Consider the following 220,594-nt stretch of genomic DNA (forward strand, 5'->3'; position numbering starts at 1 on the left):
CGACAACGAGGGTATCTCGACAACGAGGGTATATCGACAACGAGGGTATCTCGACAACGAAGGTATCTCGACAACGAGGGTATATCGACAACGAGGGTATCTCGACAACGAGGGTCTCTACAACGACTGTATCTCGACAACGAGGGTCTCTACAACGACGGTATCTCGACAACGAGGGTATCTCGACAACGAGGGTCTCTACAACGACGGTATCTCGACAACGAGGGTATCTCGACAACGAGGGTTTCTACAACGAGGGTATCTCGACAACGAGGGTATCTCGACAACGAGGGTATATCGACAACGAGGGTCTCTACAACGAAGGTATCTCGACAACGAGGGTATATCGTCAACGAGGGTATATCGACAACGAGAGTATCTCGACAACGAAGGTATCTCGACAACGATGGTATCTCGAAAACGAGGGTATCTCGACAACGACGGTATCTCGACAACGAGGGTATCTCGACAACGACGGTATCTCGACAACGAGGGTATCTCGACAACGAGGGTATATCGACAACGAAGGTATCTCGACAACGAGGGTATCTCGACAACGAAGGTATCTCGACAACGAAGGTATCTCGACAACGAGGGTATTTCGACAACGAGGGTATCTCGACAACGAGGGTATCTCGACAACGAGGGTATATCGACAACGAAGGTATCTCGACAACGAGGGTATATCGACAACGACGGTATCTCGACAACGAGGGTATCTCGACAACGAGGGTCTCTACAACGACGGTATCTCGACAACGACGGTATCTCGACAACGAGGGTATATCGACAACGAGGGTCTCTACAACGACGGTATCTCGACAACGAGGGTATCTCGACAACGAGGGTATCTCGACAACGAGGGTATATCGACAACGAGGGTCTCTTCAACGAGGGTATCTCGACAACGACGGTATCTCGACAACGAGGGTATCTCGACAACGAGGGTCTCTACAACGACGGTATCTCGCGGTAAGATATGGAGCAAGCTGGGTTGTTGTTTTTTTGACACGACAGGCGGTGTTTGCTGCATAATGGTGAACAGGAACGGGTCCGTCGGGACAGGCATCGGGATCATCAGGAAAGGCAAGGAGTTCTTATTTTCGTGCATTTCACATAAGAAACGTCTTTGTGTACACTGAAGGACATTGACAAAGACTTCATTTGGCCATTTGTATTTCTCTGTGTTTACGGGCTAACATAACATATAAATTGTTCAGCCGCCCACCTCCCCTGACACACACAAGCACATTTTCACGCACACGCACATGTACGCGCAGACGCACGCACACGCACGAACCTACGCCGCATTATTTTTGTTTATCAAAATGTTTTTAATTAAGGACCAATTTTTCACAACAGAAGTCCGCGCAAAATAGGCACAAGCTTTAGACGCGCTTTTCTGTATATAAAACATGGTTCCTATATTTATTTAGTTTGGTTTCTAGTTTACTTTTTACACGTCCATTAGTTCACAATGACTCGTTATTAGGTCACACGCCAACTTTGTCACTGTTCAACCCCTGGAAGTTGAATCAATATTGTTTTTAAAACCATGGCTTCACTGTACATCGATTAAACAGATCCATTCTCAGAAGTAAATGGCTTTATGATTTATCCGTCATTTTTCAGGGAATCTTATACATGTTATACGCTGTAACCAATACACATGAATAATTCAGTGTTCGCGATATGTTCAAAGGAATACATCATTCCAATAAACTCTCAGGTAAGTAGGGATTTCCAATGCTTATTAAATAAAATATCATAGCATTGTACGTTTGATAGTGTTTGCATAACACAAATGAAAACTACATAAGAGATCTATCGATACGTTTAAATCTTGCTAATGTCATCGGTTACGTCTGCCTACAATCTAGTCTTCTCTGACTTGTAAAATATTGCATGTTGCAGACACAATGACGCTCACTGCTTTGTGGCTCCATGGAGACACACCCGTGTAATCGGAGAAACTTCCTACGTGTGCTATGCTCATCGACGACCGGAAGTGACGTTATACAAGGAGTCGGGTCCGTCATGGTGCTGGGCGGGACCACTCTGTTGGTGACGGGAGCCATCTTTTCAGGGGTCGCCTACAGCGGGACGGACGCGACGTCATCGCCCTCCTTTCGGTTGATGGGGCCACTTCTGATTGGGCTATCAGCCGTCATCGTTGGGGTGGGTTACTCAATGTGCCATTTTAGCGACTTGAAGCAAATGTGGTTATTTTACAAGCGCAGGAAACAGATGGCGTACATACGGAGACGTGATATTACTGATGACATCGCAGAAGACTTCAGGGTAATGCCGTTTAAAGGGGCGCTTTGTGCAATATGTTTCCAATGCCTGATATGTGTTATTATTCGTAGATACAGGAATTGTGGTCTAAACGTCTTGGCGGAAAATCAGGACGTTGAGCTCGGCCCGAAGACTACACCAGCGGCAATTCAAGGTCGAAACGAGAAATTTTCATCCCTGGGCTCACTAAGACAGTGCAAAGTTTCCCCAGAACCAGTCTCTACAGAAAGTAACGGGAATTCGCTCGCAGAGTAACCTTACATTTGATATATCTAGTGTATTATTATTTAATTATCTGTCATGTGCTTTCAAAACTGAGCTGCATTGTGATAGGACAACTAGACCAAAACTATTCATATTCAATTCTGTATGTACAATTAATGTATATATGTAATATATTTGTAAATATGTTGGATCTTTTGTTAATGCATAATAATGCATAATAAATATCGAAAATTTCTTTACAATGCTTCAAGAATGGCGAGCATACATACATGAAAACATGCAAAGACGGGCTCGTCCGTCCGTCCGCCCGTCCGTCTGGGTTTATGTTGTCTCCGACACACTCTTTGTATTTGCTTGCTTGGCCATTTGACGAAGATGTTGTACCACGGAAGACGACGTGCAGAGCCGCGGTTTCTTCCAGCTTGAACGTTCAAGGTCAAGGTCAAGGTCACGTTTAAATGTTTAAGTTTAGACACACAAAACCGCATAGTCATTCCCATTATAGTTTTTTTCCAATATAATGGCTATAATTTTCACATTTCTAAGACAACCGCGGCGTAAAGTGATCCCACTCATCCTCTTCTCCTTGACCGAACATTGTACCATTTAATAATTATTTAAATGCACACGGTTAAGGGGTTCCGAATCGAGGGGAACTTCTCGCCAATACGTTTTGAATATAACAAGTACCAGGCGACTCCAGGATTTGCCGTAACTTATGGGTGCTACATTTTGACTTGCTCCCCTTCCCCAATACCTAAATATTCTTGGTTTTAAGAGTTGGGAAGGGGGGCTTGCTCCCTCAAGAAAATTTTAACAATTTCTAGTCCGAAATGCTGCTTTTCCGTCGTAGTTTTTAACTTTGACTCTCCTATATGGAACTAAAAAGTAAACTTGGACGATCTTAGTGGGAGGGCGATGCACTGGATGCGCCCCACCCTGGATACGCTAGTGCACTGAATTTAAATATATTACTAGTTGTCTAAAATTCCACTCTGTGAGCTGTATTCTTTGCGTATAAAAATTGGAACAATATTCGCTCATGGGCTTTGGTTCGTCTAGAAATATGACCAAGAGTTGTCAATTTCTAAACCGTATCATTTAACAATTAAATCTGAAACATAAGCGAAGAATGAAAACTCAAGTGAGCTAAAATAAGACAAAAACAGTTGTCTCCCTTATACATAAGAATTTGATGGATTTCGCAATGGGACAATAATTGTCCCCCTTCCCCCTACCGCAGTTTGTTTACCCGTTGCTAGGAACAACGAAAGTTTGTTCTTAAAGTAAACCCAATAACCCTATAGATACAACTTGAGTAAATATCGGATATCCCATGTATGGCACGCCAAGATTAACGTTATTTCCTTTTAGTTCCTGTCGGAGCCTTGGGGTATAGCCTTTGGATTTTCAGGTAAGTGTTTATGCTCTGATCGGTTTAAGTTTGCTTATAATTATGTTTTGATATAATTATGAAATATCAAAGTGTGACAGTTTATGTCTTAACCTGAACGACAAAGAGTTGTATGGAGCGTATGTAAGTAAACACATGTAAACAATGCAACATTGACGTATCAAAATGTGCATCAATGATGGATACTTGGAACTGACCGGCCCATACACAAATGTATGTACGTGTGCCTCCAAAGCTCATGTCTAAGTTTGTTTTTTTGAAAATGACAGTTTTTGTGAAAGGCTCTTTATATTTCATAAAATTTCGAATAAGCAACCGTGTTTGAGTGTTTTTTCTGTCTTGTTTTCTTTAAGATTGGATTGATTACTTAAGTATCCGACACTAATATGTTAATTCTGGATGCCGTGGGATAGAAAGCTTTTATGTGTAGAAAATGACTATATATAATTTGTACCTAAAATAGCCGTACCTAACACATCAGCTTTTTGGCCATAAAGATTACAAAATAGATAATTTCACGTCTGATTTCGATTGAAAAAAAGAGCAAACATTCAAACAGCAAATCAGCAATCAGTGTCATATAACATAATCCTCATCCTACATAGGATCACTAGGCATCATAATTAATGGGGCTTTCAGAAAAAAGCTTCTGTGTGGGTCGGGTAACTTTGATAAGAGATACGCCTGAGTATACGTTAGTGAGGCTCTTCCTTTGTTTGTAGAAGGGTCTTATGAACGTAAATGTACAATATGTTACCACTTTTGTTGAATAACACTGCGCGGTAGTTCAATAAAAGCTATATAGGCACGATATGGAGTCGTTGTGAATCATACTATATCAATACAAGAATCAATAGCAATTATTATTTGAAAAGGAACTTATAACGCATCTCTGTTTGAAACCCGGTCAGTTCCGGGAGCGGTTGTATCCGGGTGCCATTGTGTGCAATGAATGGCCGCCGCCTTGCGTCCCCGGGGGTAGCCCACATACGCGGTACTGTTTACATAGAACAAACGTGAACATTTATATAGATACAAGCGTATACAGCTACTGGTCGTTAAAACCATGGCAAGCACAAAAATAAATGAATAAACAAACAAATATATACATAAATAAATACATAAATAGATAAAAAGATGAATATAAAATAAATAAACAAACGAACGAACAAACAAACTCACGAACAAACAAACAACAACTATTCTCTTAAAGAAGTTCATGCAATGCCCAGTGCGTCAAGAATGAAGATTTTCAGCTAATATTTCACGAAATTCTGTTCGAATACAACGCGTTTGAAGTGTCGCAATGATAACTGGAAACGGGCAAATTGTTGACCCAGGGCTACCTGCTCGTTATTGTTTCATTATTTTTTATTGGTGACTAAAAGAATTCGTTCAGACATTTTCTGGCCATATGAATACATAGCAAGCAAATGCGTTGAAATAAGTGGTAATATTTTAAATACATTGCAGTTATCATGTTCATCGAAGATTTGCAATGTAAATTACTTTATAACTTGTAATAACTCTTGTACTTTTAACATGAGCCCACACAGGGGGTCCAACGTAAATTATTTTTTGCGGAAATTTAAATGAGGACATGTTCGGATTTTAAGGATATTTTGATCTGGTAAGTAGGTTTATACCACTGTTCTTGTAATATTATTACGCTTACACGGAGGCCACACGTGTAAGCCACTCTCGGTTGTATAACCTATGTTTCTAGAGGCCTTAACAAAAAAAATGAATGTATAAGCTGAAAGATTGTTTGTTTACAATGTGAAAATAACTGTTTTTGTTAAGGCCCCTAGAAGCATAGGTTAAAAAACCGAGTTGCCTCCGAGAGGCGTACTGATTTTACTGTAACAGTGATATAAACCTACTAAACAAAAAATCGCCATTTTGTTTCGCATTGAAAAAGTCCCTCACTTAAATTTCCGCCAAAAATAGATTGCCACAGACATCGTAATTCTATGAACAACTTTGCGAACTTGACGCAAGTGTCTTGGCTACAATGGTCCTGATAAATTATTCAGTTCACGCTGAGATTTTATTGTTGATTGTTCACTAGCACAAATAGCCATTAAGTCAGTGGATGAATTTTACATGAGAGAACAATTAAACATTGGAGTATTCCTACCCGAGCATGCATTTTCAGCATCTCTCAAAACAATGACAAATATGGATTGTTGTTCGTAATTGTCACACTATTATCACCTCACATATTCAGGTGGCATTTACTGTTAGCTTCTAAGTCTTTGAGTTTGACCAATGTGTTCAGGATTAAACTATATTCAACATATTTTATTGTGGGCGTAAAAACACTGCTTTACAGAAATTAAAAAAAAAAATCACTAACTTCATATTTAATTCTCCATATGTGTAAAATTCGCTTTCAAGGTGATGACGCCGCAATATTCTTTCGCAAGTGCTAGCGCCGCATCCAATGAGTGACGCTGATGAGGGCGAGAAGGCAGGGTGTATGAAGATGCGGATCGTGGAGTACCATAACCACAAGACCCTCCTGGGCCCCTGCCTCATAAGCTTCAGTCTTCCCTTGCTGATTCCTGGTGTCACGCTTACTGTCGTCGGCTCAGTGGACAATGACGTCACGTTCCAAGCGTTCGGAGGATGGCACATTGCCGGCATTGTGATATTGACTATAGCTCTACTTCTCTTGCTTTGTGGCATCTTGCTAAAATGCTGCTTTAGACCAATTATTAGTGCAGACATCGAAAAACATTTGACTCCTATGCATTCTCGTGTCACTGGGAGTAAGAATCTTGGTTATGAAGGCGAGTCTGTGGAACATTTAGGTGCAGTGCTCAATAATAAAGTAGGCCATCACGATCCGGCCGGCTCACATCGAGTTGTTTCTACTCACGACAAGAAAGAAGTGCCAAACAAAAGTAAAAACAATTCCAACATAGGTAATACTGACAATAAGACTTCAAAACCCCAGGTACCAGTTTCTAGTGACAACCAGCGTTCTAGAAAGGATGACGTTGGAACAAAACCATACAACGAACGTGCAGTTGATGTTGGCGACGAGCTGGACGAAAATAAACGTAATCGCCATACCAAGAAACATCGAAATGACCATCCTTCTACGCCGATTGGACATGATGGCGAAGTGACGTCACACCCCTCTGGTATCATTACAAAAGTGACGGCGTCGATTACTGCTGAAGCCGAGGCGTCGGCTCATTCCAGCGACCCGGCTGAAAACTCGTCGTATGTATAACTTTTATGATCGTTAACTATGTGATTATTGTAAGATACAACACATATCTGATTTAATTAACACTAACCACGACGCTTTTACATGTGAACGGTGGTTGCGTTTGGAATGGGCTTATGTTTTTTTTAAACTTTTAAAACATAAGTATTTTTTGTCAGGGTTTTACTTTTAAATTGATTTTTTTTAATTTGTCCAAAAACACATCTTACACGTCCGTTCCACAGTTTATGATGCCGTTAATAAAGTAAATTTGTTTTTTGTTCAGACTTTCGAGCAGCGATTTAAGGATACGTTTATAGAAAATTATGGTACAAAGAAGTATATATATATATACATATATGGCGTATTTTGATCACATCAGCAGGTTACATCACGGTAGGCGCATGTACATGTTTAACATGATAACACAGCACCTTCCATTTAATGTAATATATTGTTTCCTTATTCAAGCACACAAACATGGAATGCTAAATAATATATTTTTATTCCCCATTGTTACTGGACTTCAGAAAAAAATGGAGAAAAACAAATTGTGTAGGTACAAACGCTTGTGGGTTCGTTTTCAGACATTACTAGGTCTAGTTCCATGTTAACGATGGCACTCTGAGTGACCGCTGGTGCAGACAAGAGTACCGCGAGCGGCTACAAACGCTCGTCTGTTATCATAGTTTTCAGTCAAAAAGGAGTATAGATCAACAAGTAAAATTCAGAATTCCGTGCCTTGCTACACATAGGTGCAATGTCCCTGGCATCTTGTGTACTGATTTGGATATCTTGTATATGTTTTGAGTAATGACCATTGAAGTGAATGTTTTGAAAGCCTCCGACGCTGACCAAGGTTATCACATTACCACGATAGTTTTCTTGAAAAAAACCCACCCCAGACGAGTTGGAAAAAAATCACCACCAGCAATACTACAATAGCAACATAATAACGCAGTAGCATTTAAGCTTTTAAACAAGTGGTCACCAGAGTACCGTATTAATATAGTAGACATTCATTAGCTTTTGTCTCTGTAATGCTTTCATTTGAAAGGGATTATTGATTTTATTTTTTCTACAAGTACAGCAACGTTTAAATTGATGTTGCCACACTATTCCATTACGTTTATACCTTTTAAATGTATGCACGCACCTTTTACGTTGATAATGTTTCAGAAAATAGGAAAACAACCGCACTGAAAAGGTTTGCATATTATTCAAAGTGTATCAATTGGCAATCGACATTATTTGCCTTTGACCAGCTTCAAAATATATATTGTGCGCCCACAGAAACTGTTCAAGCTAATAAGCCCTCCAGCTTCCATAAACGTGCCAGTTCTTAAACAGTCCTGAAATGTTTTGACAGTTTTAATCTTCTTTATATTTTATATATCTTTAATATTTTGCCGCATGTGTGTTGTTTTCATTTTGTTTTTCTTTTTTCACGTTTAATTAAAAAACTTCCATTCTTCCGTTTATAGCAGTTTCTAGATTCACTTGCATGTTGCATGTATGAAGTTCTACAACAAATCCACACATGTGCACCCTTCTCCTTTTTTATTTTCGTATTCTAGTATAAACGGAATAATGAAATAACATATGACTTATATGGCTGAATTCATAATTTAATGCGTTTCAAGTAAGAACTCAGCTAAGATGCGACCCATAAAATAGTTCGTATATATAGTGTTATGTCGAATCGTGTTATAGTTACATACTCGTTCATGCCTAGGTTTTATTGAATATCAATACTTATTATTGATCCACAACCATTTTCAGTTTTATCCCGGAGGTAAAGAAAAAGAAAAAGAAAAAAAGAAAGAAACGCAATAGCAATCTTTCTAGCGCCTCCGTGGCCCAGAGTTTGGCGGAGGAAACTGAAGGGAAACAGACGACAGGGTCACGTAATGAACTTCCGGTGTTGCGCTCCCCTCCAAATGTCCAAAAGCAGACAGACAGCACTATAGAGGAGAAATCAGAGGATGCAGTGTTGACAGAGACAAGATTGAAGGACGAAATACGTCATAGGCCCGCGCTGGTTAACGAGGGGGAATCACATCACCACTCGTCACATCTCCATGTTCACTTCCCGAATACACCGGAAGTTACGTCACGTTCACCAGAACGCGACGAAATCGATGTGTGATTTAAATAATGGGATAAAATCATTATTTGATATTAATATTATCTTAAGCTCACATATCATTTTTTAAATGCTTTGTTATTATTATTTGTATATACAAATGTACTGTTTCACCGTTTGTTCAGACCAAGTTGTTCATCAGGGTTCAATTGGTCGGTTATTGGTTATTCATGGGCATTTTCATCACTTTTGTATTTTTTAATTATCTAATTTGTTTTTTATATCTTAAAGATAAAAAAAGTTTTTTTTATATATGAAACCTTCACTGTATCGAAAAAATGCTTGCATGTTCATCTTGAATTTTTCATTCTGTTACTTATGTTCAACTGTGATATATAATGTTCACTTATATATGTACATAGTATTATAGAAATGCATTCCTGCTGGACAGACTTACATGTGCTACTTTTATGTTTACGTTTCTAGCGATATTTATTTTTAATAAACATGACTAAAATTGAAACACATACATTTTGTATTTGAATACCATATTGAAGAATTATGCGGTGATGTCGTGCTGATAAACACTACGTTGACCTTCGTTACCATTATGGTCATACCGTTAATGTTGATGACAGGGCCATCCAGTTCATCTGTCCACACTTTGGTATCCGCTTTCTCATAGGTTTGAACCAAGAAAAATAACTTGGCATAAATGGTCCATCACAGGAAAACGAGGTTTTTTTTGCATTAAACACCAGTATGGCCAGGATTATTGGCCAATATAGTGGTGTTATGTTACAAAGTTCGTATCCACTATGTACCTTTGATACGCCGCATTTTTGGTAGCGATGACTACGATTCCAAACTCGTTATAGGTACGAAATTTGTCGCTACCAAATTACGGTGTAACATGTCTTTTAATAACAGTGGTGAATGTTTAACCACGGAAATAAACGTGGGCCGTATGTAATGCTACGTTTACACTATGTTCCCGGTGGCCACGGCAGCCCCGTTTTAGACAACCGTGGAGAAAACGGGATAAACGTGAGACAGCGCGGGGGAACGGGATATGCAAACGTGACAGACCGTTATTGCCGTGCATGCCGGGCCAGAATTTTAAACTGTCAAAAAATTTGCCACGGCAGCCACGGTGTGGATGAGAAACGTAGTAGGTCGTAGTAAAACGGGGTAAACGCAATGACACGTGACAGTACGTGACAGTACGTAATAGGCCGTTACACAACTTATAAATCGTCCGTAGGGGTGCGGGAATAATATGTAATCCCCGGCATCTGAAGTTCCTTTCTAGTTTTGTCACGTTGTGCTTCGTTTTGTCAAGGTTTTCGCGGCAAGCTAGGGTGGACGATAGCCGTTTCGTTACGTTTCATTTGCGGTGAAAACACAAAATCTTCTTCATCTTGGGAATTCATGTTTACCTTTCGAAGTATTCTGATACAATGATTGCTGTTGCCTGGGGGATTTTCTTTATACCGTGAACACAAACGTAATCCAAAGCTCTGCGGTGTTCGCGTTCGATGCATAAGAGGCCTTGACAAAACGTGGAAAACGCATCAGACCTGGATGAAGACGTGAACAACGTGAGGGATCCTATCAGAACGTATCGGACCGGGACGCAACGTACATGCATCCCTGGTAGACCGCGCCCGGACCTTAGTGCGCCTTGGACGAACCACTTTTTCGCCCCTACGGCTTATCACGGTTACCTTGATAAAACGTGAGGAAACTTAGCACAACCTAACAAAACTTGTTTATGGAGACAAAAATGGCCAAAATCCCACGGCGAAATACGTTTCGGGCAAACGGGGCTGCCGTGGCCACCGGGAACATAGTGTAAACGTAGCATAAGACTCAGACGTGAGGGCACACTACCAATAGACCTTAAGCTGCCAATTGACCCTGCTCTCCCCCAGGGGGAATTTTGAAGGCTATGATTTTCCAAAAGCTTATGCAAAACGCCACAAAATGGGCTATGTTTACGCTCTGAGGGATGGGGAGTTACAGAGTAACGGACATTTAAACTACGTTACCCTTAATATATATTTTGTTAATTTTCGTTACCAATATTCTACTTATTACTCCATTTATGATGAACGTATAAGAGGTATATAGTTGTTAAATCATTGTTGTTAATTTCATTTAAGGTTTTCTAATATTTTAAACAGTAAAAAATGGTGAATATTACGTAACTAATAGAATGTAACATAAAAATAATGATTTGTTTACAAATAATATTTAACACAGAGTACTTAAACAGATAAAATCCCATTAGACAGTGTGTGATAAAAGAGGAATGCCACATTTTTACATTTTAGACATTTTTGTCAACAAGCTCTTAAATCTCATTAAGACTGTGGGGATAACACGTTAGTCATTTACGTTACTTTCAATCACAGGCATCTGAATCATTGTTTGTCACTAAAATATTGTTTAAAACCATTTTGGGTACATACAATGAGATAAACAACACATCTGAAGATATTTAGTGTCTTTGATATACAAAAACACTAAATATCTTCAGATGTGTTGTTTATCTCATTGTATGTACCCAGAATGGTTTTAAACAATATTTTAGTGACAAACAATGATTCAGATGCCTGTGCTTTCAATTATACTTTTAATAGAAATTCATAATTGTAAATACTCAATACAAATGAAACAGTAAAGTTATATACGCTATATATTTTGGTTTTATTTATCATTTCAAACCAGAAATATAACATACGTTATCATATATACGTTTGTTACTTAAACAGAAGTAAAATTATCTAAAATATACGGGATATATCTTATAGAATTACTAACAATTAAATGTTGTTGTCGTCCTTCGATCTAAAATGTGACCGAAATTTGAGCGAAATTGATTTATCGTTTTTGATCCCATACGCTTAAAAAGTAAGAGCAATTGTAAATAAACTTTCGTTTATAAAATATATTTTATGAACAATATATAAAGAATGGAAGAATAATTACATTTGTTTATGTTTATGACGTAGAATGCTTTCTAGATTATTGAAACAGCAAAGTTACTGCCCCTTGATATGAATATGCCATGTCAACACAGAAATTTTACAGAAGACTTTTCCATGTCAACTGGATAAACAAGTGAGGTTTGTGCTTATGAACAGCTTTACATATGTTTATTATCTAACGTAACGGTAAAGAAAATGGTTTAATTCTGTATGCTAACACCATTTTAGTTCAAACATTATTTTAAATCGCATTATTTCATAAAAAAGTAAACAAATAGACATACACACATATTGTGACTGACTGAAAGTGCAAAATCGCACCAAAAGTATTACTTGTTATTGCCAAAATGAAAACATAAAGGGATTTGATGGAAAAGCCATGCCTGTAAATTACAATTCAAGTGGATAATTTCTTAGACTTGCATTTGTACTTGAAATGAATGGCAATTACAATCAACAGTTACGGTTTTATTTACAATTTGCACAAGCAGGTAAGATTGTTTGTGTTTGAGTTTATGAATTTATAGAAGTTTTTCTTTCAGTTCACGATAATCAAAGATGGAACAACCAGTGCAATTGAAAAGTCAGCATAAATTGAAAAGGAGCTCCCCCACAGATAAAAATGGTAAACTATGTATCGCACATTTCGAAAGCACTGTAGATGAACAGATTGGTGGTTTGACAGAAAGTGGATTTGACAAACTGCACGAAATTGCTAAAAAAGACTAAGCTATGTTTGTCCTAAAACTAGACTTGAAACTATATCTAAAAGTTTACCAGAAACATTTGATCAAAAACGACGTGGAACACATAGACGATGTTATCAGCTGTTCACAAACATTAGTAGAATTTCAAAAAGGGAGTCAACAAAATCTACATGTACCACAGACGAAAGTCCTCCAAGTACGTCGAAGCGAAGACGATCTTATGCTGATGCTTCATGTAGTTTAGTTTTGTTTCCGGCAGACCAATGCTTGTTTTTTGATAATTAAGGTGAAGGGCGAAAAGCAATTTTTAACAATATGTGTGACAAAGAGCGCCGAAAATTCCATTAAAAATGCTGCTACGGACAAATGTGATAATGTGTGATTTGTAAAATTCAAGATCAGAATTTAGTGGCACGGGAGGTGCACTATCACAATGCCTGCCGTAGACAGTACATAAGAAAAAACACTAGACATAAATCCCATAAAAATTCAGATTCGAAGAAATCACAAGAGGCTCATAATAAAGCTTTCGAACACATGTGTGGATACATAGAAACACATATTCTCGAAGGTCAGAACGTCGAAAGACTAACGATGCTCAGGGAGCGGTATCTGACTTATCTGTTAAAAAATCATCCGACGGTGTATAATGAGAATTACAAAACTTACAAACTGAAAGATAAGTTGGTGAAGCATTTTGGAGTTGAATAATCTTCTGGCAGCCTGCCTCATCTAACACAACATCTGAATTGGTATATGGTTCAAATGTGGAGGGCCGAGCTGTTGAACGGGCATTTGAACTTGCTTCGTCAGATGAAAGACGCCTTATTGAGTCTGCAATGATATTGAGGAGGTATATTGTTGACAGCAGAAGACATTCCAGTCAAATGCTATGGCCGCCGTCTTCAGAGTGGTTACTTTCAGGTGCACGCAAACCGCCGGATATACTCATTACCTTAATGGTTAACTTGATTTCTGGAAAATCCGAGAAGTATATGACAACGAAAACAGAGCGTTTTGCCACATCTTTCTCGGAAGATGTGTGCTATGCAGTCACACAAGGGGAGTGGGTCATGCCAAATCACGTACTTCTACCTATGACCGTAAGGCACTTGACTGGTAATGCTGAACTTATCACCATGCTAAACCGCTACGGTCACGCGCAATCATACACCAGAACTATGGAACTTGAAACTGCCATGTGTAATGCAGTGACATCGTCAGAGTCGGTATTGCCACCAAACATATCAACTGATAACAACTCTGTATTACATTTGTGCTGGGACAACTTCGATATGAATGAGGAGACGCCATAAGGATCAGGCACAACAAACTCCACTCATGAGATAGTTATTCAAGAAGTTCTAGATCAGACTGATGCTGTGGTTATCGAGAGCCAAATGCCAAAAACAGGTGAAAGGACTGTTAAACCAAAACCAGTTAACATAAAACCGTGTTATGCTAAAGCTAAAGTTGAATAAAAATTGGAGATAACAAGACGTGATCCCGATTACAATTTTACAGTCAGTGAAGTAAATAATCAATCCATTGTGGAGTACATGGCACCAATAAATGTTTCCATAAATGAAAGTTCAACAGTCCAGCACATACTAGAAACCTCACTTGCGGCCAGTCAAGAAGTAGGACAAGATTACGCCATTGTAACCTTTCACCTCGCTTTTGCCAAGAAGGCATATTCTCTGGTGTGGCAATACGAAGAACGTTTCAGTTAAGTGATTGTTCGGATGGGATCATTCCACGCCATTTGCTCCATCTTTAGTACAATTGGAAAGATGATGAAAGGTAGTGGCTTTTCTGAAATTGTAATCGAGGCTGGAATTTGTGCAAGTGGATCGCTTGATAAGCTAATGTCTGGTAAACATTATAACCGTGCTCTAAGAGTTCATAAACTGGTCACTGAGGGTCTTGAGCGCTTGCTTCTGAATGAATTTGAAACCATACATCCACGCACAGAACACATTTCTGATGATTCAGTCAAAATGATACATGAACTTGCTCGGGATCCAACTGAGGAAAAGCTCGCTAAGGTATTGGCATTGCAACAATGTAACGAGTACTTCGAGGGATACCGTGAATTTAAGGAATCAATAAGAAATGGCGAGCGTGGCCAGACAGCCCAGTTTTGGTTACAATACATGGATGTAATCCATATGATACTGGCGCTTATCAAGGCCACTAAAGTAAACAACTTAGAACTACATGCTGCCGCACTCTACAGACTCTGTCCTATGTTCTTTGCCTATGACCATCACAACTACGCAAGGTATGTTCCAATGTATCTGATGACCATACTTAACCTAGAAAGTACACATCCAGGTGCCACAGAACTGCTGAAACACAACGGCTTTAGTGTCTCGAGGTCATCAGTTCCCAAATCCAGAAACCCTGTTGATATAACGATCGAACAAACAATCAACAAACACGCAAAATGTCATGGCGGTATCGTTGGTTTCAGTCGGAACTATTCAGCCCACTATCGTTGGTGCACAACTCGTCATTGCAGAGCAAAATATGTCGATGCACTCTTGCAGCTAACAGACATGAGTTCCGAAGAGGCATCAGTCCATAAAGAACTCCAACCTGCCCATATACGAGACAGCGAGACCGATGTCAACAAAGTTCTTGGAGCAATACGTGGTTTCACCAATCCGTTTGACATCGAACATAATGCGGACCAGCTGTATTGTTTGTCATCAGGTGTACCTGCTAATTCAGAAGTTGCTGCAGACCTCCTGAGTGCACATGGTACGGGCAAAGCAGCAATGGAAGAGTTTATCAACAATCGGATCATAAACAGTCCGATCAAGCGCAACAAACTCAAAACATTCGCTACAACCGAGGTCACCAAAACAGTTCGAAGTTCTCAGAACAAAGTCGCCCAGATCAAAGTAGAACGAAACATCTTCGGGCAACTGGTGCTTCTGTCAGTGCAGCATGACATTGACCTTGAGCTTACATTGTCCTTTCCCCTTGGTCCAGTTCTGTGGTCCTTAGCGACTGCTGACGGAATGCCTGTCAAGACCGACAAGGCAAAACTGATGCATTCACTGGAATCAACCATTGAACTTACAACTACTCACCCACGTGAAAATGTTGCGCACATATTTGACGGCAACGCAACACTTCAAAGTCTTCCATCGGTGTATGAAACATTTGAAGAGCTTGCGGATTCGGTCTTCAATCACCTTCCTAAATATGGTCGTGTTGACTTTGTAATCGATACATATAAACCCGGTTCAATCAAGTCGTTTGAACGCAAAAGAAGGGGATCTACGCCAACGTTCTTGATATCTGGACCGAAAACAAGAACTCCCAAGGACTGGAAGGCCTTTATGGGAAACGATGAAAACAAAACCTAACTACTACGTCCCATTTTCGAACAGTGGAAAACTGATTAATATGCAGAGAAGCTACGTGGCCGCTGTAACTACTATATCCTTGGAGAAATGTGCTACAAACTCACAAGTCTTGACAGTGCCACCGTTGATATATTTCCTGAAGAGGCTTTGTTCTCATCCCAAGAAGAGGCAGACACTCGAATTATATTGCACTGTATACACATCAGAGATAAAGAGCCTGACACAACCAAGGTCATTGTAAGATCTCCTGACACCGATGTGCTTGTGCCTCTAACAAAGTATTCCAGTGAAATTAACAGGACTGTTTTATTTGAGACCGGAGTAGGAAACAAGCGGCGGCTTCTCAATATCAATAGCATTGCTCAAAACAAAGGCGAAGACATTTTCTCAGTATTGCCAGCCTTTCATAGACTCACAGGGTGTGACACAACAAGTGTGTTTGTAAGAAAAGAAAAGGTTACCCCCCTAAAAATCCTTGAACAGAATCAAGATCATATTGCCACACTGTCCGAACTAGGTCACGAACACGATTGCACTGAAGACCTTCTGGAAGGAATCGAACATTTTGTCTGCAGTATGTATGGTAAACCAAATTATATACAAGTAAATAAATTGCGATACGACTCATTCTGCAAGAAAAACACCAAGGTCGAGGTAACATTATAGACTCTTACAACGGTATCGACATGAGTTTACTTCCGCCATGCAGGGCATCGCTCGAAATGCATGTTCGCCGGGTCAATTACCAAGTATACGTCTGGCTTCATGCCCATGAAAAATACCCAACTCTTCCAGATGTAGAATGTAGTGGTTGGACAGTAGTAGACAAGAACGGAATGCCCGCTTTTCAACTTCAGAAGCGTTGTAATATTAATAGTAAGCACAAGACGTTATTATGCCACCTACAACATCCCAGTCTGTAGTTATATTGGCATGGTAAACGTCGTATATATATATATATATATATATATATATATATATATATATATATATATATATATATATATATATATATATATATATATATATATATATATATATATTGGTGGTATATACTAAATATTAATAATGAACAATACCATGCCTGCTTTGTAACTTCAACATTGATGTACTAAACTAACAATATAAACCTGAGCGCAGATGTTCACCACCTGTAGGCCAGTGTTTCGTATACAATACCTTGGTCGTATCCCCCATGTTTAAGCTCAATGTTAGAAAGGTATATTGACCGTTCTAACGTGAAATATTATACTTATCTTTTCTTTACGAAGCTGCTGATAACTGAATGAAACTTGGCACGAATGTTCACCACAAATGCATCACAGATACTACCATGCAGGTGCAAATACAAGGTCACATCATGAAGAAAGTATCAAAGTGACATACAAACCAAATGTAGTATCATTTCTTACGTCAAGTGTTTAACTTTAAACGTCACCGTGTTTGGTGTCCGTTCGTCCTATTTTAATTACGTTATGGAAAGTGTACGTTTCTTTTACGACGAAAACAGACTTAAAAACCATAAGCTGAGTTGTAGTAAGAGTTCAATGACAGGATCTAACACTACAACCACAGGCGCCCGTCCCAGTGTAGTAATAATTCAATGACAGGATATAACACTACAACAACAGGCGCCGGTCCCAGTGTAGTCATAGTTCAATGACAGGATATAACACTACAACCACAGGCGCCCGTCCCAGTGTAGTAATAATTCAAATGACAGGATATAACACTACAACAACAAGCGCCGGTCCCAGTGTAGTAATAGTTCCATGACAGGATCTAACACTACAACCACAGGCGCCCGTCACAGTGTAGTAATAGTTCAATGTCAGGATCTAACACTACAACAACAGGCGTCCGTCCCAGTGTAGTTATAATTCAATGACAGGATATAACACTACAACAACAGGCGCCGGTCCCAGTGTAGTCATAGTTCAATGACAGGATATAACACTACAATCACAGGCGCCCGTCCCAGTGTAGTAATAGTTCAATGTCAGGATCTAACACTACAACCACAGGCGCCCGTCCCAGTGTAGTAATAGTTCAATGACAGGATATAACACTACAACAACAGGCGCCGGTCCCAGTGTAGTCATAGTTCAATGACAGGATATAACACTACAATCACAGGCGCCCGTCCCAGTGTAGTCATAGTTCAATGTCAGGATCTAACACTACAATCACAGGCGCCCGTCCCAGTGTAGTAATAGTTCAATGTCAGGATCTAACACTACAACCACAGGCGCCCGTCCCAGTGTAGTAATAATTCAATGACAGGATATAACACTACAACAACAGGCGCCGGTCCCAGTGTAGTCATAGTTCAATGACAGGATATAACACTACAATCACAGGCGCCCGTCCCAGTGTAGTAATAGTTCAATGACAGGATCTAACACTACAACCACAGGCGCCCGTCACAGTGTAGTAATAGTTCAATGACAGGATATAACACTACAATCACAGGCGCCCGTCCCAGTGTAGTAATAGTTCAATGACAGGATCTAACACTACAACCACAGGCGCCCATCCCAGTGTAGTAATAGTTCAATGTCAGGATCTAACACTACAACAACAAGCACCCGTCCCAGTGTAGTAATAGTTCAATGACAGGATCTAACACTACAACAGCAGGCGCCGGTCATAGTGTAGTAATAGTTCAATGTCAGGATCTAACACTACAACCACAGGCGCCGGTCCCAGTGTAGTAATAGTTCAATGACAGGATCTAACACTACAACAACAGGCGCCCGTACCAGTGTAGTAATAGTTCAATGACAGGATCTAACACTATAACAACAGGCGCCCGTCCCAGTGTAGTAATAATTCAATGACAGAATCTAACACTACAACAACAAGCGCCCGTCCCAGTGTAGTAATAGTTCAATGACATAATCTAACACTACAACCACAGGCGCCCGTCCCAGTGTAGTCATAGTTCGATGACAGGATCTAACACTACAACAACAGGCGCCCGTCATAGTGTAGTAATAGTTCAATGTCAGGATCTAACACTACAACCATAGGCGCCCGTCCCAGTGTAGTAATAGTTCAATGTCAGGATCTAACACTACAACCATAGGCGCCCGTCACAGTGTAGTAATAGTTCAATGACAGGATCTAACACTACAACCATAGGCGGCCGTCACAGTATAGTAATAGTTCAATGACAGGATCTAACACTACAACCACAGGCGCCCGTCCCAGTGTAGTAATAGTTCAATGACAGGATCTAACACTACAACAACAGGCGCCCGTCCCAGTGTAGTAATAGTTCAATGACAGGATCTAACACTACAACAACAGGCGCCCGTCCCAGTGTAGTCATAGTTCAATGACAGAATCTAACACTACAACAACAAGCGCCCGTCCCAGTGTAGTAATAGTTCAATGACATAATCTAACACTACAACCACAGGCGCCCGTCCCAGTGTAGTAATAGTTCGATGACAGGATCTAACATTACAACAACAGGCGCCCGTCATAGTGTAGAAATAATTCAATGTCAGGATCTAACACTACAACCATAGGCGCCCGTCCCAGTGTAGTAATAGTTCAATGACAGGATCTAACACTACAACCACAGGCGCCCGTCACAGTGTAGTAATAGTTCAATGACAGGATCTAACACTACAACAACAGGCGTCCGTCACAGTGTAGTAATAGTTCAATGACAGGATCTAACACTACAACCACAGGCGCCCGTCACAGTGTAGTAATAGTTTAATGACAGGATCTAACACTACAACCACAGGCGCCCATCCCAGTGTAGTAATAGTTCAATGACAGGATCTAACACTACAACCACAGGCGCCCGTCACAGTGTAGTAATAGTTCAATTTCAGGATCTAACACTACAACCACAGGCGCCCGTCACAGTGTAGTAATAGTTCAATGACAGGATCTAACACTACAACCACAGGCGCCCGTCCCAGTGTAGTAATAGTTCAATGACAGGATCTAACACTAAAACCACAGGCGCCCGTCACAGTGTAGTAATAGTTTAATGACAGGATCTAACACTACAACAACAGGCGTCCGTCCCAGTGTAGTAATAGTTCAATGACAGGATCTAACACTACAACAACAGGCGCCCGTCCCAGTGTAGTAATAGTTCAATGACAGGATCTAACACTACAACCACAGGCGCCCGTCACAGTGTAGTAATAGTTCAATGACAGGATCTAACACTACAACAACAGGCGCCCGTCACAGTGTAGTAATAGTTCAATGACAGGATCTAACACTACAACCACAGGCGCCCGTCCCAGTGTAGTAATAGTTCAATGACAGGATCTAACACTACAACCACAGGCGCCCGTCCCAGTGTAGTAATAGTTCAATGACAGGATCTAACACTACAACAACAGGCGCCCGTCCCAGTGTAGTAATAGATCAATGACAGGATCTAACACTACAACCACAGGCGCCCGTCACAGTGTAGTAATAGTTCAATGACAGGATCAAACACTACAACCACAGGCGCCCGTCCCAGTGTAGTAATAGTTCAATGACAGGATCTAACACTACAACAACAGGCGTCCGTCACAGTGTAGTAATAGTTCAATGACAGGATCTAACACTACAACCACAGCCGCCCGTCCCAGTGTAGTAATAGTTTAATGGCAGGATCTAACACTACAACCATAGGCGCCCGTCACAGTGTACTAATAGTTCAATGACAGGATCTAACACTACAACCACAGGCGCCGGTCCCAGTGTAGTAATAGTTCCATGACAGGATCTAACACTACAACAACAAGCGCCCGTCACAGTGTAGTAATAGTTCAATGACAGGAGCTAACACTACAACAACAAGCGCCCGTCCCAGTGTAGTAATAGTTGAATGACAGGATCTAACACTATAACCACAGGCGCCCGTCCCAGTGTAGTAATAGTTGAATGACAGGATATAACACTACAACAACAGGCGTCCGTCACAGTGTAGTAATAGTTCAATGACAGGATCTAACACTACAACCACAGGCGCCCGTCCCAGTGTAGTAATAGTTCAATGACAGGATCAAACACTACAACAACAGGCGCCCGTCCCAGTGTAGTAATAGTTCAATGACAGGATCTAACACTACAACCACAGGCGTCCGTCACAGTGTAGTAATAGTTCAATGACAGGATCTAACACTACAACAACAGGCGTCCGTCCCAGTGTAGTAATAGTTCAATGACAGGATCTAACACTTCAACAACAGGCGCCCGTCACAGTGTAGTAATAGTTCAATGACAAGATCTAACACTACAACCATAGGCGCCCGTCACAGTGTAGTAATAGTTCAATGACAGGATCTAACACTACAACCACAGGCGCCGGTCATAGTGTAGTAATAGTTCAATGACAGGATCTAACACTACAACCACAGGCGCCGGTCATAGTGTAGTAATAGTTCAATGACAGGATCTAACACTACAACAACAGGCGTCCGTCACAGTGTAGTAATAGTTCAATGACAGGATCTAACACTACAACCACAGGCGCCCGTCACAGTGTAGTAATAGTTCAATGACAGGATCTAACACTACAACCACAGGCGCCGGTCATAGTGTAGTAATAGTTCAATGACAGGATCTAACACTACAACCACAGGCGCCGGTCATAGTGTAGTAATAGTTCAATGACAGGATCTAACACTACAACAACAGGCGTCCGTCACAGTGTAGTAATAGTTCAATGACAGGATCTAACACTACAACAACAGGCGTCCGTCCCAGTGTAGTAATAGTTCAATGACAGGATCTAACACTACAACAACAGGCGCCCGTTCCAGTGTAGTAATAGTTCAATGACAGGATCTAACACTACAACCACAGGCGCCCGTCCCAGTGTAGTAATAGTTCAATGACAGGATCTAACACTACAACAACAGGCGCCGGTCATAGTGTAGTAATAGTTCAATGACAGGATCTAACACTACAACCACAGGCGCCGGTCATAGTGTAGTAATAGTTCAATGACAGGATCTAACACTACAACAACAGGCGTCCGTCACAGTGTAGTAATAGTTCAATGACAGGATCTAACACTACAACCACAGGCGCCCGTCCCAGTGTAGTAATAGTTCAATGACAGGATCTAACACTACAACCACAGGCGCCGGTCATAGTGTAGTAATAGTTCAATGACAGGATCTAACACTACAACCACAGGCGCCGGTCATAGTGTAGTAATAGTTCAATGACAGGATCTAACACTACAACAACAGGCGTCCGTCACAGTGTAGTAATAGTTCAATGACAGGATCTAACACTACAACAACAGGCGTCCGTCCCAGTGTAGTAATAGTTCAATGACAGGATATAACACTACAACAACAGGCGCCCGTTCCAGTGTAGTAATAGTTCAATGACAGGATCTAACACTACAACCACAGGCGCCCGTCCCAGTGTAGTAATAGTTCAATGACAGGATCTAACACTACAACAACAGGCGCCCGTCCCAGTGTAGTAATAGTTCAATGACAGGATCTAACACTACAACCACAGGCGCCCGTCCCAGTGTAGTAATAGTTCAATGTCAGGATCTAACACTACAACCACAGGCGCCCGTCCCAGTGTAGTAATAGTTCAATGTCAGGATCTAACACTACAACCACAGGCGTCGGTCATAGTGTAGTAATAGTTCAATGTCAGGATCTAACACTACAACCACAGGCGCCGGTCATAGTGTAGTAATAGTTCAATGTCAGGATCTAACACTACAACCACAGGCGTCGGTCATAGTGTAGTAATAGTTCAATGTCAGGATCTAACACTACAACCACAGGCGTCGGTCATAGTGTAGTAATAGTTCAATGTCAGGATCTAACACTACAACAACAGGCGCCGGTCATAGTGTAGTAATAGTTCAATGTCAGGATCTAACACTACAACCACAGGCGCCCGTCCCAGTGTAGTAATAGTTCAATGATAGGATATAACACTACAACCACAGGCGCCCGTCCCAGTGTAGTAATAGTTCAATGATAGGATATAACACTACAACCACAGGCGCCCGTCCCAGTGTAGTAATAGTTCAATGTCAGGATCTAACACTACAACCACAGGCGCCCGTCCCAGTGTAGTAATAGTTCAATGTCAGGATCTAACACTACAACCACAGGCGCCCGTCCCAGTGTAGTAATAGTTTAATGACAGGATCTAACACTACAACCATAGGCGCCCGTCCCAGTGTAGTAATAGTTCAATGACATGATCTAACACTACAACCACAGGCGCCCGTCACAGTGTAGTAATAGTTCAATGACAGGATCTAACACTACAACCACAGGCGTCCGTCACAGTGTAGTAATAGTTCAATGACAGGAGCTAACACTACAACCACAGCCGCCCGTCCCAGTGTAGTAATAGTTCAATGACAGGATCTAACACTACAACAACAGGCGTCGGTCCCAGTGTAGTCATAGTTCAATGACAGGATCTAACGCTACACCCATAGGCGCCGGTCCCAGTGTAGTAATAGTTTAATGACAGTATCTAACACTACAACAACAGGCGCCCGTCCCAGTGTAGTAATAGTTCAATGACAGGATCAAACACTACAACAACAGGCGCCCGTCCCAGTGTAGTAATAGTTCAATGACAGGATCAAACACTACAACCATAGGCGCCCGTCACAGTGTAGTAATAGTTCAATGACAGGATCTAACACTACAACCATAGGCGCCCGTCACAGTGTAGTCATAGTTGAATGACAGGATCTAACACTACAACCACAGGCGTCGGTCCCAGTGAGTTGAGTTGTAGTCATAGTTCATTGACAGGAGATATCACTTTTTAGTGGTACCCCCGATATATTTTACATGCGGTAGTGCATTAGATACCCACGATTCATTAATTAATTTTCCTCCATGAAGATGGCCTACTGGTAGAGTTTGTAAGTATTAGTATAAGGGTGTGTGTGTGGGGGGGGGGGGGGGTGAGTGGGTAGGGTAGGGGTGCATAATAATAATAAGATTACCACTTTATTCACCAGTCAATTATATCCACGATCCCCCCCCCGCCCCACAGGTCCGGGGAATAGTGGGGACTTTGACTTTTGGTCCAGCCAAGCCCGGGCAAAGTCACCGCCCTGTGGGAACGAACTGCTCGCGAACCCCCCGCCAAATGCCCACGGACCCAAGGGACTCTGTGTAAGGCCACCTCGAAGGTAAAAACACGGCCCATATCCCCGGTATACCCTTGGACATGGGGGGGGGGGGGCGTGGCTACAATTTACTGGTGCATTAAAGCTGTATACTGATATATAGACTCGCCGTTTCTGTTTCAATGCTTAATTTATAAAGGATGGTACAGAATGCGCCATTTTGAAAGTTTATTTAACGCTTGAGTTACGTCAGTGGATGATTTTGACAATAACAAGATAGTTTATGGATTGTTTTGGTTACATTGTGTTCTAATTTTAGAAACGTGCACGAGTTTGAAATTTAAGACCATTACTTTTTTTCTGAATTTTGAATGATCTTTTATATTTTCCTCACGTTTTCGTCATATGATATGCCAGTGAGTTATCACACTGACACGCAGGCTGTTTTATTGCCACACTATGGTTAAAAGTCCAAAAAAAATTATTTAAGGATATTTTACATTTATTACTCAAATAAGGAAAACATAATAATAACAGAACATAATCACTGTAAAATCATGACATGGTCATTTTGCCTCATGGAAATGCGACATATATCACATATAACTTTTTTAAAGTTAAAAACATCTCAGTGTATATATATATATATGCTATAAAAAAGATCATACATCGGGACAGAAGCCATAACCATTACTTAATAAATGTGGGTGTGTGATATAGTTCATGATATAAATGCCTCTACCCATGAAAGGTTAATGGTTTGTTGAGCTGTTTCCATTGAAGAAAAACCTATGGCCTACTTTGATCGCTGAGGACAGGTACTTTCATAATTTATCAAAAGGTCAACATAAACCGCATGTTGAAAGTATAAAGTTTGAAGTATGCAGCCTGTAATTTACCTAACCAGTAGAAAACAAACTTTACAAAATGGTGTATATTGAACACTTAGAAACTCTATTGACCTTTGTAAATAGCAAATATCCCTATTTTGTCATATTTGTGGCTAATCAATTTCCCATGTTAAACTAGAACCAAAATCCTCTAGTTCTTATGGAAATTTCAAACGTGTGGTTTACAACACTGCATATGATATATTTCAGTCAACATTTAGTGTTCTGTTCTAAAATAACATAAATTAAGCTTCTACGTCCTGATTTTTAACTTTTTGCTTAAACAGTATATAGGTATAATTCCGCTTGAAAATCGGATAACATAAAACATAAGGTCGTTAATTAAATGTTTTGTTTTATATTGGTATCTTTGATGAGGGTTCAATAACAATGGTGTAAAACCATTAATTATTAAAAAAAAAAATGTCAGCAGATATTTTTGCATAGATTACCTGTATTAACATTCAATACATGTATCATTTATATATAAAAGAGATTGTCATGTTACAAGTTCATTGTCAGACATTAGAACATATGAATACATGCAATTATTTTAATCTGTTTCAATCTGTTAACTGAAGTGTCAGGTTAGTTTAAACTTTAAATCCCCCACAACGATAGACTTTATCTAATTGGTGGTTGTAAAAGTAGGCTATACTCTTAAAGAAAGTACCACACTCGGCCATTAAGAACAAAACAGATATGACATCATAATTGGGTTCCGCGCTTGGTGAAAATATGTTATTATCTAAGTTAGTTGGAACATTGTGAAATAGTAATTGCAAAAAGTGGTCGCCAGATTCGCTCTCTCCGCGCTTCTTAATAATGAATATTTAACATAATATGTCCTAACTATTACATATTAACTGTGATTTTCACCTTTTGGGAAACAAATTATAAAAAATAATAAATCCATGTACCCAGACTATTGAGAAAACTATAGTAGCATTTGACTCCATAAACAAATAAAATATCATTTTATTACTATGGACGGCGAAGGTACTTCTGTTTTTAATTAAATATAAAAGAAATATTGTCTTCAAAATAGTTATACACATACTATTTTAACTACTGTAACAGGTTTAAACATGACGAAGGAGGAACACAGACCATGATTCGTGTACATACCCTTGGGGATTGTGGAGTTACTATCACATTATAACCATTATATCGCCTAATATACAAACTTAACAACACAAATGCAACAGTTACAGAGTGTGGGGTTTTGTTTAGTTTCATGACTTTCAGCCATTTAATTAGCAAACAAAAACTGAGACATGAAATAAAAACGTGTTCTCTGATGTATAAAAACTGCTAGATTCTTATCATGTGGACAAAACACAAGAGTGTATAATAATAATAATAATAATAACGACCGTATTCTCTAGCATTCCCCCAACTAACTCAACAACTAACTTGGAATATAAAAACTATCATGATATGGGAGAAAGCACACAACGTTCATTCTACAGTGACAATCTAATGGATGAGATAGGCCTCTATTACACAAGGGAGATCGACAGTGCATTGATATGTATACATGTATGTTTATATGTATGTACAATATTAGTAAACAGACAACCAACTAAATATTAAAACTACCTGATTCACAGAAATATAAATAATAAAAGTATCAGATTTGTTAACAAACTAAACAAAGATTCATGTTATAAAAAGATTGAAACGTTACTGGTAGCAGTATGCATATATACACACTGAAGTATACCAGCAATATATATGAATGGTCGCTGATTTTCCTTTAAACGAAGCAAACTAGCATTGTCGTGTATTTTCTTTACGTTTCGCGGACAATTTGTTGGAGTATTATGCCAGACAATACATTGATAATGATGAGCAATGTATATAAACAGTATGCCCTCAAATATTATAAACGATCAAAACATGAAACAATAATGCCGACGTTAAAGGGATGAACATTGTTTGTTTAAAGACCCTGTTGAACAGAGAACATATTGCATTCTGAATCAAGACATCTTAATGCCAACATTCTTACTCTCTTTTATTACATTTTTTTTTCTTTCTTTGAATATCAAATAAACGAACACGGCGCCGTTTGTATTCCTAAGGATGAACATGCATTATCTGAGCAAAATTATGTATACTTGGCAATGATAGTCATACATTTTGGGAAAGTAGTATCAGACAAATTTAATAAAATATTAACTCTTAAGGCTGGTTCCACTGTTGCTCACTGCTTCAACGTTTGTATAATGTTCTGGCTCTCCTATTTGAGGTGATATTCTTCCTGTCGTCTGCTCGCCGTGACGTTCTGTGTGATAAGACGCTTTATAGCTAACGACACTGTCGTCTGCACTGGGCGCTTCCGGTGAATCTAATTCGGCACCACCGTCATATGATGTTATTCCGCCCGCGGAATGATTTGTTTTTGAATGAAAGTCTGGCAAAAGAGGACTATCATTTTGCTGAGATAATTTTCTAAGATTGTCACTTGTTAATGAACACTGGTCGAAATTTCTGCTTTCTGTGAGTGAGGTTTCATCGTACATGTCTGGAGAGGCGCTGTCTTTAGAATTGGTCTCGAGCTGTCTCTGGTAATCTTTATACATCGAGTCTGGAAGAAACTGTAATTCTCGCCGGGATTTATCCGCCTCCCCGGAATATCTGTAACCGCTAATATCGCTCGTCTGTGACGTACTAGCGCTGTCAGCGCTCGGCGGCCGCTCGACCTCCCTGTTGTCGACGTGGTCATGGATAATTCTCGGCAGTCTATGTCTGTCTTCCAAGGTCATTTCACTAGAGAACGAGCCGCTTCTCGTTGTCTCCATGTACTCATTCTCTTCTATAGCGCCATCTACCGTCTTACGGGATATAGCGTCCTCCTTGATCTGATCAAGGCGGTGCTTGTGTCGCGCTTGATGCTTCTTAGCTCGATGAGCACGGGTTCTAGGTGTCCTGTGCTGAACTTCCGCTGAGTAAATTTCCTTGGATGGATTCCTGCTGGTAGCGGCTGAACTATGGCCGTTTCCAACTTTTGCACTTATACTGCTTATTGAGCGTCTATCGAAACGATCGTTGCCTCGGTCATGACGTCTTTGATAATCCGGTCGATCGGGAGTATTGTTCCGAGCAGACGACGGAATCCTCGACATATCGTCCGGATTCACCGAGGGTTTAGTCTTATTACACAAGTACAGGATGCTAACAATCACGCTGACCAGCACGGCCAGGAGGCCGCACGTGGTAAGTATAATGCCCACAGTTCGCTTCCCCTCCTCGTTGTCCAGATCAGGGGGAAGCAGCTCGATGTCGAGGAGGCCGTAGTTAAGGATGAGGGTGATGCCCGTCGCGGTCATGATGATGCCCCCGAGGAACATGAACACGCCCACCACGCACATACAGCACTGTACCGCCGCTCCCTTCATCCTGCACGGCATCTGAAAATACACAACAAGGTCATCTTTGAAACCATGGCAAATGTTTCATTATTCTAGAATATCATGCTTTTGTATTTATAAAGCGTTCGGAAAAAACAAAACAAAATCGGTAACTTTAATGGAATACATTTCGCTTGTGTTAAATAAATGTCGTCTGCTTGCACCGAAGCCTATTTTTCTTAATTTGTCTGAGTAATGAATATTACAAACTTTGGCACCAAAAACGGACAAAAACTCAAGACAGTTTGCTGGATTTTGTTGTCTTTGATTGTAATCCATTATTGTTTAGTAAGTCCTGTGTCATGTTATGAACCTTTTAGTAAGGTTAATCCCTATTGCCTTTTTATACAGTACATTTGTAATTCTAAAGAAATTGCGTAATGTAATATTACTTTGGAAAAAAATATAAGCTGAATGCGTCATTCAGATTTAAACGGACCCCACAGCATTTACTGAAATAATACTGTTGAACTTATGGTCAAAATAATAAAAAAGCTATTAAATAACGTTAGCAACTTATTAATATTAACAAGAATATGTTTGATGTACAAGACCTTTTGTTAACTGAACAAAAAAAAGCCAATCTTGTAAACGGCTGCCTTCAGTGACCTTGAACTGACCGCAGAGAATGCCAAAGCCATACACGAGGTAAATATCACACCATTAAAATGGTCATACTTAAAATGTTTTGAACGTTGATTTATATGAGCAAGAAGTAATCTATGCAAAACATCGTCGTTATAGTAACTTAAAATCATGTTTATATCAGCAACATTTTTTTATGTTATATAAAAATATATTCTATGAAGTAACATGATATTAAGAGTTTAATAGAGACAAACACATTTCAAACGCAAGATAGCGGTCGATATTAAAAAACCAACGTTGTGTTGAATTGGCAACATACTGCATATATCATTGTGAGATTCATCCCTATTGCTTGGTACAATACAACATGATCAACTGTACCTTTTAATGGACTCTCTAGTGCAGGGGCGAAAGGTAGTGAGATTCTGTGAAACAAATGAAGCTCAAATATAGAAGTTCTTAGCAAGATGCTGTGTATACCTTAATATATATGATAGCATATGTGAACTACCAGTTCTAACGCGGCAACCTTAAGTGGAAGCGAAACAGCCACATTATTTAGAATTATAAAATTATGCAAGGAAAGGGAATTCATAATATATTCGAACTGTCCTTCCGTATGTTCGTGCGTCCGTCAGTCCGTTTACTGCTGTGTCTCGGCTGTAACTTACTCAAATTTATTCCATATCAAATCAAACTAATAAAACAAGAACATGAGAAGATGTGTCACGTCTAGCGTCCATGCGCGTCTATACCACAGGCAAATCGATATTGTCACAGTTGAAACTTGCTAAATTTCAATCTGATTTTAATTAAATTTCACCATCATTCTACTGCAACATTGGCTGGTCTGTCACGTATAGCATTCAACTCAAAGGACAAGGTCACACTAAGAGGTCAATTGAGCCGATTAGGGATTTCACGGAGATAAGTTGTGTCTCAACTTTTACTGGGTTACCTTCAAATAGATTTAGATCAAACTTTTCATAATTTTACAGAAGCATGGGAATATGTGGCGTGCAAAGCATTATTAACCTGGCTTCATACGCCAAGGTCATATTTTAGGTCGATTGCGCTCAAGTGGGATTTCGTAGGAATAATTTGTTTCTCAGCTAAAACTTACTCCATTGTAAAGGCATTTATCTAGCGATACTTTGTACCTCAGTTAAACGTTTTATCTATTGGGAAATCAATTTTCACAGATTTGTTGGGTAACATTTGAAGGCGTCGTTTAGGATAAACTGGAGTTTAATCAAACCTTTTCAGTGCTCTCACCAGGATTTGAAAAGGGCCGGATACTTTTGATGCGCATTGAATGGGCCGTAATTGGGCACTTGCAACGTTCAATTCTAATTGTGTATGTGTTGAAACTACTAACAGTTTGCTATAGATACCGTAGCTGTTACTCAAGTATCAAATTTGTGTACATGTTTATTATTTTTATACTTATTTCTGAATTTTTCTCTGTTTAACAAAAGGAAACGGCAGGTGAAGTAAAAAGGCAGCAATGTGCTGGAAAAGGGAAGCATGGTGCCCCGCCTTGCTATTAGGGATAGCTGGAGCACTTCAGTTTAATATGTATTCAACACACAAGCAATATACTAATGGCTGTCCCTACGACAATGTCCTATCGGTGGCATTCGTCAAGTCTCTTTTACCGCTCTTGCTCATTTGATCGACTACATTCATTTAAGGAAGTCCTTAATGTCCGCAGATTACGTTTATCTTGTTCAAACACCGGGTGATCGAGGAGTGTAGAATCATTGCTTGTATCACATACCCAGGACACCAGGAAAAACGCACACTTTCCGAAGACCACAGAATGAGTAATACATATCTGGGCGATACAAGACATGATAAACATACAATGACATGATCTTCTTTTCTATACAAAACTTCTATAAGATATTAGCAGAATCATTCCTCTTTGTGTGAGTGTCATAGTCAGGTATTAACAACCACAGGTGCAAGGTAACATATTATTCACTTAAGGTCTTTCACGGTAATAGAAGATTAACTCAGATTTTCGATTAAAAAGCTTTTGCATTTATTCCGGAAGTGTCTTGATACAATATGAATATGTTTTTTTCTGTCAAAATAGTCAGTACCGTCCAATCAAAAATGTTTTGTGGCTTTGTGGTGATTGAAGATATCTTAGGAAAGATATTTGCATTTTTGTAATGAGGAAATGAAATTAATCCCCTGCGATTTATTATTTCATTGAATATCTTTATTATTGAAAAGATTACCCACAAAACTTTGTTGATTACGCTGTCTGGGACATTTTGACAAAAAAACAACATAGTTCTTTTGTCGACAGACTCTTCCAAAAAAATGCAAATCCTTTTAAACTCAAAATCTGATCAAATCCTATTTCGTAAATTTCGGCCAACTCCTTTTAACCCACAAAGGATATATCTTTTATGTCCGAAATTTTTTTTTCCTCAAACTTAATAAAACATGATTTTTTGAATCCTTTTCATTGTTGGCCTTCCCCGCCCACGTTTGCGATGTAGGTGGTCCTTAATGTTCAAGAGCTTGCTATAATTGCTTCAGGAAACAATCAAGAAAACATTACCATTTAAAATTTAAATTTGTTCCTCATAACTATATTATTTCTTAACATTGTTTTAACGGAATATATCACAATAATCAAATCAGCCCGTAATGGAACTTCGGGAGCTGATTGAAATGGGAGAACCCGCATTTTACATACTGTCTGCATCATACAAAATGTTGGTAAAATAAGAATCGCTAGAGCTTTCTTATGTCGTACAGAGATTACAGATGGCGAACTTGATCAATACGTAAGTGCGCTTGTGTTTGTAAAATAAACAAGTTTATCATATATATCATGTAAATCAATATTGAAAAATTATCCCAAGTAGCAAACATGAAAAGGTTCAGGGAAGCGTAGCAGGGACATGGATGTATCTGCTGCTCCGTCTCTTCGCCTAACATCATTGTCCTATGTATAAAGTAACTAGCTAGTCATGTATATAAATAAATGTTTATCAATTAAGGTTAATTGATAATAAATAATACAAGTCATGGATATTTATTTATATACATGACTTACTAGTTACTTGCCCGCATTGTTTCCCGTTTATGAAGATGGCGATATGAAAAGTTAACGAACAAATACTCCCGCGGAATAAGTTTATAATTTTTAATTAATTAATTTATTAATTAACCTGATCATTGTATGCCTGTGAGGACTCACTGAAAGTGATTCTGACGCAACCTAACAAGACATCAATAATGTAAAGAAATATGTTATACTATCAACTGGAAATTCTGATTTAATAAGCATGAGTTCTATTGAGATGAGCTTATAGAAACGGTGAATCAGCAGTAAATGCTGCCGCTGTCGGGGAACAAACCCGGTTCGATGAATTTCCTGCCCCGCATGCTAACCATTAAACCGATGCGGACGACGCCGACGGTACCTTTTAAAGTGCAAATTTACTTGGCAGATTTCCTATTGCTTCCCTTGAATCTACTAGAATTCAGATCCGACAAAGTATACGAATCACCAAATTCGCCACCAATATATTGTCTACTCACGAATACCATTACATTTCAAAGAAACACTGAACGTCCGAATCACTACCAAACTATTCCGTGCCCCTGCCTACTCGCCCGAATCCCCAAATCATTTGAGTGACTTTACCAAACACGTCGTGTCACAAGCAAAGATTCGTTGTGTCACTACCAAAGTCGTCGTGTCACAAGCAAAGATTCGTTGTGTCACTACCAAAGTCGTCGTGTCCCAAGCAAAGATTCGTTGACTCACTACCAAAGTCGTCGTGTCCCAAGCAAAGATTCGTTGACTCACTACCAAAGTCGTCGTGTCCCAAGCAAAGATTCGTTGACTCATTACCAAAGTCGTGTCCCAATCAAAGATTCGTTGACTCACTACCAAAGTCGTGTCCCAATCAAAGATTCGTTGACTCACTACCGAAGTCGTGTCCCAATCAAAGATTCGTTGACTCACTACCAAAGTCGTCTTGTCCCAAGCAAAGATTCGTTGACTCACTACCAAAGTCGTGTCCCAATCAAAGATTCGTTGACTCACTACCAAAGTCGTGTCCCATGCAAAGATTCGTTGACTCACTACCAAAGTCGTGTCCCATGCAAAGATTCGTTGACTCACTACCAAAGTCGTGTCCCATGCAAAGATTCGTTGACTCACTACCAAAGTCGTGTCCCAATCAAAGATTCGTTGACTCACTACCAAAGTCGTGTCCCATGCAAAGATTCGTTGACTCACTACCAAAGTCGTGTCCCATGCAAAGATTCGTTGACTCACTACCAAAGTCGTGTCCCATGCAAAGATTCGTTGACTCACTACCAAAGTCGTGTCCCAATCAAAGATTCGTTGACTCACTACCAAAGTCGTGTCCCAATCAAAGATTCGTTGACTCACTACCAAAGTCGTGTCCCAATCAAAGATTCGTTGACTCACTACCAAAGTCGTGTCCCAATCAAAGATTCGTTGACTCACTACCAAAGTCGTGTCCCAATCAAAGATTCGTTGACTCACTACCAAAGTCGTCTTGTCCCAAGCAAAGATTCGTTGACTCACTACCAAAGTCGTGTCCCATGCAAAGATTCGTTGACTCACTACCAAAGTCGTGTCCCAAGCAAAGATTCGTTGACTCACTACCAAAGTCGTGTCCCATGCAAAGATTCGTTGACTCACTACCAAAGTCGTGTCCCAATCAAAGATTCGTTGACTCACTACCAAAGTCGTCGTGTCACAAGCAAAGATTCGTTGACTCACTACCAAAGTCGTCGTGTCCCAAGCAAAGATTCGTTGAGTCACTACCAAAGTCGTGTCCCAATCAAAGATTCGTTGAGTCACTACCATAATTCGTTCAAGTTGCTTCTCATCGTGTCCCAATCAAGGTTTCGTTTGGTTCAATAATTACGTTTTGATAGATCTACGTTACTACCAACGTTTCGCCTGAGTCACTACCAGAACTGTTGTTTCCAAAACCGTCAAATGTTTCATCCGTTACATGAAATTTCGTCTGGACCGTATACAATACAAGTACTTACAAGTGAACTTTAATACAACCACGTATTTCCAGTTTTATTACACGACACCCGTTTGAATGGTTTCACTGTCCGCATCCGATCCCTACTTACATGATACAGAAACATAATTATTAAATTTTATCACTAAATATTAATGATAAAGTGATAAATTAGAGAAAATGAATGACCGGTTGCTGGGCGCGCATGGTGTATTGAGCGGGAAGTATTGAACGCCAGTGTACCCGAGTTATGGCTGTATTGATCAGAGTCTTCATGTTCATAATACTACTGTCACCACTGGGAATATTTCTGAAAGATGGGACATGAAACGATCCGCCAATTGTTCTCGAACGGCAAGTCGTGGTATATATTATATTCAGGCTGGGTCTGTATAATCACGCCCGTGAATGGTATACACATGTACCGGTTTTAACTTTATCAAAATCATGCTCATAGATATTTGGGGGTGTCAGCTTAAATTGTCACTATCAGCCATTATCACATTTCATACAAATGAATAACTATCATGAAATGTGTTCAAGATAACAGTAAATTTGCGTTCGGACGTGCGAACGGTATACGTCGTTGGATAAAGGTCGGTCAGCCAAACGTTAACCCGTGTACATTATTATACACCATATATTACTGTAACACTGTTGATGTCACAGAAGACATGCCAAAGGGAATGTGTGCATCCAACAGAGCTAACAGTCAATGTGCCTAATGTAACTTCGTAACTATAAGTGACATTAATTCATATATACAAGTAAAATGTATGCGTCCCCTCCTGTTTATACTCTGTGTTTAGTTTCCGTTGCTCACCAGCGAAAATACAACAATAAAAACATATGAGTCATAACGAACAAGGTGTTATTATCCCCCCCCCCCCCCCCCCCCGTCTCCGCATTTGACAATTCTGGACTAAACAAAATTGCGTTCACATGTGTCGGATATGTGTATACTGAATTAAATCATGGAAATAAACCACGTTTAATTTAGCAAACTGTTTAAAAAATTTACTCGAGCATATCAAATATTCACTACGAAACCGCCGTATGAAACATTCCTTAGCATTTGTTTAAACCTATGACAAAATATATGACTATGAAGAAACTTTAATCTGAAAAAGCAGGAATCAAAGAGCGATTGCCATCCAAACTTATACACGGGTTAGCTTGGATTTTTTTTACGCGGGTCCAAACTGTGCACGACAAACATATGCACCGCAGCACATAGACAGTTAAATGTGAAATAATTAAGGACCTGATTAAAGCTCTTCAAAATGCTGATATCCAAGTTCGTTTGTTTCAAAGCATTGCCTTTCTAAGAGTAATGAGTGTTATTGTCAAACACAGCCTATCACATTGGTTCAGGTTAATCGGTGAAAGAAACGGTCGGTAATAATGTGGGACAGGGTCGGTTTGACACGGTCGGTGATATTGTTTGACACGGTCGTCGATATTGTTGGACATGGTCGGTGATATTGTTGGACGTGGTCGGTGCTGTTGTAAGAAACGAACGGTGCTATTGTAAGACACGGTCGGTGTGTTTTTAAAACGGTCGGTTATATTGTTAGACAAGGTCAGCGATATTGTTAGACAATGTAGGTGCTGTTGTTTGACACGGACCATTTTATTGTTAGACACGGTCGGCAACATTGTTAGGCACGGTCGATGATGATAGTTTGACCATGTCGGTACTGTTGTTTGCACGGACCATTTTATTGTTAGACACGGTCGGCAATATTGCTTGACACGGACTATGATATTGTTTGACACTGTCGGTGATAGTTTTACACGGATCATGATATTGACACCGTGTCGGTGATAGTTTGACACCGTGTCGGTGATAGTTTGACACCGTGTCGGTAATAGTTTGACAGTGTCGGTGATAGTTTGACAGTGTCGGTGATAGTTTGACATTATCGGTGCTGTTGTTTGACACTGACGGTGCTGTTGTTTGACACTGTCGGTGCTGTTGTTTGACACTGTCGGTGCTGTTGTTTGACACGGACCATGATATTGTTAGACACGGTCGGTTATATTGTTAGGCATGAGAAAATTGTCATAACTTTTATAATGATTATATAACGATGGAATGTTGAAATATATGTCCGACTTTACACTGCCTTCAATTGAATATATACAGTTGAGTTTCTATTACGTTTTGGTTTTAACTTTCTAGCAAAACATTCAAAAACATGAGACTACTCCCAGTCACGACATGGGCTATCATACACATAGGCCTGTTTCCAGACTTGAATTTAATATGAAGTAAACATATCTGTTTCAGTTTCATACGCATGCCATTTTATTCTAAAGTCATCCAAACCTCTGTGATATATTACAATGGTAATGTCCAGTTAACATACATGTATATTGAACAGGAGACCGGATAATAATAAACTACCATTACTCACTTGTTTCTTACGCACATGTTTTATCCATTTCATTTCTTCACATAAATTGTTTGAAATACTGCAATTTAAACTAAACTAACTACTGATAACAGCACAAAAAGCCCAGTGCCGAGCTGGTGACAAGTTAAGACATCTGTTCCAAATGATGACCGACATCACAATGTTATCGATAAACTGTGAAAATCCTTTGAAAGAAAGGTTTACAGTGACAAAATACTTGTATAAATACTTACTAGTAGGCCATTGTAACTCGTTCATACTTGTTTAAAAATTAATCCGCAAACATTGTATTACTTTTTTTCAGATTGTTTTTTCAAACTTAATTAATAGCACAGTTAAACAATATAGAGTACCATTAAGGTCGCGAGCAAAAGCCTTAATTTATACTTTATATTAATGATTTTGCCGATAAAATTATGCTTACCAAACATAGAAAACCTTAAGATAGATAATTACAATAATTAAACACGAGCAAATTTATATACATGTACTTGTCTCGGCTTAGTAGGTTACCTTTTATCAGATTATAATATTGTCACAAGTTGCAATAACTTAAATAAACAGTTGTTTTAATTGATACATACCTAAACACATTTATTTACTATGTTTGAGGCAGTCCAAGGACAAGAATATAAGATTTAATCCAGTTTGTATCATCTTTGTTTACATAATCACACCTGAACCAGGTGAAAATACCATTTACACATCCGGAATAACAAATGTGACGGTTCGGCTATTCAGGGGACGTAACTTCCCTGTGTAGCAACATCGTTGCGGGGCAAAACAAATCAATGGCCACAGATCAATGTCTAGCTGTCCCTATACAGCATCATAGAACACGAGTATTTGCCTCGTATCGACTTTTGAATAATTTATACATACTATGTCTGAAAGTGACGTTTATCAAATAATAATTTATGAGCCAAAACAAGTTCGGGTCACTTGAAAAAAATTACAAATACTTATTATATATATTTTATAAAGTATATTTCCCCAAACAAAAGTCTAATCCCAAAAGTTTCTTGTTCGAACTCTAATGGATGGCATTGATGGCTTACACGAAGGATCATGGAGTAAATAGCCCGACACATGTCGTGTCCCCATAGTCATGTCAGAGATGTACCACCTACAAGGCTTGTGACGCAATGCTAAGGCTTCACTGCGATCGTACGCATGTACGCTATTTCAATCCGGGATATCGTGTACATAAACAGCAACGTGTATCCCAACGCAAGGTTCTCATTAGAGTATCCGATGTAAAATTACGCCAGTAAGTTTATCGTCCCATTCACAAGCAGATCGGGGGAGGGGGCAGCTGGAGCGCGCCACCCCCAAAAAATCGTCTCAGTTTACATTTTATTTCAATATAGGAGATAAATTTCGAACTAGAAATTGTTAAAATAAATCGATGAGTACCTATATCGGACGTGAAACCTAAGAATCCTTCAATGCTTACACACTCGTATGTAATATTTTTTTTCGGTTAAAGTTTTAGGTATGATTTTCTTCACAACAAGCTCTTTCAAATGATCCTTAAATAATATGGATTATCAGGCATCTACCTGGCATCAAAATTACACAAAATTGTATCACGGACCATCGGGTAACTTAAATATGAAGTTATTTACTTATTAGTATACGTTATTATACCCTACATCACATGTACATATGTGTTATGTGTACAAATAAACTTGATTCTTGCAAGCATTAAACCGAATTTAGCAATTTTGAACAAAAACAATGAACAAACTTTTCCATATTTTAGAACCAGTACAGATCTGTGCCCTTTTCGATACCGGCTTGATGAACACAGTGGCTTGTACACCTTGCCAAACAGACAAGGCTACGAATAATAACACTTATACAGAAGGTGCCCGCTTCGAACAGGCCAAACACATTATTAGCCTTGTCCCTCAGTACTTATATTTTCCCAAATCCCGTTCTTTCGCGTACCCAAGCCATTCGCGATATCAATATTTTTCCTAGTTCAGGATTTTCGGCATATCTAAATAGTATCAAATTACGCAATTAGATATGCTTCAACGCTATGTCATGGTGCCATTCGAGCGGTGATATGTATTGTTACGTAACATCAGAAAATAGGTCAGTGTTTCAGGACGCGGCGTTGAATTCATGGTTAGCCTAGTATATTTTGCTGTGCATATAAAAAACAATACTTGTCAAAATACAAAAGACATTCATTCAAGCCTGACCCATTTACAAACCGGTATATCACAAGCGGATCCAGGGAGGGGATGCGCACCCAGTGCCCCCACCCCTAACATCGTCCAAGTTTCCTTTTTACTACTATATAGGAGAAAAAGTAATAAAATACACTATAATTATACACAATAACGAAATAGAAATTGCTAAAAAAAATGTGGGGAGTACCCCAATATCCCAATCCAAACACTTTAAATCAAATAAATTTCGTTTCTGAGGGAGTTGCGCAAGTCAAAAGGTTACTCCCTAAGCAACGCCCCTTCTGACGTGGAATCCTTGATCCGCCCCTGCCATATACCTTGCAAGCAAGTACTTATTTCAACGCGTTTTCTTGAGTCTGTCAAATATAGGACGCATGCCGGTAAAAGCACCAATGAAAACGGTGCATGTAGATTGGCTCATACCGATCTGTTCCTACTAGACTGCCGGTTTGCTATGTGCACATTTGTAATGGTATGATACAGATACGTGAACAATTTTTTTGTATACAGCATTAGTTGTGGCAACATCAATACCGTTGTTCTTTGCGCTACAACTCGGTCAGCCAATCCGGGGCGCTAGATTTTAACATGTTTAGTTTCTTATTTGTGAAGAATAGCAACATACTTCTGAAGACAACACCGTTCACGAGTCAGTGCCATAACTTCGCATGCGCATATAGCCACGCCTACTGTTTCAATATACAAGAACGCAATTTCAGTGTCAACGATGATTGACAGGCGCACGGCTTAATTTTAATGCTGGAACAATTTGGTAGGGCCGAACAGTAGGCCGGTTAGACTTTGTTAACTTATTTATTCTTGAATAAGAAACAACGTATGGTGGCTTTGCTGTGCTCGGCTCCTTTAGGTTTAGAATGGGCCTTCGTAATCATTAAGATTTTAATTCAGGTCACCTAATGGACTCTACTAAAACCTCGTTGGCTGACGCATTTTCAACTCAAAATCAGACGCAGGTAGTGTGTATCGGATGAGTGGCAGTAGATGGAACTTAAAATACCCGCGAAAGTTGATTTTTTTAGTGATTAAGTCTAGTAATTAATAATTGCTTATCTGCAATTTCATTGGCTGTAACTTTAGGTAGAATTCTAAATACATACGTTCCATGCCGCAGCTTGGCCTAGGGTACTCGCGAATCTAGTTCGGTATGAAGTAATACTTTAAGGGAACACGAGCGTTCGTGTTATAAAACAGTTTAAAGCCACTATTTTTGATAATATTGTCTGCTGTTAAGACTATAATTGTGGTAATGAGCTTATCGAAGTAAGTGCCACACGTGTTCAATAACAACTGAAATTATTTCGTAACATAATTCCGTCCTAGTACGTCAGAACTCTTTGTTGACTCCTTCATGTCTCTTGTAATAAGAAATTGCGAAACACGGCATGTACGTATAGTTGCAGTAGAGTTAAAAACTCGTTTTCGAAATTTATCTGTAGGCTCGCCAATACTTGCAAAGAGTTCATATTACTCTTGTTATTTATTGTACAAAGTTAACTTGTTCACTTTGAAAAAAAAAACACGAAAGAAAACAAACATGGTAGACAAAAATCCATCACGTGTGTTGAAACACCATTTGGTTTCAAAAGCTAGGCAAACTCCCAGCCACGGTGTTATTGTTTTACTGAAGATATTCAGAAATAATAATGGATACATGCCAGGCCATGCGCTCCAAGCGAAACTTTCGAAACAGGTTTCCAAACCGCTGAAACCCTTGACACCAAAACTAAAACAAGACTGGTATCAACAAAAACGCCCTAAATTTATAAGACGTTCGTGTCTTTATTGGTCGCCAGTCATGCAGTTTCTGTCAAAAATACATCCGTTTCCGTTCTTATTTAACAACTCTGTCAAGTTAAGTCAAAGTTGTATAAGCACATTGCCAATACACAAAAGGACATCAAAGGACAATTGAGATAAACTGAAATATAAATAAAGAAAAGATCATTTTTTATATATATCAAATCATAGTTTATTATGCACCAGTCAATTGTAACCACGGTCCCCAGGTACGGAGGTATACCGGGGATAGTCGGGGAAATGGGCCGTGTTTTTACCTTTCAGGTGGCCCCGCAGTGCCGGGTGAATGCGGTGGTTTTGTTTTCGCGCAAAATATATCGGGGAATGGGCATTAACTAGGCTCCCTGGGGCGCGGGGGCATTTGGCGGGGATTTTACCATCAGTCATTTGACCGCAGGGCGGAGATTTTACCCGGGGTTGGCTGGACCGAAAGTCAAAGTCCCCGCTATTCCTCGGACCTGGGGGGCCGTGATTATAATTGACTAAGAGTTCAAAATTCAAACGTTTACACTTACACAAACCATTTCATAATGAATGCATTTGCCAGTTTGTTCAACGGAAAGGTTACAAGTGATGTGTTAAAATGTGGTCATATAGATTAACATAGCTTTTAATTAACCCAATGAAAATACATGACTTTGTGTATTGAGACGTTAACGTACATAACATTTTAAGTCTTGTTTTTTGCCAATTAATAGTAAATCATTGTGATAAATTGTGACTTCAACGACTTAATCACACAAAAAAAACATAATAAGAAGTGAAAACAAACCTTGATCAATAAAAAAAGATATGTTAACAGTAATAGGTAAAAGTCCCGTAACGTTGGGCGTATGAGAGACCTTGGGACGATTTCATACGTAACGTAGATACGGGGAGGAACTGCCTACTCGTTGTAATTTAACATGCCTTATTTCTTTAAAACGGATTGGCGGTCATAGTATAACGTTTCGTTATAGACGGAAATACGTTCATGTATTTGGTTGGTAATATGCAAACTAGCAAATCCCGGGCTCTCTGTAAATTTAGAATTTACTGTATATAAAGAACAGAGGATCCCTTCAGAGTCGAGCATGCTTTTCTCTGAAGGGATCTGTAGGTGTTTGTTCGGCTCACACGTTACACATGGTTTTACCATCTCAGACCATTGACTACCTTTCATATTTATAGTTTCTGAAGCTGAACGGTGTGCGATTTCAAAAACAGGCTGAACAAGCTGAACGGTGTGCGATTTCAAAAACAGGCTGAACATGCTGGATCTACTTGATCTACTTTTTATTGTTTACATTTTCACCGCAGTATGTCCTCGTACGCCGGATATTGTCATTTTACCGAGTAAACAGTGCATGGTTACGTTTAACCAATTTTATTTTTCTTAGGAGAAACGTAACTTTTTTTCTTACGTTGATTATGTTAGTACAGTTTTCTCCCCACATATGGTGTTGGGGGTTGTGAAGCACTTGAAATCAGTGGTATCGTGCATGCAACTTGGTCAATTGACTATAGGAAATTTATTTAGTGGTCAGTTACCTTAAAATAAGTTGTAAATTGTTTATCTTGCTATCGTTTGTGTCAGAAGGCCACGAAAAACTTGTTGAAATGTGTTAATTTATGATTTGTTGGATAAATTCTTGTCATAAGCGTTTCAATTTAACGTTTAAAGTGTAGTGATTAACTTTTTCCCGCGTTATTTTGACGTCATTTGATAAACTGTTTCCGGTTACGGTCGGGTCTCCCTATTTATAAGATATGCGATAGGTTTTCCTTCAGACACACACACTTTAACCAGCCAAACTGTGTTCATATTCCGATAATCACTAGCGGATCCACGGGGCACACAGCAGCCCCCCCCCATTTATGGTCCAAGTTGAACTTTATTTCCATATAGGAGAAAATAAGTAATAACATACGCCCAAAATGCTATACTTCAGAATAAAATTATTAAAATTTTCAAGGTGGAGAACCCCTAAACCCCCTGCCAATAGTCTATTGTAAAGTTTACTTCACAATATACAGTGAACTTGAACGTATTATAATACCCATCAGCTCACCTTGTCACTTTGCATAAAAGTGACTCGCTTATGTTTTTGGATCAAAAATTAGTTTTCCCTGTAATGCATCTGAAAACACTTCTTCTATCATTATTTTACTCTATGATATCGAAATTGCAGTAAGAAATTTAGTTATAGCATAAAAAGGTATTTTGGTTTTAGTGGAGCTCGAACCCACGCCGGTAAAGTCAAGAAACAAGAAGAAAACAGCCGGCTAGTCCACATGATAAATCACGTAATAATGTCAATCAACCAATCACGCAACACCACAGCCGTTATTAATTTTCAATCGCGTTACTAACGCTAATGAAAATTGCGGTATTGAAAGACGATATTTGAGCAAATATCAACATTTGCTGAAGGGTTCTAGCTTTTGGTATTTTTGTTTTAACACTACATGTATGTATGATTTGCCACACTTTGTTCCGTAATTAAAAACGTGCATTTTACAAACCATGCGCGAGTTACTTTAAGTCAGTCAGAAATGACTGCTGTTGTTTGATTAGAGAACTATGTTATTGCCTGTGATACTAGACAAATATACAGTCAGGATAGTGCTTTGTATTTTGAAGAAATAACACTCCATTGATCGTGTGCATCTGCATTATTAACTTAACCTTACAAGTAGTTGCATACACTTGAGTTTATAGCTTATGCACTGTAATATATAGTGCTTTACTAATGTATATGTGTATACCTTTATTCCTCTCCATTTGTGACGAGTATTTCCAGGCATAATTCAACACCCCTTCCCCCATCAAGCCCACACACAACTTAACACACTGTACCCTACGTGTTAATCCAATGTCTCATATTTTCAGGAGTATCCAAACGAAGTGCCGAAGTGACCAGAAGGCACTGAAGTTTTAATTCTATACTCTGACCTATAACGCCCAATACAATGATCGAATATTCAACGGACTTGCCAAACCAATACCATACATGTATATCAATGTATTATCGGGTAGATCTGTTACGTACTTAAGAACCGGGTAGATATTATAGTCTCTTACTTAATACTGGCAATGTTTGGTTGTTGTTAACAAGGTAATCTCATTTAAATCAGATCCCCCCTATACTTTACACGCTTCACGACGTTACGCTATGTTACGCTATGTACGTAACGTAAGGAAGTGAACGCCACGATATCATTTTAATGAAATTGTTTACAATGCGAGCAAGATTCAGACCGCTTTACTCCATCCCATCGTTGGCAACCATGGTTCTTGATTCCGTTATACTTCATAAGGACAAGCTTGTCGTCTGGTAATGTATCGGGGTATCCGACGATGACTCATTCCAGGATTCTTAGGCAGAACAAAAAATAGCTGAAAATAGAGAGATAGCAGGAATTAAAGCAAACTATACACAGTATTATTATTTTAAGTTAATAGTATTTAAAAAAAATGGGTAATTCGAATTACTGTATCAAAAGGCTGTTTAAGATTATTTTTATGTCAATTTCAAATTATGTTTATCTCTTATTTAATTTCATTACCATACAATTTGATGGTACAAAGAAACTTTGACGCTTAAAGGAATGGTTCTTTACAGTGATTCAACAGGTGTGTTAAGAAGTTATATAAACGAAGCATTTGGAATAATCCAATACTAAATATGCTAAGTTGTAGCGACCGAGCACTCCTTAATAACGAATAAACCTCAGGGACATGCCGTTTTGGAATTTTGAAAGACGAATTAAAGTTCAAGCAGTGTTCATTATACAGACCATCAGTGATCTGGTAGAAGATAGCTTTGCATTGACAGCAGAACTAATAACAGATACGGAACAAATATTTAAACATATCCAGGAACAATCTACACATGGCCGTTTTCTTGTATTTGCATTATACAAATGGTTGGCAAGCAATTAGAATAATCGATCAAGCAAGTCAATCATACATGTTCAAATAACTATCGAATACTATATACTTTTCTCATAGACGTTTAGTTCTCACCACGCAGTGCGATACTAAACATAACATTTTGAAATAAAGGTATACTATTACTTCATAAATCAAATGAAATATTCCGCGATATTGTTCAACACGTAATTGGAAAAGAAACACTATAAACATACAACGTTCGCTACTTCATTTCTTCCTTTATTATTTGGGGGTATTATACATAGATAGATATATACTTTTTATTCCCTCATAAACTTGTGAAGAGGTCGCGCGTTCCAACCATGGTGCTCCCAAACGTTAGTCTGAGAACTTGGACAGTAATCTAGAGCTCGCACGTTCCATCTCTGGTGAGAACAAACGTAAGTCTTAGTACTTAAATTGTAATCTGCAGCTCGCGTGTTCCAACCATGGTGCGTGCAAACGTTAGTCTTAGTACTTGGACACTAATCTAGAGCTCGCGCGTTCCATCTCTGGTGCGAAAAAAACATTAGTCTTAGTACTTGAATTGTAATCTAGACCTCGCGCGTTCCAACCATGGTGCGTGCAAACGTTAGTCTTAGTACTTGAACAGTTATCTAGAGCTCACGTGCTCCAACTCTGGTGTATGCAAACGTCAGTCTTAATACTTGGACAGTAATCTAGAGCCCGCGCGTTCCAACCATGGTGCGTGCAAACGTTAGTATTGGTACTTGGACAGTAATCTATAGCTTGCGCGTTCTAACCACGGTGCGCGCAAACGTTAGTCTTAGTACTTGGACAGTAATCTAGAGCTCTCGCGTTCCAACCATGGTGCGTGCAAACGTAAGTCTAAGTACTTGGAGAGTAATATAGAGCTTTCGCGTTCCAATTATGGTGTGTGCAAACGTTAGCCTTAGTACTTGAACAGTTATCTAGAGCTCACGTGCTCCAACTCTGGTGTGTGCAAACGTCAGTCTTAATACTTGGACAGTAATCTAGAGCCCGCGCGTTCTAACCATGGTGCGTGCAAACGTTAGTATTGGTACTTGGACAGTAATCTATAGCTTGCGCGTTCTAACCACGGTGCGTGCAAACGTTAGTCTTAGTACTTGGACACTAATCTAGAGCACTCGCGTTCCAACCATGGTGCGTGCAAACGTAAGTCTAAGTACTTGGAGAGTAATATAGAGCTTTCGCGTTCCAATTATGGTGTGTGCAAACGTTAGTCTTAGTACTTGGACAGTAATCTAGAGCTTGCGCGTTCCAACCATGGTGCGTGCAAACGTTAGTCTTAGTAATTGGACAGTAATCTAGCTGACGCGCGTTCCATCTCTGGTGCGTGCAAACGTTAGTCTTAGTACTTGGACAGTAATCTAGAGCTAGCGCGTTCAAACTCTGGTGCGTGCACACGTTAGTCTTAGTATTTGAATAGTAATCTAATGCTAGCGCGTTCCAACTCTAGTGCGTGCAAACTTTAGTCTTAGTACTTTGATTGTAATCTAGAGCTAGCGCATTCCAACCATGGTGCGTGCAAACGTTAGTCTTAGTACTTGAACAGTTATCTAGAGCTCACGTGCTCCAACTCTGGTGTGTGCAAACGTCAGTCTTAATATTTGGACAGTAATCTAGAGCCCGCGCGTTCTAACCACGGTGCGTGCAAACGTTAGTCTTAGTACTTGGACACTAATCTAGAGCTCTCGCGTTCCAACCATGGTGCTTGCAAACGTAAGTCTAAGTACTTGGGGAGTAATCTCGAGCTTTCGCGTTCCAACTATGGTGTGTGCAAACGTTAGTGTTAGTACTTGGACAGTAATCTAGAGCTTGCGCGTTCTAACCATGGTGCGTGCAAACGTTTGTCTTAGTAATTGGACAGTAATCTAGCTGACGCGCGTTCCATCTATGGTGCGTGCAAACGTTAGTCTTAGTAATTGGACAGTAATCTAGAGCTCGCGTGTTCAAACTTTGGTGCGTGCAAACGTTAGTCTTAGTACTTGAACAGTAATCTAGAGCTAGCGCGTTCCAACTCTGGTGCGTGCAAACTTTAGTCTAAGTACTTTGATTGTAATCTAGATCTAGCGCGTTCCAACTCTGGTGCGTGCAAACGTTAGTCTTAGTACTTGAACAGTAATCTAGAGCTAGCGCGTTCCAACTCTGGTGCGTGCAAACTTTAGTCTAAGTACTTTGATTGTAATCTAGATCTAGCGCGTTCCAACTCTGGTGCGTGCAAAAGTTAGTCTTAGTACTTGGAGTGTAATCTAGAGCAAGCGCGTTCCGACCATGGTGCGTGCAAACGTTAGTCTTAGTTCTTGGACAGTAATCTAGTGGACGCGCGTTCCAACTCTGATGCATGGAAATCTTAGTACTTGAATTGTAATCTAGAGCGCATGCGTTCCAACCATGGTTCGTGCAAACGTTAGTCTTAGTACTTGGATTGTAATCTAGATCTAGCGTGTTCGAACCATGGTGCGTGCAAACGTTAGTCTTAGTACTTGGATTGTAATCTAGATCTAGCGCGTTCCAACCATGATGCGTGCAAACGTTAGTCTTAGTACTTTGACAATAATCTAGAGCTAGCGCGTTCCAACTCTGGTGCGTGCAAACGTTAGTCTTTGTACTTGGATTGTAATCTAGATCTAGCGTGTTCGAACCATGATGCGTGCAAACGTTAGTCTTAGTACTTGGACAGTAATCTAGAACTAGCGCGTTCCAACTCTGGTGCGTGCAAACGTTAGTCTTGGTACTTGGATTGTAATCTAGATCTAGCGCGTTCCAACTCTGGTGAGTGCAAGAGTTAGTCTTAGTACTTGGATTGTAATATAGAGCTACTGCGTTCCGACCATGGTGCGTGCAAACGTAAGTCTTAGTACTTGGATTGTAATCTAGAGCTCGCGCGTTCCGACCATGGTGCGTGCTAACGTTAGTCTTAGTACTTGGATTGTAATATAGAGCTCGCGCGTTCCGACCATGGTGCGTGCAAACGTCAGTCTAAGTACTTTGACAGTAATCTATAGCTAGCGCGTTCCAACTCTGATGCGTACAAACAACAGTCTAAGTACTTGAACAGTAATCTATAGCTCGCGCGTTCCAAGTCTGGTACCTGGAAACGTTAGTCTAAGTATTTGGACAGTAATCTATAGCTCGCGCATTCCAAGTCTGGTACCTGGAAACGTTAGTCTAAGTATTTGGACAGTAATCTATAGCTCGCGCGTTCCAAGTCTGGTACCTGGAAACGTTAGTCTAAGTATTTGGACAGTAATCTATAGCTCGCGCATTCCAAGTCTGGTACCTGGAAACGTTAGTCTAAGTATTTGGACAGTAATCTATAGCTCGCGCGTTCCAAGTCTGGTACCTGGAAACGTTAGTCTAAGTACTTGCACAGTAATCTATAGCTCGCGCATTCCAAGTCTGGTACCTGGAAACGTTAGTCTAAGTACTTGCACAGTAATCTATAGCTCGCGCGTTCCAAGTCTGGTACCTGGAAACGTTAGTCTAAGTATTTGGACAGTAATCTATAGCTCGCACGTTCCAAGTCTGGTACCTGGAAACGTTAGTCTAAGTATTTGGACAGTAATCTATAGCTCGCGCATTCCAAGTCTGGTACCTGGAAACGTTAGTCTAAGTATTTGGACAGTAATCTATAGCTCGCGCGTTCCAAGTCTGGTACCTGGAAACGTTAGTCTAAGTACTTGCACAGTAATCTATAGCTCGCGCATTCCAAGTCTGGTACCTGGAAACGTTAGTCTAATTATTTGGACAGTAATCTATAGCTCACGTGCTCAAACTCTAATGCGTGCAAACACTAGTCTAAGTACTTGGACAGTAATCTACAGCTCACGTGCTCAAACTCTGATGCGTGCAAACGCTAGTCTAAGTCCTTGGACAGTAATCTATAGCTCACGTGCTCAAACTCTGATGCGTGCAAACGCTGGTCTAAGTACTTAGGCAGTAATCTATAGCTCACGTGCTCAAACTCTAATGCGTGCAAACGCTAGTCTAAGTACTTGGGCAGTAATCTATAGATCACGTGCTCAAACTCTGATGCGTGCAAACGCTGTTCTAAGTACTTGGACAGTAATCTATAGCTCACGTGCTCAAACTCTGATGCGTGCAAACGCTAGTCTTAGTACTTGGGCAGTAATCTATAGCTCACGTGCTCAAACTCTGATGCGTGCAAACTCTGGTCTAAGTACTTGGACAGTAATCTATAGCTCACGTGCTCAAACTCTAATGCGTGCAAACGCTGGTCTAAGTACTTGGACAGTAATCTATAGCTCACGTGCTCAAACTCTGATGCGTGCAAACGCTGGTCTAAGTACTTGGACAGTAATCTATAGCTCACGTGCTCAAACTCTGATGCGTGCAAACGCTGGTCTAAGTACTTGGGCAGTAATCTATAGCTCACGTGCTCAAACTATGATGCGTGCAAACGCTGGTCTAAGTACTTGGACAGTAATCTATAGCTCACGTGCTCAAACTCTGATGCTTGCAAACGCTAGTCTAAGTACTTGGAGAGTAATCTATAGCTCACGTGCTCAAACTCTGATGCGTGCAAACTCTGGTCTAAGTACTTGGACAGTAATCTATAGCTCACGTGCTCAAACTCTGATGCGTGCAAACGCTGGTCTAAGTACTTGGGCAGTAATCTATAGCTCACGTGCTCAAACTCTGATGCGTGCAAACGCTGGTCTATGTACTTGGACAGTAATCTATAGCTCACGTGCTCAAACTCTGGTCCTTGCAAACGCTAGTCTAAGTACTTGGGCAGTAATCTATAGCTCACGTGCTCAAACTCTGATGCGTGCAAACGCTAGTCTAAGTACTTGGACAGTAATCTATAGCTCACGTGCCCAAACTCTGATGCGTGCAAACGCTAGTCTAAGTACTTGGGCAGTAATCTATAGCTCACGTGCTCAAACTCTGATGCTTGCAAACGCTAGTCTAAGTACTTGGACAGTAATCTATAGCTCACGTGCTCAAACTCTGATGCGTGCAAACGCTGGTCTAAGTACTTGGGCAGTAATCTATAGCTCACGTGCTCAAACTCTGATGCGTGCAAACGCTGTTCTAAGTACTTGGACAGTAATCTATAGCTCACGTGCTCAAACTCTGATGCGTGCAAACGCTGGTCTAAGTACTTGGGCAGTAATCTATAGCTCACGTGCTTAAACTCTGATGCGTGCAAACGCTAGTCTAAGTACTTGGGCAGTAATCTATAGCTCACGTGCTCAAACTCTTATGCGTGCAAACGCTGGTCTAAGTTCTTGGACAGTAATCTATAGCTCACGTGCTCAAACTCTGATGCGTGCAAACGCTAGTCTAAGTACTTGGAGAGTAATCTATAGCTCACGTGCTCAAACTCTTATGCGTGCAAACGCTAGTCTAAGTACTTGGACAGTAATCTATAGCTCACGTGCTCAAACTCTGATGCGTGCAAACGCTAGTCTAAGTACTTGGAGAGTAATCTATAGCTCACGTGCTCAAACTCTGATGCTTGCAAACGCTGGTCTAAGTACTTGGACAGTAATCTATAGCTCACGTGCTCAAACTCTTATACGTGCAAACGCTAGTCTAAGTACTTGAACAGTAATCAATAGCTCACGTGCTCAAACTCTAATGCGTGCAAACGCTAGTCTAAGTACTTGGGCAGTAATCTATAGCTCACGTGCTCAAACTCTAATGCGTGCAAACGCTAGTCTAAGTACTTGGACAGTAATATATAGCTCACGTGCTCAAACTCTGATGTGTGCAAACACTGGTCTAAGTACTTGGGCAGTAATCTATAGCTCACGTGCTCAAACTCTTATGCGTGCAAACGCCAGTCTAAGTACTTGGACAGGTATCTATAGCTCGCGCGTTCCAACTCTGGCGCGTGCAGCGTGCAAGCGTTAATGTTAGTACTTGGACAGTTATCTAGTGGTCGCGCGTTCTAACCCTGGTGCGTGCAAACGTTAGTCTAAGTACTTGGATTGTAATCTAGTGGTGGCGCGTTCCAACTCTAATGTTGGCCGCTGATTTCCCCCAAAACTCGACCAAGCTGCCTGAAAAATCCATAATAGCGAATATCAGCATTTTTTTTTTGGTATTTAGCAAAATTGTTAAACCATAGATTTATCAATGTTTTGGAAGAAAACGCATGTTTATACACACACATATATATAAAGAAAACGCGTAAACAATTGCTTTAAAATGGACTTTTTAGGCAGCTTGGTCGAAATTGGGAGGAAATGCAGATACTCGCTAAAGGATGTTGATTTGTGAATAGAAACCATAAATTTATCAATGTTTTAGAAAAAAAAACGCATGTATAAATGCTTTGATATAGAAACCAATTTTATGCCGCTATGCCGTTAGGCCGCCAGGCCGCTAACTTCACGCCGCTAGGCCGCTGAAGTGCTTGATCGACTTTTTTTAACAAAAAGAAGATGATAATCGCTTAAGAGTGATAATTTGTGCATAAAAACAGTTAATATATCATTGTTTAAGAAGAACAGGCATGTATACATACTTTGATATAGGAAACCATTTTAGGCCGCCAGGCCGCTAACTCCACGCCGCATAGCCGCTGATCGAAGTGCTTCGACTTTTTTGAAAAAAAATGTTGATAATCGCTTTAGACTGATAATTTGCGCATAAAACAGTAAATATGTCATTATTTTAGAAGAGCAGGCATGTTAACATGCTTTGAAATTGCTGACGGCTTGATCGACTTTATTGAAAAAAAAGTTGAAAAACGCTTCAGAGTGGTAATTTGTGCATAAATCATTGTTTAAAAAGAACAGGCAGGCCGCTAGGCCGCCGGCAGCTAACTTCACGCCGCTCGGGCGCTGAAGTATGATCGACATTTTGGGAAAAAAAATGTTTATTATCGCTTCACATGGATAATTTGTGCATTAAAACAGTTAATTTATCATTGTTTTAGAAGAAAATGCATATAAAAATGCTCTGAATAGAGAACAATTTAAGCTATGTTAATGTATGAATAAAAATCATTGATTAATCATTGTTTTCCAAAAAACGCATAAACAATTGCTTTAAATAGAGAAAAAATAGGCCGCTAGGCCGCCAACTTCACGCCGCTAGGCCGCTAACTTCACGTACATCGGTATTGACAGTATTTGTTGCATGCCAATTTTAAATTCAATATCACTTTTTGAATAAAAAATAAATACAGTCAGTACACTACACTTAGCTCAGAGACTACCTGAGATGCGTAGCGAATTCTACTCAACCGAATCGTGCTTAAACAAATGTACGTGAAGTTAGCGGCCTAGCGGCCTAGCGGCGTGAAGTTAGACGCCTAGCGGCCTAGCGGCCTAGCGGCCTAGCGGCGTGAAGTTAGCGGCCTGTCGGCCTAGCGGCCTAGCGGCGTGAAGTTAGCGGCCTAGCGGCCTAGCGGCGTGAAGTTAGCGGCCTGGCGGCCTAGCGGTCTAGCGGCGTGAAGTTGGCGGCCTAGCGGCCTAGCGGCCTGGCGGCCTAATTATTTTTTCTATTTCCAAGCAATTGTTAATGCGTTATTTTAAAACAATGATAAATCAAGGTTTTTTATTCATATAGTTACATAGCGGCCTTAAATTGTTATATATTCAGAATATTTTTCTTTACCTTTTATTCTAAAACAATTTTAAACTAACTGTTTTATGCACAAATTATCACTCTGAAGCGTTTTTCAACTTTTTTTCAAAAAAGTCGATCGAGCACTTCAGCGGCCTAGCGGCCTAGCGGCCTAGCGGCCTAGCGGCGTGAAGTTAGCGGCCTGGCGGCCTAGCGGCCTAGCGGCCTAAAATGGTATCCTATTTCAAAGCATGTATACATGCATTTTCTTCTGAAACAATGACATATGAACTGTTTTTATGCACAAATTAACACTTTGAAGCTATTAGCGATTATCAACATTTTTTTTATAAAAGCGTCGATTAAGCAGTCAGCTATTTCAAAGCATTAAACATGCCTGATCTTCTAAAAAAATGATGTATTTACTGTTTTATGCACAAATTATTACTCTAAAGCGTTTGTTTTTTTCAAAAAGTTGATCGAGCACTTCAGCGGCCTAGCGGCCTAGCGGCGTGAAGTTAGCGGCCTGGCGGCCTAGCGGCCTAGCGGCCTAAAATGGTTTCCTATTTCAAAGCATGTATACATGCATTTTCTTCTAAAACAATGACATATTAACTGTTTTATGCACAAATTAACACTTTGAAGCTATGAGCGATAATTAACATATTTTTTTTCAAAAAAGTCGATTGAGCAGTCAGCTATTTCAAAGCATTAAACATGGCTGATCTTCTAAAACAATGATGTATTTACTGTTTTTATGCACAAATTATCACTCTAAAGCGTTTTTTATTTTTTTTCAAAAAAAAGTCGATCGAGCACTTCAGCGGCCTAGCGGCCTAGCGGCGTGAAGTTAGCGGCCTGGCGGCCTAGCGGCCTAAAATGGTTTTCCTTTTTTTGAAAAAAAACTGTTGATAATCGCTTATAGCTTCAAAGTGTTAATTTGTGCATTCAAACAGTTAATATGTCATTGTTTTAGAAGAAAATGCATGTATACATGCTTTGAAATAGGAAACCATTTTAGGCCGCTAGGCCGCTAGGCCGCCAGGCCGCTAACTTCACGCCGCTTGGCCGCTGAAGTGCTCGATCGACTTTTTTGGAAAAAAAATGAAAAACGCTTCAGAGTGATAATTTGTGCATAAAAACAGTAAATACATCATTGTTTTAGATGAACAGTCATGTTTAATGCTTTGAAATAGCTGACTGCTTAATCGAAGCTTTTTAAAAAAAAACTGTTGATAATCGCTAATAGCTTCAAAGTGTTAATTTGTGCATAAAAACGGTTAATATGTTATTGTTTTAGAAGAAAATGCATTTATACATGCTTTAAAATAGGAAAACATTTTAGGCCGCTAGGCCGCTAGGCCGCCAGGCCGCTAACTTCACGCCGCTAGGCCGCTAGGCCGCTAGGCCGCTGAAGTGCTCGATCGACTTTTTTGGAAAACAAATGAAAAACGCTTCAGAGTGATAATTTGTGCATAAAAACAGTAAATACATCATTGTTTTAGAAGAACAGGCATGTTAAATGCTTTGAAATAGCTGACTGCTTTATCGACGTTTTTGGAAAAAAAACTGTTGATAATCGCTTCAATGTATTAATTTGTGCATAAAAACAGTTAAAATGTCATTGTTTTAGAAGAAAATGCATGTATACATGCTTTGAAATAGGATTCAATTTAGGCCGCTAGGCCGCTAGGCCGCTAATTTCACGCCGCTATGCCGCTAGGTCGCTGAAGTGCTTGATCGACTTTTTTGAAAAAAAGTTGAAAAACGCTTCAGAGTGATAATTTGTGCATAAAACAGTTAATTTAAAATTGTTATGGAAAAGGTAAAGAAAAATATTCTGAATAGATAACAATTTAAGGCCGCTATGTAACTATATGAATAAAAAACCTTGATTTATCATTGTTTTAAAAAAAAACGCATTAACAATTGCTTGGAAATAGAAAAAAAATAATTAGGCCGCCAGGCCGCTAGGCCGCTAGGCCGCCAACTTCACGCCGCTAGGCCGCTAGGCCGCCAGGCCGCTAACTTCACGCCGCTAGGCCGCTAGGCCGCTAGGCCGCTAACTTCACGCCGCTAGGCCGCTAGGCCGCTAGGCCGCTAACTTCACGTACATCTTAAACAACACTATTTTAAATTTGCAATAATCCGATGATGTCATCTCTTATGGCGTTGGCACTCACCGAAAGTACATCACAAATTACGGAGATCGACCATGCTGATGAACCAATTTACACGAAATAAAATAGGTAAAATCCATCTAGTTTGAAATACCATGCTTTAATCAGCAGTATTCCTGATGACTGGAAAACATGGTTGAAAAATGAAGGCATATCATATAACACACCAACTTACTTTGTAGATAAAATGGAGGAAAATACAAAAATTAGTAAAATAGTTTACAAGAATCTTATTATACAACTTAAACCTGAAAATAGAACTCGAGAAGAAAACTGGGAATCTCAATTTGATCTTAACTCTCTACAATGGAAAATGTGTACACACAGGCGCTCAACTAACAATAGATACGAAACTTCGGGAATTCCAATATAAATACATAATGAATATCCTTCCAAACAATAATAAGCTTTACACGTACAATATTGTTGCATCAAGGTTATGTGATTTTTGTGTAATGAACATCGACTCAAACATCCATATGTTTTGGGAATGTCATATTTCGCAGACGTTTTGGGGTGAATTTAGAACATTCATAACAAATTCTTTCAATGAAGTGAGCTTTAGAGAACTATCATATAAAACCATTAGCTTTTGTGATTTAATGCCAAACAAAGAAAAATTTGGTTATCAAATAAATTTTATGATACTTCTAGGAAAATATTTCATTTTTAAATCAAAATGTGAAGGAAAAATACCAACATGTGCCATGTTTGTCCAATATCTCAATAAACGACTAAAAATAGAGAAAACAATAGCAACAATGAAGAATAAAATCAACACCTATAATAGACGATGGCAACAATTAGAACACTTATTATCTTAGTAAAACAGCTCCAGTATATAGTAGTATTGTAAAGCGCATTTGAATGAAATATCCACCAAAGAACTGTACTTTATAAGATCCATTTCTTTTAAAGCAAGTAGGTTTTTTAAAGTTAGTAGGTGTTTTTTTCATTTTTAAATTTAACATTTATATTAGGAACACTATTCCGAAACATCAAATACACACCACCTCTCCCATTTTTTTGTCTACCTTTTTATTTGAAAACAAGTCCCAAACGCTAATAGGAGTTTTCAAACAAAGAGTTAGATCAATATTTATTTGTTCACATTGATATTATTTAGTATAACGGTTTGTATTAAATGGTATACATATATAATTATGTCATTTATAAATGTTTGTATGAATGAACATTTGGGCAATAAAAAAAAACAGAAACCAAAAAAAAGAGAAAATGACAAGTAAAATATCCCACAGGAAAAAAAAAAATATGTCTTACTTGTGTCATCTCGAACGATATGTTTAAACTCCGCTCTTCATTATGTGTGTAAATACCGGTACTCATTACCTTCCAGTTATAAACAAACGAAATGCCACAAAAGTAATTACACCTTTTTTTTCCAAAGACTCTTCTTGGACCGCTCGAGAGGACGAATACAGACGAGAACTGCTCACCTGTAAACCAGAACTGCGAGAATGCTTCGAGAAGAAACTGGGCAGGTCCAGCAGAAGACATGCACGTGTTCTCGATGAGAACGATGATTGGAAATGTCTCGACAATCTGGAAACTGTGTTTGATGAACTTGAAGAAAGAATTCAGAAGACAGCAACGGGTATGCGTATATTTTATGAGCTGAATATGTTTCAATGGCTGTTTGTTTTCATGAAAACAATATGATATTTAGGGGCGGGTGAATGATTCGACATAAGAAATGCTACAATTTTGGTGTAATGCATTACCCTCGTCTCCTATACACCAGTAACAAGTCAACTTGGGCGATTTAAATAACTCTTACAATTAGGTATAAACAACCGTCTATAGATGGTCTGTGTGTACATTTGATGACATTGACACATTTTAGCTGAAACAAACTTTCACAGAGAACAAAAGTGGACAGGAAACGTGGCTGTTTGGTCCTGAGTTGACAGCAGCCGATATTACTGTGGTCACCTTATTGATTCACTTAACAACGGTCGGGTTCAGTAAACGATTTTTCTCGTTGAACTCCACACACTTTGACCAACCCAATTGCGTTCATATCCCCGATAATGACATCAACCCCGCAATTCATTCCTTATATTTACACCAATAGTTCATTATTTCATTCAAGTATTGTTAAAAAAATACTTCATTTCATTTAAAAAAACCTTTCAGTAATCCGTTCTTACCCATTCTGTAAATAGAACGACCCGACTATAACCGGAAACATTTTTTCAAATGACGTCACAATAACGCGGGAAAAGATCAACCACTTGAAATCACTTCAAAACGTAAAATTGAAACACTTCTGGTATCAATATATTTAAAATATAATAAACACTTTTAAAAATGTTGATCTATATTTTACGGGACCTGCAGACACAATACAACCAATAACAAGATCAATAGCTTTCATGTATATTGTTATGCAAAGAATTACGATCCGAACATATCCGAAGATGTTGCGTTCATCGATTGATGAACGCAAATGCCGAAAGGCAGTTCATTTAAGGAATGGAAGTTGAGGTGTAAATTTTTATAAATGCAATGACCGAAAGGCAGTTCATTTAAGGAATGGAAAGTAAGGTGTTAATATATACGGATGAACATAAAACCAAGCGTTATAAAGACGAAAGAAACGATGTCAAGAATGAATGGCATTGTTTTTCGACAAAAATCAGGGCTGCAGGGAAAGTGTCCTTGAAGAGTTCATAGCGTTGCTGGGCATTGGTGACCTTGGTTACAAGGAAATAAGCAAAAAACTTTAAAACTATTATACATGTTGTTTCCTGTACCGAAACTTCAATACTTCGTGTAGTTTAACAGATAAACAAGCATAAAAAGGGTAAAATCAAGTATTGTTATTATACTGATTGACGGTGTGTATATTTCATTCAAACTGCAGAACTACTTTACGTATTAAATTCTTTGTGGCTTTAATAACAATGGTAGAATCAGCAGAAATCTGCCGTTCAGAATGCATGGTGTCATTGTACTATATGTATTAAAATCTCAATGAATGAAACTACAATGATACTTGGATTGAAATAAAAAGTTACTGGTTACAAAGGTACATGTATGGTGTGTATTTCGTGGCACTGATGACCAAGTTTAACATGCGCTGAAGGAAATACACACAGTTTCAAAATTAACTAAATGTTGATTCATACATGAAAAAATGGTGATAGTTTGTACCGATGAGAATAATTATTTAACCAATACGTCATTGCCATCAACCACTGTCCAATACAAAAATGACATGCTCTGTTTGCACGGCTATGCTGCAAAAAGCTAAAATCTAGAGACCCCATGCTTCTCGTAGTGTTTTTTTTTTAATATTTAACACAATAGCCAAATTAATACCTGATTGTTAGTTCAAGTATACTAAAAACCAAACTAATTCATTTGAAAAATATGTTCTCTTACAATGAGTTACGCGCTTTAATAAACCCTCCCCGGGCGGACGAGATCATCATTAAAATGTGTAAAACGGGTATATTCCGCTTGAGGGAAGCAGCTCTAGTTTTATTAATATTCTTTATGAAAACAACTCCCGGTTAACAAATAATGTTTAACATGATTCCTTAAAATATTATTGTCGCTAATAAAATATTTGTATGGAATAGATAAGTCTAAAATATAAAACTAACCTTTGAAAAACACCGCCAGACATTTAACTTTGTTAAAGCAAATATCCATTAATAACAAAGGGCGGTAATCGTGCATATATGCGGTAACGCTACATATGCATTGCAATGATGAATAAATAACCTATGCTTTCCTACACAGAAACCTTTGTGGGATCGCATGAATAGACCAAGCTCTTTAATAATATTACTGTATGCCCAAAATATCATCTATGTCTGCAGTTCTACTTATGGTATATAAAAAAATAATTATGTTGAGTATCTACAAAATATATTAGTATTATGGTAGAACATTGTAAATGTATAGCTGACATAAGACAAACAATGTATCATTTTGTTTATTTTGGAACTCGTGAATGCAACAAGAACCATATGGCCTGGCTAAACTATGGAATACAACTGCATGAGATCTTCAACACTAAAATGATGCATTCAGTTAAAATATACGTTAACTATCCATAACAATGGTAAAAATAAACAGCATTAGACGCAAAAAGTTAGCTACATGGATAATATACTTTCACAAACTAAGATAAATATAGCTGTCCTATTAATGTATAAACACGTATATAGTAATACCCATATCTATAAATGTTCCGATCCTTCCTGGCTGACTGTATACAAGTAGTTAAAGTCACAGTAATACCGTGGATGATATGGTCGAATGGATAAGAAATCACGCCCAAAGAGGTAGATTCTACCACACTACATGTGCTTAATGTCGTATTATAATGAAAGTCCTCGCGCCGCACCGGAAGCTTCACAAACATAGAACGTCGGGGTTCCGCTGTACCTTTTCTGAAATCGAGATAGAGGGTGTGCTATTAAAAAGCATTGAAGCAAATGAAAGCATTTTCGATACAGTGAAGAAGTGTGTATATCTTTCAGGTTAAAGAGCGAATGTTGTAGTAGTTTTCATTACACGACGCAGCCGATGAAACACATGCATTGCAAAATAGTAACAATCATGCGACGAAAAAGAGCTATTGCAGAATTGATGAATACCCACAAACGTCGTCTCGACACACGAATGGTATACGTCGTATTTCGGAATTAGCAACATGAACATCTGTTATACTGAGCGCCACTCTCATTCTGTCCTGAAGATCTTTTCAGACCATTGTATACAAGAACAAAGAACAGAAATTGCTTGAAATGCTTACTTTTACTTGCTGACCAACATTCCCATGACATTTCGAAAGCTTTCGTACTTTTGAAGTTACATGCGACACAATTTCTTAGACAATTGCTAACTAAATAACAAAAGCATCCGTGTATGCCAGCACCCGCTGTGCCGTAATAGAAAACCTAACATTCAGAAACCCCTATTTTATCAGCGCCAGTTGCACACCTTTATATGCTGAAGTGTGGCGGGAACGGCTTCTTTCTTTAGAAGTGTAACGGTGCATCCCCCGAAACCACCGCCAGTCATGCGAGAGCCGTACACGCCATCCACTTCCGTCGCCGCCTCCACCAGTTGGTCCAGCTCCTGACACGACACCTCGAAATCATCCCTAAGGAAACAAGGAAATGGTTGAAATATAATGATTGATCAACCACTTCGATTTTTAAATTAATGACAAAAACATTTGGAAATAATTATTTATTTTTGTATTTAAAACAAATATTTACCATATCCCGTCGAAACTGACACCTATAAATTTTGACTGGTCTTAGAAGGAAGTGATGTAAAAAATGATTACATATATTAACTCGGTGTTATACATATTCTCGACTAGAACACACACCGCTCCACCATAAAAACAGAAGCTGCAGTTCATCAAGGGGCGTCACTTGCCTGAGTGCGTTGTGGCTTTGCACCATGAGTTGTCCGAACAGGCTGTAGTTGTTGTTCTCGAGGGCGGAGGCGGCCTCCTCCGTCCGCCGGATTTCTCCCACCACGTGACGGGCCCGACGGTATGTGACGTCATCCATTTGATCCTTGTTGTCTGTAGGTATAGTTGTAGAAGATTAAAATACATGCCGGGTAAGTCGGTTACGATTAACAGTAAACGGGAAGTAATTCAGATTTGATAATTCTCGTTATGTCCGCTTTTGCAAGAATACGACAGGTAATTACATCATGGCAAGCAATGTATCAATTATCATATAAAAAAACACCTATCAGCAGATGCCGAGTTGTGGCTTTGACCCAATTTTATACACCATCGCCGTCGACAAAGACGATGATAGTACCTTGTTTGTTTTTTTAAATAATTTTAAACGAGCTAGAAATGTGTTTTCAAACATTTGATACCTTCCAGAAGTTTGTCATTAGCGTCCCTGAGACTGGACAGGCCGAGTATTTTGGCGGCGTTTTCACACTGGGCGCGCCTGGTGGAGTACTCAGACGACTCGATGTTGTGTTTCACGTTAGAGTTGGTAACAAGGATAACGACATTTGGGTCCACAAGGGGAACCAGCCGGCTCTCAAGGGACCTGCCGATGAAATAGAGCACACTAGTAAACACAAGAAAATGTGAATATTGCAAGAATTTTTTTTTTAAAGCTTAATTGGATATGACCGCAAACGAAATTGTTTAGCCCATTATACTGCTAAGTACCGACTCTCATAAACTATGTATACATGTATGCCGCCTATGATTTAAGTATGAAGTGTTGATGGATACAGAATGACATCCAATGTTGTGATAAGCTCATTTCTCCGTCTACCAGCTGTTCAGACAGAAGATCGTAACAGCACTCCCTCTAAAGTTTCCAAGTGAACATTTCATGTAAATACGGCAGAGAAGTTATGAAATTACACCAAAATGCCCCCATTTTAGACTAAAATTACATAACACAACCATGGGAAGGGCTAACCCCCTGCCTTGTTTAGAGCCTATTTTTGACAAACTTTAATTGAGATTTATAGCTGTGTCTTCGCATTGGTTAAATGATCTTTTCTTGTAACAATCCACTGGCTACACTCAGGCTCCGTGACACGTGTCCTTCCTAATTATAAATACCTGCAGTCGATAAGCAGTGCGTGCTTCTCTTCTCCCATGAAGGAGATAAATTGATCCATGATGCCGCACGGCGCTCCTGCGTAAACGTGCTCGGCCTTCTGACACGCGAGCGCCTTCTGTTTCCGATCGACGCTAGGGTCGCCGCCGCCAGTCAGCTGGTCGAGGAACATGTACGTGCCCACCTCGATGGCTGCCGAGCTGGAGACTCCCCCACCCAGAGGAACGGACGACACGATCACACAGTCAAACCCCGGGACCGACCCTACATGTATATATAGGTAAAAAGGTAATACATATGTACTAAGGTTTGTTCCATTGACGTTTAACAACTATACAAAATGATACGATAACCAATTGCTAAAATCTCTGTCTTTTAAATCCTATATCCATTAACCGTCTGCACTAACGATATGTTAACGTCAGTTGTAACCACGTCCCCAGGTCCGGGGGTATACCGGTGATAGTGGGGAAATGGGCTGTGTTTTAACCTTTCAGGTGGCTCCGCAGTGCCGAGAGAGTGAATGCGGTGGTTTTCTTTTCGCTCCGAAAATAGCGGGGAATGGGCCTTACCTAGGTATCCCGGGGTACGGGGGCATTTGGCAGGGTTTCTACCGGCAGTTTGTCCCCGCAGGTAGGGGATTTTACCCGGGTCGGCTGGACCGCAAGTCAATGTCTCCGCTATTGTCCCGACCTGGGGGCGTGGTTACAATTGACTGGTGCATAAATCAATAATTATAAACTATGTTGTTACACCACGATGCATACCGAATTAGAATAATACAACCTGAAAATGCCTTGCAATAATTATTACCTTTATAGTTGGCAACGACCCCTTTCACGTAGTTAGCCCATTTTGGGACGCCCGGGTTGAGGGGCGTGGCATCCGAGGGAACCGGAAACTCGACATACGTGGGATCGTCTGCTCCCTGGGAGAGCGTCTGCACACGGCACTGTGACGTTCCATTCTTCCGGCCCACAAATACGGACACCAGGGGAAGTGCCTGAAACACAACAATGCATGAACATATCAAATATAGAGCAATACAATGATGCAAACTAACCTACCTCATAATAGTGTTTGTATGTGTTTTGTAAGCATTTCAAACGTTTGTTCATAACTTACTGTAACAGCAAAGAGGTCTGTTATTTAATTTGATTAATATCTGAAATGCTTTTTGTGATATTTGACCATATCAATTAAGAAAAAGCAAATGGTTCAAATACCGGTCAATTGATAGTTTTAATTACTATGTATTGATAAATTATAAGTAAAATGGCATTTATCACTGAGTTTTGTGAAGGGACTTTCAAAGTGTTAAAAGGCATACTAAACAACTAACAAACTACCTTATTCATCATGCATTGCCTTCACTTTATCTTAATAGATTAAAACTTTTTTCATCTTTGTACAATACTGTTCAAGATTTCGAAGCTTGATGCATTTCCTTTTTGCTGCATTTTCTAAACGGTAATAAGACGTATAATCCAGCTGGAAATATCTCTCATCTTTCTTAACCGTTTTCTAAGGGTATGTCATGATTAGTTATAATAAATCATTCTTATGGGACGAATCTCTGGGATCATGATATAGTAAAAGAAGTAGCATATATAAAACCTGGCACGGCGCCGAAATATTTCGTAATAACGACCTTGATGAAGAGTGACGGCGCTGCACCCGGTCCCCTGGCACTTGTGTTTCTCAATTTGCAGTTATTACAGATTCCGTAATTAAATATGCGTTCGACAGAAATAATATGCGTCTGACAGGGTTCATTTAAGAATTTTAGGCTAGCTTTCATGATATACATCATGTGCATCAAGGTCAGGGCCGTCTAGGCAATTCATTCACAGTTCCAATTTGTCAGGCTAAGATCTATCTTTTTCTTTAATTACGTTTTAATAGCGTAGATAATGTTGAAAGAGCATTCATAGATTACAACAAAACAAAATATGTCTCTAGTACTATCACGACATTATCAGTTCACGTCGAAACGCCGTGTACGCAATGTTTAAAGATTTTTGCGGAAATATTTGAAGAAATTGAAACCATCGCACACTGAAATTTATCATGAAAGCTGTTAACATAGCCAAGCTCCTTAAAAAGCTTCCTGTATGTAACGTATCCTGTCATGTATAACACAATTACTCCCATACAACACTGAACACTGTGACAGCGTGATCATTACACTTTTCGACATTGACACTGCAATGATTGCATCATCATGCACTCACCATGGGAAAAACAAATCCATCGTTATAATCTGTGTGCTCTCCGATCAGGTTCACCCTTCCGGGGGCGCAGGCAGCCACTTCGGGGTCCGCATCGAATCGCTTCTTGTACGCGTCCTTAGCCCCCTTAAGCAAGTCCTCCACTGTCGGTATCGGAGCTTGGATGTCAGCCATGTTTACAAGTGCGCCACGTTTATATTGAGCGATACAATGGTATGGGGAATGAATGCTTGTAAAATCTATACTTCTTTCAGCTGATCACGTGTTTGATATGCTTCCCTGGGCACAAGTTAATTTATACGATACTGAAAACCACTGTGGTTCAAGTCATACCGAACTTAAATATGCTTTGCTTTTATATCTTATGATAACCACTAGCGGCTCAGGGGGAGGGGGGGGGGGGCGCACCCGGCGCCCCCTCCCCTAAAACCGTCCAAGTTTTCTTTTTATTTCAATATAGGGGAAAAAGAATGATAAGATACGCGCACAATGCACCATTCGGACTAGAAACGGTCCTAGAGGACGACCTTAAGCCCCAATGAATTCATTAATCATACCATGTAGGGTACGTATTATTGTGGAAGGGTACGTGCTTTCTTCGTTGCACTGCGCCCCCTCTCACATCAACTCCTGAACTCGCCCTATGATAGAACGGTATGCCGGATTCGGATTCCGGCGTAAGAAAACAAACAAACATAGATGACAAGTTTTCTCAGAGGAAGGAAACTAGTTGTATGAACTCAACGCGGCCTATAACTGATATCGATTCAATTTTACCTGAATCCTGCGTGTCAAACCGGTGGACAGGGTTTTAAGCGGCTTTTCGGATTCCAAGGGGACAGGCCCGGGATGGGATATCATACATACTATCCACTGTTCCATGATCGGAGCTGTGGCATACTTCGTGGGGCACAAAATAAAATACTTTTATTACTAAACCTATTTCAAAATCAAATTATTTCAAAATCAAAGTATTTATTAACTTTATCATTGACAAATAAAAATAACGTGAACAAACTATAACCTCATGGCTTCAAATGAATGGAAAGTTGCAGCTCGGTGTCCTTGGGGACGTCCAATTACTGTAACAAGATTGCAAGCAGGTTAAAGAAGGGCAAGTCGGTGACCTAGTTTGACTCGATAAACAAGATGTAAGTCAAACTGAGAGACCCTTCATTATTTTTATTAACACTAATAAATGTTGTTCATGTTTATTTCATGTTTTGAAAGAGTTTACGAATGCAAATCATAGCATAAGGGTTGGAACGAGCGAGGTCTAGATTACAATTCAAGTACTGAGACCACCGTCGGCCAGCCTTTGGATTTGAACGGTTAGCCCTAGATTACAACCACGCACGAGCTCTGTATTACAATCCAATCGCTTGGACCATCGTCCGACGGCAGGGTTCTAAGACTGGCCACACGGTCGGCCAGCATCAGGGTTCTAAGATCACCGTCGGCCAGGATCAGGGTTCTTAGATCAACCGGTCGGCCAGCATCAGGCTTCTAAGACCAACCGGTCGGCCAGCATCAGGCTTTTAAGATCAACCGGTCGGCCAGCATCAGGCTTCTAAAACCAACCGGTCGGCCAGCATCAGGCTTCTAAAACCAACCGGTCGGCCAGCATCAGGCTTCTAAGACCAACCGGTCGGCCAGCTTCAGGCTTCTAAGACCAACCGATCGGCCAGCATCAGGCTTCTAAGATCAACCGGTCGGCCAGCTTCAGGCTTCTAACACCAACCGGTGGCCAGCATCAGGCTTCTAAAACCAACCGGTCGGCCAGCATCAGGCTTCTTAAACCACAGTCGGCCAGTATCAAGTTTCCAATGCGCAAACATACGATTACAAGCACGTGCGAGATCTATTCTACAATCCAAGTATTGAGACTATCGTCGGCCTGCATCAGAGTTCGAACGCGTGAGTTCTGGATTACAAGCACGTGCATGCTCTGTTTTACAATCCAAGTACTGAGACCATCGTCGGCCGGCATCAAAGTTCGAACGCGCGAGTTCTGGATAACAACCACGTGCATGCTCTGTTTTACAATCCAAGTATTGAGACCATCGTCGGCTAGGCATCAGAGTTCAAACGCGCGAGTTCTGGATTACAACCACGTGCATTCTCTGTTTTACAATCCAAGTACAGAGACCATCGTCGGCCGGCATCAGGGTTCGAACGCGTGAGTTCTGGATTACAACCACGTACATGCTCTGGTTTACAATCCAAGTACAGAGACCATCGTCGGCCGGCATCAGAGTTCGAACGCGTGAGTTCTAGATTACAACCACGCGCTAGCTCTATATGACAATCCAAGTACCGGGACTATCGTCGGCCAGCATCAGGGTTAGAACGCGCGAGCTCTAGATTTCAAGCATGTGCGAGTCCTGTATTACAATCCAAGTACTGAGACCATCGTCAGCCAGGATCAGGGTTTGAACGCGCGAGCTCTATATTACAACCACTTGCGAGCTCTATATTACAATCCAAGTACTAAAACCATCGTCGGTTAGAATTAGGGTTTTAAGATCAAAGCATTAAGTATATTATTTTGGAAAAAAAAGAAACTCGGAGGGTACCAGTCTAGCATCAGGGTTAGAACGCGCGAGCTCTAGATTACAACCACGCGCGAGCTCTGAATTACAATCCAAGTTCCAAGAACACCGTCATCCAGGATCAGGGTTTGAACGCGCGAGCTCCAGATAACAACCACTTGCGAGTTCTGCCGCGGTATTACCGTCCAAGTACAGAGACCATCGTCGGCCAGCATCAGGGTTAGAACGCGCGAGCTCAAGATGATGTGCGAGTCCTGTATTACAATCCAACTACTGAAACCATCGTCATCCAGGATCAGGGTTAGAACGCTTGAGCTCTAGATTACAAGCACGTGCGAGTTCTGTTTTACAATCCAAGTACTGAGCCCATCGTCGGCCAGCATCAGAGTTCGAACGCGCGAGTTCAGGATTACTACCACGGGCATTCTCTGTTTAACAATCCAAGTACAGAGACCATCGTCGGTCAGGCATAAGGGTTAGAACGCGCGAGTTCTGGATTACAACCACGTGCATTCTTTGTTTTACAATCCAAGCATTGAGACCATCGTCGGACAGGCATCAGGGTTAGAACGCACGAGTTCTGGATTACAAACACGTGCATTCTCTGTTTTACAATCCAAGTACTGAGCCCATCGTCGGACAGGGTTAGAACGCGCGAGTTCTAGATTACACGCACGTGCGAGTTCTGCCACGGTATTACTGTCCATGTACAGAAACCATAGTCGGACAGGCATCCAGGTTTGAACGCGCGAGTTCTAGATAACACGCACGTGCGAGATCTGTCGCTGTTTTACAGTCCAAGTACAGAGACCATCGTTGACCACCATCAGGGTTAGAACGCTCGAGTTCTAGATTACAACCAGGTGCGAGCTCTATATAACAATCGAAGTCATGACCAAGGCCACCGTCGTCTAGCATCAAGAGTTCGAACGTTGGAGCTCTACTGAGATTACAACCAGTTCTGTTTTCGGCAATCCAAGTATTGAGACCATCGTCGGCCAATATCAGAGTTCGAATGCGCGAGTTCTAGATTGCATTTTCGTGCACTAGATTATAAGCACGTGTGAGTTCTGTATTACAATCCATTTTTAACACCACCGTCGGCCAGCATCAGGGTTATCTAGAACGCACGCCGCCGAGCCTCTAGATTACAAACGCGTGTGAGCTCTATGTGAATAGAATCCAAGTCGACATATTTTTTTTAATTGTGTCACCAAATAACAACACAATTAAGCAACCAGAAATTTGTATCCTAGGGCCTAAAAATATTGTTTGGTTAGGGTTACATCCTTTTCAAAAATAGGTTGGGTAGGTAGGCTTTAAAGTGATCGTCTGTATAAGCATTTAAGGTTTACAACTAAAAAGTGAAAAGCAATTAAAAATTTTTTTTTTAAAAAGATTATAGACAACTTCATAAGACAATACATATTTATAAAAGAGGGGGGGGGGGGGGGGTGCAAAGTCATATTTATAATAAAGTTTACCAAATGTTTTTTCCTACGCCGCGACCGAAAAGAAATGCATTATATGTTTTCCAAACGAAGTGCGCGGACTGGTCTTAGTACAAATCAAGTCAAATTTCGGTTATAGATGCCGTCAAATTGATAGAACCTATCTATTCGGAACTCCTCGGCCATTTTTTTATCGAAATACAACGATAACAATGGCCGAGGAGTCCCGAATGAGAACCTAGCTCATTCGGAGCTCCTCGGCCATTTTTTCAAAAACAACGTTGTTTTTGAAAAAATGGCCGAGGAGTTCCGAATGAACCTAGCTAAGTCTGAAACGGTGCGATGGTATCACATCTCAAAAGTCATTTAGCTGACAACATTAGAATAACTGTTTTCTTTTAAAAAATTGACTGTCATGATAAGTTCTGTACGTAGTAAAGCCATGGAGAAGATTCTAGTCGTAGGAGCGGGGATGACAGGGGCGTCAGTGGTTTCCTTACTGAGACAGGAGCTTCCAAAATCATCATCTCTTACGTTGTGGGATAAAAGCAACGGGATAGGTACTGTATAATACCAAGCACAACGTTAAACACTTTCAAATAGAAGACATTTACTACATGGTATTCATGTTATGAATAGCGGATGATACAGCAAATCGCTTCAACGTTCAAAGTTTGATTAGGCGCCTCCCCACCAACATCCAGCCAGAAAAATCCACTAATTTAATGAGATTGGTCTTGCACAACAGAAGAGACATTTCCAGTGAATTGGGCAAACTGGCTCGCACGTTTAAAACTGATAAGCCAAGCGCATCAACAAGCCACATCTTTTTTCTTGTATGAAATAATTTATGAACATCGAATTATTGAATTTTTAAAGAGCGCGATTAACAATTATAGTTTTAATTACAAAAAAACCCAAACATTATCCTTAAAAACATGTTACCTTTAGAAGAAATTGTTGACATAAACAAAAGTTTCAAGTATTCATGAACAAAGATATATCAAGTTTCTCCAGTACAGATTGAAAAAAACCCACCCACCCTGGTGTTCGGCAAGGCTTGTTACGTGCTTATGGATGTGCTTAGCGTCACATTTTCTGATCTGAACGGGAAACACTTGATAGAGGATATATGTGAACTGATCTGGTCCATTTACTGCAACCAACATTGGCCTAACAGATCTACAGTCTTGGCTGTAACCTTTTTCAATCTAGTTCTTAATTTACCATCTTTCAGTCTTTTCAGTCAGGGCCGTATGATCTTTCAATGATAAATTTCTTAGTCATATTATCTGGGATGTAACAGGGATGGGATTACTCGGTATACCTTTGAAATAATGCATGCAAATAATTATTTCAATGTTATGCAGGTGGACGTATGTCAACAAGCCGTTCTAACAAGTGTAAAGGGAGCACTGTGGATTTGGGGGCACAATACATATCAGCCACTCCGGAATACCAGCAAAAACATGAACAGTAAGAGAAATTATTAACTAAAAAAAATAGTGTTTTGCAAAGGTGTTATTGTAGCGTTGTCCTGCAACAGGCTGCTGATAATGCTGACAATATATTCAGGTATGTTGGTAATGTTTAGCTTTTAATGTTCTGCCTGGCATTAGAATGTGAACCATTTGGTAACATTTAGTGTTAATAATTTAGTATTTCCAATGAATTTTATTGATATTTGTAACAGGGAAGGATGACTTCCAGCTTTAATGCTCACTTGAATTTCAGGATGTACACAGAACTACTAGATGCAGCTATTTTCAAGCAAATAGATGTGAAGTCAATGGAAGGACACCAGGACAAACAACCTGGCTTAAAACATTATGTTGTGCCAAATGGAATAAGCTCCCTTGTGAAATACTTTGTGAACAAATCAGGTAAGGAACAGTTTGCACTAATTGTACGCTCAATATGCAATCCTACATGTATGTAACCTAACATTTGCCCTGAAACTGTTCAAACCTGAACTAAGTGCAGAAACTGAAAATAGGCCACTGAAGTACTTTCGGAAAAATGCCATGTAAAGTGGATATGTTTTTAAACGATCTTTGATCGAACAATATTCTGAGATAAAAAGACCCTGTACCAGAAAGGCCCACTTTGAAATAAAAGAAAACCCCTTTTTGTGTTGGAGTGGGTTTGACCATTAAAGAATTAGCGGTGTGTGTATTGCTTACATTTTACAAGTTAGATGCGTAAGGGAAAATAATAGTGTGATAAAGATATATGTAAATATTCTGTATGTGTTACATCTTTACTGATGTACTCAAAATTGAGTATAGTGTTTAAATGAAAGATTTCTATTGCTAGTGATAAACATCGCTTTTATTTGTTATTGGTTTTTAAAAATCACTTTGATTGCTCAAATGAATCACCCAACTTAATAGTGTTTTTATGAGGCCCATGACAATTGACATGCAAATAACGTGTTCCAATCTGCGTGTAAATGTTATTTCTGTATCCCAAAATGCTTATTTCGGAATTAAATATAACAATTACTAAACACATTAATGTGAAAAATATGACCAATGGCCAGTTTTTATAGGTGTATGAAAACAATGTGTGCCAAAGACAGTTATTAGCATTTGGCCTTTCTTGACTGGGTCTTTTTGGTACTGGGACTTTTTGGAAGTAGACCATTTTGACCTGCATGCCTTGAACTGGACAGAAAAATCAGACAAATGTTGTTGTTTTCTGGTTTCCTGACCTACCTAAATTTCTTTTGCATCAGACTCTAAATTTTTATCGCGCATAGACAGTTTATCTCATCATTATTTTTTTCTTCATCTTTTGGGATACATGTTTGGTTTCGTGCATAGGAAAGATGTGTAAATGGAGTCAGATCAAGTTGCGACGATTTATAGATTGGAAACAATTCCACTCTTGCTTTACTATATTTTTTTTGGTCTTAAAATTGGAAACAAACAAAATATATTTCAAACCTCTTGAAATTCAATTATGAGCAAAAGAAGAAAGGATTATCTCTGGGTCATACTTTCAACAGGATCAACAGTAGAGAGAAGTCATCAAATCACCTCAGTGTCGAAGGATGGAAATGGGGTGAAAGTAACTACTGACCAGGGCTTATCAGACACATTTGATGCTATAGTTCTAACCATGCCAGTTCCCCAGATACTCCAACTGAAGGGTGACATTCCTAGTTTGATAGGTAAAACTCACTTCTATCTACATATATATTAAACTTTATTTCTGGTACTAGTGCGTGGTAATGCAATCTTGTACACAATGTAAAACAAAAGAGATTCTCTCTCATTTAATGTGAGATGTTTTTCAAACATACTGTGTGCTCTTTCTATCATCTTCTATGTATGATTTGAAATTTCAGATGGCAAGGGTATTCGTAGCCAGCTAGAGGAAGTGAGCTACTCTTCTAGGTTTGCTGTTGGTCTCTACTTCACCCCAGACACTGTACTGGATGTCCCCTGGGCAGCAAAGTATATCACTGGCAACCCCTGCGTACGATATGTGGCTATAGACAGCAAAAAGAGAGGGAATGGTAGTTACTTAACTTAAACTGTACATGCATGTCAGCCTTAACATTTCTTTTCTCCATGTTAATACATGTTCAAGTTTATTAAATCATGTCTATTTTCAACATACATGTAGTTTATATTTCTCTAGTTATGCTGTGAAACGGTTGTTTTATGTATAAAGGCAAACCACATGAATCAATGTTCTTTAAATTTAGTTAAAAATATAGATATTTATTGTCAAAACTCATAACTAGGATAAGACATATTTGAGTCTTAAGTGTGTAGTCAGCATAACATTGAGTAAAATCTTTGTATATGATTTTTTTTTATCCAAGTGTCCAGTGATGTAGGTCCGTCTATCTGTGTGCACACGTCAGCTCCCTGGGGCCTGGAACATGTGGAGATGGACAAGGATGAAGCTGCACAGGAAATACTTGCCCACCTCAAACAGGTGTTACCATGGTTACCAGAGCCAGCCGAGGTCAAAGGGCACAAGTGGAGATACTCGCAGGTGCTGTGAATTAGTGTTTGAAAATCAGACTCCATTTGCTATCGATAATCGAATCGAATCAGACCAAGTATTTCGATTTACTATCGGACAATAATCGAAAGTTTATTTTTAATCGAAAGTTCGTAATATCATTTAGGAATACATTCTTTATACATAGTGTAATCATGATATTTTAAATGGTTTAACCTGGAATCAGTATGTGTGATGCTATAGTCATGCATTTTGCAACAGTAAGTAAATATCCATAACATTTTTCTGTCTTTAATAACTTAAAGTAAAAACATAACAACAAAACACATACTTAATAATTGCACATAAATTGCAAAATGATGCACACCGCAACAAGTAAGTTATCTTAGCATTTTATCCATGTAAAAGCATATTAAATATTTGTTAAACAGCTTAACATTCAATGACCTGTAATATTGAAGATTTCATTAAAATATCTTATTTTCATAAAACTCACAAAAAAGTAAATTTGTTAATAACAAACCAAAAAAGGTTTCAAAAACAGAATGCATTGAGCTTGGATCCCCGGTGTTTGCAGGTAAGACCGGATCCACTACACCATAGACACAGGTTATTGAAGAAGGTCTTAAGAAATATAGAAACAATAAAAATCAAATTGTAATTTTGGGAGAGTTTGTAAGTTTTTAAGCAAAAGTGTTTACATTCACCGCATTTGTGTAAGAGAGTGACCTCCCTTGTTAATATGAATTCAATGAGAATTTACCGGAAAGAAAAATTGACATTTACTCCACTTTTACCACAAAACAAAAAATACGTAGTTACCGGAAGTAACATTAGCGACATCGATTTTGGACAACCACTATCGATAGCCGACATAGCATTGTCAGCGACGATTTATCGATTGTACTCGATAATCATTTCATCACTGTGAATACATCCTATCTATTGGTTTGGCATTTAAGTTATTGAATTGAAAACCAAGAAAATACTGATTGTACTTTTATGACTATTTACATGTACTTCACAGAGTAGCAGTCTTGTTGGAAGCATTTTTTCAGAATATTCAACATATTCTTGTCCACACTGCGTTTATTGTTGTTGTTTGTGTTGCCTTATAATGAAGAATAACAGACTCAGGCTGATAACTTTGTCCGCTGTGTTGTAACCGTGTCATTGGCATTCCACATTTGTTTCCGATCAATAACTTTTAAAAACTTGGTGTAGAGTCTTCAAACTTGGTAAGCACATTGGTCATGGTCAGTACATAGACTTTATTGTTGTTGAGGTCAATAGGTCAAAGGTCATGCTGAATTTTACCAGTAAAATAATATGTGCTCTCGATAGGCGTTCCTTGTGATTTGTAGAAATTCTAGCTTTTACATGGCACAAAAGTTACAAAAATGTGGCCACAGATGGCAAAGATTCAGTTCAGGGTCACGCAGTTCTGTATTTCAAAGTTGGTTGTTTGGAGGGATTGGAACAACTTGAAAGAAATTTATTTCGTAATGTTATTTAGATGAACATTATATCATATGCAAGTACAATATGTTTCAGGTGCACAAGGGTTACCATGGGAGCCCAGGTTGTATTGTTCTCAGTGAGAGCCCCGCCATTCTTCTGGCCGGGGACGGGTTTACACACTCAAACTTTGACGGTTGTCTGGAATCCTCCCTAGCTGTACACAAGACATTAACTGGTTCACTACAGTCAAAAGTCTAATCTGTTATATAACATACCTACAGGGATTTAATCTTTATACTGTATTTGATAAAATAAAGTGATAAATGTCTTGATAAAATTTTGATATGCTGGATCATATATTTACTATATAATGAAACATGTTTGGTAATAAAAAAGGCAACACATCTCAGGGAATTTTAGGATTGTAAGTAATTTATTGACGTACATTTTCAGTTTAAATTATAGTTTATTATACCCATTTTCAAATGACTGTGTAAAGCTGTGAATCCCATTGGTATGCATATCATCTGCCATTTGTTATTAAATTGAAATTCCTTTTACAAACATTTTATTTTTCTGTACAATACAGAACCAAACCAAACAATTAACTTGAACATGAACTGAAAATGTACAAACTCAATTACCCAGGATCATGTGTGCTTGTACATGGATATACCTTTCTTAAGGATGCATGTTTTGTCAATTTTATGCATGTAGAAGCAATAAGCATAAAATAGTTGTTTGTTGTAATATTATATAGGCTTTGAATGCTGAATCCATGAAAATGATCTTTAGGTGATTGCTCATCTGTTTTTCAAAGAAAAAAGTCAGGGTGTTGTACCAGCCTTTTTGTGGTTGTGGTTGACAGCATCATTGTCAAACACTTGAACCTTGACTGTTACTCCTAAACAGCTGAATATATTTAAATGAAACTTGGTACACCTGTTGGCAGGTGTATGGCAGAGACAATATGCACATATATTTAGTATGGCCCATAACGCTGGCCGTAATAATGATTTACTTATAGCATTATTACTTTAAAAAGCGTTTGCAAAATACCAAATATATGCTTAATGCAGCCATGCGGAACAAATGTTGGAATTCCTGCATTTTTGTGGAGCCCGCATGCGGTGAATGAGGCATAGCTGTCACAATGGTGGTTCTGTGTATGTGCGTGCGTGTGACCAGACTGAACCTTATTCAGGCTGTATCTTGACCAGAAGCTTGATGCAGTATAGGATTTAAAAAAAAAACTTGCCATGAAGTTTCACCATGATGAGGCAGAGTGCCGCACACAAGACCCAGGGCTGTATCTCACAGGTCATAGTGACACTTGTCCGGGCTGTATCTTTACCATGCATTAAACAATTAAAAAAAAAAACTTGCCATAGAGGTTCATCATGATGAGGCGTAGTCTGTAGAGTCGCAGGTTCTACATATTGTTCTACTCCATTTAATTATGTGTTACAATTGCATGGAAGAGCATTATGTTTGTGCCAAACGCTCTTTGAACGGGCTCGAAATGTCACCATTTGAAGGCTAGTTTACTTGCTGCTTTTATTTGCAATCTTTTTCATAACTTGTTTTTGAAATGTGTTAAGTTTTGTTTTATGTTTCTAACAAACAACAACATTATGTACGGAGTGAAAGTGGTGAAGGAACTTTACTCCAGTAAATTGATGAAACATAAAATTGGGCTAAAATTACATTTCCTGTAGGACTAAATAAACAATAGTCTGCATTTTGAAAGATAATAAATGGAATTTAATAATGGTGTTATTTTTGTGAGCTTGTTACACAAGGTTTCTACATGGCTCAAAGCAAAAGTTTCAAAATATAATATACCGATAGTGGAACCAAAAGTGACCATGACCATCATGATTCCAGTTTAGCTATTGGGTTCTCCGTAATGCTTCAAAAGGACAGGATATTATAATCCATTGCCGACTCTAACACGCTCAGCAGTTTAATTTCAGAGAGCACATATTGTTATTTTTAGTTACCAAAATGATGAAAAATGCACTTTTAAAAAAAAGTATTAGGTTATTTTTTTGTAAAATTTATTTTGTCTTTTAAACAATATGTTATCTTTTCCCTAAAAATTATTATTTTACAATTCATATTTGCATGCGCAAAATTCAGCACAATTTTAGTGAGCTGAAGCACGACGTTCTACAAAGGAATCAGCGATGTTAACTAGCACAATGTGAGCTTTGCAATGACTTTGTGAAGTCCTTCAATGATGTTCAACAAAGATAGAGCGTAGATCACACCAAATACTGACACAACAGTTTATTGTAAAATATGCTTACAAAATGGGGAAGAAAATGTTCCATTATGTTCCGGATTCTACTAAATGTGTTTGTATTGTGTCTTTTTTCTTCTTGATAAGATGGCATTGTTCTTAAGAGAACAATACAATAAATTTGCAATCCTTGTGTGTCTTTCGGAAATTAAACAAATCTTATGTGATGCGTTAGAGCTTTGATTAAGTGTTTACTGTGATCTTGGTAGACTGAGCTCAATGAGACAGATATTCATAAACTGTGACCTTAACCTTTACGGCTACTAAATAATACAGTTCTACATAGCCTGTGACCTTGACTAGAACTCGACGAAATAGCTTTTCATTGACTGCATCATTGAATGTGACTGAATGAAACAACCTTGACTGTAACTGAATGGAACAATGACTTTGACCTTGACTGTAACAAAAGAAAAGGCTCTTCATAGAATGTGACTACGACCTTTTTTTACTGTTAAACAATGAAACAGCTCTTCATTGACTGTGCCCTTTACTCTGACTGTAACTCAATGAAAAATATATAGTGAGACTGACCTTGATCCTAACTGAATAAAACACTTCTTAGAATGTTACCTTACCTGTAGCTAAATGGAACAGCTACAGAATGTGACAAGGACCATTTTGACTCTTTATCAATGAAAAAGCTCTTCATAGACAGTGACTTTGACATTGTCTATTACTAAATGAGACAGCTCTTCGAAGACTGACCATGACCTGGTCTGTAATTCGTTGAAACAGTTCTTCATAGACTGTGACTTTGACCATTACTGTTCTTAATGGACTGTGACCTCGAATTATAATCAATGAAACAGCTCATCTTAGACTGTGGCCATGACCATTATTCAATAAATCCGTTCTTCATAGACTGTGGCCATGACCATTACTCCATAAATCCGTTCTTCATAGACTGTGGCCATGACCATTACTCCATAAATCCGTTCTTCATAGACTGTGGCCATGACCATTACTCCATAAATCAGTTCTTCATAGACTGTGGCCATGACCATTACTCAATAAATCAGTTCTTCACAGACTGTGGCCATGACCATCACTCAATAAATCAGTTCTTCATAGACTGTGGCCATGACCATTACTCAATAAATCCGTTCTTCATAGACTGTGGCCATGACCATTACTCAATAAATCAGTTCTTCATAGACTGTGGCCATGACCATTACTCAATAAATCAGTTCTTCACAGACTGTGGCCATGACCATCACTCAATAAATCAGTTCTTCACAGACTGTGGCCATGACCATTACTCAATAAATCAGTTCTTCACAGACTGTGGCCATGACCATTACTCAATAAATCCGTTCTTCATAGACTGTGGCCATGACCATTACTCAATAAATCAGTTCTTCACAGACTGTGGCCATGACCATTACTCAATAAATCAGTTCTTCACAGACTGTGGCCATGACCATTACTCCATAAATCAGTTCTTCCTAGACTGAGGCCATGACCATTACTCCATAAATCAGTTCTTCACAGACTGTGGCCATGACCATTACTCCATAAATCAGTTCTTCATAGAATGTGGCCATGACCATTACTCAATAAATCAGTTCTTCATAGACTGTGGCCATGACCATTACTCCATAAATCAGTTCTTCATAGACTGTGGCCATGACCATTACTCCATAAATCAGTTCTTCACAGACTGTGGCCATGACCATTACTCAATAAATCAGTTCTTCATAGACTGTGGCCATGACCATTACTCCATAAATCAGTTCTTCATAGACTGTGGCCATGACCATTACTCCATAGATCAGTTCTTCATAGACTGTGGCCATGACCATTACTCCATAGATCAGTTCTTCATAGACTGTGGCCATGACCATTACTCCATAAATCAGTTCTTCATAGACTGTGGCCATGACCATTACTCCATAGATCAGTTCTTCACAGACTGTGGCCATGACCATTACTCAATAAATCAGTTCTTCACAGACTGTGGCCATGACCATTACTCCATAAATCAGTTCTTCATAGACTGTGGCCATGACCATTACTCAATAAATCAGTTCTTCACAGACTGTGGCCATGACCATTACTCAATAAATCAGTTCTTCATAGACTGTGGCCATGACCATTACTCCATAGATCAGTTCTTCATAGACTGAGGCCATGACCATTACTCCATAGATCAGTTCTTCATAGACTGTGGCCATGACCATTACTCCATAGATCAGTTCTTCATAGACTGTGGCCATGACCATTACTCCATAGATCAGTTCTTCATAGACTGTGGCCATGACCATTACTCCATAAATCAGTTCTTCATAGACTGTGGCCATGACCATTACTCCATAAATCAGTTCTTCATAGACTGTGGCCATGACCATTACTCCATAAATCAGTTCTTCATAGACTGTGGCCATGACCATTACTCCATAAATCAGTTCTTCATAGACTGTGGCCATGACCATTACTCCATAAATCAGTTCTTCATAGACTGTGGCCATGACCATTACTCCATAAATCAGTTCTTCATAGACTGTGGCCATGACCATTACTCAATAAATCCGTTCTTCATAGACTGTGGCCATGACCATTACTCAATAAATCAGTTCTTCATAGACTGTGGTCATGACCATTACTCAATAAATCAGTTCCTCATAGACTGTGGCCTGGACCTTGAATGTAACTCAAAGAAATATTTCTTAATAGATGATCACCTTGATCTAACTCTAACTCAATGAAAAAGTTCTCAATAGTTTATGTCAGTGACTTTCATTGTCACTCCATGAAACAGTGGCATTGACTGTAAACTCAGTGAAACAGCTCGTCAAAGACTCACCTTGACCTGAAATCAATGAAACAGCTCGTCATAGAGGTTCACCTTGACCTGAACTGCCACCCAATGAGACAGCTCTATAAGGAATCATATTAGAATGCAACCTTGACCTTGACTGTCACTCAATGAAGCTGCTGACTGAGACAGTTACTCAATGAGGCCTTCAGAACACTTTGGTAAAGGGTCATGTACAAATGTTACAGTCAAAAGAAATAAACTTGAAAAATTGATCATGGATTTCAGATTCAAAACAACCAATAGATTATATATGTTAATATGTATTAAAAGAATAAAAGTAAGTCATAAATTCATTAAAAATGTATAAAAGATACAATAATTGCAAACAAGGCTTCCTTTTCACAGAAATCAAAATAAAACATTGCAGACAAATAGGTGTAAGGCAACCAAACAATTGACTGAAATAGGTTAACATATTGGTACATTACCAAGAGTCTAGTACATTTTTAGGGTTAAAGATACAACAAGCAAAAACTGTAACATTCTTCCAAAAATATAAATTACTACTTTTAAAGCTATAATTGATGAATATTTGAAATAGGTCCAAGTCATAGATCATAGGTTGCCCTTGACTTGTTGATGACCCAAATATTTGAAACCAGTTGAAAGGTTAATGTAATTCAACAATCTTAAAGCCAAAAATGACACGATAGTTTAAAAGCTGTTTTTGACATTGAACCATCAAAATTTACTGATATGTTGACCAGTGGATGACCTCTATAATTTTTGGAGTCAGTAGGTCAAATTTCAAGGTCACGGCCAATATGTTCAGAAAACATTTTCACACCACTCTAGAATCACTTGACCTATGACCTTGAGAAATTTCTGAACCTCCATGTTTTGGGGATAGAGGTCAAGGCATTTGTTCTTAATACACCAAGTCAAACGAAACAAAACTCATGAGGCATAAGGTTCTCAAACTATCATAATTTCAAATGTTAAATGAACAATTATACACTGGGCTGATTGATTAGAAAAATATCCTTATTCTCAATTTCTAATTAATGATTGCACCCCTTCCCTTAGCCATAACGTTTTGCATTAAATGATAGAAAAAACTGTCAAAGCAAAATAATGAAGATAGTAATAATAATAAAATATTCCATCTGTAAACAAGGACTTCAGACCAATACAAAGATATATTGCTCTGCAAGTACAAAATGAATTTCATTTATCACACAACCCTCTAGTTATATAAAAGACAACTATTTACAATATATATAAAGCATAGGTTTTATCAGTGTAAAGTTGAAAGCTTAGACCAATAATATCATACTCCCAGATAAAAACAAGACAGGGAGTATATTGAAAACACTGATTCAGCTAGAGTGCATTCTCGTTCACCAGAGTCATGATGCTATGGGTACCACATAGATTTATCATTATCAAACCTCTGATGAATGAGGATGCTACAGTGGAATGTTCAATAACGGTTGTTGAAGTAGGCTCAGTAAGGCACAATAGAAATCAATAATATGAAACATTGAAACAATGTACAATATTAATACATGCTGAGCTTTATGTATGTACATACATGTATATATAAACTTAAGTCCTATAAATAAATTACATGTTATAATAGTAAAGCACTTTGGGTTTAGTGTAGTGACAAAGCTCTGTAGACAAAATCTCATCAGAATATGAACATGAACATTTTAACAGGCGTTCATGAAATATGTATAACACATCAGCAGAAATATAACCCTACTGCCGATTATAAGCAAAAAAAAAAGAACATTGAAATATTTTTTACACCAAACTCTATGACTCCGATGTTAGTCATCAGTTTGATAAACTGTCAAATGGTTATAAGTGTTCATTTATAAGTTTATAAGATCATGGAGTAATACAGAACAAAAACTGTAAAAAAATAAGAATGGCTTTGAATGTATAGTGTAATTGGATGCTGTTTAATTACTCAACATCTAATCATTTATGGTCTTATTATATTCTCAAGATTAGTTTACAACATAAAGAAAATGTTCTTCACAACTAGGTTAACCGGCTTAATAAATCAAATACAAATTCAACAGTTAAGATAACACATCAAAATTGTAAAAAAACACCAAAGCAACAAGGTAATTCAATCTTTCAAATCCTGTGAAAAAAATCAAAGATTACCTCACTAAACTCCATTAATAACTATGGACATATCATGCCATTATTTTAACATACATGTCAAACCACAATCTGACACAACCACCACATCACAACTCAGTCTTGTTGGACGTAACTTTCTTGCTACTAGAGGGCAGATCTAGGCATACATCGGTGAGTGTGGAATGGATGGTGTTCGCACACAGCAGCTTCTGTAGGCGTCCCTTACCAGCCTTGTACTCAGCGTAGATACGCTCTTCATCAAACTCTTCCACATAAAGGTTGCACATACGCTTCATTCTGAAGGATTAAATAAAGCTGGGGTTATCATGCCATTATGAAATAACCTTTTATATACTCATTAGTAACTGTTAGTAAAACGAGAACGTGGAAAGTCTCTTAAAACATATGTCTTATTTGCACTCTGAAGCTTGCCCACTTTACATATGGGTTTCTAAAAAAGTACTTTTTTATTGAAAAATATGCTGTATACTTAAATTACCAGTGATATAACTAGTGCGTTTCTAAGTCTCAGGCTAAACAGGCAAAAGTGCATCCAAGAAATAATAGTATGCTCATTGAAATTGAATTTTATTAATAAACAAAAACAACAGTTCATCATATAGATTCATGTTCATAATCTCTTTTCAAATAACATCGCAAACTTTTTGTTTTGTTTTAAGAGGTATGTATTCCTACAAACTTTACTGCTGTCTTAAACTGCATGCTTACCCCCTTACACATGAAAGGCAAGTCAATTTCTACCGAGACTGCATTTTTTTTAACTAAGTACCAAACTGAATTTGCAAAGTTTTCCCTGCATAACATTTCTTTATGTTTTAAATTAACAAATAACTTTAATTATAAATTTGCCATTGTCTGTACCTCTCTGGCCACTTGCCTCCTCCTGCCATGATACCTGGACTCTCAGCTGTCTCCAGACCCGGCCCTGACAATCTCTTCACCTTCTTCACTTCCTTCACACCGTAACTGAAAAACACACATATATGGCAGAGTGTAAGCACTTTAATAAATTATAATGATGAACCAGATACCACCCCGATAGCTCAGTGGTTGTGGAAGGACCCAGGTTCAATCCAGGATCGAATCATACTGAATGAGGTTAAAAATTGGTACCAGTAGCTCCCTTGTCATGTTAAAGAACCAAGAGATATCTACGACAAAGAGCTAGGGTGTCCTTCAAGAAGAATACACTTACTTGTCAAGTTTATCCCCTGAGCAGACCTCCTCAACAATGGTATAGATCTCAGATTCAGGAATAACCTTCAAAGACTTTCTCCTGCCATGAAAATCATCAAAACCCTTTGACAGCTGCAAATACAAAAGTAGATCTACATGCAATTATTTGTTTCTATTTTGATTTCTCCTGTTAACAAATACTAAAAGTACATATGAACACACTCATTGATGTTTTATTTCTATTATATCATATGTTGTAGGTTTTAAAAGTACTGTATGGTGAAGTGATTAGTATGGTTTGGTCATTTAACACTGTCTCTCAACAGCATGTATTTCAGTCTAACAAACATTGTGTTTTCAGTGCATGCAGATCAAACAAGATTTTGAAGTTTTCATCATTTTTGCCCTGAACAACATCCTGTAGCAGCAGACTCTACATATTAACACCACAGGAAGAAAACTGGTGAAGGGTGAATGTGGTCCTATATGAATATGTACACCTTGGATTCTCAAGCTTGTAGTTGATGACTTTATTTGGTTTAAAGTGTTAAAAAGGGATTTTGGGGAATCCCCCCAAAAATAAATTTTCTAGTGTGAAATGGTGCATTTAAGTGTGCATATTTTATAACTGATTTTCACCTCTCCGCTAGTACAACCCACAGGGGTCTGAATCTCATTATATGTACCCATTTAAGAGGCAGTCAATTATTCAGATGCCTGTGGTGCAACCCCTTGATGACATTCTTCAACAACAATTAGAAGTGCTATAAAATCAACATACAGTACCTGATAGACAACTGCAGTACACGCGTCGCATTTCAAGTGTGATGGCATGTGTACACTGTGGGCCTCTTCATCATTTAATGTCGGTGTTTGGAAGCTGATGGTACCTTCTGATGCGTCGTCATTTTGTGTGACCACACTCTGCCCAACTACACCCCACCCACCTCCAAATACCAGGACACAGGCTGTAAACAAGCCGAATGTTGGTCCTGTTCTCATTGTTACACTTGCAGATATTCTGAAAAGGAATTCGTTTTAAGTTGTTAGAATTAAACTTACAATAACATTTCAAATGAATTCACAGTTATAAATAAAACCAAAAGTAATCGGTTTGTTTACATGCAAGCAGATGACGGAAATGACAAATCAGCTACCGACACGTTCACTTCCGTAACTACTCGGTCATCTAAACTCGGTCATCTCCGCCGCTGGAAGAGCCAAACTCCGCGCAGTGTTACTTCCCTTGCAGTATTACTGTACTGCAAGGGAAGTAACACTGCGCGGAGTTTGTGGAAGAGCAAGAGAGGATCTCAAATCACAGAGGAAGGGTGCGTTGTTTTGACCTACCCTAAAACCAAGTCCCCCACCCCCGCCTCTCCCATTTTTTTTAAATCCCAGGCTTATAAATAATGGTGGGGGAACTGCTACTAATGATAAATTAAGAAAAAATATTGAATTTTTATTCTATTGTCTTGGTAATAAAATAAAAATTCAAAATAATAAATGAATAAGCTATAATTACCATGATAAATGCATAATAACTGTAAATTCTAATTGTACAAGCGTTGCTTACTTGTGAATGTTTTGTGTATCTTCTTGCTCGATATTGTAATCATCATGTCATTGAATATAGTTCATGGCTTTTGAAATTTCTTTTTTTTGTAATTGTTATTTGACCGTTATTAATTTTGCCACGTGCAGTTTACTCTTTAAATATTATTTAGTGTTGTTAAAAGATAAAAAGTGAGTCGTATGGCAAATCGCTTTCAGGTAACTTTATATTAACGCTTGTCAGTTCAAAAGTTTTGCTTGTTCGTATTCCTTATATAACGCAAATGGCCGAGAATGGACAGAGTGACCAAGGCATAGTGCACGGGCAAACGAGTGTTACGTTATGTTCCGAATTAACGTAAAATGGCAATGTTTTTAAAATGCCAGCGAGGACATTTACGTTGTGCTGTAGACAGAAGTTTGATAGGCAAAGAAAAAAGTTGGACGTCTCTTATTGGAATGTCCTGCTACAGTGCTACAGGCCACTACTGAGAGCTTCTGCGAACTATACGAACTACTAAGATACTTAAAAGCACTATGACATGTAAACTGTAATGCATAAGACAAGTATGAAAATATTCAACATTCAATTAAGTTAATTGATAACAGTTTGTTTTGTGTGATAACAAGTCAATCCTGGTTATGAAAAGACTTTCGAAATACGTCAGATTTGTTGCATAACTGAAAGTTTAAAAAAATCTCCTCCCCAGGAATAGATATTTTATGAAAAAAAAACACACACACTAATTTGTCTATCAAATTTCGCTACACTGGATTTCTCCAAAGTTGGCTATGTGTTTTCCATTTAGATGTGGGATCAATAACAAATCCTACTAATAGTTCATGTTCGACGTTTTTCATGTGTTTCACATAAAACTAAGCTAACTTGTAATTAGACATTGATAAATTTTTACAACAATAACTTTCTTATGATGCAAATTATTGAATTATCATTTTTTTATAAACAAGACCAATTTTAGCTAATTGCTATAACCAAAGAGCAATATCTCCTAAATAAAATGCGCACATTGAAGAATTGTTAAGGTATATACGTCTGGCATTAATAGTTATTGAGTAATTCCCCTTTTTGGAATATAAAAATCCTAACAAGATAAATTCAAACTTTTTTAAATATCGTCACAGACCCAGGACTGAGGGAGTACTTACCATCGTATAGCAAATGATTTATCAATTCTTCAACGTCATAAAATAAGAGAAATGAATAGTAGATGCCTACAGGTTACTTTAAAATGGTAAATTGGTGACATACAATACAAATACGTCGAAGGATGAGTCTGGTATTGAATCAAGGGTGAAAAAGCGCGCCAGTCCGTCCCACACATGATGCCTCTGTCCACATTGATACTAATTTATCTTCAGCTCTATATGCTGCGCTTTCTAAGGATGATGGTCAAAGCCAAACAATTAAATACACTCTGCTGGATTGTTGATGATTTAAATTCTAAGCTTTGTAAGTTTGATATATTAAGTTTTATCTCTGGATATGACGAGGCATGCCTCAAAGAAACTTGGGATACGGACGATTGTCTTGTTTAGCTAAAGAATCTTTTTAAGAGGGCGATGGATAGGCTGTGGTATGAGTTTTGGTTTGGAGTGATGGTGTCATTACATAAATCGCTGTTTAATTGCGTAAGAGATGTATTGCTAATATAGAAGTGTACTTGCCTCCTGAAAACTCTTCTTTTTATGTTAATAGTAACTACTCATGTTTGCTAAGACTTGAAGATTTGACTGCAGGCAAGTATTTAACATGTTATGAACTGCTACTTTGTGTTGATTTTAATGCAAGGGTTGGGAATTTGCCCGATAATATATCATTTGTCGAGGTACCAACGCTACATGAAGTCAGGGATATTCTGGATGGAAATTATACAAGCACAAGGCAGTCGTTTGGTTCTGTTGTCAACCACTACGAATGACTTTTACTTAACTTTTGCAAGTCAGTTAATTCAAATGGACGACGTCTTAAAGATAATATTGATAGGACTACGATCACTTTACATTTATTAATCAGAACGGATGTATTGTAGTTGATAGCTGTATTGCTACAAAAATGTTGTTTTTTTATTCATGCACCAGTCAATTGTTACCACGCCCAACAGGTTCGGAGAATAGCGGGGACTTTGACTTTCGGTCCAGCCAAGCCCGGGTAAAATCCTCGCCCGGCTGGAACTAACTGCTGGAATAACCTCCGTCAAATGACCCCGCACCCCAGGGACCCTAGGTATGTCTACTCCACGCTATTTTCGGCGCGAAGAAAAAACCGTCGCATTCACCCGGCACTGCGCGGCCACCTGGAGGGTAAAAGCACGGCCCATTTCCCCGGCTATCCCCGGTATACCTCTGGACCGGGGGGCGTGGTTACAATTGACTGGTGCATTACATTTAGCAGGATTTTCCAATGTTATTGATATGGTGAAATGTCCACATTTCCCAACAGATTATCAGAGAGTCAGGCTGGTTTAAGAAAAGATTACTGTACTGCGGATAATGCCTTTGTTTTATATGCTGTTATAGCGAAATACTTAGGCCATTTTTTTAATTGGTTAACGGATTTTTTTGAACGGGTGGTGCGGAAAAAAGAAAGAAAAGGATTTCATACTCATGCTATTTTTTAACAGTCCAATTTTCTCTCCTTCGAATTTCAAATTCATATTAATGTAATCATTATATAAGCATTTTATACACTTCCACCTTAATATAATGTCACATTTTAAGTCAATTTTATTACAAACTTTCAGTTTTACTGTCACTTTTTGTTGATGTTTTTTGAAGCACATCCTGACTGCAAGAGTTTTCCTATTTGCAACACTATTTCCACATATCAACCTTACAATGAATATGCTTGTGTCTCCTCATTCCTGGGCACTACTTTTTCTCAAAAGAAAAAGCACAATGTAACAAATTTCTATTAGATGGAATAAGGAAATGTAAATAATAAAAATGACTTTATATTCAGTAATGAATTCTTTTAAGTTAAGATTTTTCTCTGCAGCTTTAACAAAATTTAAGTTACCTCAGATTTTGATTACCTGATTAGTAGTCTCCATATAATTTGTTTAACAATTAATGCCCCCTGGGACAAACACTGGACAATATATTTTATCAATTACTGTGGTGTATATGTGATTTGTTACCATTGATACAGACATCAGCCTTGATGTCAGTTATACCAAAAATATAGTTTAAATGCAGATGGTATGATGACAATGAGAGTTTATTTTTTTGCATGATCTCAGCTCAATTGAGGCCGCCATTTTGAAAACAATTTTTAGAACTGCATCCTTATGTTGCAAAGGAACAGGCAACAGTTTTTACATCATTTCACGTGCGCAAAAACCCCAACTAATTTACTTTTTTTTATATTTTAAAAAAAAAATACAAAAAAAACAACATCCAATTTTTTATTTCAATTTTTTTTTTGAGTTTTCGAAATAATTGGGCGGCGGATCCATTAACCAATTTATTAAAAATAAAAGGCCTTACAAAGAAAGAGGAAGCCCGTTCATGTTGCTTTTATAGATTTCAAAAAAGCATTTGACTTTGTTAACCGTTCATTATTGTATGATGTTCTATGTAAAAACAATATCTCAGGGCGTTTGTTTACGGATAGTTTAAGTCAATATATGCTTCTGTTAAAGGTGATGTTAAGACCAAACAAAGAATTTCAAATATTTTTGATTTTCCAATAGGATTACGTCAAGGTTGAAGTTTTAGTCCAATAGTGTTTGCCATGTCTAGAAATGCATTGCATAGATTGTTCTTAAACAAAAATGTAAGAGGTATACAACTTTTTCCTGATATTACTGAAATATTTTTAATTATAATTCTATACGATATCACATGTATATCTGACACTGGTGTAGGCCTGCAAAGGCAGTTAATATTCTACAGGACATTTGCAATTAATGCAAGCTTGTTGTCAATATAAACAAAACGATATGGTCTTTAGGAATTCTGGGCATTTCTCAAGGCATTGACATTGATTTTATGCAAATAGTATACTAAATGTTATAGAGGATTTGATAATGTTGGTGTACATGTCTGAGCTCTTTATGAAATGGCTGAACATATGACAATTAAGGCAAATCGAGTACTTTTGCATGTTCATTTCAGAATTATTTTTGTACCATATAAGACAGTTTCAAAGTATGTGATGTAAAAAATATGGCAATTATGTTAAATGGCTCAGAGTTATGGGGACTTAAAAATATGGTTTGCATTGATAATGTACATATGTTGCGATGCAAGAGGTTCTTGAATTTTCAACAAAATTCTTGTAATGATGTGGTTCTAGGTGACCTGGGGCGTTTTACTATGTACACATTCATCGAAACGTTGAATTAAATACTGGATTCGTCTTCTTATGCCAAGTACTAGATACCCTTAATTATGTTATACCATGCTAGTATATTATGATAGGATTGGCTTTTGTAATTGGGTGACTACTGTTAAGAAAAATCTATATGGAAATAGCTTTAGCTACATTTGGGAACGCCAACATGTCGAGGAATAAAGATGAGGAGAGCCAGATAGAAAGTTATCATTATATACTCAACATAAAACAAATAACACAGTTTAACCAATGCTTATGTTTTAGATGAAGTTAAATTTCGTAAACGTTTTGTGTCATTTAGATGTTCTATACATAATCTTTGTTTTGAAACTGTTAGACATTATGGGATACACAGAGAAGAACGAACTTTCCGGCCATACTGCGAATTTTATATTGAAGATGAAATCCATTTTTGTTGATATGTCCTTTTTATAATTATTTGTTTATATTGCAAAATACTATCGAGAATACCCTACTATGGATAAATGTTATTCTTAAATGTATATTACAAATGCTTTGATTATACCTAACGTAGCTATGTTGATATATTTAATTACGCATTCGAAGAAAGAATATATTTTATGTACGTTTAGTTTTGAAATCATTACATGTCATTGTTGCTATCTATCACGTTTGTTTAAATTATATTTTCTTAAAGTTTAACTATGAAAGAAATTATTTTTCATTGCTAAACACTACGAGATCAATATGTTTAAACATGGTTCGATGGAATCTGCCATTTTACATATTGTTCTATACTCCCAGCTCCTCCATCGTACTTCTGTCCATGTACCATTAAGATAGTATTTGTTTTACATACAGGGCATATCACACATAATCGAAAGTGACTTCTTATTGTTACATGCTTTTTATTCTTTTCTTTTTATATAATGACAGTGAATCAAAGAACGGTTTCCTCATCTAAAACCATTGGCTGATTTCCATCTGTTTGTTTTGTGACTTGATGTCCACATTTCAAGCATTTGCAAGAAAGCCTCAAGACAGCTTAATGTTTTAAAGCGAATAGGTCATAACCTTTGTAAACTAGGAAAATTAAACATATATTACTCATTTATCCTATCAAGTTTCAATTTCTGTCCAATTACTTGTCATTTTTGTGGCGAGGTGCATACTAAGAAGCTTGAAAAAGTACAAGAACGAGCCCTCAGATTCATATACAATGATTACACATCTGATTACCCAACACTTTTATCTAAATCAATGTTGCCAACTCTCAAGCTTAGAAGGTTAAGGTCCATTGCTATAGAAACCCATAAAATTATCCACAAGCAGGGTCCAATGTATCTACATGACTTAGTGGTTATAAAAGAACATTCCTTTAACTTTAGATATAAGATGATGGTTGCTATCCCAACTGTAAGAACTACAACATATGGGTGCAATTCTTTCCGCTCCGGTGCCCCTAAACTTTGGAACTCGCTTCCACAACATTTTAGGGAAGAAACTAATTTTAATCATTTCAAGAGTTTAGTCCGGGCATGGAGCGGAGATAACTGCAAATGCTCATTTTGCATATAAGAATGCTGTCATATAACATGCTGTAAAATGTCTTAATCAAAGATATGTTGGATGGGACCTCGCGAGCTTAGACTGCCTAGGCAGCTGGTCTCTTTCAATGTGTCTTCGTCTTTGATTTAAATCATGTTTATTAATTGTGACTTCTTTTGTTTTATTTCCCATGCTAAATGCATTGTCGTATTACCTTGTGATTCGTATTTTCGATTAACTTATGCTATAAATTATGCTAATCTACCTACATTCTATATATAGTCTAATGTCTTTCAACTGCCAAATATGTTTATGTGATTTTACTATAAGAATTATTTATTTGTTTCAAGTGTACATACTGAATATTATTATTTGCATGAACTGATGTGTGTGATATATTAGTTCCATAAATTATGCTATTTATTTATTATGTCGGTCAAAAGCTATTCATAGCTTATGTTAAACTGTTGATGATAGTACCCGACAATAAATAAATATTGACTTGACTTGACTTGACTTGACAATTGGATGTCCGCTTAGCGTTTCCGTAATTTATATATTTGAAACAAGCACAACGGCGATTTTCTTAACGTATCATTCATAAGGTAAGATGATTTTTTTTCTGACCATGGCATCTTCTAAAAACATAATCCTTCTGATCAAATACACCATGGGCACATTATAAGTGTATGGCAAAGGCACACATGTGCTCCGGGCAATTGCGGCAAAATCCTTAACTTTCTTTGGGCTTTCTGGCTTTTTGGTGTCGCATCATTAGAACAGCAGACATCTGCATCCGATAGCAATACATCGGAACTCTCTACGTACGAATCCGATGTACTAGAATGGCCCAAAATAACAACCGAGTCGTTGAGAAGGTCTGTCAACAACCATCGAATGTCATCCGTTTCGCTGTCAATACTGGTCACAGTCTTGATCGTGAATAATTTGAACACTCATGATTAAGTTACTCATGAGTGTGTGTGTGTTGTGTGTGTGTGTGGTGGGGGGGGGGGGTACATCGCGGATCATGGACATTAAGGACCAGACATAACGGTCCATATTTGGGGACATTATGGACCATGATTTACAACTTTACTTACAGTTTGTCCAGACCCTTATCTTGTATAAACAGAAATGATATACACATATGTAACTTTCTGTATGTTTTCCAGTTTTTCGTAGTAAATGGTATACTTCTACTATGGCGTCACTATAAATAATATTCCATTGAAGGAATTAGTGATGTTAAACCAAAAAAGTCTATAGGGCACAAACTTTCATCATGAAATTAGACGCTTGATTTGGAATAACCGATCGAGCAGCAAGCGCCTAAGTGACGTTCTGCATAATTAACCGGTGGAGTGTTAGGAGAAGAAAATTTCTTATTGTCTATAAGATCCTGACAACTTGAACCCAAAAATAACTTGAATATAAAGTACTTTTATTCTAGTTTTGCATGCCATTTAATTCGACGACAATGGTTTCTCTCATATGCCGTTTAATGGATTAACAAATCCCGAAGTGTTTCACAATTTTGCCGCCATCTTGTTTATTTTCATTCTTTTCTTGTACATTTTTTTCTATGTCAGCGATACCCCTCTTACGGGGTTAAGCCTGCAGACATTGGGCGAATTGCTAGTAAACACGTAAAAGTGACCGTTTCCGAAAAGGGTCAAGCCACCCCAGAGCGAGATCGCCAGCGAACGGTCACTGTCAAAAGTGTTCAAAACAGCATGAATCATGTAAATGGGAAACAAGAAGAGGCTATGGAAATATCTAGAGATGGTATATCTCTTATAATGCTAGCTTTTTTAACATGTTAGCTTTTGTTTTCTTGCATTTGCATTTGTTTGCTCACGCATTCTTTTTCCATTAAGTCATTTATGATAGACAAAATGACTTTTGTTGTTGATTATATTCCCAACTGTGTATATTGCGATATTACTTTTTTATTTTGATGTTGGGATTTTTCTTTGAAAAAAAAATGAATAATGAAGTGTATCTACCTAATTGTAAACACAGCGTATTTAAAAATGTTTATAATAGTCCAATCCAATTGATGCAACACTAATTTGCTTACATAACATATGCAAATCTTTATAAATGCACTAACACAAACAGATATATTGTGATTATCTGCTTAATGGTTTGTATTAAATATTCATTTTTAGACTGGCCCATCTGGTACTAGGCCAATCATTGATAAAACATGTGAAGGCAGTGTCTGACATGTACTGTATGTTAAGTTGATTGGCAGCATTTCCTTAAAGTCTCATTAATTTAGTGATGTAAACTTATTTATTTGTATGCATAACCAAATGACTTCTGTTAACCTTTTGGACACTTTAAACCTCTGGGTGTTAAAAAAAAATCATGCCAAGCAATAATATAAGTATTCAGGCTTGTTCAAACAAAATACTAATTTTGATGAATGCATTGTATCACAATTACAAAATGCATCAAAAGCAAATCTAAATTTAGTGTGCATAACATCATTATGAAATTTGCATATCACGCCTTCCTAATTGCCAATGATTTTTTTTTCTAACTAAAAAGTTTTTGGTTTAAATATTTCCCTGTAATGTACATGAAAACACTTTTTTCCATTGATGTTCTCTATGACATCGAAATTGCAGAAGAAAGATAGAGTTATAGTATAATTTTTTTGTTTGTTTAAGTGGAATGCTGCTGGTAACGTCAAAAAAAAAATTAGAAACACAACACCTTTACCATTAGACCAGGAAGACTTTCATACTTCTACATTGATATTTTAACATATTGTTTATAAATTGATAACATCATGTGACAACAAAGCTGTTGACGCTAATTATTATGAAATTTGTGGTCTTCCAAATCGATATTTGAGAAAAAAGCAACATCTGCTTAAGGGTTTCAGATTTTAGTATCTTAGTTTTAACACTCCTAATGATTTGCCACACTTTATTTTGTCATACTCAAAAAACGCATTTTACAAAAACATGAGCCGAGTATCTATCTGCGATTTTTCACTAAACAACATTGATGCCATGCTTCGCCCACTTATCTGCCTTATAACAACAAAGTTAGTGTACCAGTTTGGAATTTCGCTGGTATTTCCCATACATTTCTTTTTATAAAGCATCATGTGGACCTTGGGTATTTATCAGTATTATATGAGACTCTATCACTGTTGTATATTCAATTTTGTTATTGCCTTTCATTATTTAATCCTAGCGGTACTGAGGCTTTAAGTGATTTGAAAGAGGTCCCTTAAAACTATCAAGCTTGGTTTCGTATACTCTTGTGTTATTTTCTATTTTAAGGTGGAATGCGACTATGATTTTTTTTCGAGTTTCTGTGTGAAAATTAGTATACGAATAGAAGAGCATATGCCCAGTTAGGGACTGTTTTTACTTTTTCAATATTCGGAACAGTTTTGAATCTACGAGTCTTCAAAATATGCCACTGACGTCAATTTTGAGACGTCTGTCATATTTTTGCGTTCCAGCTACAATAACCGATAGTTTCATCAATTCTTCATTTACAGCTATGAAATTTCAACGTCAAGTGCGTCTTGTGAAAACGTTCACGCTCATATATTTTTCTTTCTCTTGTTGAACGTTATTGTTTTTAAATTCGTCTATAACGTCATTTTTCGCGGGAAAAACGGCGCCGTGTTTCGCTGAAAAAAGTGCGCCTTTCTTTAATTCTTGAAAAAACTGCTCGTTTAATTTTTGATTTTTTTAAATACATGTATTCAATGTTTTATTGCAAATCGCCTGATATCAAGAAAAGGGTACGTCACCGACTTCGTTTTTGCGCAGTATCAAATAATCTAATCCCTATACCTGTTTCCTTTTTTCAATTCGTAGTGTATTTAAACGTTTAGCATGACGTTAATCGAATTGTTTTTGTTTATTAAATGGAAAGGTTAGAAATCTTAGAGTGTCTGATCAGTTTTATGTTAGTGATATTTGTTATTGTTGTTGTACATTACTAATTCCACACAAGACGGGCGCTGAATAACCAGCTTAATAAATCAATGACATAAATCTGGCGGCAATTTTAATGAGAGGCTTTCTTGATCATTAAGCAATCTCATTTGCCGAATTATAATATTTTGATAATACACATCAATAATTGTTCCAGTCACTATGCTATGAACTGCGACTAGATTAGTGCTTTGTTTTATATATATACATCTACAGTAATAACACAACAATAAACGGTTCTACTACTTTATTAGTTACCAATTTCTTTTATAAGTTTCAGAAAAGATCTGCAGTTATAAGGCTCTAAACTAAGCAAAAGCATAGTAAAACCAGTGTGTGACACTCATTTCATGCACAAAATATAACTAACAAACCAAAAAAATGGTAATCGACAGAAATCTGCATTGTAATAAGCACAAACGGATCCCGGCAGTAGAGGGTTGCAGCCCCCCCCCCCCCCCCCCCCCTAAAATCATCCAAATTTTTCTTCTGTATGTCACTATCGGAGAGAAATGTAATAGTATACAGATCTATAAAATACGCAAATACGCAAATACGCGACTATAGAGTTCAGTGTTTTGAATCTAATCTCAATGTAGTCAATCGGTTATCGTTGTATAAAAACATATACAATTAATAAATTTCACTAATAGGGGTAACCATATTATTGACTAAGTTTGGTAGTGAATATAACTCTTGAACATTTTCAACGAGGGTCATTTGTTAGGCAACGGTTTGGGGAGGAGTGGGGGATGGTCAGTTCTTGACGATAAAAAAATGATCATTTTTTGAACAGAAAGAAAATGAGTCATGTGGTCAATATATAACGGGTAAAAATTAAATGATACATCGGCATTAATTTAAAACACACTAAAATTTTAAAGTGAAAGTCTTATTCAAAATCAATATTCCACATGTATAACAAACAATTATTTTGACTGATAAACCCTTACTTCTTACTAAATAATAAACTCATACAAAATATTATTCACTGACTACAATATTGTAACTGTTTATTTAATAGTAGAAAGCGCAAAAATGATTCATTTTTTTTGGTGAATGCTAAAGGATTTACTATGGTCTCATATTTCTTTCAAATTAAACTCGGTATTCTTCATAAAAACCATTGTTTTCGATATGTATTTATTCTTAAAGGCATATTAAAACAATAGTATTAGTTGTGGTAAATCGTATTTTTGTTTAATACTTGCGTTTGCACTGATTGTAAATGATCACATTGAATTGTTTCTATTATCTCATCTTATTAAGGGTTGTTATTAAGGGTTGTTAAAGTTCACACAAATGCACTCACATGAACGCACGTATACGCCCACATACTCGTACATGCACGCACGCCTATACACACGAACACGCACATACACACACACACACACGCTATGATAAAATATATTTTCCAAATGGCTCAAAGAATGATCTTAAAGTTAATGTTTTTAGTGCAGTAAAATGTTTAATTTTGTTAATCAATGCATTGTTTGTTTTAATCCATAACGAGTTAGTTTGTTTTCCTGACTTTACCACGTAATCAAAGCTTCTCGTGCAACCAAGCAACTTCATGAGACAACTTTCGGCGATGCATTCAATGCCCATAATACAGAAGCCAACATAGCTACCTTATCCCGCACTCAATATCCCTGCCGTGCGTACAATGGCTGTGCGTGCGTGCGTATGTGCGTGCGTGCGAGTGTGTGTGTATGTGTGCATGAGCGAGCGTGTGTGCATACATGCCTGCGTGTGAGAGCGTACATGTGCGTGAGAGCGTGCATGTGCGTGTGTATGGGCGTGCGTATGATCGTTTGTGTGTGTGTGTATGTGTATGCATGCATGCATATGTGCACGCTGGTGTGTGTGCGTGCATGTGTGTGTGTGTGTGCACGCGTGCTTGAGTGTGGGATGGTGTGTGGGGTGCGATTTGACGCGTGCTTGCGTACGTGACTTTATTGTACGTTTTGTGCGTGTGTTTGTATGTAAGCTATAACAACCCTTAACAAAATGAGCTTAAAGTAACTATTTAATGATGCACACTTACTCTCCCACCTTAGCTCAACTCAATATCTTAATTTTCCCCATGGCTGGACATAATCACAATATATCCAAACATTGATAGACATAGAACATAAATAATATTATATACATAATAGTACAGTTTAAAATTATAGCAAATTGGTGTCAAAATATTTATATAGGTAGGATATAGCTATATATAAGTATAAATAAAAAGCTTATATTCTACACGCAAATAAAATAAGTCTATTTATCTTCCACGATAGTAAGGTCGTATGTGATCTGACTCTTGGATGCAGAAATCTTGTCGAAAACAAAGGTTCTTATGAGAAATACCGAGTTGATATGAAAGAAATGAGCATAAAACATGGTATTTTTGTGTCGCCTGAAAAGACGACATATAGGGGTTACTTTTGTCAGCGTCGGCGGCGGCGTCCGCGTCCCATTTTCGCTTGTCCGGGGTATATCTCCTAAACTATTAGTGGTATCAACTTGAAACTTCATATGTACATAGATCTAATTGAGGGCAAGTGCAGTGCACAAGAACTGTTACTCTTGCTTCCATATTTTTAGAGTTATTGCCCTTTGTTAGTTTTCATGCTTAAAGTTTTGTCCGGGGCATATTTTGAAGAATATAAGAGGTATCAACTTGAAACTTCATAGCTAGACAGATCTCATTGAGGGCAAGCGCAGTGCACAATAACAGTAACTCTTGCTTTCTTAGTTTTAAAGTTATTGCCCTTTGTTAATTTTCATGCTTAAAGTTTTGTCCGGGGCATATCTTGAAGAATATAAGAGGTATCAACTTGAAACTTCATAGCTAGATATATCTCATTGAGGGCAAGTGCAGTGCACAATAACAGTAACTCTTGCTTTCTTAGTTTTAAAGTTATTGCCCTTTGTTAATTTTCATGCTTAAAGTTTTGTCCGGGGCATATCTTGAAGAATATAAGAGGTATCAAGTTGAAACTTCATAGCTAGATAGATATCATTGAGGGCAAGTGCAGTGCACAAGAACCGTTACTCTTGCTGCCATATTTTTAGACTTATTGCCCTTTGTTAATTTTCTTGCTTAGGTTTTGTCCGTGGCATATCTTGTAAACTATAGGAGGTTTCAACCTGAAACTTATTCCATAGGTATATCTGATTGAGGGTTCAAATGCCACCTACACTTGAAAGTTAAATGGCAACACATCATTGTCTATAAATGAATAAAATGCCAATCTAACAGCTATAATGTCGACAGTAAATAATTCGTCAGGCGACACCTCCGACTCGCGGAGTTCTAGTTTACATTATGAGATTAGGGTAGACCACAGTAAATATTTTAGCATTCACCAATAATTTAATGTTTTTGCGCATTCTGTTATTAAACACGCGGTTAAAATCTTGTAACCATTAATTAATATTTTCCATAAATGCATAATTGAGTAAGAAGTTAAAGTTTTATTAGACAAAATTGATCTTGTTATACATGTTTATGCATGGATTTTGGATAAGCATGTCACTTTAACTATAGTTCGTTTATAATCAGTGCTTTAATGATTTAATAATGTTAACTATTTGGAATTCAACAGAAGAAAACAATGTTGAATTATCAATTTAACTAAAATTAACAACAACTGTTATATGTTATTGATCAGTGGTTTATTGAAAACTAAGCTCTTATTAGCGTAAATAATAGTTCGATTTACGTCATGCTAAACATTTTATAACAATACGTAATGAAAAATAACAGGTATAGGGGTTAGATTATTTGATATTGCGCAAAAACGAACTCTGCGATTTGTAATGAAACATTGAATACATGTATTTAAAAAAATCAAAAATTAAACGAGCAGTTTTTTCAAGAATTAAAGAAAGGCGCACTTTTTCAGCGAAACACGACGCCGTTTTTCCCGCGAAAAATGACGTTAAAGACGAATTTTAAAAAAAATAACGTAAAACAAGAGAACGAAAAATATATGTGCGTGAACGTTTTCACAAGACGCACATGACGTTGAAATTTCTTAGCGGTAAACGAAGAATTGGTGAAACTATTGGTTATTGTAGCTGGAACGCAAAAAGATGAGAGACGTCTCAAAATTGATGTCAGTGGTATATTTTGAGGAGTCATAGTTTCAAAACTGTTCCGAATATTGAAAATGTAAAAACAGTTCCTAATTGGGCATATGCTCTTCTATTTGTATTCCAATTTTCAGACAGTAACTCGAAAAAAAATTCATAGTCACGTTCCACCTTAAAGAGTTCTTAGACTTTATATGAAATTACCGGTATCTTTTTGACAATCACAATAAATGGTTGAATCCAAACTGTTAATACCATATTTCATTTTGTATAATCAAGTTAGTTGGCATTGTAAAGTAAGACACATCCAATTGTTACTCTGATTTAAAAAAAAATAACATTCTTATTATTTGTATCAAAATTGTAATTCTGGAAACTGAAAATATCCTTGGTAAGAAATTAAGATGTTTGCTTGTAGCAGTTCATTTACTGCCTGGTTTTCAGTTCAAGCTATGATTTCTTTATTTTACATTGGCAATACATGTTTACACATTCATTTGAGACACTTTAATAATGTAAAGGATATTATTCACTTTACAACATTTGTTTTTCACTTTTGTAATTAACACTTCGGACAAAAGTAAATATCAGGAAAAGATAAATTGACTTGTTGGCTTTTAGGATTTATTTTATGACATGATGTTTTGCTACTTTGATAAGTTACTTAAGGGTTTAAAGAGACGAATGAATTTGAATAAAGAAACTCAATAGTCAGCATTTAATTTGTTAAGCAAGTCATTTGTATTTTGATTGTTTGTTTCAGAGTCACTAGATAGAAGTAATAACACAATGGCAAACGCTGTGAATGGCGAAGTGGATGAGAACGGTGAGAATCCTGGCCAGCCGGTGGAGGAGGAGATGGAAGAAGGTAAATGGGGAACATATAGCAATATTGAATGATATGTGTACATACATCAGGCCTTGTGGGTGTTAAATCATGTTAAGACAACTGCTAAAAGCAAGCCACACTTGTTATAATTAAAAATCATTTGGTCAAATCATAGTTGTGAATGCGAAAAGGTTCTAAGTGACATTAAATTAAGAAGAAGATAGAACCTTTTCGCTTTCACCCCTCGATATACTACCAAGCTGCTTTGTTTTACCAATAACACCCTCCACTCACATTTTCTTCTAGTCTAAATTATTTTAATATTGCATTACTTAAAATGTTTACTCCAACCATTGTTAATAATGTTTAGGAAATGTCTGTATTGTATTTCTCCTGGCCATGCCATCAGTAAGGACAGAGGAACAAACTCAACATTCATGATATGATGGAGGTTAGATGTTGGATCATTTAATCTTAATCATCCATACAATATTTTCAGATGACAGTAAAGCAGAGGCCACATTCAGCTTTACTGTGGATAACATCAGCAAGCTCAAAGAATCTGTTCTTAGTCCGAAGTGCATGGTCAGAAACTTACCCTGGTTAGTTTCAATATTGTAATGTCAGTATGTGATTTCTTTCCTTTAATCAAAATCATTTTGCCTATCATCTTTTTTTCTTGGTAATATACATTATTTCTATATCTATTACAGTATTGCTTATTCTGTACCTTAAAATATTGACTGAGAGAGACTGCTTCATATGTAATAAATTGATACGCTTGTTCTCCGATTGTCTATCATGAGGTATTATTTTTTGGGACATTTGATAGTTATTCATAAAAGCACTTCTCTTGCTGTGTAAAAAAGTTGGTATTGATTTTGTAATGACTGCTGATTACATGTGCTTCATAAAACCACTCATTATGTTTAAAGGTGAGATGATGATGTTTATTTTTGCCAAGGAAATTAATTATTCAAGAAATATGACAATAAAGGATGATTGCTTTTTTAATTTAGGAAAATTATGGCGATGCAGAGAATCAACCACAGTGCAGAGAAACACAATCAGAAGAGCTTGGGATTTTTCCTACAGTGCAATGCAGAGTCGGATTCCACGTACGTAGATTTGTAAAACTCAGATGTACCTTAGTTTTGTAGCAACAAAAAGATGATTGTTTAAGTCCCAAACAGTAATATACAGTTACTTTAGTGCATGCAAGTTTCTGTCTTATGAAAGAAATGCTTTATAGTAAATATCAATTGAAACCTTGAAGGATGACAGAATTTTGGCTACTAGTCACGGCCCTGCACAAAATGCTTTCTGGACCTGTTTAAGTTCTTGATTTTATATAGCAGGTTTTGTTTAAAATACTGAAGCCAAGCACTTACATAAGAACATAAGAATTCAGTCTTGTTCATCAAAAAGTCTTCATTCGATGACAGTAGTCAATGCAAGCATATGGCAGTTTAAACATATTAGACAAGATTATAAAAGTTCTGACAGTTAAATTGTTGTTAGGTTTCTTTTTTGGTTTGTGCCTGTATATGTAATAATGCAGTGTGAATCTTGTCTGTTAATTTGTTGAAGTGAAGTGATATACTTATAAGGTTTCAATCAGTTATGCAGCAATATAAAAAGTGATTGATGGACAGAAATGATGTCTTACAGATCCTGGTCCTGTAATGCTGCGGCAGAACTGAAGATACTAAACCAAAAACCCAGTGGAGATGACTTTGTCAGAAGTATGTACCATGTACATATCATCTTATAGCTGCCTGTCTATTTAAGCCACTGTGTCTCGTTTAAATAAAGTGTTGACTAAGTGGTTTGTTGACTGAAGAACTGAAAAAAACATTGTAAGAAATATTGACCATACAATTCACACTTACTTTTTGCTATAGCAACAATAAATTATAGGCATGGAATTACTGCTGTCATGTATCAATTTTCTATGTTAATACAACACTGAACATTATAGCTTGTATATTAATTGCATTTAAACATTATTACTTATTACAGAGATCCAGCATTTGTTTTATAGTAAGGAGAATGACTGGGGCTACAGCCATTTTCTGCCATGGAATGTAAGAGTTTTTTAACTATGATATTCAATACATAAATACATTTTTATGCTATACAATAGAGGCATATTAAGCAAGTTTAAAATTAAACACCGACCATTAGGAAAATGCTCTTAAATCAAAAAGAAGAAGTTTTAATGATGTCTGTCGAGTTATTTCAAACTTTCAAAGTCATGTCAAGATTCATAGACCTAAGATAATATGAATACAGCCTTAGTTGCATGAACATATTTTTGAAACACTAATATTAATAAAAGATACGTAAATGGCTTTGTTCCCCTATGTCTCCAGGATCTTCTTGAGCCAGACAAAGGCTACTGTAAGGATGACAAGGTCACGCTGCAGGTTCACGTGATTGCAGATGCTCCACATGGGGTCAGGTACGCGATACTCATTATTTTAGTAGTCCCTAGTCATGGAAGCGACTGTCTTATACCAGGCAGTGCAGAATCAGTGATTTTTTGGGTGCAATTTACTGTCTTCTAAAGGCTGTTTCCCCTTGCAAAATGTCCATTTTTCCCCAAAATTGATATATTTTTTCCCAATTTGATAAATGCAGATTATGTAAATGAACAAAATAGCAATAAATTTCTTAAAAAATAAACAAAATCTTGACAAGACTAACTCTTTCACAGCATAATGTATGCATTTTAAGGTGAAAACATTAATATTTGCCATTATGTTTGCTATTTTGTTCCGATTTTGTATTTTTCCCTATTTCGACTTTTTTTCCAAATTTGCAAGGCTCAGGCGGTAAAAATATTTCCAAAAAAAATCACTGCAGAATAAAAAAAAAGTAGCTATCAATGGTTATTTATTGACAAACAATAATAAGTCTGCATGGAGTTGTTATTGTGATGCTGGGAAAATCCCCACAATGCTGTAAGGTGTTGAGGAAACGTACATGATGTGTAAAGTGAATTGAAAAAACAGTTATAAGAAATTCATAGTTTTGATAGCTGATGTTAAATAAATGTTTTGTAATGATAAAAAATTAATAAATGAATGTTTTAAATGTTTTGTTGTGTGATGAAGAGATAAAGAGGATCACATACATACATGTATAACAGCATAGTGTCAAAGTGAAAGGCCAATTTTTGGTCAATTTTTTTCTTCCGTCTGTAACATTATTTTCACTAAAAAATGGAGAAATAATGTATATACCTTTATAGTTGGGAAATACCCTATATTCGGCCCCAAAATAGTAGAAAGTCGGCTGTGAATACATGTATATAAATGAATATAAAATTCTATGTTTGAAGCCATATGTATATTGCATGTTACAGTTGGGATTCCAAGAAGCACACTGGGTTTGTTGGCCTGAAGAACCAAGGGGCCACATGCTACATGAACTCTCTCTTACAGACACTCTTCTTCACAAACAAACTCAGAAAGGTATACAAAACCTTAAGTCAAAAGCTGGGAACGTATTTATTATATTCGGAAAGGATTTTAAAATTTTATTCACCGGATATGCATAAGTAAGAACCACTTTCAATACAGAAAAGTCAATTCATATCAATGCTGCAAGAATATCTTGGTTTAAAGTTCAAATGGAAGAGACTTTAGATATGTTTGCAGTAAGTGCGAATGCAAATGAGCATAACTTCGTGTTTTCAAATCTCAATACAAACCTTCATGTTGATATCAATGTTTTTCATCTTAATCAATGTTTTTCATCTTATTTTTGTATGACAAACAGTTGTAAATGTACATATTAACACAGTAACTGCATGTCTTAGCCTATGGTCTATGTGTGCAGGCTGTGTACCTGATGCCAACAGAGAGTGATGACCCTACCAAGAGTGTACCTCTCGCCTTACAGAGGGTTTTCCACGAGCTGCAGTTCTCAGATGCAGCTGTTGGAACTAAAAAACTAACTAAATCTTTTGGGTAATTGTTATAAATACGTGTTCAGTCGCTGCATAATGTATCAATGTTTTATATATTTAATTATATACGGAGTAATGTTTCTCATTTATATAAGAGTCATATTATATTCTAGCAGAATACACTGTGCAAGTTCTTATGTAACTCCTTTTGAATTCAATTCTGATAAATTTGACACTGTATGATGATGAACTCCTAAATTTTAGATGAGCATTTTTAAAAAATATTGGCAAAAAACATGTTATCACAGTTTCAGTTAATGTCTTTAAATCATTTTAGACAAAAAACTTTTGTCCAGTGTTTCTTTTTACGAGTTTAAATGATTTTCAGGAAGATTAATGTTTCACTATTTCAGTAAAGTTGAACAAAGATCACTTTTGTGTTTCAGATGGGAAACATTTGACACATTTATGCAGCATGATGTTCAAGAATTGTGTAGAGTTGTAAGTTTTGTTTTTGATTTAAATTAGCACATAAACCCTCTTGGAAGTATATATTTTTAACTTGTCTCTTATTTTCAAAGAGACAAGTTGAGTTGCCCTGGTGCCAGCAGATGCTGAAGTGTACGGTAGTTATTCAACCAACTTTGGCATCAACAAGAAACTGCATACCCATGTTTACAATAAGATGTAACAGCTTTAACAGGCCAAATATTTTGGATGAGTCTAGTGAAAATTTTCCTGTGAGTGAGGTAATTTCAGGTCAGTTCATGTATAAATGATAAGATACGATTTCTCTTAATCTTACCGTAATGACTAGATAACTTATTGTAACAGTTTAAATATGAGAACATCATCTAAAAATCCCCCCAAAATGTATGGAGTGTTGTCCAGTATGTGTTTGGACCATATTTTTCATAACTGCAACACTTACTTAATTAAAATATGAACCTATTTTGAATTATTCAAACAACTTAAACCACTAACATTTCTCTATATGTGTCAACATTGGCAAAAAATGTCTAGAATGAAATTTTACCCATTAAAATATGACACAGTGATTTTTATAAACCTTGAGTTAAGAAATGTTGATAAGGATCCATAATTTGACTTACCGGAGGCCTTTTTATGCCCCCACAAAGTGGCGGCATATAGGGTTGCCCTTGTCCGTACGTACGTCTGTCCGTACGTACGTACGTACGTCCCGAAGATTGTTTCCGATCTAATTCTTGAAAACCGTTTGTCCAATCCTCACCAAACTTTAAACACATGTTTGTGACCATAATATCTTGATCAAGTTCGATAGTCATGGAAATCGCTTTAGTCATTTAGGAGTTACGGCCCTTTTTTGCCAAAAATACTTCAAAAATATATGTTTCCAATCTAATTCTTGAAAAGTATGTGTCCAATCCTCACCAAACTTTACATACATGATTGTGACCATAATATCTTGATCAAGTTCGATAGCCATGGAAATCGCTTTTGTCATTGAGGAGTTACGGCCCTTTATTTGCAAAAAAAAACTTGAAAAATACGTCCCGAAGATTGTTTCCGATCTAATTCTTGAAAACTGTTTGTCCAGTCCTCACCAAACTTTAAACACATGTTTGTGACCATAATATCTTGATCAAGTTCGATAGTCATGGAAATTGCTTTAGTCATTTAGGAGTTACGGCCCTTTTTTGCCAAAAATACTTCAAAAATCATTATGGCTTATTTTCTGTGACAAAAAACCGAAGTGGGGGCATCGGTGTCCTATGGACACATTTCTAGTTTTTACTGGCTTTGACCCTTCTACATAGGGAAGATCAAACATCACAACATATGCATGTATGTTTGAAATTTACAGTATTGACTATTCTCTAAATTTTTGTGACAGCTTAATGATAAAGCTAGCCAAAACAGAGCTCAAACACTCAAACACCACTTGCCAGAGAAGACAGATGAAATCGAAATATTATTTTCCCCAATGGGAATTTTACTTGTCCATGTGAGTTATTTCGAAGACTGTATTACTGGAAAGCATACCTATGATTGTTATTTGAGTTTAATCAATTGAAAAGGCTACACTTAATTAATACCTGACACGATTACGGGTATTGTCTACAGGAACTCTAACCCGGCTCACAGGTATTAAATTGACCTGCAGAACTCCGAAATTATAGAGTACCCATTGCATTTCTGAGTTTCAATTTCTGAGCCTGAAATATTTATTGAGTTATGTTTCTTATTCATATGAGGTAACTTGGATGAGGGTTTCGTGTTGAACTTGTTTTTGAGAATGTTGAAAATTTACATTTTAATCACAGATCACTTTAATCAACTATATACAGTTTGTAAGCAAGTGAATAACTAAGAGGTAAAACACTATTAATATCTGATGGTAAAATAAAGTACATGTATAACAGGTATTGATTGTTTCATTTTTAGCTCCTTGAAAACATGGAAAGCAAAATGAAAAACACATGTGTGGATGGAACCATTCCAAAACTGTTTGAGGGCAAAATGTTGGTAAGTTGCTGTATTAATGCAATTTAGCAGGCAAGTGGTCTTCCATCCTTTATATCAGCAGTGCTGTGAATGCTGAATCAGCTAAATTCAACTATTTTCAGCAGACCAAGAATGAATTGATGATGTCTTGTCTTTTAATGTGTAAAGCTGCCATTGTTAATGATTAAGCATGGTACTAAAAGGCAGATATTGATTTCAATGCCCTGGAAATATTGATAGTAATGATAGTAACGTCAGGATTTTTAACCCGGTTTTCAACGAAAACCGGGTTATTAGAATGAGGTTGTCGTTGGGCGGGCGAACGGGCGGGCGGGCGGGCGTCAAACATTGGTTTCTGTTCAATAACTTTAGTTAGCATTGATAGATATTGATGAAACTTGGTGTGTAGGTAGCTTATGGGAAGAGCTAGCTTGGGATTGCTTTTGAGAGGGGTGGGGCTAAGGTCAAGGTCACTGTTACTAAAAATAGAAAAATGGTTTCTGCCCAAAAACTTTAGTTAGCATTGATAGATATTGACAAAACTTAGTGTGTAAGTTGCTTCTGTGAAGAGCTAGCTTGGGATTGCTTTTGAGAGGGGAGGGGCTAAGGTCAAGGTCACTATTACTTTAAATAGAAAAATGGTCAAGGTCACTGTTCCTAAAAATAGAAAAATAGTTTCTGCCCAATAACTTTAGTTAGCATTGACAGATATTGATGAAACTTGGCGTGTAGGTAGCTTATGTGAAGAGCTAGCTTGGGATTGCTTTTGAGGGTGGGGGGCTAAGGTCAAGGTCACTGTTACTAAAAATAGAAAAATGGTTTCTGCCCAATAACATAAGTTAGCATTGATAGATATTGATGAAACTTAGTGTGTAGGTAGTTTATGTGAAGAGCTAGCTTGGAATTGCTTTTGAGTGGGGAGGGGCTAAGGTCAAGGTCACTATTACTAAAAATAGAAAAATGGTTTCCGCCCAATAACTTTAGTTAGGATTGATAGATATTGACGAAATTTTGTGTGTAGGTACTAGTAGCTTATGTGAAGAGCAAGCTTGGAATTTCTTTTGAGGGGGGTGGGGTCAAGGTCACTGTCACTAAAAATAGAAAAATGTTTTTTGCCCAATAACTTTAGTTAGCATTGATAGATATTGATGAAACTTAGAGCGAAGGTAGCTTATGTGAAGAGCTAGCTTGGGAGGTGGGATCAAGGTCACTGTTCCTTAAAATAGAGAAATGTTTTTCTGCCCAACAACTTAGTTAGAATTGATGGATAGTGATGAATCTTAGTGTGAATATAGCTTATATGAAGCTGCAGATTAAACTTGCTTTTGAGGGTGGGGAAGAAGGTCAAGGTACTTGATTTGTTGAGTGTAAGTTAAAAACTTAAGGTTTTTTTACAAAAAGCATACAACTGATTTTTTGAGAATATTTTACAAGGTAAGTTAATTTTTCTGTTGATTTATAGAAAAACAAAACTTTCTTACTTTATTGGGTAACAAGTCATACAACAAATTAATTGGCTATAATTTCTGATTGCCCATAGCAAAAACCTGGTTTCGTCGCATTGCGGCGCTTCTAGTTTTAGATTCATTATATGTTGATTTTATATGTCTACATATATTTTGGTTACATTTGACCTTGAATAATAATTATGCCCCCCTTCGAAGAAGAGGGGTATATTGCTTTGCACATGTCGGTAGGTCGGTCGTTCGGTCGGTCCATTGGTAGACCAAAGCTTGTCCGAGTGATAACTCAACAATTCCTTGACGTATGGTTATCAAACTTGACATGGAGATAGGGCCTGACCAATAGATGACCCGTGTTGATTCTAGGGGTCATAGGGTCAATAGTCAAGGTTACAGTGACCTTTAATGGTAAAAGGATTTTAAAGCTTTTCCGAGTGATTAATCAACAATGCCTAGACCTTTGGTCATCAAACTTGACATGGAGGCTGGGCCTGACCAGTAGATGACCCCTATTGATGTGAGGGGTCATCGAGTCAAAGGTCAAGGTCACAGTGACCTTGAATGATAAAAGGTTGTCTGATTGGTTATTTGACAATGTCTGCACCCATGGCTCTCAATCTTGACTTGGAGGTTAGGTCTGACCAGTAGGTGACCCCTATTGCTTTGGGGTTCATTGGGCCAAAGGTCAAGGTCACATTGATCTTGAATGATAAAAAGTTGTCCGAGTGATAACTCGACAGTGCCTTCACCCATGGCCCTCAAACTTGACTTGGAGGTTCAGCCTGACCAGTAGATGACCCCTTTTGATTTTGGGGATCATTGGGCAAAAGGTCAAGGTCACATTGACTTTGAATGATAGATGTTTCTCCGAGTGATAACTCGACAATGCCTGCACCCATGGCCCTCACTCTTGACTTGTAGGTTGGGTCTGACCAGTTGATTTTGGATTTCATCAGGTCAAAGGTCAAGGTCACAGTGACCTTTAACACAAAAAAGTTAACGGAGCTTCTCCCAGTGATATCTCAACAAACCCTGGACCTATGATCATCAAAATTGACTAGGGGGTTGGGCCTGACCTGTATATGACCCCTTTTAATTTAAGGGGTCATCAGGTCAAAGTTCAAGGTCACAATGACCTTGAATGCAAAAAGCTTGTCAGTGTGATAACTTGACACTGCCTACACCCATGCCCCTAAATGTTGACTTGGAGGTCCATGTATGTTTTCATTCAATTGTCAAAATAATCCTGACAACATGGCAGTTGGGGGGGGGGGGCATAATGTTTGACAAACATCTCTTGTTGTATTTGTACTGTACCTGGCTTCTTGATTTCAGTCATACATCCGTTGTAAACATGTCAACTACTGTTCACAAAAAGAAGAAGCCTTCTATGACATCCAGCTTAATGTTAAAGGAATGAAAAATGGTACGTGGAATATATTATAGACTGTTCAGGCAGTTTTCTCTCTATCCTAACTTTAACATCTAGAGCTTTGAAATATAACTAGTACATTGAATAAGGGATATTAATCTGACCATTCTAGGTTGCCAAAATAATATTTCGTATTTGAATATCAGAGAGTCCCGTAATCCAAATATTTTAGGTTGTCAATAACTTTACACATATAATAGGTGAATAAAGAAACTGTTCAGGATAAATATACCATATAAGAATAAGCTTAAGAAATTACGGTACTGATTTATTGAATTTTATTCTAAAATTTGGCACATGTTAAGTAAGAATTTCTTTCTGTATAAATTTGCATTGATACATTGAGACACAACGTCTAGAATGTTTGCAGGCCCTTTTGGGCAGATTAATAACTGAACAGTTAATTTTTTCCTGCTAGTATAGATTAATCGTGAGGTATTTGTTCAACAGATGAACTGAGTGCAACGATGGAGTGAGTGGTAAGGATTGCCATCAGTTTCTGTGGCATGGTTATGTTAAATGTTGATGATGTTGTTACAGTGATAGAGTCGTTCAAGGAGTACATCACTGTAGAATCTCTGGACGGGGAGAACAAGTATGATGCAGGTCAACATGGTTTGCAGGTATGGTTGCAAGGGTTTCCTTAGGAGTTTTCAGCTGAGGTTTATGTGACCCTCATGCTGGACAAAAACTGGACAAAGGTGGCTTTGAAATAACTCAAGTATTATTGAAACTAACGGCCCCCCATTTGCAATGCCTAAAATGGTAAAGGAATATATATATATATAACAGTGTTCGAAATTCGCGATAGCCCAAGGCTACCAAATTTCAGCTGGGGCTACCGATTTCCCACAGAAACTAGCCCGACCGGGCTACCGTTTTGTCCTAATGTGATTTAAAAAAAACACATACCAATTAGATGCGTAACACATCGTATTTTTTTACGCAAAATCTTATTATTCAAGAATGCGTCCTTCAAGGCGACTGGAGCGACCAAGTCGCCTTGACAACGGCAAAGTCGGATTCGCTGAAATTTACGATGATCAAAAAGCTAATTGCTCTGCGATTCAGGGCTCAAGCCATGTGCTGAATGTTTGTTTATTTAATCAATGAATATAAACACATGTCAGAATTAAAACACATGTCAAAATTAATAAAACGCATGTCAAAATTAATTCACGCGTGAAGTGACAAGTTATTATCAATCGGTTTCAAACCAGTAAGTGTGTCTATTTATAGCAGCAGTCAAACTTTATGACGTCAATAACTCCGCCCATTATGTAAATTAACGGATAACATCTGCAGTTTCGACAACTTCGATGTCTATGCAAATCAACAATGCTAAAATAGCAATATCAACAATGTTACATTGATATTTTATTTATTTCGTTTAAATATATTTCATTTATTTGCTAAAATAAAAAGAAAGATATTTAAGTTTTTAATGCGAACAGAAAATAACCAATCTACAAACATAGTCTTAAATGCGCAGAAAACAGTGGCCTTTTACTTCCTGACAAATTTAAGTGATAGGAAAACTGTCGGATATAGTACTCGTTGTCAGTGTACAGTACAGTAAGGTTCTATTTTATACCTTTGAATTGCTTTGCCATTTATTTTAAAGAACAATTATAGGAATATTGGCAATATAAACATCAATATATTTTTGTTGTTTCTTCTGAAACTTGAAAGTGAAACTAAAAGTTGAAAAGAGAAAAATGCCATTTAATAAATGATATGTTCAGAAAATATTTTTCTCTTTTCATCACCTTTTTGAAAACTTTATTAGTTACTGAACTTTGATGACAACACTAATATATGTATGACTATAATTTATTATTGATGCATTGTTCAGATTGGGGAACATTTATTGAAACTGTATGAGCGTGCTTGATTAGATGATCAGAATCGTTGTGGAATCGTATTTAAACTTCCAAAAATTATTTTGAACAAGTGATACTTTATAGTATTTAAGTTTGGGCTAGTGAAATTGGTTTTGGGCTAATAAAATTTCCTATCTGGTAGCCCGAAAGGGCTCGTGGAATCAAATCCGAATTTCGTACACTGATATAATTATATTTTTATGCCCCCGAAGGTGGGCATATTAAAATCACACCGTCCGTCCGTCTGTCCGGCTCTGTAACTTTCCCTTGTATGGACAGATTTTAAAATAACTTGCCACATGTGTTCCACATACCAGACGATGTGTCGCGTGCAAGACCCGTGTCCCTACCTCAAAGGTCAAGGTCACACCTAGTGTTTATTCACAATGAAGTGCTGCATATAAGGACATAGAGTATAGGTTGTCGTGTCCAGGCTGTAACTTTCTCTTGTATGGACAGATTTTAAAATAACTTGCCACATGTGTACCACATACCAAGACGACGTGTCGTGTGCAAGACCCGTGTCCCTACCTCAAAGGTCAAGGTCACACTTAGTGTTTATTCACAATGGAGTGCTGCATATAAGGACATAGAGTATAGGTCGTGTCCGGGCTGTTACTTTCCCTTGTATGGACAGATTTTAAAATCACTTGCTACATGTGTTCCACATACGAAGACGACGTGTCGTGTGCAAGACCCATGTCCCTACCTCTAAGGTGAAAGATACACTAAGTGTTTATTCACAAGGGAATTCTGAATATAAGGACATAACAGTGTAGGTTGTCAAGTATGGGTGGTATTTTTTTATGTTCAGAGGCAATTTAAAATAACTTGCCATATGTATTTGACACGTAAAGGCAAGATCAACTTTTCATGTACTGACCTTGTTCGTAGGTCAATGTCACATTCGGGGGCATTCGTCACATACTGTGACAGCTCTTTTTTTTATATATGCATGTATATTTTTTTTAACAAACATTTCAATTGCCCTATACTTAAAATTAGGGATGGAAGCGAATATCCGAGTATCCGGATATCCGGATATCACGCAAGTATTCGGATACCAAAATAGGTATTCGAATATTCGTTAAGAATTAAAATTTCAATGAAATAGCTTAGCAGAGACATAGCAATTGTTATAAAACTTTTCAGATGAAATATTTCAGGTGATCAACAGTGTCTGTCGCGAAGCGGGTATGTGTCACAAATAGTCTGCTAATTGGGTGTTTGCACAAGGCGTGATATTGTGTCCTTGTGCAGCACCCTGTGAAGTTCTATGACCTTGTTTACAATGACAAGTGTTGTTTTATCATCTCAGATGTGCTTAATTGACACTAATTGGCACTAGTTGATATTAAACGGATTGATCATTAATCCATAGGAATTGATCGTCCAATCACAAGATAAGGGTCGTGCGTTCGATTAAGTGCGACATCGAATGAAAACTGTTGTGAAGTATTCGAACATTTCGGACTTGAAAGTAGTGTGTGTACAGTGTTTAATTAAATTATCAAATATATAAATGATTTATTTGATATTTAGTATTTATTCACGATTTATTTTGTGTAGTGTATTTTATTTTTCATACGATATGTAAACATGTTTAGTTTATTGATAAATAAAAAAAGTACACGCATGTAAATAAAGAAAAATCAGATTGTCTTATATTTTCCGCAATTATATCCTTCATTACAAAACACCGTAGAAATTGCAGGTATTGCATTAAATCAAACAATGTAATGAAATAAAATTACAATTTAACATGAAACCTGCTGATAAATAACAAACTCGAAAGCACGTGGCAGTAACCAAGCAACCACCTCGGCCGAAGTGACTATCAAATTCGCGAGGTGTTTATGTGGTATTCATCATGAGTTTTATGACGTAAAATGAGTTGTTTAGCTTTGATTTTAACATTATGAATTATTAAGACTGAGAAAGAATGAATGAAAAATTGAAATTGCCATATGACGAATTATAAATTAAGTGGACAATTATGTCAAATAACAGAAGGTTGGTGACATATAATAGGAAATTTACTTATTATGAAAACAATTTGATACGAGTATCCGGATAGTATTCGAATACTTGATACGAATATCCGGATACCGATTTGGTATCCAGTTTCCATCCCTACTTAAAATCTACAAAAATTAATTTCTCATGAATAAAAATGATTTTATAGTTATCAACTCATAACTTACAGAACTTCCATACATGTTTTAGCACATTGCTTTAATTGTATAGCTTTACCTTGCCATTGGCATTTTCTAATTATTTGTTTTATACTCTTAAGGAAGCTGAGAAGGGTGTGATATTCAAGCACCTTCCCCCTGTCCTACACCTTCATCTACTGCGCTTTATGTACGACCCATCATCTGATGCCAATGTCAAAATCAATGACAGGTTTGTACTTTTTACAGATTGTTAACAATTTAAATTTATTCTTACACCTAGTATTGGCTTATTTTATATTAAATGAAATGTTTTTTTTGTGTTTGTTATTTAATGAATCAGGTTTTTTCATTGTGGCAGATTGACAGTCAGTGTCAAGTAGCACAACATTGTGAGGCTGAATCTCACTACATGAATTTGTTGGCATTACATTCGACCTTGGGATATAGCGTTGCTATGTTTTGAACAAAATTTGTTATCATGAATAAAAATAAAATAAAGACTGTGTTCCCTGATTCTGCACTGCAGGTATGAATTCCCGGAGCGTCTGGACCTGGAGCCATATCTGGAGAAGAAAGAGAAGACGCCGGCCATATACATCCTGCACGCGGTACTTGTGCACAGTGGCGACAACCATGGCGGGCATTATGTTGTTTACATCTCACCCAAGGGAGATGGCAAGGTATGGGCATGTTGAATAACTGTGGGTACTTAAAAATATAAAGAAAAAAGTCTCAAATAGTTTTTCTTTTAAAGGTTTACATAAAAGCATAATTATTATTCAAAGTTTAAGAAAAGAAAGAAATGGTCACTTCTGTTTACATGCATTGCTTTCAAAAGAAAAATGGGAAAAAAACCTGACATACTTTTTTGTCACTTGCAAAGGAATGACACTTTTCAATCAATATTTATTTTAAACAACTTGGTGAAGAGTGTTCGGTTTTGGAATGTGCATTGGTGATGGTCAGTGGATGACCCTTATTTATTTTTCGGTCAATAGGTCATAAGTTAAATTCATAATGATCTTAATCAGAAAAGTTATGAGTGCAGTGGACAGGCAACACATTAGATTTACTGAATGCTATCTAATCAAATTTTCTATTGGTACTTTCTGTACTTGAGTGCATTATTTGAATAAATGGTAATATGATAAACATATCATGCGTATTCATGGATGGATATGAAGTTTTAATGATGTTTCAAGTTCAGTGATAATTTCACTAAAATTCGCTGTTTAGATAAAATTGTTCTTACGCAGAGTTAATATCATTGATGGTTTTGGTTATTGTTGGTGATTGTGTTATACCCTGTTCACCAGATTGGAGTTCTTGGTTAACCATTTCAGTACTGCAAATTTGATGATGATGTAGTCTCAAAGTGCACCCGACAAGAAGCATTGGACAGGAACTTTGGCGGTCATGATGACGACATCTCAGTGAAACACTGCACCAACGCTTACATGTTGGTCTATATCAGGGAAAGCCTTAAAGGTGACAGCAAGCAAGCAACTTCTATGTCTATTTATGTTTACATCTGTAGGCATTTGACATATTTTAAACCATTTTTTTTAGCTCTACTGGCCAAAGGCCAGAAGAGCTTATGTGATGGTAATGTGTACGTAGTATGTGCGTTCGTACGTCTGTAAACAATTGCTTGTGAACTTGATACAGTCTTCAGTTTTGTATCTTGATGAAACTTGTACAGTATCTAGATATCCATTAGAGCTGGGTTCCTTTCAAAAACCAGCCAGATCCGCCCATGCATACCTAGATTGTGGCCCTTGATAGTATAAAAAAAATGCTATTGTGTAAACAATTGGTTGTGAACACGATACAGTCTTCAGTTTTGATTGTATCTCGATGAAACTTGTACAGTATCTAGATATCCATTAGAGCTCAGTTCTCGAAAACCAGCCAGATCCGCCCATGAATGCCTAGATTATGGGCCATGAAAGTTTTAAAGAAATGCTTTCTATTTTTAGCCAGGTCTGCTTGAGCGAATTCTATTTTTAGCCAAGTTTACATGTTCATGTAAATTCAAGTATAGAGTTAAGGGAGACAATTTGCAAGTCTAGGATTTTGAGAGGCAATTTTTTTTTTGCTTCTGCAGTTGATTTTGTGAATTACTCTGCCTTGTTCTTGTTTAAAGCCCAAAGGCCATTTTTTAGCTTTAAGTTCTGTAGTTTGCGCATTCATCTTAACAAAATTGGTTGTGAATGTTTAAGTTATGCACCTGGTGTCATTACTGGCCACACCCAGGGTTCACAGGTTTGGTAAACATAAATCTGTAAAGGTTTGAAAATCTTTTTGTGTGTTTGTGCATCCATCTCAGCACAATTGATTGTGAATGTTTGTTCAAATTGATCAATGTTGTTCTAGGATGCCCTTGACTTTGACCTTTTGACCAACTTTTTTAACTTTTAAAACTACAGAAATATTTACTTTGAGTACAGTTTTGAAAGCATTTTTTTTTGTCAGATGACTTTTATTTGGCACATATTAAAATAGTTCATGCAACTAATCTGCTTACAATAATTTCTGGGCTCAGATGTTGAACGTGCTACGTTTTCAGGTAACCCAAACACAAAACATAAACTATATGTCTGTTGCCTTTTACCCATACATACATGCTCTGGATTGATATGACCACAAAAGCCATGCCAGTAGGGCATAGGCCCTTTTGGGCCTCTTGTTTCGAAGAAAAATCCTTGTTATTAGATTGGTGTATTTTGTTGGTTTGGCTTCAAAAGGCGGTTTCCCCAAGATAACTTGAGTCAGAATTGATTGATAGTGAAAATTGGAAAATGGTTCAATAATTCAGTTAAGAATAGTGTGCAGTGATTTGACTTGGTATAAAGCAAGTTCATGTAGAAATGCTTTTGGCTTGGTGAAGGTCACCATTTGGTTTAGGTACCCAAAACTTTTATTTGTCAAATGTCTTAGTTGCACCAGTTTAAAACCTTGGTTAATAAGTTTTTTGTATGTTCTGAAAAGACTTAAACAAAAAAGTTCATTAAGTATTCTGAGAAATGTTTGATAAGTGCTGAAAAAATGTTTTGAAGGCATTGCCCTTCAGTTAATAATCTGTAAAAATTGTTAGAAGTAGACCAAATTTATCAGATGCCTACAAACTATTGTTTCAGATGAAATCTTGTGTTCAGTAACAGAAGATAATATTCCAACATCACTCAAAGACAGACTGGCAGAAGAAAGGTATGTAATCAATGTCAGTCATCGAAATGAGAATTTTTAATGAACAAGGCTGAATTTTTACATTTCTCTTTGGCATAAAAAACTGGGTTTACAATGCCTCTATAGACAACTAATGATCTATACACACTTGCGTGATTACTAATGACGTCACGCAGTTAAAGCTGCACTCTCACAGATATACCATTTTTACAACTTCTTTTATTTTTTGTCTTTGAAAGAGCAAATTTTTGTGTAATTTCTGCAAACCAATGATATTAGATTACTGACAAAAAATTTTTTTTTGGAGATTTTCATATTTCCGTTTGAAAATTAATGTTTTATGGCTTAAACTGTTCTTAACGGTTTAAGAAAAATGCATAAAACATCAATTTTTAGCTCGTCTGTTTTTCGAAGAAAAAAAGTCGAGTTATTGTGATAGCCTTGGCGTCGTCGGCGTCGTCTGCGTCTGCGTCTGCGTCGTCGTCGTCGTCCAAAAACTTTAACCTTACCTCATAACTCAAAAACCGTTCAACATTTTCACATTAAACTTGCTACACGTGTTCCTATTAACACTATGCATGTTTATAGCAGGTCATATAATTTTGCCTTTAATTAATATTGAGTTATCCCCCCTTTTCGACTTGGAATTTCATCCAAAACTATAGCTCTAGTTTTTTAGAGTTATGCCCCTTTTTAGACTTTAAAAAACAGACGAGCGTTGGCACCCACTCCGCGGTGCTCTTGTTGAACTTAAATATAAAAATGTGCGGTCTAATTTTTTTCAGCATTCTTATATTACTGGTTTCCATAGATTTTTGCAAAAAGTTTGCTTGTTCCAAGACAAAAAATAAAAAAGTTGTCAAAAAGTTTGATCTGTGAGAGTGCAGCTTTAAAGTATTCCTCTTATTATTATGCCCCCCTTCGAAGAAGAGGGGTATATTGCTTTGCACAGGCATGTCGGTATGTCGGTCCGTCGGTAGACCAAAGCTTGTCCGAGTGATAACTCAACAATCCCTGGACGTATAGTCATCAAACTTCACATGAAGGTTGGGCCTGACCAGTAGATGACCCCTATTGATTTTGGGGGTCATCGGGTCAAAGGTCAAGGTCACAGTGACCTTTAATGGTAAAATAATTTTAAAGCTTGTCCGAGTGATAACTCAACAATGCCTGCACCCATGGCCCTCAAACTTGACATGGAGGTTGGGCCTGACCAGTAGTTGACCCCTATTGTTTTTGGGGGTCATCAGGCCAAAGGTCAAGGTCACAGTGACCTTGAATGGTAAAAGGTTGTCCGAGTGATAACGTGACAATGCCTGCACTCATGGCCCTCAAACTTGACTTGGAGGTTGGGCCTGACCAGTAGCTGACCCCTATTGTTTTTTGGGCCCAATGGGTCAAAGGTCAAGGTCACAGTGACCCTTAATGGTAAAAGGTTGTTCATGTGATAACTCAACAATGCCTGCACCCATGGCCCTCAAACTTGACTTGGAGGTTGGGCCTGACCAGTAGATGACACCTATTGTTTTTGGGGGTCATTGGGGTCAAGGTCACAGTGACCTTGAATGGTAAAAGGTTGTCCGATTGATAACTCAACAATGCCTGCACCCATGGCCCTCAAACTTGACTTGGAGAATTGGCCTGACCAGGAGATGACCCCTATGGTTTTGGGGGGTCATCTGGCCAAAGGTCAAGGTCACAGTGACCTGGAATGGTAAAAGGTTGTCCGAGTGATAACTCGACAATGCCTGCACCCATGGCCCTCAAACTTGATTTGGAGATTGAGCCTGGCCAGAAGATTGTCCCTATTAATTTAAGGGGTCATTGGGCCAAAGGTCAAGGTCACAGTGACCTTGAATGATAAAAGGTTGTCCAAGTGATAACTCAACAATGCCTGCACCCATGGCCCTCAAACTTGACATGGAGGTTGGGCCTGACCAGTAGATGACCCCTATTGATTTTAGGGGTCAAAGGTCAAGGTCACAGTGACCTTGAAAGCAAACTCGACAATTCTTGGACCTATGGTCATCAAACTTGACATGAAGGTTGGGCCTGCCCAGTAGATGACCCCTATCGACTTTGGGGGTCATCAGGCCAAGGTCAATGTCACAGTAACCTTTAACGCAAAAAAGTTAACAAATCTTCCCCCACTGATTTTTCACAATGCCTGAACCTATGATCATTAAACTTGACATGGATGTTAAGCCTGACCAGTAGATTACCCTTATTGATTTTAGGATTCATAGAGCCAAAGGTCAAGGTCACAGTGATTTTGAATGGTAAAAGGTTGTCCGAGTGATAACTCAACAATGCCTGAACCCATGGCCTTCAAACTTGACTTGGAGTTGCATCTGACTTGTAGATGACCCCTTATGATTTAAGGGGTCATCAGGTCAAAGGTCAAGGTCACAGTGACTTTGAACGAAAAAAACTTGTCTTGTGATAACTTGACAATGCCTGCACCCATGGCCCTCAAACTTGACATTTAGGTTTCTGGTGACCAGCTGATGACTCTGGATTTTGAGTTCATAGAGTCAAAGGTCATGACGGTCATAACACACTTTATCCTCACACTTTAATGGTCATAATCTTAAAACAGCAACAAATCAGCTGTCATTTCGGTCCATGCATATTTCATTCAATTGTCCATATAATCCTGACAACATGGCGCTCAGGGGGGGCATAATGTTTGTCAAACATCTCTTGTTGATTTTAATAGATACAACTTTGTATTAAAAACAAATTGAGTGAAACCTTTGAAAATTGGTTAATAATTGAGACATGATTTATGTCTTTTATTGTAAATAATATTTATTATGCCCCCCTTCGAAGAAGAGGGGTATATTGCTTTGCACAGGCATGTCGGTCGGTCGGTCCGTCGGTAGACCAAAGCTTGTCCGAGTGATAACTCAACAATTCCTGGACGTATGGTCATCATACTTGACATGAAGGTTGGTCCTGACCAGTAGATGACCCCTATTGATTTTAGGGCTCATTGGGTCAAAGGTCAAGGTCACAGTGACCTTTAATGGTAAAATAATTTTAAAGCTTGTCTGAGTGATAACTCAACAATGCCTAGACCTATGGTCATCAAACTTGATATGGAAGTTGGGCCTGACCATTAAATGACCCCTATGGTTTTTGGGGGTCATCGGGCCAAAGGTCAAGGTCACAGTGACCTTGAATGGTAAAAGGATGTCCGAGTGTTAACTCGACAATGCCTGCACCCTTGGCCCTCATTCTTGACTTGGAGGTTGGGCCTGACCAGTAGCTGACCCCTATTGTTTTTGGGGGTCATCAGGCCGAAGGTCAAGGTCACAGTGACCTTGAATGGTAAAAGGTTGTCCATGTGATAACTCGACAATGCCTACACCCATGGCCCTCAAACTTGACTTGGAGGTTGGGCCTGACCAGTAGATGACCCCTATTGTTTTTGGGGGTCATCGGGCCAAAGGTCAAGGTCACAGTGACCTTGAATGGTAAAAGGTTGTCCATGTCATTACTCGACAATGCCTGCACCTATGGCCCTCAAACTTGACTTGGAGGTTGGGCCTGACCAGTAGATGGCCCCTTTTGTTTTTGGGGGTCATCGGGCCAAAGGTCAAGGTCACAGTGACCTTGAATGGTAAAAGGTCTGGGTGATAACTCGACAATGCCTGCACCCACAGCCATCAAACTTGAATTGGAGGTTGGGCCTGACCAGTAGATGGCCACTATTGATTTTAGGGGTCATTGGGCCAAAGGTTAAGGTGACTTTGAACGATAAAAGGTTGCCCGAGTGATAACTCAACAATGCCTGCGCCCATGGCCCTCAAACTTGACTTGGAGGTTGGGCCTGACCAGTAGATGACCCCTATTGATTTAAGGGGTCAGAGGTCAAGGTCACAGTGACCTTGAAAGCAAACTCGACAATTCCTGGACCTATGGTCATCAAACTTGAATTGGAGGTTGGGCCTGACCAGTAGATGGCCACTATTGATTTTAGGGGTCATTGGGCCAAAGGTTAAGGTGACTTTGAATGGTAAAAGGTTGTCCATGTCATTACTCGACAATGCCTGCACCTATGGCCCTCAAACTTGACTTGGAGGTTGGGCCTGACCAGTAGATGACCCCTCTTGACTTTGGGGGTCATCAGGCCAAGGTCAAGGTCACAGTAACCTTTAACGCAAAAAAGTTAACAAATCTTCTCCCAGTGATATCTCAACAATGCCTGAATCTATGATCATCAAACTTGACATGTAAGTTGGGCCTGACCAGGAGATGACCCTTATTGATTTTAGGAGTCATTGGGTCAAAGGTCAGGTTCACAGTGACCTTGAATGCGAAAATGTTTCAAGTGATAATTAGACAATGCCTGCACCCATGGCCCTCAAACTTGACTTGGAGTTGTGTCTGACCTGTAGATGACCCTTATGATTTAAGGGGTCATTGGATCAAAGGTCAAGGTTACAGTGACCTTGAACGAAAAATGCTTGTCTGTGTGATAACTTGTCAAGGCCTGCACCCATGGCCATCAAACTTAACATTTAGATTTTTGGTGACCAGCTGATGACTACTATGGATTTTGAGGTCAAAGGTCATGGTCATAACACACTCTATCCTCAAACTTTGAATGGTCATAATCTTAAAACTGCCTCAACGGCATACAATGTTAGCGACAAATCAGCTGTCATTTCGGTCCATGCATATTTCATTCAATTGTCCATATAATCCTGACAACATGGCGCTCAGGGGGGGCATAATGTTTGACAAACATCTCTTGTTTATGTCTATTTTTTAGCTCTACTGGCCAAAGGCCAGAAGAGCTTATGCGATGGTAATTTGTAAGTAGTATGTTCGTTCGTGCGTCCGTGCGTCTGTAAACAATTGCTTGTGAACACGATACAGTCTTCAGTTTTGATTGTATCTCGATGAAACTTGTACAGTATCTAGTTTATGCGGATGAAGCATCCACAATGTACTATATAGCACACAATGTAAATTCTTCCCTATAGGACATGAGAATGTGTATTGAAGAAACTTTGACGTACATTTCAATGAATTGAGTAATGTTATAAATTGAATTTAAAATGAGAGTTTATTTTGTTGTTATTTTAGGCGTATAGAGGCCCAAAAGCGTCAGGAGCGTAAGGAGGCCCATCTGTACATGAACGTGCAGGTTGTCACGGAGGACTACTTCTACGGCCACCAGGGTACAGATCTCTTCGACCTTGAGAAGGCCAACTTCAGAAACTTCAGGGTGAAAAAGTCCGCAACACTAAAAGACTTCCTAGAAATGTTGGCTGAAAATCTGGTAAATTTTGAGTGGTAGATGTGCATGTTTATACCCCCACAAACGAAGTTTGAGGGGGTATATAGGAGTGAGCTTGTTGGTTGGTCTGTCGGTTTTCATGGTTTCCGGACGATAACTCATGAAAGGCTAGACAGATTTGAAAAAATTTTGGTTCACAGGTGTAACATCAGAAGATACAGGTCAAGTTCGATATTGGGGCTGGTGTGGCCAAGGTCAAGGTCACTGTTACTAAAAATAGAAAAACGGTTTCCGGACGATAACTCATGAAAGGTTTGACAGATTTGAAAAAATTTTGGTACACAGGTGTAACATCAGAAGATACAGGTCAAGTTCGATATTGGGGCTGGTGGGGCCAAGGTCAAGGTCACTGTTACATAAAATAGAAAAACGGTTTCCGGACGATAACTCATGAAAGGCTAGACAGATTTGAACAATTTTTGGTACACAGGTGTAACATCAGAAGATACAGGTCAAGTTCGATATTGGGGCTGGTCGGGCCAAGGTCAAGGTCATTGTTACTAAAAATAGAAAAACGGTTTCCGGACGATTACTCATGAAAGGCCAGACAGATTTGAACAATTTTTGGTACACAGGTGTTTCATCAGAAGATACAGGTCAAGTTCGATATTGGGGCTGGTGGCGCCAAGGTTAAGGTCACTGTTACTAAAAATTGAAAAACGGTCTCCGGACGGTATTTCATGAAAGGCTAGACAGATTTGAACAATTTTTGGTACACAGGTGTAACATCAGAAGATACAGTTTGGTACACAGGTGTAACATCAGAAGATACAGGTCAAGTTCGATATTGGGGCTGGTGGGGCCAAGGTCAAGGTCACTGTTACTAAAAATAGAAAAACGGTCAGGACGATAACTCATGAAAGGCTAGTTTTTCTTGTCAGCAGTGTAACTTCTAAATTACTCAACAGATTTTAATAATACAATACATGCATGATAAAAGAAGATGCAGTGTGCAGTAACCTTGGAGTTATGGCCTCTTTTCAAAGGAATGGTTTGCCATTCCTGTGTCCAGGCGGCATTTGGGGGTATTCGTCACTCCTGTGACAGCTCTAGTTTGTTGTAATTGTAATTCTACCTGCATAAGGAAAAAAAAAGTTTAAACTGAATATCTGTAGTTGGACATATTGTGACCAAACTTGGTATCAAGGAAGAGTTTATGGAGACCTTTAATGGGATTTCAATGTTGTTAAAATTACAAAAAGTTGAAAATGAATATCGTCAGTTACAGATCATTTATTGTAACTAGACTTTGTAACTGTGCGTAAAATAGAAACATGTTTTTTACTGAGTGACTCAAGTTCTTCCTCGTCTCATTGCTTAGTGGCGTTTCTTGTTTTGTATTGTTTTATATTGATTTAGGTTTTTTTGGTATTTAAGTATTTTTTCTGATATTGAAAATGTTTGTTAATACCTTATGACCTAATAACATAGGCGGTGATATTTATCACTGTTGCTGCTATTCTATTATTGCAATTAGGGCTGTGATTAAACTATTAAATATATTTTTGGAGGTTACTGGTTATTTTTTTTCATCAATTTGATAGTAGAGTTGATAAAGTAGACTTTTGATGATTCTTTCCCATAGAAATACCCAGTCCAGCAGCTGCGCCCATGGCCTTTCCAAGCCCGACAAAACCAGACATACAGACCCACACTCTTAGATATAGAAGCAGATATAAACAAAATAGTAAGTGACATTTCTGCTTTTTACAGTTCTGTAAGTAAGAGCCATTTTTTATCAGTAATTTTTAATATTTTAGTATTAAAAATGCAAACATGCAGTGCTGAATCATTATTGGACAGATCTATTTTAAGTTCTTTGTGCATTTTATTTACTCCATGAATGAAGTGCTTAAAGCACTTTCTGTTAAACCTTAAGTGTTGGACCTTTCCTACAATGGAACAGATATAACTGTACTGTGTGTTCCTACAGGTACAGGACCTAGCAGAGGAGGGTCCCTGGACACTGTTTGTAGAAACACTGAATCCGGAGAGCTCGCTACAGAGGCTTCCACACTTTGACAAAGACAGTAAGATGGATTCAGGTCATAAATAAGCACTCAAAATACTGTTTTTTTTGTGTTTGAATTAAAAATAGCATAAAAATGAGTAAAATAGAATGGCAGGTAATGTAAAAAAATAAAATATACAATCTACACCAACATTGACATTTGCAAATCAGATGAAGTCTTCAACAACAGAGCCTTCAGTAATATGTAAATGTACAGCTTGATGAGACCACTTTATATGCATGTATGAGCGTTGTATGTATTTGTTATTAAAGCCCCTATCCTGTTTGCAGGTGATGTGTTGTTATTTCTGAAGATGTATGATCCGAGGACCAAAACCACCAACTACTGTGGCCATGAATATGTGCCCATAGCTGCTAAAGGCTGTGAGTAGTACAAAATATGATACAGTTTTGTAAATAATTCAATAAAAGTGAAATATTACTGTTAGTGTCCACGAGGTAAATATATTGCTATCTTACACTGAAACAATGTTATTATAATATGCCTAAAATTGGATTTCAAAGACATTTAATTAAAAACATTTTATTAGAACAAAACGCCAATACCTATGAGCAAGTAATGTCTTTTATTTATTTTATTGTGTCCCAGCCCTTTTCATTCTGATGATAGAGTTAATAGAGTGAAAAATATCAAATCGATATTTTCAATTTTTGAAACAGTGAAATATCAGTTTTATTTCACTGGTCAATCTTTATAAACCACCAGAAATCATATAATAAAGCAATATTGTGTATTCCCACCTGGAGTTATTCAGGATTTTTTTTTAACTAAAATTGTAAATATGAAATACAATTTTTTATGTGATTATTACAGCTGAGTTGATGCCTGAATTAAACAAGAGGGCTGGCTGGCCAGTAGATACACCACTTCTCTTGTTTGAGGTATTCTTTGATTGAATATGTTGATTGGTAGGGCAGTTTTAGGAATGACAAGACACTAGGGCAGAATTTGATTACCACATAGAATGTAGTTCTTAACAATTATTCATTGATGAACATAGCTTTTATTTAAACTAGGTACAGTGTATATAGCAACATCAGACACATGTTCAGACAACAGTTAAACCAGTCAGAGGATTAATTAATGTCGACAAACAAAACAACGTAGTGTTTTATATCATTAGATTTCTTTCGTTCACATTTGTCTGGCTTATCCCTTAGGTATGTATCTGTTGGATTTTGTTTTAGGGTAGTTACTGTTGTAGTAATCCTTATGCTTACAAACATTATAATTGACTACAGTGTCAACTGTTACCACCCATCTGTATTTTGTTTCCCCTATCTCCCCCACTACAGACGTTGAAGCATTAGCGGTTATAGATGCTGCCCAACTCCCGCCTGCCTACATGAGAACATGTTACTTAACTACTCAACTAAAATTACCATGACACTGGTTGTCATTTATCCATTCCATTGAACGTTAAAGGCATTTTATTTTGTCATAAATTACAGCACATAGTTGCATCAATCTCTGATATGTCACTTGCAGTAACAAGGCATAACAATATTCCTATTGGCCATATGGTAATGGCCACATACCTAGCTAATAAATCTCCCATCCATCTGTAGGAGGTGAAGCCTAACCTGTTAGAGATGTTGCCCAACTCAGACCTGCCAATGGAGAAGATGTTGGAGGAGCTGATGGATGGGGACATCATCGTCTTCCAGAAGGACGAGCCGGACCTGGACTCGTTTGACCTGCCCACCGCCAAGGACTACTTCAGGTAGACTTCTGGCAGGTTTATTATTTTGACCACGTTTCATGCTGACATGTAGACCATTTTAAGATAAACTTTACTGTAAGTTGTGAGGGAACTGAGCTAAAATTCTGTAACGATCTTTCATCAAAAATAAACTTTTCGGTCGTCCTTAAATTCTTCATCTGGCCTATATATATTTATAACATTCATAATGTTCTACTTTCAGAGACCTCTTTTACCGAATTGAAATTACTTTCTGTGATAAAAATGTGATAAATGACCCCGGGTTTTCCCTGGAGCTCTCATCCCGCATGAACTATGACCAGATGGCCAACGGTGTGGCCAAGTACCTAGGCACAGACCCATACTTGCTGCAGTTTTTCAAAGTTCAGGCGTAAGTGCTCGCTTACTTATGCTTCCGACTCCTCAAGGATATGACATGTCACTAACCTGCCTCAAATGATGTATTCTTAAACATTGTAATTGGTGATGTTCCAAATTGATCGTCATGTTTAAGGTGTATGAATTACAAATACAAGTCATAGCCCTTTACGTTGATACATGTTTTGTCAATTTCCTTGTAATGTCAAACTTTTTATTGATCCCGATTTGTTCCTTCTTTGAACCATTTCGTTTATGTTGATGTTTTTATATCATATTTTTGCTGTATTGAAGTGATTATCAGACCACACAGTCGAATTTCACACTTTCTTTTCTTCTTACTTCTACAAGTCAGACATAAGGTGTATATCTTTTTTATTAAAACAAATACATATGTTACTCAAGCGTATGTCAAGAAAGAGTGGATAGAGATGTCAATTGATCCAATTTCAGATAAGTGGAATATTCTTTATATCAATATATTTCTCGTGGTCGTGACAACTTTGACATAACAGGTTTCAACTGTACGATTTAATATCTGTTACCTGTAGTACACTTGAAAGTTGCTCAGTGCATTATGATCAAAGAGAATTGTACATGTTGCTTGATCTTCATGTAGGCTTGGGATTTAATATATGTAAGAAAGAATTGATTTTAAATTAGCCTGTTGTTTTGTGTTTTAGGTACAGGGATGGTCCAGGGAACCCCATACGGTGCACATTTGAGGGCACCTTGAAAGACCTTGTCTCATTTAACAAGCCAAAACCTAGGAAGTTGTACTACCAACAGGTCAGTCAACAATGCTTATTTGAGCTGGTTAATTAGCTTATGTGTTTCTTAACGAAAGATACGAGATATTATTATAACCTTGATGTCATTATTGTCATGAAACACTGGATCATGACTCAATGACCAAGATATTCACATTTGACTACACATTCTTAGTAAACATGTTGTCAGAGACAAGGCAAGGCCCACAACTTTGGCTTTAAGAATTGTTGAGTTGTGCGCCTTATTGACTGAAAAAGATGAGCCATTGCATTCCCACCATGAGTGGCTCCCTTATTTTACATTCATATATGTCTCCTTAGGAATGGAGCTTCCTGTTTTTAATTCAGCATACCATTATATTGGTATTCATGTAAGATTAACTTAAAACGAGTATTTGTTCAAACTTGGGCATTCTTTCCCTTTCAGTTGAATATTCGTATAAACGAGTTGGAAAATAAGCGCCAGTTCAAGTGTATATATGTAAATAGTAAACTCAAGGAGGAGGTGAGTAAACTTGTGTATTTAAACTCATTGGCCAACTTAAGTCCAGATGGTAAGAATTTCTAACTGGCATACAGATTATTAAATTACCGTAAGTTAAATTGGTTTAAAAATGTCCCCTGTAAATTGATAAGAAATTACTAACGAGTATATCAAATAGATTCTTGAATAGTGAAAGCCATGATAAAGATTCTGTAGACACTAGTTTAGACACAGATTTACCATCAAGGGTTCTGAAGACTATTCTTAAATTTACTTCCCTCTAGAAGATTACGTACATGACAGGTGTGTACAGAGCAACTCAATTTATTGCATGTTTAACCCAGTGCCTGTGTGTGTGTATTATATACAGAAGGAGCTAGTGTTGTACCCGGACAAGACTGGGAAGGTGTGTGACCTGCTGGAGGAGGCAAAAAAACAGATCAACGTCACAGAGTCAGGCACTCTCAGGTAACAAATTTTGGAGGACATACTGAAGCACTGCTTGAATTTTTCGCTCTATCTTGCTGATGTTCATGTTTCATTTACTTTATATTCAATTGTGTTGGCAGAGTAAGTAAAGTTTTATAATGTTTCAGCTTTGACCAGAGAGCAATGAATGATTCTATTTGCTGGTAAATGAAAAAAAAAAACAAGAAACATTTTGTGCACTATTTCGTGTTTTATAATTGGCACATATTTGTAAGATGCATTAAAAAATGTGGCAAAAATAAAATCTGAAACCTTCATTTTTGACTTGCTGTATTGTTCCACAGGTTGTTGGAGGTGATAGGGTGTAAGATCTACTCTATCCAGCTGGAGGACATGTCTCTAGAGATGCTCACGGGGACAGGGACGAAGGCCCTCCGGGTGGAGGAGATTCCCAAAGAGGAGGTGAACCTCGCTGCTGATGAAGTCCTCATACATGTTGCTCATTTTCACAAGGTACAAACTACATCCTAGCTGATGATGGTAAAATAGGTACATGCATGACTACTGGGAATATTAAAATCATCAGTTTTCAGGGTGAAAAAATTTGTCTGAGAAATGGTTTATATTGGTCATAAGGTCTCAGTTAAATTGACTACACATGGTGTACTGGTTATCTATCGTACTGTTGTCTTTCAATGCTTTGGGTTGATGATTGTGTACTGTATGCATCTGCCTGGCTGCATTGACAACAAAGTATGATGGGTAACATGTTTCTAGCAATTGAATAGTCGTTGTAAACAGAAGTTAATTAATATGGAATGGCATTTTGATCATTTTATTTTTAGCTCAACTATTTGAAGAATAAGGAGGGCTATACTACTCGCCCCAGCGTCGGCGTCCGGTAAAAGTTTTAGGGCAAGTTGGGATTTTTACTTATAAGTCCAATATCCTTCATTCAATTCCCTTAATACTTCACACAGTTGTTCAGGACCATCACATTATGAGGTTAGATAACTCCATATTATCCTTTATACAAATTATAGCCCCTGATTGACTATGGAACTAAGGTTAAGGGTTTAGGGCAGGTTGGGATATTTATTAATAACTTCTATACCCTTGATTCTGGCTGGTGGGAGGGCAGCTTCAACGTCATCTTATGTATCGAATAACTTTAGCCAGGTTTGACATTTAGTGACCAATCTTGGTATATAGGAAGAGTTTATGAAGACCTTCATGGGATTGCATTTGAGGCCCCTAGAATCAAGGTCAAAGCTACTATTAATAGAAAAATGGTGGTATTGAATAACTTAAGTAAGGGTCAACATATTACAAGCAAACTTGGTATATATAAAGAGTTTATGGAGACCTTTCTTAGATTGTGTTTTGGACCCCCCAGAGTAAAGGTCACTGTTTACTTTTAATTTGATTTTTATTGCTTTTGACAGGCACATACATCATTATTGTATTCATTTCTATATCAAAGCGGTGTAGTCGAGCGTGCTGTCTTGACAGCTCTTGTTTAAGTAATTATTATTATCTATTGCATTATACTTTCATTTTATGTTTCAGGAAGTGTTCTCAACATTTGGTGTCCCATTTTTACTGAAAATTAAAAATGTAAGTTCTACATGAAATTTCATACTTTTGTTCTTGTATTGGGATGTCTTTATAAAAGCTTACATAGAAAATATAAACATGTTCTACCCAGGTATGGTCATTGATAAATATTTACATTAACCTTCTTTCAGAGTGAAAAGTTTTCATCTGTGAAGGACAGAATCCAAAAACGTTTAGATGTCCCAGAGAAAGAGTTTGAAAAGGTATAATGGGCTGACCATTGCTTATCCAACTGTTGTGTAATATTTGTGTAACCACAGTCTCAGTTCACTTTAAAGTGCTGAAGTGTTTTTAAGTGTGTTTGGTGTTAAGTTTTTACACACTGCAAGCGATTTAGGCCTCCACTTATTCTCAAGTTAATGAAATTTATTTTCACACACATTCTGTTCTTTCTTATGAGAAAAACAATCCTCCAAAGCAGGTGTGTGAGCGGCTATAGTGATATGGCAAAGACTGCATGTTCAATGTATGTGTGTTATGTTTCAGTACAAGTTTGCTGTGATTGTGATGGGCAAGGTGGAGTACATATCTGACGAGGACCAGGACCTCAAAGTGAACATCTCACAGTTCTTTCCACACTTACATGCAGGTAGGATGATCTCCAACTGTAGAAATAATTACTTAAAGGACTTCACAGATTGCAATATGTATCCAAGACCGGATTGAGCTCCCTGGGCAACAAGCACCGGGTCAATACAAAAGTCAGCTCAATAGCTGAATTTCCACTAAATACATAGAATAACCAGTTATTCTCAAGTTTCACTATTTTGGCACATATGCATGAAGTAAAATGGGGCATGATCCTCAAACAAAATGAAGATTTAATTTGTCTACTATTTGTGTTAGATGAGAGATTTCTTCTATTCCAATCAAAAAAAGGTTATGAAATGTAAATGTACATTTCAGGTGGGAATATGCAATCACGGCCTTGGTTGGGACTAGACCATGTGAACAAGACCCCAAAGAGATCTCGTGTAGGAAATTACTTGGAGAAAACCATCAAGATCTACAACTGATCAGCGGGACTGAATACATCAGAGTTTTATCCCCTGGCTGAGGTGACAAGGTCCCTGGCTGGCTCTGTGAGAGACTGAGAAAAGATTGCCTATTGGTTTCTATGGCAGCACTGTGTTTTAGTACAACTAGATATCTTAATGGAGATTTTGTTACTGTTGTGAATTTTTTAAGTATTACTCTAAGTATTTATCCTTAGTTTCACCAATCATCAAGGAAGGTTTAGTAGTACTCGGTTGTAATAAAGGCAAATAAGAACAAATACTATTGAAAACACAAACGTTTCCCGCGTATTTCTCAGAAATACATATCCCCATGCTATGTACAATAGCGTCTTATAACTAGTCATTTCCTGAACTAGACAGTTGGTAGGTTATGTTCTAGCTCTGATATTTTTGTTTGTTTGATATTCATCTGACAAATGTATCGAAATATAATATGAACACAGACTTAGAAATAATGATAGTTATTATCACACATACTTTTAGTTGTGAGGTACATGTATTTAATTTTCCATGAGAGTGCAATACATTGGTAGACCTCACATAGGTAGATGTGCAATGGAAGATGTATTCTGTCAAAATTCTTTATTTAATTGGTACTAAAATGGTACTGAAATGAGTTGCAGATAAAATTAATTGAAAAGTGTTCGAATATAATTGATAGATTCATTGTTCTACTTTACCAAATCATTTTTGTGATGTTTTTTGCAGCTTTGAACATCAATGTTATCAATTTCAATAAAAACGACCTTGGGATTATTATTAAGTCGTAGATGCCATTATATTTTTGTTACTGTTTCAAAATGTAGTTTGACAGACTGGTGCCCAAGTTTCAGATTGAAAGGTTCAGCATTGTTTGGTTGTGCTTTATTATGATAATGCCCAATGCTAAATTTGTAAATATCACAATTTCTGAGTTCTTGTACAGATCTTTTTTTATTTCAGCACATTTTATTATTTTATAAAATGTTTAGAAAAGATGTTAATTATGAATGCAAGGATAATGTAAATACTTTTTTTTTCAAAGTATGGAAGATGATGTGCAGTCAGTTCATGCCATGAGGGTAATTATATACATGTAGTTATAAATGATTATAAAAAAGTTCTCCACAAAAATATTTCAGGTGAAAATGCATAGAATTCATATTTTAATTTAGTGGAAAGAATAAAGACTATCATCCCTTGATATTAACATGTATCAAGATCTTAACTTATTCCTGCCAAGTAGTCCTAGACACCTTTAATGTAGAAAATGTGGCACAAACATTATTTCTGAATACTTAACAGTTTGCAATTTTAGAGATGATAAACTATAAGGCAACTTGTTGATACTGTAAAGTGTCCACTGTAGATGCTTGAGAAACATTCTACTATTAAACATAAAGTTCAGGCCTGTGTATTGCGCTAGGACTGTCAGTGCTGTGTTGGAACATTCCATGTTTACGTACTCTCCTGTTGTATAGTGACTTATCTGCTGTCTCCTCATTTTTTAATTATTAATAATATCATAGCCAAGTTTGGTTTTTATAAGTTTAATTTTGAAATTATTTTTATTTCCAGTCTTATTCTCTTTTTTCAGTGTAATTGAAAATCATCCTATTTAGTATTTTGTTGTTTAAGAAAATGGAAAAAAATATATATGTAAACTTTGATATATTTCATGTTGCACTGAAATCATTTAAAACTGTTAAGTTGTTGAAAGTTACATAATATTAATACGAAATCCACATGTATAAGATTAATTGAGAGAACGTTTTGTCTGCCCAGTTCTGTATTGTGATCGATATTGACAATAGCAAATACGTGAAATCAAGTAAAACATGGTTGAATTATTTAATTGCATGAACGTCTGTTTAACTGTGCTGTTTAAATTGATGTATTGTGTGTCAAAATGGCATAAATTTTATAATAAATCATCAACAACACAATTGGTTTGTTTTTTATTCAATAACATGTACAATTTTTACAGGTATGATAATGCTATTTATGTTTCCAGTCACGTAAATACCTCCCATTCTTTCTTGGATGTGAATTGTTGCAGTCTTGTAGGATATACTTTGTCTGTAAACATCAAGTCTGGTTAATATTTGATACAAAAATAATGAATGAATTTGGTTAAATTTTGACAATTTACGGGCAATGTCTTGACACGGAATCTCATGTGATCTGGCTGCCGATTGAACTTGGTGAGATATAATGCCAATAAACATTATAATCAAAAGTCAAGATTGGATTACAGTCAGCCAATGGAAATAGAAGTGTAATGTTGCAGACAACAAAAATTTCAAAATGATCTCTATATATCTGCCATGATACACAGCTGAAATATGGTCAAACATGCTACGTACACTAATCTGACCCGACTGGCGCAATATAGCTTCATCATGCATAATCGATGTGTGAACATTTATTTTGTAGAATATGGTTTAACATGCTGCGTACACTACTCTGGCCTTCTGACTTTTGAGGTTGACGCAATATAACTTTATCATACATATTGCCTCGATATGTGAACATGTTATTATGAAATTCATAACATAAGATGAAGATCAAGTCTCTATCAAATGTTTCATGTAGGATCTGGATAATTAGCTGGCTGACCTGTTAGGCAACATTAGAAAATATCCACTAACAAGACTTATGAAGTGGATGTAGATAATTCAGACATTTGAGCCCAAATCTGGAAATTGCATTCTACTGAATTCCTTTCCAAGAGTTCAGGCATGGTCACATATTAAGGCTCTCTAACCCTTTCAACTCCAGCAGTATGATGGCTGGAATATGTATTTTTCAAGTTTTCTCTGTTGTATTTAACCATACAATCTTAACACCACTCAAATGTTGATGATCCAATTCAAATAAATCCAATTTCATTGGTCAGTTCATTTATTTTCCATGAGGACAGTTCAATCAAGTGCATTTGCTTTATCTGTATTAACTTGTTGACAGACAGAAAACGAAACTGTGACATTTTTTAATTTATTGTTTACATAAAGAAATTATAATTAAAATCATTAACTTGCAGGCAATAACATTCAGAAAAATAACAACACAAACAAATAACTTTCATATGAATGCATAAAGTTCAAGCAGGATTTTTACATTTCTTCAAAAACTTTTAATCCTTCAGCATTTTCATAAGCAACATACTAAAATTACGGACAAATGTTAAATCTGCTGGTAATTATGGACACTTGTCAAATCTGCTGGTCGTTATGGACATTTCTTAAATCTGCTTGTCATTCAATGAATTCTAAATGTAAAGCTAAGGCACAGTATTCTGAAATGCAAAACAACAGTTTGATCATGCTTTCCAGCTCACATTCATAGTACACAAAGTGTTCTTCATCAACTTGCTATTCTCGCATGAGAACCATATTGTTCCTAAAACACCATCAACTGCCAGAGAACTATCTCTTCCTCTTTCTAATAGGAGTCATATCATCATCTGATCCCGAGCTGTACACCACACCCCCTCTCTTCCTGGCGGCTGTTGTCTTCTTCTTGGCAGGCTTTCCCCCATCAGAGTCAGCATCAAACTGAAGCTGCCCCCCTCGCCTGCTCCCACCCCGGGGTGCTTGTTTTATGGCAGATGGTTTCCGTGATGATGAGATGGAGGAGAAAGAGTCGTCATCACTTGAGAGTAACTCCACCACATCTTCTTCAGACTCCGAACTGCAAATGACATATAAGATATGTTAACAAATATTTTAGAAACATCTTTTATTTACATGAATTTTGCATACAGTGAATTCATATATATTCCCGGGAAATTGATTTTCATGGATTTCTTGGGTTTACTTATCCAGGAATTCAAGATCTCCACGAAAATTTGACCTTTGACATTTTGTCTGAAATCGTATTGTTTATGTGAAAGGGTATACATGTATTTACATGAATATTCATGGAAGCGGTATACAACTAAATAAATTAAGTTACCTTGTTTATATTAATTTCAATATGTTTTATATATTATTTAACCTTAATGATTATTTATTTAAAGTCAAATTTTGGTAATGTGTACTTCAATTCATTTTCTTTTGTATGACATTGCCGGAACATTAAAACGAGCTGATAATCAACCTCTTGTGCAGCACATGTAAAACGTGCTGATTTTTAACCTGGTGTGTTTGAGCGTCACCACTTGATTTTGTTTCCTTGACCAAATATTTAATCGATTATTTAATTTTAAACCCTAACCATGTTTTCACAGTGTGCAAAAAATACTTAATTAAAATTCAATGTCTTCACTATTTCTAAATCCTTGATGTTATCGCATCTCTATTTATGACCCTTAAATATCCGATCAAGTGCTAATAAACATGGGTATCTGCTCTAATTGACATATTGTCCCATTGTTGTGACTTGCATGTACTGCATGACATAGTGATACAAAGCAAGACATCGGCGCATGGTGAATTTGCAGACGATTTAGAATAGCATGTTTAAAAAAAAAAAAAAAAATCCATGAAAGAACCCACGGAATTGTCCTTTTTCGAAAAACCACGAAATTTCAAACCACAAATATAAATGATTTCACAGTATTTAGAACATGGTATATATAAGTATCGTTTATAATTAACATTTAGGGGCGTACAGGTAGGCTGGTAATAGTAACCGCACCCACTTGCCAAGTAGTTGAAATCATACACAATAAGTGCTTTAAGTTATGTAATCAGTCACGAGGGTAGCAAATGTAGTTACAGTGTTGTACCTTATTGTCACTTAGGCTGCAATATGTAGCGAGCATAATTTTATGTAACAAGCACTAATATATCACAATTGCTTTTCATGTAGGTTGCAGGCCTTAATTTACTTTCGGCTGTTTCCTGTAACCTTACTAGCTCAGCACTTGCATCATCGAACGACATCATGCTTTAAGAAGCTGACATATTAAGAAGATGTTACTCGATCTGCAATATGTTTTTTTTTACTGAAACTGCTTTCAAAATGTTGACTGCATTGGTTACCCCTAGATCTGAGGCAGTACTAAGGACTTCATAAAAACAAGAGCAGTATGTGACAGATGCCCCCTGAATGTGACATTGACAGGTCTATGAACAAGGCAAGTACATAAAAAAGTTAAAGCCCGGACCACCTATACTCGTATGTTCTAATATGTAGCATTCAATTTAGAACAAACACTAAGTGTGACCTTGACCTTAGAGGTAGGGACACAGGTCTTGCAAAGACATGTCGTCATTATCAAATTTGTTCATTAGAAATTGAGACGGTACTATTTTAATATGCCAACCTTCAGGGGCATAAAAACATCTAGCAAGTAAGCTAACAACTTCAAAGCAACTATCTACATGGACTTTTAAAACAATTCAAATTGCAAATTAACTAACAAGTAAGCTGTCTTCTTGCTGGCTCGCTTGCTGGACTTTGCCTTGCTGGAGGTGAAGGAGTCTGCTATGGACCTCTGACTGCTATCCACAACCGGAGCCCTACCCCTGCCTCCCCTAGATCCCCGGCCCCGGGCTCCCTCTCCCTTGGCCCCACGTGACCCTCTACCTCCACGCGACCCTTTTCCACGCCCCCTCGTGGAGGAAGCCTTTGAAATTTCACTGTCATCTGAGTTCATGCCATTGATGTCGTCATCACTTTCACCAATGGTGATATCTGGCTGGCGTTTAGGAACTACTTTCTTGGCCTCCTCTAGTTCCTGTTCGTCTTCTTTCCGTCTCTGTCTTTCCTCCTTATATCTGTGTACCTCGTCATCTATCACATCTTCATTGGTACTTCTCTTCTTTAAATGATCCTGAAAAAATGTTAAATGGTTATTTGAAATATTTGATTGAAATCTTTGCCCATACGTCTTTATACAGATGAGTTTACATTTTGTGCTTCAAGAGAGGTACAATTGCTACAGTTTTCAAGCTAAATAAAGCATATTGCTTCAAGTAACAAAGTCTAAGATCAAACTCTCATATAGCTATGAAGTGAAAGTTACAACTTAAAATTCAGTAAAAGGGCTATAACAAATTGACTGCAATTGAAAATATACCCTTCTTTCTAAAACAAATCTGCTGTACCTGTGTCCTTTCCAGCTGGTAAATAACGAGCTGTGGTATGGCATCCTTCTCTTCCTTGTCCACAAACTCCTTCACAGCCTCTCCAATACCCTTCTCCGTCAACACCTGCAGGCGCAGCTTCTGTAGAGATATAACATAACAGGTATCAACACCTGCAACTGTAGCTTTTGTAACAAAATCACAAACCAGGTATTAAAACCAGTCCTGCAAACATAGCTTCTGTAACAAATTTTAACAAAATCACAAACCAGGTATTAACACTTGAACACATAGCTTCTGTAACAATAGCACATAACAGGTATTAACACTTGCAGACACAGCTTATGTAACAAAATCACAAACCAGGTATTAACACCTGCGAGACAGCTTCAGTAACAATATCACATAACAGGTATTTACACCTGCAGACACAGCTTCTGTAACAATATCACAAACTAGGTATTAACACCTGCAGACACAGCTTCTGTAACAATATCACATAACAGGTATTAACACCTGCAGACACAGCTTCTGTAACAAAATCACAAACCAGGTATTAACACCTGAAAAGCCAGCTTCTATAACAATATCACATAACAGGTATTAACACCTGCAGACACAGCTTCTGTAACAAAATCACAAACCAGGTATTAACACTTGCAGACACAGCTTCTGTAACAATATCACCAACCAGGTATTAACACCTGCAGACACAGCTTCTGTAACAATATCACATAACAGGTATTAACACCTGCAGACACAGCTTCTGTAACAAAATCACAAACCAGGTATAAACACCTGAAAAGCCAGCTTCTATAACAATATCACATAACAGGTATTAACACCTGCAGACACAGCTTCTGTAACAATATCACATAACAGGTATAAACACCTGCAAACACAGCCTCTGTAACAATATCACATAACAGGTATTAAAACCTGCAGAACCAGCTCCTGTAACAATATCACATAAAAAGTATTAACACCTGCAGACACAGATTCTGTAACAAAATCACATGACAGGTATTAACACCTGTAGACACAGCTTCTGTAACAATATCACATAACAGGTATTATCACCTGTAGACACAGCTTCTGTAACAATATCACAAACCAGGTATTAACACTGGCAGACACAGCTTCTGTAACAAAATCACAAACCAGGTATTAACACCTGCAGACACAGCTTCTTTAACAATATCACAAACCAGGTATTATCATTTGCAGACACAGCTTCTGTAACAATATCACATAACAGGTATTAACACTTGCAAACCAAGCTTCTGTAACAATATCACATAACAGGTATTAACAACTGCAGACACAGCTTCTGTAACAATATCACATAACAGGTATAAACACCTGCAAACACAGCCTCTGTAACAATATCACATAACGGGTATTAAAACCTGCAGAACCAGCTCCTGTAACAATATCACATAAAAAGTATTAACACCTGCAGACACAGTTTCTGTAACAAAATCACAAACCAGGTATTAACACCTGAAAAGCCAGCTTCTATAACAATATCACATAACAGGTATTAACACCTGCAGACACAGCTTCTGTAACAAAATCACAAACCAGGTATTAACACTTGCAGACACAGCTTCTGTAACAATATCACCAACCAGGTATTAACACTTGCAGACACAGCTTCTATAACAATATCACAAACCAGGTATTAACACCTGCAGACACAGCTTCTGTAACAATATCACAAACCAGGTAATAACACCTGCAGACACAGCTTCTGTAACAAAATCGCAAACCAGGTATTAACACTTGCAGACACAGCTTCTGTAACAAAATCAACAAGATGGCCATGATGGCCCTAAATCGCTCACTTGAGTAAAAGAGTTTAACCTTTGTTATCAATATAGCTTGATATTTGTTCTCAAAGAATATTGAAAAACATACTGGTCAAACATGCTGCCTGAATAATCACTGACAGGACTTGTCACAGTTGCCTGCACACTGACAGGACTTGTCACAGTTTCCTGCACACTGACAGGACTTGGTGATTGTCTGCACACTGACAGGAGTTTGTCCAGTTGCCTGCACACTGACAGGACTTGATGATTGACTGCACACTGACAGAATTTGATTCTCATACCTGCACACTGACAGGACTTTGTTCAGTTGCCTGCACACTGACAGGACTTGATAATTGACTGCACACTGACAGCACTTGGTACAGATACCTGCACACTGACAGGACTTTTTTCAGTTGCCTGAACACTGACAGGACTTTGTTCAATTGCCTGCACACTGACAAAACTATGTTAAATTGCTTGCACACTGAAAGAACTTTTAGTATAGATACACAAACAACAAACAGTGCACCATCCAATAAAATCAATAAACTGCCTTAAGCTCTTAAAATTAGATATCAGAACACATTCAGCACCTTCAGCTAATATGAGGGATGTCCGGAAAGTTTTGAGACTGCGTTCATAAAAAACATACAACTCAAAGGATGCATTTTAAATTTTAGCAGCTGAAACTTTATCTAATATAAACAAATCCTGAAAGTTTTAATAATATACTACGAAGTAAACGTACACAACAAACATTACAAAAAGTACAGGTCACAAGCCACAGAGCACTACCTTTTCTCATTGCGTCACGTCCTTTTTTTCAAAATACCCCCTTTTTGCAAGTATACACTTACTATGGCGTTCAACCCATTGCTTAAATATCTTTCCATACCACTCTTCCATGATATTATGAACAACTGTCCTTTTTAACTGAACAGGGTCACCAATTTCCCTCACTGTCCTTCGCCGGTCTTCTTGTAACCTGTCGCGCACTGAATTTACGCCACTTTCACTCACGACTGATGGTCTGCCGCTTTAAATCGCACACATTTTCATGCCCGTCAATAAAACAGTCCATGCCAGCGAAATACCAAAGCCCTTGAACATTTTGGCTTTGATTTATCCCGTGTTAGAAACGTATAAGTATTTGTAGGAGCTATCCCGCTGCGAACACTGTGTTTGATCATAGCGCGCTGCTCCGTGCGTGATGTCAATGTTGCAGTTTTTCGTACATCTTCATAATACTACTCTACTTCAATTGATCGTTACAAACTTGTCTACAGTTAGATGGCTTTAATAAATTGGGGGGTGATGCAGCTGACATCATACTGTTGTCATATGTCTTGACGTGATGTTTTGGCATCTATTATTAAGAAGGAGTAGTATAGAAAGAGTAAAATTCAAAGTGCTCCGTGAAGCGCTAGATGGGTTGTCTTGACAACCATTTTCTTCCTTATTATGAAATTATATAATTTAATTTTTCAAAAGGAAACTTGTGAATAGTCTATATACACAGCTGATTATTGTTTGTTGATTTATATTAAAAACGTTTTGAAATATAGACACAGTCTCAAAACTTTCCGGACAACCCTCGTATTATCGCGTTTTCCATCTAGGAAAACATCACCTTCCATTTAATGTTTACAACAATTATCTTTATATCAGTTATAAGTGAATAACATTATCCACACAGAAGATAAGATTGTAGCTTAGAATAATCTACATGAAGTTTACAATAATATACATGAAGTTCAATGGAAAAGTCTGATTATTAAATTTATCATTAAAGTAAAAATGAAATTTCTTCTAAAGAATAAAGTGTATAGTAATTATTTGAATCTATGAACATAAAAAAAGAACAATAATTACCTGAGAAGTGACTATGTTGAAGACTTAATAAAATTTTAAATCTATTCCCTTGTTACTAAAAATAGATAGAAGTGGAATCTCCAACAAAAAGGGAGACCATATAGCAAGACTTGTGCCCTTGCTTCAATATAACTATCAGATTTTAACAAAATATATTTATAATGAACTTGTAACCCACCGGGTGAGGCCAATTTTTCTCAAGGGGCATAATTTGAATAAACATGGTAGATAACCAATCAACAATGTTACACACCAAATATTTAAGCACTAGGCCTCAAAGTATTCGCCAAAAAAAGTTTTGTAATTTTTCCTTTATGTTGCCATGGCAACCAGAGTTCTGCATGGAATTCATTTCTTTGAACAATTTTGAAAAAGCATCAACCAAAGATCATTCCTATGAAGTTTCATTAAAATTGTCCATGGGGTTAAGGAGAAGATGATGATTATAACCAATTGTTGACACTTCTTTAGGTTGCCATGGCAACCAGAGTTCTGCATGGAATTCATTTCTTTGAACAATTTTAAAAAGCACCAACCAAGGATCATTCCTATGAAGTTTCATTAAAATAGTCCAAGGGGTTAAGGCGAAGATGATGATTATAACCAATTGTTGACATTTTCCTTAAGGTTGCCATGGCAACCAGAGTTCTGCATGGAATTCATTTCTTTGAACAATTTTGAAAAAGCACCAACCAAGGATCTTTCCTATGAAGTTGTCCAAGTGGTTTAGGAAAAGAAGATAATTATAACCAATTGTTGACGCCGAACGCCAGATGCAGGATGACAGACGCCGGACATAGACCGATCACAATAGCTCACCTTGAGCACTTTGTGCTCAGGTGAGCTAAAAACCAGGTATTAACACCAACAGAAACAGCTTCTGTAACAAAATCACATAACAGGTATTAACACCTGCAGACACAGCTTCTGTAACAATATCACATAACAGGTATTAACACCTGTAGACATAGCTTCTGTAACAATATCACATAACAGGTATTAACACCTGTAGACACAGCTTCTGTAACAATATCACAAACCAGGTATTAACACTGGCAGACACAGCTTCTGTAACAAAATCACAAACCAGGTATTAACACCTGCAGACACAGCTGCTTTAACAATATCACAAACCAGGTATTATCATTTGCAGACACAGCTTCTGTAACAAAATCACATAACAGGTATTAATACCTGCAAACCAAGCTTCTGTAACAACATCACATAACAGGTATTAACACCTGAAGACACAGTTTCTGTAACAAAATCACAAACCAGGTTTTAACACTTGCAGACACAGCTTCTGTAACAATATCACAAACCAGGTATTAACACTTGCAAACACAGCTTCTGTAAAAATATCACAAACCAGGTATAAACACCTGCAGACCCAGCTTCTGTAACAATATCACATAACAGGTATTAACACCTGCAGACACAGATTCTGTAACAATATCACATAACAGGTATAAACACCTGCAAACACAGCCTCTGTAACAATATCACATAACAGGTATTAAAACCTGCAGAACCAGCTCCTGTAACAATATCACATAAAAAGTATTAACACCTGCAGACACAGATTCTGTAACAATATCTCATAACAGGTATTAAAACCTGCAGACACAGCTTCGGTAACAATATCATATAACAGGTATTAACACCTGCAAACCCAGCTTTTGTAACAATATCCCATACCAGGAATTAACATCTGCAAACCCAGATCCTGTAACAATATCACATAACAGGTATTAACAACTGCAGACACAGCTTCTGTAACAATATCAAATAACAGGAATTAACACCTGCAAACCCAGCTCCTGTAACAATGTCTCAAAACAGGAATTAACACCTGCAAACCCAGCTCCTGTAACTATATCACATAACAGGTATTAACACCTGCAAACTCAGCTTCTGTAACAAAATCACATAACAGGTATTAACACCTGCAAACCCAGCTTCTGTAACAATATCTCATAACAGGTATTAACACCTACAAACCCAGCTTCTGTAACAAAATCACATAACAGGTATTAACACCTGCAAACCCAGCTTCTGTAACTATATCATATAACAGGTATAAACACCTGCAAACCCAGCTTTTGTAACAATATCTCATAACAGGTATTAACACATGAAAACCCAGCTTCTGTAACAATATCGCATAACAGGTATTAACACCTGCAAACCCAGCTTCTGTAACAATATCTCATAACAGGTATTAACACCTGCAAACCCAGCTCCTGTAACTATATCATATAACAGGTATAAACACCTGCAAACCCAGCTTTTGTAACAATATCGCATAACAGGTATTAACACCTGCAAACCCAGCTCCTGTAACTATATCACATAACAGGTATAAACACCTGCAAACCCAGCTTTTGTAACAATATCGCATAACAGGTATTAACACCTGCAAACCCAGCTCCTGTAACTATATCACATAACAGGTATTAACACCTGCAAACCCAGCTTTTGTAACAATATCACATAACAGGTATTAACACCTGCAAACCCAGCTCCTGTAACTATATCACATAACAGGTATTAACACCTGCAAACCCAGCTTTTGTAACAATATCGCATAACAGGTATTAACACCTGCAAACCCAGCTCCTGTAACTATATCACATAACAGGTATTAACACCTGCAAACCCAGCTTTTGTAACAATATCTCATAACAGGTATTAACACCTGCAAACCCAGCTCCTGTAACTATATCACATAACAGGTATTAACACCTGCAAACCCAGCTTTTGTAACAATATCTCATAACAGGTATTAACACCTGCAAACCCAGCTCCTGTAACTATATCATATAACAGGTATAAACACTTGCAAACCCAGCTTCTGTAACAATATCTCATAACAGGTATTAACACCTGCAAACCCAGCTCCTGTAACTATATCACATAACAGGTATTAACACCTGCAAACCCAGCTCCTGTAACAATATCTCATAACAGGTATTAACACCTGCAAACCCAGCTCCTGTAACTATATCACATAACAGGTATTAACACCTGCAAACCCAGCTTTTGTAACAATATCGCATAACAGGTATTAACACATGAAAACCCAGCTTCTGTAACAATATCTCATAACAGGTATTAACACCTGCAAACCCAGCTCCTGTAACTATATCATATAACAGGTATTAACACCTGAAAACCCAGCTCCTGTAACTATATCATATAACAGGTATTAACACCTGCAAACCCAGCTCCTGTAACTATATCATATAACAGGTATTAACACCTGCAAACCCAGCTCCTGTAACTATATAATATAACAGGTATTAACACCTGCAAACCCAGCTTCTGTAACAATATCACATAACAGGTATAAACACCTGCAAACCCAGCTTTTGTAACAAAATCACATAACAGTTATTAAAACTTGCAGACACAGCTTCTGTAGCAATATCATATAACAGGTATTAACACCTGCAAACCCAGCTTTTGTAACAATATCACATACCAGGAATTAACATCTGCAAACCCAGATCCTGTAACAATATCACATAACAGGTATTAACAACTGCAGACACAGCTTCTGTAACAATATCTCAAAACAGGAATTTAACAGGAATTAACACCTGCAAACCCAGCTTCTGTAACAATATCACATAACAGGTATTAACACCTGAAAACCCAGCTTCTGTAACAATATCACATTACAGGTATTAACACCTGCAAACCCAGCTTCTGTAACAATATCACATAACGGGTATAAACACCTGCAAACCCAGCTCCTGTAACAATATCACATAACAGGTATTAACACCTGCAGACACAGCTTCTGTAACAATATCTCAAAACAGGAATTAACACCTGCAAACCCAGCTCATGTAACAATATCACATAACAGGTATTAACACCTGCAAACCCAGCTTCTGTGACAATATCACATAACGGGTATAAACACCTGCAAACCCAGCTCCTGTAACAATATCACATAACAGGTATTAACACCTGCAAACCCAGCTTCTGTAACAATATCACATAACAGGTATAAACACCTGCAAACCCAGCTCCTGTAACAATATCACATAACAGGTATTAACACCTGCAAACCCAGCTTCTGTAACAATATCACATAACGGGTATAAACACCTGCAAACCCAGCTCCTGTAACAATATCACATATCAGGTATTAACACCTGCAGACACTGCTTCTGTAACAATATCTCCAAACAGGAATTAACACCTGCAAACCCAGCTCCTGTATCAATATCACATAACAGGTATTAACACCTGCAAACCCAGCTTCTGTAACAATATCACATAACGGGTATAAACACCTGCAAACCCAGCTCCTGTAACAATATCACATAACAGGTATTAACACCTGCAAACCCAGCTCCTGTAACAATATCACATAACAGGTATTAACACCTGCAAACCCAGCTTCTGTAACAATATCTCATAACAGGTATAAATACCTGAAAACCCAGCTTCTGTAACAATATCACAAAACAGGTATAAACACCTGAAAACACAGCTCCTATAACAACTCATAACAGGTATAAACACATGAAAACCCAGCTCCTGTAACAATATCATATAACAGGTATTAACACCTGCAAACCCAGCTTCTGTAACAATATCACATAACAGGTATAAACACCTGAAAACACAGCTCCTATAACAACTCATAACAGGTATAAACACATGAAAACCCAGCTCCTGTAACAATATCATATAACAGGTATTAACACCTGCAAACCCAGCTTCTGTAACAATATCACATAACAGGTATAAACACCTGCAAACCCAGCTTCTGTAACAATATCACATAACAGGTATTAAAACCTGCAAACCCAGCTTCTGTAACAATATCACATAACAGGTATTAACACCTGCAAACCCAGCTTCTGTAACAATATCACATAACAGGTATAAACACCTGCAAACCCAGCTTCTGTAACAATATCACATAACAGGTATAAACACCTGCAAACCCAGCTTCTGTAACAATATCACATAACAGGTATTAACACCTGCAAACCCAGCTTCTGTAACAATATCACATAACAGGTATAAACACCTGCAAACCCAGCTCCTGTCACAATATCACATAACAGGTATTAACACCTGCAAACCCAGCTCCTGTAACAAAAGCACATAACAGGTATAAACACCTGAAAACCCAGCTCCTGTAACAATATCTCATAACAGGTATAAACACCTGCAAACCCAGCTTCTGTAACTATATCACATAACAGGTATAAACACCTGCAAACCCAGCTTCTGTAACTATATCTCATAACAGGTATAAACACCTGAAAACCCAGCTTCTGTAACAATATCACATAACAGGTATAAACACATGAAAACCCAGCTTCTGTAACAATATCACATAACAGGTATAAACACCTGAAAACCCAGCTTCTGTAACAATATCTCATAACAGGTATTAATACCTGAAAACCCAGCTTCTGTAACAATATTGCATAACAGGTATTAACACCTGAAAACCCAGCTTCTGTAACAATATCGCATAACAGGTATTAACACCTGCAAACCCAGCTCCTGTAACTATATCATATACCAGGAATTAACATCTGCAAACCCAACTTTTGTAACAATATCACATAACAGTTATTAAAACTTGCAGACACAGATTCTGTAACAATATCTCATAACAGGTATTAACACCTGCAAACCCAGCTCCTGTAACAATATCATATAACAGGTATAAACACCTGCAAACCCAGCTTCTGTAACAATATCTCATAACAGGTATAAATACCTGCAAACCCAGCTCCTGTAACAATATCACATAACAGGTATAAACACCTGAAAACCCAGCTTCTGTAACAATATCACATAACAGGTATTAACACCTGAAAACGCAGCTTCTGTAACAATATCTCATAACAGGTATTAACATCTGAAAACCCAGCTTCTGTAACAATATCACATAACAGGTATTAACACCTGAAAACCCAGCTTCTGTAACAATATCGCATAACAGGTATTAACACCTGAAAACCCAGCTTCTGTAACAATATCGCATAACAGGTATTAACACCTGCAAACCCAGCTTCTGTAACAATATCGCATATCAGGTATTAACACAGGCAAACCCAGCTTCTGTAACAATATCGCATAACAGGTATTAACACCTGCAAACCCAGCTTCTGTAACAATATCACATAACAGGTATTAACACCTGCAAACCCAGCTTCTGTAACAATATCGCATAACAGGTATTAACACCTGCAAACCCATCTTCTGTAACAATATCACATAACAGGTATTAACACAGGCAAACCCAGCTTCTGTAACAATATCGCATAACAGGTATTAACACCTGCAAACCCAGCTTCTGTAACAATATCGCATAACAGGTATTAACACAGGCAAACCCAGCTTCTGTAACAATATCGCATATCAGGTATTAACACAGGCAAACCCAGCTCCTGTAACAATATCACATAACAGGTATTAACACCTGCAAACCCAGCTCCTGTAACAATATCATATAACAGGTATTAACACCTGCAAACCCAGCTTCTGTAACAATATCTCATAACAGGTATAAACACCTGAAAACCCAGCTTCTGTAACAATATCACATAACAGGTATAAACACCTGAAAACCCAGCTTCTGTAACAATATCACATAACAGGTATAAACACCTGAAAACCCAGCTTCTGTAACAATATCACATAACAGGTATAAACACCTGAAAACCCAGCTCCTATAACAATATGTCATAACAGGTATAAACACCTGCAAACACAGCTTCTGTAACAATATCACATAACAGGTATTAATACCTGCAAACCCAGCTTCTGTAACAATATCACATTGTTATGTGATATTGTTACAGAAGCTGGGTATCACATAACAGGTATTCATACCTGCAAAGATAGCAATATCACATAACAGGTATGTGATATGGTTACAGAAGCTGGGTATCACATAACAGGTATTAATACCTGCAAACGCAGCTTCTGTAACAATATCACATACCAGGTAACAAGGGTATTTCTCTTTTGGCCATATTTTCAGGCAGGATTTTTTTCAATGACTGAATGCTGACTTATCATCAAACTACAAAACAACATTGTACAATATTTTTGCCTTCAAGGGCTTAAAAGAATTACCAAGTCGCACATTTATGCTTCCATTTGGGCACTGTGAACAAATTATTTCTAATAATGGTCATGGCATTAAAGATCTAAGTTAAGTCTTCTTTTTTGTGTTATTCTTTGTTAATGTGTATGTGTGGCTTAATATTTTCGTGTGAAATATTTATGATACAAATAATAATATTAATATATTGATAATATGTTATTGTGATACAGCATTAATTCAAAAATATGTCCATTTTTACTATATTCATAGACAAACAACTGTATTATATGCCAAAATATTTATTCTTCAAAACATGATAGAAAGTGTTTATTTTAAACTTATTTATTTTACAATAGTTATGAAACAATTTATTACAATCATATTAATCATTCTCACATTGTAATGTAAGAGTGTTGTCTTGTAAAGTGGGGGAAGGTGGAGTATCCAGAGGAACCTACTTGTCTGGCTTGGTGACCACAAACCAAACTCAAATGTTCCCAGACAGGAAATCCAATCAGGGTCACATAGGTGAGAAGCAAGTGTGCTTACCATTGAACTTGCCGGACAACCGTAAAAATAGAATGCACATACAATGAAGCATTGTTACTTTTTACTTAAACCAAACAGCACAAACCAATTTCTTAACCAGTCAAGATTCACAAACAATGTTCGAGTGATAAATTTGGGGTTGAACATTCAAGAGAATACACATAAGACTTGGAATACAAATTATGTCATAAATTGCTGTCCCATGTGTATGTATCCGATGTTCACAAGATTGGTCCTACTTACCTCGTCTGCCTGGGTAAAGTATTCTTTGACCATGTCCTCAACCCGCGCTGTTGGCAGGTCCACCTTGATGTCCTCTAGGTCCACATCTACAATACAGAATGGACTTTCACACAGTTGGTGTCATAACAAACAGTCTGGCCTGTTGGTGTCATTACAGACATGCTGGCTACACCCTGACATACAGTTGGTGTCATTACAGAGATGCTGGGTACACACTGACAAACAGTTGGGGTCATTACAGACATGCTGGCTACACCCTGACACACAGTTGGTGTCATTACAGACAGGCTGGCTACACGCTGACACACAGTTGGTGTCATAACAGACATGCTGGCTACACACTGACACACAGTTGGGGTCATTACAGACAGGCTGGCTACACCCTGACACACAGTTGGTCAGGTGTCATAACAGACAGGCTGGCTACACACAGACACACAGTTGGTGTCATAACAGACATGCTGGCTACACACTGGCACACGGTTGGTTTCATTAGAGACATGCTGGCTACACACTGACACACAGTTGGGGTCATTACAGACATGCTGGCTACACCCTGACACACAGTTGGGGTCATTACAGACATGCTGGCTACACCCTGACACACAGTTGGTGTCATAACAGACATGCTGGCTACACACTGACACACAGTTGGTGTCATTACAGACATGCTGGCTACACACTGACACACAATTGGGGTCATTACAGACATGCTGGCTACACGCTGACACACAATTGGGGTCATTACAGACATGCTGGCTACACGCTGACACACAGTTGGGGTCATTACAGACATGCTGGCTACACACTGACACACGGTTGGGGTCATTACAGACATGCTGGCTACACACTGACACACGGTTGGGGTCATTACAGACATGCTGGCTACACGCTGACACACAGTTGGGGTCATTACAGACATGCTGGCTACACCCTGACACACAGTTGGTGTCATTACAGACATGCTGGCTACACCCTGACACACAGTTGGGGTCATTACAGACATGCTGGCTACACCCTGACACACAGTTGGGGTCATTACAGACATGCTGGCTACACGCTGACACACGGTTGGTGTCATTACAGACATGCTGGCTACACGCTGACACACAGTTGGTGTCATTACAGAGATGATGGCTACACACTGACACACGGTTGGTGTCATTACAGACATGCTGGCTACACACTGACACACGGTTGGTGTCATTACAGACATGCTGGCTACACCCTGACACACGGTTGGTATCATTACAGACATGCTGGCTACACGCTGACACATGGTTGGGGTCATTACAGACATGCTGGCTACACGCTGACACACGGTTGGTGTCATTACAGACATGCTGGCTACACCCTGACACACAGTTGGGGTCATTACAGACATGCTGGCTACACGCTGACACACGGTTGGTGTCATTACAGAGATGATGGCTACACACTGACACACAGTTGGTGTCATTACAGACATGCTGGCTACACCCTGACACACGGTTGGTGTCATTACAGACATGCTGGCTACACCCTGACACACAGTTGGTGTCATTACAGACATGCTGGCTACACCCTGACACACAGTTGGTGTCATTACAGACATGCTGGCTACACCCTGACACACAGTTGGTGTCATTACAGACATGCTGGCTACACCCTGACACACAGTTGGTGTCATTACAGACATGCTGGCTACACACTGACACACAGTTGGTGTCATTACAGACATGCTGGCTACACCCTGACATACGGTTGGTGTCATTACAGACATGCTGGCTACACCCTGACACACAGTTGGTGTCATTACAGACATGCTGGCTACACCCTGACACACAGTTGGTGTCATTACAGACATGCTGGCTACACACTGACACACAGTTGGTGTCATTACAGACATGCTGGCTACACCCTGACACACAGTTGGTGTCATTACAGACATGCTGGCTACACACTGACACACAGGATCATTACAGACAGGCTGGCTACACGCTGACACACGGTTGGTGTCATTACAGACATGCTGGCTACACGCTGACACACGGTTGGTGTCATTACAGACATGCTGGCTACACACTGACACACAGTTGGGGTCATTACAGACATGCTGGCTACACGCTGACACACAGTTGGGGTCATTACAGACATGCTGGCTACACCCTGACACACAGTTGGGGTCATTACAGACATGCTGGCTACACCCTGACACACAGTTGGGGTCATTACAGACAGGCTGGCTACACGCTGACACACAGTTGGGGTCATTACAGACAGGCTGGCTACACGCTGACACACAGTTGGGGTCATTACAGACATGCTGGCTACACACTGACACACAGTTGGTGTCATTACAGACATGCTGGCTACACACTGACACACAGTTGGGGTCATTACAGACATGCTGGCTACACGCTGACACACGGTTGGTGTCATTACAGACATGCTGGCTACACACTGACACACGGTTGGTGTCATTACAGACATGCTGGCTACACACTGACACACGGTTGGTGTCATTACAGACATGCTGGCTACACCCTGACACACAGTTGGTGTCATTACAGACATGCTGGCTACACACTGACACACAGTTGGGGTCATTACAGACATGCTGGCTACACACTGACACACGGTTGGGGTCATTACAGACATGCTGGCTACACACTGACACACGGTTGGGGTCATTACAGACATGCTGGCTACACACTGACACACAGTTGGTGTCATTACAGACATGCTGGCTACACACTGACACACAGTTGGTGTCATTACAGACATGCTGGCTACACACTGACACACGGTTGGGGTCATTACAGACATGCTGGCTACACACTGACACACGGTTGGTGTCATTACAGACATGCTGGCTACACGCTGACACACGGTTGGTGTCATTACAGACATGCTGGCTACACGCTGACACACGGTTGGTGTCATTACAGACATGCTGGCTACACGCTGACACACGGTTGGTGTCATTACAGACATGCTGGCTACACACTGACACACAGTTGGTGTCATTACAGACATGCTGGCTACACCCTGACACACAGTTGGTGTCATTACAGACATGCTGGCTACACGCTGACACACGGTTGGTGTCATTACAGACATGCTGGCTACACGCTGACACACGGTTGGTGTCATTACAGACATGCTGGCTACACACTGACACACAGTTGGGGTCATTACAGACATGCTGGCTACACACAGACACACAGTTGGTGTCATTACAGACATGCTGGCTACATGCTGACACACAGTTGGGGTCATTACAGACATGCTGGCTACACGCTGACACACAGTTGGGGTCATTACAGACATGCTGGCTACACCCTGACACACAGTTGGTGTCATTACAGACATGCTGGCTACACACAGACACACAGTTGGGGTCATTACAGACATGCTGGCTACACCCTGACACACAGTTGGGGTCATTACAGACATGCTGGCTACACGCTGACACACAGTTGGTGTCATTACAGACATGCTGGCTACACACTGACACACAGTTGGTGTCATTACAGACATGCTGGCTACACCCTGACACACAGTTGGTGTCATTACAGACATGCTGGCTACACCCTGACACACAGTTGGTGTCATTACAGACATGCTGGCTACACGCTGACACACAGTTGGTGTCATTACAGACATGCTGGCTACACGCTGACACACAGTTGGTGTCATTACAGACATGCTGGCTACACGCTGACACACAGTTGGGGTCATTACAGACATTCTGGCTACACCCTGACACACAGTTGGTGTCATTACAGACATGCTGGCTACACCCTGACACACAGTTGGTGTCATTACAGACATGCTGGCTACACCCTGACACACAGTTGGTGTCATTACAGACATGCTGGCTACACGCTGACACACAGTTGGGGTCATTACAGACAGGCTGGCTACACGCTGACACACGGCTGGTGTCATTACAGACATGCTGGCTACACACTGACACACAGTTGGGGTCATTACAGACAGGCTGGCTACACGCTGACACACGGTTGGTGTCATTACAGACAGGCTGGCTACACGCTGACACACGGTTGGTGTCATTACAGACATGCTGGCTACACGCTGACACACGGTTGGTGTCATTACAGACATGCTGGCTACACCCTGACACACAGTTGGGGTCATTACAGACATGCTGGCTACACCCTGACACACAGTTGGGGTCATTACAGACATGCTGGCTACACCCTGACACACAGTTGGTGTCATTACAGACATGCTGGCTACACCCTGACACACGGTTGGTGTCATTACAGACATGCTGGCTACATCCTGACACACGGTTGGGGTCATTACAGACATGCTGGCTACACCCTGACACACAGTTGGTGTCATTACAGAGATGATGGCTACACACTGACACACAGTTGGTGTCATTACAGACAGGCTGGCTACACCCTGACACACGGTTGGTGTCATTACAGACAGGCTGGCTACACGCTGACACACGGTTGGTGTCATTACAGACATGCTGGCTACACGCTGACACACGGTTGGTGTCATTACAGACATGCTGGCTACACGCTGACACACAGTTGGGGTCATTACAGACATGCTGGCTACACGCTGACACACAGTTGGTTTCATTACAGACATGCTGGCTACACCCTGACACACAGTTGGGGTCATTACAGACATGCTGGCTACACCCTGACACACAGTTGGTGTCATTACAGACATGCTGGCTACACCCTGACACACAGTTGGTTTCATTACAGACATGCTGGCTACACGCTGACACACGGTTGGGGTCATTACAGACAGGCTGGCTACACCCTGACACACAGTTGGGGTCATTACAGACAGGCTGGCTACACCCTGACACACAGTTGGGGTCATTACAGACAGGCTGGCTACACCCTGACACACAGTTGGTGTCATTACAGACATGCTGGCTACACCCTGACACACGGTTGGTGTCATTACAGACATGCTGGCTACACCCTGACACACGGTTGGTGTCATTACAGACATGCTGGCTACACCCTGACACACGGTTGGTGTCATTACAGACATGCTGGCTACACGCTGACACACAGTTGGGGTCATTACAGACATGCTGGCTACACGCTGACACACAGTTGGGGTCATTACAGACATGCTGGCTACACGCTGACACACAGTTGGTGTCATTACAGACATGCTGGCTACACGCTGACACACGGTTGGGGTCATTACAGACATGCTGGCTACACGCTGACACACAGTTGGGGTCATTACAGACATGCTGGCTACACCCTGACACACAGTTGGGGTCATTACAGACATGCTGGCTACACCCTGACACACAGTTGGGGTCATTACAGACATGCTGGCTACACACTGACACACAGTTGGGGTCATTACAGACATGCTGGCTACACCCTGACACACAGTTGGGGTCATTACAGACATGCTGGCTACACGCTGACACACAGTTGGGGTCATGCTGGCTACACACTGACACACAGTTGGGGTCATTACAGACAGGCTGGCTACACCCTGACACACAGTTGGGGTCATTACAGACATGCTGGCTACACCCTGACACACGGTTGGTGTCATTACAGACATGCTGGCTACACGCTGACACACGGTTGGTGTCATTACAGACATGCTGGCTACACGCTGACACACGGTTGGTGTCATTACAGACATGCTGGCTATACACAGACACACAGTTGGGGTCATTACAGACAGGCTGGCTATACACAGACACACAGTTGGGGTCATTACAGACATGCTGGCTACACCCTGACACACAGTTGGGGTCATTACAGACATGCTGGCTACACGCTGACACACAGTTGGTGTCATCACAGAGATGATGGCTACACACTGACACACAGTTGGTGTCATTACAGACATGCTGGCTACACCCTGACACACAGTTGGGGTCATTACAGACATGCTGGCTACACGCTGACACACAGTTGGTGTCATTACAGAGATGATGGCTACACACTGACACACGGTTGATGTCATTACAGACATGCTGGCTACACCCTGACACACGGTTGGTGTCATTACAGACATGCTGGCTACACCCTGACACACAGTTGGTGTCATTACAGACATGCTGGCTACACCCTGACACACAGTTGGTGTCATTACAGACATGCTGGCTACACCCTGACACACAGTTGGTGTCATTACAGACATGCTGGCTACACACTGACACACAGTTGGTGTCATTACAGACATGCTGGCTACACCCTGACACACAGTTGGTGTCATTACAGACATGCTGGCTACACCCTGACATAAGGTTGGTGTCATTACAGACATGCTGGCTACACCCTGACACACAGTTGGTGTCATTACAGACATGCTGGCTACACCCTGACACACAGTTGGTGTCATTACAGACATGCTGGCTACACACTGACACACAGTTGGTGTCATTACAGACATGCTGGCTACACACTGACACACAGTTGGTGTCATTACAGACATGCTGGCTACACACTGACACACAGTTGGTGTCATTACAGACATGCTGGCTACACACTGACACACAGTTGGTGTCATTACAGACATGCTGGCTACACACTGACACACGGTTGGTGTCATTACAGACATGCTGGCTACACACAGACACACGGTTGGTGTCATTACAGACATGCTGGCTACACACTGACACACGGTTGGTGTCATTACAGACATGCTGGCTACACACTGACACACGGTTGGTGTCATTACAGACATGCTGGCTACACCCTGACATACGGTTGGTGTCATTACAGACATGCTGGCTACACCCTGACACACGGTTGGTGTCATTACAGACATGCTGGCTACACCCTGACACACGGTTGGGGTCATTACAGACATGCTGGCTACACACAGACACACGGTTGGTGTCATTACAGACATGCTGGCTACACCCTGACACACGGTTGGTGTCATTACAGACATGCTGGCTACACCCTGACACACGGTTGGTGTCATTACAGACATGCTGGCTACACCCTGACACACGGTTGGTGTCATTACAGACATGCTGGCTACACCCTGACACACGGTTGGTGTCATTACAGACATGCTGGCTACACCCTGACACACGGTTGGTGTCATTACAGACATGCTGGCTACACCCTGACACACAGTTGGTGTCATTACAGACATGCTGGCTACACCCTGACACACGGTTGGTGTCATTACAGACATGCTGGCTACACCCTGACACACGGTTGGTGTCATTACAGACATGCTGGCTACACACTGACACACGGTTGGTGTCATTACAGACATGCTGGCTACACCCTGACACACAGTTGGGGTCATTACAGACATGCTGGCTACACACTGACACACAGTTGGTGTCATTACAGACATGCTGGCTACACACTGACACACAGTTGGGGTCATTACAGAGATGATGGCTACACCCTGACACACAGTTGGGGTCATTACAGAGATGATGGCTACACCCTGACACACAGTTGGGGTCATTACAGAGATGATGGCTACACCCTGACACACAGTTGGTGTCATTACAGACAGGCTGGCTATACACAGACACACAGTTGGTATCATTACAGACAGGCTGGCTATACACAGACACACAGTTGGTATCATTACAGACAGGCTGGCTACACCCTGACACACAGTTGGTGTCATTACAGACATGCTGGCTACACCCTAGCACAGTTGGTGTCATTGCAGACATGCTGGCTACAGGCTCTCACACAGTTGGGGTCATTACAGACAGGATGGCTACATGCTAGTGTTTGAAAATCGGACTTCATTTGCTATCGATAATCGAATCGAATCGGGCCAGGCATTTTGATTTACTATCGGACAATAATTGAAAGTTCATAATATCAGTAAGGAATACATTCTTTATACATAGTATCATCATGATCATTTAAATGGTTCAACTTGGAATCAGTGTGTGTAATGCTATGCAGTATGGTCATGCATTTTGCAATAGAAAGTGAATTTCCATAACCTTATTCGCCTTTAATTACTTAACGAAAAACATAAAAACACAACACATACTTAATAATTGCACATCAATTGCAAAATGATGCACACCGCATTATGTAAGTTATCTTAGCATTTCTTCTTTGTAAAAGCATATTAAATATTTGTGAACCAGCTTATCATTCAATAACCTGTTATAATGAACATTTCATACGAATAACTTAATTTCATAGAACTTTCACAAAAAAGTAAATTAGTTTATTACAAACGATACCAAAAAAGGTTTCAAAAACAGAATGCACCGATCCGGGATCCCCGGTATTTACAGGTAAGACCGGACCCACTTCACCATAGAGACAGGTTATTGAAGAAGGTTTTATGAAGATATAAACAATAAAAACAATTTGTTATTTCGGGAGAGTTTGTAAGTTCATATAAAGACAAAGTGTTTACATTCACCGCATTTGTGTAAGAGAGTGACCTTCCTTGTTAAATTGAACTCAACGAGACCGGAAAGAAAAAATTGACATTTACTCGACTTTAACCACAAAACAAAAAAATACGTAGTTACCGGAAGTAAAATGAGGAAAATCGATTTTGGACAACCACTATTGATTGTCGGCGACAGCATTGTCAGTGACGATTTATCGATTGTACTCGATAATCGTTTCATCACTACTACATGCTGACACACAGTTTGTGTCATTTCAGACAGGCTGGCTATACGGTGACACACAGTTGGGGTGGTTATAGACATGCTGGCTTCACACTGACACACAGTTATGTACACATACTTGGACTCATTTCACACAGGTCATTTGCTGACACATAGTTGGACTCATTTCACACAGAGCATATACTTACACATAGTTGGACTCATTTCACACAGGGCATATACCTACACATAGTTGGACTAATTTCACACAGGGCATATACTTACACAAAGTTTGGGTCATTACACACAGGGCATAAACTGACGCACATTTTAGGCAATTACAGTCAGAGTTTAGGGGTCATATGTAGCTATGCAAGTATCAAACAGCATAGTATGATTGTTTAAGAGAGTATAATTAGGGTCTCATGGTAAACCTCTCTGCTGAAAGTCTCCATTAAAACGCCACCAGGAGCCATATTCATCAAGCATCCAAGTGAAAAAAATTCAACTTTGTGAAAAACGTTGTAATTTTTGGCACTGTTAATTTTAAATCTCCTTAATTGACATGAATTCATAATTTAGACCATTATTTCCCATATTACCATATTTTTGCTGAATAAACATTGTTCTTTAAATTCATCTTAGAGAGAGGCAAAGTTGCACCCCAGGTGTACCTTATCATGTCCATCCCAAATGAACAATAGTGTATACCAAGCCATCCCAAAATAGTCATTTAATTATTATGTTCCGACATATTATTATAAAACTAAATGAAATCTTAATATTGTTTCACAAATAAAACTTTTGAGTTTCACAATTGAATGACTAAAAAACTTACATTTGAACATCTTATTTAATTTATGTTTACCTCCACTTTCCTGTTTGCCTGCTGCAACTGCCTTCTTCCTCATAAAGTAGATCATGTCCTTGGGATTGGCCACCCGCTCCACAAACTTCTGACCAAACCTGCAAACAAAACATATGAGGGGTGAATCAGAATATCGGAGACAATTGCTTTAGCAAAACAAGTGAAGGACAGAGAGTTATGGAATTTGGTAAATTGATAAATGATATCTGCATTCATAGGCCAAATTTTGAATAAATATCTCAAAAACTGTTTAAAATCGATCACTACAAGAGACATAACACAAGGCAACATAATTTCAGCTATTTTAAAACTGTTCCAAAACATTATTTTTGGGTATTTATATCTAAAAAGTTCAATTTTACCACTCAAATCAAATCAAAACATGTCTTGTTTTTCATAAAATTTCCTTGTGTTGGCCTTTGTGGTCTTGAACTTTCATGTAACTAAGTTGTTATCATCTTTTTATCTATCCAAAAAATGGATGCTCAACTTACAAGTAAGCAAGTTATCTTCTGTTAATGGAAACATTGTAGAAGGCTTACTACATAAAATCCAGAAATATTTGTGAAATAACTTCCTAAATAATTAACTAAAGGTTTGCCTAGTTATTTGATATCTACCATGTACCGAAATAGAATAACAAACATAAAGCAGTTACATACAAAACATGATTTCATAGTGTGCGCCAGTCCACATGACCTGCTCATAAAAAACGAATGTTTTTCAACACGCAGTGTTCGCACTTCCAAAACATAATTTAGTATCCTGTAAATTGTCCATAGCGATCAGACTTAAACAATTAGAGTAATCACATTTGGCTATGTATCTTGGGAGACACCTTATACATGGGCAATAAAGGACAGTGAATGGTTTAGTAAAAGTGATCTCTTGTTCTTAATTCCATAAATATCAAGAAATAACATTTTTATAAGACTTGTCTAGCCATTATGCATTCACTTACATTCCACATATATATCTATGAAATTATGTTCTACACTGAGAAAGTGTCAGTTATCCATAGTGAAAAGAAATGGGCCAATCAGGACATTTCATTTACAGGTATCAACGATGACAATAAAACACACCTATTATAACTAGATGCCAAATGGTGACATGTCAAGCCTGTTGGAAGAGCTTTTGACACAGACATAATGCTCTTTCATGCAATTGCAATACAGAATAACATGGAGTAGAACAATATATGGAACCAGCGACACTTTGCCTCATGGCCTTAAGAGTTTTCGAAAATCCTAAAATGCATGGTAAAGATAAAGCCCTGAAAAGGTTCAGTCCAAATCAGTTCCATCAACAGTAATCATTTCAACCTTTGACCTCAAAGCTTGACCTTGACCTTTGAGGTAAAGACCTTGTTCTTGTGTGTGCAACGCCACCTCAGCATGGTGAACCTTCATTGCAAGTTTTTTGAAAATTCTACGCTGCATTGTCAATTTACAGCCTGGACAAGAATCATCTCATCCTTTGACCTGTAAGCATGAACATGACCTTTGAGGTACCATGGGACAGAAATTTGTCTTGTGCATGACATGCTGCCTCAACATGGTGAACCGTAATGGAAAGTTTTTTGAAAATGTAATGCATGGTCAGGATACCGCCCAGAAAAGGATCAACCTTTGACCTCTAACCTTCGACATAAAGACCTGGGCTCTGAGCAACACTCCACCTCATCATGGTGAACCTTCATGGCAAGTTTTTTGAAAATCCTGTAATGCATGGTCAGATGAACGCACATACACAGAACCGCGATTGGGATAACTGTGCCTTGCTCACCACAAGTGAACTCGACAAAAACATACTTTCACGACACATGTTTTCAAGCATACATGTATTCCTGATTTAGCCAGCAATTTGTTTCTGCCACAAAATACAATAATGATCAGCATGTAGAGTACCTGTGTTGACTGAACGGTTCAAATCCCCCGGAGTAGTCAATCCGAATCCTTATCAACGGCTGAGTTGGCTGTTTCTTGTTTCCTGTGTGTTCTCTTGCTGAAATGAGGTAGTTTACACTTAACACATTCTTCGAGGTTAAGAGAGCATTTTCACTTACTGCAGCATTGGTATAATTAACAGGAAGGCTGATTTTAAGAGACCTGAATAAGAAACATTGCAAACTAGTAATTTTCAATTCCAAGTATTCAGCTGAAATGCTTAAGAGACATTTTATTCAGGAGATAATAACCAATTTCCATGCCTTAAAGATACTTCTAACTTAAAAGTATGCACCATAATTTCTAACCAAAACAATGTACAAATATTCCTTTATAACATAACTTTTTATGTATTAAACTATACCTAAAAAATATTTTTAAAAAGTTACCTGCACGCTCAAGCAAATCTTCAACACGCCTCTGACAGTACGCTTCAACTTTCTTTCCTATGTCATGGTCAAGGGGATTCAGTGATGTGTCACTCAGCACTATATCCTCCATGTAAAACTGTCTAACTGTCTCCAGACGTATCGGTGTAATCTTAAAATTCTTCCCCTTAATCATGAGCAGACCGCAGTGTTTGGTCACGGTTTCCCCCTCGCTGAGAGACGTGGCAACACTGCTGCCTGGCTGTGTAACGTAGAAGTTCTGCGTACCATTCCACTCAGCCTCCAGTCGACATTCATGCTCATGCCCCCAGAATATCAAGTCTAGGAAGTCATCCAAGAACTGTTCTGGTATGTGGTTTGTTGGGCCGTGTTTTGATCGATTCTGATGTATTACAAACATGTTAAACCAATCATCCCTGTTTTCTTTTGGCCTCAACATTGTCACATTTTTGTGCAGAAACACTCTGTGCAACCTTTCATCTCGCACAGAACCCAACCCATATAAGGCAAGCTTGGATGATCCTTTCTGAAACAACAACGGGCTTACTTGAATCTTGTCCAAAGAATTAGTTTTACCAAAGTAGTTCACATAGCCTGCACTATGAAGCACATCAAGGGAGCACAGATTCCCCTGACCAGTTGGATCATCATGATTGCCATGTATGGAAAATACTGGTATTGCAATATTCAAGTTAGGATCCTCATAGTTTAATGCTGGAAACTGGCAGTGCTCAAAATTCTTTGACTGGTCACTGAGAAATTCAAACTGGACTGGTTTATCACCCAGACAGTAATTTCTAAACAGTGATAGAGTCCCATGCACAATTCGTCTTGATGGTTTGTTTTCATGGTACAAGTCTCCACCTAACAAGACAAAGTCTACTTCATGTTTGCGGGCATTTTCCAGAATTTCTTCAAATGTTACCAGTGAGTCATTACCCCTGATTGGATCTTTTTCGGCATAGCCAAGATGGATGTCTGTTGCAATCAGAATCTTAAAAATGTTTTCTTCACCTTCTGCAATGCCTTCTGCAATGTCTTCTGCCATACTGAAAAGAAAGAACACTGGCAATGAAGTTATAGTAAGAACTTGCATGTACATCATTATGTACCGTACAGATTGCAAAAAGTTAAAAAAAAAAAAACATGGTCATAACAAGAGCAAAATATATTCCCTAATGAAATAAAAGGTTCACAAGCATGCAATATCATCACAGTAGTGTTCATCAGAAACACAGGAGCTACTAGGACTATCAATTTGCACCAGATGTATAAGCTCATGAGCGAAGCTGAGCAGCCCAGCCTGAAATTTGGCCTGTCTTAGAGGTGTGTGTGGGTTCCAATATAGGAATGCTGTAAAGGCACTAAGGTTTGTTTTAGTCATTCTAAAATGCAGTCCAGGCTCTTTTTCTAACCATCATTAAAAAAAGCCTGGACAGCATTTTAGAATGACTAAGGTATGTTCAGTTGACCTGGTTGTCAGTTAGTCCACCTAAATGGCCCTGAATGAGTCTTTTGAAGATTTTTTTTACCATGGCAGGCTCAAGACGCCCACCATCCCAGCAAAAAGTAGATAACGGTCCTTGCGCAGAGAATCCTCGCGGCCACAATTTTGAAATTATCTCTGTTATAAATTCAAATTTCTATGAAAATATTGTTGGCTACTATTAAACACATATTTATTTATGTCATTATGCCCCAAAACACTTTTGGGTATAATAAAACAGTAAGATGTGTCGATTGTTTATCAAGTATCCCGATATCTGTAAATCTGGGACAAATCTGACAGGTTGTGTACATGTATTAAACGGTTTTCGTGACCAAGAATATATTTATGTGAAAATAACGACTCTATTGACAAATTCAATTCAGTTAAGATCACTGTCGGGTATATATTGAACAATTTTGTGATTATTATTCAACATTTATGCATACAATTACTATATATTATTTCGCCCAGTGTTGAATGGTAGAGAGTCGTAGCGTTACAGGGATACATAAGAAATGTCAAAATAATAAAAAAGTATCCCTCATCGCTCATTATTGTAGCGCTTCCTAGTCAAATAGCCCCCAAGTCAATTAGCCCCCATTTTGGTCAAATAGCCCCCACTCACATTTTAAAATTGGTCAAAAAGCCCCCCCCCCAAAACGCCCCCACTTTTTTTTATTCTTTTTATATGTATGTATGCATACTTATGTTATTCTTAAGTATTTTTAAACCTTTAATTTTACAAAATGAAGTGCAACCAACATTCATTAATCTGACAACTGAACCAGGTAAGTATAACAAACGTTTTTAAATATTACCTATAATTAATGTATCATTTCTACATTTTAAATGTTTCTAAGCCATAGGTTTTTATTGTTTTTCTTTTTTTTAATATTGATAACGCATCAAAATTAAAGGAACATAAAGAACATATAACTTAACTTTTCTATTTTTGAAATAATTTGCACATTGTATTCTGCACATATTTATTTCATATCTTTTAAATACTCATTTATACTGTTTGGTAAAAATTATTCGCATTGTACAATACAATATACATTAACATGTACTACGAGAGGGGAGTCAATAAGTTCGTGAACGAGTGTTTTAAAAAAACAAATGCGCGTTTGCGTGTAATGAAATTTAATATACACAATAACAAATATGTTTTCAAAACATGTACAAAAAATAAATGTGAATACAATAACAATTACTAATATAAATAAAAAATAAAAAATACCCATCTGCAATACCGCGGCGCACTTCGGAACAATGTCATGACATTGACGTTATGGGCGTTACTGTTTCTCAAAATACTCTCCACTCTCTTGGACACATTTCTGATGGCGGACGACCCATTTCCGGTACACCTCTGTAAATCATGTCTCGGACAGGGACGCGAACGATGACTGGACTGCACTGCGGAACTCTGCCAGACATTCGAAACGTCTCCCGCGAAGATCGGCCTTCAGTCTTGGAAAAATCGCGAAGTCCATAGGGGCGGGCTCAGGTGAGTACGGCGAATGATTGAGACGCTCAAATCCTAAAAAGTCAATCATCATCAGTGTTTCCTGTGCACGGTGGGCCCGGGCGTTATCTTGGTGAAAGATGAGATTCTCGATCTCAACATCCGGGCGCTTCTTTTGGATGGCGTGAACGAGATCACGGCGCAAACCTGTGAACAAATTAAAATAAAATTATGGAATTAATCATAAAAGAAACAAACATGAAACACTTTATTATTTTTGTAAATAAGCATTTATTTAAAATATAATTTTAAATCCAACTAATAAAACAATATTTTTAGACTTTTAATACTGTTTACCTTTTGATAATAACCCGCGTTGACGGTCTTGTCAGTGGGGATGGCATGTGACAGGAGTATGCCCCGGTGATCCATGAAGACGAGGAACATCACTTTTTTCGCTGACTTGATGACCTTTGCTTTCTTTGGTGGCGGTGAAGAGGGTCATTTCCATACCATTGACTCAGCTTTTGTTTCAGGGTCATAAAAGTGTAGCCATGTTTCATCGCACATGACAATTTTATTTAAGAAATGGTCGCCTTCTCTGGCGTGACGTGCCAGAAAGCACTGTGACGTTTCCACGCGCAGGTTTTTTTCATTTTCCGACAAAAGTCGCGGCACCGATCGTGCCGAGACTTTCCTCATTCCCAGATCGTTTGTAATTATTTTATGCATTGTGCCGTGCCATAAATCAAACATATCTGCAAGTTCGTGGATGCTTCTTCGTCTGTCGGTAGAAAGCTCGGATGCAACAGCTAGCTTCAATGAGTCACTGGTTACCGGTCTTCCTGCTCGTTTGTCATCGTTGATGTCCTCTCTCCCATTTGAAAATCTCCCGTGCCACTTGTAAACTAAACTTCGCTTACATGATTGTCCGGTGTTTCCCTGGTTCATGAACTTGAGCGTGTCGGTGGGCGTCATTCCGACTCGAACGCAATGCTTAATGACAGCCCGCTTCTCAATGTTATCCATTGACGTCATTTACTTGAAGATAATCCTAGTGTGGGTATTTTAAAAGGTCAGCGCACCGTTGTTGTTTATGGTACGACGTCAAAACTTCGTATATACATGATCGACACGTCAAAGTGACGTCAGTAAAAGTCTCGCCTGAATCACACGCTCTTTTCCCGCAAAAATGACGTACTTTATATAACATTGTTATGTTAGTAACAGCGCCATTTCAAAGTGCGCCGCGTTGTTGACAGTGTATAATAATAAATCAATATAAAATATTTAAAATATGAAATAAGTTAGTAATTAATTTCCATATTTATTAAATCACATGTGAAATATGATGCTAAAAACAATTCAAGAAAAAAAAAGATGTACAATAAGGGACAAAAAGGGGTCGTTCACGAACTTATTGACTCCCCCTCGTATATACTGTGTTTCGTATATCACAAAATTCCTTACATACTAACATACGATGAAATTCTCATTTTCTATTATTATACTCAGCATTAGTCCAGCTTCAAATTTCAACTGTCAATTTATTATTTCTTGTTCTAAATTTAATCACATATTTGAAATTGGTATGGTGTAAGTATTGCATAATTTTCAAATTCAACTTGTTTCTTTATACAACCCGTAGACAATACTCTAATAGATACACTAATCTGTCGTTGTATACTATACTGCATCATTACGAAGTAAACTAATAAATAAATGCAAGCAAGTGTATTTTCTGTTTATTTTTTTTTAACTCATTTCACAAAATTATTACCAAAAGAGTACGAGTTCATATTTCTATTGGGGCTTTATAGCTAACATTATTCATATTGTGCATAATTTATTACTATTTAAGCATAATATTTATGTTTTAAACATATGCGCTTCACATTTATACGATTATTGCACAATGTGATAATTAAGATGCCCTATCTTCTCTAATTCATAAGTCTTTAATGTATGCAAATTTCTTTTAATATATTTTAAACATTTTAATTGTCAAAAATTGTTTTGTCTTGAAATCAGGTTATAAATGTTTGATTAGCAATTATAAAAATCCAATTTATCTTCAAAATATTACAACTGACCTTCAAATATAATTTTGAAATAAAAAAAAACAGTGAAGGCATTTTGACCATTTTTTTCTAAGTGGGGGCTGTTTGAAAACAAGTTTGGGGGCTATTTGACCAAAATGGGGGTGTTTTGACTTGGGGGCTATTTGACCAGGTTCCATTGTAGCTAGTTGTCAGTTGACCTGGTTGTTTTTAAACTCGTTCATTAATAACTATGTTTGAGTATTCCCCAGAAAAATATTCAGTTACAAAAAACGTGGGGGATGGGGGTGAAATCTGATTATTTGTAAAAAGGAAACGAGCTGTCACCCTTGTGGTGTTAGCTTGTAAAATAAACATGATTACAATAAATGACATTTTAATTTCTCATCATTTGAACAAACTTCAATGTGACAGTTAATAGTGACAATACTGTATTTTCAAGTTTGATCCAAATCATAGGATTAATCATTCCTTAGTGTTACCTTATTATTCGTTCTTTTAAACAGGCTCAAATTTTACGTACAATATTTACAGTAACACCGCTTCAACACGCGGGAAATAGTTGAATCGGAAATCCTCTCGCTTTATCGTTCGAATTATATTTCCGGTTACAAGGTATTATGGGAATCACCATAGCGATTGTTTCAACACTGAGCAAAAAATGCTGTCTTCCTAATAATTGTTAATTGTTTGTAAATAATCAGCACATGGTCACAACTTTTAATAAGACAAAACTGAGGCGTTGTTTATTTCATAACAAGAACCAAATGCCTTATTTAGATCATAGTTGTAGATAGAATTAACTTGTTAAACAAGTTTTGATATTTTTTTCTGAAAAGTAAGATACAGATACAATCATGGGGGAACGAGGAGGAAAAGCAGATATGGACAGAGTGGGGTTATTTCAGGAGATGGGATATGTCACCATCAATGACAGATACAAAGGCAAAGGAAGTGGTGCGTACATGTTGTAAATAGTTTAATTTTAATGTTATTAAGTCTACAGAATATCAATTAAAATATTACAAACTGTTAATTAAAATATAACAAAATGTTAAATACTATAACAGCATAAAAATTGATTTCCTCGCAAAATTATAAAGGTTAAACTACCTGGTACTATTTCATCTAGTAAACATGTTTGCCATTAAAATGTTAGATCAGGGTAAATGTTATTCATCCAAATTTGAAATTTCACAATTTGTATAGTGTCTTTAATTGGCCAAAAACAAAACGTTTGATTTCCAGCATGTTGAACAGTCATCTAAATTGGACTTTTAAATGAAAAGCCTGAATTTTTACACAAGTGCTTGGCATCAACAAGTCTTTGAGCAAGCCTGAAATAATTGTACAAGTGCAAGGCTTGTAATAATTCCAACTTCTGCTTAAACCCAAAATACTCCTAGTTTATGTGGTGGTGGTGGTGTTAGTAGTTTATACTCCGGGTCCCGGCGTGAGCACATTGAAGGGTCCCAGAGTGACAGTTCAACCACCGCACACCTATCCTGGGCGGTGAACCAGTACTAGGTGCCTTCACTTCTGCAAGGAACTGACAACTTCTGTACATGCCAGGGGCAGTGGTATAGTGCGAATGGTCGTAGAAAGGATTTCATAACCAATCACAACAGAAGTGACCTGGTCCGCCCGGGAATCGAACCCGGGTTGTCAGATTCACAGTCCAACGCTCTACCGACTGAGCTAACCGGGCGGACTCCTAGTTTATGTATACCATTTGCTAAAATATATACTGATTAATGTAATTTTGCAGTTCAATTCAATGAGGCAGCAACAAAGGGCAAACAAGTCCTGCCTGGAGGCAGCAAAACCAGGTCTGCTTTGCAGGCTGGGTATTTCACCGACAAATTTGGTCGTATTATGGAGGGAGAAGCATTTACTGATCCCATAAAAATGAGGAGGCAAGCACGGCTAAAGGAGTCACAAAAAAATATAGGAAAATCGTTTTTACCCAGCAGTGGAGAAAAGCTCATGTAAGTTAATACCCTAAGTTTAGTAAGTTCTGTAGCATCAGCTGTATAGACATTAAGCTTCCAGCAGTCTTTTGCAATGCTGGTTCAGGTGATTTGCATACTTAGAGATCCTAAGGCTAATCATTGAATATCCAGTTGGGAAACATTGAACTCTTTCTCCATTTGAAAGTCTTTTCTAAGTACTCACCCAGGAATACATTTTGTTAAAATCAAGAACATCTTTTGTCCTCACATTTGAGAATTTTTTGAAAAACTGTGAGATATCTTTTATGCTTGCTGACATTGTAAAATATTTTGTTTCTTTATACATGCAGGTCTGGTTTAGGTAGTCATTATGGTACATTGAGTGGACCAATATCAGCATTTAGTCCTGTTTCAAAACCTGGCAAAGAAAAGAAGTCTTCTAGTAAAAATGTTATCACCAACCCAGGAAAGAGAGGAACCGGCTTTGGGTATGTAAACAACTAAAATTCTATGAAACCATTTAAATATTTATTATAACATTGAGAAAGGATAAAAAGCAAACAGGAAAATACAGTGTTATTTAAATATTTTTTGCTTAATTTGTTAATTGTTGATAATGGACATGACATTGCAAATTACAGATATGTAGCAGTAACTATTGGAAAATACCCACAATATCAAGGAGACAATTACGACATGCACAAAGACCTGAACAGGGTTTGTTTCTTGCAAGAAACATGCACATTAACTGTGCACTATTCCTGTGTTGACAATGCTAATTTCCTTGTTCCCAGTTGCCACTTGAATGTTTGTTACCTAAGTCCTGTGTTGCTTGGCTTGTTAATTATGGAACACCAAAATGAGACTTTTAATTTTATTTTTTTACAATGATTCATATCACCATTATTTTGTGCAAATGTCTTGAAACCTTTTCTTTTATTACCAAAATTAACAAAGTCATATTATGAATGAAATGTCAAATTTAATTGTCAATTTTGGTGTCTCATAAAAATCAGGCAAAATGACATTTCCTACCATGTTACCGGTATCAGAAACATTTTAACAGTCTTTTCCTTTTACAGTAACTGTAATATATTGCAATCCTATGACTAGTGTGTAATTAAGCATCAGCACATAACAATATGAAATTCAAATGTTACATATTTGTGTAAAAAAATCATTCATACAGTATGCAACATTTGTAAATTAAAACAATTCATTGGATTGCAATGACTCTTATCTATTTATACACATAAACTTAACTAGTTAAGGTTTTGCAAATACATCTACAAGCATTGGAGTAAGGCATGAAGACAAATTAATTTTCAAATTGATTCACTTTTTTTTTTACACACCTATTTTTCATATATATATTTTCAATAAGTTTTCTTTATCATGAAATGTGCCTATCATAAATAGAAATTAAAAATGTTATTACCGGTTCTAGCTTCTCTTTGACCAGATCATCATTCAATAAAACACCGAATTTAATTGGAAAATAAAACCTTGCATGCATCAATGATTTAAATATTTTATTAACAACAAAGTTGGTAACTTAGATTTCTTCTTTTTTACTTTCTGCACTAAACAATAAGAATCTTCAAAATCTGCATAACTTGTGCTACTCGTGTCATAACTACGTATCTATGGTTGAATGTGTTTTACGTTTTCATCGTTTCAATCTGCATCTCATTCTCATAATTAATTTCATTATCATTCTCATTCACTCCATTTCATGGGATGAGGGCTATATGTCCACAGTTTACTATGTTGCTTAGTTTCTTGCATTGCCAGTTTGTTTTGTTTTGAAGTTGAGCTTTGCTCTCCTTATTAACAGCTTTGTGGGCGTAACACTGAGCCCCTACCCATCCTATCAGAGCGACAAATATGATCGGGCAAAGGAACTGTCCAAGGTTTGGGTGACACTATATCTCTCTTTGCTCTTACACCATTGATACATAATGAACAATAATTATCCTGACAAATCATTTTGACTGTTTTTTTTCATAAGTTGCTTGGTCTATTTAGATGCCAACAGTCTTGCCTTGATTTTTTATTAAACACAGCAAGAAATTACATAAGAAGATCATACAAATTCATGCAAAAATCAATGCTTTTGTAAAAAGATTGCAACTCCTGTGTGAGATCAAAGAGACCTACCTAACAATTATAAAGTTCTAACTTTTGCACATCAACTTTTTGCACATTTGTTTGTTACACAAAAGTACATGTCATGGTTCATAACATGAAGAAGTTTCATTTAAATAAATATAAAAATAAGTTCAGTTTGATATTTATAATGGGTTTATTTTCTCAAAATATGCTTGAAAGTTTGTTTTTTAATTATGTTCATAACTATATAAGTAAAGTTGGTGATACAGGTTATAAATCTATGATAGACTCAACATTTTAAATGAAAATACTTCTCATGCTTTTGTGAAGTTTTACCTTTCATTGTGGAATTACAGAAAGAAATAGCAGCCCACAAAAACGCTACAAAAGGTGGTGCATTCAAACTGAACATGCATCCACGAGCATATTTTGATGGGAACCCATACAACTCAGACAAGCTGGCTAAGCGCAGCAGTTCTGCCACCCTCCCCTCGAAGAAGGATGATTCTAAACCATTCAAACCAAGCTCTCCTGGTAAAAAGGTGGGTACATTGTTCTCCATGGTGATCAGGCTACACAGCTCCTAGCAGCCAGTAATGCCCCTTTGGGCTTATACATCATGTCAGTGTATGGGGGGGTTTTGGATGTGCATGACTTAGTCAAGAGAAAAGCTTTATGTTCGTAAGGTTTGTAATGTGCTTCCTTGACATTTGTTGGGTGATTATTTTTTATGAAATTGTTCAATTAATATTTATGACCAGCAAAATGTTACTTTATGCTGGCATTTTAAGTACATTTTGGCCAATAATTTAATTAAAGGCAACAATTGTTCTGTAACAGTTTGAAATACATTTTTCACTTTAAATATTGTTTGATTTTCAGCCTGGTGGTGCCAAGATCGGCACATTTGATCCGTACCCCAAGCACTCCGATGACCCTTACAAGGTGAAGGTTCAGCGGTCAGTGAATGTGGTGAACAAGAGCGGCCGAACCTTCATGCCGTCACAGGGGCCCAAGACAAGGCCCATGGTCTCCATTATAAATGCAAATGTTATGAAGTATGTATAGATAGTATTCTTCATCTTTCAGTTTGCAGCAAATGCTTACTCATGGTGCATTGTAATTTGTTTAAAGCTGGTCAGAGTGGTTGACATATTTTAGAAATAATTATTTCAATTCAAAATTGTTTTAACTTTAAGTTCAGAAATTAGTGGCCATGAATCATGCCATTTGAAGAATTCAGTGAGCTTTAAGCTTCATTTTTAGCAGAAATACCAGCAGTCACTATGGAAAATTTGAAACTTTGGCATCTGAAAGTAGCTCTGATATTTATATGTATTTTTTTCAAGACTTCCATATGAGAGGATTAAAACCCTTATCTGAGACATAATATTGGTAATTTGCATATACTTAGAGGTAGTGAGGGTATTATCTCTGTATCAGGATAATATGCACTTTGAGAAGACTTTATACATGTATATCATATAGACATATGATAACTTACCAAATTTTCAAGTGTTTTTGCATTAGTTCTAAACTTGTTTATAACACGTTAGTTTAATGTCTTTTTTTTTTAAATTGAATAGACACCAGGCTGAGATATTCAAATCAGTTCAAATGAAGGCACTTAAAGGGGCCATAAAGACATGAACAGCACTGTGGTTGGTAAAATAAAGGGCTGCCAATATGCTGAATTTTCAGAGAATAATTTTCATTTTTCATGTTATCAGTTAATCCCATTTATTCTTACCCTCTTCATTCTGGTTGTCAGTTACGGCTTGCAGGCATGCTGTTATAAATCATTATTCATCTCATCATAAAGATAAGCCCACATAACATTATAACCGGTAAAACTTTAATGCATGCCATTATGCCATGTTTTAGTCTTGATATTTTCTTTATGCAATTGACCAATCCCTTGCATATCTGTATGGAACCCCTTGCATACCTATATGTAAGCTAAATTTACAAAAATTGGTGGAAGGTGAGAGTGGTCTAAATATGCACCTTTTACCTAAGAGGTCGTGGGCTCAGTCCCCACCAATGGAACTGTCATCAGTTCTGGTTCTACCCACCAAACAAACTCGAGCATACTTCTTTAAGCTGTCAGCTTTCATCACAATCAAGCTAAAACAACTTAGTATGAACTAAATGTTTGACTATTGTTGTAGTGTTTGGGGGAATAGTCAATTTTCTCATTTGTTGGCCTGTCTTGTGTTGTGGGGGAAACCAGAGTTCCTGAAGGAAACCCACTTGTCCGGCATGGTGAACACAAACCAAACTCACATGATTCTTGATAAAATGACCCCAATGATATGCAGTTTATACAAGAACGTAGATTACTTAGTCCTGTAGTTCTGGAAAAGATCAGATGCCTTTCATAAAACATGTTGTATGGTCATCTTCATGTCTCCCATGAGTTTTAGGTATACAATGGTTTAGATATACAATGTTTTTGGTATACATCGTTTACAGATGATTTGTATCCCATTTACAGGCTTACACCATTTCAAGTCCATGACCATTATAAGCTAGCAACACAGTGAAAGTTATTTCAGACATACATGGTACCATAAATGTGCTTAACCATTGTGAGGAATTTCCTTGTTGTAATGCTCAATAACAAGTTGTGTTATGTTTTGGAATAAGATAGATATACTAATAACTGGTAGTAGATTACATTGATGGAAGAATAATACAATCTTTTGTTGGATTTTGTCATTTATTTTTGTGTTATCATATTGTGTTTATTATAAAGCTTCGTTACCAGTATATAACTTGTGTTTTCACCGTAGCATTTATTTTAAGTACTGTTTTAGGCCATTACGGCGTTCAAAAAAATACTGCAAACCAAACTGAGATTAGGCATGCTTAATCATGTTTTATACTACAATTTGTCATTGTCAACATGCATATTCACATATTTTCATTTAAATAATTTATTTGGAGTAAAATAACTCAGATTGTTTTTGGGTTTATTTTTCAATTCATCACTGTTCGACATATAATTCATTAATTATAATTAACATTCTCTTTTTCTTCTGTTTTTCAGGAGTGTAAATCCAAGCAACTACAGATCTGTTACATGTTTGACATTCTAGACACGCCTATCCCGGCCACATTCAGTGCCTCGGCTTATAAGAACACATACATGTGATCTTGTTTGACAGATTTAATGCACTTATATTTTTATATCATTATGCTTTTTTTTATGAAAATTATTCAACAAATGTGAATTAAACTGGCATGTATTGTTTATATATTAACTTATGGTATTGTTTTAATTGTATGAGTGATTTATGTGAATGAGTGTTAACAACTTGACTAAACATGTTGTTGGTTTATGTCAAAGGCATAATTTTATTTCACTTGATCAATCACACACATACATTTTTGAGAACATATCATTTTATAATATTGTAATTGCAGTCACCTCATTAAGTTTGAAGTGCATAGCAATTTTAGGTTATATTTTTATGTTCGATCTTTCGGTTTTAACTGGAAGTCTCATCAAAAGCGGAAGCTGTGATCCTTTTTTTTACCTAGATGTGTTTTTTTGTTAGTGAACATTACAAAACTAGCATTTCAAAGGCCATGCAGTAGATTAGTTAAAGTTAGGACTGCTATTCCTTAGATTTGTTCACTGCCACTATTACATTATTAGTAGACTTGGCATAGACAATTAGAAAACATGAACATATACACATTGTAATCTTAGACTCAAGTTCAGTGTATGCCAGAAAAGTCCTCATATGTTAAATAGTTTGTTACTATTTTTTAAGTTACATATGCAAAGGTTTAAATATGCTGTTTTGCTAGATCCAACTACATATATTTTAAAATGTTACCTGGCAACCACTGCAGAATACAAGTTTAATATACGCGACCTATTTGCTGATGCCTAGGGACCAGGAAGTGATATCAAATCTAGAGATATGATTATTTATCAATGCTTAATAGTGATAAAATAATGGCATCACAAATTTAAACCTCTAAATTCCCCAAAACCAATTGAAAAAAAATAAATATATTTTTTAAAACAATACAGTATTTTGAGTCATTATTTAAAAGAAATACTGGGAAACATATATTTAAAACTATTAGTAATTAATCTTATAGGGGTGTTACAACTTTTTACAATTGTTTTCCTTTTTATTTACCTTTTTATAGTTTGTTCTCATATACCTCTCCATTTTTGTTTTGTTTTTGAAATGTTTCATAACTTACCTTATTTATTAAAATGTTGTGTGGTTTTTAAATGGACAGACAAGTCCCAGAAGGCGATCGAGTTTCACTGGATTTCCGCTTACAAGCTTGCAAGCACTTTCTGTCCAGACATAATCTCTCTTATGGATTGAACATGAGACCTTTAATGTTTATAATATAATTATTTTTGTGAAGTCAGCAAATTGCTCACTGCTGTGTTTATGTTTATTTTTTTCCTAAGCATGTGTCTTGACATGTTATTAGCGCTTTTCTTTAAAACAAATTAAACTTTTTGATTTAAAAACATTCTCCTAAAAGTAATATTATTATTAAAAAGTTTGGGCAACAGCAGCCTTATACCCATGCATTTGCTGTTGCATATAGCAACTAAGACAGCTATATAAGTGTGACTAGAAACAGATTTGTGTCCTGTGCCTTTTTGTCATTTTATCGTTAACCAAGAATTACCAGTTATAATGGTGACGTCCATGTCGTATGTGATAAAGCGATGCTGCTGAATGTTAGATTTACATGAATCTTGTTTTGCCATGTTTTGTGGTATAAAATGGTTATTACTGTATATCTATCTATTAAATGATTTCCATCAATGCGGTTTTGTTATTTAACAGTCTGGCCAACCTCTTTCAAGATTAGCCAGTTTTTCCTCAAGTAACTGGTCTAGTAAAAACATAAAATTATTGAGGTAATAACTGCGAAAGAACAAGACTGTTATTTGAAGACATAATGTTAGCATGATCATCAACACTTCTGGTCAATGCTGAGAGGACTTCAGCAAACTGATTTGAAATCATTCTTATTATTTGGGGAATATAAAGAGCAGGAAACGCACAATTGGGAAGAGAAGTGCAAATAAGACAAGAAGTGGTAAGAGACTGCCATATTTTCCAGCCGAAATAAGTAGCAATACAGAAGAATCTCAAGTGTTTCGATAAATAAAAACAGGGGAAGTCTTAAGAATATTAATAAATGCAGACAAAAAATAAGCATCAAAATGAACAGGAGCAGTCACAGACTGCCTTTTAGGCTTCGCACTTTGTAAGGAGATAGGAATTGAACAAAGGACTATAACTTTAAAAATACAGTAAATTTGGTTCTTTTTTGTAATAGTTACTGTGTTCCTACCATTAATTCAATAATTTTCATTAGTTAAAAAATTCTTAAGAAACTAAACGCAGCAATATTATATAGGTTTGAAATATGTTCAAAGTGGTGGGCCCTGAGCCCTTTTTTGGTAATGATAAATATTTGAATATGCAACTTGATGTCAATCCCTCAAGACTTTGAGAGTCTTGCTGCGGACAAAATTTGAAATAGAAATAAACATAGGGCTAATACTGCAGCCAGAGTGATGTTTCCCATGCACTCTACTTCTCCTAAATATGATCTATTTTGGTATGATGTATGATGTTTGGTATTAAGTCGATACCTCAAAGGCTCTTGGAGTTATGCTCTGAACAAGAAATAAATAATAAAAACAATCAAAGGGCAATTACTAAAAAAAGAATATCATAACCTTAGTTATAGTTCCTGTACATGACTTCTCCTCAGTATGAGGAACAAGAACAACTGTGTGAAGTATGAAGTGAAATGAATGAAGGGTATATTGAAGTTATCAGTGAAAATCCCAACTTGCCCTAAAACTTGAACCGGACGCCGATGCAGACATTGGGGAGAGTAATATATAGCCCTCCTTATTCTTCAAAAAGTCGAGCTAAAAATTACCATTGGTCAATACCTCAAAATATTTTGAAATTATACTCTGGACAAAACATAAGTATAAAAAAGAACAAAGGGCAATAACCTAAAATATACTGAATCCAGAGTTATGGATACTATGCACTGTACTTCTTCTCAAAAGGATCTATATGTATCTGTATCTTAAAATTTAAGGTCATTACCTCAAAAACCAGAGTATGAATATGAACAAAGGACAATAACAAAGAAATAATACACTATCCATTTTTATGGTTCCTATGCACTGTGTTTCTCCTCAGTAGGACCTCTCAGTATTCCCTGTTTGAAGTCAATAAAACATTTTGGAGTACTTTTCTGAACAAAATTTAATGAGAATGAACGACGGGCAATAACAAAAAAATATCCCAGCCACAATTATGGCTATTGTTACTTCTCCTTGATATGATATATCTGTATGTGGAGTTTGATGTCAATACCTCAAAGGCATTGAAGTATGGCTTCAGACAAAGCTGGAGTATAAAAATGACAAAATGTTAATTACTGTAAAAAAACACTGCACACTGCACTAGCTCCTATATGAGTTCAATCTATATTTGAAGTTTTAAGTAAATAGTATGAACTTTGCCTTACAACAAAGAGAATACCTCAGACTTTTTAAGTAATGCTCCAGACAAACAATAAGTATGACCTTTAACAAATGGCAATAACTAAAAAGATACAGAAGCCATAGATGATAGTACTTATGGTTCCTGTGCACTGCACTTGTCCTAATAGAGACTATCAGTATATCAAGTTTGAAATAAAGTCCTTGCAGATAAATTACTACAGGTAGTATGTTCTGGACAAAACATAAGAATGAAAATTAACTAAGGGTGATAACTAAATTTAGTGCATAGTCAAGGTTCTTGTGCACTGCACCTCTCCTAAATGAGATCTATCTGTATATAAAGTCTGAAGTAAATACCCCAAAGTTTTCAAGTTGTGCTCCAGACCAAAAATGTGAAAACTATTAAAAAGGAAATAGCAAATAAATTCTTGCACCCAATTATGTTTTCTGTGCACATCACTTTTCCTTATTGTGATCATGGACATATAAACCATTTATTTGTCTGTGTTGAGATCTTGCTCAAGTGAAATTTTGCTCAGAAAAGATTGCCTGGACGCACACATGCCTACAATTACTGTATCCCCTTTACCTTTGGCACTTCCTCTTAATGCTCTGTACTAGTTTCCAAGTTTCATCAAATCCTTTCAGTAATTTTCGAGTTATGGTTCAGAAATTAATGCTTACTGTATAAGTCAAAGGGGGGTATGTTTCAGCAATGATTACGGTTCTTGCACATTGTGATTTCAGATTATGCATAATGCCCTCTGCCTATAATGTTCAGTTTCATTGGAATCCCATCTTTTTATGGTATTCTCATGACAAAGGCATGCATGTGGACGGACAAAGCAGGGATTATATGCCATTCATTCTGTAATATATCATGGTTAATGTATCAACCAGTCAGTGCTGATATTGTCAGGCAGAATAGGCTCGTTAAAATCACTTCAAGATTTCATTGACCGCCACCTAGTTTGATCTTGACCCTTCTGTTGAAAGCTGAAATGTTCTGCCCAACACTTGTCTATTGTGCTTTATTTCAACAATTTGTAAAGTTTAATAATTCCATCTGAAGTTATTGAAATGTAGACAAGACATCAAGTAGTTCAATATTTATTGGAAAATACAAAAAAAAACAATCACATGTTTAAATAGAAAAAAATTAAGATTTTAAAAACTATTCTCAATTAAAAATACTCAAAAATACATCAAGTACAAGCATTTTGTAAGAATCTAAATAAATAGACTATTTATATACAAATTTTCCATTTACACATAATATAAACAAATCAGAAATAGTTTCACCAACACATAATATGTGTACATGTGAATGAATGAAAAATGTAGCTGGTTTTATCAGACATGGCGGAAAACATGCACCTGAAAAAATGGAAATATGAGTAGCTGCAATATATTTATAACAGAATCATTTTCCTATATTAACTTAGTTTGTTTTGACATATAATATTTGTTTACATATCTTGTATTCCATTTTCTACCAAAGCAAACATGAATGCCCCGACACATGCAAAAACAAGTTACTAGCAAGATTTGAGAAATTTAAATGTAACATCATGATTTGACCAGATTAAACAAAAGCAGTGCAACTTAATGGTTTGCACTTAGTTCACACAATATCACAAATGAAATGAAGAACCTGATTAAAGTTTGCGCAACTATTGTCAACTTTTCTGTAGCAAATGCAGGAAGACACCTCATAATAAAAATATCCTGTGTTCACATGTTTGAACAAAATATTTATTATTTGGTTGTGGCAAGGGTTGTCAGGAGGTTGTGTTATCATGAGAAGGCCGTTGCCAGGGTTGTCAGGAGGTTGTTGCCATATTAAGATTGTTGTAATCAGGAGAAGGTTGTTGCCAGTAGAAGGCCAGGGTTGTTGAAATCAGGAGGATAGGTTGTTGCCAGGGTTGTCAGAATGTTGTTGCCAGGGTTGTTAGTAGAAGGTTGTTGTCATTGTTGTCAGAAACTTGCTTCCAGGGTTGTTAGAAGAAGGTTGTTCTGTCAGAGTTGTTGCCAGGGTTGTCAGAAGATTATTGCTAGAAAAAGGGTTGTCAAAAGGATGTGGCCAATTTTGTCAGAAGAAGGCTGTTGCCAGGGTTGTCAGATGGTTGTTGCAAAAAGGTTGTAGCCAGGAGAAGGTAGTTGCCATTGTCAGGTTAGTGCCAGGGTTGTCAGGAGAAAGTTGTGGCCAGGGTTGTCATCGTTCTTTCCTTCAGAGGCAGTGTGATGTTGTCAAAATAATGGTGGAATCTGAAAGGTGATTTCTGCAATTAGCTTCTAGTGTCTCAACATTACATAATATATGCATGGTCATCACACAGTATATTAAATTGCTACAAGTGGACATTCTGCATGTGAGTGTTAGTGGTTTATCTATTGAACAAGAAGTTGTTTGTTTAGACACTACACAAGGGACGGAAAGTCAAATAGAAACTAAACACCACATGACAGGGAAGAAATTATTCTTCAAACAAAAGACTAGTAACATGTATATTAACTTTTGTTTTAGGATACTTGAATAATACATTTTCTGAATACTAATCAGCGCTGCTCTATACCTCCTCTTTGTATTAGCTAGTTGTCTCCCCTGCTCGAGGCGGCACATGTCACGCAGTGCAGGCATGTAGTCAAGGTGAACCATCCTCCTCTGGGAGTGAGTTATAAGTGGGAGGTTGTCTATAGCATTGTCACTCGCCTGTCGGTACTCAGATGGAACGCTGGGTGGAAAAAACAACAATTTATAATATTATAACATACTCTAAATTATTAAATGTATATTTTTACATTAAGTATATATTTGCAAAGAATATTTTAACAAGAACCTGTTATTACATACAACTTTCTTAGTAACACAGCCTACAAAAAGTAGTTGGAAGAAAACACTATCAACTACGTGAAATATTACCAATCACACCTCCAAAGCTTATACATGAAGTTCCCTAAAATAACCTTACAGGTTATAACAATTTATATGTAATGCTTAAGAAATCAATAAATATATCTTCAAATATATTTAAATCTTGAAGTACATGTTTGCAATGGACATTAAATGAATACTAACCTGAATCTTGCCTGGTCGAGTGTGGTGAACTGGTCTCTCCCTCTCAACACAGGCATATCAAAGTTGGCCCCAAAGCCCGGGTTCTGCTCCTCTATTCTGTCAACCGCTGTCTTCACCCCCTCCATCCCCTGGTACAGTTTACAGGCACTCCGTGTCTCTATCTCTGCACTATACCCTCTACAACTCTCCATGTCCAGCTCACAACCAGTCTCATACTTTGGCAGTTCACTCTCAACTCCTGCATAAATATTACCCGTTATTGGCCTACTGGCAAAGTTTTGAAGATTTCGCCCTATCTGCATTGATTCCTGAGACTCCATTACGTCTAAAGCTGACACTGTGTCATAAAACTTTGAAAACAATAAAAGACTTTTTGCTAAACACAAATGTTCTTCCTTTGTTGACCTAGGCATCACAGTACTTTTACGTGACTCGGTAGTGATTATTTCTACATCTTTAGAACAGATGTCACCAGCTTTATCCTTGAGTGCATCATTCGAGGCTTCACTGTCATAGAGATCACTGTTGAGAATGATCCTTTTCCGAGTGACCACAGGCTGGGCTTGCTGGGCGTGTTCCCGGGACGCTGTACAAGCAACACACGAGATCAACTGCACACTGAATGGCAGTAAGATGTGAAGGTTGTTGTAGAAGACGTGGGATGATGTGAGCTGTTTCAGGCTTTCACAGACCTGTATCATTTTGGGGAGAGGCATGCTTGAGATTTGCTGAAATGAAAGGTCATATGTATTGATTTCTTGTATTACCCACCTTTTTAGATTTTAATGTAAACTGTAAATGTTAAATCAAACATTCTTAAAATTATAGAGATTACAAGTGTTTAATACTACTCATATCTGATTTTTTTAATTCTATATTGAAAAAACCGTTCCTCTTGAATCAAAATGATTCATAAAGCATTTGAAGTATTCTTCTTTTAGACAAGAAATGAAAGATTATCACACCTGAATTCCCTGAGAAAATATCTCCTGATATCCCAAGTCAAGGCAATGGACTGGTGGACAGTTCTCTGTATAAACACTGTTTCCTGAGTCTTCAATTGAGGTAAGTTCTACATCAAAGTTTTTAGTAACAACTTTATTAAATCCATCCACAGAATTAGAATTATCTTCTTCAAGGAATCGTCTTCTTTTCTTAAGTGGTTTTAAGGTCACAAAGTCATCATCATCATCATCATTGACAGATTTGGAGTCTGAATTTGACATAACACTTTCTTGACTGAAAATATTACTATCTGAAGCCAGCCTTGATCTAGATTCACTAGAATCATTTTTGCTGACATTCCCCATGGGAAGAGGTTTTTTTATCACACAAGTTCCACCCCCTGATTTGATGATGAACTGTAGGTTGATGAGTGAGCGGCGGACATCACTGCCACACTGCTGGACTAGGCTGTTAACACTCGGGACATCCAGTCTCATACTCTCCACAAGGGCCAAAGTTTGCAGGAAAGAGGAAATGCTGGACTGAAATGTTACGTATTTGAACTTATGTTTAAAAAAGACCTTTACATAATATGTACATAGCTTTTTTATGCTTTTCTTAAAAAAAAAATCCAGTTCATTTAAATATTAAAGTATATACATTTTAAAATTATTTTAACTGAATATTATCCTGTTATCAAAATTATTCTCTTTTTAACAAGCCCTGCTGCATAAAATTTCGAATTTTAGCCATTGTAAGGCTTTTTTCCAGTGCACTACTTTCAGGCATGTGCTAATTTTGATCGCTGATATATTCATATACATAACTGAATTACACATCCTGTTCTGAAATCACATTATTAAATTAATTCAATCATGTGAATGGATTGAAAATATACAATGTTAACTAGCACTTACAGCCGGTGGATGTTTCAGTGTCATCTGTTCAAACCGCCCATCAAAGGTAGAGGCAAACCCCGGGTCAGATGAAGTCAGGATGATGGGGATCTTAGTGGTGGACATGAATGTCAGAATGGCGGACAAGAACCCCCGGTCCTCTTCAAACGCTATGTCAACCTTTGTAAAGGTAGCAAATGAAAAACTGATAAATAATGATTAAGTGCGCTTCGCAACAATTGATTATTGATAAAAGTTTTAAGATGTTTCAGTCTTACACTACTTGGTCAAGAAAACATCTTAATTGCCCTTAAATCTGCCTGTTGAAGCAGTCACCAAGTCCTATCAAGGGTACAGCCACTTGACATTAAGCAATAATGAGAATGTTTTGATTGATCATGTAAATGCAAATTAGTTTGAAAGTGTTTTTCATATAAAGTGATGCTTAATTACACCTTAGTCAGCTACTGTTGTGTTAGATTGCTATACTAGATAGATTAGGCATTTATCAACCTAAACTCACTGATATATTTACTTAGATCAAAGTGTTCTCAATTCTGTGTGAGTAGATTTTCAAATTCAAACATGTGCTTTTTCATAAGTCCACTTAGTTTAAGGATATTCCTAAATTTTCCAGGGTCTTCTTTCCCTACCTCATCAAAGAGAATGAGTGTTGTGCTTGAGAGGTTAAGGCTTCTTGCAGCACAGCTCTGGGAGCTGTTATCCTCTAAAGCTAACTGCAGTAGCTTGCTGCGTTCACTGTGGTGACGCTTTCTCTTTGGACTGCCATCTGTGAAACATTAGCTCAACATAAATAACGGAGGCAACATGATTTCATCACCATATTTTTTTACTCAAATATATATAGCATACCACAATTTCATTATTTTCTTAAACAGTTTCCTCAATTATATCACATATTTCTGAATACTACACATAACAGTTCAGGATTCTCTTAACATGCTTTGGGTTGTTAGTTGAAAATGTTGTATGATGCAGTGTTGTATAACCTTTGTCTGACTTGTTCCTCTTCCTCTTTTTGCCCTCCTTTTCTCCATCTTTTCTTGTTGGCTTGTCTTCTTTGCCTGCTGCCCCGCCACTGCCTATCAGCTGTGAGGGGAGTTTCTCCCCGGCCTTCTTGAACAGGTTGGTGAATGATGTTGGCATCTTGCCAGAGTTCTCCCCTTTCCCTTGTTGACTGTTACCACCAAGAGCTGACCTCATCATTAAAAAAAATCATTGAAATAAATCATACAAAATGAAATAAAAATTAAACTACTTTTTGACAGTCTTTCTCCAGCATTAACTTCTTATTTTATTTTTCTTCTGATACAAGAAAATGGATTTTTTTGTGAGACAAAACCATAAGCCAACTAAGGGACTGGTATATGAAATAATTGACCTGTGATTTTTTGGGGGTTTGCCCTCTTGGTCTCCAGAGACTGGGTTGGCAGACCAGAATATTTAAAATGGCTCACCTGTGCTTTCCCTGGGTGTGTGTGCCCATTATGAAGACACCTAGTGTGATTGGGTTAGCAGACCAGGACACTTCATAAAATGGCTCACCTGTGTCTTTCCTCGGTGTGTGTGCCCATTATGAAGACACCTAGTGTGATTGGGTTAGCAGACCAGGACACTTCATAAAATGGCTCACCTGTGTTTTTTCTGGGTGTGTGTGCCCATTATGAAGACACCTAGTGTGATTGGGTTAGCAGACCAGGACACTTCATAAAATGGCTCACCTGTGTTTTTTCTGGGTGTGTGTGCCCATTATGAAGACACCTAGTGTGATTGGGTTAGCAGACAAGGACACTTCATAAAATGGCTCACCTGTGTTTTTCCTCGGTGTGTGTGCCCATTATAAAGACACCTAGTGTGATTGGGTTAGCAGACAAGGACACTTCATAAAATGGCTCACCTGTGTTTTTCCTCGGTGTGTGTGCCCATTATAAAGACACCTAGTGTAATTGGGTTAGCAAACCAGGACACTTCATAAAATGGCTCACCTGTGTTTTTCCTGGGTGTGTGTGCCCATTATAACGACACCTAGTGTGATTGGGTTAGCAGACCAGGACACTTCATAAAATGGCTCACCTGTGTTTTTCCTGGGTGTTTGTGCCCATTATAAAGACACCTAGTGTGATTGGGTTAGCAGACCAGGACACTTCATAAAATGGCCCACCTGTGTTTTTCCTGGGAGTGTGTGCCCCCTGGGCTGACACCTGGTGTGACTGGGTGGCCTCCTGGAGCTGACTCATGATCTGCTTCCCACTCCGACATGACGATGTGTTCACCTCATGCACCTGATGGAAGTATTCTATTTTAGACTTTTTGAGATGAAAATGAACTGAATTTTGAAAGCAATCACAGTGGCTGGGATTTTTTCACACCAGTGGGACTGGAATAGTAGCATTAACTATGAATCTTTCTTCAGCATTCCACACACCTTAAAACCTTGTTCCAGTGCAAGGGCGTAGACAGTGCTGGTTTTTCCACACCCATGAGGTCCGGAGAGCAGCATAGTGTTGATCAGGGAATCATCATCCTCACTGTCATCACTGTATAGGTCAAAGTCACTGTCATCATCCCAGCATTCATGTTCAACTGAAATTTGTGATAAATTTCCCTTATTGAAACATGTTCTACAAATATGTTTGACAAAAGGCAGAGCATCATTGACAGCAGGAGGATGTAGCAGAGTTCAACACAAACATTCGTCATTGAGCAACTTACTATGAAGACCAAGCTTATTTAGTCTGCTTCATGAGATAAAATACCAGATATAGCCAACAACCGACAGCTTTAACCGGAGTTTGTTTCTAGTCCATTTGACCAGTCAACAAAGCAATTATTGCAACTCAAGATCATTTGATGAAGTTGTTCCAGTTTATCCATTGGGCAATGCAACCATGTGCTTTTATTTATTGATAAAATCAAATTGTTTTATTGGTAAACTGATTGTTCAATTTACAATTTGAGACTGGTCAATTGTAAATATGACAAAAACAAAAACAAGATCCATATTAATTTTACTGGACTAGAGTGAAGTAGCAGAAACTATAAAATACCTTCTTTCTTTTTTTCCAGTTTGCCCCTGTTTTTCTTGAGGAGGAGTTTCCTAGCCTTGCGTGCCTCTCGGTCGAGGATGTGTTTCCACTCACACAGCCAATTCTTCAGCTTCTTGAGGGCGCCAGAGTTCCCCAGGATGTCCCCGCTCTTGGCCGGGCTGTACTTTTCCGTCCACAACAGGCTGCACTCTGACATTGTCAAGGGAGAAATGACAAATGCTTAAGTCTTTGTTCCAAATTAATTTAAAGAAAATTTGCCAACAAACTAAAATTTGTATTCAAGACAAAGAGTTTCAATGAGTTAAAAAAAAGGATTCCATCAATCATCATTCTTATAATGTCACTTTGACCCCTTGGTTATAAATGAATAGATCTGATAATTATCTTAAATTTCAGTGGTGATGTGAACAACATTTAAACACTTACTAAATTCTTTATCTACTTTCTCCCCTGTCTGTGAGTCCTGTTCTGCTACTTTAGGTTCCTTCTCATCTGTGGACCTTTTTTTGTGCAGTTTGAGTGCCTTTCCACCCCGGCCCCTTTTCCCCGCGCTATCCTCTTCATCTTCTATGACCACCATGTCTGTACACCCAGACAGGAGTCCTGACATGTCCGTCTTCAGCATTGACTCTACAAATTCCATTTGTTTATCAATGATTATTTCTATTACTAAGAATGTTATTTATTCTATTTTAAAGATGATATGTAGTGACCAACCCTTAATATCACTCGTACATGTATTGCAATCAGACATACAAAATGAATACAAACTCCCAACATACATGTACATGTTTTTTTTGTAGCTTTTCACTTACGTTTCAATTTATAAACTTCGGCAATCAAAACCAGGCTTTAGCATAAATGCCATCGAAATAAGACTTTTGTATAAAAAGCCCTATTAAATCCTTATGCAAGAGCTTTGCATAAAGCCTTGCTTTACTTAAAATTCAGAAAATGAGCATAAACAGGGCAGGGCTTTTTGGCTTGCATTATTATCAACCAATTACCAACTCCTCATATTAATATAAGTTTGCTGAAGTATGATGAAACCAGTTAGCAGGAGTTTGCCAGGAATGCAACATGGAATTGACTTCATGTGTTTGCTTGTTCATAATTGTCATTTTCATCTTACAAGTGGAGTCAGTAAATTCCTTACCAGATTTCACCGGTGGTTTTTCCGTTTCAGTTTTCATTTCCTTGAGTGCTTTATAGAAAGCCTTCACCGGGAATGATGGATTATAGCTGCTGATTTCTGCTAAACAAGCTTCAATGTGACTGGCTTCCAGAGCAGGGTGACTCTTGTAGTCCTGTATGGAAAATAGTACTGTGTGACTACGTGCTTCGCTGAAACTTATCTGCATACAGACTCACGCAAACTAATCTGAAACACCCAATAACTTTAATTTTCTATAATTAAAGTTGTAATAAATTGACTAATGTGTTTCTTTAACTTAAAAAATGTCTTCAGACCTCAAACTATTTGAGTGACAAAGTCTTCATGTTATGAAAAACAAACCTTGGTCATCTCCCTTATGGCGTTTGAAGGCATGTCCAGTTTACAGATGAGGTTCCCAGTGAAGTTAGACACAGGGTAGATAATGTTTGGTAGAATGTGGCAACGAAAAGCTAGCTCTGCATGACCTAATTGCCAGACATCTAGTTCACCAGGTTGAACGGCGCCATTTGGAATCTGAAAATACACATGTACGTTCAACTTTTATGTAAATGCATGATGTCAGTCTTGGTATTAAAGACGATGCAAAGAAATACTAAACTTGTACCAAATTGTAAATACAAAATATAACTACATAATTCGAGTCTATATATGTCATTAAACATGAATTTTTAAAACAAGCACATATTCCTCACCTGAAGTACATGTGACACAGTAGGCAAGGGCGGGTAATCCAAGGCTGCGCGTGAGGCCAAGTGTACCACTGTCTGTTTACGTAGCTCCTCTGGAACCCCACTACTCAAAAATGCTTGACGCTGCCGTGCCTGCTCGGGATCAAGGGGAGGCTTTTTTGGAGACGCTGCTGCTGCCTTGTTTTTACCCAACAGGAACATTGGGGCCAACTTACCACCTGAAAGAAATTCATACAAAAATAATGCTAACAACAAACAAGTTAACAATACAATATAGTAAAGCTGTGTTGAAAATTGACAGAATTTTCCCCCCAAAGTATTGTTTTCTGCTGAGGTTGTTCAAACTAAGACAATATCTACCATTTTAGTACTGAGTAGTAAGAACCCCAAAGTGAGAAATTTGGAAACATTTGCATTGACCAGATAAATTAGCATCTAATCGAAGTGAAGGGCACCACACATGCTGTTTGTTACATTTTTTTAATGGCGTCAGGGCTCTTATAATTTTGAATATGGCAACAAATGCTTAATACTGATTAATACTGTGAATTGATCATAGCTTATTTCAAACAAACCAAAGCACACTTTAAGATCCCTGGTTGGAAGATTTTTTCAAAAAAGATAAAGGCTGGATGTTATTTTATCTGAAACATATCTAAACTACAAACTTTGTTAAGCTTCTTTTAGGAGATTGTTAAATATCGGTCAAATTTTGGTGGAAATATATACTTTTTGGGACTGCCAATCCCAGTTTTTTTAGACTGCACAGTCAAGAAGCAGTGATCATTAAATATTAACAACTATTTTTTAATTCTCCAAGAAAAGACCTACCCGGTTTCTTTATTGGAGTTTTGCCCTTATTTGGTGTCAATAGTTTCTTTTTACTAGGAGTATCTTCATTCAATGTTTTTAATTTGCCCTTTTTTAAAGTTTCATCTTCATCAGCAACCTCTATCTTTTTCATCTTCTTTTTATCCCTTTTCTTCTTGATTGGCATGATCACACTAGCCTCGTCATCACCATCATCATCTGACGATATAATAATGTTTTCTAATGACACCTCTTCCATAGAAGCCATCGTTCTCCCTACAAGTCTAGAACTTCTGCGATTTCCTATCGAGTCTTCAGAGGAATTAGAGTCTGATCTTTCTTTGGCATGCTTGCTTCTCTTCTTCTTGAGGACTTTGGGCTTCTTCGGTACCAGTGTATCTGAGATGGTCATCACCTTGAACTTTTTAGGCCCCTTTTTGGCTCTCTGAAGAATGGCCTGGGCTGCAGTCTGTAAAGTTAACCAGGTCATACATATACAATCAAAGAAACGTTAAACCTAGGCAATACATTAAGCAGGAGTAACCCAGGTTACATAACAATTTCGCTTAATTTATACCCAAAGATTGATTTTTGTGGTAAATTTGAGTCTCCCGATACAAAAGGAAATCACAAGGTTGAATCTGGTAAACACATGCAGAGCTTCTAATGTTCAAGTGACTTCGTCTGTAACTAACCTTGTGTTTCTTCAGCTGTTTCCTCAGAGCCTCCCTGTCCTCACTGCTACTACTTTTAGGACACCTACCAACAACAACCAGATATTTGTGTTCCTGCATAATATCTACATTGCTTTTACTACAAATATTATAAGAAATAATTTCGAAGAAAAACACAATTTATACTTTTCATTCTCTATGTTAAGTTCAAATACACCATTTAATATTTTCAATTCAATGTTAAGTTATGATACTGATTGTACCGTTTTAGTTTGATCTTGATGGGTGTTTTTCTGTCCGCGTCCATCTGGAATGCCTCAACCTTGTACCTCTTCCTCAGACTTTTCCGTCGCTCCTCTCCCTCTGTTGACTGCTCCTCCTCCCGGTCTACTTCGCTCACCTTCCTTTTACTCCCCTTTCTTCGCTTCTCCTTGGGTGTTTCAAATACATCACTCTCTGTTACATTTGTGTCAACCTGCTCATTTTTAACAGCTGGCTCCTCATGATTTTCTTGAGGTTTGATCTTGCTGTCTTTCTTCTTCCTGCCTTTTTTCTTAGGTTTTTCTTCATCTAGTTTGACTTCTTGTATTTTGTTTGTTGGTTCAGGTTTTTGAACTACTGATTTAGAAACAGCAAGACTAAGGCCCTCTTTTCCAAATCTTAATCTAGCCTGTGTTTTCTTGCTTTCTGTGACTTCTATAATATGAGCATTTGTTGGCTTTACTTCTGTAGTTTCTGTCATACTTATATCTACCATCTTGCTTTTATCCTTAACCTTGTGCTGACTGTCTCCATCACAGTTTATTTCTCTTTTATCAAATTCACCATTTAATTTTGTTTCCAATTTGTCTTTACTTTTTTTAGATTGTTCTAGTTTGTCAATTTTGTCTTTCACCACCTTGCTGCCTTTTTTCTTTGTTCTATTTGGGGTGGAGGTCATTAAGGAGAAAAAGCCTTTGAAGTCCTCAGCTTTGGCTATATTTTCAGTTTTTACACAATTAGCATCTCCCTCAGGTCTTAAAGGGCTAGTGCTTTCAACAATGGCTATTTTGTCTGTGTTACCACAATCATCAACATCCATTCCATTATCCTCATTTAAGTTGCCATTGTTTTCAAGTTTCTCTAAGTATTCAGTGTATGACATTTCATTTGGATGACTTTCTTCATTCTCATACTTATCTTTTGTTTCAGTCATTTCCTCTTCTACTGTTGCTGACTTGCAATTAGTTTCATAAGCTGTTGATTTATTAATATCATCTGTATCCTTATCTTCAATACTTGTTAAATCTTTGCCTTTACTTGCTGATTTTTTAGTCGACTTGTCTTTGCTGTGTTTATGAACTTTATTCTTATTGCTAAGTTTGTGTTTGTGTAACTTCCTTGTCTTTGAAGAAATTTCTTCATTATTTGCATCTTTTGTTGTAGTCGTATGTAATTTTTCACTTGTTTTATTACACTCACTCTTCTGTTCTGGATCTTGAGCAGGCTCGATATCATCATTACCTTCCTTTGGACTTGTTCCATCTACATAATCAGTACAACTTATTTCATGAGTTTCACTAACTGCATCAAACGCAGATTTGGACTTGTGTTTATGTTTCTTTTTGTGTTTATGTTTCTTTTTGGACATTTTTTCAGCATCACTTTGTATCTCTTTCAACAAGTTCATCATGTCTTCAACCTTTAAATTATTCTTCTTTAAACCCATCTTTTCATCTGTATCTTTTGCAAAACATTTCTTCATGTCACTCTCTGCTTTGTGTCTATTGACTTCAGAATGTTTAGCTGCTCTTCCTGTGGTGCAATCATTTTCCAATGGTTCATCTTTAACACTTCCACTTTTCTTTCTTTTCTTTTTACTTTTATGCTGACTTACCATGTTATCTGTAACTTCAGCTGGCACACAAACCAGCTCATCAGTTATGTTTACCAATTCTACCCTGGACTCATTAACATTATCAGCATCATGTATGGCTGGAGTGCTACAACTGGAGTCAGACAGCAGTATGATAGAGTCATCCTTTATAGACTCTTCTTTTTCGTTCTTTTTACTTTTATTCTTCTTATTTTTCTTGGAAACTTTTTCAGTTTCTCCCTCTAATATTTTGTTCTTATGTTTATCTTTAGGCTTTCTACCAGCTTTTTCCTTTACCAATCCATCAGTATCACCAGTTCCTAACAAATGCTGATTTTCTTTATCAACAACAGGAGCCCCATTGTCTTCTACAGACTGATTGACCTCAATTTCTTCCTCTTCAACGCCATCACTTGGTTTGTCAGGCATACTCTTGCTGAAGAACTGGAACAAGCTCTTCTGCTTATGGCCAATATTTTTATCTGGAGTTTTAAAGAAGTCTGAAATTTTCCTTGCTTTACTTCCATCATCCTCTGCCGTCTTCTTTTTAGCTTTAGGTGTGGTCTGAAATGCATGGATAAAATAGCAGTCAACTGTTCTTATCTAAAAAGGAGGTTAATGTTTAAACTGTTTCGTAATATGAATCTAAATGCTGAAAAGTTGTATAGAACCTTTTATTCAGATTTTTTGTTTATCAGAAAGAAAAAAGTAAAAGAACACTGATCAGTTAAAATTTAGATAACAAATTAAAAACATGCTAAATGACAGAATACCAAGGTATTTTCACAGGTCATGAAGTGCATGTTTTTCTAAAATTATGCAGTCTCAGCCTTGCAACATTTATATATTTCATTTCTGTGTTATAACTTTAAGTAAACTGTTACTACACGTGTACCATGACTATGAAAGGCAACATATAAGTGTTATAACAGAAGACTACTATTATAATAATAATAATATTAGCTGAACACTAATGCTATTCGTACTAACCTTTGTATTTTCAGCAGTCTCCATTCTCTTAACATCTGTCCTGAAAAACATAAAATAACCTGTACATGTATTTTACACAGAACATATTTTTTATTACTAGTTACTCACATGTGACTGTTCAATTACAAGTACAAACAATGTCAATTTGTTAACCAGTTTATTGGACAAATCAAGGGCTATAACTAACAAGAGCTGTCACAGAGACAACGCGCTCGAATATTCCGCCGCTTTTCAGTGTAAGGATTGAAAATTTTTGGCCATACATGCATGGATCACTGTTAGATTAGATTTCAATGCAATTCATGATGTGCTGAGATAGTAACATAAATGTGGTTACATGCAAAATTTCAACCAGATTTTTTAAGTCTAATGATAAAGGGCAATTATTTGCAAAATACAGTTATATATCTTGGTTATTCAATTACGTTGAGTGGTTGAATACCATTCTATAAAGTATCAAATCAATACATCGAGTAGTTGCTTAGAAATTAACCTATGTGTGCTTACACGCAAAACCTTAACCAGAATTTCTAAGTCGAATAATAAAGGGCAATTATTTGCATTAAATGCAAAGTAGATTATCTAACTTGGTTAATAAATTAGGTTGGATGGTTGAGTGTTATTGTATCAAGTCTCAATGCAATACCACAAGTAGTTGCAGAGATATTAACCTATGTGTGCTTTCACGCAAAACCTTAACAAGAATTTCTAAGTCGAATAATAAAGGCCTATTATTGGCATTAAATGCAAAGTAGAGTTATCTAACTTGGTTAATTAAGTAGGTTGGATGGTTGAGTACCATTGTATCAAGTCTCAATGCAATACCTCAACTAGTTGCTGAGATATTAACCTATGTGTACTTGCACGCAAAACCTTAACCAGAATTTCTAAGTCGAATAATATTAAATAAAGGCCTATAATTTGCATTAAATGCAAACTAGAGTTATCTAACTTGGTTTATTTAGTAGGTTGGATGGTTCAGTACTATTGTATCAAGTCTCAATGCAATAGCTTAAGTAGTTGCTGAAATATTAACCTATGTGTGCTTGCACGCAAAACCTTAACCAGAATTTATAAGTCAAATAATAAAGGCCTATTATTGGCATTAAATGCAAAGTAGAGTTATCAAACTTGGTTAATTAAGTAGGTTGGATGGTTGAGTACCATTGTATAAAGTCTCAATGCAATACCTCAAGTTGTTGCTGAGATATTAACCTATGTGTGATTGCACGCAAAACCTTAACCAAGGGGTGACGGCGACGCCGACGCTTGGGTGAGTAGAATAGCTCTCCATATTTTTCGAAAAGCTAAAAATGCTTGTTTAATGTGAAAATTTACATGTAGAACATTCAAAATTTTGGTACGAGATTGAGATTTGAAACAAAAACACAAAGTTTAAATCTGTAAATTAAGTTTTATTTGAGGTAAATTAAGTTTTATTTGAGAAAATAATTTGTATGTTAGCACTTGCATATAAAGTAACACATTATCATGGAAAAACATATTTTAAATTACATGCTTATAAATCCAGGTCATCAATTCATTGTTATCTATTGTTATGTAACATGTTTATATGTTTGTTAATCATGTGGTAAAATAGCTCAGTGTTTTTTCACCTATCATACTTGTATCTGGTACTAAAAACAAGAGGCACATCAGTGCCTGTGCTCCACTGGCCAAAAGGTTCAAGCAAAGACCACCTAACGAACATTTTCGTCAAGTTTCATAGAAATACAATCATCAATTTTTGAGGAGAAGTTATTTAAAAAAAATTTTTACTTTAATAGCTCTGGCTGCCATGTTGTGCAGTGGACCGAAATGATTTGGGCAATTTGAGTAAAGGACCACCAAACAAACATTTCTGTCAAGTTTTATCGAAAAAAGGTCATCGGTTTCGACGACAAGTCGTATAAAGTTTTTTTTATTTTTTAGCTCTGGCAGCCATGGTGTGCAGTGGACTGGAACCATTTAACAAATTTTGGTTAATGACCACCCAAGGAACATTTCTGTCAAGTTTCATCAAAATCTGATCATCGGTTTCTGAGGAGAAGTGGTGTAAAGGTTTTTCCTATTTTTAGCTCCGGCTGCCATGTTGTGCAGCAGACCAGAACTGTTTGGGCTATTTTGGTTAAGGACTACCCAAGTAACATTTCTGTCAAGTTTCATTGCAATACGATCATCGGTTTCTGATGAGAAGTCGTTTAAAGGTTTTTCTATTTTTACCTCTGGGGGCCATCTTGTAAAGTGGACCGAAACCATTGAAGCAAATTTGATAAAGGACCATCCAAGGAACATTTCTGTTAAGTTTCATCAAAATCTGATCATCGGTTTCTGAGAAGATGTTCTTTAAAGGTTTTTCTATTTTTTTGCCCTGGCAGCCATGTTGTGCAGCGGACCGGAACCATTTGAGCAATTTTGGTTAAGGACCACCCAAGGAACAATTCTGTCAAGTTTCATCAAAATCTGCCTATCCGTTTCAGAGGAGATGTCGTTTAAAGATTTTGCTATTTTTAGCTGTGGCGGCCATATTGTGCAATGGACCAGAACCATTTGAGCAATTTTAATAAAGGACCACCCAAGGAACATTACTGTCAAGTTTCATCAAAATCTGCCGAACCGTTTCAGAGGAGATGTCGTTTAAAGATTTTGCTATTTTTAGCTCTGGCGGCCATATTGTGCAATGGACCGGAACCATTTGAGCAATTTTGGTAAAGGACCACCAAAGGAACATTCCTGTGAAGTTTTGTCAAAATCCGCTTATCAGTTTCAGAGGAGATGTCGTTAAAAGTAAAAGTTTACGCACGCACGCACTCACCACGGACAATCTGTGACGACATAAGCTCCATGGCCTTCGGCCAGTGGAGCTAAAAACTGCACCTAGGTATTTCTTATGCATGCCGCTTCTCCTAAATTAGATCCATTTGAATATGAAGTTTAAAGTAAATACCACTAAGACATTTCATGTTATGCTCCAGACAAAATATCAGTATCAAGATTAAGTGTGAGAATTAAAAAAACTGCAGCCAGAATCCAGGTTCCTGTGCACGGCACTTCCCCTTAATGAGATCTTTCTGTTTATGAAATATGAAGTCAATTCCTCAATTGTTATGCTTCGGACAAGATTGCCTAGATGCACACACTACCATTACTTTATCCCCTTGACCTTTTCAATGGGAGATAGTAAGGGTGATCAACATATTCTTATTAATGCAAACTTTTCAGTAATGATCCAATATTTAGTCAAACTACTTTAAATTCCTGTAAGGCATTTTCATTACGATGGTAAGCATGGAGTCCATATAAAAAGCCGCTTGAAAGTCTTTGACAATTTTGTTCTGGCAACTCTGCTAGTCCAAATAATTGTACGTTGACGGATTTTTTTTTAGATTTTTGATATGGCAAATCCTTCACGTACAAATTGTTTAGTATCAAAAGTGGGTAGTTGTTCCGATCAGGATTCCGGGTTAAAGCATATAGCGTCTATAAAATAACATAAAAACAAGAAATATTACCAGATAATGTTATTTTATATTAGTTCCGTACACAAAAATTAAATATCCAACTTATAATAATGAGTTTGACGGCCTTTCTTCATTTCATTCTGTCAAAACATAACGATATATACATGAAGGGCACCTGCAAGGCTTTAGGGCAGTTTTAAATCGCTCGGAACATTCCGACCATTGGCCGAGTTGTTACGATTATATAACGAGGTCTATCTCGAAGCTTTGTCGGAGGAGGCCGAGTTATTACGATTGTATCGAGTTGTTCCCCTTCGCATAATTGTTGTCTTTGTCAGTCAACTTTCGTTTTATAGGAAAGGTAAACAACTTGTTTTAATGCACTAAATGCTTGTTCAGTGCAAAATAACATTTCACTTACATGGTAAAATATGAATATAACTCTTTATGATCAATTTCAAACATAAAATACTTCACTTAAAACAATTTCAATATTTTTTAAACACCCCCGTTTTTTTGCACATTCCCGTTTAGACGTTAGGGATTGGAAGAATCCCGTATAACACGTCTATTATTTTAGACTAGCAACTCTGCTGGTCCATATTCCATTTCTTGTTTTCCTAGCCAAGAATGACAGATCCCTGCCGTAAGTTTATAGAGGGGAGAGATATCAGGCACCTGCTAGGTATTTCAAAAACGGCAATGCTTTGTTGACAGATTAGTCTGAATTTTTGTGTAATAAGGTATTGGCTCAAATATTTATTTGTAACTTTTGTGTTTTTGTTTAACAATACAGTGTTAAATACTGTGGAGTTACAGTTGGAGTATATATTTTACATTGGTATGAATCAGACAAATTGTGGCGTTTAGGGAACAAAATGAAAATCCAAATGTTAAAAAAGTTCCCCAAACATGCATTATTGTGGCTAGGAACCATTTAGCCATGTTTTCGCAGCAATGAACCATTTCGAGCAAAGCTGCCATCGGAAGCACAACTTATATCTAAAAAATATCTAAACCTACTGTCGGTCACCACCTGCTGGCAGGTTTCATTGTTGGTTAACCTGTAAACTTGGTAGTTAAAATGAGAGATCATCACGTTCACTGATTAATATTAAATTTGTTTCGAAAACAGGCGATCTTTGCTAGGGGTCATTTATAGACATAACATAGACAAACGTCTGACTTACATATTTATCTAGTATGGAGGTTAGTTTTCTTCTACACTAAACATTTTGACTTTGTTTTCTTTCTTCGACTTGGCGGGAGGAATTGAAAATAAACTTCCGGTTTGCCATCATTCGTAACCTGCGGCTTCGTACTGAAGTTAAAGATTACATTATACTAAGTTATGTGCGTAATTCTCATCCTCGACATAATTTGGGAATTGTATTATTGGTCATCAGATTTATATTTAGTGTTTATACACGTGAATGCAAGAGTAAAGGAGGCTATTATACCAAATTCATAATTGATTTGGAAGTTACAGAAAGAAAATACTTATCCGGACTTCAGGTTTAGGCCATTCACCCTGATTTGTTGAAACACTAAATTTATATACGTTGATTTAAAAACTCCCATATAAGATTCAACACGATTAATATAATTGTTTTAATATGCGAGAAAGATGAATACATGTCGAACACAATGGTTTTTATTAAAGATATAATCTTATTATCAGTAATTAATATTTTCCATTATTTAGTAAGAAGTTAAAGGTTTATCAGTCAAAATTGATGTTTGTTATACATGTGTATGTATTGATTTTAAATAAGAGTGTCACTTTAAACAGATAGCGTGATTCCATGACAAGAATCAAGACGCATGCTGGTCACCACATTGTTATCACTTTGCGTCAACTCATGAATTTAAAGACGGGGAGAAAAATTACTAGCTTAGACTTTTAACCCAAATCCTTGCGATGATAAATGAAATATTGCTTAAACAAAGTCAATAATTAAATTGCCCTTGTAGAAAAGCCAGAAAGACGACAGACAGACAGAGAGACCGTGAGACAGAAGTTTACTTGACTCGGTCAGTAACTGGTGGTTCCTACAACGTCTGTGAGGTTAAGAAACATTGAAATGGTATGCCTGAAGAAAATCCTGGGGAGTCATTTGTTTTCGGGCAAATCGTAAACATGTCAATTTCCTCCCTTTCTGCCTGTTGTGAGATAGCTCTCATCAAAATGCTAAAGATTACCGTAGTCCAGAACAGCAGCGTCATTGGGAAATATTTAGATAATCAATCGCTTAAAAATCAAATTCACATCAAACATTTTCATATAAGTCTCTTGAGTCTTCATTTGGGTATCTGGAATTAGAACACACCTTTAGGTTTATATATCGAACTGAGATATTCAAAACATTATAAACACATTGATCGCGCTCCGTGGTAAATACAAATCCCTTTACAAATATAAATCCATATATCCGCGCTTTATCAATCGGACTGTATATTTTTTTAAACTATCTGATTTAAAATTGTCGGCGTTGAATGATCGAAATAATAAGATAATGTGAATACCTTAAGCTGATGAATTGTTTGAAATTGGGATTGATATAAGTATCAAATAACAATGAATGTGTCAGATATTAATACAAAAGTCAGTGGTCGAGTCGACAGCGCATTACCACCAATAGACGGTCAATATTCCGCGAACAATTTAAGACAAAACAGGATATGTGGAATTAATGCGTTTTCTTCATCGAACATGGTGAGCCAAAATAACCGGGGCACCAGCTCCAAAAGCTTGATATATCGGAGCATCCCGCCCAAGCCTCATACTTTCACACTCTCAGACATGATTGGGGAATCGCTCCCGCAACAGAAAGGAGTGACCAGCAAGAAACTGGGCATGTCAGGCAGCTCGTCGTCGGAATTCGCTAAACGATTTCTATCGCGACCGATGGCGCAACCCAAAGTAGTGGAATTTAATGTAGGAAAAATGAGTGTGCATAAACGCCGACGAGGAATAAATGGATTTTTCCCGCCTGTGAAATTAAGGATGGCTTCGTCGGCAACCATGGCAAAGTCCCCCACCCATAGCGCTGTATCGTCGGAGATAGGACAATATGTGCACCAACAACTGCATGGCGTAGGCATTTTTGCTTGTTATTTATTAGTGAAAATAATTTCATTTTTATATTTTCTTATTATTGATTTTCCTAAAGATAATCCAATTTGTTTGTATCTTTTTACAGGAGACATATTCTGATTTCCTTGGTTGTGTAATGTTACGCTGCATGTGTTTAAAGTACAATGAACCTTTCCCTTCTTTTCCGTTAACGTGGATACTATCTTAGTGGCGAGAGCCTTGTTAAAGTCAACAACGTCGTTAATGGCATCGCTGTTAGCTTTATAAGATGTTTTATTTCATGATGTCCTGATATATCAAAATAAAACATGTACAGTTGTCTCAATTGTGAGTACCACAGATCACAAGTGTGTGCCTGGAACTTCGAGGGTAGTGAAGATTAAGCGTTAACAACAATGACGTTAAATACGTTGTGAACAGGCCACCCATCGCTAAAATACTGTTGTATATAACACTTCCATTGGTAAAAGATCGCATAAAACACAAACTGAAAGACATGGAATGGGTGCCATAATTTTGTACGGATTTGAAACATCCTACTAACCTTCTTGTAGGTACTATATGTCAGACGTATTTTTATTTATTTACGAACCAAGTTGTTCTAACCATATTTGTTGTTTGTATGGTTATTGTTAATGCATGTACATGTCATTGGAATTAACTATTTACACCTATAGTAAAACTGAAGTATAGTCTAGTACATAATGTTCAAATCTATAGTAATCCCTCGAATCATGGCCTTGCGCCTGCTTGTAAATTGGATTTGATTGTATAAAACAGATCAGGTAATCGGATAAAATATAAATACACCTTGAATAACACAATACAATTTAAGTTATGAAAACTGCTGAATTATTGATTCCACTCAAGGGATGCCTAAGTTAACATGATACATATTGTATGTATGTGTGTGTGCGTGCGTCCGTGATTGCGTCCGTGCGCGCGCGTGTGTGCGTGTGCTGGACAAATACGTATTAAAATTAAATAACATAACATAAGTTTTATAAGCAATATTGTTGTGACAAGATCATAGCCATACAAAGATAACATACAATTAAATACAGTGGTACAAGTACACAAGAACACAAACTTTTGCACGGAAGAAGAGTAAACATTTAATTTCCATTTCTGTTGCAAAATGAAAAATATAACAACTTTGATAAATTTAGTAGCGATAATTTTGGCGATTTCGTAATCGTAAGGTTTTAAATATTAAATAGTTATTGATTTACAATAACGCTAATATTGATTGTCTCGTGTCTGTATTATGAGCCTTTCGAACATATCTTAATGCCATGTCTGGTATTATATCATCTCGATGCATTGTTCGTTCCGGTGTATACGCTGTACACGAACAAAAGACTATTGAACAAGATGTAATTAAATTTAATTGGTCTTTTGTGGCGATCGTATGATGATATACTATTTACTGCGAGTGTGGGTCTTATATCTGTAGCTGTTAAACAAAAACAATGAAATTACCTTAGATTGACAAGTCTGATAAACCTCTGTTATACCAGTATAATGTATCATAGAACAGAAATAAAAAAGTAAGTCGTATACCACCAATTTAAGTGACACGAGCATGTTGGCGACAACGCTTTCAAGATGTGTTAAATATAGTGATTTTCTTTATTTTCACAATCCATCTCTTTTCACATCATACTTAACAGAATCAAATGGGTACTGTTTATGCTGTTATTTAGGAGATATCAAAGACGAATTCCATTACATATGTATTTGTTTATGCTTTGTTGATCTTATCATGTTTGAATATATGTTAAACGGTATCGGTTCACTCATTCATCAGTGTACAAGTTCAAATTCAACGGAACTTAATTGACGAGAAATTATAAAATTGTATTAGCTTCAACTAACTTATCATATTGTACGGAGGAATTAAAATGAAAAAAGAAACGCACACAAAAAAAACTGTCATATACTTCGTATATCGAAGCATAAAATTAACAAATTTAACAGCCTTACTTACTCTTGTCGGAATAATGAGGTATTTTCTGTAATACATGTATTTTAAATGTTTAATAAAGACAAGAAGCACGTGTATAGAAACTCCTTATGACGGACTTAGTATTATCAAGCTCAATTAAGTACTTTTAAATGATAATTGACATTGATGTACAGTTTTCGAATAATATTGGTTTATGCTAGCTGACTGTAAAACATTGTTTGCCTTCCATTATTCTACCACAGTTATTTGTATATCAACATTTTTATCTCGTTCACATGATTTCAAAATACGGAAGACAAGACAAACATTGAACAATGCGAGAAAAGAGCAAATGACAATATTAGTGGATTCTCTAAATAATGTTAATGGGGGTTCGCAATAGGTTATTTAAGTAATAAACATGTTAACATTGACATGTATTGATCTCTGAATTGATATACGAGTTTATCTTCTGGGCCACGGGATTTCAAATTGTCAATAGTTTTTACAAGATAATTTAAATATCACGACGTATCCTAATCACATCCTTATCCAAGTGTATAGCCATAGTCAGTCGATGTAGGAATATAATGGCACGAAGGGTTCTAACTTTGTTATTATGATTCAAAAAAACAGAAATTAAAAAGAAACGCACAAAAACAAACTTTCCAAATCCGGTGTAAATAGTACCAGGTCGACATTGTGCGTTTTTTTTTAATTGATCATAATTAATTACAGCTCTACTCAACAATCTGATAGGTGTACTTGTTTGCTTGAAAGCTTAGACGAAAAAATGCACAATCATGCGAATTAAAGAAATTGATTGCTTTTTGACGATGAAATAATGAAAACCGAAAAACGTGGCAGGCGTCTTGTCTGTTCGATTAACAGTTCAAGGGCACAACTCAATAAGTAATTTAGACTTTGTGATGCGTTTGGTAATTGTACGATAAAAATGATATACAACAACAAGAACGACACTTTGGGAAAAGATGAGCTTAAAATCTTCACGTTAATTGATCCGCTCTCGCATCAGGAATGTCTTTTCACACATGAAATTTAAGTTTCATATTCTGTAATTCCAGCCGACAGTTCACGCCATGTCAGCACCTCTGATGCCGACAGGATCGAACACGGCGACAACGACGACAAACGGCACAATGCAACTAGCGCCGACATCATTTTCCGAAGTCCGCCCAAAGTCTGCGTCACGTTCTATCTCGCGAGCGTCTCGCACGTCACGTCACTCCGTCCGGAAAACGCCGGAGTCGGTTCGGACGGCGCCGCCACTGGATACTGGCATTGTTTACCCAGAAACTTTCGAATTTGAGGATATAAACCACCTGCCTAATCAGAAAACGCAGGTTTTACCTCCAAGGAACTTACCCTGGGTGTTTAGGTACAAAGTGAAGAGAAATATGAACGAACTATCAAAGATCATGGCAAATAAAAACCCTCAACTCGTAGATGTTTGAAGAGATTTCAGAAACAAATTATTTCGATATATTAATCTGAGGGTGTCAAAGTCAGCATTGAATTTGGATTTGTTATGTTTGATTGCACACGTGGACTTTGTGCCGTTTTAAAAGAACGCAGTGCAAACATTAATGAACTATTTATTTGCACATTCAGTCTGCGTGTGGACGCAGATTGTGATTACTTGTGAATATATTAAAGTCTCATTTATTCATATTAGTGTGATTGTGCAGCATTTGTTACAAGTACATTCCCACATACCGGTATTGTGTAAATGTGATTACTCGCTATTCATGTGGTAGCTCAGATTTTATTAAAGTCAGACAGAGTGTTTTGGCTGCATGTTAACATATCTGAAACACAACGCTTATGGAACACAGTTGCATTTCGTATCTCCAAGAACGACGAGTATACATAATAGGATTGCTCTAAATTGGAATCTGTTTATTGGTTTTATTTGAAAGCGTAATTCTAGTACTATATTTCAGTTTTAAATTATTCTGTACAAATGATTGACCACTAAATAGTAAAAATATGATTTATACGTTCGTTAAATTGCCTCAGCTAAAATCAGTCATATCCTGTAAATAATAGAACAAGGTCAAATACGTGTATAGATTAAAAGCATAGAATAAAACATTTTAAACCTGATTTTAGTACAGATCAATATACAGCCAGAGTCTCAAGTATTGTCACCATTAATCAGCGTCAACACTCCAGTCATACACTGGACCAACCAACGGCTTTGAGTGCGCTACAAGTGTTTGCAAGGTCCTCGGGAAGTTTTAAATATGGAAATTTAATGCATTTATCCATGGCGCTTGTAACATAAGAATCAACATTATGAGAATTTTAATAAACCAAAAGTCTACATAACTCTACATTTATGTATTTAAAGGTTTCATTGCCGTCATTTAAAGAGCATGTATCAGACGTGTGCAGTGCATATTTTGGCAAACAAAGTATCTACATTCTCATGACCTGACAGTGTGCTGATATAAAAGGTAATTAAACTTGATAAGCCCAGGTGTCCACAACATAGCGACAATGTCAACCATACCCACACCGACATACAATAGACTGGTACAGGTAATACTTGGCACCCAGCAAGCCCTTTTGTGCCATCCAAACCTCATCTGTCTTCCAATTATCTCATATTTGAAACTCAATACTTCTAAACTTGAGACTACTAGCTCCTGAGCAGCACAGACAAAATATTGGCACTCTGTCAAACAAGATTGGTAAACAGAAATTTATTCAATAATGAATATTCTTTTGAAAGATAGACAATACATCTTATTAAAGCAACATGAATATTTAATGTTTTTCTGTGTAGGAATGGTTGAGCTAAGCTAACAGCTTTTCGCAAAAAAATCCGTTCATTATCCACATAAGACTGAATTAATGCAAAGGCCACATTTGATTAATAGTTTAGCTTGGCGCTACCCGACTAAAATACCCACATTTTTTAATCTATGCGATTGTACTGTTTACAAATTTAGGAATTGGAAAAAAACAACAAACCCCTATCTCCCTTCCCACACAACAAACCCCTAGCTTCCTTCAAACACCTCGCTACCTTCCCACACATCAAACCCCTAACTAACTTCAAACACCCCGCTACCTTCCCACACATCAACCCTCTAGCTATATTCAGACACCTCGCTTCCTTCCCGAACATCAAACACCTCGCTACCTTCCCACACATCAAACACCTCGCTACCTTCCCACACCTCAAACACCTCGCTACCTTCCAACTCATCAAACACCTCGCTACCTTCCCACACATCAAACACCACGTTACCTTCCCACATAGCAAACATCTCGCTACCTTCAAACACCTCGATATCTTCCCACATAGCAAACACCTCGCTACTTTCCCACACCTCACTTCTCTGTTTTTAGGTTCAACTTCAATATATCATAGCCTTTTCCATAATCATAGAGCATTGACAATGATTATCTATACCATTTGGTTGTCCGGTAAGCGCAGTGGTTAGTGCACATGCTTCTCACCTAGGCGACCCGGGTTCGATTCTCGCCCTGGACGCATGCGAGATTGGTTTGTGGTCACCAAGCCGGACAAGTGGGTTTCCTCCTGGTACTCCTGTTTCCCCCACAATGCAAGACCACACTCTCGCATAAAACTTGCCAACGAGAGTGATTAATATAATGTTGTAACAAGAGCTGTCACAGTATGTGACGAATGCCCCCGAATGTGAAATTGAGCTATGAACAAGGTCAGTACATGAAAAGTTAAAGATCAAGCAAATACATATGGCAAGTTATTTTAAATTGCATCTGAACATAAAAAATACCACCCATACTTGACAACCTACATTCTTATGTCCTTATATTCAGCATTCCATTGTGAATAAACACTAAGTGTATCTTTCACCTTAGAGGTAGGGACATGGGTCTTGCACGTGACACGTCGTCTTGGTATGTCAAACACATGTGGCAAGTTATTTTCAAATCTGTCCATACAAGAAAAAGTAACAGCCAGGACATAACAACCAATACTCTGTATCCTTATATGCAGCACTCCATTGTGTCTATACAAGGGAAAGTTACAGCCCAGACATGACAACCTATAATCTATGTCGCTATATGCAGCATTCCATTGTGAATAAACATTAAGTGTGACCTTGACCTAAGAAATAGGGACAAGGGTCTTGCACACGACACGTCGTCTTGGTATTTGCCAAACACATGTGGCAAGTCATTTCAAAATCTGTCCATACAAGGGAAAGTTACAGCCCGGACACGATAATCTATACTCTATGTCATTATATGCAGCATTCCATTGTGAATAAACACCTAAGTGTGACCTTGACCTTAGAGGTAGGGACACAGGTCTTGCACGCGACACGTCGTCTTGGTATGTCGAACACATGTGGCAGGTTATTTTAAAATCTGTCCATACAAGGGAAAGTAACAGCCCGGACACGACAACCTATACTCTATGTTCTTATATGAAGCATTCCATTGTGAATAAACACTAAGTGTGACCTTGACCTAAGAGGTAGGGACAAGGTGTTGCACGCGACACGTCGTCTTGGTATGCCGATCACATGTGGCAAGTTATTTTAAAATCTGTCCATACAAGGGAAAGTTACAGCCCGGACACGACAACCTATACTCTATGTCATTATATGCAGCACTCCATTGTGAATAAACACCTAAGTGTGACCTTGACCTTAGAGGTAGGGACACGGGTCTTGCACGCGACACGTCGTCTTGGTATGCCGAACACATGTGGCAAGTTATTTTAAAATCTGTCCATACAAGGGAAAGTTACAGCCCGGACACGACAACCTATACTCTATGTCCTTATATGCAGCATTCCATTGTGAATAAACACCTAAGTGTGACCTTGACCATAGAGGTAGGGACAGGGTTCTTGCACGCGACACGTCATCTTGGTATGCCGAACACATGTGACAAGTTATTTTAAAATCTGTCCATACAAGGGAAAGTTACAGCCCGGACACGACAACATATACTCTATGTCCTTATATGCAGTATTCCATTGTGAATAAACACCTAAGTGTGACCTTGACCTAAGAGGTAGGGACACGGTTCTTACACGCGACACGTCGTCTTGGTATGCCAAACACATGTGGCAAGTTATTTTAAAATCTGTCCATACAAGGGAAAGTTACAGCCCGGACACGAGTTATTGAGCCGGACACATGGACGGACGGAAGGACGGACAGACGGACGGTGCGATTTTAATATGCCCACCTTCGGGGGCATAATAACTAGTGGCAAAGAGAATGGCAAAGTTCATTTATTTTCCTTCATTTAAACAAATGGAATTACTCGATCCATGTTACAGCCAGAGTTATGGGCCTTGGTACATGTCTCTGGAAACATGTGAACCATTTCATTTGAATAGATTGAATGGTTTTGCAGTAATGGCTACGGTTCAAGTATTCACACAACAGTGCCGCTACTGAAAACAACTCTTACAACTCAATTGTTTCATAGAAAAATAGACAATCAATAAATGTACCAGTTCAGCTAGTTATGCAAGTTAATAACTAACTAGATAAATCACGTCTTATCAGAGCGCTGTACCCAAATGTATACGGGACGTAGTTAACTATAAACAACAAACCAGTTGCCATGGTTTAAAGCACATGTTCATTGGTAATAACATTTTCATTTTTTACAATTTCATTTGCTCAACTATAAATAAAATAAATTTGAACAATAACTATCATAATATTACATCATTTACAACAGAATGTCACTCAAAACATCTTACACAATCAGTGGACGGATCACAATTAAAATAATTATATAATTGAAATAAATAAACTGTAGTAAAAAAGAAAAGCATACATAAGAACTTTGTTTTCTACTTTTTATATTCTGAATGTGTCTATGAGTGAGAACAATCACATGCAAATCAAACAAGTATACATAAAGCATTTTGGAGTAACTTTTCTGAAGTTTGACAATGATAATTCATTTATTATTAAGACCATTTTCTTGCTTATTTTCATATTTTGGTGTACACATATTGTTTTCTTTACATTCAAAATCGAAAAAAAAACACATTTTCACCAAGATGCTATATGAATACTGCCCTTGGTGTGTTCCGTTCAACAACTATACATGCCAGTGTTTATGTTTAACAATCAGTAACATTATAACTCATGGAAAATGACATATCTTCCAAGGGCCATGAACAGCAGTAATATATCATGTATGATTCTCAAGAAGGGCACAACCACAGAGATATAGCATCATGTCATATACAATGCCAGTGTCTGGTAAAAAATCAGTATCACAGAACAGAGAGAGAACACTTGTCAGATCTAGGGAGCAGCAGAAACATAACCACACAGCAGTGGGAGGAGCATTCAGGAACAGGCTAAATGCCATCATTTAACTAAATTTTAACTGGCGAATATCCTTTTTTCTTCACTGTATGAAAACCAGATTTTAGCCTTGTCAAGTCAAAACTCTTATTTTTCAGGATTTTGCTGCAAATACTCCCCTAGACATGGTATTCAGAATCAATGGAATTTTAAACTATAACTTCTTGAATCACTAGGGTAGAGGCACAAGGTTTTCCTTTGCCCACTTCTTCATTGTCCGCACCATGTATTCCACTTGTGGGTTGCTCGTGTTTCGCAGCATGTTAATCACATCTCGCAATGTCTCCCTGCAAAATAAGTTTTTTTCAAGTATAAAATTTCATAAGAACTACAAGACCAATAAAGATTTTTTTTCAGAATTTTTTACTTATCAATAAAACAAAAACAAAACTCACAGTGTGAATGCTACATACTAGGAAAACGAATACCTTATAAAGATTATAAAGGCAGGTCTTCAGAACAATCAAAATCAACACTTAAGTATAGTGGATTTAAGCCAGAGTCTACAAAGTAAAATGCTAGCTTTGATACAATACAAGAATGACATCCCTAGCCTCTTACCTGGGTTCATGTCCAGCTATGATGAGTTGGAACACACCCACACACGCCCCTCGCTTCCCCTCCCAGTACTCGGGATTCGGGTCCAGTCTCTCCAGGACGTCAAATGCCTTTGCAGCGTAGTAGAACTGACCCATCTGAAACATTCAACATGCAGGTTGCTACAATTCAACAAGAGTGCTGAGGAGTGAACATCAACGCTCATCTGTTTTATTCCCCAGTTAAACAAAGGTCCATATTTAAAAATTATTAACAACAGGGTTATGATTCTTGCTAAACATTTAAGTGTTTTGTCACTGCCAATGTGTATCAAGTTTCATTGGAATTTTTAATTATTTCCATGGTTCAAGTCCCTAAACACCACAGCTATCAGGTTACAGAATGAAGACCCTCTTCAATCAGCGGAAAGATTTTGGTAAAACTATTATCAATGCATTATAAAAAAACCCTCTTATTTTTATGTTTTAAGGAGCAGATTTTTCTTTTATCCAATAAAAACATTTGAATAACTATGTGAAACAACCATCCCAATGATTATCCATTTAAACAAATGTCAATACCCAAAATGTGACCTACCTTGTAGCAGTCATTTGCTATGAGTTGTAAGAGGGAGAAGGACTCTCCGGACGTCTCCATCTTCAGGTACAGCTCCCAGGCTAGACGAGACTTGCGATTCATTATGTCTGAAACACAACACAATAGCCATTTTGAAATGGTGTGCAATTAAAACAAAATAAGCAAAACTTAACTGGAAGTTAATATTGGATTAATTTCTATGAGACAATAATATTATATGAGGAAATTTTATCATTAAGGGGATAGAAACACTGAAGAACACTGGCAATGATTTCAGAAAGCATGAAGTCTGAGTTCGGACTCAAGTGGCATATCTGCAAATCTTAATTTCATTGTTACTTTCCTGAGTTGAGTTTTGATGATGAACTGCTGAATCTTATTACTAGTTGACACTGTTCCCTTCATTACACTTTTGTATTAACAAATGGAATAAAGCTGATTCTCTGATACCCAGAGTTCTGAGCCTGCTGGCTAGGAAACAATTATGCTGGACTACCATTTTTTTTAAAGAGAAACCTAACAGGTTTCTTATATGGCAGGCTACCATTAAGGCAAACATTTAATAATGCAAGCCACATGCTAATATTTTCTTAAGTGAGTACAACTGTGTATACAGTGTACATACAGCATCTGGCCAGCCAGCTGAGGTAGGTGTAGTCATTTTTAATCTTGTCACTCTGGATCAGCAGAGCCACCTGCAAAAAAAAAACACTTCTTGCTACACAACAAAATGTACACCATCACATACAGAAACTACAATTAACTTCTACACAGACATTGTGCTAAGCAACTACTCTTAATATCTATTTTAATCCATTTAAATCTGGCAATGTGATAACTTCCATTAAGTTTGAAAAATGAACATATTGATGTTGAATAACTAATTCTAATATACTGGTAATAACTTATTTTCTATTTTGAACTCACTTACTATGAATGAACTCACTTACTGTGAATATGTAATTTTATAACATGTAAACAGTAAGTGAATATGATAACTTCACTTGAAAGAGGAGCAACTTATTGTTGGAAAACAATTCATAACAACAATATCATTTGACCAGGTACATGTAAGTGATTTACAATCCAACATACTTCCTCAGCCTCTTTGAAGTTTCCGACAGCAGCCTTAGCCTGGGCGTAGTTGAAGTTGAATGTGTCATCATTGTAGAAGTAACTCTGGAGAAAAACCATAGACAGAATGGCGTGAAAGCCGATAGACTTGAAAATGCTTTGACGAAGCAACATAAAAGTCATACTATATCATACAATCATAACAGGATGTCCAAAGAACATGCAAGTGAATGATTGATACCATTTAAAGCAAGATCTAATGTTGTAAAACTGTTGAATTATTTTAAAAACTCATTTACACAAATGTAACCGTTTTATTTAACATCTTAACTTCATGAAATGGAGTGATCCTTGAAAGTGCATGTCACCTTGATAGAGTTGAGATATATGAGGACATCCTCAAACTGCTTGAGCAGGAAGAAACAGGAGGCCATACACTGTCTACCTGGGATTGTATCTGGAAACACAAGCACATTACCAGTAATGGTTGAGTTGTATCTATGTGTGACAAGCATCTTACCATTTCATTCAATGTTTCAATAAAAGAAAATAATTTAATATTGAACATCAAGACTTATTAAAGCTATTATTATTATTGTACAATCTATATGAAAGAGGTGTTGAAACTTATTTATGAACGACCACATGACAATGATGTGCAATTTTATTCTACCAAATTTGAGTAGCTATAAGCAGTCATGTATTAATAAAATTAGAAACAAAAGTTCATTGTTATATGTATTTCAGAACATAATTTTGATATGACATGTACATGAAATTTTAAACATTAAATTAAACTTAGTTAACAAACAAGCTGTTTCATTAGGGTATTTTTCCCCTTGAACTAGTATTGAATAAGGCTGTTCAATTAGAGCAACGTGAGGAGTGAAAGAACATAAGATGGTAAATGTTATCTTCTGCAACCCGTATTAGAATAGTTAGATGTTGTTTGTGTACACAGGTGTCTGGGGTTGATAACGAGAACACATAAATATTGAAGAAAGAAAACAACTAAAGGAAGAAACTGTGGATACTCTAACATGGCACCAAAAACTAACATCAACTGAATTTGTTCAGCACTTTTGGAAAAAAAACATCTTGTATCTCAAGTTGACATATACACAGAAATTAATTCAACTTAAAACAGTTTTATGAGTCAAAATGAATGTAACAAAGTAAGTTGGTTTTGCAAATAGCAGTTTTTGATTGCTTATACTTATATAATTCTCTGTTTCATCTTCGCACATTTAACTCATGACTAAAGTTACTTTTATTAATTAGCATCATTATTTGTTTTTTAAGTTTTACTAACTAAAGATCCGGATAGCAGGCTATTGAAAGATACTTGACAGAGGGACCAGAAGTAACAAACAACCCATTAAGCTCCATGTCAACACAGAGATACATAGATGTGTCTATAGCAACATACCACTTTCACTTGCAGAACCACCAACTAGTTGGAAAAATTGTTGAGCTTCCTTTAGATGTTCTCTCTGAATATAAAGATAAGAATGTGTTGACCCCCTCGCTATACAGGCACCTGTCAATACCCATGTCGGATATCTGAGTGTCCTTCACTGAGAAGTTTACTGGCAAGGGCTGGGGTTTACAAAGTATTTTTAAAACAGAATTTCTATAACTGAAAAAATGAACTTTTTCCTACCAATAAACTTCTGTGAACATGCTATGCACTGAAAATGTAAATATCTGTACACAGACATGCATGGGTATAACGCCTGTACTGCCATATTCTATTTCAGTCTCAATTTATTTCTTGTTCAAATTCAACAGCCTGACTGTTACATAGTTACAGCCTGTGTACAGATATCCCCTTGGTCAGTGTATATACACACATGTAATGTGTGTTAAGAGAGTGTGACCTACCACTCTCGCTGGCCGAGCCCCCTACCAACTGGAAGTACTGCTGGGCAATCTTCAAATGCTCTCGCTGTCAATATACACCAGCACATTGTAGAACTTACACATATATAAATATATAAGTAGTAGAACAACATCAGACTTTTAATTACATTTTATGAGACCTATTAATTCACCTAAAAAAAGACATGCGAATAGAAATTTACAACCTCTTTTATAACTTACAATTATATTTTATGAACTGTCAAGGTAAAGATTTTACCAAACTCTCAAAGTTTTTGGCGGTGCAAAAGGGGCATAACTCGACAACTATTTATTCCATGAATATAGGAGTTGCTTAAATGTTTCTGGCAATATTTCCCGAATTCAAATATATTGAATTCATCTGTTCCAGTTTAGGGCTATTCCAGTAAAACATATAACCCACAGGGGGAAGGCAATAATTTTCATAGTGTATGGGCAGGTGTCTTTTTTCACTAATATGGACCACAAAGGAGTAAATTTGCTTCTGTAGGGGGGTGGTATTATTTAAATGTGCCTTCCCCCTGGGGGTTATATGTTTAAATGGAATAGCCCTTAACAGTTTTTGAGTAACAACAAAGGTTAAAGTTTCTGAGTGCCTATGGTCCTGACAAATACCGAGACCAAGGCTATGACAATAGTGAATACCTCAACTTTTCTTTGAAAAACAAGACAAGCCAAAACCAATAATTGAATAGAATTGTGATAAACACAGTAAAATAAGAAACAATATAAAGATTTACATAAACAAAACATGCATATGGAAATTCTGCCATTTATCTAACTTTGAACAAAGACCATTACACTGTATTTGCTTTGTTTCTTGCCAGAAAGAAGCTGAAATATGTATGCTATCCCAATTAATGAACAACAAAAAACAGAATATTATATTTCAATAATAAAAAAATTATTAGTAGTAGACGCAAAGGTCAATGGTTGTTTCACAAATTTTAAAATCACAGCTTATATTTATATCTTGACTGTTTAAAATGAAATATTTTAACAGTTAAATATGATTTCCACAGGCAACAGGGACATATACATGAGTAAAAAAATCACTGTGACTTTTATCCACAATTTGCAGAAACCCTTTAATATTTATTTAATGACTATGGACAGTCTGATATGCAAGTTTACAGCAAATTCCACCCATACTTACCGATCCCTGCTCCTGTCCGAGTGCGGCATTCACCACCCCCTTGAGGATGTACTCCTGGGGTGTGGTTGGCTCCAGGTCCTTGATCAGGTTGTAGGCCTCACCAACGTCATCTGCAGTACAAGATGCTCATACTTACTCAAACAGATAACATAAATTTAAAAGTTTATCTTTCATTTATTAAAAACTTCTTTCCTTAAAACAATGGTTTTCAATTAAAGATTTTCTTGAATATTCTTAATTTGAAGGTTTGCAAATGGCGAAAATGACTGCAGTAGAATGCCAAATCAACTACAAATAAATGTACTCTAATCTATTGATTTTTTTTCTTGTCACATGATTACCCTGAACAAACAAAAGACTCCATGTGCACATGAATTCAATATATTATTTTGTTAAAAGTAGGTTATTGTAAAAGGCTGTTGTAATAAAATTTAAAGCGTCAAATAACAGATACAAATAACAATTATACGAATCTTAATTTTAAGCCGATTGCTGTTTTGTCTCCATTAAAGAACTCACCTTGTTTGAGATAATAGATGACAAGGTTGAGCCTGGCCTCCGGGAGGGCGTCAATCAAGGGAGGTAAGCACTGTAGGGCCCCCTCTCCTCCCCGAAACACCACCTGTAGATGGGGAGGTAGCATCAGTATAATGTATCAGATAATGTAACTCTATGACATTGACAGTATTTCAAATTAAAACTGAACTGAACAATGAAATTAAGTTACAGCTAACTATATCATGTTTAAATTCATCATGAGTTATACAATAATTTACAATTTCACATCCTTTTGTAATGAAACCAAAACACAAGAAAGGGTAATTAACATACCAGGTTGTGCTTGATAAGATCCCTGGCAAAAATGAAGGATGGTGATGCCATGTCCTCAAGATTTTTCAACTCGGCCTGCAAGGAAGATCAAGCCAGCTGTATTTTTATGTAGCTTCAATCTTCTCTTAACATTGATTTTAATGTACTACCATGATTGAGCAACCTAGGAAAATAGTCAATAAGCCGCTGTTTTCCAGTGACTAAAGAACATCATCAATTCTAAGCCTCTCAAAATTGGACGAAACAATTCAATTGTGAAGAGGGACCACAAAAAATTAAAGCTATCTACATAAGGTGCTATCCAGCAAACTTAAGTTACATAAATGGTCAATGTACCAATAATTTGCAATACATCACTGACAGCCTCATTTAGAAGACAAAAAAGAAGTCAATAAAAGAATTCACTTTAACATTATACCTCTGCAGCCTTGCCATTATAAAGGCGGAAGTGGTTGCATGCCTTCAGGTTGAGGGCGACGGCACTGTCTGGGAACTGCTGTAGATATACGGCTAACACCTCCTACAGGAAACATACAATACATGGTAGTCATTGAACAGTTACAAAGAAATCAATTGATATCAATCCTTTAATATTAAGCTTTCAGTGGAATAGCCCAGCATATATGTACATTTAATCATTGAGAAGAGCTCAGACTAGCTTCCGTTTAGTAACACCACAAAAAACCCAAATACCCCTTTAGTCATTTATTGGTTTTATTTTGTGCGTTATTTAGAAGCTTAATCAAGTGGACTGGCTAATATAGAGGAATTCACATGACATTTCCTGCTGAACACCAAGAATTTAAAAAATAAATATATATTCTATTAAATTTAGGCATTTATTTTTAATAAACAATTAGCACAATTGGTACAGCCCTGACTGTCAAGTTAATTGGTTAGAAGACCAATGATCATCACTATTATCAACCACAGTTTTTGCCCTTTGTTTTCTTAAATATATGTTAAGTAGGAGTTATGTAAATGTACTTTCAAACAAGAGATGTTTGTCAAACATTATGCCCCCTGAGCGCCAAGTTGCCAGAAATATTTGGACAATTGAATGAAATATGCATGGACTGAAATGACAGCTGATTTGTCATTGGATGCATATGAGGCAGGTCATCTACTGGTCATACCTAATCTTCATGTCAAGTTTGATGACCATAGGTCCGGGAATTGTTGAGTTATCACTCGGACAAGCTTTGGTCTTCCAACAGACCGACCGACATGTGCAAAGCAATTATATAACCCCTCTGCTTCGAAGGGGGGCATAATTAAACTAGATGTTCACTGAAAACTGATACTTCAACTCATGCATTTAGTGACATATAAATTTCTACTGTCTACTATATAAGAAAATAAAATATGGACAATCAGAAAACCTTTTTTCAGCTTACAGTCACACTGACCTTGACCTTTGACCCACTGACCTCAAAATCAATAGGGTTCATCTGCTGGTCATGACCAATAAGCCTACCTAGTATGAGGTCCCTGGGTCAAAGCGTTCTCAAGTTATTGATCGGAAACCGTTTTTCATGTTAAGGTCACACTGACCTTGACCTTTGACCCACTGACCTCAAAATCAATAGGGTTCATCTGCTGGTCATGACCAATAAGCCTACCTAGTATGAGGTCCCTGGGTCAAAGCGTTCTCAAGTTATTGATCGGAAACCGTTTTTCATGTTAAGGTCACACTGACCTTGACCTTTGACCCACTGACCTCAAAATCAATAGGGTTCATCTGCTGGTCATGACCAATACACCTACCAAGTATGAGGTTCCTGGGTCAAAGCGTTCTCAAGTTATTGATCGGAAACCGTTTTTCATGTAAAGGTCACACTGACCTTGACCTTTGACCCACTGACCTCAAAATCAATAGGGTTCATCTGCTGGTGATGACCAATACACATACCAAGTATGAGGTCCCTCGGTCAAAGCGTTCTCAAGTTATTGATCGGAAACCATTTGGTATTCCGACCGACCGACAGACAGACCGACCGACCGACCGACCGACCGACATGTGCAAAACAATATACCCCACTTTTTTCAAAAGGGGGCATAAATATTCAGTTATTCAATTATCACATAATTTTACGAAGTCTATATACAACTCTTCTAATTCTTGCATTGATTAAAAACACATAAAGCCTAAATGGACAAAACCTGTAATTTGTTCTATAAAAATGAAACTATTACTTACTTGTGAAACATCGTAGTAGTCCAGCTTGTAGTAACACAGAGCCACATACACATTTAGTGCCAAGAAATCTCTGAAATACAAATAAGGTCATTTTATGGAATACATTTCTTTCAATTATACATTACAACTACAATGCAGATATAATAGGTTCTAACAGTAATCAATCATATTTAAAACTAATCTTCAGCCTTAATTTTCCTAGTTTCTATCTATAACAAGAGCTGTCGTAAGACAGCGCGCTCGACTTCGCCGCTTTGACTTAGAAGTGAATACAATAACAATGTAGTATTACCAAGTTTGGTCTATTTATGTCAAACCTTACTAAAATTATTCAATACATAAGGTGACTTTGATACTGCCCTCCCACCACCCGAAAAATGACGCAAGTCATTCAAATAACTTGATTTCCCATTATGAAAATGTGGTAAAGAATATACAAATATGCCTTTCAAAAGAAATTAAAAAAAAAATATATATAATAAAAAAACTTCAAGGGCCATATAGTATAGCCCTCCTTGTTTTCCCTTGGTATAAAACTGGTTAAGAATGTAAAAATGTGCCTGTCAAAAGAAATTTAAAAATAAAATAAAAAAATATTGAAGGGACATAATTTGTATTTAGGGTTAAAATGGAGTTATGTTTCTTGTTGTAAGATGGTCGTAAATAATTCTGAATTTTATTAAGTGCATTGAATGAAAGGTATAAAAGTTTTTTGATTTAAATCCCAACTTGCCCTTAACTTTTACTTGCCTAAGACTTTAACCTAAGTCAATCAGGGGCCATAACTTGTATTAAGGATATGGAGTTATGTAACCTCAATTGGGTGATGGTCCTGAACAACTGTGTGAAGTATTAAGTCAATTTAATGAAGGGTATAGAAGTAATTAATAAATATCCCAACCTGCCCTAAAACTTTAACCTAAGTTCCATAGTCAATCAGGGGCCATAATTTGTATAAAAGATAATATGGAGTTATCTAACCTCATAATGTGATGGCTCTGAACAAGTATTAAGTCAATTGAATGAATGGTATTGGAGTCTCAAGTGAAAATCCCAACTTGCCCTAAAACTTTAACCTGCCCTAAAACTTTAACCTAAGTCAATCAGAGACCATAACTTGTATTAAGGATAATATGGAGTTATGTAACCTCATTGTGTGATGGTCCTGAACAACTGTGTGAAGTATTAAGTCAATTGAACAAAAGGTATAGAAGTTATTTATAAATATCCCAACATGCCCTAAAACTTGAACCTAAGTTTCATAGTCAATCAGAGGCCATAATCTGTGTAAAGACTAATATGGAGTTATCTAACCTCATCATGTGATGGCCCTGAACAAATGTGTGAAGTATTAACTCAATTGAATGAAAGGTATTGGACTTATAAGTGAAAATCCCAACTTGCCCCTAAACTTTAACCGGACGCCGACGCCAACACTGGGGCGAGTAGTATAGCCCACCTATTCTTCGAAAAGTCGAGCTAAAAATGTGATTTCTACAAAAGTCAAATACCGGTACCCTGATTTTAGCAATAAAAACTCGAGCAAAAATTTCTTTATTTCTTATAGATCAATACCTGTACCATTTTTCTCCATTTTAATAGCGATGGTAATACCTGTTATCAAGCAGTATTCTCTTGTATATATCTATGGCCTCCTGGTAGTGTGAGCGGAGGTAATGTATGGATGCCAGGGAGAGCTGGTCCTCTATGATGTCCTGTAGCTGACCATGGTAGCCCATCAGTCGTTTCTCATCATTAAACTTGTGGGAGAGGTGGAACAAAAGTCGGTTCTGGAGACGACTTGTGGGAGCTGGGATAGGGAACACACTTAGGTTATATTTTCAGCAATGTATATATGCTTTCAAATTAGTCAATATAATAGAATTTAAGAAGGCAAAGATTTTGAGATTAAAATGAGTATTTTAATGAAGTGTAAATGAAAATTAAATGTCACTAGTTTAATTTAACTAATAAAACTGCTTCATGTAATGGTAGTCAGTTTGAAAGGAAATTTCTATTCATCAGATTCACAACCTTGATAGTAGTATCACTGAACTAGTGCAAATGGGTCATGCAAATGGATCATTCAAAAGTTTATACAATGTACAAGAACAGCAATAAGTTTTAGTAACTATTTCTAATATATTCAACTTTTCATGATTGCACAATTAATAGTAAATGGGATTATTTAATTCTGAAATTATTTAGTTTTTGTTTGTACTACCCGGTAAGTGTAAAAACTGCAATTTGTTGAAATAAAATTTCTGCCTTGCATTGAACGAATGAAAGAAAACAGCAACTTTTGAGAATGAAACATAATAAGACATAAATGATTTCAGAACAGATGTGTCAATTTATGGGGTTTAAGTGATGTAGTAGCCAGTAGCTGGAAGTTCATATCAGCTCTGTAAGATTTATTTGACATTGTACCATGCATATCCTCAAATGATTAATTTTATATTCAAGGGTTGTTTGGAAAAGATGCAGAATTTTTACATAAAAATAGATTTTGGTGAAAAGGTTTGAAAAATGGTATCCATGACACAACCTCATGTATATTTGAAGCAAGTCATTTTTTTTTTAAAAGGTACAATTTCTGCAGTAAGATAACCACCATATTTTGCCCTGATAATTTCACCCTGAAATAAGTGACAATGTCACATGTCTCATCTTGACATTATTTGGTGAAAATTTGAAAATGTCATCTGATGCAATAACTAGTAAACATTATTTGTACCAATTTACAAACATTTGTACCATAATTTACTATGTTTATGTGAGAATTCCCCACACTTCTCAAACAACACTCATATATCACAGACAATGGCTATTGAATCATGCTGGTCTGGGTTTTTTCATTTTCATTTCGATTGTGAAAAATTGATATGAATAGGTTTTTGTCAGCTTGTTGTGAGAAAACAGTGAGAAGAAAATCTAAGGTGTTTGCAGCATCCAATGTTATACATGTGTTTTATCCACGATTGGTTTTACACTTTTTGTTATGACCAAATTTTGCAATCTTTTTAAAAGATAAAAACACCGCAAGTGGATGTCAACGCTCATCTGGTTTTATTTTTCAAAAGAGGACATTATTAAACAATGATTATTAAAGCCACAGTTATTGGCTTTGCCATACATTTGTGTATTGTTACTGGCAACATGTGTACTCAATTTTGGATAAATTACTAAGAAGTTATTTAGTTAAGTTGTAGCACGCCTATGACACCAAGACTATCACATTACCACAACTTCTTTTTCTCGAAAAGCATGCAAGCTTAAAAGGCACCAGCAGGTGAACAATATAGACATAGAGGATGCTCCAGTACACCGTGAAACTTAAGAGCTCAATCATCTTACAAGCATCCTTGTGAAGATTTTCAACAGAAATTCCAGCTAGCTGCAAACCTAAAATAAATGGCCGATTTCAACTTTACAACAAATGCATTACAGTATGCATTGACGTTAACATGTACATGGAAATGCATGAAAATACAGCAATATTTTTATTTGAATTAAGCCAAACTTGTAATCAATTCATATCTAAAAAATCAATGTAGTGCAGATTTATCTTGTGTTACATCTCAAATGATGAGAAAATCAAAACACATTTAATGTGATTTTCATGCACTTTCATTATTTACACAGCAGATACGAAGTTATTTTTATGAAGCTACTCTTCAATGTTAGTACGCGTTTGAACATAATAATTCCGGAGAGACGAATATTCACTTTGTTCTAACTTATGAAAGACATTTTTTAACATACACATGTATCAAAGTAGAATAGCTAGAAGTCTCAACAAACTCATTGCATGATGTACATGGAAGTTTCAATGGATTTTAGCAAAGAACCAATGAATGCAAAGCAAAAAATGGACTTTCCACCCTACTTGAGGCAATAGCTTACCCTTCTGTGCAGCCTCATCAGCTTCAGGGTACATTCCGAGGAAGAAACATGTACAACCAAGGTTCACATACACATCTGGATGACAGGTGCCTTTTGCTGTAATACGGTTGTACTCCTGTAGATGAACAGAACATTGATAACAGGTATAACATAATTTGCAATTAAATTATTGAACATTATTTACTTAAATTGGTCAGAAATTGTGTCTGTAAGAACAAATGTATTTGCTGTCTGCTACAAAATTTGAATTTGGTTCTTGATGACTGGAAGGCACTCAATTAGCTAAGACATTAAAACAGTGTTGATGTGTATGAAACATAAATGCAACACTACAGTGAAAACAAATAGTTGATCTGAGTTGTGTTTGACTTCTGATCAGTAGGCAGTTAAATCCTCCAGTTCCAAATTAACTTAATTGTCTGCTGACCGTTATTTCACTTAAACAATTCCTAGCCACAGTGTTCAAATTGATAATTGGAAATTGTTATGTGCTATATGACTGAAACAAACATGCCTCCATGGCTCGTTTATAATCTGCCAGATGGAAGGCACAATAGGCAATCCACAGATCTGTATCCTGGTCTCCTTTCCCACCGGCTCTATTGAACTGTAAAATATCAGAAGTATTCATTTATTAGTTATAAATTAATAGAAAACTATCAATACCTTATAACGTTTACAGGGCCTTCTTAGAAGTGTTGGCCATCGGTTCCAATTTTACAATCGATAATCGGTTCCACTCAAGTAACCAATTATCGATAGTACAATCGTTTATTTTAAAATACTAGATAAAACCTAAAGTGAAGTTTTATTCATCCACATTATTAAACATTATATGCATATACGTTATGTCTATGATTGAAGTAATTAAGTGTTATATCAAAAATAGTTCATTTTTACTTGCTCATTGTGGCTTTCATCTGCCATTTTGTTAAAGATAACGTCTGAACACTTACTTATATTTTTTTCAAATTTTTATTTCGATGATCGATTATAACCAAATACAATCGATTGTCGCCGATTTCAGGCCCAACCAATGGATTTTCGTTTATAATCGATCATCGGAACATCACTACTTCTTAGAGCCATAATACTTTAAGGATTTCATTGTTTATTTAGAAAGCCTAAGGATTTCATTGTTTATTTAGAAAGCCATTAAATTCCGACCTAATTAATTCAGTGGTGCCCTTTCTATCAGATATCATTTTCAGAAAAAATATTGAAAAATTATTGCCACCACTAGCAATTGCCAGCAGGAAACCTGAGCCATGTACAGAACACCCATAGCAGGGTTCAAATTTAGCAGTTGCTTACTCCCTAAATATGAGTCAAATTCTGAAAATGCGAGTAGGATTTCATGACCACTCGATATTTTTAGCGAATGTTCACCAAGTTCAACCGTTCAAACCTTAATTATCTTAAAAAGATCGGTTCGTAAAAAAACTATGCTCATTTTTTAAATAGCGGATACCTTCGACAGTTTTCACTATCTATGATGGCTTTGAAAAAACAACAGTGCTAAAATATGAAAAATATAATTTTATTCATTTCATTCAAATATATTTTGTTGATCAGCTTAAACTAAAAGTTGAATCTTTAAGAATTTAATTCGTAACAGGCATTTATTGCCTGTTAGTTTTAATGAAAGTGAAAGGCGAACTGAATGACTTAATTAAATCGTTGTCAGTGTACTGTGTACAAAACAGTAATGGTCTATTTTATACCCTTTTATTAATTTTCCATTTATTTAAAAGAACAATTATTGACCATGTGGTATTATAATGTCATTGAGTTGAAGTGTTTATAGTGAGTAATTATGGTATCTTACCTTGTTGTACTTCTATTGTCAAATTATACACAACATTCATCACATCAGTTTTAATTTTAACTAGTTTAAGTCAAAATAATATAATAGTCATGCGATTTCATAATTATTTTTCTTAAAAAGCAATTAGTTTTGACAATTTAGCTATAATTTTTTAGGCCACTTGCTTTTTTTAGCAAGTGGCAAAATAAGTTAAAGTTGAATCCTGCTATAGTGATAGACCCACTTTTCATTTCACTCTTTAATGACAAAATCAATGAATTTAGCATCCGTCCACAGTCCTGGTACAGACTTTTGCCACTGGTAAGACAGAGAAATGCTGCAGAAACTTGATGAGGATTTCCTTTAAAATTTATATTGTATGAATTACAATGTTAATCGTTTATGATGGCTCTTAAGCACCACCTACAAATTGCCAAGAAATATGAAATTGACAGAATCCACATCGCGAAAATGTGACAGAATTTTTTGGTCGTTTTGAAAATCCCATCTTCAGAACTGGAGTGTTATTTTGGTTTGATTTAATTTTAATGATGTCATTGATCATCAGGACTATGAAAATGTTCAATGATAGATGTATGCACCTTGTGAATATATAATCCTGTGTGAAGTTGTCTCACTTCTTAATTAAGATCCTTAAAATTTTACCATAGGATATATTGATTTAAAACAGAAAGGGTAACAGCAATCATGGACAATTAATGATAAAAGTATAAAAGGTATAAAAAATTTACTTCTAGCAAAGTTATTGCCCCAGTGTAATCTCGCGCTTCCAAAAATTCTTCCAACTTTGGAAGCTTTTTCTTCTTTTTGTTTTCTTTTGCTGGGGTAGTGGAGCCAGGCCCAATGGCCGGCTTTTGGCGTGAGAGCATCTGTAAGATAATATTTACTTAAAGTCAGCAAGACAGATATACAGACAACATAAGCTCTGATGAGCTTTTATAACCGACTATGAATAGAATAAATAGAATAAAATGGCATGTCAACGAAGAAAAATGACGCAAACAAATTAATTATTTTACCCCACCCATCTGTCATTTCAATGCAAAACATTTCATGACTTGAAAATTTTAATGATTTCATTCAAAATCTTATATTTGTATGTTCAAAGACGCAATGAAATGAAAGTATAGCACAGTCTTTTACCATATTGATGCTTTTTTGGTTGTCAAGTACACTTCCTAGGGCAAAATGTTGGTTTGTTCACAAACTTCTAAATTTGTTTGGCCCGGTTGCTGGAATGTGAATGCTGCGCATGCGCACTGCGCACTGTATTTTTTGGAACCGAACGAAAATATACAGGCAAGAAAACCACAGTTTAGTTCATGATAAAACCTGCGTATTATTTTCAGGGCAGCATCTTCAGTTATTCTTAAAAAATAGAAAATGCTGAACAGTTGTATTTCTCCGATAAACAATAACACTAAGAAAGCAGCGACGCTTGCATGTTGGTCCTCCGAAAAAATACCGCTACATACCGACTGAATTATTATTATTTTGTTCAGTAGCTACTTGTGATACCACCTTGAGCTTTTCAACGATACCATTACATTTATAAAATATCTAAACAGATGAAAACAAAAGTACGACCTCAAAAAATGAACACCATGTGGCATTTTGCCGATTTTGCTGCGCTGGCATTACTTACGTGCACATAATAGTCGCTACTCACGGTTTATAATGACTAAAACGTAAGTAATAAAAAACTACATTATTTTGTAAAATAGAGTGCTGTTGACTGATTAGTTCCGATATGGAATCACATGTGAATATTTTTCGTTTGATTAAGTAAAAAGGGATTTTTAATCATAATTTATTATTTTTGTTAGAGTTATAATCATCATAGGCCATGAATTTCACCAGGTCCAATCTTATCAAAATATTAAAAAGCAATCGCTTGAGAGGCGGATTTAGCATTTGGCGTTAAGAAGGATATTTTGTTTAAGGTTTGCGTCGCTAGATCGCCAATATCGATATACTGTGCAGTTAAGGGAGAATCATGTGATTCAGGACTTTACGGTACCATATCCTATTGGTGTAAAGACTAAACGGCTATTAGTTGACTCTTTAGTTGTGCCTGTTATAACATACGGCACTGAAGAGTGGGGAAGTTATATTAAAGACAAGTAACATCACAAAAATTCTAGATATATTTTGGGTGTCCGCCAGCAGAGTTTGAATGCGGCTGTTTTGGGGCAACCAGGCTGGTCGCGTCCCACTATCTATTTTTTTTTGTAATGAGAGAGCTCTAAAGGGTCGGTGTAAAAGTACGAACTCTTTTACTGTACCTGTTAATAAAAAATAATGATTTCCTTTGTAAATATTAATGTTTAACAGAAAAGCCAGTATTAAAGGTCTATTTGGTTGAATAGATTTTACATAGTAGTAATATTTGGTTTAATTATAACAATGAATCAAACAGGGTCCCTATGCTAAAACAAATACTTCATGATCAGTATGTTAAAACATGATTTGTTAATTGACAGAGCAAAATAGAATACTACGTTAATTCTAAAAAGGAGTTTATATTTGAAAAAAATTAATATATTAAAACCATTGATAAAGTGTATCATCGAATTGCTTTGTCAAGTTTAAGCAATTTACATTGTTAGAGAGAACACAAAATGTAAAATAAGCAATACCAATACGGTTGAATCAGAGTACCTCTTTAGAGCATTTATCCTCTGTTTACCGACCTGAGGACTAAATATAACCATATACCGCCGATATATAGGTGATTTTATAGGCCCGATGGGCCGGGTGTAAATGTAAAACTATTCATTATGAAATGTTATTATGCTATGCACAAATGTCACTATAAAAAACACTTTACTAACTTACTTACCTACTTACTAACTATAACCTGAATTGCACTTTTAACACTATTAACAAATTTGTATCCATCATGTCTAGTGCTAATAACAGTCGGAATATTAGAAATCTTTCAAGACTTGTATTTAATGCTATGACACAACGTACTGATGCTTTTGCTGTCGTAAATTGTATAATTTTTGCAAAGGCATGCATTTGCTGACATTGCCAATAAACTGAAACAGAAACAGTATTAATTATCGAAGTCACTCATGGTGTAAAATCGGCGACGTTTTCATGCATATATGTTGTGCGACAGTTTGGTGCGCGGTATTGTGAGCCTCGCACCCGCAACATGACCTTGTGTTTGTCTGCCAGATAGCATTACTCCGACCAAAAGGAACGTACAGCACTATTTGGTTTTCACCTTTTATTCCAGTAACAAACAACAGAGTAAAATGAATAGTTTAACCTATAAATAAAAGTTTACTTATTAGCTTGTTCAATTAAATTTAGTCACTTGTTCACACAGTTTAAGATACAAACAAACACAAAGTTTTACACAGAGAGAAAGAGAGTATAATGTCTTTCACAAAGTTACACAAAGTTGTTACGTTTTTGATTACTAAATCCTCACTATTCAAATGAAAACATGTACGTGTTTACATACTCCTAAATGTGATACAGAGTTTGATAAAATATTACAGGTGATGAATGTGGTTATCAGAACAATTAAAAATGAAATTATCTGTCTTCCAAGCAAAAAGCTGACAATGAATGTAAATTACTAAAATATCATTTAATTATTATGTAGATCCTGTCTCAATCAATATTTGAGGAAATAACATTTATATTTTATAATGATCTCCTGAAATAATTACAATTATGTTTTTATTGTTAAAAATAAAACATTTATCTGGCTGAAAATGCACGGCATAATATATGCGTATGAAGAAAATATAAAAATGAAAAATAAAGCCACCCACAAACACCGTGATTTAATCTGCTGATGGCGTATTTCATGTTGACACCGTAAATTAATTTATTTATTGCGATTTTATATATCATTTCTTTAAATGAAAACAGAGCCATATCTTCATTACTTCTGTCTATTTCATCTCAATGCAAAGAATGGGGTGTCACATGATGTGAGCCAAAGCAGAACATAGGTACAGGTAACACACTGGTCGAACATAAGCGCATGGACACATACTCAAAACACACATGCACATAAACGCACATATATCTTATATTACTTTTTTACAAAATTCCAACTGGATATCATGTTTCGTTTTTAAATTCAATCCACTTAAATTTAATTTAGGCCTATGATAATACTATCATTTTAATGCAACACGTATTACATTCATATACGCGTGCATACATTTGCAATGTTTAATAAGTAAGTATAAAAGCAAAGGGTATTTTGAATAATATAATAATAAATATAAACACCTTAAACCTACAGGCCATGATAAACATAAATAAACAAAATGTCACTGAATCAGAATATTTGCATATTGTGTATGATATAGAACCAAGGTCTACAGAATTTTCCTCTGTTTATACTATGATTTCTTTACGTGTTTTAGGATTTCTCAAGAAATAAGACTTACTAATATAAATTAAAGTTTAAGGGTTGATTTTGATATGGGTTTTACCACGCGGAGTCAAAAATATTTGATAATAAGGAAAATAACAACAAAATAATGTAATGCACCGGTTTGTTATAAAATATTTAGGGAATTTAAAGACAATTGGTCGGTCCGTTTATTTTTTTTGTTGATTTTTGTATGTATCTATCGAATTTTAATGGGATATTCCTCAGAAGAGTAAACTCAATGCATTTTATTCAAAAACATTGTACCATATGAATCAAAACAAGCACAAGAGTTCAAGCGAATGTCGAAAATATTTCAATGAAAACTAACTGTATGATTATATTTAAATATATATGGATAGTC

At 37.5% G+C, this 220,594-nt stretch overlaps 13 protein-coding genes and 1 non-coding gene across 24 annotated transcripts; 6 read left to right on the forward strand and 8 right to left on the reverse strand.

The window, feature by feature from the left end:
• Positions 1–3,822: 3,822 nt before the first annotated feature.
• Positions 3,823–9,754, forward strand: LOC128221169 (uncharacterized). The gene is made up of 3 exons (XM_052929644.1): positions 3,823–3,937; positions 6,338–7,171; positions 8,940–9,754. Exons 2-3 carry the CDS (start codon positions 6,384–6,386, stop codon positions 9,304–9,306), a joined length of 1,155 nt encoding a protein of 384 aa, XP_052785604.1. The 5' UTR covers positions 3,823–3,937; positions 6,338–6,383; the 3' UTR covers positions 9,307–9,754.
• Positions 9,755–24,917: 15,163 nt separating this feature from the next.
• Positions 24,918–43,899, reverse strand: LOC128224514 (uncharacterized). 3 transcript variants are annotated; one of them, XM_052934384.1, is made up of 2 exons: positions 43,554–43,899; positions 24,918–28,733 (listed from the first exon to the last, which is right to left on the reverse strand). In XM_052934384.1, exons 1-2 carry the CDS (start codon positions 43,590–43,592, stop codon positions 27,498–27,500), a joined length of 1,275 nt encoding a protein of 424 aa, XP_052790344.1. In that variant the 5' UTR covers positions 43,593–43,899; the 3' UTR covers positions 24,918–27,497. The 3 variants fall into 3 exon arrangements, with proteins under 3 accessions (XP_052790344.1, XP_052790362.1, XP_052790352.1); XM_052934402.1 differs by lacking the exon at positions 43,554–43,899 and adding an exon at positions 37,368–37,503; XM_052934392.1 differs by lacking the exon at positions 43,554–43,899 and adding an exon at positions 36,784–36,928.
• A 14,031-nt stretch (positions 43,900–57,930) lies between these two features.
• LOC128244790 (galactokinase-like) lies at positions 57,931–63,501 on the reverse strand. The gene is made up of 7 exons (XM_052962874.1): positions 63,283–63,501; positions 61,862–62,051; positions 61,051–61,312; positions 60,339–60,520; positions 59,880–60,030; positions 59,433–59,595; positions 57,931–58,879 (listed from the first exon to the last, which is right to left on the reverse strand). Exons 1-7 carry the CDS (start codon positions 63,451–63,453, stop codon positions 58,808–58,810), a joined length of 1,191 nt encoding a protein of 396 aa, XP_052818834.1. The 5' UTR covers positions 63,454–63,501; the 3' UTR covers positions 57,931–58,807.
• Positions 63,502–67,588: 4,087 nt separating this feature from the next.
• LOC128218993 (renalase-like) lies at positions 67,589–74,495 on the forward strand. The gene is made up of 7 exons (XM_052926790.1): positions 67,589–67,842; positions 68,653–68,758; positions 69,017–69,165; positions 70,293–70,457; positions 70,635–70,805; positions 71,118–71,293; positions 72,818–74,495. Exons 1-7 carry the CDS (start codon positions 67,698–67,700, stop codon positions 72,980–72,982), a joined length of 1,077 nt encoding a protein of 358 aa, XP_052782750.1. The 5' UTR covers positions 67,589–67,697; the 3' UTR covers positions 72,983–74,495.
• Positions 74,496–75,832: 1,337 nt separating this feature from the next.
• Positions 75,833–77,158, forward strand: LOC128216830 (uncharacterized). The gene is made up of 2 exons (XM_052923518.1): positions 75,833–76,358; positions 76,524–77,158. Exons 1-2 carry the CDS (start codon positions 75,833–75,835, stop codon positions 77,156–77,158), a joined length of 1,161 nt encoding a protein of 386 aa, XP_052779478.1.
• A 936-nt stretch (positions 77,159–78,094) lies between these two features.
• LOC128246155 (marginal zone B- and B1-cell-specific protein-like) lies at positions 78,095–82,340 on the reverse strand. The gene is made up of 5 exons (XM_052964348.1): positions 82,309–82,340; positions 81,934–82,168; positions 81,167–81,279; positions 80,833–80,937; positions 78,095–80,247 (listed from the first exon to the last, which is right to left on the reverse strand). The coding sequence occupies exons 2-5, from the start codon at positions 82,147–82,149 to the stop codon at positions 80,058–80,060; spliced, it is 624 nt and encodes a 207-aa protein (XP_052820308.1). The 5' UTR covers positions 82,150–82,168; positions 82,309–82,340; the 3' UTR covers positions 78,095–80,057.
• A 7,541-nt stretch (positions 82,341–89,881) lies between these two features.
• On the forward strand, positions 89,882–129,674 carry LOC128209240 (ubiquitin carboxyl-terminal hydrolase 7-like). 3 transcript variants are annotated; one of them, XM_052913188.1, is made up of 33 exons: positions 89,882–90,005; positions 90,160–90,355; positions 97,394–97,498; positions 97,959–98,061; positions 98,479–98,577; positions 99,131–99,204; positions 99,482–99,546; positions 99,835–99,923; positions 100,830–100,938; positions 101,306–101,436; positions 101,822–101,876; positions 103,803–103,883; positions 106,661–106,751; positions 107,298–107,380; positions 110,937–111,046; positions 111,344–111,497; positions 112,161–112,305; positions 113,958–114,027; positions 119,104–119,299; positions 120,903–121,004; positions 121,251–121,347; positions 121,620–121,712; positions 122,164–122,231; positions 122,919–123,073; positions 123,276–123,443; positions 124,114–124,219; positions 124,628–124,705; positions 125,055–125,152; positions 125,458–125,626; positions 126,683–126,730; positions 126,862–126,933; positions 127,217–127,319; positions 127,637–129,674. In XM_052913188.1, exons 2-33 carry the CDS (start codon positions 90,304–90,306, stop codon positions 127,744–127,746), a joined length of 3,279 nt encoding a protein of 1,092 aa, XP_052769148.1. In that variant the 5' UTR covers positions 89,882–90,005; positions 90,160–90,303; the 3' UTR covers positions 127,747–129,674. The 3 variants fall into 3 exon arrangements, with proteins under 3 accessions (XP_052769148.1, XP_052769164.1, XP_052769156.1); XM_052913196.1 differs by having other exon boundaries at positions 89,918–89,933; XM_052913204.1 differs by lacking the exon at positions 90,160–90,355 and having other exon boundaries at positions 89,893–90,005.
• A 1,082-nt stretch (positions 129,675–130,756) lies between these two features.
• LOC128246018 (double-strand break repair protein MRE11-like) lies at positions 130,757–162,685 on the reverse strand. Its single transcript, XM_052964231.1, has 8 exons — positions 162,624–162,685; positions 157,125–158,173; positions 156,697–156,793; positions 154,787–154,884; positions 145,338–145,423; positions 133,785–133,904; positions 133,098–133,510; positions 130,757–131,421 (listed from the first exon to the last, which is right to left on the reverse strand). Exons 2-8 carry the CDS (start codon positions 158,170–158,172, stop codon positions 131,157–131,159), a joined length of 2,127 nt encoding a protein of 708 aa, XP_052820191.1. The 5' UTR covers position 158,173; positions 162,624–162,685; the 3' UTR covers positions 130,757–131,156.
• On the reverse strand, positions 159,993–161,059 carry LOC128216842 (histone-lysine N-methyltransferase SETMAR-like). The gene is made up of 2 exons (XM_052923526.1): positions 160,678–161,059; positions 159,993–160,288 (listed from the first exon to the last, which is right to left on the reverse strand). Exons 1-2 carry the CDS (start codon positions 161,057–161,059, stop codon positions 159,993–159,995), a joined length of 678 nt encoding a protein of 225 aa, XP_052779486.1.
• A 74-nt stretch (positions 162,686–162,759) lies between the features above and the next one.
• LOC128243577 (UPF0602 protein C4orf47 homolog) lies at positions 162,760–171,019 on the forward strand. 5 transcript variants are annotated; one of them, XM_052961426.1, is made up of 8 exons: positions 162,760–163,098; positions 163,910–164,129; positions 164,444–164,581; positions 164,735–164,810; positions 166,562–166,747; positions 167,088–167,263; positions 167,792–167,866; positions 169,258–171,019. In XM_052961426.1, the coding sequence occupies exons 1-7, from the start codon at positions 162,999–163,001 to the stop codon at positions 167,853–167,855; spliced, it is 960 nt and encodes a 319-aa protein (XP_052817386.1). In that variant the 5' UTR covers positions 162,760–162,998; the 3' UTR covers positions 167,856–167,866; positions 169,258–171,019. The 5 variants fall into 5 exon arrangements, with proteins under 5 accessions (XP_052817386.1, XP_052817420.1, XP_052817395.1 ...); XM_052961460.1 differs by lacking the exon at positions 167,792–167,866 and adding an exon at positions 168,703–168,772; XM_052961435.1 differs by lacking the exon at positions 164,735–164,810 and adding an exon at positions 165,931–166,006.
• Trnah-gug (transfer RNA histidin (anticodon GUG)) lies at positions 163,778–163,854 on the reverse strand. Its single transcript has one exon. It is a non-coding gene; the product is annotated as a tRNA-His (tRNA).
• A 2,822-nt stretch (positions 171,020–173,841) lies between the features above and the next one.
• On the reverse strand, positions 173,842–191,688 carry LOC128220252 (ATPase family AAA domain-containing protein 5-like). Its single transcript, XM_052928578.1, has 19 exons — positions 191,569–191,688; positions 186,918–186,957; positions 184,336–186,491; positions 184,094–184,157; positions 183,420–183,867; positions 182,592–182,806; positions 182,239–182,412; positions 181,879–182,029; positions 181,149–181,352; positions 180,723–180,911; positions 180,101–180,258; positions 179,837–179,957; positions 178,665–178,868; positions 178,308–178,444; positions 177,676–177,834; positions 176,779–177,300; positions 175,814–176,541; positions 175,311–175,469; positions 173,842–175,002 (listed from the first exon to the last, which is right to left on the reverse strand). Coding segments are annotated over exons 1-19 (5,910 nt in total). The 5' UTR covers positions 191,571–191,688; the 3' UTR covers positions 173,842–174,923.
• Positions 191,689–192,704: 1,016 nt separating this feature from the next.
• On the forward strand, positions 192,705–197,550 carry LOC128202928 (uncharacterized). The gene is made up of 2 exons (XM_052904113.1): positions 192,705–193,475; positions 196,509–197,550. The coding sequence occupies exons 1-2, from the start codon at positions 192,957–192,959 to the stop codon at positions 196,896–196,898; spliced, it is 909 nt and encodes a 302-aa protein (XP_052760073.1). The 5' UTR covers positions 192,705–192,956; the 3' UTR covers positions 196,899–197,550.
• A 3,471-nt stretch (positions 197,551–201,021) lies between these two features.
• Positions 201,022–217,073, reverse strand: LOC128225059 (intraflagellar transport protein 56-like). 3 transcript variants are annotated; one of them, XM_052935068.1, is made up of 18 exons: positions 216,966–217,073; positions 216,554–216,691; positions 214,509–214,601; positions 213,995–214,109; positions 213,446–213,493; positions 211,703–211,898; positions 210,089–210,158; positions 208,307–208,408; positions 207,889–207,963; positions 207,577–207,679; positions 207,058–207,167; positions 205,429–205,492; positions 204,368–204,456; positions 204,021–204,104; positions 203,551–203,620; positions 202,926–203,032; positions 202,353–202,486; positions 201,022–202,078 (listed from the first exon to the last, which is right to left on the reverse strand). In XM_052935068.1, the coding sequence occupies exons 1-18, from the start codon at positions 216,966–216,968 to the stop codon at positions 201,964–201,966; spliced, it is 1,716 nt and encodes a 571-aa protein (XP_052791028.1). In that variant the 5' UTR covers positions 216,969–217,073; the 3' UTR covers positions 201,022–201,963. The 3 variants fall into 3 exon arrangements, with proteins under 3 accessions (XP_052791028.1, XP_052791027.1, XP_052791029.1); XM_052935067.1 differs by lacking the exon at positions 205,429–205,492 and adding an exon at positions 205,884–205,947; XM_052935069.1 differs by lacking the exons at positions 205,429–205,492; positions 213,446–213,493 and adding an exon at positions 205,884–205,947.
• Positions 217,074–220,594: the final 3,521 nt, after the last annotated feature.

The sequence above is a fragment of the Mya arenaria genome, chromosome 2 (assembly GCF_026914265.1).
Source record: "Mya arenaria isolate MELC-2E11 chromosome 2, ASM2691426v1".
Lineage (NCBI taxonomy): Eukaryota > Metazoa > Mollusca > Bivalvia > Myida > Myidae > Mya > Mya arenaria.

Coding starts and splice junctions, on each gene's coding strand:
- LOC128221169 (XM_052929644.1), top strand. CDS start 6,384: ATGAGTGACGCTGATGAGGGCGAGAAGGCAGGGTGTATGAAGATGCGG. Junction 7,172..8,939: donor GACCCGGCTGAAAACTCGTC/GTATGTATAACT, acceptor AACCATTTTCAG/TTTTATCCCGGAGGTAAAGA.
- LOC128224514 (XM_052934384.1), bottom strand. CDS start 43,592: ATGCCTGGAAATACTCGTCACAAATGGAGAGGAATAAAG. Junction 28,734..43,553: donor ACAAATGGAGAGGAATAAAG/GTATACACATAT, acceptor GTGTATTTTCAG/ATGCCGTGCAGGATGAAGGG.
- LOC128244790 (XM_052962874.1), bottom strand. CDS start 63,453: ATGGCTGACATCCAAGCTCCGATACCGACAGTGGAGGACTTGCTTAAG. Junction 60,521..61,050: donor GCACTGCTTATCGACTGCAG/GTATTTATAATT, acceptor TTTCATCGGCAG/GTCCCTTGAGAGCCGGCTGG. Junction 58,880..59,432: donor CCACACTTCAGCATATAAAG/GTGTGCAACTGG, acceptor TCTCGATTTCAG/AAAAGGTACAGCGGAACCCC.
- LOC128218993 (XM_052926790.1), top strand. CDS start 67,698: ATGATAAGTTCTGTACGTAGTAAAGCCATGGAGAAGATTCTAGTCGTA. Junction 68,759..69,016: donor TACCAGCAAAAACATGAACA/GTAAGAGAAATT, acceptor CTTGAATTTCAG/GATGTACACAGAACTACTAG. Junction 70,806..71,117: donor CAGCAAAAAGAGAGGGAATG/GTAGTTACTTAA, acceptor TTTTTATCCAAG/TGTCCAGTGATGTAGGTCCG.
- LOC128216830 (XM_052923518.1), top strand. CDS start 75,833: ATGAAACAGCTCATCTTAGACTGTGGCCATGACCATTATTCAATAAAT. Junction 76,359..76,523: donor AAATCCGTTCTTCATAGACT/GTGGCCATGACC, acceptor AGTTCTTCACAG/ACTGTGGCCATGACCATTAC.
- LOC128246155 (XM_052964348.1), bottom strand. CDS start 82,149: ATGAGAACAGGACCAACATTCGGCTTGTTTACAGCCTGTGTCCTGGTA. Junction 81,280..81,933: donor GTACTGCAGTTGTCTATCAG/GTACTGTATGTT, acceptor TTGTATTTGCAG/CTGTCAAAGGGTTTTGATGA. Junction 80,248..80,832: donor GGAGGCAAGTGGCCAGAGAG/GTACAGACAATG, acceptor TTAATCCTTCAG/AATGAAGCGTATGTGCAACC.
- LOC128209240 (XM_052913188.1), top strand. CDS start 90,304: ATGAATCATGTAAATGGGAAACAAGAAGAGGCTATGGAAATATCTAGA. Junction 121,713..122,163: donor GCCCATAGCTGCTAAAGGCT/GTGAGTAGTACA, acceptor TGATTATTACAG/CTGAGTTGATGCCTGAATTA. Junction 124,220..124,627: donor GGAAGTTGTACTACCAACAG/GTCAGTCAACAA, acceptor TTTCCCTTTCAG/TTGAATATTCGTATAAACGA.
- LOC128246018 (XM_052964231.1), bottom strand. CDS start 158,172: ATGGCAGAAGACATTGCAGAAGGCATTGCAGAAGGTGAAGAAAACATT. Junction 145,424..154,786: donor AGGCAAACAGGAAAGTGGAG/GTAAACATAAAT, acceptor TCTGTATTGTAG/ATGTGGACCTAGAGGACATC. Junction 133,905..145,337: donor ACTTTACCCAGGCAGACGAG/GTAAGTAGGACC, acceptor ATATCTCTACAG/AAGCTGCGCCTGCAGGTGTT.
- LOC128216842 (XM_052923526.1), bottom strand. CDS start 161,059: ATGACGCCCACCGACACGCTCAAGTTCATGAACCAGGGAAACACCGGA. Junction 160,289..160,677: donor GGCACGTCACGCCAGAGAAG/GCGACCATTTCT, acceptor ATTTGTTCACAG/GTTTGCGCCGTGATCTCGTT.
- LOC128243577 (XM_052961426.1), top strand. CDS start 162,999: ATGGGGGAACGAGGAGGAAAAGCAGATATGGACAGAGTGGGGTTATTT. Junction 164,811..166,561: donor TGCACAAAGACCTGAACAGG/GTTTGTTTCTTG, acceptor GTGGAATTACAG/AAAGAAATAGCAGCCCACAA. Junction 167,264..167,791: donor ATAAATGCAAATGTTATGAA/GTATGTATAGAT, acceptor TAAATTGAATAG/ACACCAGGCTGAGATATTCA.
- LOC128220252 (XM_052928578.1), bottom strand. Junction 182,413..182,591: donor CTGTGTCACATGTACTTCAG/GTGAGGAATATG, acceptor GTGTATTTTCAG/ATTCCAAATGGCGCCGTTCA. Junction 177,835..178,307: donor CACTCATTCTCTTTGATGAG/GTAGGGAAAGAA, acceptor ACCTTTACAAAG/GTTGACATAGCGTTTGAAGA.
- LOC128202928 (XM_052904113.1), top strand. CDS start 192,957: ATGAATGTGTCAGATATTAATACAAAAGTCAGTGGTCGAGTCGACAGC. Junction 193,476..196,508: donor TGCACCAACAACTGCATGGC/GTAGGCATTTTT, acceptor CTGTAATTCCAG/CCGACAGTTCACGCCATGTC.
- LOC128225059 (XM_052935068.1), bottom strand. Junction 204,457..205,428: donor TGGTTCTGCAAGTGAAAGTG/GTATGTTGCTAT, acceptor TTGTGTTTCCAG/ATACAATCCCAGGTAGACAG. Junction 203,033..203,550: donor CAGCTGGCTGGCCAGATGCT/GTATGTACACTG, acceptor GTTGTGTTTCAG/ACATAATGAATCGCAAGTCT.